Source organism: Canis lupus, chromosome 2 (genome assembly GCF_011100685.1).
Source record: "Canis lupus familiaris isolate Mischka breed German Shepherd chromosome 2, alternate assembly UU_Cfam_GSD_1.0, whole genome shotgun sequence".
Classification (NCBI taxonomy): domain Eukaryota; kingdom Metazoa; phylum Chordata; class Mammalia; order Carnivora; family Canidae; genus Canis; species Canis lupus.
The window spans coordinates 34660855-34907832 of NC_049223.1; the positions used below are offsets into that span (position 1 = coordinate 34660855).

Genomic DNA, 246978 nt, shown 5'->3' on the forward strand with positions numbered 1-246978 from the left:
TCATCTGCTCTTCAAAATTTCTGTCCTGTCTTGAGCAAGTTCTCTCTTAACTCCACTGTTTTTGTATCAGCTTCCTAGATAAACATCTTCTTTGATAACATTTCTGTATAAGGGTGACCAACCATCATGTTTTGCTCGAGACTGTACCAGTTTTTGCACTAAAAGTCCTGTTTTCTGGGAAACCCTTCGATTCCGGGCAGGCCAGGATAGTTGGTAGCCCAAGCTTTAGAGGTTTATGGAGAGGCAGTGTGGTTTAATGGTTAATAGCAAATTCTGGAAGAAAATTGTCTGGATTCAATTCCTAAGCCCTCTCCTGTATTAAGTACAGGACCTTGAGCAAGTTAATTCACTTCTCTGGAGCTCAGTTTCCCCACATGAAAAATGGGAGGATGCATGGTAGTGACCATATTATAGGATCATGGTGAAGACTACATAAGTTAATATACAAATATTTAAAATGGTGGCTGGAGCGTTCTATTTGTTATGAGCATTTTGAAATTAGAGCTGTTATAAACCTACCACCTTCTGGTTTATTTCAATTCTGTCCCACATATCCCCTTGCTCTGTCCTTTCTTGGATGCCTCCAGACCTTTCCCTTCAGCCTCTCAGTCATCCAAACTGAGGGTAGTTAGAAAAGGTAATTCTGTGACCCTGGAGACTCTCTGGCCTGTGGATAACCTCTGAGAAGATTAAATTGAATTAAAAAGAATTAAAGGTTTTTAAGACTCTCTCACAAGTGGGCTACTTCCTGATATCAAGAATGGGTAAGTCTCGCCTGTTACCTTTGAAAATGAATTCTGCACAGTGGCCTGCCTAGGAGTAGGATGGGATTGGGCGGGGCATTTGTAAAGCTTGTGTGGTAGTTCTGGGCCTGAGTGATCCTTTCCAAGCGACACATTTGCCAAGAAACTCTGAGGTAGCTCTTCTAGTTAACAAAGTTAGGTTTGGAGCAGGGACCTTTCTAGGAAAGAAAGGGGAACCTTAGCTGTGCCTACCAAATGAAACAGTCATTGGAAACTACAAGGAGAGGAAGTGACTTGTCATAAGCAGGAACTGGTGGTGGCTTTTCCCAGGCACCTTGCCACATCTGATTCAATCTGTTTATGAAAAGTCCAAAGAAAGTGAATGTTTTCAATCAGTCTGGTGATTTAAACCTGTGTAAGAAATGAGGCTGGGTAGCAGAGCATAACAAAATCTGGATGTAAAAAAAAAAAAAAAAATCTGGATGTCTATCCCACAGCTCACCAGAGAAAGTGAGAGTGTGGAGCTGGCCACAGGTGAAAGCCAAGAACAGGAGATGTGCCCAAGAATAGAAAAAGAATAAAATCAGGGAAATCAAATCTAATGGAGGACCCATGCCTCCATCACCCTGGCTCACTCCAAGCAGAAAAAGTTCATGGTCCTTTAGAAGAGGAAGAGGAATACAATGGGGTTGGGTAGAAATCTGGACAAAACCCTGTATGCATTTTATAAATAGGCACCAAAAAGTACCAGTACAGAGAAGTTTTTCCAACCTCAGAGCTGTACCTAAGATAAGGTGACTAACATTTTTCCCCAGAGTACATACACTTAGAAGCTCCAAACATTTTTATTTTAAGTAAGTTCCATGCCCAGCATTGAGCCCAATGCAGGGCTTGAACTCACAACCCCGAGATCAAGGCCTGAGCTAAGATCACGGGTCACATGCTTAACTGACTGAGCCACCCAAGTGCCTCTCCAAAAGCTTTTCTTATTTTAAAAGATGTATTAATTTATATTAGAGAGAAAGCATGCCTGTGAGTCATGGTGGGGGGCAGAAGGAGAGAGAATCTCAAGCAGACTCCTTGCTGAGCATGGAGCCCGATTAGGGGGCTCAATCTCATGACCCTGAGGCCACAACCTGAGCCTAAATCAAGAGTTGTACACTCAATCAACTGAGCCACCCAGGCATCCCTCCTCCAAGTTTTTAAACAAAAATTTCTTTTCATTGTAAGAAGCTAAAATTTTTAATATTTTTCTTTTATAAATCAGGACATAAATGAGTGTAGCACACAGTAAGCAAGAAACTTAGTTGAAATAGGAAGCCCCACATCTTCCACCTTGTTGCTAATACTCATAAATATCCAAAAGCAACTCCAGACTTACATTTAGGTTAGCTTCAACAGTGGAAAGAGCCTTTTTCCTTCATAGCTCCAGAAAGAGCCTCAGGATTGAATTTCCCTGACCCACTTGGGTAATTGCCCATTTTTATAACAATCACAATAGCCTGAAATATAGAATGCTCTGATTGATTAGGTGCATTCCTGGAAGGTGAGAGGTATCTTCTCATCCAAAAAGCACATGGACTGAAGGTGAGTAGAAAATGTCTTCTTTACAAAAGAATAAAGTATAATTATCAAAGGAAAAAGCAATTGGTGTCACAAAGAGAAAGAAAAAAAAAAAACAGATGTCCAGCATTTCAATCCTCTCTCTGAACGAATAGGTCAATTCCATTTCAATGGGCATTTCAATAAGCTTCATGATTGTGAACCCATATTCTTCTCCAGATGGTGATGGTCAGGACCTCAAGGAAACAGGCCCGCATTGCACTGGAGTCCTTGGATCCAATGGACACTGAAGAATACCATCCTAAGGGACTGAATCTAAGATTTAATGTTGCTCAGAGACAATAAGACTGTCTCTCAGTTTCATTAAAGACAAATTATAACTGTGGATAAGGATGTGGAAGTTACCACTTCCTTTTGTCCCCTCAGCTAAGGTCAAATGCCTCAGCCTGGGTTTGGGAAGATGGCAAAGTGTGGTTGGCTATGGGTGAGTAGCCTCTGTGACCTCACAGGGCTTTGCCTTTCTAACCACAGTGATTAGTAGAATACCTAAGACATCACAAGCTGGAGTACTTCCCTCTGGAATACCAGAATCTGGAGGCAGAAGGCCATATAGAATTGTGAAACAAACTCTCCAAGAGACCCTATTAATCCATCCATTTGTGCTCTGCCATCTAAAGTAGATCCTGTATAAAATTTCCTGGAAAGAATCCTAGGCTAAAAGAGCTGGAAGGGATCTTTGAAGTCCTCTAGTCTACCACCTCCATATACAGTTGAGGAAAATGAGTCTCATAAAAAATTGACTTAGCAGGGATGTAGCAAATTGCATTCTAAGCTCAGAGTCTTGGAGTCCCTTCCAGAGTTCCTTCTACTCTATGTTGTGGCCTTTCTTGGATGGATTCCAGCAGTACTATTGAGTTTCAAATAGAAGGCTCCATTTGTCTTGGGAATATGGAACTCCTCTTTGTAGCCACTTACCTTCAATTGTGCTTAAACATCCAGATCTTGAAAAGGGCCCCAATCCCAGAGCACCAAGAGATGAGACAGAAAAAGCCCTGGGGCTCTTCTCCCTAGAAGCAAGAAGAACCTGGTCTTCTTTTAGACATGGACTATGAACTGGGAATTTTGGGTACTCTATAAATACACTAAGCTGTCTGGAATATCCTTGACAGTGTATACTAATTATTGTACCTATGAGGTGTTTTATTCTGGATCAGGATGAACACAATCACCTCAGCATCTTAACGGGGCTAATCACCCTCAAAAGGTTAAGAACCAACACACTAGGGATCCCTGGGTGGCGCAGTGGTTTAGCGCCTGCCTTTGGCCCAGGGCAGGATCCTGGAGACCCGGGATCGAATCCCACGTCGGGCTCCCGGTGCATGGAGCCTGCTTCTCCCTCTGCCTATGTCTCTGCCTCTCTCTCTCTCTCTGTGTGACTATCATAAATAAATAAAAGTTAAAAAAAAAAAAAAAAAGAACCAGCACACTAAAGTGATCTTCCAAATGTGGTTTGACATCAGAATTTCCAAGGAAGCTTTAAAAGCACTGTTACCTGGGTCTTTACTGCAGATTCTCATTTCCTGGAGTGGTGGACTCAGTGGATCTGGGCTGGAGCCCAAAGAATCTGCATCTTTTAGAAGCTCCCAGGCTTAGCAGCTGTAGCTCTAGAAGAAAATATTAATGGAAACACTTTCTTGGAATTAAAAAGGAAAAATTACCTTAGGACTTATCACTTTGATGCCATTTTGATGTAAATGCCTCGGGTGTTTATGACAGAGAAATATTAGAATTCCTGGAAAGAAGGGAGAATTGGAACTCAAGAAGCCATAGAAAAAACGGGATTCAGAAAAAGGCTGAGGTTCTGTGATAACGCAGGGTGACCACAGCATACACCCAGGGAAATCAGCTCTTAGCCCATACTTTGTCTCCCTGACTCTACCCTCCTGGGATTGTCAGATTCTGTAAATCCCCAGTGCCCAGGGCAGACAAGCATCACTGCCAATCCACCATTTCTTGGTGTTTTTATAGTTACAGAACAAAAAACTTTGCATATTTTGTTCATGTATGCAGGAAACAAATATTTAAATGCCTATAGGATGATGGGTTCTATTCTAACAGTGAATGAACAGGACACTCTCCCAGGCCTCAGGATGTTAGCAGCTCCATCACACTAGTTTCTCTTCTATTTCTAGAACACAACATGCATGTTCTTCCCTCCAGGCCTTCTATGTGCCTGTTCTCCAGAGCATTCTTACTTGCACTCGGCCTGGCCTCTGCCTTGAAGTCTGTGGGTGGAGGGGGGCTGCTTGGGGGAGTCAGCAGTTGACCATCTGCCTTCTGCTAGAGGCTTGATCCCAGGGTTCGGTATGGAGTTCCGCATGGGACTCTGTGTTTCTGCCTCTCTCTGTGTGTCTCTCATAATTCATTCATTCATTCATTCATTCATTCATTCATTCATTCATTCTGGGCACCTGTGTGGTGCAGTCAGTTAAGAGTGGACTCTTGGTTTCAGCTCAGGTCATGGTATCAGGGTAATGAAATTGAGCCCTGTGTCAGCTCCATGCTCTATAAGGAGTCTCCTCCCTCCCTCTCCCTCTCACCTCCCACTCATGCTCTTGGTTGATCCCTTTCTTTCCCTCTAAAATAAGTAAATCTTTTTTGAAAAATTAACTCATACAATAACTATTTATTAAATGAAAACAGGGACGCCTGGTGGCTCAGCAGGTTGGGCATTTGCCTTTAGCTCAGGTCCTGACCCTAAAATCATGATCCTAAAATCAGCCCCACATTGAGGTCCCTGCTCAGCAGGAAACTGCTTCTCCCTCCCCCTCTGCCCCTACCCCCTACCACCACCACTTGTGTTCTCACTCACTCTGCTTGCTCTCTCTCTCTCTCAAGTAAATAAACCTTTTTGGGGGTGCCTGGGTGGCTCAGTGGTTTAGCGCCTGCCTTCAGCTCAGGGTGTGATCCGGGGATCCAGGATCGAGTCCCACATCGGGCTCCCTGCATGGAGCCTGCTTCTCCCTCTGCCTGTGTCTCTGCCTCTCTCTCCTTGTCTCTCATGAATAAATAAATAAAATATTTTTTAAAATAAATAAACTTTAAAAAAATAAATGTAAACATAAATCCTATAAGAGGGAAAGAAATTTAGCTTCCTGCTCCTGACCCCCTGATTCTCCATTCTTTTTCCCACAGGTAAATACTCTTAGCCCTTACATTCTCTAGATATTCTCTGCTGTCTTGTGGTTCCATGTAATTATTTATTAACTGGCTATCTCCTGTACCAGGCTGCGAGTGGTACTGTGTCTATTTGTTCGTTGCCTTTTCCCTGGTACTTGGCGCATGATCAGCACCTTAGATACTGGTGGAGTGAATGTAAGGATGTTAAAAGAACAGAAAGAAGGAGTCAGTATCTAAACTGCCAGCTCTTGTATATTTCTGTGCCTCTGCTCAGCACGGAGCACACAGTGAACTCTACTGACACTCCTGTGCTCCCCTAACTTTTGGTGTATACCTCTGCAGGGGCAACCTCTCTCGTGGTACTGAAATTATAGTTCTCGTCTGCCCATCTCTCCCCAGAGGCTGTGCACCGCTAGAGGCCAGGCCCTTCAATCTGTGCTAAACTTTAGGACTGGTTGCTTATCTAACCTGACTCACTGGACTGCTGGCTCCTTTGCAATTCTGTTCTCAAACTTCACTTTGCAGCTTGTCAGAGCAGTTAGGAGTTGTTATTTTTCCAATGAAGACTAGTTAGTGTCTTCTTCAGAATCTCTAGAAAGATGCACTTTCCTTGGTCTTTACTGCAGATTCTCATTTCTTTAAGGACTCAGTTTCCTCATCTATAAAATGGGGATAAGCATGCCAGCCTTCCAGGATTGTTGTGAAAATTAAATGAGGTCTTGTGTGAAAACACCGAGCGCATCAAGGCAGCTGTTCATTTCCCCACTCACTTTCAGCAAGAGTCTCTGTGCCTGTTTTTTTTAAAAGACTTTTTAAAATTGTATTTTATTTATTTGAGAGAGAGAGAGAGAGAGCACAACCAAGGAGACAGAGGGAGAAGTAGTCTGCCCACTAAGCAGGGAGCTCGATGCAGGGCTCAATCCCAGGACCCTGGGATCATAACATGAGCCGAAGGCAGACACTTGACAGACTGAGCCCCCCAGGGCTGTTTTCCAGTGCCTATTTTCCTGAAAAGGAGAAGTCTCTGCAGGGGAAGTAGTGTCTTGCAGACAGGAATTTTAATTCCAACCCAAGTTCAAATATTTTTGAGACAATGAGATGAGAATCATTAATAAAGTAAAACAAAAACAAAAGCAAAAACCCACCAAAACCACCCTCTTTGAACAATGACTTGAAATATAATGATGGCAGGTCAAAGAAGCTGCTGAGTGATCATCCTCAGGGAATACAAGGACTCGGGAGGTCCATCAAGACCATGTGCATTCTGGTTCCTGTCCACCCCCCATCTCATCTTGCAGGTGAGACTGCCTTCCTCTCCTCCAGGCTTTAGCTACATTGAGCCTCCTTTGTTCCTCCGGCTCACACTGTTGATGCCAGGCCTTTGCATATGGTCTTCCATCTGCCCGTCACTCGCTTATCCAATACTCCAAGCTTTAAACATTTCTTCCCTGAGAAGTCTTCTCTTTACCTCCTGAGCCTGATGAGGTCTATAGGCTGCCCTATAGAACCCTGTTTTTCCCCTTTCGTAGCACTCATTATAGATATGAATTTCCAGAAGGCCTTCATCCAAGCATGTATTTATGCAACAATTATTTCCAGACTTCCTGCAATGTGCTGGGCATGATTCCGGCAGCTTGGGGAGGTAGTGATAGGCAAGATAAGCAAGATAAGCATGTTCATGATGCTTTCTAGCCAGAGAGACAGATAATAAACTGACAAATTAATATAGGGATTTCTGCCTTACTTGTTGCTGCATTTCCAGAATTGGACATTGTACCCAACACATAGTAGATCTTCCATGAATACTTGTTGAGGTGAAGGAAAAGAGGTGAGGGAGAATGGCAGCTAGCCTCAGGGAAGAGGCAGGAGTGACCAGTGTCAGAGCCAACACCACTAACCACCACAGGATCATTTCACCCTGAAGATCTGCTCAATTTAGGGCAGGTCCCTGAGGAGGGACCAAAATCGGTGGAAGCCTACCTTCCCCTATTGGTCTACAAGAACATGAGCCTAGGGAGCGGAAGCAGTGGCTTTGCTCTATTTCTGTCCGCCTGTTCCTGTGTAGGCATGTACAAATGGGAACAAATAAATGGGGAAAAGCCTCAGATTTGCCAAGCGATCTTATCCACTCCCGTGCATTCTTGTGCCAGAGACTGGCTAGCTGGTTGCCAAATTTACTTCCTCTTTCTCATGGACACCTACCTAAATAACATCTTCCTACACTTCTTATAGTTAGGTATGACCTAAGTGATAGAATCTTCCATGCACCATCCTTCATCCTCTTTTCACCATCACAGCGACCTTGAAAGCTTGGGTATTAAAGAAGGCAGAGATACAAGATGGAAGGACGTGGGTCCCTGAACTGCTACTTGGAAAGGTGTCTCCCATTTATTAGGGCTTCCCATTTTGGACTTAGCCTGAGTGAGAAATAAGCTATTGTGATAGGCCCCAAAGGATAGGAGTTTGCCTGTTAGAATAGCTAGTGCTGGGGCAGCCTGGGTGGCTCAGCGGTTTAGCGTCACCTTCAGTCCGGGGTGTGGTCCCAGAGACCTGGGATCGAGTCCCACGTCAGGCTTCCTGCGTGGAGCCTGCTTCTCCCTCTGCCTCTCTTTCTCTCTCTCTCTCTCTCTCTCTCTCTGTGTGTTTGTGTGTCTCTATAAATAAAAATTAAAAATATTTAAAAAAAGAATAGCTGGCGCTGTCATAACTCTGTAATTCCTCCCTCTCTCTAAGCCAATGACACCTCTCCAGCCCAGAGCCCATCCCTAGGCTCAAGACTTGGCTCTATATCTATGCACTGAGCATCTCTTCTGACAAGGTGGTCACTACTTTATTTTGTTAAAACTTTATTTATTTATTTGGGAGAGAGTGAGAGAGAGCACAAACAGGCGGAGGGGCAGAGGGGCAGGCAGAGGGAGAAGCAGGCTCCCCACTAAGCAGGGAGCCCCATGGTGGGCCCAATCCCAGGAATCCCAGATCACAACCTGAGCAAAGGCAGATGCCGAACCGACTGAGCCACCCAGGCGCCCCAGTGGTTACTACTTCAGACTTAATACAACCCAAACTAAGCTTGCTATCTTCACTTCCAACCAGCATCTCCTTCTCCAGAATGGCCAATCTCAGTGGATGGCACCACTTTCTACCAAGGTGTACAAACCTAAATCTCAGTCATCCTTAACTCCCTTTCCTTTTCTCTCATCCTCTACATACCTCTTGAATTCATATACTTCTCTTCTTATCCGCTGCTATAACCATCAGACCTGGATACTGTCTCAGCCACCAACCAATCAGTCTCCCTATGCAACTGTAGCTATGCTTCTGGCCCATTTTCTACACTACAGCCTGAGTCATCTACCCAAAAGTAGATCTGATCGTGCCACTTCCTATCTACACTCATGTGAAAACCCTGCACTGGCTCTCCATCACACTGAGAAACCAATCCAAAATCCCTGGCACAGTTTTGAAGGTGCCTGTATAATCTGGCCTGGTCTCTCTCTGTAGCCTCTTCATCGCTTCTACTAACTCCAACCCAGCTGTCTACACTCCTGTTACACTAAACTCACTTAAGTTCCTCATTCACATCATCCTCTCTCTCTCTGTTCTGTTATCTCCTCTTACTCTTAATAACCTCCCCTCTTCCTTTGGACCATAGCTGCTCATCCTGCCTTACGTTGAATTTTACTTCCTCAAGGAAGTGGCCCCCTTAACCCCTGGAACAGTCTCATTCACCTGGAACCTCCTACCGCCCATCATAACTGTCTTGACTCAACTATTGTGATTTGTTTAATTGTCTCGCTTCCCTGTTAGAGTACAAGCTCCTAGGGGGCAGGGCCTGGGTCCTGTTCACTCTTGTGTGTTTAGCTTCTAGAACAAAGTAGGAATCACTGTATGTCTGTAAATGAGTGCACATGAGAGCAGTGAACTAGTTCAATCATTGCGAACTTAAACTCACAATATAGACCCCTTGGACAGCTTCTTAGGAATATCAGGGTTCTTTTATGTTAGCAAAGAGTTAATTCTCAGTTTCTCTGCAGTCTGAGTCAGAGTGATTAGCCTGGCTTATTAATGAGGAAATGGAACCCCAGGGGAGCAGGTGCTCTGCCCCAGGGAGGCAGCAAGGTGAGGTAGTCACAGGGCTCCAGCTCTGACCACACTACTTCTACCTCCCCCTCCTACTTTTCTTGTTTCTGAGCAATAGGCAGAAACGTAATGTCATGACACATTGGGGATTTCTTTCTTCCATTGCATTTTTTTTATGTGACTCCAGTCTGGGGGTTGGGGGAAGCACAGGCCAAGGGAGAAGGGAGGCGGGTGGTGGGGAGGTTACTGCCACATTCCTCAGCGGCCTCCGTTTGCATAGCTCTGAGAAAGAAGAAGGAAGTTAGCAAGCTTTGGCAGGAACACTGGGCATTCAGCTCCCATTCTGGCAGCTGCAGAGGCTGAGCCTGAACACACGCTCTGCCAAGGCCAAGGAGGCAGGCTCTCTCTCTCCTGGCTCAAGCTGCCAAGACGAGGTGGAGAAGGTCAAGGCCTTGGCCTAACATGGGGGATCACAGAAAGAGTCCCCTTCTTTCTGCCCAGCCTAGCAGCCAGTTGGCCATGAGCCGTTAAGTGTATGCATATAGGGTGGGGGTGGGAATTAGTGTCAGGGCCTCAGTGCAAAAATCTTTCCAGGTTGGAGAGCAGCTTTGGGCATTAGATAGCCCAAGGGCTATCTCGGCCCCTCACTCACCCCACACATATTGGAGGGGCAGTCCCTGAGCAGATGTCCCCACCCAGCCGTTGGGACCACTGCCATCACATTCCAGAGAAGGTCAAGCACCCCAGAGCATGGCTTGAGAAAGAGCGTGAGGCCCCACTCACCATGGAAACTAGGCTTCCTAGGAAAAGGTCACATATTTGATGTGGCTGTCATCCAGGCACCTTAAATGCAGCACTGTTCCTGTTTTCCTGAGGACACCCGCCAGCAAAGAAGCCCTGAGACAATGGGGGTGGCAGCTGACCTGTTTGCCACTTTAGGCATGTCCGTGTCACAGTTACCCCTTCTCAGCAGAGCCCAGGGCTGTAACTGCTTACAACCTGCACCCACTGGGACAACCCAGCAGGCTGAGCCATGAGTCTGGCAAGGACACGGCTGGGCCAAGAATCTGGAGAAGGATGTGCCCACAAAACCCACGAGTATTAAAAGTAGCAGAGAGCTAGAAGTCAGAGCTTCTTAATAGCTATCGTGGACTGGCTACTTACTGTACACCAGGCACTGTGATAAATGTTTTACGTGCATTATAATACTCACAAGAACCCTAAGAAAACTGAAACTTTGAAAGGTTAAATAATTTGTTCAAGATTATTATACAACCAGAAAAATGGCATGGTTAGGCTCTGAGATCAGCTTTGTCTGATCAAGAGTCTAAGCTCTTTTTAAAAATTTTTTAAATTTAAATTCAGTTAATTAGCATATAGTGTATTATTAATTTCAGAGGTAGAGTTCAGTGATTCATCAGTCTTCTATAACACTCAGTGCTCATCACATCACGTGCCCTCCTTAATGCCTGTCACCCAGTTATCCTGTCCCCCCACGCTGCTCTCTTCTAGCAACCTTTAGTTTGTTTCCTATGATTAAGAATCTCTTATGGTCTGTCTCCGCAGAGTCTCAACTCTTAACCTCTACTCTACCTTCACTCGTTCATTTATTCATGCATTCATTCATTTATTTCATTGTCCATTCACTCATGCATGCATCAGACATTTAGTGAGAGCCTCTGATATGCTAGCAGTTGTACTGGGTGCAGGCATCCAGAGCTGCAAAAGGACATGCTCCACTACTCCAAGAGTTCGCAGTGAGTTTAGTAGATGAGTAAACAATGACAATACATGGTGTGACAAATACCATGAGAGAGGAACACCAAAGCTGCTATAAGAAGAGGACTAATTTTCTTTGCATTGTCCAAGGCTCAGTGCTGTGAAAGTCTGGAGGAGGGGTGATGAACACACCGGGACTGAGTGTGGGTGGCAGACTTTCTCTAGAAGGTGCCCAAACATGCACCTGGAAGAGGATGTTTGTACCTGTAGGGTTGAACTTGTCTCAGACTTCTTTAGGCCTGGAGTCTCAGGATCCAAAGTTCCAGCCACTGGACAGAAGCAAATATTTCCTCCCAAATGAACCTGATCAAGCCATCCATCCCAAGCACAGGGCTTCCCAGGGCCACCCAACCAACTCAGCATCACAGAAGAAAGAGAAGTCAGGCCTTCCTAGAGAGCCTTGGGTTGAGGTCATGGCTTACCTAGCTAGCTTTAACCCAGACACTAGGAACATAAAAGAAGAACCAACTGGTAGCTTCTTCTTTCTTTCATGGTCCCAAAGAAGCTGGCCTGCTGTCAAAACCAAGGGTCAGCAGAAACAAAAGTAGTCCCTCATTAAAAGGAAGCCAATCCAGTGACTTCTAGGTTAGGCAAGAAAAGAATGGTTGGTAAAAGGGTGACTTAATTCCTCCCGTCTGTCTGGTTCCTACACCCACATCATATGTCTTTGGGGAAGTCTCCCACACAGGCTATGATCCATTAACTACAGCAGTCCAGCCCTGAAAGGAGCCCTTCTCCTTAGATGCCCTGTTGGTTAGTAATGGCCAAGATGTTGGGGGGAAAGAGGGGGGATGGAGAGAGGGAGGGGTGCAGGGGGGAGGGAAGCAGGGAGGGAGGGAGAGAGGGATGTTCTCTGAAGAGCAAGAGGGCAGCTGACTTCCTTCACAGCTGTGTGGGTGGCAGTGAGCTAAGAGGTCCCTGATCTCTTTTCCATCAGTCAAGAGCCAATCAAGAAAAAATGTGCCATTTAAAAAGTTCAAAAAGAAAATCCAAACCACAACAACCTCCAAATTATATTAATTTGGTGGTGGTCTCATATTCCGGAAACAAATCATGGAAGGGGACAATTCTAACTCCCTCTTCCTGCTCATGAATGAGGTTAGCCTTTTTTTCCCTTTTCTCCAGCGTCTGTCTTCATGGAGCTTCACTGCCTGGTGCCCTGTTCCCTGGAGGCCTGGCCTGGTCTGGGCACTTTATCACAGCAAGCAGGAAAATACAGAGGTTTCTCCTCTCTTCTCTTTTGGGAGGATGGTGGCCAAGATGGGAGTCTATGGTCACTGAGGAGACTAGGCCCTCCTGGGAAGGGTCAGAAGCAAAATTGCATTAGCTGACAGAAGTCCTGTGCGACATAGTGTACCTCTCAGAGCCTCTTGGCTCTTATTCATGAAACTGGGGATAATAATACTACCTGAGGCACTATGAGAATTAAATATGATGCTATAATAGGAACACACTTTAGAGCCATGAAACACCATGTTAATGTCAGGTGTCCTTACTGTTTCTGTTTTCAGATCCTTCTTATTTACACTTTTGCCTCTTTTTTTTTCTTCCTTGCATCCCCCCTCCCTTTCTTTTTTTTTTTTTTTCAAATTTTTTATTCATTTATGATAGTCACAGAGAGAGAGCGAGAGAGAGAGGCAGAGAGAGAAGCAGGCTCCATGCACCGGGAGCCCAACGCGGGATTCGATCCCGGATCTCCAGGATCGCGCCCTGGGCCAAAGGCAGGCGCCAAACCGCTGCGCCACCCAGGGATCCCCCCACCCCTTCATTGTCTTCTCTGCAGTGCCCTCCTTCACTCCATATGGACTTATTATGTCCACAAAAAAATTATTACGATGGCTGCTGTGAACTCCTCCCCCATTCCTTCACATTTTGATGAATAGAATCATCCTCTACTCAGTTTCTCAGGTTAAAATCCAAGAAGTTGTCTTCAAACACCCACATTACACCCACATGTCTCACAGGTGATTTTTTTTTTTTTATTTACGATAGTCACACACAGATTGAGAGAGAGAGAGAGAGAGAGAGGCAGAGACATAGGCAGAGGGAGAAGCAGGCTCCATGCACCGGGAGCCCGATGTGGGATTCGATCCCGGGTCTCCAGGATCGCGCCCTGAGCCAAAGGCAGGCGCCAAACCGCTGCGCCACCCAGGGATCCCCATCACAGGTGATTCCTCCAAAACATATCCCAAATTTGACCATTTCTCACCACCACCTCTCCTACCACTGTAACCCTGGCCACCAGCATGTCTTCCCTGGATGCCTGCAGGGGCCTCCGAACTGGTCTCGCTTCTTTCACTTTTGCCCCCTTGAACCCCTTTTGTGCATAGCAGAGTCATATTTGTAAAACATAAATCAAATAATATCATTCACCTGCTCAAAACACTCCGCTGGCTTCCAAATGGTTTACCATAGTCTACAAGGCCCTACATAATCTCGTTTTTGCCTTCCTCTTCAACCTTCAATGGCTATACTACAGCTCAGGGGTGTCTTTCTGTCCTTCATACAAACTACACTTATTTTTGTCTTAGAGCCTTGATATGCCTCATCTCATCTTGTCTCGGTTCAGATGTTACCTCCTCAGAGGGACCTTTGAGCTGCCTATATAAATTAATTCTGTCCCCAATGACTCTTCAGCACATCATTCTTTTGTGTGTGTGTGTGTGTGTGTGTGTGTGTGTGTGTGTGTGTTACTTATTTCTGAGGTTATCCTATTTCTTTATTTATACATGTATTATTGGTCCATGTTTCAGTCTCTTCCACCAACCTCCAGTGGCAAGAACAATACTTGGCACACGATAAATGCCCACTCAATTTTGTGGATGAATGAATGAATGCCCTTGCTCCAAAAGTACTTCTCTCTCTTTTCTTCCCCTACCCTTGCTCCAATCAAAATGCCCTCTCCTTCAGAGCATGGATTTCATTTGGAAGGTGATAGTGAGGTTTCCACAAATATTTGCTGAATGAATGAAACTAAGATGAATTACACCAACAAAGAATGTCAGCCTCTTGATGCTTAGCTATTCCCAGAAGCATCAGCATTCTCAAACTGGAAGCTTGAATTTCAGGCATTGTTGACAAAGGGAAGAATTTCAGGCCAGCCAAGTTGAAGTGATATATTTGGATAGAATTGCTGTTCCAGGGCTTCTTAAACCCACAAATATTTATTAAGACCCTTTATTATTTTTTAAAGATTTTATTTATTTATTCATGAGAGACACAGAGAGGCAGAGACACAGGCAGAGGGAGAAGCAGGTTCCATGCAGGGAGCCCGATGTGGGACTCGATCTGGGCACTCCAGGATCACTCCCTGGGCCGAAGGCAGGCGCTAAACCGCTGAGCCACCCAGGCATCCCTATTAAGACCCTTTAAAGCTCCTTTGAAACCACAGTTGACATTAAATGTAAAACAGTGATTGAGAAGCACTGTTTGTGTCTAAGGAAAAAATTGTGGACTAGGAATCAGGAGGCTGGGTTTCAATGCCCAGTGTGCCTCTAATTAGTTCCTTGGACAAGTTGCTAAAGATTATTAACACTTACTGAGTATCTAACATGTGCCTGGCCCTGAGCTAGGCACTTCCTTCACAGATACCATTTTTGCAACTCCTCAACGTGGATATATTTAGTATCTCTTTTATAGGCTGGGAGAGAGGTTCAGAGAGGTCAGGTATCAGGTATGAGGGCACTCCCTAATAAACAGTGGAGCCTGGACTCAGACCCAAGATTGTAGCAGCCTGCCCTCCCATTGCTTCCCCTGTACACTGATAAGGCACCTCACACCTTCTCCCATGAATTTGTAAACTGGGGGCGGGGAAGAAACTCTTGGGCTTTAAGGAATTGCTTTCTGAAATCCCTTTCATGTGAGCTCCTCACTGTAGTCTTATTTTTGGATGAACACAGGAAGAAGAGAAAACAAGTCTGGCCATAAGAACTCATTTAGGGGGGCCCCCTGGGTGGCTCAGCGGTTTAGCCTGAGGAGCCTGCTTCTCCCTCTACCTGTGTCTCTGCCTCTCTCTCTCTGTCTCTCTCTCTGTCTCTCATGAATAAATAAATAAATCTTTGAAAAAAAAAAAAGAACTCATTTAGGAATGTAACTTAGTAGTTAGAGTGAAGGTTTGGGAGTTAAGATCCTAAGTTAACATCTAGATTTTGCCACCTCACCTTAGGCATCCATAACATGGGTAATCAGAGCACCTGCCTCCTAGGTCATGATGAGATGCAACCGAGATGATGTTGGTAGAGTGTGAGGCCCAGGGGGCCCGGGTCAGGGAGCACTTCCTTGACTATCAAATATTTGCTAGCTTAATAATGATTATGATGAACATTATAAAAGAAAGTATGGTAAAGGCAGCCAAAAGGGAAGCACATAGGCGAAGAGGTAGGTGCTTCTCAGTGCACAGGAAGGCCAGATTACTGCTAGCCAATCTTGAGAAGAGGCTCCCAGAGCCACATCAGCCAAGTAGATGCCCAGTGAGGGCTCTGTTGAAGCTGAGGGAGCTCCCAGCAGCAGCAGCAGCAGCAGGAGAGAGCTCCTGAAAGGCAGGAAGCCCAGAGGCCGCAGGAAACATTAGCTGGAAAAACCAAGTGTGTTTGAAAGGCTGAACCTGGTGTAAGATTGGAGCAGGAGAGCCCCACGAAGAGTTCAGAGTAACTCACTGCCCCATAGTTATTTCTGACATCTGTACTATTTCTCTGATTACCAAAGTAATATACTGGTACTTTACAGAGCTTTATATAATGCAAATAGCAAAAGAGTCCCCTATCCAGGTTTTGAAAAGTCTTTTTATTACAGTTTAATATGTACAGAGAAATGCACAAAACATTCTCAGTGAATTTTCTCAAAGTGAATACTTCCTGGTAGCCAGCACCCAGATTGTGGAACAATGTTAATCAAGGGGCCGGAAGTCACCCTGTCTTGCCCCTTTCCAATCACTGCTGATCCCAACAGGAATTTCTTTCACCGTAGATTAGTATTACCTGTTTTAAAATTTTATTTTTATTGTTTTTAAAAATATTTTATTTATTTTAGAGGAAGAGCATGCATGAATGAGGGAGTGGGGGGGAGGGGCAGAAGGAGAGGGAGAGAATCTCAAGCAGATTTTGTGGGCAGCACAGACCAAGGCAGGACTTGATCCCATAACCCCTGAGATCATGATCTGAGTTGAAATCAAGAGTTGGATGCTTAGCCGACTGAGCCACCCAGGTGCCCCCTGTTTTAATATCTTAAATGAATAGAATCACATAGAATGTACCCTTTTGTGTCTGGCTTTTTTCACTCAGCATTATGTTGTAAGATCAATACATATTGCTATCTAGTATTTCATCACGTAAGATATACCACAATTTGTTTGATATTTCATTTCATTGTCAAATATTGATGGCTTTAGGGGTAGTTTTCCAGTTTTTAATTTTTGTAAGCTGCTTTTAAGCTAAACTATTTTTAATTATTTTATGTTAAGATCACTCTTGTATATGTCTTTTGGTAAATATATGTACTCAATTCTCTTGTATATATCCCTAGGAATGAAATTGCTGGGTTATAGGATGTGTATATGTTCAGCTCCGGTAGTTAGTAGTCTCCAAAGTTTTAAAACATATTCAGATATAAGATCTCTGTCTGGGTTCCTGGAGAAATTTGAGAGTATCACAGTTCTCTAAGAGAAAAGGATGAGGAGGGAGCAGTCCAGTAGCACTTGTCCAATGACCTCCCAATGGATCTCTCTGCCTCCAATCTACCCAGGACACCATGGCCAGATGACCTACCCCTAATTTCACATTTATCCCATCATCTCCACCCATCCTCCCCAACAGCTCTTTATTTTATTTTTTTTAAAGATTTTATTTATTTATTCATGAGAGATACAGAGAGAGAAGCAGAGACACAGGCAGAGGGAGAAGCAGGCTCCATGCAGGGAGCTCGACGTGGGACTCGATCCCGGGTCTCCAGGATCACACCCTGGGCTGCAGGCTGCGCTAAACCGCTGTGCCACCAGGGCTGCCCCCCAACAGCTCTTTAAACCCAACCACACTTCCAGGGCAGCATTGGATCACATACCTGCCCACTTGCCAGCCTTTGACTAGATTTTAGTCATTTCTTATTTTCATTCATCCATATTGACAAATATTGAAAGCCTATGATTAGTGCAATGTACATATCCCTACCTTCATAAAGCTAGCATTCTAATAGGAAGAGATAGACAATCAACAAATAAGAAAATGGGGACGCCTGGGTGGCTCAGCGATTGAGCATCTGCCTTTGGCTTTAGAATAATGAGTGAAAGGGTTTGCTGATAGAATAAGGAGTGAAAGGGTTTGCTGATAGATTGGTTGTGGAGCATGAGAGGGAAGTCAAAGATGCCTTGTTTCCACCAGAGGCAATGCCTCATTGTGGATACAGCACAGGACCAGGCCCTGAGCCCAGAGTCTATTGACTAAATGAGTGGACATCTTTCCTGGTTATAGCCAGTCAAACTTCCAATGTGAAAGGTTTATTTTCTGTTGTCTCAGAAATAGTATAAGTATAAAAACAAATAATTGCAGTCAGACTGCCAGTCCCAGCTCCGTCACTTACCAACTGTGTTTCTTCAGGCAAGTTACATAATATCTCTGAGCCTCAGTTTTCTCTTCAGGAAAAATGGGATGATGACAGTACCTCTATCACACTGTTGTCAGGGATAGCAAGATAGAGTACATAAAAAAGCCTGGCCTAGAGCCTAATATTGATTCAGGGCTTAGGAAATACCTATGTTAAACCAGTTCCCAGATAAAACAGAAAGAAGTCTATGGAGTATGGGTTATCTTTATTTGAATTGCAAAATATAAATATGAACCAGGTTTGGAAATACAGGTTGTAACAGTTCAGAAATGGCACCAGCAACTTCCAGAAGGGACCATGACAGCATACCTTTTTAGTTTAAGTGAGGTGGATGGGTTTACACAGAAGCCCCCCGACCCCAAACTGTGTAGTAATCGGTAGGTTATCAATTAACAAGAACAGGCAGCTCCAATGTTTCCTGCTCCTCCTCAGCCTTCTTCTTTGCTGATACCTTCTCTAGATCCTCCTCTGCTGCACTGACCCCTGCATGGAGTAGCACCAGAAGAATGGCAGGAGTAAGAAAAAATGTCTTGACATGAGAAAAAAGGAGTTCCCACTCTGTGGGCCTGGGGCCATAGGGGTGGAGGAGCTAGGAAAGCTGCAGGCATGGAAGTCCAACCTCTTAGGAGATTTGGCAGGGAGAGGACACAAGGAAACACCAATATCTGTTACACTTTGACATCAGCACCTTGGGCTTTTGAAACATAAACGGTAGACAAAATCGCCTAGGCAAGACTGCAGTCCAGCTCATAGAGTGGATCTGACAAAGTTAACTCCTATATCCTGACCGTACTGACCACCCCCTGTGGCACCATGACTGTGGAAGATCTTCAGAAATGTGTATAGATAACAAATGACTACAGATGGGTCACAGAACCATCTCAAAGTTATGGCAGAGGAGAACAATGCTGAGCCAGATGGTGGGCATGCCAGGTGGAGGGCCAGGACACTGCCAAAGTAACAGACTAGGCACTTGAAATATTATTGTTAGATTGTTAAAAACTAAATAAATTAACATACATAGAATAAAATAAATATATAATTTAAGAGGCATTTTACAAACAAACAAACAAACAAAAAATAGTTGTTATTTTTCCATCTGGGTAGAAGTCCCAAAATTCAGTTCTCAGGCTTGTGGTATTTCACAGTTAGCTCATCAAATCCAGCGCTTGAGGATCCAAACAGCAGATCCCTTGGTGGCTACTTGAGTATATGGCTTCTCAATCTTTGTTACTTTCTTTCAATCCACAAATCTTTAATTCTTCTTCTCCTTCTTCTTTTTTTATCTGCCAAAGATCCTGGAGCATATGGAATTTAACTGGCATCTTAATCCAGAAGTTAATTATTTAAACAAACTTATGGGGGTAGGTGGGGTTTGGTGGAAGGAAATCAGAAGGGCATGAAGGTCTCTCACTTTCGCTTTCTTCTGACCAAGATTCCATTTTGACATATTCTGTTTGGCACTTGAAGGCTCTGGTATTTTGGCAAAGCAATTATGAAGGGCCAATCTAGATAGCAACTGGGAAAGAAGGAATCTTCCTGACTAGCTGTGACGTCCTTTCCCTCTGCAGAGTCTATGATCAGCTGTATCTTCTCGGAGGTAGCAGTCCCCCTGCAGATTCCTAAAGCACAAGAGGAAGGCATTTAAAGCTGGATCCAGTGGCAGCTGGGTGGCTCAGTCAGTTAAGCATCTGCCTTCGGCTCAGGTCATGATCTTGGACTTCCAGGATCGAGCCTCAAATCAGGCTCCCTGCTCAGTGGGGAATCTGTTTCTCCCTCTGCCTCTCACCCCACTCATACTCTCTCTTTCTCTCAAATAAATAAACAAAGCTGGATTCGGTCTTAAGAGTTTCCCAGGTCCAGTCTTATGAAGTAGGAAGATCACCTGGGGCAGAAGAAGGGACAAGGATAGGAGAAAGTATTGTCTCAGGCATCTCTCTTGGGTATTTCTCTAGGAACTGTCACCCCAAGTGGAAACAACCCATTGAAAACCTTTTTGAAAACCATTCTGCAATGGGACCCTAACTCCACAGTAGCCTGCCCCCCAACTCCTAGGTCGAGAGAAGAATTCAGAATACTTTGAAACAGATCTAGAGAAGATGGTGATGGTGCCATGGGGCAAAGGATGGACCATTACCTTGAGTACAGGTCTCTCTCAGTGGGAAGTAGTCATGCCTAACTTCACTTTCTCTTCACTTTCCACATCATAACCTCCTCTCCTATGGTACCTGAAGGAGACAAGTTTTGTGAGCAAGCTCTGCCTGCTATGACAGGGTGCAGGTCCCAGAAGGTAGTGGTCCTTCAAAAGGCCATTGCCATGGTGGTTCTCTCTATTACCTGGAAATGCCAAGAGGCTATGGCAGCCCAACAGATCTCTGGTCAGAGGCCCAACTGCCCCAAGGAATGCCTGTCTCTAACAGCAGGCTATAATTTGTTGAGAACTTTGACCTCACCTACACGATCCTCATAATATCCTTATGAGGTAGGGAAAGATTACAATCATCATGAGATTTTAACCCTCAGAAAGACAGGTAACTTGGCCCAGGTCTCCCAACAGATGAATTGTACAGCTTGAAAATGGGCATCGAGCACTTGGTAGGTCTCCCCCAACCTAGAATACAACCTGGACTGGAAGCATGGCCTGAGGTTGAAATGCCTCAGAATTGAAAGGATATACCAATAGCCATATACCACCCATGCTTTGGCTATCAAACCACACACTAAAGCCATCAGAGAACAGAGCAAAGGGAAGGAACCATATGAAGAGAGACCCATGGGTGGGTTACTAGACTTGCTATGAAAAGCAGGACCTGCTATGACCTGGCAATTTTTGCCCTGGGCTCTGGACACTGGACTCACATCTCACCCAAGAAGCTAGGTGCCTAGAGAAGCTAGGTTCCTCAGGTATGTCAGTCAGGTTCCTAGCCTGGAATTTGGGAGGTTGAAGGGCTCATGTGTTCACAGGCAGAAAACCCAGCAGGAGGAATGGAAGTTATTTGCAGAAACAACCTGCAGGGGGCCCCAATACTCACCTAAACATGAGAAGCCCCACGATGACAAGCAGACAGACAGATGACAGCACCACAGCCACCACAGCCAAGATGGTTGTATGGTCGTAAGTATATAAGCGATTTTCTACTGGAAGGCTCAGCCCATGGCACCTCTCTCCATGGTAACCGGGGTGGCAGCTGGTTCAAGACAGAAAAAAGCAGAGATGAGGTTAGTGGTTTGGCCTCTCTCTCTGTAGGCAATGACCCTCCTACCTAAGCCAGATCCCAGTCCTCACAGCCTCAGCCTATCAATCCCTGGTCTTGATCCCTGCCCTTTCTCTCTCCTTCTAGTAGGAATCTAGGAGAAGACTCTTGAAAAGCCCCTCTGAAGGTTCTGTGACTTTCCTCCCCGCACTCCTAGGCCCCCTCTCCATTCCCTCTGGTTATCTGGCTCAAGATTACTGCTCCAGGCAGGGAAAAAGTAAGGAAGGACTTCAAGGTCCAAGCTACATATGTTCCATGTGTGGATGATTTATTACATGTGTATTAAGACAGTCTGTTTAAGCCCCTCAGAGGTGTAGGCCTATGTACTAGTGGGTTGAGTCGAGGGGACTATCACTCCTTCTAGTGAGGCCCCTTAACTCTGACCCAGAAATAAAGCCAGCCTTCTCCACCACTGCTTCCAGCACTCAGTGCCTCTCAGCCACAGCCCATCCTATTAATAGGTCCTGTTCCTTTGCCAGGAGCCATTTTTCTCAAGTTCCCTTCATTGAACTCCCAGCTTCCTCTGGGTGCAGGGCCCAACTTGAGAGCTTCACATTGACTTTTGGCCTCTGAACCCTGGGCTATCTGACCTCCTACATCATAGGACAAAGTAAACAAACCAAGGTAACTTCTTGCCCAGCTGTCTAGCCAGAGCATGGAAAAAAATTAAAAACCTTTTGGGTTTTCACACTCAAGAAATAAATCAGATGGCAAATGCCTGTTCTAACTAAAGCATTTCCTTGAAGCTCTTAGGAAGACTTGGAAGCGCTTTCAGTTGAACAAGTACATTCACGTCCCTTCCTTTATCCAAGCACTGGAAAGGCCCTTTGATGTAGGTGGAACCCCATGTTACAGAAAGGCAGAGCTGTCTTTCCCATGGTCACTTGGCAGAGCAGAGGTGTGGTCTTGGTTTGTTTGACCCTGAGCTCCATGTGTCCCATCACACTCACAACTGCATTGGTTCCATCTGCCTGGGGACTCTAGGCCATTGCCTCACTGAATAGCTGGCTACTGGCCCTCTATTTTGAGTTGGCCCTCCTCTGAGAAGCAGGTCGTACATGTGATGCCTCAGAGCAAGGAATCCCTTCTTCCTACTGAGAGGCACCCCAGAAGCAGACCTATCCAAACCTGGCAGCAGTAGGGGGGGCCAGGCTGCCTCTGTGGAGTGCTGGGCACCTCTCTCTGGCTCAGCTCCTCCTGGGTGCTTTGGGAAACCACCTCACTGCATGATAAATGTGTGTCAGCCCCATATACACACAGCAGGGCACCCAGCTCCTTGCCCAGCCTCTCTATGCATCTGTCCCGTTGGCCAAGGCGGGGCAAACAACAACCTCCATGCTGACAGGATACAGAGGAAGCTCTCGGGAGTGCCCTTGGAAAATTGCTCATGCACAGCAGTTTATAGAGCACACTACTTATCTGCTAGCCCAGCTGAGACTCATAACATCTGGTAGGCAGGTACAGCCCCATTTTACAGACTGAAAGACTAAGAGTAAGGGTTAAAGGGATTGTGATTTGCCAAAAGTAGCACAACTAAGAGGCAACAAGACTAAGACTAGAAACCAGTCTTAGGAGATTTCAAATTCATGATTCTTCTCACTCTGAACAGTGCAAATTACCCCAAGGAAACACATATCTCATGAGGTGATAGCTTCCTGGGGGTGTCTGACCCTGCTCTTTGACTTATTATTATATTATTATTATTAACTTGGATAATAAATAGCAAACATTAAAGGCTTACTGGGAGCCAAGTACTCTATGCTAATTGCTTTACAAGAATCATGTGGTTCAATCTCAAAAACATCTCTGTGAAGTAGGAGTTACTATCCCCATTTTAAAGAGGGAGAGAGGGATCCCTGGGTGGCGCAGCAGTTTGGCGCCTGCCTTTGGCCCAGGGCGCGATCCTGGAGACCCGGGATCGAATCCCACGTCGGGCTCCCGGTGCATGGAGCCTGCTTCTCTCTCTGCCTGTGTCTCTGCCCCTCTCTCTATGTCTATAATGAATAAATAAAACCTTTAAAAAAAAAAAATAAAGAGGGAGAGATTGGGGCTTAAGTTCCTAGCTAATTTGCCCAAGGTTATACAGCCAGTGAGAGAGCCAGGATTTAGCCCAACAGTCTAGATGACTTCAGAGACTATGCTCCCCTGGGGGGGTGGGGAAGGGAAGCTGAGGCTGTTTTTCACTTCCAGCCATCACTCAAACCCCACAGGTAGTTACTCAGATGATAGAAATAAAGCTTGGTCTCAGAGTCCCGCAATTCAGTTACATAATCCCTCCACCCCCACCCTGAGTCAAAAGGATAATAATGTAAACATCCTAATATTACCCACCTCCCTCTCCCTTTGCAAATGACTCCTGGCTTTCCCAGGGAGTGGGGGGGCAAATGAGTATGTTCCAAGCATGGAGGGAGTGGCAAGGGGGGGCAAGATCATGTGTCTTGCTCAAAGCCAGCAACCCACCAAACTGGAACATGTTCCTCCTACTGATGGTTGTGACCCATTTCAGAACTTGTATTACAATGGCAGTAAGAAACCTCTAGGGTCCAGAGACATTTTCCAAACCAGGTTTCTCCGCCCCTACACCATGTCTTGCTGCTATTTCTAGCCAGGTGGTCTTAAGCAAATTACTTTTACCTTTCTAAGCTTTGGTTTACTCATTTGAAACACAGGAATAATAAACACCTACCTCTCCAGAGTATTTTGAGGATCGAATGAGATACTATACTTAAACAGCACTTAACAAAAGGCCAAGCCCCACATATGTGTGAGTTATTACAAAATTAGACTCCACAGGGTACTGTCCTGAGGAATGGGGCTCCAAGGTCAGGTGGAGCCAAAGAGAAGGGGGCTCGACATTCCTTCTCAGCATCTGGCCAATGAGGCCAAGGGAAGGCTCCATGCCTGTCTCCCTCCCAGCTGATTCTCCTCAGCCTGACTGCCTCCAGGCTTCCTCCGGCCACAGGAAACTTTGCAGCCAGCTTCTGGGCTCAGCAGCCAGTCAGGAGCCCCAGGAAACTGCTCTTTGAGGGCAACTTTTGGCTGGTGACACAAAAGCGTTTTCCTGTGTATGGTGGCTGTGGAGGAATAGTTTAGGAAGCCAGCTAGCCTCAAGCTCCTCAGGGCAGCCTGGATGCACACTGGCTGGCGGTTCCTGAGTCTAGAGGGAAAGAGGAGCAACAAAAAGCCCCAAATCTAGGTGACCAAATGTCACATTTCCCCAAACTGGGAGCTCTGTGTCTTCTTGCTACATTCTGCCCTGAGCTCCAAAGGCTGGAGGCAGGGGGAGCCAAAGCAGACACACAATCCAGTCCCTAGAAAATCTGTCTAGGAAGCAGAGACAAAGTCTTTAAATCAGACTGCCATGCTCTTAGGCTAGTGAAAGCCTTCAGAGACCTCTAACCTAACAGCTGTCCTCTATAAAATCCTATTCAAACTCTGGAAGGATAGATAGGGAAGAAGGACACAAGCCAATACCTGGTCCTGCCTGGAGGCATGAAAAGCATGCTGGACTGAAAGTCAGGCACCTGAATCCTTGTCCTGTTTCCATCCATTTATTTAGCTGTTGATCTCAGGCAAATCACTTCCAACTTCCTGGCTCTAGTGTCCTCATCTTTCAACTAGAGATAGCAAGCCCTGTCAACCACCCTAGAACTTTTGATAATTCCAGGACAGGACTATAATTCCCCATTCCCTAGAATAGTTGGCACCAAGTGGGTACTCCACACATACTGGCTCGGTTCAGCTCATATTAAATGTTAATTGTGAGGCTATGGGGGGCAAAGGAGAGGAGGCACCACCTTTGTCCCAGGGACCCTCATCTACTGGCTTTAGTTGACAGTCAGGATCTGCTCTCCAGGATAGCAGCCTTACAAAGGTTCTCAGCTAAGCAGTGGAAGTCCATCCACCAAAGCCCTGGACCAGTTTGGACCAGACAGACTCCTGGTCTCGACCCATCTTGACTGCCTTCGGAGTCACTACCTCCATCCTGTGCTAATGACGGCATTTTACAAATTTAAGACAACCATTTCCTACCCTATCCCCAAGACCTTGGGAAGAATAATATGGGAACTGTCTATGTTACTTTAAAGCAACTCCCTCTAATTCAAGCTCCTGAAAAGGATGTTATAGGGGAGGACACACAAGTGATCATGAACATGGTGGAGAGTGACGGGTCTGCCTGCCAGCTGCCAAATACAGGGCAGCTTTGCTATGTAAGATCAGACAGGACAAGGAAACTTTAAAAAGCCAAGGGATCTGGACTAATCACAGTAGCAGAGATGCCAGGCAGCCAGCCTTTTTTGACAGGTTGAGATGTGGTGTGCACCTAATAATCTCCTGGTCCTGTCCAGAGTCTCCCAGGTCACAAAGCCTGTCTCTCCATAGGGACCTTGTGCCCAGAGGAAGAGAGTGGATGTTTGTAGTCGAATGTGGGTGTTGGCCTCGGGTACAGTGGCCACATTATGCCTGCCAGATAGCAGGACTGTGCTGTCATCCCTGAGGGGTGCCAAGGCAGCCATTTGCAGGGCTTGGCCTGGCAGAGAAGCTGGGGAACCCATGGCCCCTCCACCCAGGAAAAGGGTGGTGCTGCCTGACCAGGGGCTGATGTCTACTGGGTTGGGTTCCATTTCCTGTTAATCTTGCACAAAGGAAGTGTTCTCCCAATCCCATGGCCAAAGGGCAATTCCCATTATGTCCCCCAGGTCTTGGCCCTTGCTGAGATGAGGAAGAAGAGGGGAAAGGGCCTCTCCCTGCTCCTGCGATGATTGCTTTCTGTATAGTCCTGCCATGCCTTCAAATCAACCCACGTGTGCTCACTCATGTGGGCACACATACATCCAAGTATACACATCTGCACAGCGTGGGTCCAAATGCACCTCCCACCTGTCTGCAGGGCTTGGGAAGGGAGGCCATAGGAGCTCCACTCCACCCAGGAAGCCTACATGGGTCCTACTGGCTTCTCCCATGTGGAATAGGGCATGAAGTAGGAATGAATGAAGGACCTGGCTGCAGGCATCAGCTCTCTTGGCCACATGTCATGCCTGAGCAAGCAGGAAATGTCCCTAAGGATGAAAGAGCGTCACAAATCTACACCACAGGAAATTACAAACCCATGCAGGGGAGAGCCCCTTCCGCTGACTAAAAATATTTCCCCTCCTCCCAGCTTCCGCCTAAAGATTGAGAAGCAACTGGGTAGAATTATGAATTCAAGGAACAGTGACAACGAGGAACAGCCACGTGACTGACAGCTCAGGGAAAGGACACTTACATGCAGGATGGAGCCCGGAGCTCCTTCACATATTTGCATTCTCCATGGATGCAGAAGTCCTTGTATTTCCGAAGACACGGGTCTCTCTTCCTCCCTAAGCCTTTGCCTTTCTTCTTTTTTTTCCCACGTTCCTCCTTACTGGGTGTGGCCAGAGCCTGTGGCTTGGAGGAGAAAGCAGCTGCTAGGGGGGAAAAGGACCCTGTTAGGCCTTTAACTCTCCTGGGGGAAAGACTCAGAACAGCACCATGTCTAGAAGGAGTACAAGCTCTTTAATCTCACCTGTAGTCAGAGGCTTTGGGAAGCCCCTTGGCTCAGTGCCTCCCAGGAGCTAAAGGAAGACTGAGCAGGACCACCAGAAGGCAGGGGAGGAAGCAGAGACTACAGGGGTCCCAAGGAAGGCATTTCTCAGACTTAGTTCAAGAACTTCATTCGAACAATGCTAGCTTCTGTTGAGTTCGCTGCTGACGGGGCAGTTCTACTAACCTCACCCCCACCCCACTGTCCATCCCCATCTACTCCCCCACGCCCACTTGGTGCTATTTTGGCCTTAAATCAGCATCATTTCCTGATGCTGCACTCACTGACCCACTTGCAGGAAGACAGTGTCAGAGATAAAAATTGTTTCTGGAGAAGGTACTTGGAGGGTTTTTTTCTTTCTTTGGTGGTGGTGGGGGAGGCTCCTAAAATAACAGCAGTGTCCATGTCCAGATGGCCCCCTCTGAAGCACCCACTAGTACCAGGGTACCATGAGCCCAGGCCAGAGCCAGGCTTGGGAACCACAAGCAGGCCATCCCTGGTCAGGGCCTTGCTTTTTTGACCTCAAGCAGAGTATTTACCCTGCTCTATGTCCTTTGCAACTTACCACTCCTCTCAAAGGTCTATTACATTTATCCCCAAATGTCCTGTTTATAGCTCTCTAGGATGGATGAGTATAATGTGTACAAGGGGGAGAAAGATGGAAAGTAAGGAATTACCTAGAAGGAACTGGAACAAGGATGAATCCCCCCCCCCCCCAATTCTTTTCACATTTTCCAGCTGGGACTGACCATGGGCTACACCCAGCAGCCCATCAGGGGTCTGACACCAGTCCCCTTTCCCCTGCTCCCAGAGGAAAAAAAGTGCCCACTGTCCATGGCTGTAGCCTTGTGTCTGGTGCAAGGGTTAGCATCAAACATTAGACTGGAGACGCAGGATCCTCAAGCGGGGAGTGACTTGAAAGAATATCATGGCTTTCCATTTTCTGATAAAAAACTTGAGGTCTCTTAAAATTAAAAAAAAATGTTTTTTAATTAAAAAAATAAAAAAAACTTGAGGTCTCGAAAGGCAGTGATTTGGTGAAGGTCATGCAGAATTGAGATCAGAAATGTGGTCTCTGGATTCCATATCCAGTACTCTTTCTCAATATACCAAACTGCTCACACACCCCTGTCCCTTCCCCTGTACAAGTCTAGAACACCGCGGATATTGAACCAGGAAGGAGACAATGAATGGACTCTGAAGTCAACAGACCTGTGCTCCTGCTTCAGCGCCATGAACTTGGGCAAGTGACTTAATCTCTCTGAACATTGGGGTGCTCAGTAAGTAGTGGCTAGCAGTGCAATTTCAGAGCATTGCTACAGGATTAATTAACCCACAATAGCATAATGACTGCCTAGAATGCAGCAGGTACTTAATAAACAGTAATAGTTATTCATTTTAGATGATAGGATCCCCAGACATGAAAATCAGTTTTCACCCAGCAAAGCCAAGAGAAGGGCAGGTGCCAGTAGTCCTACAGACCCCAGTTTCCTCTGGTATAGACCCAAGCCTCTTCAGCGCTCAGAAGGTGAAGCAGATGCTCAAGAGTGACCAGAGCTGTGGTGAAATTGTGGCAGAAGGGGCAAGCCAACCAGAGAAGGGAGGAAGAAAGTGACAGGGTGACAGCCAGGCTCCTGCCAGGGACAGGGAGCAGTGAGTCAGGTCAGCAGAGGTATGAGGAGCAGCTGTGTGGGTGGAGGGTGAGTCACAGCCCAGCTCTGCCCAGCCTAGGAGGCGATGGCTAGGAGAATCCAGGTTGTTCCAGCCACGGGCAACCCAAGAGGCTACTAGGAGAGGATGAAGGTTGACAACGCAGGCCCAGCTTGGGAGCAGACCTTTGATTTATACAAAGCAAGACAGCACCTCACCTAAGGGAAGCTCTGGGTAAGGGGTGGCTAAAGGGCAGGCAGGGCTAGAACAGGTGGGTATCTTTTCAACCCAATATAGTAATTCTGGTGCTTCAGGGCCCAGTCCCTGCTCCACCCTCAAGAATCACTTCAGGTGGCTGGGGGCAGGCAAGTGGGCAACGCTGAAGGCTCTGGACTCTGCCCTGTGCCTGTACTCAACTACAGCCACATCTGCTGGAGGATCCACGTGGCCCTTTTTCCCTTGGAGTGTCTCTCAGGGACTCAGGGTGGTCAGGAAGTCTCCAGGCTTTGGGTAGGATTTGTAGACACGTAGCATTTCATTATGTCTCCCTAGAGACCCAGTGCCCATCATTCACAGCCTCCCAAGGAGGTGCTGGCCTCACCTGGGAGACCAAGAGACCCTCATTCCCCTCCGTTTCTCCAGCCTGGAGACAGGTGGACGGAGAAGACTGCACACCTACTACATTCCTAGGCTCCCCACATCTATCATTTTATACACAATGGTCATTTGATAGAGGAATTAAGACTTGCACCGATTTTTACATAGGAACTTTACAGAAAACATCCCAACCATTCCTTGTTCCTTACTCCAGCTTACCCAGAAGTGTACAAGACCACCGACACCCTGCCTGCTCACTTTGCCCTAAACTACCCAGAAGGGGAGCAACTGGACATGTGAGACTCAACAGCAAGAAAGACAGCGGGATCCACATTTCAGGATCCCCTAGCAAGCTTGTCGGGTTTAGCAGGTTTTCCTTGAAGTCCGCCATGAATACTCCCAACTCACAAGTGTGCCCAAACAGCGTGCACCCTGGATCCACTTATTCTTCAAGTGCCCACCGGGGTCAAGGATGAGGAGCCTTCATACCCACCTCTTAAAAGGTCCAGGTCCGTCTCTTCTAAGTCCAGGACTTCCCTGGCCCGGCCGCCTTCCGGGGGCAGCAGCCGGTCCGTGGATTCGGTGGGAGAGTCCGGGTTGCCAGTTCCGGCCGCCAGCCCTCTCCGAAGACGCCCCAAGCTCTCGCCAGTCACCGACGCCGAGAGCACTGCAGGGGGGTGGGGGCGAGGCCGCGCATCAGACCCCTCTGCACCCCCGGTCGCCGCGCGCACCGAAGCCGGCAGCCGTCTGCCGGGGAGCACGGGCCCCACCAAGTGGCCCGCGGTGGAGTCGCTGCAGCGCCCTTGCCCCCGGGCCCCCGGCACCGTGGCCCCAACCCCCCCCCCCCCACCTCCGGGGGCGTCGGCAGCCCTCTCACCTGCAGCCAGAAAGAGCTTCAGCACCACTGACCGCAGCAGCTTCATGGTCCCGGACCGGGCGGAGGCGGCGACTGCGGGGCGCTGGCACGCGAGCCGGGCCGGGCGGAGCTCAGGGGATTCGGCCGGGCTGCGTCTGCCGCCGGCCTCTGGGTGCAAGCCTAGCCGGGACCTGCGCCGAGCCGGCGGCCGCTGGGTGTCTGTCTGCTCGCTCGGTCCGTCCGCCCACCCGGGCCCCTTGCGTCTCGGTCAGGCCGGCCAGCTGCTCGCCGCCCGCAGATCCCTCGGTGACTGAACGCTCCTGGCGCGCGGCTGGGAATAAGGCTCCAGGAGGCGCCGAGGCTCCGCCCCGCCCCCTCCCCGCCCCTCCCCCGCCCCTCCCCCTCCCCCTCCCCCTCCCCCGCCTCCGCTCCCTCCCCCGGCCTCCCGCGCTGGGCCGCTCGCCCGGCTCCGGGCGCCCCTAACTCCGCGGGCGCGGCGAGGGAAGGGGGCGGGAGTAGGGGATGGCGCTCACATAATTTGGGACCCGGCCGGCCGGGGTAGCCACCGTCTAACTGTGGGAAGGGCTGCCGACCGGCAGGTGGCGGGGACCCGTTCCAACCTTTCCGCAAACGCCGGGTGCGCTGCAGCCTCGCGAACGCTGAGCTGAGCCCTGCCCTTGGACACCCCTCGTTCCTTCCCCTACTCCAGGCCTGGTCCCTCCAGCCATCCCTGCTCCAATCCAGGGATCTGCACCCATGTCACCTGCTGAAAGTAACATTCTCCGCTTTGCCTAGCTACACAGCAAATAGTAAATAATAATGAGTTCGTTTATCATTTAAAAATTAGGTGAAAAAAAATTAGATACACGAATGCCCGCAGGTCTCATGAGCCCGAAGTAACCAGAACTGCAGTTGCAGGCACTTGGTATCAATCCAGCAAAAGCAAAGGAAGTATTCTTCCAGCTGTGGAGTGGCTTCCCTCCATCTTTCTCCCAGAGGACATAGTCTTCATTAAGATTTTTGAACTATGGATTTTAATTCCCAGGCATCTGGGATCTGAAGGACAATGGTTGTGCAACAAGCCTCATACTATTCCTTGTCTTGGAGCACCACTTTCTTCTCCAACATAAAAACTGAGACCCTCTCCCATGGGACCCAGCTGGCTAGCATAGGTTGCTATGTTCAACAGGTGCCAGGAGATTGATGTATTTCTCCTCCAACCTAGTATTTTTACAGGGATCTTCTGCTGTCAATGTCCTAACCCAAAGAAATGACTCCCAGTAGATATTTCAGCTCCCAGGGACGTGCCGGGGAGGGAGTTGTATGACATAGGGCTGGGTTGGCATTCAGAGTCCTCAAATTGTGCCAGATAGAGCTGCTTGCCTGATTCAGCCCATGTGTAGAGATAAAAACAGGCTTCCTATTTATACACAGGCTATCCCACTGTTTCTATCCATCCCCACTTTTGTAGGGTCTGCCCTCTTGACTTGCCCTAGCAACACTTCCCATGCCTGGGTTTCCAAAGTACACTGAAATCACTACATATGTAAGTTGGAATCTGGACCTTACTACTTACTGAGTGACCTTGAACAAAGTATTTCATTTCACTGAGCCTCAGTTTCCAAATCTCTCAAATGGAGGTAACAATAATAAGACTTTGTAGAGAGCTTTTTGAGGATTGAATGAGGAAACTCATATAAGAAAGCACTTAGTACAGTGCCAGGCATATTATAAGTTCTCAATAAATGTAAGCTATTATCTTATTATTACTAAGCATTCTACTTTGACAACTCCATTTCCTTAGAGGCTTTTTACCTCTCCCTTCCCCCTGGGTCTGAGGCTATATGTTGTGGTTGGACTGGTTTCAGGCGGAAGCTCACCTGTCACCCATTTGGCCAAGTGCCACTGGGGGATTATTCTTTTGGGTGATCACTAGAACCTTAGTGGTTGGTCATCATCCAAGCCACACCTTGGTTCTCCCTCAGCAACCACATGACCACCTCCTTCCCCCAAATAAAACCACTTTGGGATGAGAGCTCTCCCCAGGGGAGGGTGGAGGGAAACACTTCCTGACACACAGCCAAGTCACCCCCTTCCCCTACCTGCCGCCAGGTTCACACCCTGCTCTCTTGTCCCAGCCTGCCTCTTCCTTTGCATGCTGTCTTTCTGCCTTCTCACCTCCACATCAGCCTTAGCCCCATTCATGGGGCAACTCCAAGCTTTCATCACACCTAGGAGCCTCACCCCACCTTGGTTTGTGTGTCAGCCAGGTTTTATGGGAAGGGCCTGGAAGATGAAGACAAAAGGCCTGGGATGTTTTGGGACAGTCACTTCCCCTCTCAGAACCTGGGGTGTCCTCTGACCAAAGAAAACAAATCACAATCCAGGCTGGAGTAATTTCAGTAGCTTATTTATTCCACAAACATCCAATGAATGCCTTTCAGCCACAAGGGACCCAGCAATAAACAAGACCATCAAGAATGCACTTTCATGAAGCTTCCACTCTGCAGAGAGGGAAACGGGCAACATGTTTAGTAAATAAAAACAGCTCAAAAAAAAAAAAAAAAAAAACAGCTCCAGGGAAAGTTCAAATACAATGATACACTATAGGGTGATGTGTCCCAGTGCTTGGGATGACACTTTAGGTTTGGTGACTGATCAGCAGTGTCCTCTCTGAGCATGTGACATCTAAGCTGAAGCCTGAATGAAAATACAGAAACAGACTTATGGTCATCCATTGCAAAAGCATCCCAAACCATGCAAATAGTTCAAAAACAGAAGTGGAAACAAACTTGGAACATTCAGGGAACAGTAGGAAGGCCAGAAAGGAAGGAGGGATATATAAGATAACGTTGAAGCAAAGGGCTAGTGACAGATGATGGAAGACATTACAAGCCCAGGCAGATGATGGATTTTATTTTCCTATCACTGTGGGCATGAAATGAGATGTTGAAAAGCACAATTATGCAGGATTTTTCATGTACTCCTCCACCTGCTCTCTGGCTGTCAAATACCAGCGACATACTCCTAAGGAAGTAGAGTCCAAACAGGCCACTCCAATTTCTTCAACTGTCTATGGATCTTGAGCAAACTGAGGTTTGAAGACTTCCTGGCCTTCAGCCACCAGTGAGTCACAAAGGGGCAAATCCAGAGCAGAAACCCTGGCATCCTGTTCTCCAGTTCTGTCCTGGGTTCCCTAGCCTCTGGGAACACAGGCTTCATGGGACACTGAGTGTCACTGACTCACTACTAGGCCATACAGACCTTGATTTCAAAGAGGGAGAGGGAGAGGAGCCAGTGGGGAGGAGGTGGGGGAAAGAGGTAATTGTGGTGGGAAAAAAGGGGGAAAGGGAGTTGGAGAGGGAATCAACTTGAATCCCTTCCCCAAGGTGCCTGAGATGTCTGTGCCAGTAGATTCGCTCCCCCAAACTGGCTGGGTATCAGCATTACCCGAGAATTCATTTTTTTATTATTATTTTTTGTTTATGATAGTCACAGAGAGAGAGAGGCAGAGACACAGGCAGAGGGAGAAGCAAGCTCCATGTACCGGGAGCCCGACGTGGGATTCAATCCCAGGTCTCCAGGATCGCGCCCTGGGCCAAAGGCAGGCGCTAAACCTGCTGCGCCACCCAGGGATCCCTACCCGAGAATTCATCAAAGATAAAGAGGTCCAAGCCCGACCTAGTCCTCCTAATTCAAAATCTGGGATGGGGCCCAAGCACTTATACTTTTGTTAGTAATTCTGACATCAGCCAGTGCAGAAGCACTGGTCTGCAGAGTTAACCAGAATAACTTATAGCATCTGAACAAAAATATGAACCTCTGAGGCAGAGGAGCTTTAGGTAATGAAACTTCTGTGCTCAACACCTCACCTGCATTATCTAGCACAATCCACACAATTGCCCTCGGACTAGATACTCCTCCCCATTTTAAAGGGTCAAGCTAACACAGGTGAGTAACAGTTCCAGGTCACCCAGTTGGTGAGAATCTAAGCCTCAATTTGAATTCATTTTTTTTTTTTTTTAAGATTTTATTTATTTATCCATGAGAGAGGCAGAGACACAGGCAGAGAGAGAAGCAGGCCCCATGCAGGGAGACCAACCCGGTCTCCAGGATCACGCCCTGGACTGCAGGCGGTGCTAAACCGCTGAGCCACCGGGGCCGCCTCTCAATTTGAATTCTTTCCTTCTTTCCAGGCCTGTGTTCTTAAGCTCAACCCTAGCCCTTAACAATCGAATGAGACAATGGCTACCTTCTCTCTGCTTCTACAGACAGTAACACGGTCAGCTTTACTGAGCCTCAGTGGTCCCCAGTGGTCCTGCAGGGACAGTGATAAGAATCTGCCTCAAGGCTGGAAGGAGGCCTCCGTAGGACAGCAGAACAGCTAGTGAAATGGGCATACCCTTGAGAGCCAGAAAGCCCAGGGTTCAAATTTTGAATATGCTTTTTAAAAATATTTTATTTATTTATTCATGAAAGACAGAGAGAGAGAGAGGCAGAGACACAGACAGAGGGAGAAGCAGGCTCTATGCAGGGATTCCAGGACTTCAGGATTATGCCCTGGGCTGAAGGCAGACACTCAACCACTGAGCCACCAGGCATTCCTTGAATATGTTAGATTTTAGCTTTCTAACTTAGGACATGTTATTCAACTTCTCTGACCTACAGTTTGCTCATCTGCAAGATGGGAATAATAGTAGTAGCTGTTCCTATAGGGTTTTGTGATGGTTCAATCAGATCATGTGCAATAAAGCAGAATATGATGCCTGGCACATGGGTAGGTGCTTACTTGGTGACAGTTGCTACTAAGAACAAACACTTCAAAAAAAAAAAATAAATCCACATACACAAAATCCCCAAATGTTCACCTCTTCCTCCCTTCCCTTCCCTTCCTTCAAGTGGTCCTAAGAAGACCCAAAGCTCTGCTGGCTGGGGAGAGGGCACCTCCCTTGAGGCTAGGGTGCCATTAGCCCAGAGTTATCCACACTTAAAAATTGAGAGTTAAGGAGTCATAGTTCCTTGCCCCAGCTGCCTTCATCCCAGCTCTCTATCCCCAGCTGAGTCAGTGAATCAGGTTGTCTTAGGGGTGCAGCTGATTTGTACTCAGATCTGCCCTTTGGAACTCCTTTGTACCTCCTATGCTGCCTGGGGGCTCCTGGGAGTGGTGTCAGATAACACTTCATGCACACCCAGGGATAAACAGGATTCTCCTGTCTATTGCCTGAGGTCAGGATCCATTTGAATAGGATGAAGACTAGGAATGGATGAGGTGGGAAGGGGGTTTAAGGGAATCAGGAGTCCTCATTTCCAGATGTTGAGGAAGGAATATTTATAATGTGCTTGCTCAGGCCTGGATTCCAAGCCATCCTCCTCCGTTTCTGGGCCCATTTCTGTGACTTTGGGGTTAACAGGACTTTACCACTTTGGTCATCCCCTAGCACAGATGGCTGTCTGTCATCAGGGAGGGGGCAAGTGATTCCTCACTCATCCATCACACAACCCATCTCACTCTTTAAGCCTCAGGTTCCTCACATGTAAAATTAGAGGTTGAGACAATTGTTCTGTATTCAGGCACTGGCCAGTAAATGTCCATCATGGATTGTTAGCAGGCAAGCTGCTATTCAAAGTCCTGCTGAGACAATTCTATGACAGCCCACAGTGCCTGATTTATGGGGCATGCTAACCTTTCTTCCTGTGCTTCTTTGTCTCTCAATGTGGAGAATAACAATCTACTTAGGGGGTTCTTGTGACCCAGGAGATAGCACCTCTGCAAGTGCTTGGCTAAATGGAGAGCCCTACATAAATAGGTCAGTACTATTGTTACTGACTTCTCTAGGGCTCAACCATGGAGTGAGGTCGCATCACATCCTGTACCAGGAATGTGTAAGTTTGGTTCCTCTTAGAAATGCAATCACAGAGCTGCAATTTAAAAATGTAACCTCGGGACGCCTGGGTGGGTCAGAGGTTGAGCATCTGCCTTTGGCTCACGGTGTGAACCCAGTTCAGGGATTGAGTCCTTCCCACATAGGGCTCCCTGCATGGAGCCTGCTTCTCCCTCTGCCTGTGCCTCTGCCCTGCTCTGTGTCTCTATTGAGTAAACAAATAAAATCTTAAAAAATAATAATAATAATTTAACCTTATCCGTTTACTTTTTTTTTTATAACAGGGTTGATCAAGACAATGGTTCACAAAGGAAGAGATACTGCCCCCTACGGGTCATTCTAGGAATCTGTGGGGAGTTTTGGTTGTCCCCCAAACTAGGGAGTCCTCAGGCATTTGAAGGAAAAGATGTCAAGTTCACACAAGTGAAAATTGCCCCCCCCCATTGTCCCATATTCCACATGCTTTTGAGTGTCCTGCCAGACATACATGTGGGTGAAAAACTTGATTATAATCCCTTGAGCCTAGAATCAACTCTATTTTACATTAAAATATAACAAGTGTTTCTACATTGACTTTTCCAGGAATGAAATTAGCATGAATTGGGGCACATGGGTGGCTCAGTGGTTGAGCCTTTGGCTCAGGTTGGATCCTGGGGTCCTGGGATAGAGTCCCACATTAGGTTCCCACAGGGAGCCTGCTTTTCCCTCTGCCTGTGTCTCTGCCTCTCTCTCTCTGTCTCTCATGAGTAAACAAATAAATAATAATAATAATAATAACAATAAAGAAGTCAGCATGAATTGTCCATTTGGGTGGTATCTGAGTTGTCAAACAACACACTTGTTCAGTCAGTATTTGTAGCTGTCACATTCAATTTTTTTTTAAAGATTTTATTTATTTATTCATGAGAGATACAGAGAAAGAGGCAGAGACACAGGCAGAGGGAGATGCAGGCTCCCTGCAGGGAGCCCGACATGGGGCTCAATTCTGGGTCTCCAGGATTACGCACCCAGAAGGCAGTAGAAGGCGGCGCTAAACCGCTGAGCCACCCAGGCTACCCCAGCTGTCACATTCAAAGTAAATCTGTGTAGGTGCAAGCAATGGGCTTCTTCATTGAGATCTCTAGAGTAGTTCTGAGCAAGTATTTGCATATTCAAATAATGTTATTTAGAAAAACATTTTTAAAGATTTTGAGACAGAGCACACGAGAAAGGAGAAGAGGTAGTGAAAGAGGGAGAAGCAGACTCCACACTGAGCAGGGAGCCCGACGACGTGGAGGACAATGTGGGCTCCACATGGGGCTCAATCCCAGGACCTTGGGATCATGACCTGACCTGAAGGCAGAACCTTCAGCAACTGAGCCACCCAGGGGCCCCTTAAAAACTTTTTTTTTTTTTTTAAATTTGGGACACCTATGGCTCGCTCAGCAGTTGTGCATCTGCCTTCACCTCAAGGCATGATCCCAGCCAGGATCCTGAGATCAAATCTGGCATCAGGCTCTCTGTGAGGATCCTGCTTCTCCCTCTGCCTATGTCTTTGCCTCTCTCCCTGTGTCTCTCATGAATAAATAAAGAAACAAAATCTTAATTTTTTTTAAATTTAAATAATCTCTACATCCAACATGGGGCTTGAACTCACCACCCCAAGATTAAGAGTTCCATGCTTTTCTGACTGAGCCAGCCAGGTAGGTGCCCCTCTCTATAATTATTTAAAAGTACTTCTGAAACCTAGATATAGGTTAAAAAAACTGGAAAAATACATCAAAATATTAACATGGACAGATTTCTACAAAGGAGAAAAAAGTAAATGTAGAGATAGGATATTCTCTGTGAACTTTATTTCAGGATAGTAAAAGAGTATTAACATATTTCCTATAAAAAGAAAATATTTATTCTGATGGGGCTGAAGACCACTAACACCAGAAGTCTTCACATAAGAAGCCTTTCTGTATCCTTTGTAAAATGCTGTTCTAGAGACTATTACATATAAGGTCCCTGGCCAGAGCCTGAAAAAGGTGTAACAACTTCCTCTTGTAGTTAGTTCAGTGTTAGAAAGTTTGACTCTTGTGACTATCTGGCATAGCTATTTCCTTTTACTAGATACTAGATTCAAATGTGGAACTCATATGTTCTCTTTTTGCCTCCAGTACCAGAAAGATCACAATTAAGTTTTGATGCTCAGTTGCAATGATTATTGTCTAGCCCAGAATTTTGAGTACAATTATTTCTTTCTTCTCCAATTTGGTTTCATCATGGGTAATCATTTTTTAAATATTTACTTGTATCCATGTCTTTTATTGTCTTTAAGTCTTTTCTGGAAGTAAACAGAGCAGATATAATTAATGTGAAACCCAAAAATCACATACCTGAAGTTGCCTTCCCAACATTTCCTAATGTTCAATGCGGGCTTAGAAAGCCTGAGGCAGAGCAGTTTATGGCATGTGCAGGTGGTTTTGTATGGAGACCAACTTCTCTGATACCTCTTCCTTCTCCCCTTCAAACGCCCTCACCCCTATATTCCAGATGGAGTGTGAGCAGTGTGAGGGAGGAGAAGCGGGCTCCAGTTGTCAGGGCCCGTTCCAAGTGTTGGCTGGGTGTTGGTTGCCCAGGGTTAAGGTGGGCGTCAGGCAAGGATATCCCAGCTCCAGGGTCAGAGAAGCCCAGACCTCCAACTGGAGAGACTTTCCCTCCACATTCTTTTTTTTTTTTTTTTTTTTAAGATTTTATTTATTTATCCATTCATGAGAGACACACAGAGAGAGGGAGAGAAAGGCAGAGACACAGGCAGAGGGAGGAGCAGGCTCCATGCAGGGAGCCCGATGTGGGACTTGATCCTGGGTCTCCAGGATCACGCCCTGGACTGAAGGTGGCACTAAACTGCTGAGCCACTGGGGCTGCCCTCCCTCCACATTCTGCTAGCATCTTGTCTGAATCCCTCAGAGCTGAGGCTTTGAAGCTCAAGCTGAGTTAGGAAACTGACCCCTTTCTGAGCCCTGGTCCACTAGCCCCTAGCTATGACTTTGGCCAAGGTACCTCAGAGACTCAGTTTCCTCATTCATAAATGGGACCGGTACTTACCTCCAGGGGCTTCTGTGCTCTTGGAGATGACATGCGAGGTGCTAAGGTAGTGCTTGGAACCCAGCAAGCGCTTGGAAGCCAACAGATGCTGCTCATCTCAGTCAGCCCCAATCCGTGTTCCTCTTGTTCCTGTCTGCTGCCCCCAGCTGGGAGCAATGGAGGCAAGAGTTTTGACTCCTCACTCATAAGCTCAGTAGTCATAGCAAATTGCTTAACCTTTCTGAGTCTCAGTGTTCTTATGATAAAGTGGGAATAATGAAATATGTCTCATTTTGTGGTACAAGTAAAATTATCAATAATGGTTATTTTATGGGAAGGGCATTATGAAAATTTATTTTGTTATTTTTAGTTTTAAGGGCATTTTCTGTTTTTTTTCTATAATGAATATGAACTTAAAAATAAATATGAATGATTTATATATCTCAAATCACTTTTCAAAACATGCTTTTTCTAAAAAAAAAAAATTACTGGGGCGCCTGGGTGGCTCAGTTGGTTAAGGATCAGATTCTTGGTTTCAGCTCAGGTCATGATCCCAGGGTAGTGAATCAAGCCCCGAACAGGGCTCTGTTCTGAGTGCGGGGTCAGTTTGAGATTCTCTTTCTCTCTCCCTCTTGCCTTCTGCCCCTCCCCCTGACTCTTTCTCAAATGAATAAATAAAATCTTTTTTTTTTTAAGATTTTATTTATTCATGAGAGAGACACACACACACAGAAGCAGAGACACAGGCAGAGGGAGAAGCAGGCTGCATGGAGAGAGCCTGATATAGGACTCGATCCCGGAACCCCGGGATCACACCCTGAGCCAAAGGCAGACGCTCAACCGCTGAGCCACCCAGGTGTCCTGAATAAATAAAATCTTTTAAAAAAAATTAAAAATACTTAAACTTGTTGAGTGCTCACTACATTTTAGGCATTGCTCTTTCTATACATTATCTCATTTAATTCTCACCACAGTCCTCTGAGGAAGATAGTATTTTCATCTCCAGTTTATAGATGAGAAAACCGATGCTGAAGGAAGTTGAGCAACTTGCCCAGCTTGTGAGTGAATCTATACATGTCATACACTTTCATAAATCTATACATGTCATACACTTTCATAAAACTATATACACACAGACATAGACAAATGAATACATGTAGAAACAAATGAAATCTGAATAAGGCCTGTAGTCTAGCTAACAGTATTGTGCCTCTGTCATTTTCCTGGCTTGGATACTGTGCTATCTTTATATAAGATGTTGCCACAGGGGAAAGCTGGATGAAAGGGTACTGGCTGGAAACCTCTCTGTATCTTTTTTGCAACTTCATTGTTTCTTCTTCTATAATTAGGCTCTCAAAAATTAAAGTTTTATTTTTAAAGATTTATTTGAGGGGGAGGGGCAGAGGGAGAGAGAGTCTTTTTTTTTTTTTTCAATTTTATTTATTCATGAGAGATACAGAGAGAGGCAGAGACATAGGTAGAGAGAGAAGCAGGCTCCCCGCAAGGAGCCTGATATGGGACTTGATCCCAGAACTCTGGGGTCACGACCTGAGCCACCCAGGGGCCCAAGAGAGACAGTCTTAAGCAGACTCCATGATGAGCACAGAGTTCGACTTGGGGCTCAATCTCACGAGCCAGTCACTTGGCCAACTGTGTCAGCCAGGTGCCCCAAAAAGTAAAAAAAAAAAAAAAAAAAAAAAGTTTAAAGCTTGTTGCAAGGATTATGTGAGATAATGGGCCTAGCACAGAGTTGGATACAATTAGTGTTCCAATATATATTTTATTTTTCCCCACTGTATGACAATTTTCAGTTATATAGTAATAACAGCCTCCATAATGTGTATACTATGTGGTAGGCTTAATTTGCATGCATTGTGTCATTTAATAAAGACTATGGTGTGGGTATTTTTTTTACATTTTGCTTGTAAGAAAACTCAGGTTCTGCAAAGATAAACCTCTTTTCCACTTGTTAGAAAGTAACCAAGCCTGGATTTACACCAAGACAGTCTGTTCATGACACCACTCCCTTCTACTCAGGGTTCAGCTCAGAGTGTTGCGTAAAGGTATGCTTTGAACCATGGAAATCATCTACCCAAACTGTTTCGGTTTATACAAAGAAAACAGGCTCAGAAAAGGGAGGACTTTGGTCAAGAACACCTAATAAATGTATGACTGAGCTGGGATGAGAACTCAATTTTTGGATTCCTGTGTCAGGGTATTTTCCAGTGCCTACACCCAACGCTGCTCGCCCATATAGCCTTCCTTCCCTGAGCCGCCTGGGAGACCACTGGTGCCCACAGACAAACCTGTGAGTCCTCACTCACACCCCTCACCAACCTACACAGCTCAGGGCACCCAGGACCCAAGAGGTAGCAGTGGAGCCTGGGGAGATTGGAGGCATGGTGGTCCTTTACTGCAGGCATCCTTGGAAGGCAGGGTAGCTGGGGCCACAGAGAGAAAGGGAGGACCCTCTGAACTTTGGCAGGAGTGGGAGTGGGAAGGGAGGATGTGTGTGTGAGAACGGGTATTCATGCCAAGTGCCTGTTCCTGTCCCCCTCAGGCTTTTTTGAGTCACTTGCCCTGAGGTTGGGGCACATTCTTGAAGTGGGTGGTCACAGGGATTCCAGGACAAGGATTCCTCCTGGGGCTGAAACCAACACCCCCCTTGGACTCAGCACCTCATCCTCAAGTGGTAATATAGTGACTCACTCCTTTCATTCCTATCCTGGGACCTCCTTGGACTTGGGGCAAATTGCTCCAAGTTCAGACGTGGAGTTGGTGGGGAGGATTAGCCCAAGTCCCACTTCCCAGGGAAGAGACGGGTCCTACGTATCTAGTGGAGGGTTTGATCCACGTTCAAGACAGCACGATTAGCCCTCTCTCTCCATCCTTGTTGCGCCTCCCCGCCCCCCATCCCATCCCACTGGGCCAATCCAGGAAAGGTTGGAAGATTAAGGACCCCTTCCTGCTCCCTTAACACCTCTGCGCCCTGGCGGGCCACTGGGGAAGCAAAGCCGGCTGGTGGGTAGACCAAGCAATCCTGTCCGCGGGGAGCAGCGCCCTCGTGTGACCTTCGGGAGAAGCGCATTTATTTCCCAGCCCCTCCCCTCCTATGCGCTCTTTGAACAAGTATTTTTGAGGGCAACTAGGTGTGCTAGGGACAGCCATGAAGAAGACAGGTAAAACACCTGCTCCGTGAACGGTACATTCCAGAGTGCGTGTGTGGCGGGGCAGGCAATAAATGACAAACAAATAAATGAGGCAGATAGTAATAGTGATAACTGCTGGGAAGAAAATAAAACAGAGAAATGTGATGGAGACACAGGGCTGGGTGGGGGGCGGGGGAGAAGATCTCCTTGAGCAGGTAACGTCTCAGATGACACTTAGATATAATAATAATAATAATTAATAATAATAATAATAATAATACACTTAGGTTCAAGGATCCAGTCAGGTGATGATCTCAGGGAAAAGCTTTCCAAGCAGAGCGAAGAGCTGCTGCGAAGACCCCCCAGGCAGGAACAGGCTTTGCATAACAAAGACCTTCACCGCTGGAAAGGAGTGAGCCAAAGAGAATGGTAGGAAATGTGGCTGGGGACGTAGACTAGGGCCAGACTGTAGATCTTGTAGATCTTGTAGGTCATGACAGAGTTTGATTTTTCTTCTAAGAGTAATGGGAATATATTGGGTGAGTTTTGAGAAGAGTAATGCAGCTTGATTACCTTTTAAAAGGATCCCTGAGGCTGCTGTGTAGATTAAGAATTTGGGGCAAGGAAGAGTGGAAGCAGGGAAGATTATTGCAAGAGATTAAAAAGCTATTGAAATAATTCAGGTGAGGCAGGATGGTGGCTTGGAACTGGGTAGAAGTGTGGGAAGCCGGAAGATGTGGTTGGATACTGGGTTTACTTTGAAAGTAGAGCCAACAGGACTTGCTAATAGACCACATTCTCCTTTGCTCTTTTGGCTGTAGGACCTCCTTCACATACACACTCTCATGGACTCCTCTACCCTCAATGCCAGGCCGAGTTAGAAGGACAGAACCCAGGGGCAGGAGCTAAATGGAAAGTTTCCAGGTGTAGTCTGACAAAAGGAATTTAAGCCTCAGGCACTGTGTTCTCCTTGGCATGCCTCCTTAGCCCGTTAAACGGGCTGAGACTAGGCCTGTTGTCTCCCCTTACTATGTAGTCTGGCTTCCGCAGACCCAGTTACTTATCAGGTCTCTGTTTATCCAAACGAGTACCTTAGGGTGTGATGGTGACACCCCAAACAGTCCTAGAGGGTTGGTGTTTGTATTTGATACAGAGTAGGGGGCAGGATTATCTGAGGGTCTTAGTCCTCAGACCCACGTTAGTGACTTACTCCCATTAATTTACACAAAACACAGTGGGGTCAGACCTGATCCCACAGAAAAAACACACAACATTTCTGCCCCAGGTTGGGCATTTCTGGAGAGCCTGGGAAAGATCAGGTTAGCCTTACAAACACTCTCAGGCAGCAAGGGCTGGAGAAAGCAAGCAGAAAAGGGAATGACCTGGTTGGCTCTGGAGTCAGCAGGCCTTGCTCTGTGTTGTGCTGCATGGGGTAGTGCATTATAAATGCAGCCAGCGGAAGGCCCCTGAACTCAAAACTGTACCAGTCCCCAGAGTCTCTGTACAAGCCTCCCCAAGATGAAGCTACCAGGCCAGGAGGAGTTTGAAGTCTCCAGTGCTTGTAAAAATGTGCCCACAGGAGAGTTGGACAGTAGCCCTGGCTCTGGCCCCAGCCCTGATGGCCCCTTGAACACCAAGAGAGGGGACCTGGGGGTATCCAAGGACCCGCTGCTTTTCATCCAGCTGAATGAGCTTCTGGGCTGGCCCCAGGCACTGGAGTGGAGAGAGACAGGCAGGTGAGTGGGACCCAGAGCCTTTTTATGTGGTCTTTCCCTTTCCCCAGCTGGGGACTCTTCCATGCTTGTGTATGAGGCAATCAGGAATTCCTCTCTGCGTTCTCCAATTCAGGCCCTCACTATCCATGATGCTCAGCTTTCTATGTACTTTACTTCTGAGTTCCCCAAGCCCCCCAGTCGAGGGGTGAATGCCCAGGAAGGGGCATACTTTGCACCACTGGGCCCAGGACTCCCCCATTGCCCTAGCTTCCTTGGCTCTACTGTGTCCCCACTCCTAGACCTGGGAAGGATGACCTCAATAACATAGTTTACTCCTCTTCACCGCAGGTGGGTGCTGTTTGAGGAGAAGGTGGAGGTGGGTGCGGGCCGGTGGAGTGTCCCTCACGTGCCCACCCTGGCACTGTCCAGCCTTCAGAAGCTCCACAGCCTATTGGCCGAGGGCCTTGTGCTGCTGGACTGTCCAGCTCAGAGCTTCCTGGAGCTCGTGGGTATGCTGGGAGCCTTGGCAGGGAGGGCCTGGGCAGTCATGCCATTTCCCCAGGACTTCCCTCCAAAATCTTAGAACTTTCCAGAGCTCACCCCACCCCCACCCCCCAGGGATTATCCTTCCCTGTCACCATGGGGCAGGAGGGGAGAGATGGAAGAATAGAGTGGAGGAGCAAGTTCCCTGAGACCCCCAGAAGGGAAAGGGACCTGGGCAGGGGAAAGGGGAAGAGTTTGGGGCAGGGAGCTCTCAGGAAAGGGTTGGAGCCCCACCTCTGTTCTTCAGAACAGGTGACCAGAGTAGAGTCGCTGAGCCCAGAGCTGAGAGGGCAACTGCAGGCCTTGCTGCTGCAGAGACCCCAGCACCTCATCCAGCCCACAGGCACCAGGCCCTGCCAGGGTGAGAGGCCCATCCCTGGGCCCAGGACCAAAAGCCCTGGGTGAGAGTGTCCCCCCGCCCCCTCCCTGGGCCAAGACCAGCCTAGCCTTGGCTCATACCTCCATCCAGGCCTCATGGTAAGAAGTGGAGGTCACGGTGAGGAGGAATGATGGAGGGGCCAGAGTTCTGGGAAGGGATGTTCTGGTAGGCAGTGTGCCAGGAGCTTTACATGTAGTATCTCATTTAATCTTCACAACCATCCTGTGAGGTAGTACCACAATAGCCCCATTTTAGTGATAAGAAAACTGAGGCTCAGAGAGGGGAAGCTCCATTTGTCAGAGGTAAAGCTGGTCAGGGAGCCCTTGTGGATCTACCCCTAAAGCCCATGTTCTTAGTCACTGCCTAATCCTGTTTTGAAGGATCTGCTCATCCAAGAGAGGCTTCTTACAATGAGGAAGCCCTGCTGAAGGAACAGGTTTGTGGCCCTTCCTTGGACAAGCCTGGGAGAGGAGTCGGGGATTAACAGAGGTTCACCCTCCAATGGCCTCAGTATCAATCAGTATCTTGCCAACATCCACCTCCTTAAATAACCTCTCATCCTTTGTATCTCCTCAAACCCCTCTCCAGCGTCAAAACCCTCTGAGACAGAAGCTGCCTCCAGGAGCTGAAGCAGCAGCTGTGCTGGCAGGAGAGCTGGGCTTCCTGGTGCAGCCCCTGGGAGCCTTTGTGCGACTGCGGGACCCAGTGGTGCTGGGACCCCTCATGGAGGTTCCCCTTCCCAGCAGGTGAGGCTGCTGAGAGTTGGGGGTCCTGGAGACCAGAAGAAGGCTCTTTACTGGGGAGGGGATTGGGAGGTCTCTGGTCTAGTTCTTTTGAGGGTGAGTGTAGGAACATGCTTGGGGGTCTGGGGAAGGGTAGTGGTCAGAGCTGCAAAGCAGGTGTGCACATGAGTGTACATATGGGGGCTGGTAGGGAGGTTGGAGATCAGGGCTGCCTTAGGGGATAGTAGCCTCTGATTTTTGTGGGGCCTGGTTCCTTCCTCAGATTTTTCTGCCTCCTCCTTGGTCCCTCCACAGTGGGAAAGGGCTACCACGAGATAGGCCGGGCAATGGCTGTCCTCCTCAGTGACTCGGTGAGCTGGGCAGGGTGTGTGTGTGTGCACGTGCACATGAGTGTGCATGTGTGGACTCTAGATGTGTGACTGAATACAGCAATGAGGCAGAGCGTGGCTTTGTGTCTGTAAGCATGAGGTTGGAGCCCCCTTATCTAGCACAGTGCTGGCACAGAGTAGGCACCCAATAGATACTCACTGCATGTATGCATTCATGAATGCTTGAATGACTTCTCTGCCTACCTGACTCGTGTCTAGCTTTGAGACTGTGAAAATGTATGTAAAGATCCAGATCTGCATTTCCTTCCCCCATGTGCTCCTACCGCTAGCAATTCCAGTGGACAGTTCGTCGGGCCAGCAACCTTCACGACCTTCTGGCAGCCTTGGATGCCTTCCTAGAGGAGGTGACAGTGCTCCCTCCAGGTCTGTGGGACCCGACAACCCGGATCGCCCCACCTAAATGTCTACCCTCCCAGCACAAAAGGTATATGGACTTTCACAGGCCTTGGGTCCAGTCCCACTGTTGAGGAGGGTAGGGGGAATCCCAGGAAAGGGATAGAAACTGATCTTTGGATTCATAGCTTGCTGGCAGAGACACGAGTAGCCACCAGGGGGCAGTCGTGTTCTGGTTGGAGAACTTCAGGCAACCTGTGTTCCCCTTCTCTTCAGGCTCTTCTCACAACTTAGGGAGGTCAAGGGCCCTCCTGCCCCACCTGGGGCCCTGGCTGAGGACAGGCACGGCCACTGGCTACGTACACCCAGCCCAGAGTTACAGCGGACAGGCAGGTGAGGTGAGCTGGGGTGAGAGCTAGGGGGAGGGTATGGGGAGGGGAGAGGGGTCACAGGGCACAGAGATTATGCTTCCTGTGGAGGGGCTCACCCAGTCCCAGGGGAAGTAGCAGGGATAGGGGTGTGGGGTGTGGACACCTGGATCACTGACAAACCACGGGTGGGAGGCTGTTTGGGGGCCTCCTCCAGGATGTGCGCCGGAAGGCTTCATGGTACCCTAGCGACTTCTTGGATGCGCTACACCCCCAATGCCTGTCAGCTGTGCTCTGCATTTACTTGGCCACAGTCACTAATGCCATCACATTTGGGGGTCTGCTGGGGGAAGCTACCAGTGGTGCTCAGGTGAGTGGGGAGGTGTGAGGGGACACTGCCAGCCATGCCCTTTATGCTTCCCTGGGACAGGGGGTGGGCTGCCGTGGAAGCTTGGGTTGCTGTGCCGAGGACCCCAGTGTTCTGTGCTGACAGGGTTCCTTGCCGACTTCTAGGGCGTGCTGGAAAGTTTCCTGGGCACTGCAGCAGCTGGAGCCACCTTCTGCCTGATGGCTGGCCAGCCCCTCACCATCCTCAGCAGCACGGGGCCAGTGCTGGTCTTTGAGCGCCTGCTTTTCTCCTTCAGTAGGTAGGTCACCAGACCCCTCACTAGCTGCACTCTCGGCCTGGTCCTGGCTGCGTCAAGAGGGGAGGGTGGAAACTATCTCCAGGGGCACCTAACTGAGGATAAGTGGAGAGCAGAACAGCTCTGCCAAGTCCTGTCTTTCTCACCACCTCCCTCAGAGATTACAGCCTGGACTACCTGCCCTTCCGCCTATGGGTGGGCATCTGGGTGGCCACATTTTGCCTAGCACTGGTGGCCACGGAGGCCAGTGTGCTGGTCCGCTACTTTACCCGCTTCACCGAAGAAGGCTTCTGTGCCCTCATCAGCCTCATCTTCATCTATGATGCTGTGGGCAAAATGCTGAGCCTGACCAGTGCCTATCCCATCCAGAGCCCTGGCTCCCCTGCCTACGGCTGCTTTTGCCAGTATCCAGACCCAGGAGGTGGGTGAGGGAAACAGGGAGCTTGGTGAGATGGAAAAGGACACATGAGGGGGAGGGTTGTCCCCTTGCTGACCCCCTTATTAGTGTCAGCAAAATCCTGAATACTCACCCAATAGCCAGCAGCACTCTTCCCCACTCTGGTTTTGAATCAACTGAGAAGTAAGAGAGCAGGCCCAATATTGTCTTTATTTCTGACAATGCTGATCGGAGAATGTGCTCATATCATATTGGGGAATGGGCTTCTTAACAATGAAACCAAAACTAGAGAGGTTTACCCACCCAGTCATGGCTGCACTGAATGGGAATGTCTTGCCCCAGAAGAGCAGAACTAACTGCATGCACAGCACAGGCAGCTTACTCCCAAGAGTGGGGGAGATGAAGGGACAGGGAGAGGCATGCCCAGCTTCTTCTCTCAAACTCACCAATCAAATAAAATGCTGCTTTTCCACTAGTCTGAGTGACTGACTCAGGGGGAGAGCTGCTCAGCATATTATACTCGCACAAATACCTCCACGTGGAAGGAAGCAGCAGGAATGGGGAAGAAATGTCCTCTCAAGAGTGCCAGACTCTGCTGGGCATGAACAAAACCAGTTCTGGTCCTGGTAGAAACCCAGAGATTGGTGTGCTTATTCATTAAGCAAACATTGGCTAGGCATCTGCTCTGGCCAGTCCTGTGCTGGGCACCAGGGATACCAATAGGTAAGGAATTTGAGGGCACCAGGCAGTGTACTGAGGAGCACAAACTTGGAAGCAGTTGGAGTCAGCAGACAGATGAGTCAGAACTGAGAACTCTCTGGTTCACTTGGACCGATGAGATTAGGCTCCCAAGGGATTGGAAAAGGTTCCCAGGAGAGGGGCATATACCCAAATTGTTCTCTGCTTCCCAGGAAATGAGTCTCAGTGGACAAGGACAGAACCCAAAGACAGAGATGACATCTCAAGCATGGTGAGGCCCTGTTCCTGGGAGGGCCTGGGAAAGAAAGGCTAGAAGCCAAAGAAGTCAGTGGTTCCTGGCTTTTCCCACCTCATAGGCTAGGGAAACCCTCCTAGGTCACAGAGGCCCAGACATGTGCTATGGCTGGAGACTTCTTATTCTGAGTCCTTGCTGTCTCAGTGTGTGTCAGTCAATGTTAACCCATCCCTGACCACCCTTTCCATATAGGACCTAGGCCTGGTCAATGCCTCCTTGCTGCCCCCAATTGAGTGTGCCCGGCGGGGAGGCCACCCTCGTGGCCCCAACTGTCATACAGTCCCAGACATCGCCTTCTTCTCCCTCCTCCTCTTCCTTACCTCCTTCCTCTTAGCCACGGCCCTCAAGCATGTAAAGACAAGCCGCTTCTTCCCCTCTGTGGTGAGTGTTACTCTCTTTCTGTGGGAAAGTACTGGCTCTTGGCCTCAGGCCCTGTGTGTAAAAGGGAAAGTGTGAAGAAGGAGGGGGCTGGTGGGCTGCATCTGACTTGAGTGTCCACTGTATGGCCAGGTACGCAAAGTGCTCGGTGACTTCTCCTCAGTCCTGGCCATGCTGCTGGGCTGCGGCCTTGATTCCTTCCTGGGTCTGGCCACGCCAAAGCTCACTGTGCCCAGTGAGTTTAAGGTGAGAGCTGGGAGTATAGGACAGAGGGGAGAGCACGGACCTTGGAGGAGGAAGATGCGTAGATCCCATGCTTCTCTTCCTCTGAGCTTCCATTTCCTCGCTTATAAAACAGAAAGAGTAATAATAATGACCTCACAGAGTTATTGTGAGGATTCATGAGGCACTGCTGCTGACACAGTGGTACAGAATACATGATAGCTATTATTATAAATTAGGGGTTAACAGGATGGATTCTGCTCAGCCAGCCCTGGGTTTGAGATCCTGTTTTGCCACTTCCTAGCTGTACGACCTTAAGCAAGTTAACCCACATCTCTCATCAATGAGCCTCAATTCATGCATCTATAAAATGGAAATAATAAAGAACAATGGCTCCTACGCTATAAATTGTCCTGAGTTTCACAGAAGATGAGTGTAGAGCATTTTATCACAGTGCAGGGACTGGTACACACTAAGACCTTAATAAATGTTGCTTCTTATTGTCCGAGGTTGGCCCTACCCACTCCACTATTCTCCACTCTTTTTGCACCCCCAGTTGCCAGCTCTGATCTGGTAAAGCTAGAGCTCCCTCCCAAGGGCATGACAGTGCACAGGACAAGGCTTAGCACTAACTTAGCACCTAGGCTTTGCCTGTGCATTTGGAGACCTCCTTTCCAGCTTTCCTCAGGACAGGAGAGCAGGAACTCCAATTGGGGTAGCCTCAGGGGCTCAGAATCTGAGACAGTAACTGGGGTCCCCTCCCCCACATAGACGCTTGTAATCAAAGCAGACGCAGACACACCCAGCTCTGCCCCTGCCCCAGATCAAGGCAGGTTTGAGCCTGAGTCACTCCACCCTGGTTGGTGGAGGCGTTGCCTAGGGAGGAGGGCTCTGCCCCAGTAGGCAGGCCTCACCCACCATATCCTCTTCTTACAAGGAGGGAGGGCCCCTGAGAACCAAAGTCCAGAACCTCTGGCTCCAGCCCAATCCCCAGGCTGGTCCTCCTCCTCCTGCCCACTTTGAAGACACTGGGATGCTTTGAACCAGCTGTGCATGCACACATACTGCTCCTACCTGTCATCTAGGGTTTTGGGATGGGGGTAAGGGGTTGGAAAATTATGGAAGAATGCCAACTCTGGGGTGTGCAGGTGAGGTACTTTTGGCAGACCCTTTCTAACTTGTCCATGGAATACCCTCTTCCAGCCCACACTCCCTGGGCGTGGCTGGCTGGTGTCACCTTTTGGAACCAACCCCTGGTGGCTGAGTGTGGCAGCAGCCCTACCTGCCCTACTGCTGTCTATCCTCATCTTCATGGACCAGCAGATCACAGCGGTTATCCTCAACCGTGCTGAATATAAACTGCGGGTAAGGCCTGCTAGGTAAGACCCTAGCCCCTAGACCAAAAGACAAAAACTCCAGGATGGGACGCAGTCCTCCCTCTCCCACTCCAGAGGATAGAGAGCCCAGGTCTTGTTTAGTTTCACCCTCAAAGCTCCACCACTACCTGCAGAAGGGAGCTGGCTTCCACCTGGACCTCTTCTGCGTGGCTTTGCTGATGCTCCTCACATCAGTGCTGGGGCTACCCTGGTATGTCTCAGCCACAGTCATATCCCTGGCCCACATGGACAGTCTTCGAAGAGAAAGAAGAACCTGTGCCCTGGGGGAGCCCTGCAGCTTCCTGGGGATCAGGTGAGGCCAAAATTCAGGAGGCTAGAGTAAGAGGTGATCATAAGGTGGTATGGTGGGATAGAAAGCTTTGGACAGCTTAAAATCTACGCTGGTGGCCCCAGAGGGTTCTCTCACTGCTCCATGAGCACTGCAGTGGGGTGAATGAGAGGGTTCTGGACTGAGATGGGTGTGTCAGATCTTCCCCCATTGTCCTTCGGCCATGGGATTGGGAGGGCCCTGGAGAGGAGCCTCATGGATGTAAAGGAAGAGGCAGCCAGGGCTGAGCAAGGGTGAGGTGCCACCTAATAAACCCTGGGCTCAGTGTAGGAATACCTCATTGAAGTTACAGAGTTACCATCACAAAAACAAGTTTGTAACTACTAGAAACACAATCTGTGGAAAGTATGTGAAATCAACTTTGAAACTGTGAAATAAAAATTTTTATGGGAGTGTAAAATAAAACCCAAACAACAACAACAACAACAAAAACAAAGAGCAATGATGAGCTTGAGTTAATGGGGAGGCCTGGGACACCCAAACTGAAGTGCCCTGACCATTTCTGTCCCCAATTTCACACACCATGCTAAGGCCCCTCCCTGCCAGGTGACTATTGGGGGATCCCTCCACGTCCCTCCTGCAGGTCCCTATAGTGGTATCTGGTCCACATCTCCAGGTCCAGCACCTTGGGGGCTCTCCCAGACCCTGGCTAACTTTTCCCTCTCTGCACAGGGAGCAGAGGCTAACAGGCCTGGTGGTATTCATCCTTACAGGAACTTCCATCTTCCTGGCACCTGTACTCAAGGTACCTTTGTTAGGCTGGCATCAGGGGCAGGGCAGGGCAGGGCAGTAATAATAACAATAAATAAAGTGAGAACTGACACTGGTTAAATACTTACTGCACACCAGGCGCTGTGTTCAGTTTTCTCCACTTAGTCTCATTTGATCCTCACATGAACCCTGAGAGGCATCTGTACTTCACAAATGAGGAAGCGGAAGGTTGAAGAGGTTAAGTAGCTTAAAAAAGATGGATCTCATCTGAGAACTCAAACGCTTACTCAGGGGGCTTTCTCCCCAGTGGAGCAGGGTGTGGACACACCACCATCCCCTAGGGGCCAAGTGATATGGTATCATTGCTCCAGCCTCCCAACCTTAGACTAAGAGTGTGATCATCATGTCCCAGAAAAACCGTGAGGCAAAACCCCTTCACTTCTCCCTCACCAGATGTTTATAGGACACCTACCGTGCTCAAGGCTCTGCTAGGCACTTGGGAGAAGGTGAGGGCAGGAGTACTGAAAAGAGATATAGAGCCAAGCCTCTATCAGCAACATACACACATGAACAAAAATTAAGTAACAGGTAATCACAGAGTTTCCACAAGCCAAGGCAGCAAAGCAATCGAGGAGCATGGAGAATGGCATACAAGAGTCACCGGTGAGGAGGTTGTTTGGGGAAGGAAAGGTCATGGAGCTGAGTGAGAGTGGAGTAGTTGAAAGAGCCAGATGGACCAGATGAGCTGCTTACTAACTAGGTGACTCCTGTTCAGCAGAGATGTACTGAAGAGCATAAACCATATGCAAGGCACCGTTCCAAAGACTGGGGATATAGTAACGATCAAAAGAGGGAATCTCTGGATGGCTCAGCAGTTTAGCGCCTGCCTTCCTCCCAGGGCGTGATCCTGGAGTCTTGGGATCAAGTCCCAGGATTGAGTCTCACGTTGGGCTTCTGCATGAAGCCTGCTTCTCCCTCTGCCTCTCTCTCTCTCTCTCTCTCATGAATAAATAAATAAAATCTGAAAAAAATGAGAGAGACCATCCACTGCTTGGAGTCTGGTGAGAGGAGACAGATGAAAAAGAATTAATAAAATAGGATAATTTCAGACAGTGATTACTTCTAATGAAAAATATATAAGGTGATTAAGAGTGCAAGGGGTCTACTTCAGATTGAAAGGTCACATCCTTCTAGGGTGTCAAGAGATGAGTAGTGAGAAGCCTGAGTAGTGAGAAGAAAGTCAAGGAAGGACATTTTGGGTAGAGTGAAATAGCAAAGCAAAGGCCTTGCAAGGAAGTGAAAATAAACTTGGGCATGTTGAGGGAAGGATAGGAAGGCATATAGCAGGAACAGAGACAGCAGAGAAGAACCTAACACGTAAGACTGGAGAAGTAGGCCAAGTAGCAGAGAAGTTAACTTAGTCTCTCTGAAATAAAATCCCCCTTTTTGTAAAATAGAGACAATTATAGAATTTACCTCATCTGACTATCTGGAAGATTCAGTATCAGGCATGCAAAGTGGGAAAGGAACAGAAAGAGCTGGGCAGGCTTAGATATAGATGCTGGAGCCTGGGGTTGGAGCCTAAGTGGAGGGTGAGGGGCATCTGGGCAGTGAGCAGAAGTGAACTCCTTTGCCAGCTCTCCACTTCTTTCTACAGTTCATCCCAATGCCTGTGCTCTATGGCATCTTCCTGTACATGGGTGTGGCAGCGATGAGCAGCACCCAGGTGAGCCCATTATAAGCACCATACAATCCCACTCCTCCTCTTATTTCCTGCTGGTACTTCCTGCCTATATTGCCAAGTCCTTCCCTATCCTCTTTTCCTGACTCCCCTGGGCACAGGGACTCTGCTGCCCTGCTCTGAATGGGGAGAGGGGGCACCAAGGGAACCTTCTGACCTCCTGCTTATGCTGGGCTTAGATAGCTAATAGTGACACCCTGTAGGCTGACTACCCTGCTTTTCTTCTCCTCTTGTTCCCCTAGTTCACAAAGAGGGTACAGCTATTATTGATGCCAGCAAAACACCAGCCAGACCTCCTGCTCTTACGGCATGTGTCTCTGAGCAGGGTCCACCTCTTCACAGCCATCCAGCTTGCCTGCCTGGGTCTGCTTTGGATAATCAAGTCTACCCCTGCAGCCATCATCTTCCCCCTCACGGTGACTTGGGGCAGGGTTGGGTAGTGTCCCAGGGGTCCTGGGAGACTCTGAGTCTGGCAGGGTGGGCAAAGCCTCACAGGAGTAAGACCCTCCCCTTCTCGCTTGCCCTGGCTCTACCTGGTTGGGAATCTTTGGACAAAGAAAGAAGGCTGAGAGCTGCCCACAGATAGGCTAATCCTAGGATACCTGATTCAATCCCATTTCCAATCTCTTTGGTCTGACCAACCACAGACAGGGATATAAAATCCAAAAGAAAACTGGGAGAAGCAATACTGGCACTTCTGTTACTCAATGAGGCCATAACACAGATGGTTTCTGGCCCTATTCTTACTCCCTGAGGAAGTTAAGAGCCCTGGGCTTTCTAGTAGGACCAATCTGACTACCACATCCTAGCTGTGTGACTTCTGGGAAGTTTCTAAACTCTCAAGGCTTCAGTTACTTTCTCTATACAATGGGAACAATTATATCTACCCTGTAGGAACGTATTAGCATTAAGTGAAACAATGCACAATGCTGGGTACATAGGAAGTGCTCAATAAGTGTCACTGCTGTTCATGTTTCAGTTGCTATTGCTGACAACCCTGGGTTTTGTTTCTATCCTTGCAGTTGCTGGGCCTGGTGGGGGTCCGAAAGGCACTGGAGAGGGTCTTCTCACCACAGGAACTCCTTTGGCTGGATGAGCTGATGCCAGAGAAGGAAAGGAGCATCCCCGAGAAAGGGCTGGAGCCAAAGTATTCACTTGGTGGTGATAGTGAACATGTAAGCCCCAGGATGGACCCTCTTAGGAGAAGGGGGCAGGGGTGGGGAGAGTCCTTTTGTCCAGGAGTTAGCCCTACAGTTTAATATTTCTATTAAGTCTGAAGATCTGATCAACACCATCATTGCCTTTAGGTCCTCACCAATATGGGTACACTGAAGGGGTGACAGAAATCTTTCTTTATAGAGCAGGGGCCCGGTTTATAAATCCATGGGGGTGGAAAGGTCTGGGAACAGCTCTGGTGGTCTTTTTCTTTTTTCTTTTCTTTTCATTATTATTATTATTATTATTATTATTATTATTATATTTTTGGTGGTCTTTTTCAACCTGGTCTCTGTCTCAGTGTGGGTCATATCCTTTCATTTTCTGGGTCCCTTTCTCTCTGCCCTGTCTCTGTCTATTCCCAACTCATCTTGCGATCTTTCTTCTGCAGTCAGAGCTGATGTATCAGCCAAAGGCTCCAGAAATCAATATCTCTGTGAATTAGCTGAAGTAGGAGTTTGGGAATAGAGACTTCAGGAAACTGAGCATGAGGTGAGGATGTGAGGGGAAGTGTCCCTGGGGTCGAGGGTGGGGAGGTGGGGGCTCAGAAACTTGGAAACCTCCATTGTGCTGGCTACCCCTGTTTTCCCTTCATGTTCCAGTCTCTCATGAACCCCAAAGTAGGGGAGGGAATAGAAAGATATCTCCAGAGGAAGAAAGAAATAAAGGAGAGTACCTGGGCTTGGCTCCCTATGGCACTAATGCCTGGCCAGTAGAGGGAGCTCAAGTTCACACCAAAATGGATGTAGAGACCCAGGTGGGGGGGGTGGTTGGGTATGATGACTAAAGACTGGTAGGGAGTGGGGAGGAGAAGAAGGGAGGATAATGCTCCCTGCTGCTTTCCTTTGCCCTGGAGGCCATTCCCCTGGGCTGCTGAGAACCACCCTCCAGACAAGTGGAGGGATTCTCTGTCACTTGCCCACCTTGCCATTCTTTCCATTTTTATTCATCCATTTATCTTTTTTTTTAAAGATTTATTTATTTATTTATTCATGAGAGACAAAGAGAGAGAGAGAGGCAGAGACATAGGCAGAGGGAGAAGCAGGTTCCCTGCAAGGAGCCCGATGTGGGATTTGATTCCGGATCCCAGGATCTCGCCCTGAGCCAAAGGAAGCCGCTCAACCGCTGAGCCACCCAGGCATCCCTCGTCCATTTATAAAAACATTTTATGAGTACTATACTTAAGGAGTATCTAGTTACTAGAGATACAGTGGTAAGATAATCATGGTCCCTGACCTATCTCATCAGTATAAATTCCACTGGGAAAGACCAACAGGCAGTTGCTGGAATAGGATAGTGTTGGCTAAGGGAAGCACCAACTGTGGGAGAAGAGAGGCCTCTAAGCCCTTCTTGCAGGGTGGTGACAGTGGGGTGGTGGGAGTTGGAGAACAGGAAATGGTTCATAACTTGAAATTTGGAAAATGAATAGAAACTAGCCAGTATAAGATGGAGGGAAATCTTCTAGGCAGGAGGTGCAGCATGTGCAAAAGCTTGACATTTTTTCCCCTTGATAAGCTGAATTCTCTCTCTTTTTTTTTTTTTTTTTGAATTCTCTTTTGGTCCACAAGAACCCCCTTCTATCCATGCCTTTCCAAGCTCGAGAGCCCAAGAAGCCCCACCATTTGCAACAGAACATTCTGGAGGGCAATTCAGCAGCTGCCCCAGAACAAGATCTCCTGGGCTTGCCATATCCCCTATGGTTCTTTGCACTATTCTTTGCCCAACTGTGCCCTTGAGCACTTGTTCTGACATCACTATGTCTTGTCTCAGTTCACAGGTGTTACTCAGAAATCGGGATATTGTTGGCCTTTCGCTTAACTGCCAGATTCTCAGTTGACCTGAAGGAGATGGGAAGGCCTAGAGGACAGCTGGCCAAGATTTCCGTTACCCTCCTGAGTAGTGGATAGAGAGTGGTAGAAAATAAGCAGGTTTGCTGGTAAGCCTGGGGAACTGACCAGGCCCCATTCACTCTCTACCCCATTAAAAAGACACGGAAACCCTTCCCATTTGAGGACTTTCCGTCCTCACAAATTCTCTTTTTCACAATTGGGAGTCTTTAGGGAACTCTTTTCAGTTTGCAAAAGGGGAAAAAATCTTCCAGAAAAATTATTCCTCTATTTAAAAGTTTTTTATCCATATGAAAATAATCTTTACTTTTTTTTTTTACCACAAAAGTAAATGAGACTAGTGCCAAATAGCAAAGCACTACAGATATATATAGTTTTGAAATGAAAATTGTACCAGTGATATTCAGTGTTCAAATTTTGGTGTATATTGTTCAAATTTATTTCAAGGGATACATTAATATTTTCATTAAAATGAGACTATACTGTCAAATTCTACAACATGCTTGTCCTTCGATATGCATTGAACATTTTTCCCATATCTACCTCATTCTTTTTGTCATCTGCACAGAATGAACAACCTTATAATCTGAAAAAGGTACCATATATACAAAAGAGTACATAAAATGTTTTCTGCAAGTACAAGAATTTCTTCAGAGCACATACCTAGGACTGAAATTAAAGAGTAAAAAAAAGAACACTTGTGTATGTCAGTTCGTCTATGAATTCTAAAGTTAACAATTATACTTAATCTGGGATCCCTGGGTGGCGCAGGGGTTTGGCGCCTGCCTTTGGCCCAGGGCGCGATCCTGGAGACCCGGGATCGAGTCCCACATCAGGCTCCCGGTGCATTGAGCCCGCTTCTCCCTCTGCCTGTGTCTCTGCCTCTCTCTCTCTCTCTGTGTGACTATCATAAATAACTAAAAAAAAAAAAAAAAAAAAGATTATACTTAATCTAACATTTTCGTTTTAATTAGGAAAGTTGTTCAGAAATTTTAATCTATAAAATGCAAGAAGTGGAAATTCTTTTTTATTTTATTACATTTTATTTTTAGGTGATCTTGACCCAAACTCACGATGCCAAAATCAAGAGTTGTATGCTCCACTGATCGAGCCAGGCAGGTGCCCCAGAAGTGGGAATTCTAGTGGCTTTTTAAAATGTTTTAAAGAAGGCTCCTAAGAGCCCCTGGATGGCTCAGTTGGTTAAGCATGTAACTCGATTTCAGCTCAGGTTCCAATCTCAGGGTTGTAAGATACAGCTCCAGGTCAGGCTCCTTGCTCAGCAGGGTGTTTGGTGGAGATTCTCTCTCCTTCTCCCCCTGCCCCTCCCTGATCCCCACTTGTGCTGCCCGCCTCAAATACATAAACAAATCTTTAAAGAATGCTCCTAAAATTATAGTCTAAGTATCTATTGAGAGAAATATATACCCAAAGTATAATTTAAACTTGGATAATTATATATTTTACCTGTTTCCACAACATCTACGTTTTGTTTGTTTTGTTTTTTAAGATTTTATTTATTTATTCAAGAGAGACACAAGAGAGGCAGAGACATAGGCAGAAGGGGAAGCAGGCTCCCCTCGGGGAACCTGATGCTGGGCTCAATCCCAGGACCCCAGGATCACGACCTGAGCCAAAGGCAGACGCTCAACTACTGAGCCACCCAGGCGTCCCATATCTACACGTTGTTAAAAACATCTTCAGTTAGTCTTATTTAAACATTCAATAAATGCTTAGTGTATATCAACAATATCCTGTCAGATAGTTTTTAACTTCATGGAGTTTATACTAAAGAATAAACTTTAGTATATCCTTTAGTATATAAACTAAAGGATTATAGTTTATATACTATAATATAGTATTATAGTATACTATACTATACTTTTTATAGTATAGTATAAAAAGTATACTTTTTTTTTACTTTTTAACAAAGAAAGAAAGAAAAGCTAAGAATATCCGAGATAATGACAAGTGCCCTGAAGAAACTCAAACAGGGTAAAAGGGCAGGGACTGGGTTCTCCCAGTCTTCTTGCTTGATGTAGATGTTCAGGAGGGCCTCTCTGAGTAAGGGACCTTTAAGCTGGGATCTGAGTGACAAAGGACCAAATAAATTATTATCTGCCTTTAGCCAAGACATGGTAAACATACACATGAATTTAAGCACTCTATAGTCCCCAAACTGGGGACCACTGTCAAGAGGGAAAGACTGAGGTCAGGTCTGGCTTCAAACTTAGCCCTTAACTTGCTCAGGCCAGGCTGTATGAGCCTGAAACATGCCTTTCTGGGTTCTCACAGGCTTCAGTTTTCTGTCAGTAAAATGAGGCCAAGAGCCCAGATTCTAGGGTGCTATAAGTGTTAATTGATACCTATAACATTCTTTAAGATGTTTAGATGAAACACCTAGGACTGTATAGAGGGTTATTAGAGCCTCCCAAGCCCCAGGGAAAATCTCTCCCTATCAGTAATGTAAATCTTCTCTTCTCCAGTCTGTAGCTATGGGACAATGGCTTTCAAACTTCTGTGGGTATTAAAATCAAAGATTGTCATAATGTGAACTCTTGGGCTGTTGGTCTGAGGTTCTGATTTTCTCTGAGGTCCTGGGTTCTTATCTTCTCAGTTCTGTGTTTTGCTCCCTCTTCAAGGGCCTCATGCTTCCCAACACTCTAGATTTTTGTCTTTGCAAAAATGGACCTGAGTATGCACTTGTCCACATATGCGATGGTCAGAGACATCTTTAGTCATTTTTCCTAAGAGTGATCCAGAGCAGAGACTGGGGAAGGCAGGAATGTGTCTGTATCTACTTCTCTAATGTCAGCAGATGTTAGGAAGAGGATTTAGGGGAAAACATTTAACAAAAGAAGGGAGGAAAAGCTGACTGGTAGAAAACGAGAGAAGAAATTGAGCACAAGGAAAGTAATCCTTGTGTGAGGGTCAGTTCACTGCTCCTTACTATTTTTACTGATGCTGAATCCCAGTATAGGGGCTATTCAGGGCTTGACTGACCAATTTATTCATTCATTCAATAAATAGATATGTATTAAATATCTATTATATACCAGGCAATGTAGTCTATTATATTCCTATGTGTAGGAATTCAATGTGAAATAAGAGAAAAACTCTGCTTTCCTAGAGTTTCCACTGTAATAGGGGGAGACTGAAAATAAATAAATAAATAAATAAATAAATAAATAAATAAATAAACAAACAAACAAACAAATAAATAAAATGATATACACATGAGACTATTTCAGACAGTGATTAAGGGCAATAATACAACATAATGCAACAAAGAGGGAAGGTTTAGTGGGTGAATACCCTAGGTTAGGGGTTAGTAATTGCCTCTCTGAGAAGATAACATTTGAGTAGAGACCTGAATGACAAGAAGTCAGCCTTGGGCATAGGGGAGAGGGGGTGGATGGAAAGCATTTTTGGCCAAGAGACTATCAGTGCAAAGGCCCTCAGGCAAGGAAGAACTTTGGAATGTTTGAGAAGGCCCATATGGCTACAGTGGAAGAGTGACAGAGAGAATATTGCAAGGTGAAGAGAATATTGCAAGGTGAAGCTGGAAAAGATGAGGATCTGTATGGTAGGCTATATAATGAACACCTTGGAAGAGGCAGTATGGATGAGGCCTTGTCCCTTGGGGTAAGAATAGTAGGGGCCAACCTAGAGTAGCCAAAACAATCTTGAAAATGAAGAACAAGTTGTAGGACTCAGTCTCTGATTGCAAAACTTGCTTCAAAGCTACTATAATCAAGACAGTGTGGTACTTGCATACGAAAATATATACAGGATTGACAGTCTGGGAGCACACATTCGCACTTATAGTCAATTGATTTTTTGATGAGAGTGCCAAGATAATTCAATGGTGAAGAATAGTCTTTTCAACAAATGGTTCTGGGAAAACTGGCTATCTTCATGGAAAAGAATGAAGTTGGACCCCCTACCTCATATCACATGCAAAAAGTAACTCAAAATGCATAAAAAACCTAAATGTAGGAGCCAAACCATCTCTTCCTAGAAGAAAATAGGTGGTAGGATGTGTGGGTGGCTCAGTAGTTGAGCGTCTGCCTATGGCTCAGGTTGTGATCCCAGGGTCCTGGGATCGAGTCCTGTATCAGGTTCCCTGTAGGGAGCCTGCTTCTCCCTCTGCCTGTGCCTCTGCCTCTCTCTCTGGGTCTCTCATGAATAAATAAATAAAATCTTAAAAAAAAATAAGAATAAAAAAGGTGGTAATCCTATATGACCTTGGACTTGACAATAGTTTCTTAGATATGATACAAAAATACAAGGAACAAATTTAAAAAATAAATTAGACCTCATCAAAATTTTATTTATTTATTTATTTATTTATTTATTTATTTATTTATTTATTTAATAATGTTTGTTCCTGGACTTTTTTAAAAAAAGATTTTACTTATTTACTCATGAGACACACACACAGAAAGGCAGAGACACAGGCAGAGGGAGAAGCAGGCTCCATGCAGGGAGCCCGATGAGGGACTCATCCGGGACTCCAGGATCACACCCTGGGCCGAAGGCAGGCCCTCAACTGCTGAGCCACCCAGGCATCCCAGACCTCATCAAAAATTTAAAACTTCTGTCCTCCAAACAGCGTTACTTGAAAGAGAAAAGACAACCTGAAGAATGGGAGAAAATAAACACAATCATATATTTGATAAGGGACTTGTATCTAGAACATATGAAGAACTCTTACAACTCAGTAAGAAGGAAGGGTGCCTGGGTGACTCAATCGGTTAAGCAACCAACTCTTGATTTCAGCTCGGGTCATGATTTCAGGATCAGGATTTCAGGGTCATGAGATCAAGTCCCATGTGGAGCCTTGCATCAAGCCTCAAGTGGAGCTCCACGCTCAGAGTGGAATCTGCTTAAGATTGTCTCTCCCTGGGGTACCTGGGTGGCTCAGCGGTTGAACATCTGCCTTTGGTTCAGGGCATGATTCCCGGTTCGGTGGATGTTGGGTGTAGAGATTACTTAAAAATAAATGAACTTAAAAATAATAAAGAAGATACATTAAGTGGACAATAAGTACACAAAAAGATGCTCAACATCATTAGGCATCAAGAGAACACAAATCAAAACCACAGTGAGATACCATTCACACTCATTAGGATGGCTATAAATAAAAAGTATTGGTAAGGGCTCTCTGCTCCTCCCCATTCGACAGAGAGCCGCATCTTCTGCAGTGCCAGCTGCGTCCCTGAGACACGATGGTGAAGGTCTGAGTGAACGGATTTGGCCGTATTGGGCGCCTGGTCACCAGGGCTGCTTTTAACTATGGCAAAGTGGATATTGTCACCATCAATGACTCGTTCATTGATCTAAACTACATGGTATACATGTTCCAGTGTGATTCTACCCATGGCAAATTCCACGGCACAGTCAAGGCTGAGAATGGGAAACTTGTCATCAACGGGAAGTCCATCTCCATCTTCCAGGAACGAGATCCCGCCAACATCAAATGGGGTGATGCTGGTGCTGAGTATGTTGTGGAGTCCACTGGGGTCTTCACCCACCATGGAGAAGGCTAGGGCTCACCCGAAGGGCAGGGCCAAGAGGGTCATCATCTCTGCTCCTTCTGCTGATGCCCCCATGTTTCTGATGGGTGTGAACCACGAGAAGTATGACAACTCCCTCAAGATTGTCAGCAATGCCTCCTGCACCACCAACTGCTTGGCTTCTCTAGCCAAAGTCATCCATGACCACTTCGGCATCGTGGAGGGCCTCATGACCACCGTCCATGCCATCACTGCCACCCAGAAGACCGTGGACTGCCCCTCTGGGAAGCTGTGGCTAGACCGCCGAGGGGCTGCCCAGAACATCATCCCTGCTTCCACTGGCGCCGCCAAGGCTGTGGGCAAGGTCATCCCTGAACTGAACAGGAAGCTCACTGGCATGGCCTTCCGTGTCCCCACCCCCAATGTGTCAGTTGTGGATCTGACCTGCCACTTGGAGAAAGCTGCCAAATATGACGACATCAAGAAGGTAGTGAAGCAGGCATCGGAGGGCCCCCTCAAGGGCATCCTGGGCTACACTGAGGACCAGGTTGTCTCCTGTGACTTCAACAGTGACACCCACTCTTCGACCTTCGACGCCGGGGCTGGCATTGCCCTAAATGACCACTTCGTCAAGCTCATTTCCTGGTATGACAATGAATTCGGCTACAGCAACCGGGTGGTGGACCTCATGGTTCACATGGCCTCCAAGGAGTAAGAGCTTCGTGGACCACCAGCCCCAGCAAGAACAAGAGGAAGAGAGAGGCCCTCAGCTGCTGGGGAGTCCCTGCCCCAACTTAATCCCCCAACACACTGAGAGCCTCCTGACCTCTGATTTACATCCTAGACCCGGAGGAAGGGGAGGGGCTTGGGGAACCCTACCTTGTCATGTAATATCAATAAAGTATCCTGTACCCAGAAAAAAAAAAAAGTATTGGTAAGGATGCAGAGAAGTTGGAACCCTCACACATTGCTGGTGGGAATGTAAAATGATGCAGCAACCCTAAAAACAGTTTGTAGTCTTCAAAAAGTTAAATATAGAATTATCATCTGATCCAGCAATCCCACTCCTAAGTATATGCCCAAAATAATTGAAAGCAGGGAAGCAAACAGATACTTTACACCAATGTTCATACCAGCATTATTCACAATAGTCAAAAGGTGAAAACAACTCAGATGACTCAACAACCCAAAGTTCTAAATAGATCAACAAAATGTGTTATATCTATACAGTGGAATATTATTCAGCAATAAAATGGAATGAAACACTGATACATGCTACAATACTGATAAACCGTGAAAACTCATTCTAGGTGGAATAAACTAATCACAAAGGACCACATATTACATTATGTGAACCATCCAGAATAGACAAATTATAAAGACAGAAATAGGCTATTGGTTGCCAAAGGCTTGAGGACCTGGCAGGGGTGGGGTGGGTGGGTGGACGTTGAGAGATAATGGCTAAGGAGTATAGGATTTCTTTTAAGTGCAGACAAAAATATTCCAAAACAGATATGATGGTTGTAGAACTCTGCAAATACAATGAAAGCCACTGAATTGTACTCTTTGGGTAAATTGTGTGGTCTGTGAATCATATTTCAATAAATCTATCAAAAAAATAAAAACATTGGTAGGGGGACGCCTGGGTGGCTCAGCTGTTGAGTGTCTGCCTTTGGCTCAGGGCATGATCCTGGAATCTGGGATCGAGTCCCATACTGGGATCCTTGTGGGAAGTCTGGTTCTGCCTCTGTCTGCGTCTCTGCCTCTCTCTCTGTGTCTCTCATGAATAAATAAATAAAATCTTAAAAAAAAAATTGGTGGGCATCCCTGGGTGGCTCAGCAGTTTAGCGCCTGCCTTCGGCCCAGGGCGTGATCCTGGAGTCCTGGGATCGAGTCCCACATCGGCCTCCCTGCGTGGAGCCTGCTTCTCCCTCTGCCTGTGTCTCTGCCTCTCTCTCTCTCTCTGTGTGTGTGTCTCTCATGAATAAATAAATAAAATCTTTATAAAAAAATTGGCAGAGGCCAGAGCCTGTCATCTGATTAGCAGGGTCATAACAGGGAGGTTGAAAACCTCTGGGGCCTCCAAGACCAAAGGAATTACCACTGCTGGGCAAGAAATGAGGGAATTCTCCAATACTGACTTTGGGAACCTAACAGCCAAGTGAACCCAAGGGAAGAACCACAGTCTTGGGAGGTTTCTCTAGGTTGTTTTCAGAAACTTGTGTTTGTTCATCTCCTGTGAATATATCCATGCCCAAAGGGGATAATGCACAATGATGCAAACTAGAGCTGTGTTCCCTTCCCAGATCCTCTGCTCTTTTCAATGAGAATACATTTACAACAGAGTGCTTGGTTCTTCTGTTTATTAATAACCATAGGATCACAGAGCTAGGTCTCATCTTAAAGATGTAGAAACAGAGAGCTACTTGCTTGATCACATTGACACAGAGAGGACTCAAATCATCATAAAATGCCTTACCCCTCAATTCCCCCTCCTACTGACTAAATCCCTAATGATTTAGTAATAGCCTAAGGAAGGACAGGGCTCAGGCCAAGGGGAGGGGATGGATGGTAGGAGGGAAAGTGAAAGGTGGAGCTGGATGTGGAGGTGGAATGCGTGTATGTGGCAAAGCAGTAGTTGTTACTATGTTGGCTTACTTTATTTTTTTTCAAGTTTGATTTCTTTCACATTGGCCTATTCCAATTAACCATATGGGAATGTGGCCTATAAGAATTGTTGGTTCTTAAAAGTCACAGAAGACTTTAGGGCTATTTTTAAAAATGGGCCAGAATAGGAGGAAAAAAATACAAGTATCACTGCTCTAGGAGTTGTCCCTGGCTCTCCCAGTTCCTGCTATTGAGCCCAAGTGGACCAGCTATGGCCCCTTATAGCTTGTCCTTACCATTTAAGTTCAAAGTTTCTATATAAGTTCCCTAATGGCTAGGAAGGTCCCTCCCTCTCACCAGCCATTTCCAGTCTCTCTCTTCACCCTATGCAATTGCCACATCTTGTCTGGAGATTTAGGGAGAAAGAGGAAAAGTAGTGCCTTTTTCCTTTCATGGATTCCCACCAGAGATATCCAGAGCATAGTTCTGAATTCTTCCTTTCCAAGCTTTGACCGCTGGGTTGAAGATGAGAGTTGGCTGAGTAAGGAAGGACTGAAAACTCAGTAGTCTTCAGGTTATCTCCTCCATCCTTTTGCCACTCCTGCAACTGCTATAGAGTACTGCAGCAGTTCGGAGACTCAGAATCCCTGTAAACACTTATAAATTATTAAAGATTCAAAGAACTCTTGTTTATATATGCGGGTTTTATCTATTGGTATTTAGTATATCAGAAATTGAAAATGAGAAATTCACAAAAATCTGCTTAGTTCAATTCATAAATGTGAACATAAGTAACATCTTTTTTGAGAAAAATATATTTTTCAAAGCAAAATTTATTAAGAGTGAATTTTTAATGTCTGGCTTAATAAAAGATTCTCCTGTCTGCTTCAATATTCAATTAATTGCAATATAGTATTTTGGTTGAAGAATATGAGGGAAATCTGGACTCACATGGATATATAGTAGGAAAAGGAGGAATATATTAATGTTTTTTTTTCAGATAAGTGTGGTTATTATCTTTCTAAAAAATATTTATTTATTTTTGGAGACAGAGAGAAAGAAAGGAGAAGGGCAGAAGGAGAGGGAGAGGAGAGGGAGAGAGAGTCTCAAGTAGACTCTGTTGCTGTTGAGCACGAAACATGGAGCATGGAGCATGGAGCATGGAGCATGACGCAGGGCTTGATCTCATGACCCAAGAGATCATGACCTGAGTTGAAATCACGAGTCAGACACTTAACCAACTGAGCCACCCAGGCCCTCTGGGTATTATCTTTAATATCAAACCAAAATTCAACAACTGTTAGTTTTCTTTTTTTTTTTTTTTAACTGTTAGTTTTCTAAAGGTTGAAACTGTAACTATAAATTTTTCACACTGTGTTATGTTAAAATCTACTGGTCTGTCTTTGAACATTCTTTTATTCATGCATGGTTTTATAATATCATGTACTGGTCATTTGGGAAATAGGGTTCACTGAGTTATGCAGCTCTTGAATATACTGATACATTTTAGTATATAATGTCAAAAATATATTTGGCAATATCATCACCTATCTCATCAAAAATCTTTAAGTTTACGGAACTGTTAGCCAATGACAGTGGATGCAATTTTCCCAAATCCTCATTTCTGCCCCAGAGCTTGAATTTTATATTTGGAAACAAATACTGTCATACTATCAGCTGTTTTCCATCAAGTGGCAGAGTACAGGAAATGTCTGCCAAATACACAAGTCTGAATTACCAAAATTTATGTCAGTCATACTTTCAAGTAAAAATGATGCTTGATGAAAAAATGGTTAATTTAGCTTACAACAAATACAGTTGCATGAGTCTTTTCCCTTGAGACAACCAGTGTTCAGCAGAAGTGCTCTGTGTATATTTCCCATTTCCTCACATAGAATATTAAAAATACATGTACTCAAAGGCTGAGACTTGATGAATAAAATTAATCTTTACTGCTTCATTAAAGACTATTTTTTAGTAAAGTTTTAATTTATTTATTCATGAGAGACACAGAGAGTCAGAGACATAGGCAGAGAGAGAAGCAGGCTCCCTGTAGGGAGCCTGATGTGGGACTTGATCCCAGGACCCCAGGATCATGACCTGAGCCAAAGGTAGATGATCAACCACTGAGTCACCCTGGCGTCCCCATTAAGGACAGTTTTAAAAATATTTTTTTTTTTAATTTTAGAGAGAGAACACAAGCAGAGGGAGAGGGACAAGCAGACTCTGCTGAGCGTGGACCCTGACTCAGGGCTTGATCCCAGGATGCTGAGATCATGAACCCAGAAACCCAAGAATCCAAAGTTCAACTAACTGTTGGCATCCCAAGCAAGGGAGGGGCAGAGGGAGTGGGAGAGAAGCACACTCCCCTCTGAAAGCTGAGCCCTAAGCCAGCTCGACCCTACCACCCTGAGACAATGACCTGAGCTGAAGTCAAGGGTTGGAAGCTCAACTGACTGAGCAACCCAGGTGCCCCTTAAATGAAGCTTTTCTATTATTTTTCTCTTGAGAGCTTAGCACTTGGATTTTGCAAAGACAGACAGACCTGGGTGAGAAATCCGTCTCCCACTTTCCACATGTACAACTTTTTTTTTTAAGTAGGCTTCATGCCCATATGCAGTCCAATGAGGGGCTTGAACTCAGGATCCTGAGATCCTGATCCTGATTTCTGAGTGGAGATCAAGATTCAGAGGCTTAATGGACTGAACCACCCAGACACTCCTATCGGTACCATTTTTGCAATAGCATTTGCTCACTTCATGTGTCTTTGTCATATTTTGGTAATTTCTGCAATATTTCAAACTTTTTCATTATTATATTTGTTATGGTGATCAGTGATTAGTGATCTTTCATGTCACTATTATAATTGTTTTGGAGTGCCATGCATGAACTATGCCCATATAAGGCAAACTTAATAAATATGTGTTCAAGTGAATAAGAAGTGTTCAAGTGAAAGGAAGAATGGTATATCTCTTACCTTAAATCAAAAGCTAGAAATGATTAAGCTTAGTGAGGAAGGGATGTTGAAAATCAAGATAGGCAAAGTAAATTAAAAACCTTCTGTAAAGGATTCACCATTCTAGATGCCAAAAGAACATTTGAGGTTGGGATGCCTGGGTGGTTCAGCGGTTGAGCGCCTGCCTTTGGCTCAGGGCGTGATCCCGGAGTCCTGGGACTGAGTCCCTCATCAGGCTCTCTGCATGGAGCCTGCTTCTCCCTCTACCTATGTCTCTGCCTCTCTCTGTGTCTCTCATGAATAAATAAATAAAATCTTTAAAAAAAAAAAAAAGAACATTTGAGGTTGACTGCTTCTCCCTCTGCCTATGTCTCTGCATCTCTCTGTGTCTTTCATGAATAAATATAAAATCTTAAAAAAAAGAATAAAAAAAGAATGTTTGAGATTGAGACTATCAGAATTAACAGGAATTTGGAAAAAGTTGATTCTGACCCTTCTGGATGACTTTGAGGGGTTACCCTCTTCAGTGAAAGAAGTCATTGCAGATGTGATTGCAATAGCAAAAGAAATAGAATTAGAAGTGAAGCCTGAAGATGTGACTGAATTGCCACAATTTCATGGTAAAACTTTAACGGATAAGAACTTGCTTAAGGATGAGCAAAGAAAGTAGTTTCTTTTCTTTCTTTCTTCCTTCCTTCCTTTTAAGATTTTATTTATTTATTTGACAAAGAGAACCAAAGAGCACAACTGGGGGGAACAGCAGAGGGAGTAGGAGAAGCAGGCTCCCCGCTGAGCAGACAACCCCATTGTGGTGCTCAATCACAGGACCCCGGGACCACGACCCGAGCTGAACAATTAAGTCACCCAGGTGCCCCAGAAAGTAGTTTAAGACAGAATCTACTCTCAATGAAGTTGTGAAGACGTTGCAATGACAATAAAGGATTTAGATACTGCATAAACTTAGTTGATAAAGCAGCAGCAGGTTTGAAACCATTGACTCCAAGTGTTTTTTTTTCTTAAGATTTTATTTAGTTATTCATGAGAAACACAGAGAGGCAGAGACACAGGCAGAGGGAGAAGCAGGCTCCATGCAGGGAGCCTGATGTGGGACTGGATCCCAGGATTCCAGGATCACATCCTGAGAGGAAGGCAGGCACTCAACCACTGGGCTACCCAGGCGTCCCTGACTCCAAGTTTTTAAAAAGGACTTAATATTTATTTATTTATTTATTTAGGAATGTATTCTTTTTTTTTTTTTAAGATTTTATTTATTTATTCATGAGAGACAGAGAGAAAGAGAGGCAGAGACACAGGCAGAGGGATAAGCAGACTCCATGCAGGGAGCCAGACATGGGACTCGATCCGGGGCCTCCAGGATCACACCCTGGGCTGAAGGCGGCGCTAAACCGCTGAGCCACCAGGGCTGCCCAGGACTTTATTTTTAAGTAATCTCTTCACCTAACATGGGGCTTGAACTCACAAGAGTCTCATGCTCTACTAACTGAGCCAGCCAGGCACCCTAGGATTGACTCAAATTTTGGAAGAAGCTCTACTGTGGGTAAAATGATGTGAAACAGCATTACATACTACAGAAAAGTCATTCATGAAGAGTCTTTTAGTGAGGCAAACTTCATTGTTGTCTTATGTTAAGAAATGGCCACAGCTACCACCTTCAGCAACCACCACCCTGATTAGTCAGGAGACATCAACATCAAGGCAAGACCAACCACCACCCTGATTAGTCAGGAGACATCAACATCAAGGCAAGACCTCCACCAGCAAAAAGATGATGACTTGCTAAAAGCTCAGATAATGGTTAGCATTTTTTACCTGCACCACTACTTATTTAACTACTTACTGATGGACACACAACGTTTCAGTGAACACCTTCATACACGATTTTTGAATTTATGTGTGAGTGTGTCTGTGCCAATTCCCCTAGAATCGGAAGTGGATTTTGCTAGATTTAAAAATTTGAAGGCAACTCCAAACTGATTTCCCTAAAGATTTTATCAATTTACACTCTTACTAATGGCATAGGTGAGTACAACAGGAAACTTGTGAGAATAACTGTTGGGAATGTGATGATCAGTCTCTGAATAGTGGTCTCACTGGTGCATTTGAGGGTTTTACAATATTTCTGAGTCCTTCAGTTACTCTCTAGGAATTATATTTATATGAAATCCCTAGTACACAGAACAGTATTGCTGCTTTCTTTGGACTATTATGGCTCAATCTTTGTGAAAAACCCTGGCAGCTTATGGCAGGAAAAGACTAGGGCTTTAACCAAACCTCAGAGGCCACTGACAGCCTTGTCCATTTCTCAGACATTTGTCCTACATAACTCTTGTCATGATGAAACAATCCTCTTCAAAAGACAAATCTTTTTTATCTACTAGATCTATGCTGGAGAAGTCCAACCCTGGTTATTTTTCCTTCCTTGTCTCCAGTGGTGCCAATTCCAGGGCTTAAGGGGTCCTTGTAGGTGAAAAGTTTCAGAGTAGAGTCCTGACCAAAATATATTTTTTAAGACTTTAAAAAATTTATTTATTTTTTCATGAGAGACACACACAGAGAGAGGCAGACACAGGCAGAAGGAGAAGCAGGCTCCATGCAGGGAGCCTGATGTGGGACTCGATCCTGGGACTCCAGGATCACGCCCTGGGGTGAAGGTGGCGCTAAACTGCTGAGCCACCCGGGCTGCCCCCAAATTTTTTTATAGCTTCTGTGAGCTTATATGAGACTGATGTTTCAACGAGACTGTCTATAGGTGTCCTCTCAGAGCCACAACAAATACCATGTCGCTTCCTTGGGGAAGAACACTGGGAGGTGGCACTGTTACCTGCCCTGCAGGTGAATGCCATGCTGCGTCTCTTGGTTTATAGGTCTGTCTTGATGAGCAAGGGGTGTGGCAAATGAAGTTGAGTTCAAACACTCCAGTCTCTAAGAACAGTTTTCAGAGTGACTCAGTTCTCACCTATAAGCCAAAATTGCTCTTTGAGTTGGAATCCTGGGCTTGCTCTCTTCTCATTTTGGTAAGCAATGATGTATTTCTGATTGTTTCAGGAAACATCAGAGGATGATGGAGGTGGTATTGACCCTAATGCCCAGTCCTCCAGTTTCTTTTTTATTAAAAGGTCAGTATGAGGCCTAGAGTACTCTGCATAGATCCTTCTGATCTAAAAGTACTCATTCACTATGAGCTAGACCACCTAGAAGATACGCTGAGTCTTGCTGTGGGGTTATTTAACTATTGTCTTATCAGGAAAGTGCTCAGACTATGAGATTCTAAACTTTCACCAATTCTGGGATCTTCTAGAGTCTGTGGCAGAATGCCATGGTACCTGCCAAGGAGAGTTCTAGAGAAGGTAGGTGTGGCTGCCCAAGTGGCAGGGCATAAGAGGCCATAGGAAACATGATATTTGGTGTAGTCAGCCTCAGGTTTCCCACATATGTGGAATAGGAGAAGTAGGGGCTTCTTTGTGATGCCTATGGTAAAGTCCTGGGTTTCCTCAAAGGATCTATTGATTGCAGGCTCTTAAAACGCTATCTTGTCAGTGAGCTTATTATATAGCCATGGATCGAGGTATCTGGGCTGAAGGCCTATACACTTGCTGAAACTTATTCATCAGTGTGATTCTTGGGCTTCTCTTTTAATTATTACTAAGGGGTGGAGGAAAGCTCATAGAATTACTGCTAGTACTTCAGTATGCATCTTTCTGTGGAGGCAACGCCCAAAATAGTTCACCAAGGACTCATCTGGGGGAAAAGTGGCTTAATCTTCATTCACTAACTACATGATCTTTCTGCAGAGAAATGTTTTCTTTTATGAAAACCAAAGCTACAACTTGACAGCTTTTAAAAATTTGTTTCCAGTTACAGTAAAGATATTTATCTGTATTTCTGTTGAATATGCTTCTCTTGGGGTTTTCTGGTAGACTTACCATATAATGCTGTACACATCTAAGTGTTCCCATTGTGGTCTGAAACCAAACACATAAGGTGAACCTATTATCATCTTCCTTACCTGAAAAAGAATTGTTCCTGCTTAATTTTCCAAACCCTGCTAATAAGTATCTCATTTGATCAATCCTCTGATTTTACACCTATAGTGATTTTTTCTTACAACCTTTACTACATTTTTTTCTATCACCAGAGTAACACATTACTTATAAAAATTTTGGAAATAGGGCAGCCCCGGTGGCGCAGCGGTTTAGCACCGCCTGCAGCCTAGGGCGTGATCTTGGAGACCGGGGATCGAGTCCCACGTCAGACTCTCTGCATGGTGCCTGCTTCTCCCTCTGCCTGTGTCTCTGCCTCTCTCTCTGTGTGTGTCTCTATGAATAAATAAATTAAAAAAAATCAGAAATAAATAATTCCCACTATCCCACCATCCATAGATAATCTCTGTCCGATGACTGTCACTTTTGTTTTGCTTTGTTTTTTGGTGTTTTTTTCTGTATTTAAGTAATCTCTACAGCTAACATGTGACTTGAACTCATGACCCCAGGATCAAGAGTCACTTGCTCTTCCAACTGAGCCAGCCAGGTGCCTCTGATGTTTGTCATTTTGATGTATGGAAATACTCTATTCATTGTAGTGTATTTAAAATATTATACACCTTTTGTATATGTGCTGCCAAAGTGAGCACTACACCTTTTGTTTTATAAATTTATTTTTTTTATTTAAAATAATGTGAGCATCATTTTTAGTGACTATAGAATCAAATCATATACAAGAGTTAGCCATTATCCTGTTAGATATTTAAGTTGTACTAATTTTTTCCTTCTTTTTATTTATTTAATAAATAAAGAGCAAGCCCTGAGCCGAAGGCAGATGCTTAACCACTGAGCCACCCAGGCGTCCTTGTACTAATTTTTTCTATATAATGTTTTTGTGCCTATGTCTGATTGCTGTGTTTTTTTTTTTGTTTGTTTGTTTGTTTGTTTGTTTTTTAAGTCATCTCTACACCTAACATGTGGCTCAAACCCAGAACTCTGAGATCTGAGAGTTGCATGTTCCATCAGCTGAGCTGGTCAGGCACCCCAACTCTTTTCTTTTTTAAGATTTATTTGTTTATTTCCAAGAGAGAAAGAGAGAGAGACAGGACATGAGTGGGAGGGGCAGAGAGAGTGCTGAGTGCAGAACCCACCAGAGGGCTTCATCCCATCACCATGAGATCATGACCTGAAACGAAACCAAGAGTTGGATGCTCAACCAACTAAGACCCCCAGTCACTGGCATCCTCTTAATCATAAATTCCTAGAAGTCCAAAGGAATAAGCATTTTTTTAATTTTTAAAAATATTTTATTTATTTATTTGACAGAGAGAGAGAGAGAGCAGAGCAAGAGAGAGCATAGTTGGGGGAGGGGCAGGGAGAGAGGAAGCAGACTCTTCACCAAGCAGAGAGCCCACAGGGCTTGATCCCAGGACTCTGGGATCATAACCTGAATGGAAGGCAGAAGCTTAATGTTCAGGTGCCCCTAAACATTTCTTTTTAAATTTATTTTAAATATTTTATTTATTTACTTATTTGAGAGAGAAAGAGAGCACAGGAGAGCATAAACAGGGGTAGGAGCAGAGGGAGAGGGAGAAACAAACTCCCCACTGAATAGGGAGCATGATGAGGGGCTTGATCCCAGGACCCTGGAATCCTGAGAACCAAGACAGATGCTTAATTGACTGAGTTACCTAGGTGCCCCAAAGGAATAACCATTTTATTTCATTTTTATATATATTTATTTTTGTTTGTTTTTAAAGATTTTTATTCATTTATTTGAGAGAGAGAGCATGAGAGAGAGTGGATAAGCAGGAGGGAGGGGTGAAGGGAGAGGAAGAAGCAGATTCCCCATTGAATAGGAAGCCTGATATGGGACTTGATCCCAGGACCCTCGGGATCATGACCTGAGTCAAAGGCAGACACTTGATCAATTGAGTCACCCAGATGCCCAGGAATAAGCATTAAAAAAATTTCTTTTTAAGATCTACTTTCTTAAAAAAAAAAAAAAAAAAAAAAAAAAAAGATCTACTTTCTTGTGAAAGTTTATGAAATTTATTGTGATAATCATTTTGCAATATATAGGTATATCAGATCATTACGTTGTGCACCTTAAACTAATACAATGTTAAAAATAAGTTATATCTCAACAAAACTGAAGAAAATCAAAATAAAAAAATTTAAATTTTAGAATAGTTTTAGGTGTTTTTTTTAATCTTTTTTTTAAAATTTTTATTTATTTATGATAGTCACAGAGAGAGAGAGAGAGAGAGAGGCAGAGACATAGGCAGAGGGAGAAGCAGGCTCCATGCACCAGGAGCCCGACGTGGGACTCCATCCCGGGTCTCCAGGATCGCGCCCTGGGCCAAAGGCAGGCGCCAAACCGCTGCGCCACCCAGGGATCCCTAGTTTTAGGTTTAAACTTTTTTTGTGGGGGGGGGGGGGGTGGAAAGAGAGATAATCTTTTTTTTAAATTTTTAAATTTATTTATGATAGTCACAGAGAGAGAGAGAGAGAGAGAGAGGCAGAGACATAGGCAGAGACATAGGCAGAGACATAGGCAGAGGGAGAAGCAGGCTCCATGCATCGGGAGCCCGACGTGAGATTCGATCCTGGGTCTCCAGGATTGCGCCCTGGGCCAAAGGCAGGCGCCAAACCGCTGCGCCACCCAGGGATCCCAAAGAGAGATAATCCTAGGCAAGTTCTACACCCAGCACAGAGCCTGGTGTGGGGCTCAGTCCCACAACTCTGAGATCATGAACTGAGTTGAAATCAAGAGTCAGATGCTTAGCCGACTGAGCCACATATGCCCCATAGAAAAGTTTTAGATTTTTTTTTTAAGATTTTATTTATTTATCTATGAGAGACACATAGAGGGAGGCAGAGACATAGACAGAGGGAAGAGAGCATAAACAGGGGTAGGAGCAGAGGGAGAGGGAGAAACAAACTCTCCACTGGGCAGGGAGCCTGATGTGGGACTTGATCCCAGGACCCAGGATCACACCCTGACCAAAGGCAGATGCTCAACCACTGAGCCACCCAGGCATCCCAAGAATAGTTTTAAGTTTAAAGAAAACTTGGGAAGATAGTACAGTTTCCACATAGCCCATATCCAATTTCTTCTATTTACTAATATCTTACAGTAATATGGTACTGTGTTGAAATTAATAAACCAATATTGACATATTATTAGCTAACTGATACATTATTACTAAGATTCATACTTTACTTAGATTTACTTGTGTTTATTTTTTTTACTTTTTAAGGATTTTATTTATTTGAGAGAGAGATACAGAGAGAGAGAGAAAGAGAGAGACATGCAAACTCCCTGCTAAGCAGAGAGCCCAATGTGGGGCTCAATCTCAGAACCCTGAGATCATGACAGAAGCTGAAGGCAGATACTTAACTGACTGAGCCACCCAGGCATCCCTACCTCATGTTTACCTCATGTCCTTTTTCTGTTCCAGTATGCCATCCAGGATACCACATTACATTTTCTCATCATGTCTCCTTAGACTCCTCTTGACTATGACAGTTTCTCAGACTTTTCCTGCATGTAATACTAAGGGAATACACTATCAATACAAGTTATTACTGTTGATGATAATCCTGATAACCTCGCTGAGGTAGTGTTTGTCAGATTTCTCCAGTATCAATTTACTCTACTTCCTCTTTCCATATTTTACTCTTTGGAAGGATATCACTATGCACAGTTCAAACTTAAGGACAGGGGACTTAAGGCTTCACCTCTTTAAGGGCAGGGTTTCTACATAAATTTAAAATTCTTCTGTTTGGAAGACTTACCTATTCTCCCCATTTATTTATTTACTCAAACATTTATTTATACCCATAAGGACTCAAGGATATTTATTTTATACCTTGGGCCATAATTCAATACTATTTATTTATTCAAATTATTCCAGCTTTAGCCATTGGGAGCTCTTTTTTTTTTTAAGATTTTATTTATTCGAAATAGAGCAAGAGAGAGAGCATGAGCTGGGGGAAGGGCAGAGGGAGAGCAGACTCCCCATTGAGCAGGAAGCCCAATGTGCGGGGCTCAATCCCAGGACCCTGGGATCATGACTTGAGCCAAAGGCAGGCATTTAACTGACGGAGCCACTCAGGTGCCCTGGGATCTCTTTCATTTAGCTCCTATTATCTCTCTCAGATACCCTCATTATTTTGTACACACATATTATTTATGTGTGTCTGTGTGTGCATGTGCACACATATGCACGCGTGGATGTTTACTACTTTCTGGCACAGGTTCATCTTGTATATTTCCTGCCTCAATTCTAGATTAAACCATTTCTCCAAGGAGCCATGGTTCCTCTTACTGGAGAATGTTATTAAAAACCAAGATGTGGGTGCAAGGCGTGCATGTTGCTAATGGAATGTTATTTCTAAGTCATCTCAGCTAAGAGAGCAAGGAAAAATGTGTGTGTATACTAACATATGTATATACACATATCTATACATGTTTCCACTTGTAATTATATTAAATAGGAGTTCTGATCTCCAACTCTAATTCTTTACCACACAGATCATTCTAGCCTCCTCCCCTTGCTTATCTGTAATCTCCCACTCCAACAGTGAGAAAGTAGGCTCTCACCAACTGCATCTATTTACATGGTTTTTCTTTTTCTTTTTTTTTTTTTTTTTAAGATTTTATTTATTCATTCATGAGAGACACAGACTGAGAGAGAGAGGCAGAGACACAGGCAGAGGGAGAAGCAGGCTCCATGCAGGGAGCCCGATGTGGGACTCAATCCTGGGACTCTGGGATTGTGCCCTGGGTCGAAGGCAGGCGCTAAACCACTGAGCCACCCAGGGATCCCCCTACATGGTTTTTCAATTCCAATACACATACATGGTTTTAGAACTGTTAATGCACATCCCCAGGGAGAATCAACTTTGTCAACTAGAGTTTAGTGCTCATGTGCTGCTTTTCCTTTTGCCTTTAGTCTTAGAGCCATAACTGGTATCCAAAGCTATGTAGGTCAGTAACTTTTTTCTTCATTCCCTCACTGAAGTTGTTTTACACATTTGTAACACAACTAGATTTTTTTTTTTTGTCACCATCTGCATTCCATTCTTACATTCCCTGACCTACCAAATAACTTAAAACATTTTTTTCATACATTAAAATTCACTCTTTGTACATAAAGTCTGAGTTTTGGCAAATGCATAGTGTCATGTATCCACTATTACAGTTTCATACAAAATACATCATACAGAATTTTACCAGTCTGAAACATCCCTGTACTTCATCTATTCAACTCTTTTCCCACTCCAACTCTTGGCAGTTATTGATCTGTTATCATATCCATAGTTTTGCCTTTTCTAGAATGTTACATAAATAGAATAATAAAGTATGCAGCCTTTTTAGACTGCTTTCTTTTACTTAGCAATATGCATCTAAAATTCATCTATGTCTTTGCATGGTTTGGTAGTTCATTCCTTTTTACTACTGAATAGTATTCTATTATATGGTGATAACACATTTGTTTATTCATTCACTTTTTTTTTTATAATTTTTTAAATTTTTATTTATTTATGATAGTCACAGAGAGAGAGAGAGAGAAAGAGGCAGAGACACAGGCAGGGAGAAGCAGGCTCCATGCACCGGGAGCCCGATGTGGGATTCGATCCCGGGTCTCCAGGATCGCGCCCTGGGCCAAAGGCAGGTGCCAAACCGCTGCGCCACCCAGGGATCCCTATTCATTCACTTTTTGATGGGTACCTTAGTTGCTTCCATGTTTTGGTGATTATGAATGAAGCTGCTATGAACAATCACATTCAATGCTGAATTTTATGTAGATATGTTTTCCATTCAGTGGGTAAATACCTAGGGAGTGCAACTGTGGATTGTGTGGTAAGACTATGTTTAGCTTTGTAAGAAACTTCCAAACTCTCTTCCAAAGTGAATGTACTGTATTGTATTCTCACCAGCAGTGAGTTCTTATTCTTTGCATCCTCACCAGCAATGGGTATTGTCAGTTATTTGGATTTTAGCCATTCTAGTAGATGGAAATAAAAACTTAAAGAAAGGATTTTTTAGTCAACTCTATGACCAAGGTAGGGTGCAAACTCAATCCTGAGATCAAGAGTCACAGACTCTATAGCATGAGCCAGCCAAATTCTCCTAAAGAAAGGATCTATTTGTTATATTTCTCTTCAGAAATTCTGTATCAGATTTTCTGGAGTAACTTTTGTTTCTATACTCCTTATTCCCCACATTTAATCAGGTACCAAGTCATGCTGATCCTTTATGATTGCTAACAGTACATTTTACTCCATCTGATAGTCACTCCTCTGATCTGGCCTTCATTACCTCACAGTTGGACTGAGTACAACAGCAAGACTGTTTATTTCCCAGACTCTGGTATTTCCTTGTTCTTACAAAACTCAGGCAACGCAGCCAAGACAAAACAAAATTGAAATCATCCTTTAACAATTTTTATCATGATAACTTTGCTTTTTAAGAACTATGGTGGGTGGCCTATTGAATCAAATTTAAAGCCCTCAGTCCAGCATTTAGCATTTCTTTAACCAAATTTCTCGTGAATTCCAGTTTTGATTTCTCTATAGTGACCAAGTTAGTCTTTTACTGTCCTGACATACCTTTGAAGACTTTCACTTCTTTGTCATCATTCCTGTCATTTCTTTCCATTTGGAATGCTTTACCTCTTCTATTTCCCTCAGTCACTGTCCTAGCCAAAATGGCCATAATCAAGTTTTCCCTAAGTAAACTTACTCCATTTTAATATCTCTTTTATTTTTTTTATTTCTCTTTTATTTTCTATCTACTCAGTGCTGTAAAATAGTTTGTTATACTGTCTTGAATTTGTTTTCTTTTTTTTAATTTTTATTTATTTATGATAGTCACAGAGAGAGAGAGAGAGAGAGAGGCAGAGACACAGGCAGAGGGAGAAGCGGGCTCCATGCACTGGGAGCCCGACGTGGGATTCGATCCCAGGTCTCCAGGATCGCGCCCTGGGCCAAAGGCAGGCGCCAAACTGCTGCGCCACCCAGGGATCCCTTGAATTTGTTTTCTATTATTCCCTGTACATTTTATCTTCCTAATCACCAGCCAATAAGTATGTGTGTGTGTGGGGGGTGTGTATCAGTATAGTTGAAAGGAAATACATAACTCTTCTTTCCATTTTCTCTAAAGCACTTGGCAGACTGCCATGCAAATAGCAGGAATTGAGTAAATGTTGGTTGAATGAACAGATAAGAAAATTGCAAAACTTATTTGAAATAAGTTTATTTAACTTAAATATTTAATTTTTTATTACACAAAATATGGAAAAAAACTAAAAAATAGAAAAGTCTAGAAGATACAAATATTCAAAAAAGTAAAATAATTGTATAAATCTCTGTGTAATTCCATTGCCCAGATATACTTACTACTTTTCGTGCTGTTTTTTTAAAAGATTTTTCATTTTATTTTAATTTTTAAAAAATATTTTATTTATTTATTTGAGAGAGGGAGATAGCAAGAGAGAGCATGAGCAGCGGGGAGAGGGAGAAGCAGGCTTCCCGCTGAGCAGGGAGCCTGACATGATGCTCCATTCCAGCATCCTGGGATCATGACCTGAGCTGAAGGCAGATACCTAACCCCCTGTGCCACCCAGGCACCCCAAAGATTTTTTATTTTAGAGAGAAAGAGAGTGCACATGCAAGCAAGAGGAGGGGCAGAGAAAGATGGAGAGAGCTGAGTCCTCAAGCACACTCCCTGCTGAGCATGGAACCACACATGGGCCTTGATCCCAGGACCCTAAGGTCATGACCTGAGTGGAAACTAAGAGTCGGCGGCTTAACTGAATGAGCCACCCAAGCACCCCTTTTCACTGTTTCTTTTTTTCAATTTTATTTTTCAAGTAATCTCTGCACCCAGTATAGGGCTTGAACTCACAACCCTAAGATCAAGAATGGCATGCTCAACCAACTGAGCCAGCCAGGCACCTCCCCCTACCCCCCATGATAATTACTACTAATCTCAGTTTTACATGTAACTGACCATACTTTTTCAATGTATGCACCATAGACATGTAGATTAGAAAGCTACATATCTGTAGCACTGTTTGTTAAGGGGGAAAAAAGGAAACAATCTAAATATTCAACATTATAGACTGGATAAATCATCTGAACAGAATACCATAATGTAGTAAACAAGAATGACAGAGCTCTTTATATGCTAACATGGAATATCTCTAGAATGAATTAGGTGAGAAAAGCAAGATACAGAAGTGTGTATAGTAGTATGCTGCCATTTGAGTTTAAAAGGGAAAAAATAATTGACATGTATGAAATTGCTTATATATTTAAAAATCTCCAGAAGAATACTTTCTTTTTTTGAGAGAGAGAGAGCACACATGCACATGCACTGCACAGGATGGAGGAGGGGCAGAGGAAAAGGGGGGTGGAAGGGGGAGAGGAAGAGAGAGAATCTTAAGCAGGCTCCATGCCAGCAGAGTCTGAAGTGGGGCTCCACCTGGCAACCTTGAGATCATGACCTGATCTGAAATCAAGACTCGGATGCTTAACCAATGGAGCCATTCAGGCGCCCCTCTAGAAGGATATTTTAAAACCTAATAAAATGGTTTGGGCAGCTCTTTCTGCCCACAGGTCCTGTCCCCATGCTTTAATAAACCCACCATAAACAAACAAACAAACAAACAAACAAACAAACCTAAAAAGATGGCTTGCTTATGAGAGAGGATCTGAGTGTTTAATGGGTAAAGTAAAATGACTCCTTTCATATGTTTTTAAAATTCTTTTTGAAATTTGAACCATGTGACTATATTAACTATTCAGATTTCTTAATGTGAAATTACATGGTCTAAGAAATTAACAATATAGTTGGAAAAAACAGAAAATGTTTTAAATTAAATGTTTCCAGTTGTTATAAAAGAGGAAGATACCAAATTTGGTGGCAGGCAGGGATAATTTCACACAGAATTCTAATTAGTAGGTCTATAAGAAAGATATAATGGGGTCAGCCCCGGTGGCGCAGCGGTTTAGCGCCGCCTGCAGCCTGGGGTGTGATCCTGAAGACCCGGGATCGAGTCCCACATCGGGCTTCCTGTATGGAGCCTGCTTCTCCCTCCGCCGGTGTCTGTGCCTCTCTCTTCGCTCTCTCTGAATGAGTGAATAAATAAATCTTAAAAAAAAAAAAAGAAAGAAATATATAATGGTTGGATTATCATGTCAGTTTATCTGATTGATGAAGTTCCTCTGCCCTTGAGGGTACCAAGGGATCAATGTGATATAGTGGGAAGAGCATGGGTTTTGAGATCAGGTGGAAATAAATTCAAATCCTAGCTTTTCCATATATCGGTCCTAGAAACTTGGGTAAGTTATTAAATCTTTTTGGAGTTTCAACTTGCTCATCTAGAAAATGAGTGAAATCTTGATAAGTTCATTATAAAGGTTAAAATATTTAATATCCAAGTGCAACATATTTGTAGTTTTCTTCTTTCCTTACACAGACAAACTGAATTGTGATGCACTGACATGCAGAAATTAAATGTCTTGAGAAAATGCAAGTTGCACATGGAAGAATTACAGCTAAAGTAGTTAAAGTAGCTTACATCCCTGTATCTACAATTTCATTTGTCAATCTCATATTTCTCACAAGAAATGAAGCCTTTTATTACTTCAGAAGTTTTAAAAATCCTTGGGATATACAGTTTTCTCTTTTGCCTTTTCCTTCTATGTCTGAAAGATAGTCAAAAGGAAAAGAGAACTTTGAAATACACTACAACTACACCCTAATCAATATTCCTGCTGGGTTTTGGGAGGAAAACATTTTATTCTAATGTTCACTTCTAACAAAATATATATATATATATATTTCTAACTATATATATATATATTCACTTAAAAGAGGGATTTTGCTCTCTTTTGCTTATTTAGCATTTGAAAAATTAGTGTATCTTTTGTTAGTGGCAAATACCAACTTAAGATATGATGTATCAAAACCAACATTACCCAATAAATCACATTAAAATTATTAATATTTTTCATTGAATACTTTAAGTGTGATTTGGTTTATTTACTTAATGTATTACTACTTGATATAGTGATGATTTCTCAATTAGATTTCACTACATTATGTGGTATGTATAGAAATATTAAGTTCATATATAATACAGTCTCAACAATAGTCACCAAAATCTATAAGATTGGGAGTTTCTAAACCCTAAAATGATTACTCAATTGTTGTCAAACTCCTGGCAACAAGTGTCTCAAGTAAAGATCCAGGTGAAAAAAGATTATTGCTCAATAATATTTTCTTGGCTATACTCACAGTTGATTGCTAGGTACTGAGTAAAGACTATATATTTCTCTTTCAAATATATTGGGAAAAATGCAAATGCCTAGATTTCCTTTCTCTCTGTTCTTAAGATACATTACATTTGTTCAAAGAATTTAATGAGTTTGTTCAGGGAGTTGCATCAGAAATTATTTTTGTATTAGTGATAGGAATGACAAGCAGTTCCTTTGTAATGCTGCACCAGTCAATACCTGTTTTTGCCTAAGGATGTATCCATACCAATTCTGGATAATCCAGCTTTGAAGTGGGTTGGGCAGAGCTGGGTTTCTTTTGTTGGTGCTATTACTTTGGGTTGTGACCTAGTCACACATGCATTCAAAATTTAAACAGCACTGAGAATACAGGCCAATTAAGCCGGTAGGTTCTAACTAAAGACAGTACACAGGGCATTTATATCAAAATAGTTTTGTAGAAAAGGTCAAGTGTTTTTTCCATTTCCTACAATTTATTATCTAGAAAGAACATTCACTCTAACCTTCTACTTATAGAAAACATTCCTTTAAAAAAAAAATTCAGGGATCCCTGGGTGGCGCAGCGGTTTGGCGCCTGCCTTTGGCCCAGGGCGCGATCCTGGAGACCCGGGATTGAATCCCACGTCGGGCTCCCGGTGCATGGAGCCTGCTTCTCCCTCTGCCTGTGTCTCTGCGCCTCTCTCTCTCTGTGACTATCATAAATAAATAAAAATTAAAAAAAATTCATTTATCCACTCAGGAGAGACACACACACACAGAGAGGCAGAGACAGAGAGGGAGAAGCAGGCTCCCTGCAGGGAGCTGGACATGGGACTTGATCCCCAGATCTGGGATCATCCCGCAAGCTGATGGTAGGAGCTCAACTGCTGAGCCACCCAGGCGTCCTGAAAACGATCCCCTGAAAACGATTTTTTTTTTAAATCTGAAATGCCAAAATTAGAAATTACCAAGCTAGGGGCACCTGGGCGGCTCATCCAACATCTGCCTTCAAGAAGCTCCGGTCTTGATCTCAGGGTCCTGGGATTGAGCCCCACATAGGATCCCTGCTCAGCAGGAATCCTGCTTCTCCTTTCCTCCTGGATGATGTTCTCTTGCTATCTCTGTCTCTCTCTCTCTCAAATAAATCTAAAAAAACAAACAAACATAAATTACCAAGCCAAAGAAATGTTCACAATCTTCAAAATGTTCTTTAAGTTTGGCAGAATCAAGTTTTAAAAAATTGTTTTATATATATGTTTAAGATTTTATTTATTTATTTTTAGAGATTTTATTTATTTGAGACAGAGAGAGAGAGCACAAGCCGGGAGGAGGGTCAGAGGGACAGGGAGAAGTTAGACTCTTGGTTCAGCAGGGAGCCCAATGTGGGACTCAATCCCAAGACTCTGGGATCATGAGCTGAGCTGAGGGCAAACGCTTAACCAATTGAGCCACCCAAGTGCCCCAAGATTTATTTTTTTGAGAGACAGAGAGAGAGAGAGAGAGAGATCACCAGCAAATGGGGGGAGGGGCAGAGGAGGCAGGAAAGAGAATCTCAAGCAGATTCCCTCCTGGGCAGGAGCCTGACTTGCGTTGGATCACACCACCAATGAGATCATGACCTGAACAGAAATCATCAGCCAGTAGCCTAACCGACTGAGCCACCCAGGTGCCCCAAAATCGTTACATACAGAATTTTCAGATTATAGTTCAAGGGAGGTGAAATGTTAACAATTGCACAATCAAGATATACAAAGCCCTTTGTTAGAGTTGCAAGAGAGGAGACATGCCAAATCTTTTGCTTTTTGGTTAATCTAAGTCATATGGACATTCACTGGGTCAAAGGACGTTTGCCATACAAACTTCACCAAACGCCTTTCTGGTGATCCTTGATCATAGGTTTAGTTGAAGCATGAGTATTTTATTTTATTTTTTAAAATTTTTAAAAGATTTTATTTATTTATGATAGACAGAGAGAGAGAGAGAGAGAGAGGCAGAGACATGCCGGGAGCCCCACGTGGGACTCGATCCCGGGTCTCCAGGATCGCGCCCTGGGCCAAAGGCAGGCGCTAAACCGCTGAGCCACCCAGGGATCCCCGAAGCATGAGTATTTTAAATTTTATATTCCATCTTTATTGACAAGGGGAATAGAGGGATTGAGATAGAAGAGATAATAGAAGTAGAGACAGATGGTTAGAAGAGGGAAAGATACCTCTGCACGCCCGCTGCCCGCCCCCTCCTTGGCCCCCTCCTTAGCTAGCTTGTTTCGAATCACTGAGATCTGACAAGAATTAGGTTGGTTGGCAGGGCCCAGGGTTAGGTGGAAGCCTCCTGAAGGAAGAGTAACTAACAAAAATGGGTCTTCCGGTTTGGCACTTTGCTAATTGCCTTATGCTAGTTACCTTATGTATTCATAACAACGCAATGCGGGACGTGCTGGTATTAGCCCCATTCTACAGATGAATGAACTGATTCTCAAAGATTAAACACAAAACGCCCGTAGGTCATACAGCAAGTGAGTGGTGGCGGCAGAATTGGAAACTGCTCCAGATCACGCACTCCTCACACCGCTATCGGCCCTCGGGTCTGAGATCCTCGAGCTGTCGGCGGGCTTCGCACCTTCCTTCCTGGGACAGTTCCCAGTACCGAGGCATGGCGCTGTCCAGCCCTCAGGCCCTGCCGCACTGCACAGGCAAGAGAACGCGGCCCCGGGGGGCCATCCCGCCCGCAGGTGGTAGAACTGTCGCGCCCAAGCCCGTCGCCTCGCGGCGGCCATCCCCAGCAGCCCCCCGGGGCTTCGCGCTCGGGGTTCCACTCGGAGAGCCTGGAGGGCCCAGGCAAGAACGGCCCTGCCTCCTCGCCTGTCCCAGGCCCCTTACTCCCGCCCAAAGAGCCAGAGGCAGAGATTACACAATCTCACCTGTCCCAGAGGTGGCGACCGCTCGAGTGACTGACGCTTCGCTCCTCCAACCAGGGACTGTCAGGAAGGTGGAGACTAGATGAGGATGATTGCATCTTTCCTCCAATCCCCGTGCAGCGACTCTCCGGCCGCAGTCTCAGCGTCTCGCGGAGAGCGACAGGTGGGAGAGCTTCGTAAAACTTCCGTGCCTCTTGCAATCCTTGACAGAGAAGCCCCAGAAAACTGAGGGTGAATTCTACTCCACATCTTACCAATCCTTGCGGGTCGTCACCTCTGCCGTAATGTTAATCACAAGTGGAAATTCCCCAACCCTTTCCCGTCACCTCAGATGGGGGCGGGAAGAATGGTACTATTGCGGGCCAATTGTACCACGCGACGTCCTGTGACAAAGTGATCGACGCTTTATGGCGCCAATGAAGCCTCTCATTGTCATGGGTCACCGTGACTGACCACAAGACGAACTAATCCACTTTAAGGTCGTGACGCGATAGTTAGGGACGTTGACCAATAGACGTAGAAAAAGACCGGAAGTCGGCGCGTGGGGTCTGGGAGGCGGGTGTTCACAACCGCCTAGGCCTGCGCGGGTCAACGCAGCTTGGGGGCCGCGAGCCAGCAAGCGGCGCGTGACGAAGAGCCTGAGCGACGGGTCACCTTGGCCAATGATCTGCAGCCGCTGGGGGGCTACAGCCAGTGGCGAGTGTGGGGGGCGGGAGGCAGCAGGTTAGGCAGTGAGAAGTTAGTGGCGCTGCTGGGACGGGGGGAAGGAGAAGCTTCTTCCTCCTGCTGTTCCTCTCGTTCCGGGGATCGGCGGCGGCGGTGGCTGTGAGTGACTCGGCAGCGTCTCCGGCTCCGCGTGCGAACCATGCTGACCGATGGCGGAGGCGGCGGCACCTCCTTTGAGGAGGACCTGGACTCGGTGGCTCCGCGATCCGCCCCAGCCGGGGCCTCGGAGCCGCCTCCGCCGGGAGGGGTCGGGCTGGGGATTCGCACCGTGAGACTCTTTGGGGAGGCTGGGCCCGTGCCGGGAGTCGGTGGCGGCGGCAGCGGTGCGGCCGGAGGGGACGCGGCGCTGGATTTCAAGTTGGCGGCTGCCGTGCTGAGGACCGGGGGTGGAGGTGGTGCCTCTGGCAGCGACGAGGACGAGGTGTCCGAGGTACGCTTCCAGGACCCCCGCCTCCCATACGGTGTGAGGCATGAATTCTCTTTGGGCCGGCACAGGGCCCGGGCCACCTTCTCGCTCCCCGGGCAGAGCCGTTCTCTGACAGCGATCGGCTCCATGGCGTCAGTGGCAGCGGTGCGGGCCTAGTGCGCCCTCAGCTTACTCTTCAGCCGTCGGCTCGAGCCGGCCCGGTTCCCGTCACCATCCGTAGACCCACAATGGGGAGTCCTTTGGTCTCTAAGCTTCGCGCGGGAACAAGGACTCCTCTAGCTACCTCCCGCCCACCCCGCTTTGGAGATGGGGGGGGGTGGGGGGGCGGGGTCTTGCCGGAGTCCCTGCCCTTGGTACTGAGAGACCGAGCGAGACTGGGAGAGGGAGACAGAGAGACACCGAGACCGAGACCGAGACAGAGCTGGCTAGCTGAGAGAGCATTTCCACTATATGCCTGTTCCCAAAGTTGAGTTCTCTGTCATTTATTTGCCCTGTGCCTTGCCTGTGTAGAAAGAAGAGTTCTTAATTTCCTTTTTTTAGTTTGAGACAGGTTAGTATGAAGACTCTCTCTGCTTTTACCCTGAGGAAGCACGTGAGTCTTGCACCTGGGACCTTTTGTGAAGTTACACAGGAAAAGGAAATTCCAGTGCATCTTTGAGCTTCAGCAAAACTGAAGTCTGTAGATTTTTAGGCTTGGAGTAGGTAAAACAATGAATACCTTTTGTAGCATTTAATGATCAGATCCTTCATTTCTTTTAACTCTTTAACTCTTAACTGTGCCTTAGGTCTGAGCAATGTGGGATGGAAGGCATTGTCCTATTTTGGTCCCTAGGGAAAAGGTCCCTATATGTTTATATAAAATATATGTACTTTTTTTTTTTTTTCCTCCTGACCATGGTTTGGATTTAGTACTGTTCCTTGATGGCTATTGTTCTGAGTGCCCAGAGTATTCTATTTTGGTTCTAAGGTGCCTGGTTCATTCCCCTATGACCAATTATTTTAGCCTCTGATCTTGGTGTTAAAGTACAGAGATTTCTCTGTATACAACTATCCTGGCTGCTGTATTTGAGAGGAATAAAAAACTGTTTGTGGGTTGCAGAATACAGTTAGTGCATTGTCTTACCATTCCACCATTGTCTTGCCATGTCTGAACAGGGGTTCATTTATATTTAAAACGTTAATGCATTTTCACTCCAACGTTATGCTTTGGAAAAAAAATAGTATGTGGGATGTAAGGGAGCTAGTCCCTTGAATGTCTGTATCTTGAAATTTCACTTTAAGAGAACTAATTTCTAAGTCAAAGTGAGACAGGATTGTATTTGAGTAGGCAATTATGGGGAAAGTTTCTGGAGCATCTCTACTTTTGTGCTTATGGATGACTTTCTTTTATCCTTTCAATGAAAATTGATTAGAGAGGAACCTAAAACATATGTACTTTTTACCACAAAATAAAGTGGGACTACTTTTAGGTTCTAAAAATTAGAGTCTTCTTTTGGTTTTGTTTTAACTTGTAAGAGAGACTGAAAAGGTTTGCTTTGGTCTACATGTGATGTCCTTGATCTTCTGGACCATTTTTTACATAATTCTCATAGGTGAAATGAAAGATCACTATTTCACTTTTACATAAATAGTATTCTTAATTTTTTTCAGGAGAGTGCTGGTGAGCCTTCAAAGTCATAAATCTCTAACTCTTTTAGCTCATGTGTTATATCTGGGAAATGAACTTTTTAACTATTTCTCTGAGGCTTGTACACACATAAACACACATGCACAGACAGTCTCTCTCTTCCTCTAACTTACTGTATTTCATTTGGATTTCCCGTACCGTGTGATTCTGTGAGTAGAATCCACACCATTTTTTGGGTGTTCATTGTGGAAGTTATTTTTGATGATTCTTACACCCATTTAGATTAATGGTAGAAGAACTCATTTTCCTGTTAAGTTTTCTGTACCTAAAAAGGATTTAGGTATTAAGTGTATATGGATAGGCCTCATTTTGGAGTGAATGTGTCTGGGATATCCAGAGACTTTACCATAGTCTTAATATAATGCTCAGTGTGGAAAAAAAAAAAAAAAAAAAGATAATGCTCAGTGTGTATATAAATTTTTTTCTTAAATTGTGGATGAAGAAAATTTTGTTTTTATGTCTTCTTTCTCATATATCATATAGATAAGAAATTCCTGGAGTATCTAATCTTTTCTGTACAGTATGTGTGGTAGAGTATAGTCTGTGTATTTGTGAGAGAAATGACCTCTTTTGCTCAAGCAGATTTCTTCTCTCTCTTTTCTTTCACAGGATTAGCTGTCTTCTCCCATATTATGGCCTTTGAATTTCCAGTGTAAAGAGACCATAATGTTCACAAAACACTCACCCAATTGGCATTTGATAAATAATACTAAAATCTTTATTTTCATCTTCTCTAGATGTTTTAGAACCAAGTATTTAGAATCTAGACATCCAGAGAAATAAGGAGTTATTTTATAGTTTGAGAGTGAAGTTTGTGTTGTTCTCCAAATGGGGCAGGACTCAGTGAGAAATAAGAAATGTGGAAGCCTAGTTTATTTGCTCTAGAATTAGTTGAAGTCATACATTTGGTGTGCAGAGGCATAGATACTCTAAGGACCTCTTTTTTGTTCATTATAAGAGCCAATCGCTAAGAAAAAACAAGCTATTTTCCCTTGCTGGCTAAGTCAAAAGACCTTTTAGTTTAAGGAATGGGCTGGGTCTTTCTGTAAATTTTTATTAGAATTGTACAAGCTTAGAGAATGCCATCATTTGGAATCTTGATTCTTGTTTTAAACCTTGGTAAATATCTGTTTTGTATTTCTTCAGGCATGGCAAGATGTTCCTTAGCATCCAAAGCCTTGAATAGAAAGCAGAACTTGCATTGGGTCCTATTGAAATGTACTATTGTTCAGAATAGAGATCAGGTTGAAAATTCTTTAAAAAATAATTTTTAAATGTTGACTTTAGATTAGGAGTCTTTTTTTTTTAAGCAAGTAAAAATGAAGAAAATACCTAAAGAAAATGCATTTGTGAGGTTTATGACTTAATTTTTCACTGTCATAAGAATGTATGCATATATATGCATGATATCCTTTCAAAATTATAAAAGTCATATAGTCTCATGCTGAAAAATTCAACAGTGTAGGTAGTAGATATAAGGTACAAAGTAAAAGTCCTCACCTCCCACTAACCCTTCAAATTCCCTTCTTCAGTGATAACCAATGTTAAAATTTTTCTTTCAGTTAATTTTCTGGGCCTGTATACACACACTTTAAAGACAGATACCGAATTAGATAGCATACCTTTATTTTATTTTATTTGTTTATTTGACAGAGGAGAAAGCATGAGCAGTGTGGGTTTGGGGGCGGGGGAGGGTGGTACAGATGGAGAAAGTCAGGAAAGAGGGAGAAGCAGACTCCCAGTAAGCAGGGAGCCTGACCTGGAGCTCAATCACAGAACCCTAAGATCCTGACCAAAGTCAAAGGCAGACGTTTAACCGACTGAGCCACCTGGGTGCCCAGACAGCATAGTTTTGTATCATAAGATTTTTTTCTTATATTGAGGCAGGTACATATTTATAATTAGATAGAAGCACACAAACACTGTATATAGCAATTTTTTTTTTCATTTATTTATGATAGTCACACAGAGAGAGAGAGGCAGAGACACAGGCAGAGGGAGAAGCAGGCTCCATGCACCAGGAGCCTGACGTGGGATTCGATCCCGGGTCTCCAGGATCACGCCCTGAGCCAAAGGCAGGCGCTAAACCGCTGCGCCACCCAGGGATCCCTGTATATAGCAATTTATAGCAAATTATAGCAGAAGCTTTGTAGGGATTTTTTTTCCTGAAAAATATTTTTATTTATTTATTTTTAAAGATTATTTATTTATTTATTTATTTATTCATTCATTCATTCATTCATTCATTCATTCATGAGAAACAAAGAGAGAGGCAGAGACACAGGCAGAGGAAGAAGCAGGCTCCATGCAGGGGAGCCCCACGTGGGACTCTATGCCAGGTCTCCAGGATCACGCCCTGGGCTGAAGGTGGCGCTAAACCACTGAGCCACCCAGGCTGCCCCTGAAAATTATTTTTAGAGGCAAAAGTACCACTATACAATTTCCATTTTGATTTTCTCTATTTGAAGAGGAGATGTATCATTTCCTTTAGAGTTCCTTATAATCTATATCTAGAGGCAAAGTTTCTCAACAGAAACATGCTGACATTTTAGTCCAGATAACTCCTGTTAGAGGCTATCCTGTACATTAGCAACATCCCTGGCCTTTACCTACTAGATGTCAGTAGTACCCGCCAGTTGAGAACCATAAATGTCTCTAGATATTGCTAAATGTCTCCTGGGGACAAAATCACCCCTGGTTGGAACAATGGTCTAAGAGTCCATTCTTATCAGCAGGGATGGCAATTTTGAAAAATTCATTGTCCATGAAAATAAATTTCTAAAACACTTTATGGGGGCTTTGTTCAAGGTAGAAAGGGCTTTATTCCATATATTATTAGTACCGATGAAATAGGAAATATAACTTTGTATTCCAGGGAGCAGATTTTGGAGACATTGGAAATGTTTACAGAAGGAAAGGCTACATGTTATCACTGTCACAATTTGTTACATTGCATAAGTATCAACTTAGCATAAGTTTCATTCTGTAAAGCCTTAAGACTTTACATATAAAATGATATATTGATAAGTATGGTTATATGAATGGTGGGTCAAACCAGAGCTGATTAGGTTTGAATGGAGGAAAACCTCATTGTGAAACTTGAAGGATGAAGGGTTTTCTTATGGTTATTATTTAGTACATTACAGTAGGTACACCTGTGTACAATTGATGAGTCAGAGTGACGGAAAGGCAAATACAATGAAAAGCCTTGAACTAACCCCCTTCTCCCAAGTATCTTGCCCTCTACACTTTAATGTTTTTTTCTTTCAGAATTTATGGAAATACAAATATGTGTTTTTATTTTCCCTATTATATAACAAAAAAATAACATACTGTGTGTGTGTGTGTGTGTGTGAGAGAGAGAGAGAGAGAGAGAGATTTCTAAGTGGTAGATTTGAGAAAGATTTGGACTTTATCTAATGAGAGTGATAAAACATGTTAAGAATGAAGCATTGGAGATGAGTTTAAGCACATTTCTTCTGGAGTCTATCTGGTGGTGATATGATAATGTACTAGATAACTTCTGAAAAATCAATTCTGGCCTTCTGATGAAATGATAGATAAAAGATTACACTTTGACGAGAAAACAAAGCAGTTTTTAAAAAGTTTTAGTCTCGAATTGGCAAGTAAAAAGAAAAGAAATGAAGAGTCTACCTCTTTTTTGTATTTTGCCAGATTTACCTTTCTACATAACCAAAGGTATAAGAAATAAAATCAGTTCCTTTCTTTTTTTTACCCATTATAAATGAACTATTTCAACATATCTCTCTTCTTGGATTTCATTATTTACAATTTTCCTTTCTTGTTGCTTGTTTATAAAATCATAGAATCTTGTCTCATTTTTAGGTAACTGCTACCATTTATGGAATACTGCATAATATATGCCAGAACCATATTAGATACTTTTGTTATTTTATTTCATTGTTTCAGCACACCTTTCAGGTAGATATCTACATTTTTATAGATTAATAAATGTAGGCTCAGTGCAATGATGAATCCATAAATCATAAAACAAAAGAATGGTTAAAATGTTACATAGCTAGTAAGTGGTAAAGCTAGGATTTGAATCTAGTACTGAATCCAGAAACCATGCCATTTTTGTGCTTCTTTAGATTAGGAAATAGCTTTTGGTTATGAAATACTGCTTTTCCAGTAAATGCTTGCTTAGTCCCTGTAGAAATTTTCATATATCTAAAGTAGAATGAGAAAAGTAAGGACAGTGTAGTGAATTTCTCATAAAGCTATTTTTCTTCTCATTGTTGCAAAATGAAAAATTGAAAATATCCATATTTGACAAAATATGAAATTAGAAACTGCATGTCGGGACACTGAGCAAAACCTTACAAGTCTGTATACCTTGAGCTAAGTGACTTGCCCAGGATAACACAGCTAATTTGTAGTAGAAAATAGGTCATCTGACTCCCATTATCTTACTTGTCCTGTCAGTTGTACCAATGAATTTAATTAGTTGCTTAAGACATGCCTGTCTCAAATCAGCATATAATCCATAGTTGACCTTGTTGGAAAAATTTTATATTATTTAATGAAATTGATAACTGCTGTGTAGATCAGTATATTAGGAAGACAATTAAAAGTATACCATTTAGGGGATCTCTGGGTGGCTCAGTGGTTTAGTCCCTGCCTTTGGCCCAGGGCGTGATCCTGGAGTCCTGGGATCGAGTCCCACATCGGGCTCCCAGCATGGAGCCTGCTTCTCCCTCTGCTTGTGTCTTTGCCTCTCTCTCTCTCTCTCTCTCTCTCTCTCTCTATGTCTCTCATGAATAAATAAATAAAATCTTAAAAAAAAAAGTATACCATTAAACAAAAAAGTATACCATTGAGTATACATTGAGGAGCACTATTCTTTTTTTTTTTAAGATTTTATCTATTCATGAGAGACAGAGATGCAGAGAGAGAAGCAGGCTCCTTGCACGGAGCCCAATGCAGGACTCAATCCTGGACCCCTGAGCCGAAGGTAGATGCTCAGCTGCTGAGCCACCTAGGCATCGCTTTATTTATTTATTTTTTTTAATTCTATTTGCCAACACATAGTATAGCACTCAGTGCTCATCTCATGGAGGAGCACTATTCTAAGGTAATTTTGTAATTAAACTTACTTGAAAAGTTCAGTTCTTGTCATTATCTTTAAAAATTTGAATAAATATTAAAACTATGGATATAGAAAGGCATATTCCCCTACTTTGCACCTTTGCCAATATGGAAAATGTTGGTTTTGTATATTTTTACACTCTAATTTGTAGAAATTAAAATAATATGGGGCAACCCCGGTGGCTCAGCGGTTCAGCACCACCTTCAGCCCAGGGTGGGATCCTGGAGACCCGGGATCTAGTCCCACGTCAGGCTACCTGCATGTGGAGCCTGCTTCTCTTTCTGCCTATGTCTGCCTCTCTCTCTCTCTCTCTCTCTGTCTGTCTCTCATGAATAAATAAATAAAATCTTTAAAAAAAATTAAATTATGTGTGCTCTTCTCTTGGTAGTTAATGACAGCGTGTAGTTCATATGAATGATCATTTGCCTTGTGATGATTGACTGGCTTACCTTGCTTCTGGCCAATTTTACCTAAACCAGGAAGAAAGTAAAGTTGTATATAAAGCTCTATTTTATTTATTTGCTAGACTAAAATATAGCAGCCGTTTGTGACAGAGCACATTTGATCTTCCTCCTTTACATACGTTTCTGTTCTCATAAAGTTTTTCCCATAATGGATGTTTTCAGTAGTAGAAAGGGTATTTGTTTGTTTGTTTGTTTGTTTTTTAAAGTAGATATCCCATTGTATCCTAGCTGTTTGATATACCTGCATTAGTGTGCAATTTTGAAAAGAGAAAGGCAAGTATACCCCCAGGGGTTGGCCTTAAGAACCAAAGAATTGTACAGGAGAGCAGTTTATTAAGTTGTCGAGGTAAGTTTGATTTGCTTAACAATTTATAATGAGGACATTTAGATTGAGAACAAGCTTTTTGTTTGTTTGTTTTTGTGTGTGGTAAAATATACAGAGACAGAATTGACCATTTTAACTATTTTTTTGTGTTTTTTTAGTTGTCTTAGAATATACATAGAAAAATTTACCATTTTAACCTTTTTGAAGGATAGAGTTCAGTGGCATTAAGTATATACACATTGTTATGCAACCATCACCAGCAGCCATCTCCAGAATGTTTTCACCTTCCCAAACAAATTCTGTATCCATCCCTATCTACCCTTCCTCACACTCTAGCAACCACAATCTACTTTCTTTCTCTGTAAATGTGACTACTCTGGGTATGTGTGACTGGCTTGTTTCACTTAGCATTATGTTGTCACAGTTCATCCATGTTGTAGCATGTGTCAATTTCATTCCTTTTAAAGGCTAAATATTATACCATTTTGTATATATACCACATTTTGTTTATCCATTCATATTTGATGGACACTTGGATTGCTTTTATCTTTTGGCTATTGTGAATATGCTTCTATGAACATGGGTGTACAAATACCTGTTCAAGTTCATTTGTTCATTCTTTTTCTTTTTCTTTTTTTTTTTTTAAGATTTTATTTATTCATGAGAGAAACAGAGAGGCAGAGACATGGACAGAGGAAGAAGTAGGCTCTCTGTGGGGAGCCTGATGTTGGACTCAAATCCCAGGACCCCAGATTACCACTTGAGCCAAAGGCAGATGCTCAACCACTGAGCCACCCAGGTGCTCAAGTCCTTGCTTTCAATTTTTCTGGGTAGTGGGGTTACGGGATCATTTAGTAATTCTATTTTTAATTTTTTGAGGAATTACCATACTGTTTTACATGGCAGCTATAGCATTTTATATTCCCATCAGAATTGCACAAGGGTTCCTATTGCCACACACTCTAGCAAATACTTGTTATTTTTTATTTTGTTTTTGTTTTTGATAATAGCCATCCATATGAGTGTAAACTAGTATCTCTTTGTGGTTTTATTTTGCACTTCCCTAATGATTAGTGATGTTTAGGATCTTTTAATGTGCCTTTGGCCATTTGTATGTCCATTCAAATCCTATCCCCATTTTTAATTGGGATGCTTTTTCATTGTTTAATTGTAGATATTCCTTGGGTATTAATCCCTTATATATATAATTTGCACCTATTTTTTTCATTCCATGGGTTGCCTTTTTACTCTGTTGATATAGTGTCCTTTTATTCCTCAAAGTTTTTAATTTTGATGAAGTCCAGTTTACCTATTTTTTTTTCCATTTGTTTATACTTCTGCCATCCTATGCGTGAAGTTGTTGCCAAATCCAGTGTTGTGAAGATTTTCTCTGACGTTTTCTTCTAAGAATTTTATAGTTTTAACTTTTAATTTAGGTCTGGGATCCATTTTGAGTTAATTTTTGTATACAGTGTAAGATCAGTATCCAGTCATTCCTTTGCATATGGATATCCATTTTTGCCAGCACCATTTGTTGAAAACCCTATCATCTCCCAATTGATTGGTCTTGACATCTTTGTTGAAAATCAGTTGGCCATATATTGGAGGGTTTATTTCTGGCTTGTCTGTTCTTTTTTTTTTTTTTTTTTTTTTAATAAAGGTTTTATTTATTCATTCATGAGAGACACGGAGAGGGAGGCAGAGACATAGGCAGAGGGAGAAGCAGGCTCCACGCAGGGAGCTCAATGTGGGACTCGATCCCAGGACCCTGGGATCATGCCCTGAGCCAAAGGCAGATGCTCAACCGCTGAGCCACTCAGGCATCCCTGGCTTCTCTGTTCTATTCCATTGGTCTGTACGTCTGTTTTATGCCACTATCACACTTTTTTTTTTTTGATAACTTTTCTAGTAAGTTTTGAAATCAGGCAATGTTGGTTTTTCAAATTTGTTCCTTTTCCAAGATTGTTCTGACTATTCAGGGTCCCTTGAAATTCCACATGAATTTTAGGATGAGTCTTTGGGGATTGCATTGAATCTTTAGATTACTTTGAGTGAGAACAAGTTTTAGTGCAAATCTTAATGTAATTGTTTTGGGGCACCTGGGTGGCTAAGCTGGTTAAGTGTCTGATCCTTGATTTCGGCTCAGGTCATGATGTCAGTGTTGTGGGATCAAGTGCTGCGTTGGGTTCCGTGCTTGGCGTGGAGTCAGGTTGGGATTCTCTCTCTCCTTCTGCCTCTGTCCTTTCCCCCCACTGTCTCTCTTTTTCTCTCAAAATAAATAAATAAATAAAATCTTTTAAAAAGCTTAATACAATCGTTTTATTACATTAGATATTAGCAAATCAAAAGGTTTGAATTTGACAAAATAATAAAAATCATCTATAATAGGGAAAGGTTGTAGGAACACTCAGTGATGTCTTCCCTAAAGACATTGAACCCAGTTAAAATGGAATAGTGTAGATGAGTAGATGTTTCTGAAATATAATCCTCATTTTTTCCTGATTCATTCTCATATTGACTAACTTGTGATTGATCACAATGCTTCATATATTGATTAAATGCTAGGAAGAATATGTTTTATTTATCCTTTATATAACTAGTGGTGGGTTCAGTTTTAGAAAAATTATCTCAGTATAGTATTAAAGCTAGATAAAGGAACCTGTAATATTTTCTTTAATGATGTAGAATTGAAATTTCACATTACGTAAGCATTTTATGAAATCTTAGAAAGTAAAGGTTTGGTCTTGCTAGTTAGTTGATACCTCGAGTGGTACACTTTGGAAGGACTTTCAGTTCTTACCAGCTTCTGATTTTTTTTCTCTGTTTACTTATTTTTCTGCTATATCTCTACATTTTAATTTTTGCCTTTTAAAAATTGTAGTCGTTAAATTCAGTAACATATGTGAAACAAACTGTCGTTATCAAAGAGCAATCCCAAAAGGGGCAATAGTCCAATTATATTGGATACATTGTCTTTCTTTGTTACTTTTTATTTTGATGTAATTTCAAGCTTACTGAAAGTTGCAAGAATAATGCAGGAACTCCCCCCATATATCCTTTATCCAGACTCACTAATGTGTTCATGTTATATTGTCCTACTCTCTCTCTCCATTAACAAATAAATGAATAATTTTCTGAATAATTTGAAAATAGATTGTATGCATCATGCTTCTTTATCTTTAAATTCTTTTTTTTTATCCTTAAATTCTTCAGTGTACATTCCCTGAACATTCTCTTACATAGCCACAGTACATTTATCAAATTAGGAAATTGAACACATTTCCAAGGTATTTTTCAAAATCAGATTCCCGAAGTTTAAAAAATTGAAACATAATCCACATATCCTAGGTTCATTCTTTATGTACAATTCAGTGGTTTTTAGTATATTGACAAAGTTGTGCAACTACTACCACTATTTTTTGAAAACATTTTCATCACCCACCAAGCAAAACCTTGTACTCATTAACAGTCATTTCCCACCCATCATCCAACTTCCATCCCATATTCTCTGATAATCACTAATGTGCCTTTGTCTTCGAATTTGCCTAGTCTGGGCATTTCATATAAATGGAATCATATGACATGTGGTCTTTTGTATCTTCTTTCACTTAGCATATTATTGCCAAGGTTTCTACATGTTGTGACTTGTATCAGTACTCCATTTGAAAAATATTCCATTTTGTTCATTGATTATTTCTACATTTTGGCCAGTAGGAATAATGATGCTTTGAACATTTGTGTACAAATTTTGCATGAACATTTCTTTTCAGTTCTCTTGGGTGTACACCTAAAGAGTGGAATTGCTAGATCATATGATAACTAACTCCAGGGTGTTTGACTTTCTGAGGAACTGCTAAGCTGTTTTCTATGCAGCTGCACTATTTTACATTCCTATCAGCAATGTCTGAGGGTTCCAACTTCTTTACAAGCTTGGTAACTTTTTTTTTTTAAGACTTTATTTATTTACGAGAGACACACAGAGAGAGAGGCAGAGACATAGGCAGAGGGAGAAGCAAGCTCCATGCAGGGAGCCCGATGTGGGACTTGATCCCAGATTCCAGGATCTCACCCTGAGCCCAAGGCAGACACTCAACTGCTGAGCCACCCAGGCGTCCCTAAATAAATAAAATCTTAAAAAAAAAAAAAAAAAAAAACCTCCAAAACATATTTGTAAAAAAAAAAATCAATTGACTGAAAATGTTGGGGTTTATTTTTGGAGGATTTATTTCTATTAAATTCCATTTATTCTAGATGTCTTATGCTAATTTTATACCATCTTGATTACTGTAGCTTTTTGCAGTAAGGTTTGAAATTGGAAAGTGTAAGTCCTCCAACTTTGTTCTTTTTCAAGATTGTTTTAGCTATTCTAGGTTATTGGATATGTTCTTGTTCTCTTTATCAGGTTTTCAATAGAGTTTAATAGGGGGTATTCAATATTCTGCAGAATTTGTGGTCACACAAAAGGGCCCTCCTCTTGCATTAGTAATATTCTAACTCTTGAAATTTCCACCCCTCTTATATACACTCTTTTTGGACTAGGGGGACAACTCGTGATTTAAACTTGTTTTTGCCAGGCTATGAAAAGAGCAAGTTGTCACAATTTAAGTGTTTGATTTTTTTCATGTATCCTCTCCTTGACAAACCATGGGTATGTTTGAGAGGAGATAAAACTGAGGTAGGAGGAGATGATTGGTTTTGGTAGCTGTAGTCTGAATGCATCTGATGTGGACTATAGTCTGCATGAAGAATGCAGATGGATTTCTTTTTTTTTTTTTTCAGGATAATAGATAAATGAATAAGTGAAATAAAATATAAACCATAGTAATTAGAGTTTTTGTGTTTAGTATCTTCTAACAACTACTTAGGAGGTGTGAATCCAATATTTAAGTAACATACAATTTGCTCTCTCCCAACCTAGTGTTATCACCTGTGATTAAATTGCAGAAACAGATCTTACATGTGACTGCTCAAATGGTTGCAATTATATTAAATTATTAGTTATTTTCACTCTGTAAACAGAGTCTGTACTATATTTTAGTATCTTCTACTTAGGAGTTGATAAAGAAAAGTTTATTTTCTTTTAGTTTGAAGACAGCATTATTTAAAGCTATATATAAATCAGGTGCATGGATTTGATCTATTATTCCTCCCCCTCACAAAATTTAGAATAATATGATCATACAGTATTAAAGTTAGTTTTCTATTGTGTATTATATTTCCTTGTTGCTAATCTGTTACAGTCATTCATTCATTCCCTAGAAAAGAAAATCAGAGCTTAGTTTAGGGTAGAACCTCTTCATGAATTTGTGTCACACATAATAAAGTTATGTCTTTCAGAACTTAGAGTCCTTGGTAATCCACCCAGGTGTCCCAGCATTGTGTACTTTGGTTGCATTACCTCTTTTAATATTTTCAAGGTCTTGGGGCACCTGGGTGGCTCAGTGGTTGAGCGTCTGCCTTCAGCTCAGGTCGTGATCCCGGGGTCCTGGGATAGAGTCCTGCATCAGGCTCCCCGCAGGGAACCCACTTCTCCCTCTGCCTATGTCTCTGCCTCTCTGTGTATATCTCTCATGAATAAATAAAATCTTAAAAAAAAAAATGTTTTCACAGTCTTGTGACAATCCAAGATCCTAAACACAAATGTATGTATGTCTTGTGTAAGTTGGATGATCACTGTAAGGTTGATATTTGGATGTCTTACTTTAGGAGTTTGATGGGTTTTAGGTGGCAAGTTTAAAGAGGCAATGATTAAAAATGAAATGATACAAAGTCCATCAGCATATGATTGTCTTGTGTTCATATTTAAGTAGAATCACAACTGCTCCATTAGGGTCTGTAAACTCTCCAAGCATGTTGTCCTTCACAGCCTTTGCAGTTTATTCTCTCAGGAGCATTCTTCTCTAGATATCCATGTGGCTTCAATCTCCTACTTGTGCAGTCTGCCAAGAGGCTTTCCAACTGCCTACTCTATATGTATTTGCATAAACACCTCAGGGTCACCAATTTTAATTCTGAACTCATCATTTCCCCCTCCACCCTGATTTTTTTTTTTTTACCTCCACCCGTGTAAATTGCATTGCCCTAAAATTAGTTACTGCAGTCTGAAACCTCACATCTCATATTTGTTATTTCTTCTCACCATACATATTTAAGCAGGCACTAAGTCCTGTAGGTTCTTTCTTAACATCTTGTTTATTTGTCCCTTTCTCTGTTTCCTTAATGCTTCTGCTATAAATAAAACCATTATCTTTCACTGGCATTTATTTCAATAATCCCTGGCTCTGTCTACCTTCAAGATTATATCCCTCTAATTCTTACTCTACCCTGCTGTCAGAGTAAATTCTCTAATGTCAATTTAGTCATGTCACTCTTGACAAAAAGCCTTCTCATTTCTTAGATAAAGGATAAGTCAAATTCCTTGACGTGGCATACAAGGTTATTTAGGATTTAGCTTCTGTCTATTTTTTCAACTGTCCTTCTTGTGCCCTACTTTATTTGCTTTTTGTGTTCTAGTCATACCAAATTGTTGTTAGTTCTCTGAACCATATCAAGCTGTTATAGGCCCTGGTTTAATTTGCTTCTGCTGCTTTGACTTCTAGAATCATATTAATAGCTACTATATGTTGAGTGCTTCTTGCCCACTGGGTTAAGTACTTACTTATATTTTCAAATTTACCAGTGCCATATGAAGATTTTTATTTTAATCAAAAATCAAAATTGCAAAAAAAATTAGTTCCAAATTACAGGTGAGGAAAATGAAGCTTAGAGACATTGTATGACATATACAAAGTTGTATATCTAGTAATGATGGAGTTGGGATTTGAATTCAGGTATCTTGGACTCTGAAGCTCATGTTTGTAACTACCACTAAACAGTGCTGCTGCTGTCACTGATGTCCCCTCTTTCTCATCCTGCTGAATACCTTCTTGTTCCAAAACTGTCATCTCTAACTCATGTCCTTTATTGCTACTCCATTTGGGATTGGCCATTCTTTCTTCTGTGTTCCCATGTTGTTGTCTGTGTATAACTATTATAGCATCTCTAATGCTTTATTGCATTTATTTGATTTTTTTTTTTTTTTTAGATTTTATTTATTCATGAGAGAGACAGGGAGAGAGAGAGACTGAGGCAGAGACACGGGCAGAGGGAGAAGCAGGCTCCATGCAGGGAGCCCGATGTGGGACTCGACCCCGGGTCTCCAGGATCACACCTTGGGCTGCAGGCGGCACTAAACTGCTGAGCCACCTGGGCTGCCCTTGATTGTCTGTCTTAATGAGCAAGAATCATATTTATTTTTGTGCTCCCAGTATATAATAGAATGTTTGGCATATAGTAGGTGCCTAATAAATGTTGAATGAATGTATTTGTAGTGCTTAATATGTTCAGGTTACTTATTAGCCTGAAATGATTAGAATAGATCCTATATTTGTGTGGAGTGGAGAGTAAGAATAAAGGAAGACAAGGCAAACTGACTTTAATGATAGTAGTAGTGGTAATATTAATAAGAATAATAGCAACTAATATTTGTTGAGCAATTACCATGTGTTAAGCATTGTTTTGCAATTTTAGATATAACATCTTGCTTACTCGTCATTAGCCCTGTGATACAGGTACTGCTATCCTTATTTTATAGCTGAGATAAATGAGGTTAAAAGAGGTAAGACAAGTTAGCTAAGATCACACTTTGAGTGATGAGCTGGTGTTCTAAGAGTCTTCTTGCTCTTAGTCATTATGCTTTCCTCCCCTTATTGTTATTAATTGGAGGTTTATGTTTTTTTTTTTTAAGATTTTATTTATTCATGAGAGACAAAGAAAAGCAGGCTCCGTGCAGGGAGCCTGACGCGGGACTGGATCTGGGGGTCTCCAGGATCATGCCCTGGGCTGAAGGCAGGCGCTAAACGGCCGAGCCACCCAGGGATCCCGGTTTATGGGTGTTTGAGGCTCTTTTTAACTTACTAAATTCAAGTATTCTTTTAGAGTGTTGAATGCTTATTTTCTATTTGGGATAATGGGTAGAAGCCAGGACTTCATTTTTCTGCTTACTTTGTTAATGTTTGTTTTTTAGAAGATTCGCTTAATATGGTTTGGTGTGGTAAAAAGAGTATGAGCTTTGGAGTCCAAAGTACGTAGCTTCAGATCCTGTATAGTTATGTGATATTGGGCAAGTCACTTTTCTGAGTTTCAGTTATTTAAAGTGAAAGTCAGTTAATCTAACTTGAGTAGTTAAGATGATTGAATGAGGGGCACCTGGGTGGCTCAGTCCATTGAGCTTCCAACGATTGTGTTTTTTTTTTTTTTTAAGATTTTATTTATTTATTCATGAGACACACACACACACACACACACACACACAGAGGCAGAGACACAGGCAGAGGGAGAGGGAGAAGCAGGCTCCATGCAGGGAGCCGGATGCGGGACTGGATCCCTGGACTCCAGGATCAGGCCCGGGCTGAAGGTTGGCGCTAAACCGCCAAGCCACCCGGGGATCCCCTAACTACTGGTTTCTATTCAGATCATGATCTCAGGGTTGTGAGATTGAGCTCTGCATTGGGTTCTGCGCTTAGGAGTCTCTCTCTAAAATAAATAAATTAATCTTTAAAGAAAAAAGATGATTGGAATAATATATGGAAAATGTTGGTAGATATTAGGCATTTTATTAATGGTAGCCTATTTTTTTAATGCACTTAATTCATGGTAGCTTTTTTTTTAAATAGAGTTTTTGTTTTTATTTCTTTATTATTATTTGTTAAGCAGATGCTTTGCCCAAGATGGGATTGGAACTCATGACCCTGAGATTAAGAGTGACATGCTCTACCAACTGAGCCAGCCAGGTCCCCCAAGTAGCAATTACTTTTAAGAAGACCTTCCTTTCTCCCATCTTTGATTAGAAACTTCAAAAGAAAAATAGATTCTGTATTAAAACTATAGTTTAGAAATTGGGTGTTTATAATGGAGCAAGGTGAAGTTAATTTTCTCTAGATTTAACTTAGAATTAGGAAAAGCATACTGGTTCTTTCTTGTATGTGCTATGTGGAATTAATCAACTTCAGATATCCCAAAGTATCATTTCTGTTTTGTTTTGTTTTTTAAGATTTTATTTCTTTGAGAGAGAGCACACAAGCAAGGGGAGGGGCAAGGAGAGGGAGAAGCAGGCTTCTAGCCAGCAGGGAGCCTAATGTAGGGTTTGATCCCAAGACTCTAAGATCATGACCTGAGCTGAAGGCAGATGCTTAACCTACTGAGACACCCAGGCGCCCCACCATTACTGTTTTTTGAGAAGAGGATTGTGGGTTTGAACTTAGAAATACAGTTTTCCTTGTAGAAAGAAACTTGAAAAGTTTTTGTTAAGGAATACAGTCTTTTCATTCCAGTATTTCAAGATGTTTTTGTTGATTTTATTGGGTCTTATAGTATCAGTAAAACTTATTCCTAAATTTATCATTATTTGGTCCTAAATTGCAAATGTATTACTTTCTCCCTTTGAGTACATTTTGGGGGATGTTTGTGGTGATACTGTTATCAAAACTTTTAAATACTGTGTTTTTTTGCAAAAAAGAATTGCTATGTCCTTTATTAATTATCTCTTGGAACATGATCCATACTTTTTGCTGTTCCAAGTAGAAATCCGTAGTAAACCACCTGTATTCTGAAATGGTATAAATGCTGATTCTGATTTAGAGGGCTTACTGTGAGTGGGGAAAAGTAAGACATACTGGTCTATCCAACTATAAACTACAAAAGAGAAGAGATATAGCAAATGCAGTTTAAAAAATGTTACAGATGTTTACAATGTTTTACCTAGCTTTCCATTTTAAATGATCAAATCTGAATCTCTTATTTATTTATTTAAAGATTTTATGTATTTATTCATGAAAGACACAGAGAAGGAAGAGACATGGGCATAGGTAAAAGCAGGCTCCCTGTAGGGAGCTGATGCCAAGACTGGATCCCAGGATTCCGGGATCCCAACCTGAGCCAAAGGCAGACACTCAGCCACTGAGCTACCCAAGTGCCCCTGAATCTCTTTTCTTTTTAAAGAGAATTTTTAAAACGTTTATTTTTTAGTAATCTCTACACCCGATATGGGCTTGAACTCCTAACCCCAAGATCAAGAGCCACACACTGCCCTGACTGAGCTAGCCAGGCACTCCTCAAATCTGAATCTTTTAAGGGAGCTTTATTTTTGAAAGTTTGTGAGAAGAGGTAGTGTAAAACATTTACCCTTCTTTACAGCCCAGGTTGGAATTCATGGGAGTGAGGTTCTTCTTCTTCTTCTTTTTTTTTTTTAAAGATTTTATTTATTTGAGAAAGAGTGAGTGAGGAGGGGGGAGGAGCAGAGGCAGAGGGAGAAGCAGGCTCCATGCTGAGCAGGGAGCCTGACAAGGGACTGGATTCCAGGACCCTGGAATCATGACCCGAGACGCTTAACTGACTAAGCCACCTAGATGCCCCATGGAGTGATGATTATTCATAAATATTAGCGGAAACAAACTTTGTGGCTATAATATTTTAGTCCCCAACTCAAAATACAAATTTATTTAACATGTTTGAAATAAAAGTTTCATAATTCATTGTTAGGTTAAAAGATGTTCTATGTAAAAAATGTATTTTCAACTTATATTTGAGAGCTTGGTAGTCTTTGCTTGTTGCATGATATGACCAAGTGACTGGAAAATATATAAAGAAATATATATAATGTACATGTTTTGGGATGCCTGGGTGGCTCAGTGGTTGAGTGTCTGCCTTCAGTTCAGGGCATGATCCCGGGCTCTGGGATTGAGTTCTGCATTGGGCTCCTTGTGGGGAGCCTGCCTCTCTGTCTGTCTGTGTCTCTGCCTCTCTCTCTCTCTGTGTCTCTCATGAATAAATAAATAAAATCTTAACAAAAAGTACATGTTTTATGATCAAACGTTCCCTTTTTATTATTTTCTCTAACTAGCAATTGCTATTTCCAGAAATATACCTTAGATAAGGTAGCAATTGGTTATTGACAAATGTATTGGTGAGGTTTTATCGTTTTACTTTTGTAAGACTTAAAACATATTAATATTGTTAAAGTTTAATTGTAACACTGGTACTTACACTTGATAGAAATTATATGGGGGTTTTGGTTGTTGTTTTTTAGTGGAATTGAGTTTTGGCCAAAGCGTAGCTGGGTTAATAAATGATTTTTCTAACTAGATTTTGGCCAGGTGATTGACTTTGTTTTTTCAAGGTGATAGTAGTTGAGTCTGTGGTTAATCTTCTTAGTCACTGTTGCCATCCATCCAGTTGTTCATTTTAGAAATGCCAGATGGGATTAAAAAAAAAAAAAAAAGGAGAAAATGCTTGTTCCCTTTTTCTACCCTGCCCCCCTTTGTTTAAATTCTGTTTTAAGCTACTACTCTCAGCTTTTTTTTAAAAGAAGGGAGCAAGAGAAAAGACTTTTGAGAAGGAAGACAAAGTGTTTTGCCTGTAGCATTTAGAAAAGATTACCTATAAGAGAAAAACAGTTTTTTGAGGGCCAGATTCCCTCTCATCTTTTTTCTTCCATCTTTTGTTTTTGTACCTAATCAGGAGATAGTAAAAGAATCTGCAACCTTTAAGACTTGAAGTAAACTTTCTTGTCACTGGCAAAAACAGTACCACTATAAATGGATGCTTTATGTTTGCTGTTCAGGGTAGCTGCTGGATAGAGGAAGCAATGTAATTATCATTGAGCAGTAGGTATATTTCTGTGATCCTTTAGCTGTATGTAAGAAATTTTGGAGCTTCTTTATTCACTTACATGATAAAGACTAATTTAATTAGATATAACATTATTTTGGACTTACCTATTTTCTAGATGTGTTTTTTGGGACTACATTACCAAGACTTTTATGTTAGATATACCAAGCCTTTTATGTTAGTCTAATTTAGTATTTTCATGTAACTATAGATGGTTTCTGTGTTGTCTAGTTGAGATAATGCTATTGCAATCTGAATTACAAGAGTATGTGTTTCAGTAGTTTTACCGGGTAAGATTTTTTTTTTTTTTTTTTCCGGGTAAGATATTTATGAACTACCAAAAGTAACGCCACAAGTATTCCCAAAGTGATAGGTATAACTGGATATTTTGTCTTTTTATTGACTCCACATTGAGACTCGCTTTTAAAATTTTAGAGAGGATAGGACAGATGATATATTAGAGTTGAGTGCTTTTTTAGTACATCTAATTATATTCAAATCATTTGTGTGTATAGTTAAATATACCACAACTCATTCCGGGAAACTTAAGGTTTTTCCCACAAGTGTAGATATTTAAAATTTTATCTTTTTATTATTTATTTATTTATTTTTAAGTTTTATTTATTTAAGTAGTTTCTACATCCCACATGGAGCTTAAACTCACGACCCTAAGATCAAGAGTTGCACATTCCACTGACTGAGTCAGCCAGGAGCCCCTAAAATTTGATCTTTTGGGTCAGAACTTAAGTATAAAATGCCTAAAACTACACTTGGAAATTAAAGTGATCATCACAAGGAAAAAAATTTTAACTGTGATGTGATGGATGTTAATTAAACTTACTATGGTGATCATTTCACAGTATATACATCCATGAAATCATTATGTTGAACCCCTTAAACTCATACAATGTTATGTGTTAGTTATAGCCTAATGAAACTGGTAAAAAATAAATAAAATAAAAATAAAAGAATTCAGGGGAATTCTGATGAAAGTGTATCATGTGAGATTCTTAGTGAATATCATTTTTCCAGTTTGAAAGGTCATAGAAGATAGATCCTATGGTAAGGGACAGGACAAATGAGTTTTAATTACACAGAATTAGTATTCTAAAAATTACGTTTATATAGTATTTTATTATTTTCAAATTATTTTGCCTTATTTCATCATTTCAATAGCATTGTAAGATAGAGCAGGTTTTGTCTTTGTTTATTGAGGAAGAAATGAAACATCAGAAAGGCAGAAAGTGACATGTCTAATGTCACACATTGTGCCTGGTGAAAGTGATACTTCAATCTCATTTTCCTGATCTGTAGTACAGTATTCTTTCCATTATGTCATGTTGCCTAACTGAAACGTGAATTTACATGTATTTTAAGATGTAGGAAAATTAAACTGAATAAATTGTCTTGTGAATTATAATTTTTAGAAGTTATAAGCCCCTTGAAGCCAAGGGACATATCTCTATTTTTTGTTTTTTTCCCAAACTTGGTTCTTCCCAAGCACTTAGGAATGTGCTGTCTTGTGTATGTGATACTACTGTTACTGACATCCAGGATGACATTGCTACTGATTCTCTCTTAGTGGTGGTGACAGGTAGATGATGAGCAATCTGTCACCTTTTGCATGGTCTTATTCAAATCTTTTTTTTTAATTTTTATTTATTTATGATAGTCACACACACAGAGAGAGAGAGAGAGAGAGAGGCAGAGACACAGGCAGAGGGAGAAGCAGGCTCCATGCACCGTGAGCCCGACATGGGATTCGATCCCGGGTCTCCAGGATGGCGCCCTGGGCCAAAGGCAGGCGCTAAACCACTGCGCCACCCAGGGATCCCGGTCTTATTCAAATCTATCTCCAGTTCTTTCTAGCCTAAAGCTGTAGTGGTGCTCTAGGTACTTTATGGTTTTTTTAAAATTTGAGATAAAATTTACATACCGTAAAACTTAGCATGTTAAGTGTACAATTCAATGGTTTTTTAGTATATTTAGAAGGTGTACAGCAGACACCACTATCTAATTCCAGACATTTTCATCATTCCAGAAAGAAACTTTAGACCCATTAATAGTCCCTGCAATCCCTCCCTCTCTGACTCTTCACTTAAACCATTAAGTTACTTTCTGTCTCCATGAATTTGTCTATGCTAGACATTTCATATGAGTGGAATCATACAATAATTGACTTCTTGTTTCTTGCTCTTGCATTAAGCATAGTATTTGCATGGTTCATCTATGCTATGGCATGTGTCAGTACTTATTCCTTTTAATGGCAGAATAATGTTCCATTATTTGTATATATACCATATTTTATTTATTCATTTATTAGTTGATAGACTTTTTTTTCTATTTTTTGTCCATTGAACATAACATAGCTATTAACCTGTATGCAGATTTTTTTAAGTTTTTTTTTTAAATTTATTTATTTATGATAGTCACAGAGAGAGAGAGAGAGAGAGAGAGAGAGGCAGAGACACAGGCAGAGGGAGAAGCAGGCTCCATGCACCAGGAGCCCGATGTGGGATTCGATCCCGGGTCTCCAGGATCACACCCTGGGCCAAAGGCAGGCGCCAAACCGCTGCGCCACCCAGGGATCCCTGTATGCAGATTACTGTATGGACATGTTTTAAATCCTCTTGTGTAGATAGAAATGAAATTTCTGGGTCATATGTTTATTCTATTCTGTTTAATTTTTGGACCACCACAAAACTATTTCCTGAAGTAGCTGTGTCATTTACATTCCCACCAGCAGTATATGAAGGACCTTATATTTCTTGAGAGTGGACCATTCATCACTTTCCGAATGCATCTTCAAGCCCCTTTTTAATTTCATTCCCTTTTGCCTCTATTCCCAATGCCTAACCTATATGCTGTTTCTTGTGCAAAGTCTTACATTCCTGGGGCTGGAAGCAATTTCTCTCTCTTTAATGCATTAAATGGTAGTTGTACCATTTATTTCTCTTCGATGCCTTTTGTGATAGTCATGTTGCCTTTGACTTATATCTTCTACCAACATTTTTGTACTGTCAAGGTGCTTCATATAAAATAGGACTTCAGTAAATATTGGGAAATGAGTAAGAGAGAATAGAGAATTCTAACTTGGATTTTTAAAATATTACATGACACAAATCTGTATTTGACTCAGTAGTACATGTAATGCCACATTAGACCAATGTTTTTTATGAAATAAAAATGATAACTTCTAAATACCATCTGTAATAAAAAATTCCAGAATCTGGCATGATGGTTTTATCTATCCTCATAACTGGCAAGTATATGTATCTGCAAATACCTAATAATTTCTTGGGCCTGAGATTTTTTTTTTTTAAAGATTTTATTTATTTATTCATGAGAGACACAGAGAGAGAGAGAGAGAGAGAGAGAGAGAGGCGCAGAGACACAGGCAGAGGGAGAAGCAGGCTCCATGCAAGGAGCCCGATGTGGGACTCGATCCTGGGTCTCCAGGATCACACCCCAGGCTGCAGGCGTCGCTAAACCGCTGCGCCACTGGGGCTGCCCGGGCCTGTGATTTTTATTGTACAAGCGGTTATCTTTTCATATCATTTAACAACTGATAGGCCACATTTATCTACTGGCATCTTTGTCTGTAATTACATATTAAAGAAGCTGTGTTGCAGCAGCATAGTAATGTGGCTCAATGTTATTAGATGTAAAGTTAAAAGATTTATTTTGTAAAATTTTAGTACTTCATGAGGTAATAAAATGTATCCAGATCATTTTAACTTTACAGTCTTTGTTGGGACGTTTATTTGGTGGCCATTATGAAACTGATGACAAAATAGCCAAATATGCCAAATAATGTAGTCCAAATACTGTGGTCCTGAAGTAGCATTGTCTAGTAGTTAAGAGCATAAACTGTGTAGTTCTATGGTGGGGTTTGAAACCTGTCTTTGTCATTTATTAGCTATGTGACCTTGGAGAAGTACTTAACCTTCTGTTCCTGTTTTTCTGTCTACAAATATGTTAACCTCCCTGGTTGTATGTATTTACAATTTTTTTTTTTTTTTTTTTTGCAGTTCTTGGCTTTACTTTTCTTTTTTTTTTTTAATTTATTTTTTATTGGTGTTCAATTTACCAACATACAGAATAACCCCCAGTGCCTGTCACCCATTCACTCCCACCCCCCGCCCTCCTCCCCTTCTACCACCCCTAGTTCGTTTCCCAGAGTTAGCAGTCTTTACGTTCTGTCTCCCCTTCTGATATTTCCTATACATTTCTTCTCCCTTCCTTTATATTCCCTTTCACTATTATTTATATTTGTATTTACATACAAATATATGTATGTATGTATGTATTTATATTTGTATTTACATATTGTAGATATATCTAGGTACATAAATATATACTCATGTTTATATACATGATAGTCTTGTTCATGTTTATATGCATGTATGTATATATACTTTTAGCAAAATAAAGATCATACTGTTTTGAATCTTACGATTTTCACTTTATGAATACTTTCTCATGTCACTAAATTTGCTTTAGAAACATTGTTTTTAATGACTGTACGGTAGTCCGTCGTATAACTGACAGAATGTATTTATCAAATTACCAATTTTAGTTTTCTTCCTCTCATTTTTGGAATTTGAATTCATGTGCAGTGACCATCCTTGCATATTTTTGTCTTGCTTTCAGATACCTTTTTAAGGATAGAATCCTTAAAATACGGAACGCCTGGGTGGCTCAGCAGTTGGGCGTCTGCCTTCAGCTCACCGCGTAATCCCGGGGTCCTGGGATCGAGTGCTACATCAGGCTCCCATCAGGGGAGCCTGCTTCTCCCTCTGGCTGTGTCTCTGCCTCTCTGTCTCTCTGTGTCTTTCATGAATAAATAAATAAAATCTTAAAAAAAAGAATCCTTAAAATGGAATTACTAAGTTAAAGGGCATGAGTCTTTTAAAGCATTTTGATACATATTTCCAAATTGCTTTTCAGAAGGATTGTACATATTTTATTTGTTAAGAAAATTCATTTAAGAATTAAGTTGATTTGAAATTAGAGGAGTATGTGTTTATTTTCATAAGTTGCTTTTGCTTATGCTATTCATTCATTTCAGTAAATACAGATTCAGTACCTACTATATATGAGGTATTCTTTTTTTTTTTTTTTAATTTTTATTCATTCATGATAGTCACACAGAGAGAGAGAGAGAGGCAGAGACACAGGCAGAGGGAGAAGCAGGCTTCATGCACCGGGAGCCCGACGTGGGATTCGATCCCGGGTCTCCAGGATCGTGCCCTGGGCCAAAGGCAGGCGCCAAACCGCTGCGCCACCCAGGGATCCCTATATGAGGTATTCTTAAGCCCAGAGAACAGAGCATTGAACAAACAGGTATGGGTCCTAACTTCATGAAGCTTTCTTGTATATAGGGCTCCAGATATTTGCCAGTGTATGATGTCTTATTTTCGTTGAAGAATCAGAATTTAATAAATTGATTAGAAGAGAGAAAAAACTGTGCTTTAATGACCTACCCATGCTGTCTAGTCTTTTTACATCTAGGCCTGTTTACATCTTCCCAAGGACTATGTTAATGTACTTGTTACATTTAAAAAAACAAAAACAGGGATGGCTCAGTGTGAGCACCTGCCTTTGGCTCAGGGCATGATCTGGAAGTCCTGGGATCGAGTCCCACATCAGGCTCCCTGCATGGAGCCTGCTTCTCCCTCTATGTCTCTGCTTCTCTCTGTGTCTCTCATGAATAAATAAATACAATCTTTAAAAATAATAAAAAATAAAATAAATTAAAAAGAAAAGAAAAGCTGTTTTACAAGCTCTGTGCTAGGCACAGAAGATATAATGCTCTTCAGGAAATTTGAATCTGGTGTGTCTGAGGTATATTGTAGTCATGTCTGAAGATAAGCAGATAGGAGGCTCCCTCAAAGTCCCTTCCCACAGCCCCATGTTTTTATAATAATTTATAAATTCCAAACCAGAAATCATACTACCTTAAAGTGCAGTTATTCTAACAATATTGACATCAGTTTCATGAATATTGCATTTTTAATTCAAAAAACAGGTCGAATCATTTATTTTGGACCAAGAAGATCTGGATAACCCAGTACTGAAAACAACATCAGAGATATTCTTATCAAGTACTGCAGAAGGAGCAGACTTACGCACTGTGGATCCAGAGACACAGGCACGATTAGAAGCATTGCTAGAAGCAGCAGGTAATTTTGTTTTCTTGTTTTCTTATTTTCATCTCTTTTAAAAGTCTAGATATCTGTGTAAAGCTATACAAGAGTACCCCAAAATATATGACATAATATGAAATTTGAACTCTGACAATGTATTATATTTTTTCTTTTCTTTTTTTTTTTTTTAAAGTTTCAGGAGATACTGGCTTTCTTTTTATTTTTATTTAAGAATTTTATTTTATTTTAAAGACTTTATCTATTTATTCATGAGAGACACACAGAGAGAGAGAGACAGAGAGAGAGAGAGGGAGCGAGAGAGCAGAAGCAGGCTCCATTCAGGGAGCCTGATGCGGGACTCAATCCCAGGACTCCAGGATCACGCCCTGGGCCAAAGGTAGGCTCTAACCCGCTGAGCCATCCAGGGATCCCTATTTTTTATTTTCTAAAGAAAATATTCACATTTTCTATTTTAAAAATTCTTGGTTGAAAGTTGTCAATGGATGATTACTGGGTTCAACATTGTTTTTAAGTCTTAGATAATCAGCTAGTTATCAAGGAAAACTTACTTATTACCAATTACATTATAAGTGTGGGAGATAGAGTATCTGCCTTTGGCTCAGGTAGTGATCCAAGGGTCCTGGGATTGAGTCCTGCATCAAACTCCCAACAGGGAGCCTGCTTCTCCCTCTGCCTATGTCTCTGCTTCTCTCTCTGTGTTTCTCATGAATAAATAAATAAAATCTTAAAAAAAAATGTGGGAGATAAATTTTGTTCATCAAATTATGAATCTTTGATCTTAATTAACTGATTTGGGGTATTCTGCATGTGATTACTTGTTTACTTTTATCTAGGGGTAACTTAGTTATGAATTGCTATTTTTTTCTTAGAAGACAGTTAAATAAAAATTGAACACTAAATTAGACTGAAATATACCTAGCTGTATATCATCTTCTTGTTCTGTGGTAGCTTAAGAGAAAAATCTGTGATAAGCTTGTTTTCTCAATAATATATACTTATCACTATTTTATATTATGCAATCTACATATTATTTGTTGTATGGAGTTTCCATTCCACTTTAATGAAAGCCTTTTATCAGCTAAAATTGTTTTAAGAAGGAAGTTAATTTTTTCTAATCTTTGTATATTGCTTTTCTTTTTTTCGGTATATTGCTTTTGAGATACATTCATTTTATATGATACTCCTTTAAGTTACTTATTTAGCATAAATATATGTGCATATTCAATATGTGTAAGAATTTGTTTTAAAAAACTTTTAAAAGATTTATTTATTTATTTGGAAGAGAAAGAGAGAACACAAGCGGGGGGAGGAGTACAAGGAGAGGGAAAAGCAGATTCCCCTCTGAGCAAGGGAGCCCATTGTGGGGGCTTGATCCCAGGACCATGTGATCATGACCTGAGCCAGAGGCAGGCAGTTGCTTAACTGACTGAGCCACTAATGTGCCCTACATGTAAGAATTTGATCTAGAAGAATGTATAGGTTATTTTTGAAAATAGTGTCCAAGAATATATATTCAGAAAAATCACAGCAGCCTTTTAGCACATTTCATATTGATTGAAGAAAAACAGTATTACATTTGACCAAATAATGATAGGACAAATAAGAGCAAAAATAAATTGAGCACTTTTATATTATTCTTGGAAAGACCTAGATGTTATGTTAAAAATGAGCTTGCTTGATATCCTCTTGTTACTCCTTTAACTTTGTCCTGTTATGGAAAAGCATAGGTACAATTTGTAGCAGATTGACTTTAGGCAACCTAGTGTTCTTTTTGCAACTGATAGAAACTTAAAATTAGAGTCAACAAAATAAGACTATTTAAATTAAGGCAGAACTAGTAATTTTTTAAAAAAAGGTATAAAGGTCACATTAGTAATTACATTGAATGTCCCTCCCTTAGAGTCTGGGTTTCCTGTGTGTCTCCTACTTGTGATTTAGAGATATCCTGTATAAGATTCCTGAATTGGCAGTGCCATGACCATCCTCTAGTTTTGGGGGGTGTTATGTTTTTGCTTTGCTTTGGAACCTTACATTATTTTGCTTAGAGCAGAGAGAAATGTGGAGAAAAGACATCTCTCTTCTCCAAGTCTTCTCTTGCTTTCCTTTTATTTCCCAGATCAAGCTTTGTTTACTGGTGGTAGTACATTTTTACTCTCTGGCATAGGCTCACACTTCAATCATGTTGTATTACTCCTTAGTCCCTAAATAAGAGTTTTAAACTCATTTTTCTTTTTTTTCTGGCACTTCATGATTCTCATTCAGAGCTGTTTTCTGATAACGTTAAACATTTTACTTTCCTTGATTTCTCTTTTTATTCATATTAAGTCTGAAATAATCATCAAGATACCTTAGAATTGCTTGTTTGTCATACCTATATTGATAGAAAGAAAATAATCCTTGAAAATAATGATACCTGCCTTCCTGGGGGGTGTCAAAAACTATTGAATTTTTAAATTTTGTGTATTTTGACAATTTGAACTCCATACATGGTTGGATATAATGTTGTGTCTAAAGAAATTGTTAGGCCTATTTTAAGATTTTTAAATTTAATTTTTATTATTTTTAATAAGTTCAATGGCTTTTTTTTTTTTAAAGATTTTATTTATTTGAGAGACAGAGAGATCACAAGCAGAGAGGAAGGATAGAGGGAGAAGCAGACACCCTGCTTAGCAGGGAGCCCAATACTGGACTTCATTGCAAGATGCTGGAATCATGACCTGAGCCAAAGGCAGACTCTTTACTGACGAAGCCACCCAATGCCCTATTTATTTGGAGAGAGAGAAAGAGAGAGAGAGAGAGAGAGAGAAATAGAGCATGAATTAGGAAGGGGCAGAGGGAGAGAATGTCAAGCAGACCCCCTGCTGAACGCAGAGCCTGATGCAGGGCTTGATTTCACAACCCATGAGATCATGACTTGAACAAAATCACCAGTCAGACACTTAATCGATTGAGCCACCCAGGCCCCCCGTTAGATGTATTTTAAAATGATGTGCTCCTTTCTAAGACCTGTGCAAGCTGACTATTGGATGAATATTTTCTTTTTGTGCTTCAGTATTTTCATTTGCTTTTTGAACATTGTGTTGAGGAATTTTTAGACTCTGTGTGTACGTGTGTGTGTGTGTTTAAAAGTAATCTCTACACCCAATGTAGGACTGAAACTCATGACCCTGAAATCCAGAGTCACACTTTTCCAATTGAGCCAGCCAGCTAGGTGCCCCTAGACTCTGTGTTTTTAATTATGAGAACATATTAGGTATTACTAGGCTTCTTAGTTTATTATGAGCATTGTATAATATGGTATGTCTATCTCCCTTCTTTCTTCATTTTTATCTTATTTTATTTTATTTTTTTGAGTGTGAGGACAGAGGGCACATAGAGAGGGAGAGAGAATGTCAGACAGGTTCCCTTACCCAGCACAGAGACTGGAATGGGGCTCTATCCCACAACCCAGAGGTCATGACTGGAACTGAAACCAAGAGGTAGATGCTCAACCAACTAAGCTACCCAGGCACCCCTGTCTTTCTCCTTCTTTTAAAGGATAAGATAATATTATCTTGCTTAGATGTACCATAATATATTTTACCAATTCCTTATTGAGATACTTAGATTATTTCCTATTTTCTGGTATTACAAGTATGCTGTAATTTATATTCATATGTAGCTTTTCTTATTTGTGCAGGTATCTTTATAGGACAAATTATTAGAAAGTGGTATTACTGTGTCAAAGGATGTTTACATATAAATGTTTTATAACTTGTCAGATTTGCCCCCACCCTGCCAACTTTGTACCCCGGTATACATTCCTATCAACAGTTTCAGAAGCCCTTACTCCTCAATCAATTTTTTGTCAGTTTTATAATTTGTATTCCTTTAATAACAGTAAGTTGCATCATACTCTATAAATGATTATTTAAATTTATTGGGTATTGATTTTTTTCTGTTTTTATTTTGCCTTAATTTATCTTATTTTTATTTTTTTATTTTGCCTTAATTTTATACTGTGTTTAATTACATAGAAATTTTTACTGAAATTAGAAGTGTTCAATATCACATGTATTAATCTTTTATTTTGTGGCATTTGGAATTTAGTCCCATGCTTAGAAAAGTATCTCTTACATCTACATTAGAAAAATACTGCATAGTATGATAGTACTTTTCAGGTTTTTTTTTTTTTTCTTTTATATTTAAATCTTCAGTCTGCCTGGTATTTATTTTTATAAATGATGTGAATTAGAGATCTGACTTAATTTTTAAATGGTAACCAATTTCTGACGAGTGTTTTTGAAATGAGCCCTCCCATCTCCTTTGATTTGATATTTCACATCTATCACACATTGAATTTACAAATAATCTGGGGTCTTTTTTTGGTCTCTGTTGTATATTCTTGACATAATTATCTGTTTTGTGCAAGTATCATACTGTTATAATTTGCACATAATGGCATAATACATTTTATATTTTATTGGGCAAGTTTTCCCTTCTTGTTTTTCTTCTTGTTGTTCTCCAAAACTTTACTGACTTTTCCTCTTATTTTCAGCAGTGATCAGGCAAAATTTTCTTTTTTTTTTTTTTTTAAAGATTTTATTTATTTATGAGAGATAGACAGAGACACAGGCAGAGGGAGAAGCAGGCTCCATGCAGGGAGCCTGATGTGGGACTTGATCCCGGGTCTCCAGGATCACGCTCTGGGCTGAAGGTGGCGCTAAACCACTGAGACACCTGGGCTGCCCAGGTGAAATTTTCTGTACAGTTGTCACTGATTCCTTACTGAATCAAGAGAAAACGTTTTATTGGCAACTTACACATCTAATAGTCCTACTAGACTGTGAGCTCTGTGAGGACAGAAGCTATGTCCTTTTTGTCTTTTTGTCTCCCTAGTATCTGGCACATAATAAATATGAGCATGAATTTATTTTAGTTTACACTGTTTTCCTAGAGGATGGTTCTAGGTGGCTTTTCAACCAAAGGGAGAAACTGTCAGATTGTTTATTGTATTAATGCTGAATAGCCCCTTTATTACCACTGAAAATATGATCTTATACTAGAGATCTTATAGTATGACTATATATTTTGAAAGAACTTTCCTTCATTTACCTCAATGAGCATCATGTTAAGTTACATTTGGAGTTAGGTAGGGCAAATTAATATTACGTGCATTGTAAAGATGTGGTTATGTGATGGCCTTTGCCATTAGTGGCAAATTGATATCAACCTTATATTCTGATTGTCAGCCTTATCAATGGAAACTATGCTGTTTGTGCCCTAGATAATAGTGTTTAGCAATGTAATTACAATTTTTTTTAATTTTTTTTTTTTGTAATTACAATTTGTACTTCTATGCTTTTTCTTCCCCTGCACTACCTGATTGATTGATGTACACTGAAGGAATTGGCAAATTGTCAACTGCTGATGGTAAAGCTTTTGCAGATCCTGAGGTACTCCGGAGACTGACATCCTCAGTAAGTTGTGCATTAGATGAAGCTGCTGCTGCACTGACACGGATGAGAGCAGAAAATAGCCACAATGCAGGACAAGTAGACACGTATGTGTATAATGACTTCTTCTGGGTGTAAAATATATTCTTGAATGGAATTTGGGGAAGTAGCAACTTTTGGTTAATTATATCTTTTGGAGGGGATTATAAACTTTAGCTAAAGGGATATTAGAATGGATATTATATTTTAAGTAGATATATAAATATATGTATGTTACATGGATATAAAAATAGATACCATACTTTTAGTCTTGCATTTCACTCATATTCATTGAGCATTCTTGTGGCATGTACTATACTAGATTCTGTAAGAAATCCAAAGTAAGATCTTATTTCTCTTTCTAAGGAAGTTACTTGGGCTAAAGATTATAGTAGTAAACTGTAAGCTGACTGCTTGAGTAAATAATAAGTGAAATGTGTTGTTAATGCAGTAATCCAGGTGCATGCTACTGAGATACGGCCCATGACTAGCAGCATCAGCATAACCTTAGATCTTGTTCAAAATGCAGACTCTCAGACCTCACCTTAGAACTACTGAATCAGATTCTGCATTTTAACAAGAAATGGGTGATTTGTACACACATTAAAGTTTGAGATTGATTGATTTTGTTAATCATCGTGCAGTAAAATTTTTACATAGATTACACCTTCTGTTATCAAATAAAATTTTTAAGCCATGGAATTATACCCCAAATATCCTTGGGAATTATTGCACTGGTAGAGCTTAAAAACTTGTGCATCAAATACTTTTTAAAACTTTATTTAAAATTTAATATAAAAAAAAATTTAATATAAAAAATAAAATTTAATATGACAGTATGTTAGAACATTTTGAAAAATAAAAATGACAGCTGTTTTCATATTCAGTGTATTGCCTTTCTGGCTTGGTTGGCTTACATGAATAATTAGCATTGCAAACACACAAAATGTTCATATAATTTTTTTCTTTATTGTATCAACACTTTTCTGTGTATATTTAATATAATTTATTATCATAGGATTCTGAGTGTTTCTTTGTTGGTTAATTGTTGGTGGTTTTGTTTTCAGTCGTAGTCTGGCGGAAGCTTGTTCAGATGGGGATGTGAATGCTGTTCGTAAATTGTTAGATGAAGGCAGAAGTGTAAATGAGCATACAGAAGAAGGAGAAAGTCTACTCTGTTTGGCTTGTTCAGCAGGGTATTATGAATTAGCACAAGTAAGCACAACTTATCTTGATTGATTGAAATTGTGGAAGGATTTTGATAATCAAAGAAATTATCATTAGAGGCCAAGTTCTTTTTGGCAATAGGTAAAAAAGAAACTCGTACATAAATAATTTTGTTGCCTACACATGTAACTAGGCATGGTGCATTTTTCTACCATTTTCTTAAAACTATTCCTAATGGATAAGAAACACATAGAAGTAATAGTAATATTTTCAACTTGTGTTTAGAAATAATACACAGCTATAGTTGAAAGTAGTGATTTATTGTCATTTCATCCAGATTACCTCAATTCTTCTCATTTTTTTCTGTCTGTTCTAGCAATATTGGAAAATAATCATGTTTTCACAAGTTAGTTTCTGTCTTAGGAGTGTAGTTTTGCTGTTCTCTTGCTAAATAATCCCAAGTGTAACACAAAATCTTTGACAAGAGCAGTTAACATTTTATAATAGGATGGATAATATGATTATCTACTTTACTTAAAGATTAATATGTAATGATATCATAAAATATAGCACCGTTAGGTTGCTGTTATGAGTGGTGAGCACTGACATATTTTCCCCAAAAGCGATTATTTTTTATTTTTTTCACCCCTATTCTCGAAGAATATCCTTCCAGATTCAGTATATTCTCTAGAAATACTATTAATAGTAAGAATTGACAGTTTCTGTGTAATGTGTTTTAAAGGTATTACTTGCTATGCATGCTAATGTTGAGGATCGAGGGAATAAAGGAGACATAACTCCCCTAATGGCAGCATCCAGTGGAGGTTATTTAGATATTGTGAAATTATTACTTCTTCATGATGCAGATGTCAACTCTCAGTCAGCAACAGGTAAGTAGAAAATTATGTTGTAATTTGAGGAAAATAAATTAATATAATTAATAATAACCTAAGAGATAAAAATTTGATTTTTACAACTGGAAAATGAATTGTAAATCTACAGAAAAATCATAGGCGTTGTTTAGAATCTCTGAGTAAAATATAAATTAATTTGATATCTTCAAAAGACTAAGATTCTATTTGGCTAAGATTGACAGTTTTTCTGCTGGAAAAAGTTTCTTATTTGCCATAATGATGAGGCAAAATTATGAATTGTATGTCTTATAATTCTTTATCTCATTTAAATCCAGCTGCCTTGATTTTAGATTATAGATTAACCTGAGAGTATTTACCTTGTGGGGTTTTTCATGTCAGGCATACTGAATGCATTTACTACTACTAAGATATTCTTGTGGCAGAATGCAAGCTATTCTAGTAAGAGTTATTCTTTTAGTCATTTATATTTCCCAGACACATAGATAGGAGGAGCCTTGGTCATGTGTCTTGAGTTATAGGTATAGTTTTAATAGTAGGATTAGTTTTAGTGAGGTAACAACATCATTTTTAAAAATGTACATCATGAAAGTATATCATTGTTCCATACCTTAAGTGAATATTAAATGTAAATGAACAAGACTTCCTAGAAGGGATTGTAGACTATTTTGCTGACCACTTTGTTTTAGTTTTAATGATAGTAATATGCATAATGTGTGAAATGGTTGAGCAGTTGAATTCTGAACACATTGGATTCTGGAATATTACTTTTCTTGCTGAATCTCTAAAACAGTCTTCAGTGTTATATCATTAGATAGTTAAACCATCTCCCTTACCCCTTCTAATAAATAAAAAACCTCAAAACAAAATCAAGAAAGAAATAATGGCAAACCAAGGGATAATGACCTTTTTTTAAAAGTTTTTATTTATTTATTTATTTATTTATTTATTTATTTATTTATTTATTTATTTATTTATTCATGAGAGACACAGAAAGAGATGGGCAGAGACATAGGCAGAGGGAGAAGCAGGCTCCATGCAGGGAGCCCGATGTGGGACTCAATCCTGGAACTCCAGGATCACGCCTCAACTGCTGAGCCACCCAGGTGTCCCAGATAATGACATTTTAACGAAATTTTGCTTTTGAAGGAGTTATGCTAAAAGGGATTTATATCTTCCTTATTAGCTTGTCAAATAAGATTGTTATCTTGAAAAATCCCTTTCAATATATTTTTATTTAAAATATTATAATGTATCATTCAAAATTATTCCCTTTTCTTTCTTTTTTTTGTATCCTTTTTCTTTCAGTACTGTACAGCCTAAAAATTTTCAACATTTTCTTGTGTATATATTCATTTCTTGATTTTCTTTTACCTTTCCTTTATCTATGCAGATTTATTCATAAGACAGTTTGTTGTTTTAGGTACATTTTCCTTCTGATACATATCTTTAATCTAATAGGAAGAGAAATAAATTGACCTGTTTATAATAAGTCTTTGCATTAGTAAGAAAATTCAGATGATGAACCAATAGAACAAAAAAAATTGGGATGATACTTTTAGTAGTTTATGTAAGGAAATTGAAGAAGTAGAACTAGAGGGGCTCTAGTCAGTGGCTCACCTCAGTGGCTCAGTGAGGTGGCACTGAGGCTCACCTCAGTGGCTTAGGCAGGTCATGATCTCAGGGTCCTGGGATCGAGCCCTGAGTTAGGCTCCCTGTTCAATGGGGAGCCTACTTCTCCCTTTCCGTTTGCCCTTCCCTACTACTTGTGCTTCTCTCTCTTTCTGTGTCAAATAAATAAATAAAACCTTAAAAAAAAAAACATAGAACTAGAAATAACATAGTTATAGTTGTATCCATTTTATCATAATTCTGTATATCTTTTTATCCCTTGTTAGGAAATACTGCATTAACTTATGCCTGTGCTGGAGGATTTGTTGACATTGTGAAAGTGCTACTTAATGAAGGTGCAAATATAGAAGATCATAATGAAAATGGACATACCCCCTTAATGGAAGCAGCTAGTGCAGGTCATGTGGAAGTTGCAAGAGTTCTTCTGGATCATGGGGCAGGCATCAACACTCATTCTAATGAATTCAAAGAAAGTGCTCTTACCCTTGCATGCTATAAAGGTACTCTATATATATGAATATTTACAATTTTTTCATAACAACTTTGGAAATTTAAATATTTGAGGGTTGAGTATTTGAATTAATTTTATATTACTTATGTTTTCCCTGTGCTGTCAAATTATGTAATTTGTAAGAGATTATATAGAAAGTCCATTTTAGCCTGTATTTTGTAAAGTATAATTTCACAATGTATGTTTTTTTTATTATTTTAATTCAGATTTATTCAGGTAACTGTGAAGTCAACAAAAGCTCATAGTACAGATTTAGAGAGTTTCCATTATTTAATAACTTTTGTTTTATATGATTTTTCCAACCTTTATTTCAAAAATAATACTCAAATAATAGTGATAATCATAGTTGATACAGAAAACCTCAAAAAACACAGAAAAGCTAAATAAGGAAAAGAAATTTTATAATGACATGTAATGTTGCCCCCTAAAGATTAAAGCATGTAAGCAGTATTTTAGTGTACTTATTTCCAGTGAGTTTTTTAATCATATATATAAACAAACATATATACATATATATATTTAAACTAAACAACCATATTGAACTGTTTTATAGTCTGCTTATTTTATTTAGTAATAAATCATGAACATTTCCCATCTCAAATATTTTTGTAACACAACTTTTGATGGTCACCTAGTATTTCCCTATTTCAGCTAGCAGTAAATATGGCTGCATGTGTCATGAAACCTAAACAAATAATGATTTAAACAAAAGAGAAACTTTTATATATATATAAATCAAGTCCAAGGGTAGGTTGTTTAGAGCCAGTATAACCATTCAACTGCTATCAGGATCTCAGAATTCTGTTTTTCTGTTCTGCCTTCTTAATATCCTAGATAGTGGTTTCTATCTTCAAAATTACCTTTAATCCAAGATGGTAGCTAGAGCCCCATTAATCTATATTGTAGGAACAATGAAGAGGATAAGGGCAAAATGGGGAGTGCCTTCCAAATTAGTAAGCTACCTTTAAGGAATCTTAGACGTCTGCCTCATAGCTTCTATTTACATCTCATTAGCTACACGTAGCAAGGGAAGCTGGGAAATGTAGTCAGGCGTGTTGCCACTCAGATAAAATCAGAGTTCTATTATTCAGGAAGACTGAAAGAGTGGATATTGAGTAGGGAACTAGTAGTCTCTGCAAATACATCAAATGGATGCACCATAATTGCCTATTGTTGGACCCTTGAATTGTTCCCAGTTTTTCACTATTATTAAAAACACTGTAATAACATCCTTGTGCAGACATCTTTGCCTAATCTCTGATTATTTCCTTAGGATAAATTCCTGGAAGTGGAATTGCTGGGTCAAAGGGTATGGACATTTTTAAGGCTTTTGATACATATTGCCAAATTGCCTTCTAGAAAGGTTGAACCAATTTGCACTCCCACCAGCAGTGTTTGAGAGTGCCCTTTATCCCACCCTACACCCTCACCAACACTGGGTATTATCATTCTTTTTAATATTTGCCATTTTGATAGTAAAAAATGGTGTCTCATTTTAATTTTCATTTGTTTAATAGGAAGGTTTAATTTTTTTTTTTCAGTTTAGTATTCATTTGCATTTCTTTTTTAATAATCATTTCATGTCCTTCATCCATTTTTCTACTGGAGTGTTTGTCTTTTTCTTACCGACTATTAAGGATTTTTATATATTAAATGTATCCAGAGGGTTGAAATTATTTTGAATGGAGTTTTCTGTGCCTGTTCATTGCCACAGTGAGTTTATGGTCATTATTTTAATGCTGCTTTTATGAAAAATATGATCCAAACCTATTTTGCTTGGCATTCTATTTGATTTCAGTGTTTTGATTTGATAGTTTGATAGTTTATATAGATTAAATCAAAGAATAAGTATTCTTGCTTTACTTAACTTGAGTTATGTGCTTTCTACTAATTCCATCTTTAAAACCTAGATGCCTTGATGAGAGCCTGCTTATTATTTTGGATTGACTTTGTAAAACAGTCATTCCTTTCTTGAATGAAAAATGAATTCTCATAAATATTTGTATAGATACCTGAAAGAAAATGTTTCCTCATTTTAATACTTATATATTAATACTCAATTCCTTAGAAATACAGTTTGAAAATTTATGTGTTTTGTTTTTAAGGCCATTTGGATATGGTTCGCTTTCTACTTGATGCTGGTGCAGATCAAGAGCACAAAACAGATGAGATGCACACTGCTTTAATGGAGGCTTGCATGGTAATTTTAAATTGCACTCCTTTGAGATGACACTGAAATGCAATGTTTTGTTTAACCTTTGTTTTTGTTTTATTTTTTTGAAAGAGAACTTACTACTTTTATGTACAGAAAATTCAACAGTATACACTTAGCCCAGTTTGGTGGTCAGTTCTTTAGCCTTTGTCTTTTCCGTCTTAGCAATGCAAATCACCAAGTTTGGACCTAGGATGTTGCCTCTCCAGTGACAGCAGATCTCATCATATTTGTCATTATAATTGGTCCTGATAGCTTCTGCCAGCTTAGCCAGAGCTCCTTTGTCTTCTGAGTTAATCTGTGTGAAGGCAGGACAGTGGTGTTGGTCTTCCCATGGACCAGATGCCCTAACCTGGCCTTCCCCTTGATAATGAAGTAGGAAACCCCATCTTACAACACAGGGCAGGCAAGAAGACAACAACTCAGTGGGATCCACATCATGTGCAATCACTACTAGCTGAGCCTTCTTATTTTCCACTAAGATGGTGATAGTATTAAGCCCAGCTTGAAGGACAGGCAGCCTCTTAGTGGGGGATATTCCCTTGGCTCACAACTTTCTTCTCACCCCATGTCAACAATCTCTCCTTCTCTTGCTTTGTCTCTGGTGTGTATTTGTGGGCCAACTTAAGTAGTTGAGTAGCTGTTTGGTGGTCCAAGGCCTAGGTGAACTGATTAATTGTGGGAGGCATTTTTAGGCATTTATAGAAAAATAGCCTTTTGCTGCTACAGGTGGATGTAGTGGGGCCATTTGACGAAGTGGATGAGGTCCCTTTTGGGCTGGATGTCTTGTCTGATGCCAGAATTCTTGGGTTTTTCTTAGACAGGGTTGACTACCTTCTTGGCCTTCTGCTTCTTCATGACAGCTAGGGCCAAGGCCACTTTCTTCTCTTAAGACTTCTTTCCGTTTGGCATCTTGGATGGCTAGAGGAGGTTTGTTTAACTTTTTTTTTTTTTTTTAATTTTTAAAAAAGATTTTATTTATTTATTTGCAAGAGAGAGAGTATGCAAGCAGTGGGAGGAGCAGAAGGAAAGGGCAGAGGGAGAGGGAGAAGCAGACTCCCCACTGGATAGGGAGCCCGACTTGGGGCTTGATGCCAGAACCCTGAGATCATGACTTGAGCTGAAGGCAAACACTTAACTGATTGAGCCACCCAGGCGCCCCAGTTTGTTTAACTTTTGCTAGTAAATCTGTCATTGTAGGTAACAGTACAAAAGGCAGGCTTGGCTCTGTCGATTCTAACATATTGATAGACCTTTATTTTCTCTAATTTTTTTATTGTGGTAAAAGATATAAAATTTGCATTCTTGTACATTTTTAAGTATATAGTTCAGTGTATTAAGTACATTCATGATCTATAACCGTCACCACCATCTATCTTCATAACTCTTTTCATCTTGTACAACTAAAACTCTGTAACCATTAAATAGCAACTTCGCATTCCCTGCTCTCCCCAGCCCCTGGCAATCACCATTCTACTTTCTCTTTATGATTTTGATCACCCTGTCTCATTTAAGAGTAATCATACAGGGCATCCCTGGGTGGCTCAGCGGTTTGGCGCCTGGTGTGATCCTGGAGTCCCAGGATCGAGTCTCACGTCAGGCTCCCTGCAGGGAGCCTGCTTCTCCCTCTGCCTGTGTCTTTGCCTCTCTCTCTTTCTCTCTGTGTCTCTCATGAATAAATAAATAAAATCTTAAAAAGAAAGTTATCTTACAAAATTAATTAACTAGTTAATTAATTAAAAGAAGAGGAATCATATAGGATTTGTCTTTCTGTGACTGCCTTCTTCCACTTAGCAGTGTTCTTAAGGTTCATCCATGTTGTAGCATATGTCAGAATTTCCTTACTTTTTTAAGGCTGCATTATGTTTCCTTGTATATATATATATAAAATACATATATATAAAATATATATGAAATACATTTTGCTTATTCATTCATCCTTTGGTGGATGCTTGGGTTGCTTCCATGCATTAGCTATTGTGAATAATGCTGCTGTGAACACAGGTGTACAGATACCTGCTCAAGTTCCTGCTTTCAGTTCTTTTGAGTATATACTCAGAAGCGATATTGCTTGATAATATGGTATTTCTATTTTTAATTTTTTGAAGAATTGCTACCATACTGTTTTTCTACAGTGGTTATACCATTTTTACTTTTCCGTAGTGTACAAGGATTCCAATTTCTCTATATTCTCACCAACACTTGTTATTTTCTGGGAGTATTTTGGTAGTAGCCATCCGAAGGGTTGTGAGGTGATATCTCATTATAGTTTGGATGTGCATTTCCCTAAGGATTAGTGAAGTTGAGCATCTTTTCATGTGCTTATTAGCCATTGTATATCTTCTTTGTTGAAAAGTCTATTTAGATCCTTTGCCTGTTCTTGAATTAAGTTGGTTGGTTTTTGTTTCTGAGTTTCAGGAATTCTTTATATATTTTGGATATTAATCTCTTATGCCCATTATAGATATATCCAAATATTTTCTCCCATTCTCTGGGTTGCCTTTTTACTCTATTGATAGTATCTTTTATATACAAAGCTTTTTAATTTAATGAAATCCAATTTGTTTATTTTTTCTTTTGATGCCTGTGCCTTTGGTATCATATCCAAGAAATCGTTGCTAAATTCAATGTCATGAAGCTTTTGTCCTATGTTTTCTTTTAAGAGTTTTGTAGTTTTAGATTTTTGATCCCTTTTGCATTAATTTTTGTATATGGTGTTAAATAAGGGTCCAACTTCATTCTTTTGCATGTGGATATACAGTTTTCCCAGTATCATTTGTTAAAAAGACTATCCTTTCCTAATTAAATGGTCTAGACATCCTTGTCAAAAATCATTGGCCGTATATGCAAGAGTTTATTTCTGGGATCTCTGTTTTATTCCTTTTGTGTATGTCTATCTTTATGCCAGTACCAGATATTATGATTACTGTAGTTTTGTATATGTTTAGAAATCAGAAAGTGTGAATCCTCCTGCTTTATTTTAATTTGTCAAGATGGTTTTCAGGGGTCCCTTTAGATCCATATAAATTTTAGAATTGGCTTTTATATTTCTGCCAAAAACCACCATTGGGCTTTTGTTAGGAATTGCATTGAATCTATAGATTGCTTTGGTTAGTATTGACATCTTAACAATATTAAGGCTTCCAATCTGTGAAAATAGAATGTGTTTCCACTTATTTATATCTTCTTTAATTTCTTTCAGCAATGTTTTATAGTTTTCATTATGTAAGTATTTTACTTTCTTGACTAATTCCTAAGTATTTTATTCTTTTTGATGATATTGTAAATGGAAGTGTTTTTCTAATATACATTTCAGAATACTTATTGTAAATGTGTTGAAATGCAACTAATTTCAATGTGTTAACTTTGCATTTTGCTACTTTGCTGAATTCATTTATAAGCTCAAATAATTTTTTTTAAAGATTTTTTATTTATTTATTCATGAGAGACACACACCTAGAGAGAGAGAGGCAGAAACACAGGCAGAGGGAGAAGCAGGCTCCACGCAGGGAGCCCGATGTGGGACTCGATCCTGGGTCTCCAGGATCACGCCCTGGACTGAAGGTGGTGCTAAACCACTGAGCCACCAGGGTTGCCCCCTCAAATAGTTTTTTTTGTGTGTAGTCTTTAGTGTTTTGTACATACCATCTGTGAACAGAAATAATTTTACTTCTTCCTTTCCTTGAATGCTGCTTTTTTTTTTTTTTTTTTTTTTAACTTTTCTTGCCTAATTGTTCTGGCCAGAACTTCCAGTACAGTTTGAAGAGAAGCTGTGAAAGTGGGCATTCTTGTCTTGTTCTTGATCTTAGAAGAAAAGCTTTCCGTCTTTCACCATTGAGTAGATGTTTGCTGTGGATTTTTCATACTTGACTTGTATTATTTTGTGATAGCTTCCTTCTATTCCTAATTTGTTGAGTATTTTTATCATGAAACTATGTTGAATTTTGTCAGATACTTTTTTTTTGTATCAATGGAGATGATTCTGTGATTTTTTTCCCCCTTATTCTGTTAATGTGGTATGTTATATTGTTTTATTTTCTTATGTTGAGCCATCCTTGAATTCCTAGGAATAAATCCTCGTTGATCATGGTGGATCAAGGATAAACCTTTTAATATGCTGCTGAATTCACTTTGCTAGTATTTTGTTGGGGATTTTAGCATTTGCTATTCATAAAAGACATTGGTCTGTACTTTTTCTTATAGAACCTGTGGCTGAGTTTGATATCAGGGTAATGCTAGTCTCATAGAATGAGTTAAGTATTCCCTCATCTTCAATTTTTTGAAGAAGTTTGAGAAGGATGAGTGTTAATTCTTTTTTAATGTTTGGTAGAATTCACCAAAGAGCCATCAGATCCATGAGTTTTCTTTATTGGGAGATTTTTTTGAAATTACTGGTTCAATCCCTTTATTAAAGTTCTATTCAAATTTTCTATTTCTTTGTGAGTTAGTCTTTATAGACTTTGTGTTTCTTGGAATTTGTCCATTTCATCTAGGTTATTCATTTTGTTGGCATACAACTGATGTGCTGTCTTTTTTTTTTTCTTAAGATTTTATTTATTTATTCATGAAAGAGAGAGGCAGAGACATAGCCAGAGAAAGAAGCAGGCTCCCTGTAGGGAACCGGAGGAGGGACTCGAACCCAGGACCCCGAGATCATGAACTGAGCCAAAGGCAGACACTTAACCACTGAGCCACCTAAGTGACCTGATGTGCTGTCTTATAATCCTTTTTATTTCTGTAGAAGTGGTAGTACTGTCCCTACTTTCATTTCTGATTTTACTAATTTTTTTCTTTGTCCATCTAGCTAAAGGTTTCTCATTTTTATTTACCCTTTCAAAGAACCAGCTTTTGATTTCATTGATTTTTCTCTATTTCATTCATCTCTCTTTTAACCTTTATTTCCTTCTGTCAGTTTTGTGTTTAGTCTTTTTTCAGTTCCTTTAATTGTGTCTAGCTTGTGTAATTAAAAAAAATTTTTTTAAATTTCATTTCAGTATAGTTAACATACAGTTTAATATTAGTTTTGGGTATATAATATTCTGATTCAACAATTCTATACATTACTAGTGCTTATCATAATAAGTGTACTCTTCAAAATACACACCGTGTATTTTGTCCATCCCCCTACCCACCTCCCCTCTGGTAACCATCATTTTGTTCTCTGTAGTTAAGAGTCTATTTCTTGGTTTCTTTCTCTTTTTTTCCCCTTTGTTCACTTTTTTTTTGTTTTTTTTTTTTTTTTAAAGATTTTATTTATTCATGAGAGACACAGAGAGAAAGAGAGGCAGAGAGACACAGGCAGAGGGAGAAGCAGGCTCCATGCAGGGAGACTGATGTGGGACTCGATCCTGGGTCTCCAGGATCATGCCCTGGGCTGAAGGCAGTGCTAAACCTCTGAACCACCTGGGCTGCCCCATTTGTTTTGTTTCTTTTTTTTTTTTTTTTTTTTTTTTTTTTTTTTTTAATTTTTATTTGATAGTCACACAGAGAGAGAGAGAGAGGCAGAGACACAGGCAGAGGGAGAAGCAGGCTCCATGCACCGGGAGCCCGACGTGGGATTCGATCCCGGGTCTCCAGGATCGCGCCCTGGGCCAAAGGCAGGCGCCAAACCGCTGCGCCACCCAGGGATCCCTGTTTCTTAAGTTCTGTGTATGAATGCAGTCATATGGTCTTTTTCTGACTTATTTAACTTAAGCGTTATACTCTAACTCCATGTTGTTGCAGATGTCAAGATTTCATTCTTTTTTAATGGCTGAATAATATTCTGTTCTATTGTGTATGTATATATGTGTGTATATATACACACACACCACATCTTCTTTATCTCTCTATTTATTTGTTATTATTATTTTTTATATCCATTTATTTATTGATGGACACTTGGGCTGCTTCCATAATTTGGCTATTACAAATAATGCTGCAATAAACATAGGGGTACATATATCCTTTTGAATTAGTGTTTCTGTATTCTTTGGATAAATACCCAGTAGTGCACAATTACTGGATTGTACAGTAGTTCTATTTTTAATTACTTGTGAACCTCCATACTGTTTTCCACAGCAGCTGCACCAGTTTGTATTCTTACCAGTCGACCACAAGCGTTCCTTTTTCTCTTTGCCAACACTTGCCATTTCTTGTGTTGTAGATTTTACCCACTATGACTGTTGTGAGGTGATATTTCATTGTAGTTTTGATTTGCATTTCCCTGATGATGAGTAATGTTGAGTATCTTTTCATGTATCTCTTGGCCATTGGTATGTCTTCTTTAAAGAAATGTCTATTCATGTCTTCTTCCCATTTTAAAATTTTAATTTAATTTAAAAATTTTAAAATAGTTTATTTATTTATTCATGAGAGACACAGGAAGAGAGAGGCAGAGATACAGGCAGAGGGAGGAGAAGCAGCTCCATGCAAAGAGCCTGATGTAGGACTCGATCGTGGGAATCTGAGATCAGGCCCTGAACCAAAGGCAGACGTTCAACCGTTCAACTGCTGAGCCACCCAGGCATCCCTCTTCTTCCCATTTTAAATTGGAGAATTTGTTTTTTGGGTGTGAGTTGTGTAAGTTCTTAATACATTTTGATACTACCACTTTATCAGATATGTCACTTGCAGATACCTTCTCCCATTCAGTAGGTTATCTTTTAATTTTGATGATTGTTTCCTTAACTATGCAAAAGCTTTTTATTTTGAGGTAGTCTCAGTAGTTTATTTTTGCTTTTATTTCCCTTACCTCTGGAGACATATCTAGAAAAATGTTGGTATGGCCAATATGAGAGAAATTACTGCCTGTGATTTCTAGGATTTTTATGGTCAGGTCTCACATTTAGGTTTTTTTTTATCCACTGAGTTTATTTATTTTATTATTTTAAAAAGATTTTATTTATTTTTGGGGCATCTGGGTGGTTCATTTGGTTGGTCATCTGCCTTTGGTTCAGGTCATGATCTCAGGGTCCTAGGATTGAACCTCACATTGGATTCTACTCAGTGGGAGTCTGCCTCCCCCCCCGCCCCCCCGCCCCCGCTCATGCTCACACGCTCTCTCTCTCTCAAATAAATAAATAAATCCCTATCAAAATACCATGGACTTTCTTCAGAGAGTTAGAACAAATTATTTTAAGATTTGTGTGGAATCAGAAAAGACCCCGAATAGCCAGGAGAATTTTAAAAAAGAAAACCATAGCTGGGGGCATCACAATGCCAGATTTCAGGTTGTAGAAGCTGTGGTCATCAAGACAGTGTGGTACTGGCACAAAAACAGACACATAGATCAATGAAACAGAATAGAGAATCCAGAAGTGGACCCTCAACTTTATGGTCAACTAATACTCGACAAAGGAGGAAAGACTATCCACTGGAAAAAAGGCAGTCTCTTCAATAAATGGTGCTGGGAAAATTGGACATCCACATGCAGAAGAATGAAACTAGACCACTCTCTTTCACCATACACAAAGATAAACTCAAAATGGATGAAAGATCTCAATGTGAGACAAGATTCCATCAAAATCCTAGAGGAGAACACAGGCAACACCCTTTTTGAACTCGGCCACAATAACTTCTTGCAAGATACATCCCTGAACGCAAAAGAAACAAAAGCAAAAATGAACTATTGGGACTTCATCAAAATAAGAAGCTTTTGCACAGCAAAGGATACAGTCAACAAAACTAAAAGACAACCTACAGAATGGGAGCAGATATTTGCAAATGACGTATCAGATAAAGGGCTAGTTTCCAAGATCTATAAAGAACTTATTAAACTCAACAGCAAAGAAACAAACAATCCAATCATGAAATGGGCAAAAGACATGAACAGAAATCTCACAGAGGAAGACATAGACATGGCCAACACTCACATGAGAAAATGCTCTGCATCACTTGCCATCAGGGAAATACAAATCAAAACCACAATGAGATACAACCTCACACCAGTGAGAATGGGGAAAATTAACAAGGAAACCACCAATGTTGGAGAGGATGTGGAGAAAAGGGAACCCTCTTACACTGTTGGTGGGAATATGACTTGGTGCAGCCACTCTGGAAAACTGTGGTTCCTCAAAGAGTTAAAAATAGACCTGCCCTACGACCTAGCAATTGCACTGTTGGGGATTTACGCCAAAGATACAGATGCAATGAAACGCCGGGACACCTGCACCCTGATGTTTATAGCAGCAATGTCCACAATAGCCAAACTGCGGAAGGAGCCTCGGTGTCCATCGAAAGATGAATGGATAAAGATGTGGTTTATGTATACAATGGAATATTACTCAGCTATTAGAAATGACAAATACCCACCATTTGCTTCAATGTGGATGGAACTGGAGGGTATTATGCTGAGTGAAATGAGTCAATCGGAGAAGGACAAACATTATATGTTCTCATTCATTTGGGGAATATAAATAATAGTGAAAGGGAATAGAAGGGAAGGGAGAAGAAATGGGTAGGAAATATCAGAAAGGGAGACAGAACATAAAGACTCCCAACTCTGGGAAACGAACTAGGGGTGGTGGAAGGGGAGGAAGAAGGGGTAGGGGTGAATGGGTTACGGGCACTGAGGGGGGCACTTGACGGGATGAACACTGGGTGTTATTCTGTATGTTGGCAAATTGAACAGCAATAAAAAATAAATTTATTATTAAAATAAACAAATAAATAAATAAAATCTTTAAGAAAAGGATTTTATTTCTTTTTTTATTTGAGAGAGAGCATGAGTATGGGTGTGCACACATAAGTGGGGGTAAGGGCAGAGGGTGAGGGAGAAGCAGACTCCCCACTGAGCAGGGAACCTGTTGCAGGGAGCCTGATGCATGTTTCCCAGGACTCTGGGATCATGACCTGAGCTGAAGGCAGACACTTAACTGAGTGAACCACCCAGTCTCCCCAATTGAGTTTATTTTTATGTATGGTGTAAGAAACTGAACCTTTTTCCTTCTTTTGTATATAGCAGTCCAGTTTTCCCAATATCGTTTGTTGAAGAAACTATATTCTGCTGGTTGTGGTAGGGTGTTCTGTAAATGTTAGATCCTGTTGGTTAATGGTAGAGTTCTTCTACATTCTTTCTGATTTGCTGTCTAGTTTTTCTAACAATTATTGAGGGACTTGTGTTAAAATTTTCAGTTGTACTTGTGGATTTATGTAGTTCTTTTAGTTGCATTTCATTTTTTTTCCCACATGCTGGAGCTCTGTTGCTTGGTACCTATACATTTTTAGAATTGCTATGTCTTCTTTGTGATTGAGCCTTTTATCATTATGTGATGTTTCTCTCTTTGTCTGGTAATCTTCTTTGTTCTGAAGTCTCTTTTGTTAACATAGCTCCTGATACTAATCAGTTTTCCATCGATTGTTTCCCTGATAAATGTTTTTATCCTTTCCTTTCAATCTTTGATATGTGTGATATGCCTATATTGTTATACTAAAGTGAGTTTTTTGCAGACAACATATTTTTTAGTTCATGTTTTGTAATCCATTCTGTCCATCTTTGTTTTTTAATTGGTTTGGTTAGACCATTTATGGCTAAGTGTAATTGTTGATATGATGTTCTTATTTCCTGACCCTATGTTAAAATTTGTAAATTAATTTTCTCCATTTTCCCCCTTTATTTATTAATTTATTTAATTTTTAAAGAAGATTTTAATTTATTTATTCATGAGAGACACAGAAAAATAAGCAGAGACATAGGCAGATGGAGAAGCAGGCTCTTCGCAGGGAGCCCGATGTGGGACTTGATCCCTAGACCCTGGGATCACGCCCTGAGTGAAGGCAGACACTCTCAACCACTAAGCCACCCGGCATCCCTATTTTCTTTAATATAGCATCAGTGGTCCTTTTCTTCCATCTCTTATATTTGATTTAGTTCTAGGTCTAATTTTATTGGTTATTGTATATATTGACAATCAGTACATTTTCCTCCCTTTTAATGTGTCTGGTATTTTTATTTGTAAGCCATATGCTGTAGATGATCCCTTTTCAAGGATCCTTTTCAAGGATTTCCTATCCTTCTTGTAAAACTGTTATGTTTGTTCTAGCAGGCAGTTAAACTACCAGTATTTATTCTGAGGGTTAATTTCAGCTTGACTCTTCTACTCCTAGTTCCTTACTCCTTGATCTTTGGCTACTCCTTAGGTATGGCTCTCTACCATCGCCTTTGAAAGCCTGGATATTCACCATTGGTCTTTCTATTCTGATTGAGGTCTTCAACCTTCCAGCAGTCATTCTCTGCTAGGCATTCAGGAATGTCATTTTTGGTGTGTTCAACTCAGGATTTGCCCAAGTATCTGAAGATAATTTTATACAGATTTTTGAGATTCCTCTGTATTTTCTTTTTCTCAGGTATCTTGCCCATACTCCTCATGTCCCAACTGTCTTGGCTACTTTGTATTCTGATCTTTGTTTTCTTGGCTGAAAGAGATCTTCACTCTGTTTAGCCTCAGTTTCCTTAGACCATGGCTTAGAAGATGCCTAAAGAACGAAAGCTAAAGTGAATGTAGGGTTCATCATATGTGCTGCCTTTTTTGGTGCTTAGCCTCAGGTTGGTTGCTATTCAGTGCCGCCGGTTGCTTTATCTATTTTTCCCTAATTTTAAAGTTGTTTATGATAGAATGAGTCCAGTATCAGCTACTGACTAAAGTCTTAGAATTTTAAAAAATTCTAATGATTCTTTTAGACCTTTAAGATTGGATTATTCTGTTTTTACTTCATTCTTTTTTCTCCTTTGACAAAATTAATACTTTTTTATTAAAGAAAAAGTGCTTACTGTAACTTCTGTCTTAATGTATGTACTCAAGATAAGGTAGCACAATCAAGAAAGAAATTGAAGTAAATTCACACAAAACTACTGGGAGCCTAGAGGATCAATGCACGATGGTAGTTCCCTGATCTGTGAATACTTATAACTTCTGTTTTCTTTCCATTAAAAATGTATTTCAAACACCAAATAACTTACATGTAAAATAAAACATATTTTAAACAAATTATGTATTAAGTTTATTATGCATTATTTTATATGTATTTGAAATATTAGTGTTTAGTAGTAAAGCTAGAATTTTATTTTAGTTTGAATAAATGTGTAATTTTAATGCCAGTTCATTTGTTTTTGATATGTCAAAAGTGATTAAAGCTGGTCTAGTAATTTAGTTGAATATAACGAAACTCTTGATAGATACTGAAATTTAATATTTAATTAAGGGTTCTTTAATTCTTTAATAAGAGAATTGCCCAACCTTATAAAACCTTATTTTATACTCAGTCTTTACCTTTCATTAGCAGTATTTTGGTCATTTTTGAATTACAGGACAGCACAGCATTTGACTTTATATGCTATAAGAGTTAAGGCCTGTATAAAATTTTGAAGTAAAGAATTTGAAACTAAAGAAAGATATTTATGGCAATAGAGGGATAGAATGAATTACCAAGAGAATGTTTTATTAATTGCCTTACTGTCTATGCAAATGGGTCCATGGTAATATTATTTACAAGTGAATAGATAATTTATTTTTACATCTTTGTAAAATCTTTCTTTCATTGCAATGAGCTAGTGCTGAGGAAAAATATAGGGTACTATGGGTCCACAGGAGTTTTCCTTGGTGACATAATCCCAAGTGGTAATGACTTCATAGAATTTGTTGTTATTTTTTTGTCAAGTCTTTGTTTCTTAAATAGATCTAATACAGTTTCTACACTTAAATAGGACACCTAGGTTTGAGGGTATAGTTATATTTGACTTGGCAGTAGTATAAACAGTAATTATTTTAAGTATTATTGTCTATGGATTTAACGGTTTTGAACTTTTTCAAAGAATGTGAAAATTTGAAATTGTTTGGAATTGTTAATGCATGTCACAAATCTGATTCTTATATAAAATTTTGGGTTTGTTTAAAAGTGAGGTAAGGTAATTTTAATGGAATTTTTGATAAGATATCTCAAGTTTCTCAGATGAACATGGTAATATGTATGGCTCTAAGGTGCATCTCCTTTTCTTCCTTTCTGTCTTTCCTCAATTCTTACCTCTTTTCTCCCAATTAAAAAATCTCAAAAAAAAAAAAAATCTCAAACAACAACATAAATTCCTTCCTTCTTGCCTTACTTCTAAAAATCTGCAGGATGGACATGTAGAGGTAGCACGTTTGCTTTTGGATAGTGGTGCTCAAGTGAATATGCCTGCAGATTCATTCGAATCTCCGTTAACGCTAGCTGCCTGTGGAGGACACGTTGAATTGGCAGCTCTACTTATTGAAAGGGGAGCAAATCTAGAAGAAGTAAATGATGAAGGATATACTCCCTTGATGGAAGCTGCTCGGGAAGGCCATGAAGAGATGGTGGCACTCCTCCTAGCACAAGGTAAAGTAGTTTTACTTCTTCTTCTTCTTCTTCTTCTTTTTTTTTTTTTTTTTTTAAGATTTTATTTATTCATTTGATGGGGAGAGAGAGAGAGAGAGACCAAGCACAAGCAGGGGGAGCAGCAGAGGGAAAGAAAGGGAGAAGCAGGCTCCACAGCAAGCAGGGAGCCCAATGTGGGACTTGATCCTAGGACCCCAGAATCATGACCTGAGCCGAAGGCAGATGCTTAACCAACTGAGCCACCCAAGCACCCCTAGTTTTACTTCTTTAATAAAGAAATCGATTTTCTTTGGATGGCTTGTGTTGAGTATCAAGGAAGTTTACTACAACTTAAATATTTTTTTACATTGATGGTAAAATAAATTATCATCACCCTAGAAGGAATCTCAGAAGTAGGGAGAGATGATTAACACAGTTTAGAAAATATCTTTATCATAAATCTATTGCAGCTAGTTTATCAATTTTTGTGCTTTTCTCTCAGGAGCAAATATAAATGCCCAGACAGAAGAAACCCAAGAAACTGCTCTGACCTTGGCTTGTTGTGGAGGATTTTCTGAAGTTGCAGACTTCTTGATTAAGGCAGGGGCTGATATAGAACTTGGCTGCTCCACACCTCTGATGGAGGCTTCACAGGAGGGACACCTTGAACTGGTTAAATATTTATTGGCTGCCGGTATGTGGCTTTAAAAATGCCTTTTAGGAAAAGGCTTTTTTATATTGTTTTCATAACTTTGCCAATTAATCTTAACTTTTTCATAACTACAAAAGTTGAAAGCCAGCTCCACAATTTGACTGCTCTTCCTAGGCTCCTAAATCTTTAAAAATCTCATTTTAAGACATTTTCTTATTGTTATTAATGTTTGCTTCGTGACCATAGCCTTCTCATTGACCTTCTCTCTCCATTGAATAGTTTGTGGCTTCTGGAAGAGAGAATTTATTTTTTTTTAGTCTCTATTAGTAAGAGGAAGTGAGGATGACATTATAGAGGTTGTATTTTGACACTTTTTAAAAATATTTTATTTACTGGAGAGAGAGCGAGAGAGCATGCATGTGCAGGGCAAAGGGCAGAGGGACAAACAGATTCCCCCGGTGAGCGACGAGCCAAATGCAGGGCTCAATCCCAGGACCCTTGGATCATGACCTGAGCCAAAGGCAGATGCTTAACCAATTGAGACACCCAGGAGCCCCTGGTACAGTTCCTTTCTGTGTGCCTAAAGACATAAAAGAAAGTTAGGATACTTAAAATATCCTATAATATTTTAAAACTTTGAATTCATCAATTTCATCAAATTGTGAAATTGGACTATTTAATAAAACTTTACAGTTCATAAAGTAAATATTTGTTTTGTTTTGTTATTTGCTTACTAGGTGCTAATGTTCATGCTACAACAGCAACAGGAGACACAGCCTTAACCTATGCTTGCGAAAATGGACATACGGATGTTGCAGATGTTTTACTTCAAGCAGGAGCTGATTTAGTAAGATATTTTTATTTTTTATTTTTTTATGTGAATGTTGATATTTCTTCATTTGTTTTTCACATTTAGAAAATATTTCTAAAGGAGATCAATAGTTTACAGACTTTGTATAAAATAACTTAAAAAAAGTTATTTATAGTTGTAGTTATTGGTTTTCTTAAATATATTTGAAAGTACTTAGTTTTTAATAGGGCACACTGTTTCTTTGCTAGGTAAAACTGTTAGTTCATTTCTTCCACTCACCCCAATCCCATTTGACATTCCTGAACTTTTTAAACTGCTCTTTGTAGACATATCATAATTTAAATGATATGTTTACAGAATAGAATAACCTATAAATCACTTTGATTTCTTTTGTTTCTTTAGTTTGACATTTAAAAACAAAGCTACTGTCCTCTAAATAAAACATTATTACAGCATTCTATTCTTTCTCTGTTCTTCTAGTGTTTTCTATTTTGGCTTTTCAAAGTTTCAAATTAGATGGCAGGTTCGTATGTGTAATAATCTTTACAACTATGGGGAATTGTAAATAGTTTAAAAATTCATACTTCTTGATGAAATGCGTGCTTTGGCTAATTTTTATTTTGTGAGGGTACTTTAAACTGCTTTCTAGAGTTTTCTCCAAATTTCCTTATATATTTCTTAAAAATCTGTGTGAGACATAGACAGCTATAAATGTTGTAGAGAACTGATACATTATTTAGAAAAACCTGTGGAAATACTGCCTTTTAAACCATTTCAAGTAATAGACATTCCCACATAGATAACTGAGAACATTATTGGAAAGTAATTTTTGGTTACCATAAATGTATATACTATGCATTTATGCTCTTTATTTATCACTATTTCTACTGATACATATTATAAGGATAACAATAAGATTCATTTTCATCAATCAGGATCTTCCCCATTAGGTCTGAATTTCTGAAAGGTATTCATTTTTTGCTTGAAAAGTATTCAGAGTGATATGTTAAGTAGATATCAATTTTCTGCCTTCTTTCCTTTTTTAGACTTGCTTTGGGTCATCCATAAAAATTAAGAATTGAAATATTTCATCACTTAAAATAAAGAAATAGGGTATAGCATAAAAGCTATATGCAAATTTAATACTCTTATCCTCTAAATTCTTATCTGACTTCCCTCTTCCATTTTTCTATGCAAAGTCATTTTCTTAATCTTTTGAGAATTACTCTGAAAATATTCTATAGTAAAAAGAGAAACCATAATATATAGAAAACCTTACTGATTTTGATGGAATTAAAAATCTATTATGAAATATTTTTAAGTGTTTTATTTTTGTTGGTCTGGAATTATACAGAGTGTGATTAGAATTCCTCAGAAGAATCAAAAGATTTGAATTTATCATACTATTTTACATTCAAAATGTACAATTAAAAAAGTGGCTCAGATAAATATATATCTTAAGTAGAAGGGTAATATTGTTAATCTAATATAATTGTTTATTCTATTTTGCAATCTACCTTTGCATTCATATTAATGTATAATTATAACCATAGTGTAATATAGTTTTCTATTTTTTCCATTGTGTTCTGTCATAATCTTTTCCATATTGCTATATAGTCTCTATATTTCTAGCTCTTCCATTAAGTTAATGAACCATAATTATTCACTTATTGAACTTTTAACTTTTCATTTTTCACTGTTATACTGTTAGATTTAATAACTATGCATAGCTTTTTTTCTTTTCAATAACTTCATATATTGAATTTTACTTTAAAAGTATATTGCCTTTTCCATGCTTTTGCCATCTGTGGAGACACATTTCAGTTTTAATATTAGTTCTTTTCCTCATTAATAAAAAGCAGTACCCATTCTTTATATAAAATGTGGCAAGTATGAGAAAAGATAGTAAGTTTGGTATTTAAAACCTATAAATAGGGGCAGCCCTGGTGGCTCAGTGGGTTTGGCGCCACCTTTAGTCCAGGTGGTGATCCCGGAGACCCTGGATCGAGTCCCGCATTGGGCTCCCTGCATGAAGCCTGCTTCTCCCTCTGCCTGTGTCTCTGCATCTCTCTCTCTCTCTGTGTCTCTATGAATAAATAAATAAAATGTTTAAAAAATAATAAAATAAAACCTATAAATAAACTTTGTAATTTCAGGCTTTACTTTGTAAGCAAGAGGGGGATAAACAAGACATAATCAAAAATAAGAAGTGAGTAAAGCAGGCAGATCAATCTCAATCCTGAGAAAAAGTGACTGATAATTTTTACTGGCTGAACCTTACAAGACAGTAGCAGAGTAGCATCTTTCTTGTCCTCCATTCTTTGCTCTCACTTTCTACTGTCTGTTTCAGGCTGTACTAATTTAGTCCATTGCTTCGCAGACTCTCCACTCCCATTCTGTCCCTGGCATCCCATTGGTGTGGTTCTGATACTTACATTAGCTAGCTGTTTAAGTTAAATGAAATTTTTGTGTGTGTGGGCTGGCTGAGGACCTTCATTTTTTTTGGAACGATTTTGACCTTCAGTTTTAAATAAGGATGTACAAGTCAACCTTTGGAACACAGTCTGAACCAACCCCTATTCTCTGTTAGATTTGAGAGCCTAACTTTTCTCACAGTTAAAGGTTTTGATATTATAGTTTGTAAAAAGGAGCTTAAAAACTGTTGTTTCTCATTCTTTAAAATATCTTGTACCAGAATCAGGATATTATTTATGGTTTAAAAACCTCTTAATGCAACAATTTGGTTTTCTTGTATTGTTGCCTGAGATGAACCTGAAAACTTTTACGACTTTTCATTCTGAATGTATAGTAGGTATAATTGATGACTTTGTTTTAAGGGAAATGTAGAAATTTTCTTATTGATTTAAAAAAAAATTCTCAGCTAGAACTGTTGGTATACTTGAGTGTTTTCAGGTAGATCCTCAAATTATGTGCATGTTCTAATTTTAAACTTAGTTATTTAAAATGTCACTTTTTCTAGTTTTAAAAATATTTTAAATTAAAATTATTTATAGATATATTTTTTTAAAGATTTTATTTATTTATTCATGAGAGATACAGAGAGAGAGGCAGAGACATAGGCAGAGGAAGAGGCAGGCTCCATGCAGGAAGCCCGATGTGGGACTCAATCTTGGGACTCTGGGATCCTGCCCTGAGCCAAAGGCAGATAGAGCTCAACCACTGAGCCACCCAGGCATCCCTATTTATAGATATTTCTAGTAAAAAGAACACTGAATATCATATTTAGAGGTTGTGGATTGATATGTAGCTTGTCTAACTTTTTAATAATTGAATAAATTTGAATAATCTGTTTAAAACTTTTGGACTTGCTTAGTATCCTTAAATAGGCTACTTAAAATTTCTTCTTGAAAATAAAAAATTAAATTTAAAATGGTCCATTAATTCCAGAAGTTTTTGAAAATCCTCCCTGTTTGGCATGCAGAATCATTTTAACTACTCTGTAAATAGAAAACATTTAGCAAATCCCCTAATTCATATATTCCTGATCTTTCACATCTCGTTACTACAGTAATGGGAATCATTGTATATTGAAATAAAGATTATTCCTTTATGTGTTTTCTTTCTCTGCATAGCATCTTTGTTTATTGGGCCCATGTTTGTTTTTAGTATTTGATATGATTATAGGTATATGATGTAAACCCATTGTAAGAAAGTTTGTATTAAAATGCATTAGCATTACTTAAAATCTAAAAGAAATATATTCTTTTAAAAACTGCCTTTGGAAACTACTTAATCTCATTTCTCTGAAAAGGAATTTTCATGTTATTTGTGTCTTCACACATTTGTTGCTAAACCTTTTGATCAAAAATTACTAATAGCACCATTTAATAACTGAAATTGACCAAGTCCTATACTCTTTTAGACCCTGCTGTGGTGTTTTTTTATTACTCTAAGCTATTGTCCCCAATTATTGGTCTTTCGACCAGAAGGCAGAGTTTTAGTATTTCATACTTGTTCTCATCTCTGTAGCTAGCTAGATTCAGCTAAAGTACTTATGGCTTGATTTCTTTTACCACAGTTGTCTTCTTAATATTACTTTTCAGTAAGAAGAATTTGCATTGTTAACTATATGACAGTTTAATTTGATTATAAAACTTTTTTTCTCATGTTTGCCTTTAATTTTGACTTTGTGTTGGCTAACATGTCAGAGGTGTTTTGATTTGGTGTTTGTATTTTTCAAACCATTTGTGAAGATGATAGATTCTTTCTCTTTTCATCATGACATGTTAATTTCAGTATTAAAACTTTGGTACATTTGTTAAGATAGAAGAAATAATTGTCATCTGTAGAATTTCCTTCACATGTATTTGCAGCAAAGCTGAATTTGGAATGGGAGAGAAAGTAATATATAAATCAGGTAAATAAGTCTCCAGCTCCTTGGCCTTTCATTTCTAGAAGAGGTATATCATAGGATAACCGATCAGTAAATTCCAAAGTCGAGGAGTACTCCCTATGATAAACAACTAATATAGGTATTAGGAATATGAGTACATTCTAGATAGGTTCATATAAAAAGATTTAGTGACCCTACTTAGCATTTTATAGGCCAGCATTGCTATTTGAAAGTAGAACTTACTATAAACTTACTATAGGAAAAAATGTTTATAGAAGATATCCTATAATCCTATATCTAAATGGAGGTCTAATGAGTGACAAAAGCTACACTTAGTTGTTTAAGAACTAATGCTGTGGAACATTAGACAGAACATCTACGTTTTCAGTATAGCCATCAAATCACTGATTAATACAATAAGGAAACATTTGCCTCAATTTCCCATCTGTTAAAGTGAAATTTAGTATTATTTTCTGAACTATTTTACCAAGTCCTGTAAAGATTCTCACTTTGGTTCTGCTGGATATCCTTGGGCAAATCACTTAAATTCTCCAAGCTTATTTGTTTGTCTTTCTTCTCATCCTCGTCCTCCTCCTCTTCTTCTTCCTTTTTTTTTTTTTTTTTTATGAGGAGTTTAGACCAGATGATCTTGACTGCCTGGCTTAAGAAATCTAATTTTGTGATTTCTGAAGAACAAGTGAATTGCCTATTTGGAGGTATTACATGCTCTAGATGATCTTGAGTGCTTGTTAGTCTAAGAATATGTAAAGTGCTATGAGATCTTAAAGAAAATGATTTTTTTAAGATTATAAACCATCATTACTAATAATGGTGATAAATATTATATAAATTATTCTCTCTTAAAATATTTGTATCTATTAGATGTATTTTAATTACTCCAAACATTATTTTTGGATATTAATTGTAACTGATAGCAGATTTAACTTGTCATAAAATATTTTATAGATTTTTTTTTTAAGATTTTATTTATTTATTCATGAGAGAGAGAGATAGAGAGAGAGGCAGAGACACAGGCAGAGGGAGAAGCAGCCTCCATGCAGGAGCCTGACGCGGGACTTGATCCCGGGACTCCAGGATTGCGCCCTGGGCATAAGGCAGGCGCTAAACCGCTGAGCCACCCAGGGATCCCCCTTTATAGATTATCTTAACGGATAAAAGTTATTATTCCCTGGAGTGCCTTGGTGGCTATACCCTTGATCTTATCTCTGGTCTTGATCTCCAGGTCATGAGTTTGAGCCCCATGCTGGGCATGGAGTCTACTTAAAGAAAAAAGAAAGTTACTAATCCCTAAAACACACAATTAACTTGGTAAAGAATAAATAAAGAATAATCATTTTAATGCTAAATCATTATCTCTTCAATCCTAAGTCATCTATTAATATTTTATTCTACTTAAATACTATTAAAGAAGTAGGAAGAGGGACGCCTGGGCGGCTCAGTGGTTAAGCGTCTGCCTTCAGCTCAGGTCATGATCCTAGGATCCAGAATTGAGTTCTGCTTCAGGCTCCTTGCAAGGAGCCTTCTTCTCCCTCTGCCTGTGTTTCTGCCTCTCTCTCTCTCATGAATAAATAAATAAATAAATCTTTAAAAAAAAAAAAAAAAGAAGTAGGAAGAGTTTCCTTGTCATGGATTTTTGTTTTTTTTTTTTTTTTTGATTTTTGTTTTAAGTGAACTATTTCCTCAAGAATACAAGTTTCTCAGTTATTTTTGGAATTATTCAATTATAAATACATTCTTTTTTTCTTGCAGTTAAAGTTTATTTCAAGTAGTAGGATAAATTTGTGTTACATCTTCTCATCTTACATACCTTAAAATTTTTCAAAATGTCCTTTGGGTAGGATTGTTTTTACAGCTTTGGGTTTCAAGTATATGTAAGCAATGTTCAAAGAGAGACAAAAATTAGAATGCGATTTTACTTTAAGATGTCTGCCACCTTGAAGATAGGAATGAAAGAGGGAGAGGATACCAAGGACATGAGCTAGAGTATGGTTTTTTTCTTTATGCTCACAATGAATCTCTTTTAGGTGAAATGGATCAGAGTAAATAAATAGAACCAACCTAAAGAAGTGTGGTCGATCACAGCATTGCTAATTATGGTGTCTTTGCCATATTGAGTAGAAGTTGGTCCTATACCAATAGCTTATTTTCCTTGTTATTGTGGCTAAATTTTTGTTTAACAAAAGCTTATAACTGATTGAAATTTTTTTCCTTAGTTTTAAATAGGTAATATCTTTACATGATTCAAAATTACAAAACATAAAAATGTCCTGTGGGCACTTACTTTCCCTCTCCATTGGCAATAATGTTGTTCATTTCCTGTATCTTTCCAGAGATATTTTATGTGTATGATGAAAAGTCACATATATTGAAAGAAAGAGTTAGCAGTGTTCAGGGTTTTGTATAATTCCTTATTGAGATTGAGTTTTGGTTTTTGCTATACTAATTTTCTCTGTAGTTTTGACCATAGCTTTTAAGAGTTTTTAACATTTTTAATATTTTAATAAAAATTGAAGCACTTGGCACTAATGAGAAAATTGGGCACTCTGAATATGTCAAAATAGTCTGTCACTGATTTTCATCCCTAACCATAAAGGAGGCTTCCTGACTCTTTTTGCTTTTCTTGGATTATATCCTGCAGCCAAATGAACTTTTTGGGGCATTTTTTAAGAATACTTGAAACTAAGTGATTTGAAGAAGGATGCATTAACACTCTCGTCCTTATTCGTGGAATTTATTTCTTTGAAATGAGATTTGATATGGACTTATATCAAAAGAAAAAGTTTAGATTAATTAGTATCTATATTAAATCTTATGTAATGGAAATGCGGACCAGGTCCTTTTTCATAAGTTTTTTTTTTTTTTTTAATTTCGGCAATATGTTGTTTGTCTTTCTAGACATTTCTATCCCCTGAACATATATATAGTTTGTGTATGTGAGCAATATGTCTTTTTTATATGAATGGTTTCTTATCACATATATATATATATATATATATACTCTTCCATAAATTTTTTCTTATAATATTTTTCTATATTAGTTTCAATAGATTTCTCAGTTTTTTCCCACAGGTCCCAGGGTTCTATATAATTTATTGATCATTTATTTATTCATAAACTTCTGAGTTATTACAGTTTTTAAATATTATAAATGGTGCTATACTAAGTGTTGTTAAACGTATTTATATATTTTTGTTACTTTTGTAAATATATCTGTAGGGATAAATTCCTAGAAATGAAATTACTGGTTATCAGAGGATCCACATCTAAAATTTTGATAGCTGTTGCCAAATTGTTCGAAAATTCTGAACCAGTCTGCATTTCTATTAACAGTTGAGACCTGATTCCCCACATCTTGTTAACATGAGTTAGAGTTCTTTCTTTCTTTCTTTCTTTCTTTCTTTCTTTCTTTCTTTCTTTCTTTCTTTCTTTCTTCTTTCTTTCTTTCCTTCTTTCTTTCTTGTTTAATTTTCTAATCTTTCATCATAGTCCTCATGTTTGTTTTATCTAAAAAATCTTTCTCTGTTCCAAGTAGCCCTATGGGCTACTACTCATTAATTGCTTCTAAAGCTTTTGTGAACTATGTAAAACAAAGGTATAAAGTTATTTTCTGAAAGAGTATTCAGACATCATTTACAAATGCAAACTTTGAAATATTTTGTTAATTTCTTTAACATTAATTTTTTCAAAAAAATCAAATATTCAAATAGTATCTATTGACTTCATTCTGAAAGAGGATAATAGATCTTCCACCACAGGATTTGTATAAGTTCTTTTATTTTGCACTGTCTTGGTTTTATAACATTAACATTTTGGTTTTATGGCCCTATTTCTCACAGTTGTTTAACTCCAACTGTATATTTAGGGGACTCAGTGTTTGCTATACTACTCTTTTGCAGTATGTACCTCTTAATTCCTGAGTTCCTAAACTTGACTCTCCTTTTGGCTGGCAGATATTTGGTATTTTTATTTGAATTTACTCTTCTCCCCCCCAAAAAGGAGTTCACAGGTGTGCTCATATTTTTGAGACTACTATATATTATATTTATAAATGAATGTAGCCATATATAAAATTATTGAATCGCTTCTTTTTTCTCCTCAAAATTTTAAGCCATGTATTCTACTGTCTTCTGATACTGAATATTTCCAAAGCTTGCTAGATTATTCCCTATTATGTGTAACTTCCTTTTTTTGCCTGTATTATCATTAGTCATTACACTTTTAAACCTCTGTGATTTCATCAGAATTATGTTTTAGTGTTTATTATTTTATATTAATTTTTCCTAGAAATCCATGAGTGCTTTCTGTCTGAAGATTATAGGTCATCCTCTTAGGTCTTCTCTCCTCCCCCTCCTGTGGTTTTCTTGCACTTTATCCTCGAAGACTTCTTTTTCCACTCTGTTTTCTTCTGGGATATCTATTATTTGTATATTGGGTTCTTCTTGTCTCTTTCATCTTTATATCTGATTCTTTGCATTTCTTTATTTTTTCCTCTGTGTTGTTTCTTAAGCCCATTCTCCAGGTCACTAATTTTTCTGTACATTTCTGCTTCTATGTGGTTTTCATGGTTTCATTATTTCATTATTACTTAATTTCTTCTGTTCTTCCACCTTTTAAATCTCCTCTTGCTGTTACATCACTTTGTTTGGTTATTTAAAGAGTTCAGGTTCTTTTTTTTTATTTGGAAGTATAGGAGATATTTGACTAAAATTTTATTGTTTCCATTTTTGTAGGAATTTCCTAGTAGATTCTCTGTTGGATACTTTGTGCTTATTATTTGTATTTGAATGAGGCTTGCTATTTGTTGAACATCATGTGGGGATAGGGCAGGGAAAGGAAGTAAGTCCTAATAGCTTCATATTTTATAAATGTCTCGGCATACTTTCTCACCAAATCTCTACCATAGGAGCACATGTCCCCTTAAGCACGTCACCCAAATAAGAGGTAGGAGTGACTTAAGAGTGAATTTTTCTTGGGGCACCTGGGTGGCCCAGGTGGTTAAGCATTTCAGCTCAGGTTGTGATCTCAAGGGTCATACAATGGAGCCCTGCTGCTGCCCCTGGGAGTTCCACACTCAGGATGAAGTCTGCTTGAGATTCTCTCCCTTTCCCTCTGCCTTCTCCCTGCCCCCCGCCCCACACTGTGCTCTCTCCCTCTCCCTCTCTAAAATATATAAATAGGGGGATCCCTGGGTGGTGCAGCAGTTTGGCGCCTGCCTTTGGCCCAGGGCGCGATCCTGGAGACCGGGATCGAATCCCACGTCGGGCTCCCGGTGCATGGAGACTGCTTCTCCCTCAGCCTGTGTCTCTGCCTCTCTCCCTCTCTGTGTGTGTGTGACTATCATAAATAAATACAAATTAAAAAATATATATATATATATATAAATAGGGCAGCCCGGGCGGCTCAGCGGTTTAGCACCACCTTCGGCCCAGGGACCCGGGACTGAGTCCCACATCAGGCTCTCTGCATGGACCCTGCTTCTCCCTCTGCCTGTGTCTCTGCCTCTCTGTCTCTGTGTCTCTCATGAGTATATAAATAAAATCTTTTAAAAATAAATAAGTAAATAAATAAAATATATAAATAAATCTTTTTTAAAAAGTTAAAAAAAAAAAGAGTAAAGCTTTCTCTAGGCCATCTTTCTTTTATTTGGAGACTTACTTGACCCTGGTTAGTGACTGAAAAGCTTATTGCTGTTTCTTCTACTGTATCCCTGTCTCAACTTCAAGTACTTTCTGTCACAAGTCTATATTGAGAGAAAATAGATCTATTCCATATCTCAAGTTCTTTGGAGGTTCCTGTCTTAGTTGAAAAGTATGAGTATTAAGGGCATTTATAATCAGGGAGAAAACTATGTAACTATTTAAACACCTTATAGTATTTTCCTTACTTTTTCTCCCAACTTCTGATATTCCCAAGTCCTTTGATTTAATTATTTTCCTTGGTTAGATATTAAGACACTGCTCTTGATTCTGGGGCCTAGTTGTATTTGAAGACAAAGGCATGAGTTCAAGTAATTCAGCAGAATTTTTCTGTATGTGTTAAAGTTTATATTGAAGTTATATTGTAGAGAACCACATTAATGGAAAAAAAATCATAGTCTACTCCTGAGATTATGGTCTCTATAGATGAGAATCTTTTTAGTTGAAGATCCTGAGTTTACAAAGCCCAGCACCTGAAATACCAGTCACAAGGTCTTCATGGCCAAATGTGATTTTCATTTTTGGAATAAGATCCGTGAGTTCTTCTTTTTCCTTTCACAGGACAAGCAGGAGGACATGAAGACTATTTTGGAGGGCATAGATCCGGCCAAGCATCAGGTGAGGGAGGCCTTTGATGCTTGTAAGCTACTACATAAAGAATAGATGTTGTAGGTAACAAGAACTCTGGATATCTGAATTCCAGCCAAGACGTTCCAGGACCTTGCTGGGTGACAAAGGAAATCTTCTTCAATTGAAAAAGATTATGAAGTTCCAATAAAAAGAGATTTATGTTACTAGTAGTTTGCTTCTTTAGTATTCTTTTTATGTGGTATTCCTAAAACATCTCTTAGTTGAAAATAGATTTTTCTTATTCAGATAGTTCTTTTGTATTCTTCCTTATTGGGAGATTCAACATACTACAGAGAGAAATTCTTAGTTATAAAGTCCTTTGCATTCAAATTTGTTCATCAATTTCTGAAACTCAGTCTTAGGGAGCTACACTGGATTGTTTTTTATATAATCCTCAAACAAAAAAATTAGTCAAACATTTACTATATTATTCATGCCATTAATTTCTATAAAGTTAAAATTATTTTAGTAAAATTGTCCCTGTAATTTCATTTTGAAATTGGTTTTTAAGGAGGTAAATGCTTATTCATAAGCAAACATTTCTTTTGAGAAAATGTTTTAAGTTTGTGCCTGATGGTTTTAAGAGTCAAGCAAATTTAGTATCCATTTTAATCCAGAGAGATTTGTTTAAACTCAGGAAGCAGTGTTTAATTTTCAAATTAGGAACAAATTGTGATTGTATCACAATTAACTTAGGCCTTCTAAAATAAATTTTCCAGTATCAAGTCTCTCTTAATCATAATGCTTATTAAGCACCTTCATTATTGGCATGTTGAATGAAAAGTTTTTATAGTCATTCTATTTTGAACAAAGTAAATAATATATTTTATTAAATTTTATGTGAAAATATGAATTTTTACTCTGTTGTATAGTATCTCAGGCTCCTATCAAAAATATAAAGCTGAGTGTTATTTCAGATAAAGTATTTCTTTCTCTCCAGATTGGCTAAAGGAAACGTGATTATAAATAATCTCTTTCTAAGCTAGAATTCTCAAAACTTGGGATACTTTTTTTTTTTAATGAGTTTTGTGGTCCCACTTTTAGAGGTTCAGATTCAGCAGATCTGAAATGGGGAAATCTGCATTTTAAATGATACCCAAGGAGGTTCTGGTGGCAAGTTTTCCATATTCTGCACTTTGCGATATTGCTAGAGTCCATAGATTATTCTGCATCAGTGTTGAGTTCTCCTCCTTTTCCATCTTTGCTTTATTATCCATCATTCTTCCTCCATCTGAACTGAGTAAGTTTGGTTTTTCTCTTTGTTACTTGTGATTTTTAGAAACTGAGCTAAACAGAAGCCCTAGAGTAATGCCTCAATCTTTTTTCCATCTCAGTTGACCTTAGGGATATGAATAAGAACAGTAACAGCAGATCACTGAGGTAATAATAAATAAATAGGTAATAATTAAAACAGTGGTGGATTGGAAGAACATACCCCCTAGATGAGAGTATCAGAATCCTCTAGTAAATATATAGTATAAAGCAGTCTCCCTCTCTCATGATTTTGGTACATCCCTTGACAATGTTCTCCTCCTCCAACTTCAAGAAGCTCTGTGATATAGTTACAGTCCTTCTCTGTATACCTTGGATGTCCACGGTTGTGATTTTAAAGGAAATCAACTAACTTTTTAAAAAATAAACTTAATTTAAATTTTATGCTCTAAGTCCAAATGGGCAAAAACTACATTTTGTTCCTCCTAGTGCTTTATTCATCAGAACTAGAACTTTGCCGTGTATTTTTCATGGATAAGATTTTCGGGGACTTTTAAAGTTCTAATTTTCCATTTACCAGTTGAATTTTCCATTTACCAGTATATTTCAACCATTACTGATTAGCTTACCTTAATTAACTTTAAATATGACCTCCCACTTTATAAATATTAACTTTTTATTAAGGAATAACATATATACATATTTTTTAGTTTTACTATCCAAAGCAGGAAAACTTTTACCTATTTTTTTCTTGATCTAAAACTATTTGTGAAATATACAAAACTCTTAATACCTTTCCTTTTAAAGGCCAAGTTCTCTCTTTCTAGGTTATTGTATGTTGAATGAGTCCGTTTCAGCTATCTCAAGTTTGTTTTTATAAAAGTACAAATGATGTCCAGTCATGAAGGTAAAGTCAGTGTTAGTATATTTTGAAACCTCTCTGCTCTCTATCATTTCAAGTACATAGATATAATAAATAAAATATGGTAGAAAAACAAACTAAACTAAAAATATATAGCTATACTCAGAAACAAGATTAAAGAACATTGGACTAGAAATGGAGCATATAGATCCACAGCTGAAGCTATAGGCCCAAGGAGAATTAAAACTAAAAGAGGGGGGGCATAGGGACTGGGATTTCAATTTCTGTAGGTAATAGGGACTGAATGCATCACAAATGGAGCAGGCCAGTAGATCTAGTCTACTTGATTGAAACAAGGAACTGGGACTTCTTGCCCTACCTGTGAACAAAGATGGAAAAAATCTTCAAGCAACTTCCTGCAGTTGCAGTTAGAAATTATCTATTTATTCTTGTTAGAATGAAGATGTAAAGAAAACAGTGTAACTAAGAACTTGAAGACACTATTTTTTAATTCAGTGAGCAGAACTGAAATAACTCCATGAGGCCAGAAGTTTAAGTTGCCAATGAAAGATCTACTTCTGAAATGGACTTTTAAGGCCAGATTCAGGCAACTTACAAAGCATCTGATGAGAAGGGAAAAGTTTGTGGATAGAAATAAAAGGAAAAAAAAACTCTTATGCAAAATGAGCTTTTCAAATAAAAAAAATTATGAAGTTCAGGAGCAAATCTACCTCGAGATAGTCAAAATGTAAGCAAACAAACAAAAAGCAGCAAAACAGGAGAATACAACCCAGGCGATTGAAATAAAAGACTTTAAACATGCTTATTCTAAACTGTAAGCAATAGCCAAAAACAATGTGAGACAATGAAACAAAAGTCAGTAACTATAAATTAAGAACAGATGGGTATGAAATAAATTTAAGCTTTGGGGGAAGAAAATTGTGGAAATAAAGATTCAATATATGGGATAAATAGTATATTGGACACAGTTGAATAAAAATTAGTGAATCAGATGATAAAACAAGCAATAACACAATATTGCAAAGATAAAGAAATGGAAAATATGAAAGAGAAATTGAGATAAAGAGGATAGATTGAGAAGCACTACTTCACATTTGAATTACCTGAATGAGAGGATAGAAATACAAAGTAGAGGCAATGTTTGAAGAGATAATGATAGAGAATTTTCTGGAATTGAAGCCAGACATGAATACTTGGTTGAAAAATTAGTAAGTAAAAGAAATGAAACTTTAAAATTTGAACGATGAAGAATATCTTAGAAACTACTAGAGGAAAATAATGCATTACTTCAAAGGAACAACAATCACATTTTTGACAGCAGATTCTCATCAGTAATAATCACAGAAGACAGTGGAAAGTAATACCCTCCAAATACCAAGAAAAAAAATAGAATTCTGTACTCAACTACTCTTCCAGAGAAGGAAAAATAAGCCTATTTTCAGATCTACAAAGAATAAAAGAGCTTACCACCTCACATCCTTGCCAAAAGAACTACTAAAAGATATGTACTTCATTAAGGAGACAGATATATCCTGGAGGAAGGCGTGGGATGCAGGAAGCTACGGTAAGCAAAGAAATTAGTAAAACATAAATATAAATTTTTTAATACAAAACCTAAATTTTTATGCTTAAAACCAAAGTAATACTAAACTTCTAGACAGCAATAGCATGAAATTCAGAAGGATGTGTTAGAAGGTTGAAAAACCATGCTAGGATCCCTGTGTTTAGTAGAGGAGGATCAGGTACTGAATAAAGATTTTTTTTTTTGCAAAATTTATTAGTAATCAAAACAAATATAAACCCATTGAACACGGTTGTTAAAGGCAGAGAATTTTGAATTCGATTAAAAATCAAAATCTAAAAATAAAAATAAAAAATAAATAAAAATAAAAATCTAGTCAATTTTTTTTCAGAGGATAAATCTAAAGCAAACTGATAGGGGAAGATGGATAAAATGATGGAAAAAGTTATGTAAGGCAATATTAATATCAGATGAAATGGGATTTTAAGTCAACATTTTTAGAGATAAATGTTCCTTCACCTGATAGTAACAGTCAGTTATTAATCAGCAACTAATAATCTGCCCTCTAAAGAAAAGAGAAAATTACAAAGTTACAAGAAAAATAGGTCTATATTTGTGGGGTTAGGATTTTTCCACACACTTCTGTGTGAGCCTGATCAAACAGATAAAACAATTGCTAAGAATAGAAAAATAAAAATTGCTCCTATAAATAGAGAGCTAACATTCTGTTTCCATCATATATACTATATATTCTTTTCTAGTACATAGAACATGTATAAAAATTGTCCATGTTTTAGACCACAAAATCTTTAAAACAAACTCCTAGTCACACGGACTAAATTCTTTGATCTCTATTGCTTTAAAATTACAAATCAACAATAAAACCTTTTTAAAAAAATCTCATACATACTTACTATGTCTTCCTGATAAATTAACCATTTTATCTTTATAAAATGTCCTTTTTTAATCTCTAGAAAAAAAATTTTTTAAATAAAAAATCCCATATACCTAGATAAGAAAAATACTTCCACATAATTAATGGGTTAATGAGCAATCATAGTAAAAATTACAAAGAAATTATCACAAAAGCTACACATCAAACTTAGGTGAAAAGATACAGGTAAAGTGGTCCTTAGAAGGAAAACTTTTTATATATATAAAATGAAAGTAAATGAAGCTAATAAAAGAACAACAAGCAGCACAAAGAAGGAAGGAAATAATAAAGATAAAGGCAAAATTAATATAATAGAAAACAAAAATAGGGAAGAAAAGCAAACTTAAAAGCTGATTTAACAACAACAAAACACAACTACTGAAACAAAATAAGGCCATTTTTTTTTTACAGAGGGCAAAGGCACAGGTAAATGATAGAAATTTAAAGGGAGTCATAACTATATGATACAGTAGAGATCTTTAAAATTTATAAGGTAATCATTTGAACAATCAATAAATTTGAATACTTACATGAAATGAATACTGATTTTTTTCTGTGAATATATAAATTATCAAAATTGACTCATGAATAGGAAACCTCAGTAGAACAATAAGTATTACACATTGAACCCGTAGTTTAAAATCATCCATCCAATGAAGGTAGGAAGCTCAGATGAATTTATAGGTGAGTTTTACCAAATGTTCAAGAAATAAATAAACCCTAAATTGTTTTAGCTATTTCCAAGAACAGAGAAAGAAGAAATGTTACAATGTGCAATATATAAGTTTATAACCTTGGAAAAATACCATAATTTATATCCTAAAATTTGATTGATCTTGAACAATATTGGCTGTGCTAACAAAACCCAACATTCATAAGTAAGTATATACAAATTTGATTCCTATTTTAAAGATTTATTTATTTAGAGTGAGAGAGCACATGTGCACAATAGAGAGCAAAGGGGGGAGAGCGATAAAGGAGAAAGGGAGTCTCAAGCAGACTCCCCACCAAGCACAGAGCCCACTGTGGAGCTCTATTCCAGGACCTCAAGATCATAACCCACGCTGAAATCAGGAAGTGGCCACTCAACCGACTGAGCCATCCAGATGTGTCTGATTCCTATTTTAAGAGAAGAATTTAGTAGTCAGGTATTTTGGAACAAATTATGTATGTTATAGGATTTACATTATTGATTTTAGGACATGAAATATAAATATATTATAAAATTGGGGCATTGTTTTACCAACCATTTCCTCAAATATAATTATGTTTTTCAAAACCAAAGAATACATATATATATATATATTAATAAGGAGGAAAGTAAAATAGGCAGCTTTTCACACCTTTTATTTCAGAAATTTTATTAGTATGTTGAATTTTGGAAATTTGACTTGGGATGAGGATCTTGGGACTGTACTTTCTGATTTCTTGTCTTTTAAGAGCTTTAGTAATGTTTTATATATGCAGAACTAACAGTTATTTTAAAAGTTTATTCTAAAGGAGGGCTTTCTGGCAGCCTGGGTGGCTCAGTGGTTTAGCGCCACCTTCAGCCCAGGGCCTGATCCTGGAGACCCAGGATCGAGTCCCATGTCAGGCTCCCTGCATGGAGCCTGCTTCTCCCTCTGCCTGTGTCTCTGCCTCTCTCTCTCTCTCTCTGTCTATCATGAATAAATAAATAAAATCTTTAAAAATAAAATAAAATGATGGGCTTTCACAATCTTTTGTCGTTGCCATTACTCATGGGACCTAGTTATGCTGATAGGTGTCACTACTAGGCTTAAAACATAAGAAAGAAAGAGAAAGGAAAAGTGACGTTAATATTGCCCACCCATGTTCCAGTAACAATGTGTTATCAAATGCAGATAATGAATGTCTAACTCTGGGTTTAGCTACTACTCTTAATTTCTTGTTAAATTAACTTTTCTTTCTCTTATTTACCTAGTAGAAAATTAAAACTTCAAACCTCAGTACTAGGAGGGAAGATTTGAGAGGTCAGTTACATTTAGGTTCCTTCTTGGTAAACCAATTCATACACCTTATTGTTTTAGACATTCGATACGTAATGGTAAGCAAAAATGGACACAATTCCTGTTCTCATTGAGCTTACAGTTTAGTGGCAGAAGCAGGTTAGCCAAATAGTTATACAAACTAATATATGACTGAAACTTATGAAGACGTAGTTCATATAGCTATGTCCATACAGATGGTCCCAGACTTACAATGGTTCACTTATGATTTTTTTGACTTTATGATGGTGCAAAGCGATATGCATTCAGTAGAAACCAACTTCGAATTTTGAATTTCGACATTTTCCTGGACTGGCGATATATGGTAAGATACTCTCATGATGTTGGCAGCAGCAGTGAGCAGCAGCTGTGGTGAGCCATGTGATCTCAAGGATAAACAACCAATGCACTCACACTGTTTTTACTGCTACAGCCATTCTGTTTTTTACTTTCAGTACAGTATTCATTCATTACATGAGATCTTAAGTACTTTATTATGAAGAAGACTTTGTGCTTGATGACTTTACCCAACTGCGGGTAAATGTTCTGAGCATATTTTAGGTAGACTTAGCTAAACTATGCTATTTGGTAGGTTAGGTGTATTAAATGTGTTTTCTTAAGATATTTTTAACTTAAAATGGGTTTATCTGCAGTAACTCCATCATAAGTCGAGGAAGGTTTGTAATAGAGTGATTGAGTCAGGAAGTTCAGGAAGGTCTACCTTGAGGAAATAACACTTGGCTTGAGATGTGAAGGATGAAAAGGACTTAACAGAAAAGTTACAGGGAAGAAAGAACAGCTTGAGCAGAAAAGCCTTGAGTCAGGAGTGGAAATAACAGATTGCCAAAGGAGCAATTTATTTCCAGTGTGTAGTTGATTGCATTAATATCAGGGGAAAAAGTGAGATGGAGAAACTGAACAAACTTTCTAGGTCTTTCTGAATAACATCTTCTTAATGTATATTCCATTTCATTTTAAGTAAATTGCCAGAATGTTAGATTTGCCTACATTTGAATGTAAATTCAAAATCCATTCCAAAGCCAAAAGATTTTGGCATCACCTGTGTTAACCATCTTCTATATTTTAAAGTTAGTAAAGATTGCCATCTCATCAATATGTATAACAAGTCAAAACATAAATTAATTTTTATAAGAAGTTGAGAAATTCTGTACTATCAAGATAAACGTTTTTAAATCTCTTAGAGTATAATTCCTGTCACTGCAGGCCAGTTTAAAGTTTCCATTGGGTTGACAGTATTTATCATTGTTAGTTTGCCTAAGTTGTAGGTTAGATATAGTTACATACACAGACTAAAAAGTATCCTATTGGCAGAGCACACTGTTTCTTTTTTTTAAAGGTTTTTCTTTTCGAGGCCCCTGGTTGGCTCTGTCGGTTAAACCTCTGACTATTTAGGCTCATGTCATGATCTCGGGGTCATGAGATCAAGCCCTGCATTGGGTTCCATGCTCAGCTTGGAGTCTGCTTGAGATTCTCTCTCCCTCTTTCTCTGCCCCTACTGCTTGTGCTCTCTCTCTCACTCCCTGCCTCCCTCTCAAATAAATCTTAAAAAAAAAAAAAAAAAAAAGATTTTCTTTTTTATGTTAATTTCCACACCCAATGTGGGACTTGAACTCAACCACAGAGTTGCATACTCTACCAACTGACCCAGCTAGGCGCCCTGAGGACAGTATTTTTGACTGTGGTAGCCAAAGGATTCTCTGAGTTAATTAGCATAGAGCTGAAGTAAAGTTTGAGTTAAGCACTGTACTTTTTTTTAAAATATTTATTTATTAATGAGAGACATACTGAAAGAGAGAGGCAGAGACACAGGCAGAGGGAGAAGCAGGCTCCATGCAGGGAGCCCAACCTGGGACTCGATCCCGGGTCTCCAGGATCAGGCCCTGGGCTGAAGGCAGCGCTAAACCGCTGAGCCACCTGGGCCGCCCTTAAGCACTGTTCTTTATCAAGTTTTTTTCTTTTTTCTCTTTTTAAGATTTTATTTATTCAAGAGAGAGAGCACACACCTAGTGGGGTAGAGGGGCAGAGAGAAAGAAGCAGACTCCATTGAGCAGGGAGCCCAATGTGGTGTTCCATTCCAGGTCCCTGGGATCATGACCTGAACCAAAGACACATTTAGAACTGAGTTAGCCAGGCACCCCTTTATTAAGTTTTTCTTATTAACAAAAGAGGACCAGAACAACAGAAATTAATGTTTACATACATAATGAAACGGGATAGGTGAGCAAACTGCTTCATAGAAGCAGTGTATCAGGTATATTTTATTTTATTTTTATTTAAAAGTGCAAGATTGATTTCTGGAGTAGAATTCAGTAATTCGTCACTTAAATACAACACTCAGTGCTCATTTTAATATTTAGATAAATGTAATAAGAGTTCATGGTTTTCCAAACAGTACTATTTACCATATTAGCAAGCTCCTTTTAGGGGCATTTGATATTAGGATGGTTGCAAGCTGTTTTATCATTCATTCCTCTTCCTGGCAAACTTCCTAGAAGGAATAACTGTCTTTCTGCTATTATAAAACTGCTTTTGCCTTTCACTATTCATATATTTAATTTCTAGTCTAAAAATATGTCTGCTTCATTGGTAATCTTTTTTCTTTTCTCTTTACTCTTGAAATACCATTGTGTTTTTAGAGACTGGTTTCTAAATAAATAATCTTAAAAAAAAAAAGAGAGAGAGAGAGAGAGAGACTGGTTTCTGTCCTATGATAGAGTTCTTAGTGGTTTCTAATATGACAAGATCAAGATCTTCCTAATCATATGTAAAACTAAGGTTCTTTTTTCACATGTAAATAGTTAGGAAAACATCTTTTTGACCTTAGGATTAGAAAGATGTAGCTATTTCTCTTTGACACTCAAACTAAACATGAGTTATTATCTTTAAATGCTTTTGTTTGGTATGCAAAAGTGAACTTACCTTAAAAAGTTACTACTACTGTGGATGGAAATTAATCCTACATTTTGGAGGAATGGAGATAGTTAGTATAAGTGACTACAGTAAGTATTACATTTTATTTCTCATGTCATTTGTACTGTTTAAAATAGATGGTTAATAAATTGGCACTGATGCATGATTCTTTTGTTTCTTTAATAGGAACATGAATCTGAGGGTGGAAGAACACCTTTGATGAAAGCCGCAAGAGCTGGTCATTTGTGCACCGTGCAGTTTCTTATTAGCAAAGGTAAGGGAAGTACAAGTAATCATTTGTAAGAGGCTATAATTTCTGGAAAAAAAAAATACCCTAAACTGTTACAAGTTATGTTTAAAGCTACTTTTCCTACAGAAAAGTATTATATCCTAGTCTTTTCTTGCTCTGTTTTATTTAGTAAGTGTAGAATTCATGAGGTACTCGATGGAATTTTTTTTTTTTTTTTAAGATTTTATTTATTTATTCATGAGAGACAAACAGAGAGAGAAAGAGAGAGTCAGAGACACAGGCAGAGGGAGAAGCAGGCTCCATGCAGAGAGCCCAACCTGGGACTCGATCCCGGGTCTCCAGGATCAGGCCCTGGGCTGAAGGCAGCGCTAAACCGCTGAGCCACCGGGGCTGCCCCTCAATGGGATTTTTCTATATTAGTTTGGAGTTTGGAGTTTGGCAACCAATCAGCATATTATTGCTGCCCAAAGTTGGAAAAGTCAAATGTAAAACATCCAGCTATATTTAGTGGATAGAGTATTGTTCAGCACTTAATGATAATGCAGTTCTGCTGGAAGGTGGGATGGGGAAGCAGATGGTCTGCCACTATTGTTTATTGTACAGCTGAATTAAAGATATATACAAGGGTGTTATTATTTTTATATTCCTTTAGAGGTTCTATTATTAGAATTTTTTAAGCAAAGAAGTTCGAATGATGGGTAAAGAAGTAGTTCAGGACTGTTCACTATCGAAAAGTGAAATACTGCTAAACCCATGTTAGTTTGAACCATTAAACTGTCATTTTATACATCAAAAATGGCAATATTCATAATTTCATTTGGTTCAGCCTGAGTCTGTTTATAGTGTTAGAGGTATTCTAGTATCTGATGAAAGATTCTGGGGTAGGATGGTAAAATGCAGGGAGAGTCCACTCAGGTGATACCATGTTGTTAAAATAAGAATTTTAAAATACATTTAAAAAAATATGTTATTTACTTATTTGTTAGAGAAAGACTGAGATAGTGACAGAGATAGTGAGAGAGAGCTCGAGTGTGGGGGAGAGGAAGAAGCAGACTCCTTGCTGAACAGGGTTCCTGACCTGGGGGTGCGATCCCAGGACCCAGGGATCATGACCTGAGCTGAAAGCACTTAACTGACTGAGCCACGCAGGTGCCCCTAAAATAAGAATTTTATTAAAAAAATAAAAATAAAAAATTTATATCTACATTCCAACAGAACTCAGGTATTTTGTGCCACTATAAAAATGTTATAAAAATGTTATCATTTTATTTTATCGTTTTTAAGATTTTTATTTATTTATTCATGAGAAATACAGAGAGAGAGAGGCAGGGACACAGGCAGAGGAAGAAACAGGCTCCACGCAGGGAGCCGGATGTGGGACTTAATCCCGCGTCTCCAGGATCACACCCTGGGCTGAAGGCAGCGCTAAACCACTGAGCCACCAGGGCTGCCCAAATGTTATCATTTTAAATATACTTACTTCTTTTTGTCATTAATTGGATACAGCTAGGTTTATTTTCTTAATAGCACATTTTTGCTACCAAATAAGGCATATCTTTACATAACATTATAACATATTCTGTAAAAGCTATTCACTTCAGACATACTGAAGTAATAATAAACAGATGGGTAACCTTGGGAATTCTCTCATGTTCCTTTACTAAGGAGGTTATCTAATCTCACCCAACACCAACCCTGCTAATCATGTAATCAGACTTAACACATTGATTATAACCTTTCTAGGCTATAGTAACTGCTCAACAGTCCTACCATCTAAATTTATTATTAACAACTTTTAAAATAATCACTTGCTAATGTAAGAATATTGGTGTGTCTTGCCTTTCCCAAAAGGTACTTTTATGTGAGTTAGGATTAGGTTCAGCTAGATATTTCTGAAAATTAAATAAATTCATTATATTGTTTTTGCCCATGGGTTTATTTTTCTCTTCATAAACTAAGTCTAGAATTAAGGAAGGAATATTGCTATAGTCTTTTTTTTTTAAGTTTTTATTTATTCATAAGACACACACACACACACACACACACAGACATAGACAGATGGAGAAGCAGGCTCCCTGCGGAAAACCCGATGTGAGATTCGATTCCAGGACCCCGGGATCGTGCCCTGAGCTGAAGGCGCACATTCAACTGCTGGGCCACTCAGGCGTCCCCAATATTGCTATAGTCTTAACTATCTGATTGAGACTTTGGGGCATTGAGAAAACAATTAATGTAATTTATCAAAAAAGAGGCCAAGAAAAGGTTTTACGTTTAGACTTTCTTCAGATCATGTTGAACAAAGCTATTTACAGCTAGCTAAATAGCATTTCAGATAACATTTTTGGATATTCTTGTCTTCTCTCCATATCCAAGTCCCTCTGACTCTAAAATACACTGTAGGAAGAATTATAGATCTCTTAGATATTGTTTAAAAGACCTGTTTTCTCTACTTTGAGACCTGGCTATATTGCCACATTCTAGAAGTAGATAAAAAAAGTCTTTACAACATTTTGAGTTACATACAATGATATTATTTGATGCTTACATTAACCTATATATAATTATTAACTTTAGTCTTCTAGATTTTCCATTTTAAAAGTGATATTGAATGAACGAACTACAGCTATGTGCAACATTGTGGATAAATCTCACAAATATTATATTGAGTGAAAGAAGCCAGACACAAAAGATATACACTGTATGATTTCATTCATATAAAGTTCAAAAACTAAAACCAGTTTGGAAGTCAGAAGAGTAGTATCATTGGAAGGGTGGGTAGTGAGTGAAAGAGGGCACAAGGTGTGGGATTTCTGGCATGTGGATAATGTTCTGTTTCTTGATCTGGGTGCTGGTTACACAGGTATGTTCACTTTGTGAAAATTTTTCAACCATACACTTAGGATTTGTGCACTTTTTTTTATATCTATGTCATACTTCAAAAAAAACCTCTAAATTGATATTATTTGTGACCTTGATTGATTCCAACTTTTTCTAAGATTGCTGTTTATGTTTCTTTGAAGGTGCCAATGTGAACAGGGCTACAGCCAATAACGATCATACGGTAGTATCTCTGGCATGTGCAGGAGGTCACCTGGCAGTTGTTGAGTTACTTTTGGCTCATGGAGCTGACCCTACTCATCGACTCAAGGTATTCTACCTAAAAATAAGTAAATAAATAATATATACATTATTATTAAAAGATATTGAAGATGTGTTTGCCTGATCTCAGTGCTTAATATTCATTACTCTTTAAAAATGAATTTTGATTCTAGACAGGCTGCTAAAAAACTAAATGTCTATAGCAATCATAAGAAATTTACAAATAATTGATTAATGGTTTTGTCAATTTTTCTCAGGATGGTTCGACAATGCTCATTGAAGCTGCAAAAGGTGGCCATACTAATGTTGTTTCTTATCTATTGGATTATCCAAACAATGTTCTGTCAGTTCCTACTACAGATGTGTCTCAGCTCACCTCATCTTCTCAAGATCAATCTCAGGTAAAGTAAAACAGCTGATTTATAAATATAAAGCCTCCAAATTGATTGGGAGTTTTTGTTTAAAATTAGCTTTATTTTTTTTTTAATTTTTTTAAATTTTTTTTTTTAAATTAGCTTTAATGAAAATGGATTTGTTTCTCTTTTCTGTTACATATTGAAATAAACATGATTCTAAATTCTTTAAGATTTATTTCCTTCAAAAGCACATGAAAATTGCTTCTTGTCTTATTTACTGAAAAAATGTTCTTTTTTAAAAACACTTAATACCAAATATAAATAAATATTTTCCAAGTTTTCATCTTACTATAGTCTTTAGGGTTTTTTTTTTTTTTTAAGATTTTTTATTTATTCATGAGAGACACAGAGAGAGAGAGAGAGGCAGAGACACAGGCAGTGAGAGGAGCAGGCTCTATGCGGGGAGCCCGATGCGGGACTTGATCCCAGGTCTCCAGGATCACACCCTGGGCCGAAGGCAGGCGCTAAACCGCTGAGCCATCCAGGGATCCCCAGGGTTTTTTGTTTTGTTTTGTTTTGTTTTTAATATTTTATTTATTTATTCATGAGAAACACAGACAGAGAGGCTGAGACACAGGCAGAGGGAGAAGCAGGCTCCATTCAGGGAGCCCGACGTGGGACTCGATCCTGGGTCTCCAGGATCAGGCCCTGGGCCAAAGGCAGCGCTAAACCACTGAGCCACCGGGCTGCCCTGGGTTCTTTGTTTTTAATGAATACATTAAGCATAACCTTAAACTAAGAGATAACTTCTTCCTTAGTACCTCTCAAGACAGTATTAATTATTCTAGAGATAGCTACTTTTATCTACCAGGAAAGTATAGTTAACCAGGATATATGCACCAAGAAGTCATTAAAGTAATTTTTAAATCTACCTAAAAAATATGGAGAGAATATACTAAGTATACAAAGTTCAGTGAAATCTTAAGTTTTTTGTTTTTTTTTTTTAAGATTTTATTTATTCGAGAGAGAGAGAACACAACCAGGGGGAGTGGCAGAGAGAGAGGGAGAAGCAGGCTTCTCACTAAGTAGGGAGTCCAATGTGGGGCTTGGTCCCTAGACTCAGAGATCATAACCTGAGCCAAAGCAGATGCTTAACCAACTGAGCCACTCAGGTGCCCCTTGAGTTCTTTTCTACAACGTTATCCTGAGAACTGCTAAAATACCCCCCCCCTTTTTTTTTTAAAGATTTTATTTATGTATTCAAGAGAGACACAGAGAGAGAGAGGCAGAGACACAGGCAAAGGGAGAAGCAGACCCCATGCAGGGAGCCTGATGTGGAACTCCATCCCAGGACCTGGGGATCACACCCTGGGCTGAAGGCAGGCGCTAAACCGCTGAGCCACCCAAGGACCCCCTAAAATACCCCAATTTAGTGACTTTGTTGGATTTTCTTTTTTTTACTTATACAGAGTTTGAACATGGGTAAATTGGCCAATTAATAACATGACTTGTACTCGTAGCTATAATCAGAACCAACAAGGTCCAACAAGGCTTTCTCTCTAATAAGAGAGTAATACTAATCCTGTTTAGCTTAAGTCATTCACTGTGTATAGATTGGTTAAGTTTGTCTGATTCAGTGTTTTCAGAAATGATTCCTTGCTGAAAGCTTGGGTTTTTGTTTTTGTTTTTTTTAAGAAACAAAAAATTTGGTACTATATGAAGAAAATCTAAATTTCCATTTCATTTATGGGCCCTTGTTTTATTCTTCAGTCTGAGATGATATTTTTTCTGAGTTAACTTTTTAGGTTCCTCGTGTACCAATGCACACACTTGCCATGGTTGTACCTCCCCAGGAACCTGACAGAACATCACAGGAGAGCTCTCCTGCCCTTTTAGGGGTACAAAAAGGTTAGTTATTGAATTATTTTCTTTAAAATGGGTATTCTATATAATTAATGAATTCATAAAAGTACTTAATGGTATACAGTTATTGTGTATCTAGGATTAATTGAGGTAGGTATTTCTGACAAATGCTAATAGTCTTACAGACTATTTATAAAAGAAAGGAGATAAATACCAGGAAAAATTACTTGACTTTTAATTTTCTTGTTAACATACTCCTAGGTGTAGTTTTCATCTGGCACAGATAAAAATACTTAAAAAGCATATTAAGTGTGGATTATATTATAGCAGCAAAAAATTATCAGATACTCATTTTCCACTTGACAGTTCTCTCATTAAACAGTAGTACAATATGAGGAATGAAAATGTATACTGTCTAGTTAAATCTCAGTAGCATTGATGCAACTCATGGCGTTAGAAATTTAAGAATTATATTTAGTTTCTTTCATATAATGCTGAATATGATGGCCTAACATCTGTCATTATGTGAACCTGGACAAATAACTGTCAAAAAGTATATAAATAATACCCAAGTGAATATTAAGAAGAAGCTTGAAACTTAAACCTCAAGTTTATAAGCTTCAATATTTTCCTACTTCTTCACTTGTAAATATAAAGTACCTTCATTTGATAATCATGTATAGTTGTCCTGTCTGAGTTCTGGGATATAAAATAGGTAATATGTATGGTATCAAAAACCAAATAAAAACAAATTTATGAGCATATTTCATTCAGTATATTAAAAACCAAGCTCTAGATGTTTGAAATCACAATGAGGTATGTATGTATACTAATAGTATCTCTAATATTTTGATTTAAGAAAAGTTGATTATTCTTGACTATTATAACAGCAAGCAGAAGTTTCTTTTTAATTATGTTAATTTGAGTAATTTAGAGTATTGAGGGGCTTGACTAAGGGCTACTTCATTTCTAAGCTATTAATTTCACCGATAAAATATATATAATCTCTCTGACATAAGCTAATGATTGAGTTTTCCATTGGACACCTAGCTATTCAAATTCTTCAGAAAATAAAGACTGCTGTTTTGAATTTTAACAAGTCAAAAGCAAATTAACCATGTACTTGTTAAGGAATCTAACCATCCTAACTGTCTTTACTATTTGTAAAATATTTAAACCTAATGTCTCTGGTTTTGTTGGTTTTTTGTTTGGCTATACGTTATAGAGAGCTGTAGTAACTTTGGCTAGGGAAATTCAGTACTAAATAAGACAAATATATTAATAACAGAGCCACAAAATAATCAAGAAATAAGCGAGGAAGGACATGGAGTGTGTGCAGAGAAGAAGTAAAATGTTTTGAATTTAGGTTTAATAGACCTAAGTTTATTAAATCTAACAAATGTTTAGGTAGGGTTTCTTTAAGTTGATGCTTAAGTGAATAATCATATTTTTTTCTGAAATACCTTCTTATGCTGGATATCTACTTGTTTTCTTCACTTTGATGTTTTATTACTTACCAAATAGCATAAAAATGAACTAATCTTTTAAGGAATCTTTCATTTTACTAATTATAAGAGAAGGAAAAAATGAACACTTGTATTTCACTCTTGGATACTTGCTATTGCCAGATGCCACATGATATTGCCAACCTAATATTTCTTAATGTAGGATCAAAGTGTGGTGATGCACTGTATTAAAATGTAATTTAAAAAAATAAAAATAAAAAATGTTATTTTAGTATAAATCATGTGCATCATAGAATATTATATCATTATGAATTAGGAAAAATTAGCTGATGATATATGTACACCCTGAATTACCCAAGTAGATAGGAAAATGTATCTTAAATTATAAAAGCTATAATATTTCTTTTTCCTCCTTAAACTAGATTTTTCTCCTTAAAACTTCTTATTTTTGTCTCTAAAAAAGTTTCTTTGTATGATGAAATCTCTGTTTACCCTGTTGTTTTTGTTTCTTCTAAATCTGTAGATTATATCTGTGTTGCAGATGCGATTAGGGATGGAGTTCTTATTCTCTAGGACTCTTCCTTTCTTAGCAATCATCTTTTAAGTTAGAATATTTTACTTCTGCTTGACATCTTTTTATTATTTGTATCTGTATCCTTTTAAAATATATTCATGCCCATAAAACTTACCTAGGTATTCGGGTGCATGGGTGGCTCAGTGGTTGAGCGTCTGACTGTGGCTTGGGTAATGGTCCTGGGGTCCTGGGTTTGAGTCCCGCATCAGGTTCCCCAGAGGGAACCTACTTCTCCCTCTGCCTATGTCTCTGCCTCTCTCTGTGTGTCACTCATGAATAAATAAATAAAACCTAAAAAAAAAAAAAAAAAACTTACCTAGGTATTTTATATATATACTACCCTGATATTCTTTCCTTTCATCATCTATGTGCACCATTTGTTCCATCCATTTTGATCCATGTTCTCCTGATATAGGCCGCTAATCTCACTTGTCCTCTGTTGGTTTTCAAAGGATTCGACATTCTAGGTGATATCTGTCAGAGGCCACAGGATCACCTCTATAGACAAAAGGTGAAACCAGGTGATAGTGATATGCTCAGTTTTCTAGCATTGTTTAGCTTTAACTATAGTTTGAACGTTTATTGGGAAAGGATAAGTAATATCAACTTTAATGCCTTTCCAAATCAATTTTGTAAATTTGTCCATTAAAGCCACTGTTATATCTAATTTGTTGTAACTGGTTCTACAGAGATTATAAAAGTTAGGACTCATGATTATCCTCTCCAGGTTGTGCAACTTAGAATTAATCCACTGGAAAACATTAAAATGATGTCAGGATAAACACAACACATCTTGTGTGTGTACCTCAAGGGCTCTTGAGGAGTAATTTCTTTTCTCTGGAATACTACAGCTCTTTATTGGATCTTCCTTCTGACTCTGGTCAAGCCTGCCCCTTCCCTTCCCTTTGGACTTCAAGTGTAGAAAGTTGAATTAATCTTACTTCCCCTAGAGACAATCATTCTATTGTGTTTGATGTGAATTCTTTTGTTCTTATAAGTTCTTATAAAATGTTTACTGCTTTGTGTGTATTTTTAATTTACATGAATGGTATTGTGCTATAGATCATGTTTTGTTTTTTTACTTTTTTCACTCAACACTGTTTTACAGATCTATCCATGTGTCTACCTCTAGATTGTTTCTGCTGGTAGCATAGTGCTTCATCCTGTATATCTTCCATTTTTTACTTGTTTTTTTCCAATGATGGTTATCCAAATTGTTTCTCATTTCCTACCACCACAGACAATGCTGTGATGAAAATCCTGGTACAGTCCTCTTAAGGATCTGTGTGAGAATCTCTTTGATCTAAAATCAGGTTCAGAATTACTTGTCCTACAGGGTGCCTAGGTGACTCAGTCAGTTAAGCATCCAACTCTTTGATTCCAGCTCAGGTCATGATCTCAGCGTTGTGAGATTGCGCCTCATGGCCAGGGTCTCTGTGCTCAGTGGGGAGTCTGCTTGAGAGGTTTCCCTCTACTTCTCCCTTTGTCGTCCACCCTCCCCCTGGCATATGCGCTCTCTAAAATAAAAAATAAATAAATCTTTAAAAAGAAGAAGATTTACCTGTCATAGGAATGCATAATATTTATCTGACAAAGTGTCACAAATTGCTTACTAGGATGGCTATAGCAGTTTATATTCCCACTGCAATGCATTAGAGTTCCCATGTTATCCATATTATACACCCTCTGTTCCATTTCCAAGCCTGCCAACACTTGGCTTTATCCTTGTATTGGGTTTTGTACATCTCCCCTTTTAGACTGTAAGCTCCTCAAGGGCAGGGTTTATATCGCTTGTCTTTGTATGGTCCACTATGCCTTGTTTGTACTAGTTGTTCAAATATTTGTCAAATAAATTAATGAGTGCCAGGCTAAGAATTCAAATTATTCTGAAGACAAAGAAAATTATTAAGAATTTTTTTAAGAAGAGAGACATTGCAATTAAAGAGGATGTTTAAAAAATTAATGAAGAAGTAGTATCCTAGAATGGTTGGGAAAAGATTGAAAACAAATTTGAATATAAACCAAGAATCAAATTAATATGCTACTTTCTATCCCAGAATTGTTTATTGGTGTAGGCAACATGAAAAGTTCTCATTTTTCTATCAAATCAGTAAAATTATATAGGGATTGTGTACAGTGAATGAAATTGAGAGTTCCTCTGAAAATTTTACTGCTAATATTCTCTAGTTTAGCAGATTTCTATTATGTAATCATTTTTCTGTGAATTTACATATGTCCAAATGTAATGTCTTTTAACCTAGAAGATTTACAGTAAAAGGCAGAAGGTTCAGTTAATCCTTTGGCGTGTTAACACAAATGCTCTGTCTTTGAATGCTCTTGGTTATCCTTCCTGTGTTAAAGATGTATAGCATGCCTGTACTTTGGGAAATTTTAAGACAGAAATTTAGGCATAAAGGAAAAATGAGTCATTTCTAGGCCAGTGGTTTTCATTTTTGATTGTGACCATAGTAAGAAATATTTTATATTGAAACTCAGAACACAGTAGACATCTATTTATCCAAATACAAATTCCATTAGATAATATATATGCTACTACACTTGTCCTGTGTTATTTTCAACTGTACTTCATCAACCTTTTTTTTCCACTTAAGACCCAGTTCAGAGTGTTGTTTAAAAATCATTCTAGTAAGATGCTGTTTGGTGATGTAAGAAAGCAAGGAGATTGTGGAACAATTTTTAAATTTCCTTAGACAAAAATAAGTGAGGAAATGTGAAACCAAATCTATATCTATCCATATGTTGTATATTTTTCCCTTTGGCCATTATTTTTTTTATTGCACAGTATACTAATTAGACATAAAAATGTCTAATGATGGAATTAAACTGGTTTTAATAGTAAATTCAATTTTTGACAAGTATATGTCCACCTCATTCCCTCACTGTGCATAAAATAAAGGCTATATTCTAAGCTGTCTCTACGTCATGGTTTCCTATGACAGACTTTTTAATTTTATTTAATGGAGGAAAAGGGAAAGCTGAGGAAGTAGAATAAACACTAGACCAAAGAGTAAGGCCTTACCTATATTCATAAATAGTACTTTAAAATGTCTCTCCATGCTACTAGTATAGATTTATTTGTATCTAACAATGGGAGATGTTTAAAAAAGCTGGAACTCTTATATTCTGGCATCTTATACTACTGCCTTCCCTTCTAAACACTGAAGGTGTTGCTTTAGCTTCTAGGAATAATTAGGTGACAAAAATTATTTCTTTTTACCAAATTGTTTTTTTTTCTTGATTTATAGCTTATATTAGTGCTTTAATGTGTAGCTGTACAATCCCACTAACTCCATGATTATAGATACTCACCCATTGGCTCTTTTGGGAAGAACCTCTTTTTGTCCATTATTTTCACCATCCTGTTCTTCCTGCTACACATGTCCTGGCCTTAAAGTCTTTATATTAAGTGGAATAAGTTCCTTTAGTAATCTTGTGCTCTAAGCATAGTGTATTTTATTTGTTAACAAGATAGGGCTTATTCCTATCAGTTACTGTCCTCAAAATTCCAATCTTATTTTGGGTCATACTATTCATAAGATTTTAGATCTGATAAGTCCAGGGTGGTCATATAATTATCAGTCAGATTGGTATTGACCTCTTACCTAGTTTTCCTTAATCTCAAATACAAATTAAATAGTAAGTATACTAGCATGTATTAAAATCAATGAACATTTAAAGGAACATTCAGTCTTTGTAGAGGCTGAATTGTCATTGAATTTATTGATTGAAAATTTCTTTGTTGGACTAGCAAAAGAATCTACATTAATCTGCTATTTGTGGCAGCAGATCTCCCTTTTTTTACCTGTTGATTGTTATTAGGTACTTGGAACAAATAAATCATGGATTCCTGGATTCCTGTAAGATCTTCTAGAAGTAGTTATTAAATTATCCCACAGGGGTGCCTGGGTGGCTCAGTTGGTTGAGCGTCTGCCTTCAGCTCAGGTTATGATCCTGGAGTCCTAGAATGGAGGCTGCACTGAGCTCCCTGCTCATTGGGAAGTCTGCTCCTCTCCCTCCCTCTACCCTCCCCCATTAGTGTTCTCTCTCCCTCAAATACAAAAATAAAACCTTTTAAAAAATTATCTCACAAATACAACAGCTTCTGTTCTGAAAGAATAATCCGTCCCTTTGCTCAGATATAAATATGAAACTAAATGTGGGCAATACATTTTGCTTTTGAAGAATAATTAAGTCTCTTAAAGTGATTGCAATAGTTTTGGAACTGTGGCATCCTAACCCTTTTAAAGTCAATATCTAGGAGGAAAACTGTTGGACTTTTTCATTAATATATTGCAGATACCTGAGGTACCTGCAGTTTTGACACCTCCTATTCTAGCAAAAACCAAAAACAAAGAACCCATTGAATCTCTGTTTTTCTCTAGTGTTTCATTACCCTTTTGTAATTTAGAGTATTTTAACATCAAATGGAGGATGACATTTTTCCTTTGGACTTTAGAATCATGTTGAATGCATTGGATGATCCTATTTTTTAAAATCTTATGTTACCTATGTTATTCATATATGTTGACTACAATTCAGAAAACAACTTTTTTACTCAGATCTTTTTTAAAAGTAGCTTTACTGTTGTTTAATTTACATACCATACTGTTCCTGCATTTTAAGTGTACAATGCAGTGAGTTTTAGTAAATTTACAGCATTATGTAGCCGTCACTACCATCTAGTTTTAAACAGTTCTATCACTCTGAAAAGATCTCTCATGCTGGTTTGTAATCAGTCTTCATTCTCAATACCATAACCCTTGGCAACTACTACTTTCCTCTCTCTATATATAGATTTTATATAAATGTTGTTACACAATATGTGATCATTTGTGTCTGGCTTCTTTGACTAGCGTAATGTTTTCAAGGTTCATCCAACCTGTAGAACCTATCAGTTGTTTTCATTGTTGAATAACCCCAGTTCTTCCTGAACAGGAAGAGTAAGCCTTGTATATTTCCTCCATTTTATGTCCAGATGTTAGGATTGTTAATATTGATAATCATTTTGTCATGAGGGGAGTAACTTAAGTGCGATCCAGAATCTTAAAATAACATACATTTACTTCATTTTTAACATACACTGGCAATATGAGAAATTCTGTATGAGAAGTGATTTTCTCCTCAGTAACACTCATTGTTTTTCTACGTGAAGACTTTATTTAAACTCAGAATAATTGTCCTTTGTGATTTAAGTTTAATGTAGTTTTCAGGTAAAGAAATGTTAAAGACTTATTTAATGGAAAATTTTAGAGGAAATAAACAATTTTACATTGTATTTTAATACAATAAGACAAAGGTTTGGCCGCTTGAAAAATACTTTTCGCTATGTTGATTTATAAGTTAGAGTTTCCTGTAGTAACCTTTATTTGCACAGTTAATATTGTAAGGAAAAAATTGGAATATCTCTAATGACATCCTCAACACATTTTAATTCTGTTTTAGATTTGATATTCTTTAAAAGTCCAATCTAATAAGCAGAATTTTGAGATTCTTTTTCCTCTCTGATTTCCTTTCTCCCTGCCCCACCTTAGTTTCCAAAATCCTCCTATCCTAAAAATTCAATTTTTAATTGAAAAATTCACATTTTTTTAATCAGCAACATCCCAGTGTGTGCTGTGTTGAAATAGATGAGTACAGTCTTTAATCTGACTCCCATTGGTATGAATCTCTGAACATTCATTTTATAGCATTAGTTATAAGGGTCTGGGGAGGGAGGTCCGTGTGTGTGGGAGGGGGAGCTGATTTTTTTTTTTTTTTTTTAGCATGGCACTTTTTCAAACATTTTTCATGTGCTTAGGTACATCCAAGCAGAAGTCCAGTTCCCTGCAGGTAGCAGATCAGGACGTACTGCCACCTTTTCACCCATACCAGCCTTTGGAGTGCATAGTAGAGGAGACTGAAGGCAAGCTGAATGAACTGGGACAAAGAATTAGTGCTATTGAAAAAGCACAGCTTAAGTCACTGGAGTTAATTCAAGGTGAACCTCTGAACAAAGATAAGATAGAAGAACTTAAAAAGAACAGAGAAGAACAAGTTCAGAAGAAGAAGAAAATACTGAAAGAACTACAGAAAGTGGAAAGGCAGTTGCAGATGAAAACACAGCAGCAATTTACCAAAGAATACTTGGAAACCAAAGGTCAGAAAGACACAGTATCTCTACACCAGCAGTGCTCTCATAGAGGAGTCTTCCCAGAAGGGGAAGGAGATGGTAGTCTCCCAGAGGATCATTTATCAGAGTTACCTCAGGTTGACACAATCTTATTTAAAGATAATGATGTTGATGATGAGCAGCAGTCTCCACCATCGGCAGAACAAATTGATTTTGTCCCAGTCCAGCCTTTATCATCTCCACAGTGTAACTTTTCCAGTGACTTAGGTTCTAATGGGACAAATTCTCTTGAACTTCAGAAAGTATCAGGTAATCATCAGATTATAGGACAGCCTCAGATTGCTATTACTGGACATGATCAGGGGCTGTTAGTTCAAGAACCAGACGGACTTATGGTTGCAACTCCAGCCCAGACGCTTACCGACACTCTTGATGACCTGATAGCAGGTGGGTTAAGAAATATATCTGTAATAATTTCTCTTTAATCTGTGTGCTCAACTTCTTTACACGGCCCTCCAAAAACACCAGCGTGGTACTTTTCCATTTAAGAACATCTTTGTGAAATTACCTATTCCTTGAGATATTTTGGAAGTGAATTTAACTAAGCTAGACAGCACTAACACACAAAATCTTGTTTTCCTCTCTTCTTTTTTGTGATTTGCAAAGGTAAAAAATAAAGTGGCCGTGATCTTTTATTTTAGAACTTTGGTATCAAAACCACCCTGTGCAGTACCTGGGTTGCTCAGTTGGTAGAGCATACAGTTGTTGCTCTCCAGGTCATGAGTTTGAACCCCACATTGGGTGTGGAGATTATTTTAAAAACCTAATTGAAAAAAACAAAACATCACCCTGTGTTCTATTTCGGGTAGGAGATCTCAAAGTAGACTTTCTTTTTAGGCTTTAGAGATACTCGTATAAGATTATACATTAAATTTTCCTGCTAGTGATTTTCATGTCTAGAAATCATAATTCTAAATTACGTTCTCTTTATTTCTGATTTTATTAGATCAATTCAAATATCTCTAATTAAGAGGGATGTTCAGGGAAAACTATAAGCATTCCATGTTCTTGTATGTGTGGTTAGAAGATTCAAATTAAATTGAAGTTATCATCAACTGGATGATGATTTAGAGATTGGGATTTTTATATTAATTATCTTGGTGAAAGCACCAGACAGACACAACAGACATACACACAAGAAAAGAACAAAAGAAAGGCCTGATAACCTTGAAGTATATGTTTCTGTTTTATTGTTGTGTGGAAAATTACAACTAGATATGAAATGAGGTGCACAAGTTTACTTTCCCTTTCATTGTCCTTGCAGCAGTGGGAAAACAGTGCAATTAATCATTTACCTTCCTAAAGATGGCTGGTGAATGTATCACCTCCATGAGAGCCCAGTTCAGAAATGCAGCCAGAATGGCTGTTGACAGTGGATGAAGACCAAGAACTAAGATGTAGCTGGAGTGATATTCAAAGGCAGGCCAGTCCTCTGTCTCTTGATTGCAACATTTTTTTCCTTACTGTTGTCTGTTTCCTCTTGTCATATTCTCTTCCCCTCTTCCCATCCCAATTATGCTATCCCAGTTTCCTTCTTTTGTGAGCTTTTAGCCTTCCTAATCTTTACTGAATCTTTAAAAATGTGGAATAAGCTTACTTAAACCAGGAATTTTATTGGGCATTTGTATGACTTGCAATGTTTCTAGAATTGTGATACTGCCTATGAGCCTCCTTTAATGTATCACTGTATGGAGGAGGAATACTTAAGGAATTAGATTCTTTATTCTTTAATTTGGATTTTTATATCTTCAGCCCACAGCCACTTAACTCAAATTAACTTTGTGTTGTTGGTATTGAGAGTTATTATAAATTATGAATGAACTCTTAGAGCTCATTTATATTTCTAATATCTAATCTGGGTAGAAGTAGATATATGAGCGTCAGTACAATTATGAATAATAATAATGAAACATAATATAGGAATAACATTTTTAAGATTTATGATAACATAAGTAGTTTTTTTTTCATAAGTAGCTTTTTAATGTTCCTAATTGAGTACTCAGTTTGCAGTTATGAAACCCACATTACTTTTCAATCTAGTTTTGTTGTAACTTAGAACTTGTATTTTTTTTCTTTTTTAATGCAGAAATCGCTCTAAAAGGAACTTGTAGATGTTAACTTTATGGTAGTGTTTATGGATGGTTCTTGTAGGGGAGGCAAAATTTATTTCATCGAACTATTTGTTACATTGAGATGGTCTTTTATAAAGTTCAAAAAATTTGTTTAAAAACCTCTTTTAATTATATATAGTGAAACTAAGAAAATGTAATTTCTTTTTTTTTTTAAGATACTTTATTTATTTATTCATGAGAGACACAGAGAGAGAGGCAGAGACATAGGCAGAGGGAGAAGCAGGCTCCTCGCAGGGAGTCCGATGTGGGACTTGATCCTGGGACTCTGGGATCACACCCTGAGCCAAAGGCAGACACTCAACTGCTGAGCCACCCAGGCATCCCTGAAAATGTAATTTCTATTAGAGATTAATGTATAGCGGTAGTTGGCTTATCTTTTTGTACAATATTCCTTTATTAACAAGCTATAATTTATAAATCAGCCAATAACTAAAAAAATTATCTTCATATAAAAAATTTCCATTTTTGTGGTTATCTGTTTTAAAACACATAGCAATAATTAGATTTTCTTTGCTCAAGATGGTTAACTATCTCACTTAAAGTTAAAAAGTTATTTTATTAAGACCAAATTTCTCTTAATTTTCTTTTTCAAAGGTGAAAGAAATTAGACAAGGATGGATTAGGTGAATACCTAATTCTGTAATTTCATGATATATTAATATATCAATATGATTGTAGATTAGACCAAAGATGTATTAATTTTACCCAAATTTAGTTCTCATCCTTCATATTTAATAAAGGAGAGAATACTATACATCTTACACTTTCACTTTAGAGAATATTCATATATAATAGAATAAATTTCACTCTTTAAATATAGGAGTATTTTTTTTTATTGCTTATTTGTTAAAGTCATGACTTGATTAGCTTATGTAGTATTTTAGTATATAGGCTTTGTGTCATACTTGATATAGTCCCAGACAGAATGTATGTAAACTCTTGATTTGGAGCATGGTTCTTCAGTTCCTTTCTGTGAAGTGAAAGTAAGTTTTGGACTTTTAGAAAGTATCATAATAACAAGTGATTCTCAGTTCAAATGTCTAGAACTAAGGTTGGAAATCTAAAAATATACAAAATAGCTCTTACCTTAAGAGCAGTTCCAGAAACCTCTAGTAAAAAAATTTTATTATTAATATAAAAAGATTGATTAAAAATCAACTCAGTATCAATTTATTCACATTTATTGAGTACTTAACATGTACTAAGTTCTGTGCTTAATGCTTTATGAATGTTATCTCATGGGCTATTTATAATAATCTTATAAAATAGGTCCTTTTCCCAGTCTTTTTCTGTTGAAAAACTGAGGCCTATACAAATTGTTGCTAGTAAGTGTCAAGACTCAAACTTGGTTCAGCCATGGGTTGTTTTTTTGTTTGTTTGTTTTGTTTTGTTTTTCAGTTCGGCCATGTTTAAGAACCTAAGGTATAGTGTAATATGTATGCATCTAATTCATGTTTAAGTTCTGAATTTATTTTAAAGATATTTGTTATTACCTTAGACTGCTAAACAATATTAACAATTTCCCTTATTGTTTTTATATTAAGATTTGATATATGTATAAGGTTTAATATAATTTTGTAGCTAGCACATTGTTACTGTTGTTGGCACCTTAATAGGTTCTCTTAAAACAAATTCTAATTCCAAAGTATCTTGCTTTAAGTAATCCTGTAGTAGCTTAGCAATAAAAAGGTAAATAGGAAACCCTCTTATTTTTGAGGGAATTTGCAATAAAATATCTTCAAATAATTTTTTCTAATAAATGTTAATATTTTATTTATTTAATAAAGTTACTATATACAAAACAGATTATGGTGATTTAATTTACTAGAATCTCACAGCATAGTTTATGTACATCTAGTATCTGAGATTTTTATATAAGGTTTATTATTATCTTCTGTATTGCCTACAAAGCCATCTTAAATTTCATAAAGAATTAAGTAGAATATTGCACTTAATTCTTTTATTACCCAATTTTAGGATAGTGCATAAATTTAATTTGAATTACATAGGGCCCTTTGTGGTAGAGATCTGTCATTGTCATTTTCAGAGACATTTCATTCAAAGGTAGAAAACGTTTTAGGACTTTAAAAAAATGTAATAGTGTTGGTACAATTTTATATTAATAAAACCTTTATTCCACATGTATCTTTTAAATCATGCTATTTTCTAGTCTTATCTTTATTTTTGTATGTATTTGATCCTATTAAAGTCACTTTTGTGGAATGCTTCTGATTGTCATTATTGCGAGGAGGAAAAATGTTTCTAGGGTAATGTACGAAAATGTACAATAGTTGATGTAACACCACATTTTTGGTCATAGAGCTGTTAAATGCACAGAAGTATTTTTGAAAAGCCATGTCTGTAAAGAAGTCTTTTATAGTATCACATCTGGCATAGTACTCTAATCAACTATTTAAAATTTTTAAAATATCTGTTTTTCATAACAAAAAGATAACATGGATAAACAACATTAATAATGATAAAAGTAGTTCCTAGTGAGGTATTTGTTAATAATTACTAGACCATTGTTAAAATCTTACTATTCCAGAGGAGCTACATATTGGTCTTTAGCATCTCATTTTCTAGAGCTGTTTTCCAAACATACCAGCTATTTTGAGGAGGTATAACAAAATACTATCTGCTTTTAATTCAGTGAATGACAAAGATTTTTAAAGCTTTTTTTCCATTTTGTGCAGGTTCTTATAGGTGAAACAAATATATAAAATAACAATTCTTATTTGTAACCATGATAGAAGCTACAGAAATTCATATAGACAAAATGATTTTATATATATCAGTGGGGACGAGGATGGTGCAGCTCATATAGAAACATATCTGAACATCTTAAAATTTGTGAGATTATATAAAGAAGTAGTATACTAAACTTAGTCATTTACACTTGTGAACAGTATCCTTGATTGGGTTCCAGTCATATAAAAATTCTAGAGACTAAGCATTCTGTAACACTTGAAATGCTTACATTTTCCTTTGAGACCTATGTGTTTTTTTATTTACTTTTAGTCCAGATGAGAGGTTATTGTCATCACTGAAGCTTTGTCTTTTTTTATATTATTAATGATTATGGATTTTTTCTGAGTTTTTTCTTGAGTGAGTAGTAATGTTTGTATTTTTCAATACAGTGAGCAATAGTACTGAAAATCCTATAAAATATCTGATAATTATGCTTAATGAGCACTTAACATGTTCCAAACACTGTGTTTTAAATGCTTTTTATACCTTACCTAGTAGTCAACTCATAAGATTCCTCTGAGACAGGTCCTGTTTCTCCTTCTGTGGGGCAAACTCTGTCTCTTATGAAACATAAGAAAAACGCAGAGACACAAAGATATAATGTCTTTTAATTCAGTTTTCAGACAGCAGTTTCAAACACCCTAAAGAAAGTTCCAGTGTTCATTTTAAAAATTGATTTATTTTCAGAGATTGACTCATTTTAGCAAATTTTCAAAATAAATATTATTGAATTATAAAAACACTCTTTGCTATTTATATGAGAAATATTTTTTTAACTTATTTTCCACCCCTCCTCTTTTGTGCATTGTCCTCAGGATATTTTTGTCTAATTACTTTTTATAAACTAAGATATAAAATTTACTTCTTTATTGGAAAATATTTTTTCCCTATTGACAACATAAAGGGCTATTATTTGTTGTGTATTAGGCACTATGCTAATAAGTACTTCACCTGCATTATCTTAAATGGTGTTTCCAACAACCTCTCAAGGCAGGTACTATTATTATCATTCCTATTTCACATATGAGGAAAATTGAGGCCCTACAAGGTTAAATTACTTGCCTGAGATCAGAAAGTGGTGGAATTGGGATTCAAACATAGGTCAGATTCCAAAGCTTGTGATTTAAGTACTGTTATATTTTTGCTATAAAATTTTGTTTTCTGTGTTTTTCTATATATAAGTGACTTTACTCTTTTAAGTAGAATTCAGCAATATGAATATTGTTTTTCAGCTGTGAGTAGCAGAGTGCCCACTGGTTCAAACAGTTCCTCTCAGACCACAGAATGTCTTACACCTGAACCCTGTTCTCAGTCTCCAAGCAATGTGGCTTCCCAGTCTATGCCCCCGGTCTATCCTTCAGTTGACATTGATGCACATGTGAGTAAATTGCTTGCTTGCTTTATTTATTTATTTAAAAGATTTTGCTTATTTAATTTAGAAAGAGTGCACAAGTGAGGGGGTGGGGCAGAGAGAGAATCTCAAGCTGACTCCACGCTTAGCATGGAGCCAGACACAGGGCTTAACTTCACAACCCTGAGATCATGACCTAAGCAGAAATCACTAGACACTTAACTGACTCAGCCACCCAGGGGCCCCTAGACTGCTTTATTTTGCATATTCTGATTTTCTTTGTTTGGAAAAGAAAATTATCATTGTATGTTCATTGCAGAAATAATTATTATTTGCTCTTAAATTGATAACCATGTTGTAAACAAAAACTAACTTTTTTTTCATCTCTAGACTGAGAGCAATCACGACACAGCATTAACATTAGCTTGTGCGGGTGGTCATGAAGAACTTGTGTCTGTACTCATTGCACGAGATGCTAAAATTGAGCACAGAGATAAAAAAGGTAAATGTCAGAAGTAAAGCTCGAGAGTTAGTTCCATCAGAAAATAAGTTTTAAAAAATTTTTTTTAGAAAACAATTATATTTTTGATTATCAATAAATAGATGGATAAGCATATTTCAATTAGGAATATCTACTGGAGTACAACAAGTTATGGTTGCTTTTCTCCTTAATCCAAAAGTAGAACACACAGAGGTATAAAGGCTCATTATGAGTATAAACTTTAGTAGTTTTGTTTGACTTAGCATTTCCTTTTTATCGGGGGTTTTGGGGTTTTTGTCACTAACAAATTAGGGACTAGAGCAGTTTTATGTTAAATGGTTTTAAGTATCTGCCCTAAAGATTTCCTATTGAAATAGTAGAGAATTGAAAACAATAGCTCAAAAAATAAAATAAAATAAAATAAAATAAAATAAAATAAAATAAAATAAAATAAAACAATAGCTCAATAATTTAAAAAATTTGAGACTTTTATTTTCTGTTTTAGGTTTCACACCACTGATCCTGGCAGCAACAGCCGGGCATGTTGGAGTTGTTGAAATCCTTTTGGATAAAGGTGGAGATATAGAAGCACAATCTGAACGCACTAAGGATACTCCACTTTCATTAGCATGTTCTGGTGGACGTCAGGAGGTGTGTTAATGTTGATTTTCATTTTGTAAACATTATACCCGTATTTTAAATATGCATATGCTTAATAATTTAGCTACATAAATAAAACTTGCATGTGTTGATATGTTCCATATACTAAATTTAGTGGGAGTAGTGAATCATCTTGCCCTTCAGGCAAAAAATAATAATAATAATTCTGTTTATCCTTACATTTATTGGGGCTGAATGAGCCACAATCCTAACACATATGAACTGCAAATTCATCCACTCAACCATTGATAAGCAGAATGAGTAACATTTTGTTATTTCAATATAATTGGGAAATCAGAGCTCCAAATTCTGTGATATGAAATTGAATACATTTCTCTAGTGCTGATATTTGAATATTTAGGGCATAATTAAAATGTCAGATACTTAGTCAATGAAATTATAGATTCCATTTCTTTGTGCTTCCTTCATTAGAAGTTGAATCCTTCTCTGTTTTTATTTTACTTTGTAGGTAGTAGACTTGCTGCTGGCTCGAGGTGCAAATAAAGAACATAGGAATGTGTCTGATTATACACCACTGAGTCTAGCTGCATCTGGAGGATATGTTAACATCATTAAGATTCTGCTTAATGCTGGTGCAGAGATTAATTCAAGGTATCTATCTTCATTATATTACTCATGATTAGTATAAATTACTACCTTGGGATTAAGTGTCTTCCTCTAAATATTTGTACAGGTACCATTTTTATTTTTATTATTTTTTTTATTATATATTTTTTAATTTTTATTTATTTATGATAGTCACAGAGAGAGAGAGAGAGAGAGGCAGAGACATAGGCAGAGGGAGAAGCAGGCTCCATGCACCGGGAGCCTGACGTGGGATTCGATCCCGGGTCTCCAAGATCGCACCCCAGGCCGAAGGCAGGCGGCAAACCGCTGCGCCACCCAGGGATCCCTATTTTTAATTAAGATAGTACTAAAATCAACTTTACTTTTAACTAAAAATTAAAAAAATTAAAGTTACTGCTAAAGTTACAAGACCACCAATTATTCCTATAATGTACTTAAAAGTAATCACACCTTATTTTAGCTAACATAGCTATTTTTAAAAAGGTCTAATTTCAGAAGGTGCTTCATTATATATAGCTGGAAATTTATAACTTCTAAATTGGGATTATGTTTTAAATTGTGAAATTTTCCCATTCCTAGTTAGTAGTCTACACAAATAAAATACATTCGTTGGTGTTAGAACCCTTTCTTTTTAAACTAAATCATTTTCATCTTTTATATTCTCTTTGCTTTTTAAAAACAGTTAGCAACATATTATCTTAATTTTCTAAGCACATTTCTCCCCTTAGGACTGGGAGTAAACTAGGTATTTCTCCCCTGATGTTGGCTGCCATGAATGGACACGTTCCTGCAGTGAAACTGCTGCTTGATATGGGTTCAGACATTAATGCCCAAATAGAGACCAATCGGAACACAGCTCTCACCTTGGCCTGTTTCCAAGGCCGAGCAGAAGTTGTGAGTTTGCTTCTGGACCGAAAAGCCAATGTTGAACATAGAGCAAAGGTAAGCATTTTGTAACTTTTCAACTTCTTAGACTGTATTTCTATGTATTTCTATGTATGTATTTCTATGTATTTCTATGGTGTTGTGGGATACCTTGCTGGCTCAGTTGGTGAAGCATCCAGCTCTTAATCTTGGGGTCATGAGTTCAAACCCCACATCAGGGGTAGAATTTACTTAAAAATATATATTTATAAAAGGGCACCTGGCTGGCTCAATCAGTAGAGCGTGTGTCTCTTGATATCAGAGCTATGAGTGTGAGCCTCATGTTGGTTGTAGAGATTACTTAAAAATAAAATCTTAAAAAAAAAAAATAGCATGGCATTTCAACTCAAATTGAGTGTGCTATTTTAAATTGTTGTAGGTTAAAACTGACATCCCAAGGCAAGATCAGGAAATTGTGATGTTCAGTGGCCAATGACACACTATCATCATTCATGACTTATTAAGGACAATGAAGAAAGTAGAATCCATAGATTTTCCAGCCTCAGACTTGATTAGCTCTCTGTTAATCCTCCAGTTTGCAATCTTTGAATATATAATAAGATATTTTTATAATAAGATTATTTTGTAGAGTCCTCTTTTTTTTTTTTTTTTTTAAAGTAAGCTCTGTGCCTGACTTGGGACTTGAGCTCACAACTCTGAGATCAAGAGTCACATGTTCTACTGACTAAGCCAGGTGTCCTGTAGAGTCCTTTAATGTAGATTTTTAAAGAACTTTCTCAATGAAGCATGTGGTTAGCATTGATAAAAATCTAATCAGAGGGGCACCTGGGTGGCTCAGTCAGTTAAGGGCCTGCCTTCAGCTCAGGTCATGATCCCAGGATCGTGGGATCGAGCCCCACATTTGGCTCTCTGCTCAGCAGGGAGCCTGCTTCTCCCTCTGCCTCTGCCCCTCTCCCTGCTTGTGCGCTCTTTCTCTCTCTTTCAAATAAATAAAATATTTTTTTAAAACCTGATCAGAAAATTACTGATTAGATCATAAAATTAAGGCAGCTAAAATCTAATTTGATCATAACAGATTCTGACAAATTCATGACTATTTGGCATTTAGAAAGGAGTTAGTATATCAGTGTTTTGAATTTCTGTGCTTAGAACTACTAGGAACTTACAACCCTAGAAAAACGTACCTTATGTAGAATTCTTTATAGTCATACAATAGTCAATCTGGTAGTCATTTCAAATTTTAAAGATTTGAATGAAATTTTCATATTTTCACCCTGCACTGCATTAGTTATATTTCTTCAAATTTAATGCAACCTTTACATTTTTTTTTGTAATCTACAAAATTAGGAAGTATAATTTTCCTCAAAATTTTCATAGCACAAAGAAAAATGAAACTTTCCTGCTATCCAGTTTATTTTTTTCGTATTTCATGTATTCAAGTGTGGCCCACTTATCTATTAGGAGTCCTATAGAAATCCGTGTTACTTTGGAAGTGATACCAGTAGGAAATGTCTCTTGGCTAAAGTTTTGGGGACCAAAGAGCAAAGGACACAAATGCATAAAATTTATGAAGTGATATTTTAATCTATTATTCCCAAGTTTGAACAGGATTAAAAGAGTTTATCCTGAGTTATTTAGCAAACTACATTCTCAGGTAAATATTTTAAACAAAATTTTCCCATTGAACAATGTGCTTTACTTAATTTTCTTTTTATTCATTTTTCGTATCTATATTCATTGTGCAGAGAAGTTATTGTCTGGTGTGTAAATTTATAACAGTTTAGAAATTATAAAGTTGGGGATCCCTGGGTGGGTCAGCGGTTCAGTGCCTTCAGCCCAGGGTTTGATCCTGGGGTCCCGGGATCGAGTCCCACGTTGGGCTCCCTGCATGGAGCCTGCTTCTCCCTCTGCCTGTGTCTCTGCCTCTCTCTGTCTCTCATGAATGAATAAATAAAAATCTTTTTAAAAAATTATAAAATTGTTTTTTCATATGAGGTGATGTGTTAAAATAAATGAATTCATTGTAGCTTATCTAATTCAATCTAACACAGGACTCTTAGGTGGCTCAGTGGTTGAGCGTCTGCTTTCAGCTCAGGGTGTGATCCCGGGGTCTCAGGATGGAGTCCCACATCAGTCTCCCTGCATGGAGCCTGCTTCTCCCTCTGCCTGTGTCTCTGCCTCTCTCTCTGTCTCTCATGAATGAATAAAGTCAATTGTTTTCATCTGTTAAAAAAATTATATTAATTTGCTTGCATAAATTTTTGGTTTAAACAGACTGGCCTTACTCCTTTGATGGAAGCTGCTTCTGGAGGATATGCAGAGGTTGGAAGAGTTCTCCTTGATAAAGGAGCAGATGTCAATGCTCCCCCTGTGCCTTCCTCAAGAGATACTGCTTTAACAATAGCAGCCGACAAAGGTCACTACAAGTTTTGTGAGCTCCTGATTAATAGGTAGGTAAATTTTATATTTATATATAGAAGTTATTGGATCCTTTCCGCTTTTGAGCACGTTTACAGTTAATCAGATGGTTTTACTTTATTCACATTTTAAAGAACAGATTATTAAAAAAAATAAAGAACGTATTATTTGCATGCTATCTTATAGAAGATAAAAGACAAATAGAGGAAATAGAAAGCCAACACCTTCTTGTAGATAACAAACTATATTAACAATTTTTTATTTTATAGGGGAGCCCATATTGATGTTCGAAACAAGAAGGGAAACACACCACTTTGGTTGGCATCCAACGGTGGTCATTTTGATGTGGTGCAATTGCTAGTGCAAGCAGGTGCTGATGTAGATGCAGCAGATAACAGGAAAATCACACCTCTTATGTCAGCATTTCGCAAGGTAATTTGATGTTGAGGGAAAAAGGTAAAATGTAATCATTTTAAACTGATTCTAAGTTGAAACCATGTGAGAAAAACGAATTACTCTTGGAAAACAGCCTGAATTTCCATACATAAATCATTGCTTTCTTTCCATTCTTTTTGTGGCCAAATCTAAGAGCTATATGGTAGTTCACTTTAATCAACATCGTTGTTAAATCACTTGGTGTCTTGACTAGTTTTGTTATGTTATACATAACACATGAGATTTAAGTATGCAGATGATGTCTATCTAAGAAAGAACAAAAAGGAGAGGACTCTTTCATAAAAACTTACTAGATCTCCTATATATGTATTAAGGCTTGCTTGTCTGCTATATTTTTAAAAGCCTTTCCATTACAGTTATGATAAACTATAAACTACTTAATATGGCTGTACAAAGCCCTGCATGATATGGCTCATGCCTGTGTCCTCAAACAGTCGTTTATGCTATCCTTCCCCTTTGTTCACTATACTTCAGCTGCTGGTCTAGAATGCACTAAATCTGTATCTGCCAGAGGGAGTTTGTTCACTGGTTTTCTTTCCCTTGCTCTTTGCTTGCTCACTTCTGCTCATCCTTTAGCTCCCAGTTTAAATGTCATTTCTTAGAGAATCCTTCCCTTAATACCCATCTAAACAAGGTCCTCTTGTTCTTTTTTATAGTACCATATTATTTTTCTTACTCCAATTTGTAATTATATATTCAAACATGTATTTAATTTTTTAATGCCTATCTTCCTGGACTGGAAGATCCAGGAAGACCAGGCTTCATGACTATCTTTGTTTAGCTTGGTGCCTGACACATACTAGGTAGTCACTAAATAGTTATTGAATGAGAACAGTGTAAGTTTTGTATCTTACAAAAAGAACTTAAAATATATTTTAGACTTGGTTCTTTTTTTTTTAATTTTTCCTTTTTAATTGAGGTGTTCTTTACATATAGTGAAATATATAAACCTAAGATGCATAGTTTAATGAGTTTTGATAAATGCATATACCTGTGTAACCCACATCCCATAAATACATTAAAAAATGCTTTTATAATCCTGGGAAGTTCCATCATGTCCATTCTCAATTCCCTGGCCTGGAGGCAACAACTTTCCTGATTTTTGTCACCATCAGCCTAATTCTTGAAGATGTTTTAGAACTTGGTTGGAGGAAAACTGCAAGTTTGGTTGTGTTAAAATAGATGGTACTTAGAATAAATTAAGATCATTCACCTCTGATTGTAGCATTTAGAAAGCATTTTACCTAGATTCAAGGCATGAGACTCATATAAATGTGAGCATCTCCCTTGTTTAGTAAGATGGACCCACAATAATGCTTTGAAGTCTAGAACATCTCTCTTTTAGGACCAGTTTCCCTTTTATATAAAGGTTCATTTCACACCACTAATTTTTATTAATGGATTTATTCTAGGAAACATTTGTTTTCTATAAAAGTTTTTCTGTTTTCAGTGGGAAATACTAGATTAAATTTAGGAGAAATGTGTGAGCATGTTTTTGTTTTCATAATTTCAATTTTCAGTTTAGTAAACTATCCAGAAGTATTACCACACCTTTTACTCTTAAATTGTTAAACACATGGGTAAATTTTTAAGGAGTTCTTTTGTGCATTTTTTGTTGTACTTCTTACAGGGTCATGTAAAAGTTGTTCAATATTTGGTGAAGGAAGTGAATCAGTTCCCTTCTGATATAGAATGCATGAGATACATAGCAACAATTACAGATAAGGTAGGTTTAATACACTGTTGTCGTACATTTTTGTTCTTTATAGAATTGTATGCTGAAGTGTGTAATTAGCAACCTTCCTTTTGTCTTATGTGAGACGGATACCTAATCTATCTATGCTTTAGTTTCTCCATGGAGAATGGATATAATAATTTTGATAAATTATTTTGAGACTTCCTTCCTGTTATGGACTATCATCACAGTGAGTGCAACTAAGGGTTATTGCTAGACTATTGGCCTGAATAGAAGGTTTTCTAAGAACACAGACTTTTTAGGAAATAGTGCCCCACCCCTTCTTAAAGATTTTTTATTTATTAGAGAGAGAGAGAGAGAGGGCATAAGCACAAGTGGCGCTGGGGGGGCGGGCAGAAGAAGCAGACTCCCACTGAGCAGGGAACCCAACATGGGACTTGAACCCTGGGATCATGACCTGAGCTGAAGGCAGACATTTAACCGACTAAGCTACCCAGGTGCCCCAATAGTGCCTTTTTTTTTTGATGAAAGATTATACTTTAAAAAAAAGGAAGAATAATGTATAACTAGACTCAAAGGATGGCTTGTATTTGGCTTAGTGAGTTTTCATTTGTTTGGGCTTTAAGTCCTGGACTTCACTGTGTTCATCAGTTCATCAGTTTATTTGGCCTGTTGATGTTATGTGTTCCTATATTTATATAATTCCATTTTCTACTCTAGGAACTCTTGAAAAAATGTCACCAATGTGTTGAGACAATTGTGAAGGCTAAAGACCAGCAGGCTGCAGAAGCAAATAAGAATGCAAGTATTCTTTTGAAGGAACTTGATCTGGAAAAGGTGAGTAAGAAAAATAATTTTTCTTTTTAGAAATTGTTGAAAATTGGGGCAGCCGGCTGACTCAACTGGAAAACCATGTGACTCTTGATCTCAGGGTCATGAGTTTGAGCCCCACTTTGGTTGTAGTAGAGATTACTTACTTATAAATAACCAAACAAATTTTTTAAAAAATTGTTGAAAATTTGCTGAAATAAATTTACCATCCTTATGAACCAAAATATCTTTCAAAGGAAATGATTATCTAGTCACTACAACTTTTTGATTGTGACCTTTTATCCTTAAAAAATACGTATTCTTTTTTTAGAAGATTTTATTCATCCATTTGACATAGAGAGAGTGAGCGAGCAAGCACAAGCAAGTGGAGTGGCAGAAGGAGAGGCAGGTTCCCCACTGAGCAGGGAGCCCGATAGTGAGCTTGATCCCAGGGCTCTAGAACCATGACACAAGCAAAAGGCAGATACTTAACCAACTGAGCACCCAGTCTCCCTTAAAAAATATTTTTAACCATATAAGTGAAAGACTAGTTTTCAAGCAGGTTGCAGTTTGCCAAATGACATTATTACCTAAGTGGTTTTAACATTAGTTTGAGAGAAAATTTAGTAAAATATTGAAAATCTTTTGCTAACTATAAAATGTGTGCTATTAGTAGTTTATTAGATCCTCCCTTATAGAGTTAGTGTCTAATATCCTAAGATGTGTGGTATAATGGAAAAGGATAAAAAAACAAGATTGCTTTTCTGGGGGTCAGTCTGCTTACCTGGAAAATGAGGGTGTTGCTGTTCAATCCAGAAGTTGTATTAAAAGAACAAACACTATGATCAAGTAAGAGTTATCTTAAGAATGCAAGAGGTAGCTTAACATGAAGATATTTTGGGCAGCCCGGGTGGTTCAGTGGTTTAGTGCCGCCTTCAGCCTAGGGTGTGATCCTGGAGACCTGGGATCGAGTCCCACGTCCGGCTCCCTGCATGCAGCCTGCTTCTCCCTCTGCCTATCTCTCTGCCTCTCTCTCTCTCTCATGAATAAATAAATAAAATCTCTTAAAAAAATGAAGATATTTTGTTGGTGATTAAAGGAAGAAAAAATACATGATTATTTTGAGAGATACTAAAACCTTGAAACCAATTCTTAGTTTACCAAAAAAAAAAAAAAAATACAGGCTGTTTGGATAGCTCGGTCATTTAAGTGTCCAACTCTTCACTTTGGCTCAGGTCATGATCTCAGGGTTATGAGATCAAGCCCTGCATTTGGCTCCATGCTGGGCGTGGAGCCTACTTAAGATTCTCTTTCTCCTTCTCCCTCTGCCCTTCCCCACCTCCCCCAAACAAACAGACAACCCTCCAAAAAAATGTATAAGCTAAGAACAGAAGGAAAGGTCTCTTACAAATCATTGAAAAAACTGTAACTTGCCCAGAATAAAAACTGATCAGATGAATGGGCAATTCACAGAAAAAGAAATAAAGGGACACCTGGGTGGCTCAGTGGTTGAGCATCTGCCTTCAACTCAGGGTGTAATCCAGGGGTCCAGGATCGAGTCCCTCATCGGGCTCCTGGATGGAGCCTGCTTCTCTCTCTGCCTATGTCTCTGCCTCTCTCTCTGTGCCTCATGAATAAATAAATAAATAAATAAAATCTTTTAAAAAGAAAGAAAGAAAGAAAGATGTCAATTTTTACCAGATTGGCAAAACTTAAAATGTAAAGATTTGATAATAGCTACTGTTGGCAAGGATGGGGAAAGGTTATCACTCTAGTGAATGGTTTTTGATATATGGTATAAATTACTATAACTATTAATAGAAGTACTTTCACAAATAAATTTAAAGGGTGGATATCCTTACTCCCACCATTCCACTTATAGAAATTTAGCCTAAGGTAAATAGACAAATGTTCAAAAGATGTGAATATATAAGGGCATTCATTGCTGATAATAAGGGGAAAAGTAGAAACCTTAGGATTATAGGTAAAATCAGAAGGGGAAAAAAGTTATATTCATTTTAAAATAAAGCAAAATTCATAGTTAGATGACTATTAAGGTACCTTTCATGTCTATAATTTTGATTTTTGTGTAGCTACCTAGGCATATGGTCAGCAATTCCCTTGAGTAGCTAACCAGTTTGTTCAGAGTGAGGAAATTCAGTTTTTAGCTGAATATGCAATCTCTTCTCTCAATCCTTTCTCATTTACAGAGGGAATTGCAAACTTTTTCTATAAAATGCCAAATAGTAGGGGCAGCCCGGGTGGCCCAGCGGTTTAGCGCCGCCTTCAGCTCGGGGTGTGACCCTGGAGACCCCGGATCGAGTCCCACGTCTGGCTCCCTGCATGGAGCCTGTGTCTCTCTATGTCTGTCATGAATAAATAAATGAAATCTTAAAAAAAAAGATTTAAAAAAAAAAATGCCAAATAGTAAATATTTTAGGCTTTGCAGGCCATATGATGTCTGTCATAAGCCCTCAGCTCTGTTGCTGTAGCACAAAAGCAGCCATAGGCAACAGCTAAATGAATGAGCATGGTTGTGTTCCAATAGAACTTTATTTATGAACACTGGAATTTGAATTCTGTGTAATTTTTAAGTGTCATGAAATACTCATTTTATTTTTTTCAATCATTTAAAATGTCAGAGTCTGTCTTGGCTTTCAGTCCATAAACACAGGCAGTAGACTGGATTTGGCATTCAGGCCATAGTTTGCCAACCTCTGATTTGGATTAAAAACATTTCAATGAATAATCAGTTTATGCCTCAAAATGGTAAATTATAATTTTGAGGAAAATGTTTTACTTAATTACCAAAGAAGAATGCATAATTTAATATGTTTCCTACGTGTTTCAAACTTTCATCATGAAGCTAGCATCTTATTACTATGTTCCCTTTTTGGGGAAAAATAAATGACATTTTCTAGTACTAACCATAGCAAAATCTAAAAGTGATCACAATTATATATGTGGCTTTAAAAATTTTATAAAGTAGGAAAATAATTTTTATAATAGTATCTGGTCAATATTTTTACAGTGAGATTTTTTAGTAGTTTATAAAGATCATGATAGCTGCACTTTAGTCAAACAGATACTACATAAATGTATTTTTATTTTCATAAATGTATTTTTTAACAGCATTACTAAGGTTTAATTCACACACACAGTTCACAGACTTAAAGTCTACATTTCAGGGGTGATTGGCTGGCTCAGTGGGTAGAGCATGTAACTCTTGATCTGAGGGTCATGAGTTCAAGCCCCATGTTGTTGGGTGTAGAGATTAGTTTAAAAAAAAAATATATATATATATATATATATATTTATATAAATTTTCAGAGTACCTGGGTGGCATAGTTAAGCATTGGACTTCAGTTGAGGTCGTGATCTTGGGATCCTGGTCCCAAGAGGGGCTCCCCGCTCACCAGGGAGTCTGTTTGTCTCTCTCCTTCTGCCTCTCCCCCTGCTTGTATTCTCCTGTCTTTTTCTCAAATAAATTCAATTTTAAAAATATATATTTTTTCAAACACACAAACAATCCAGTGGCTTTTAGTATATTCAGAATTGTGCATTCATCACCACAGTCAATTTTAGAATATTTTCACATTGCTAAAAAGAAACCCTACACCCTTTAAGTATCACCCCCTTCAATCCCTGTATGCTTGGTTAACCATTAAACTATTCTTTGGGGAACCCTGGGTGGCGCAGCGGTTTAGCGCCTGCCTTTGGCCCAGGGCGCGATCCTGGAGACCCGGGATCAAATCCCACGTCGGGCTCCCGGTGCATGGAGCCTGCTTCTCCCTCGGCCTGTGTCTCTGCCTCTTTCTCTCTCTCTCTCTGTGTGTGTGACTATCATAAATAAATAAAAATTAAAAAAAAAAACTATTCTTTATCTTTATGGATTTGCTTATTCTGGACATTTCATATAAATGGAATCATACAATGTTTGTTCCTCTGTGACTGGCTTCTTTTATTTCATGTTTTCAAGGTTCAACCATATTGTCACATGTATCAATACTTAATTTCTTTTTATTGCTAAATAATATCCCATCCCACACACATATTTATTTGTCCATTCATTAGTTGATGGACATTCAGGTTGTTTCCTCCTTATAAGTATACAATAGGTATACAAGTTTTTCTTTTTTTTTTAATATGGAATGAATTCTTCTTCTTTTAAAGATTTTATTTATTCATAGAGACAGAGAAAGAGAGAGAGAGGCAGAGACACAGGCAGAGGGAGAAGCAGGCTCCATGCAGAGAGCCTGACGTGGGACTCGATCCAGGGTCTCCAGGATCACGCCCTGGGCTGCAGGCGGCGCTAAACCGCTGTGCCACCGGGGCTGCCCGGAATGAATTTTTTTAAATATGAATTTGCACGTTATCCTTGTTCAGGGGCCATGCTAATCTTCTGTGTATTGTTAGAGGTTTTTAGTATATAAAAGCAAGCACAGTATACAAATTTTGTATACAAGTTTGCTATGTATACAAAGTGATCATAGTATACAAGTTTTTGTATGAACATATTTTCATTTTACTTTTCTATCTATCATATATAGATATATATATGAAGGGAATTGCTAGATCACATGGTAATTCTATGTTTAAACATTTGAGGAACTGCCAGATTATTTTCCAAAGCAGCTGCATTATTTTTTGTTCCTACCAGCAGGGTTTGTAGGTTTTAATTTTTCCACATCCTCACCAATATTTGCTATTATCTGTCTTTTTTTTTTTTTTTTAGATTTTATTTATTTATTCATGAGAGACAGAGAGAGAGAGAGAGAGAGAGAGGCAGAGACACAGGCAAGAGGGAGAAGCAGGCTCCATGCAGGGTCTCTAGGATCAGGCCCTGGGCTGAAGCTGGCACTAAACCGTTGAGCCACCCAGGTTGCCCTATTATCTGTCTATTTTATTTTATCCATCTAGTGGATATCGTGTGGTTATCTTATGATTTTGATTTGCTTTTCTTTGATGTCTAGTAGTTATTGAGCATATGTCTTCATATGTTTTGACTATTCATATATATGTATATATAATACACAATACATATATGTATATATAATACATAATTTTTCATAGATATATATCTATAATATGTATATAATTTTTCATATATATATATATATATATATAGTCTTTGAAAAAATGCCTGTTCGGGTACTTTGTATATTTTTTAATTGAGTTATTTGTCTTTTCATTATTGAGTCATGAGACTTCTTTATAGATTCTTGATACAAATCCCTTACCAGATGTATGATTTGCAAAAAATTTTTCCCATTTCATGCATTCTTTTTACTTTGTTGATGGTTCCACTGAAGTACAAAAATTTAATTTTGATGATGTCCAGTTTATCTTTTGTGTGTGTGTGCTTTTTAAGTATGTTTTGAGACTGATATCCATGGGAATCCCCATCTATCGTAAACAAAAATATTCATTCTTTATTTTAAATGATTGCATTATTGGTAAAATGTTATACCTACTTAATTTGCAGTCAAGAGAGGAGAGCAGAAAACAGGCTCTTGCAGCTAAAAGAGAAAAAAGGAAAGAAAAGAGAAAAAAGAAAAAAGAGGAACAGAAAAGGAAGCAGGAAGAAGATGAGGAAAACAAACCTAAGGAGAATTCAGAACTACCAGAGGATGAAGATGAAGAAGAGAATGATGAAGATGGTAAGAATGACCCTTCCAAATTAGGATAAAATTCTGTTTATCAACTTCATTTTGAGTACTTTTTATTCTAATTCTAGTTAGATATCCAGTACTTTAATCTGAAGTTGATAGTTGGCTTTTATAGTAAATATTTCTGAATATTTTACATTGTGAAGTGATACAGAGAAACAAAAAGGGGAAGGCAAGCATGTAATTTGAAGTTCAGTTGTAAGTTCTGTCAAAGGTCATGTATGTCTTGAATGTGATACAGTAAAGAGATTTGCCAGCTTCTCTTCAGGTTCTACCCTACCCTTTCCTCCTTCATTTGGAATCTAGGGAGAGGTCCATTTCCTCAATAAATTTTGAGCTAAGGTTTGGGCTCAAAGCTATACAGGGCTAGAGTTCATTATTCTCAGAGTTGTTTTGTGCATTTTAGCAGTGCTCGTAGTAGACAAGTAATTGTTCTAAGTTTTTATTAAAATTCAAGTTCATGAACATAGTGTAATATTAGTTTCAAATGTACAATTTAGGTGACTCAGTACTTCTGTGCAACACCTGGTGCTCATCACGAGTGTACTCCTTAATCCCCATCACCTGTTTCACCCATCCTCCACCCACCTCCCCTCTGGTAACCATCAGTTTTGTTCTCTACAGTTAAGAGTGTTTCTTAGTTGGTCTCTCCTCTTTTTTTTTCCCATTGCTCCTTTGTTTTGTTCCTAAATTCCACATATGAATGAAATCATATAGTATTTGTATTTCTCTGACAGACTTATTTTGCATAGCATAATACTCCCCACCTACCAATTCAAAGGGGTACATGCAACCCCAAAGTTTATATCAGCATTATTGACAATAACCCAACTATGAAAATTTTCCTGAATTTAAGCTGTATTGTGATTTTTGGTTAGTTCATGCGAGTAGCATCTCAGATTTTAAGAATGTTATGGTATGAATGTTTCATATCAAGTTAGACATTAAAATAGTATATAGTACCTGTGTTCTAACAATGAAGATTTCTTTATTTACTAATGAATACTGGTGAAAGGAAAAGATGACTTAAGGGACTGAATTATTGTGAATTATTATGTATATCTTGTCACAGTTTGTTTTGAGATCTGTGGCTATGAGTGTGATTTTTATCCTTTTGATAATTTCAGTGGAGCAAGAAGTTCCCATAGAACCTCCTAGTGCAACGACCACTACCACAATTGGAATCTCTGCAACATCTGCAACATTCACAAATGTGTTTGGGAAAAAAAGGGCCAACGTGGTGACAACCCCCAGCACCAATCGGAAAAATAAGAAGAACAAAACAAAGGAGACCCCTCCCACTGCTCATTTAATATTACCAGAACAACATATATCCTTAGCACAGCAAAAAGCTGATAAAAATAAAATAAATGGAGAACCCAGAGGTGGTGGTACAGGTGGAAATAGTGACTCTGATAACTTGGACAACACAGACTGCAACAGTGAGAGTAGCAGTGGTGGTAAAAGCCAAGAGTTAAATTTCACTATGGATGTGAATTCCTCTAGTGATAGGAGATACACCTCACTGCTACTCCATTCCCAAGAAGAGAAGACAAGTACTGCCACTTCCAAAACTCAGACACGGTAAATTTTTCTGATTGTTAACTCTACATCCACCTTTCCTTTTTCATGACCCACTCAAGAATCTGAAATACATTTTTTAGCACAAGTTGTATTAAACAATTTAGATCTACCACATTATCTGTCTTCAGTATTCAAAACTGAAATTCACTACTGTCCTAATCACATGCAACTTAGGAAGTGAGATTATTAGAGATTTTTATGATTCAGTTTTGAAGTTGAAAATACTAGCATATATTGATTTTATTTTCACTATGTCATTTTTACTGATTGTAGTGCAACTTCTGGCTTCTGAGTCCACTTTAATACTGAAATAGATAATCAGCTCTTTGCTCTGTTTTTTCTGATTTTCTGAACTGATGTGCCAAATTTTAATTCAAATATTTCAGCATAACTTTGTCTATAAATGGTCTCGTGAGTTTCAGTCTTAAAATTTGTTTTACTGGACTTGATAATTCTTTCTTCTCAGACTTGAAGGTGAAACAAGTACTAATTCCTTATCAACAAGCTGTAAGTCAGTGCCATTGCCATTAAGTTCTCCAAACATAAAGCTGAATCTGACTAGCCCCAAAAGGGGACAGAAAAGAGAAGAAGGATGGAAAGAAGTTGTAAGAAGGTAAGTAGAATTAGTCTTATCTTTTTAACTGGCAGAGACTATGCATAGGTTTTTTTTTAAAGAGGTAGTTACCCAATTACTTAATAATTTGAATGTGTTTAATTGGCTAAAGTAAAATGAGAAGGCATATGTAAATTTTGTGTACATATTTTATATGACACAACAAATGTTGGCTTTACAATAACAAAATGTATTTATAGACATTTTCAGATGTTTCCAGACATTTCCAGACAAACCATACAAAATGCTCACAAGCTTCTTGTAAAGATTCTATACTTGACAGCAAAGTCACAATGTTATTTGTGAGGACTATGATGTATGTTTAATAAAAACAGTCAAGTTTGTCCATATACATTGTTTAAATAAAGTTAGACTGGTTTTTTTAAAGATTTTTATTTATTTGAGAGAGAGAGTACAAGCAGGGGGAGTGGCAGAGGGAGAGAGAGAAGTAGACTCCTCACTGAGCAGGGAGCCTGACACAGGGCTCAATCCCAGGACCCTGGGATCCTGGGACCATGACCTGAGCTGAAGGCAGATATTAAACCGACTGAGCCACCCAGGGGCTCCTGAGTAAAGTTAGACTTTGCTGGAGAGTGTGTTCTAAAGAACTGGTTAGCCACTATTAACCAATAGAGTTGCTATTCACCATAACAAGGGGGAAAGGAGCCCATAATATTAAAACTATCTTCACCCTCAAAAAAGAATTACAATGCTTTATACTTAAACCATGAGGAAGGAGATGAATAAAAACAGACAGGCCACTGCTTTAAAATGTTTTGTACAGTCCAGATGATAATTTTAGCCTCTGTTCACGCTTTACAACAAGGAAGATTTGCTAATGGCATTAAATCACCAAAGGAGGGATGCCTGGGTGGCTCAGCAGTTTAGCGCCTGCCTTCAGCCCAGGGTGTGATCCTGGAGTCCTGGTGGGATTGAGTCCCACATCAGGTTCCCTGTATGGAGCCTGCTTCTCCCTCTGCCTGTGTCTCTGCCTCTTTCTCTCTCTCTCTCTCTCTGTCTCCCTCTCTCTCGCTCTCTTTTTCTCTCTCCCTGTATCTCTCATGAATAAATAAATAAATAATCTTTTTAAAAAATAAATAAATAACCAAAGGACTGAGATGTCTGGGTTTTTATTCTGTACTGTTCCTAAAGATTGTGTCCATTAAATGCAAACAAAAAGAAATCTTGACAGAATAGAAGAGATGCACCCTTGAGAAGCAGTTACCCAATTACTTAATAATTTGAATGTGGTTAGTTGGCTAAAGTAAAATGAGAAGCCATATGTAAATTTTGTATACATATTTTATATGACACAACAAATGTTGGCTTCACAATAACAAAATATATTTACAGACATTTCCAGATTGATTTAAGTATTACTCGTGGCATATAGCCTAATCCATGCTCTACTTTTCAAAGTATCTGAATATATCCTTCCCAGCATTAAGGTGTGGTAAATTTTAATCATGAAAAGTACCTCAAGGGCTGCCATTGTTACTCTTTTGGATGGAATAATGCAGGTTTTTGCAGTTCCCTCCTTGCAAAGGGAAATCATGGGGCCCAGCACTGAGGACTTAAAAATAATGGGAAAATAACTCTCATCTGGTTCTGCTTTAATGCTTAAGAACTGCTTCTACCAGCAAACATTGGGTTTCGTTGATAGTCCTTAGGGGCAGGAGGCCATCTTATCAGATCCCAAGTTCAGCCTCTGGTCTTCTCTCCACCTCTGCTCAGCTCACATATGAATGGAAGTCTCGCATTCCACCTGTGACTTGCTTTTTATGTAGTTCAAATCTGAGGCTTTTTTTTTTTTTATTGCTAAGTATAAATTATTGACATTGATAAGCTAGCCTCTAGTATTTGGTATGAAGTTTAACAGTATGTTATACATCATTTAAACTTTGGAAGAGTGTGTCCATATGGTTGTTGCAGCTTAGTTGACATGTGATGTTTGGAGCAGATTTAAATGCTTAGATCACAAGTTATTTAAAATAAAGTTTTGTGGGGCATCTGGGTGGCTCATTGGTTGAGCATCTGCCTTTGGTTCAGGCCATGATCCCAGGGTCCTAGGATTGAGTCCCACATCAGGCTCCCCACAGGGAGCTTGCTTCTCCCTCTGCCTATGTCTGTGCCTCTCTCTGTGTCTCTCATGAATAAATAGATAAAATCTTTAAAAATAAATTAATTAAAATATATAACATACAATTTTGTTATGGGGTGCCTGGGTGGCTCAGTCAGTTAAGCATCTGCCTTCAGCTCAGGTCATGGTCCTGGGGTCCTGAGATCAAGCCCCACATCAGGCTTCCTGCTCAGCAGAGAGCCTGTTTCTCCCTCTCCCTCTGCTGCTCCCCCTGCTTGTGTTCTGTGTGTGTGTATCAAATAAATAAAATCTTTTTTAAAAAACATTTTTGTTTTAAATGACAAGTAATTTTTACTTTCACTAAATTAAATTCAATGTAAGAGGTCAGTTGTAATACTTTCCCCTTTAATGTTTGAGAAATATTATTCTACAGGTGTCCATGAACATAGTCACTGAGACATCTTTTTAAATAAAGACAATTTGCTTTTATGAGCTCATGTGTAGTATTCAATTTCTAGGTCAAAGAAATTGTCTGTTCCAGCTTCTGTAGTTTCCAGGATAATGGGAAGAGGAGGCTGCAACATCACTGCAATACAAGATGTTACAGGCGCCCATATTGATGTGGATAAACAAAAAGATAAGAATGGTGAAAGAATGATCACAATAAGGTAATTGTGAAAAATGTATATTACTTGTTCTGTATGGAAATTAAATATTTTTAGAAGCAAACTTTTGTTAGGATATGGTACAATCAAGAATTTTATTCTAGGGCAGCCCCTGTGGCGCAGCGGTTTAGAGCCGCCTACAGCCTGGGGTGTGATCCTGGAGACCAGGGATTGAGTTCCACGTCGGGCTCCCTGCATGGAGCTTGCTTCTCTCTCTGCCTCTCTCTCTCTCTCTCTCTCTCTCTCTGTGTGTGTCTCTATGAATAAATAAATAAAATTAAAAAAAAAGAATTTTATTCTATGGTTAAGATTACCTGTTTTTTTTGTTTTGGTTTGGTTTTTTATGTCTTTGATCTTGTTTTGTTTTTTGTTTTCTCCCCAGGGGTGGTACAGAATCAACAAGATATGCAGTTCAGCTTATCAATGCACTTATTCAAGATCCTGCTAAGGAACTGGAAGACTTGATTCCTAAAAATCATATCAGAACACCTGCCAGCACCAAATCTATCCATGCAAACTTCTCATCTGGAGTAGGCACCACAGCAGCTTCCAGTAAAAATGCATTTCCTTTGGGTGCTCCAACTCTTGTAACCTCACAGGCGACAACATTATCTACGTTCCAGCCAACTAATAAACTTACCAAGAATGTTCCAGCAAATGTACGTTCTTCTTTCCCAGTTTCTCTACCCTTGGCTTACCCCCACCCTCATTTTGCCCTGCTGGCTGCTCAAACTATGCAACAGATTCGGCATCCTCGCTTACCCATGGCCCAGTTTGGAGGAACCTTTTCACCCTCTCCTAACACTTGGGGGCCATTCCCAGTGAGACCTGTGAATCCTGGCAACACCAATAGCTCTCCAAAGCATAATAACGCAGGCCGTCTACCTAACCAGAACGGGACTGTCTTACCCTCAGAGTCTGCTGGGCTAGCTACCGCCAGTTGTCCTATCACTGTCTCTTCAGTAGTTGCTGCCAGTCAGCAGCTGTGTGTGACTAATACCCGGACTCCTTCATCAGTCAGAAAGCAGTTGTTTGCCTGTGTACCTAAGACGAGTCCTCCGGCAACAGTGATTTCTTCTGTGACAAGCACTTGTAGTTCCTTGCCTTCTGTTTCCTCTGCACCTGTCACTAGCGGGCAAGTTCCCACCACATTTCTGCCCGCAAGTACTCCTCAAGCCCAGCTTTCTTCACAGAAGATGGAGTCTTTCTCTGCCATGCCACCCCCCAAAGAGAAAGTATCCACACAGGATCAGGCCATGGCACACCTGTGCACCCCATCTTCCACTGCCAATAGTTGCAGTAGCTCTGCCAGCAACACCCCAGGAGCTCCAGAAACTCACCCATCCAGTAGTCCTGCTCCTCCCTCCAGTAACACACAGGAGGAGGTACCACCATCCAGTGTGTCTGATTTAAGTCCCATGTCGATGCCTTTTGCATCTAACTCAGAACCAGCTCCATTGACTTTGGCATCACCCAGACTGGTTGCTGCTGATAATCAGGACACCAGTAATTTACCTCAATTAGCTGTACCAGCACCTCGAGTTTCTCATCGAATGCAGCCCAGAGGTTCTTTTTATTCAGTGGTACCAAATGCAACTATCCACCAGGATCCCCAGTCTATTTTTGTCACAAATCCAGTTCCTTTAACACCACCTCAAGGCCCACCAGCTGCAGTGCAGCTTTCTTCAGCCATGAACATTATGAATGGTTCTCAGATGCACATTAACCCAGCAAATAAATCTTTGCCACCTACATTTGGCCCAGCCACGCTTTTCAATCACTTCAGTAGTCTTTTTGATAGCAGTCAGGTGCCAGCTAACCAGGGTTGGGGAGATGGTCCACTGTCCTCACGAGTTGCTGCAGATGCCTCTTTCACTGTTCAGTCAGCGTTCCTGGGTAACTCTGTACTTGGACACTTGGAAAATGTGCACCCAGACAACTCTAAGGCACCTGGCTTCAGACCTTCCCAGCGAGTTTCTACTAGTCCAGTGGGTAAGTTATAACTATTACTGCAGCTCAGTATGGGGTTCTACCAGCATAACTGATTCCTCCAAGATAACAAAGCAGCTATTTTGTACTTACATACACCCAGGTGGCCCTATAGACATTTTTTAAATCATAGCAAGGGTTTGCATTTCTCAGATTTAAAAAGTTTGTCTTGCAAAGGTACCAGTCCCTAATCTACATTATTCTTTGTTATCAGTCTTGGGTCTTCAAACTGAATATTAAGTGATGTTTCATATTTCATAGTATTCTTTATTATTTACATTAGATAGAGATGATTGAAGAGATCCAGTCATTTGTGGGTTCTTACTGTAAAAAGACCAATTTAGATTCATCATTTTGGTTTCTCAAAATTACAGATTAGCTGCTGAGGCATTATAAGGAAGATAAAGATAGATAGGAGTCTAGTGTTGCCTTGAAGATAAATAAAAAACCAGAGTCTGTTTTCCAGAATCTAGGAGCCAGATTTCACAGTGTTTTGCACTATTCTGAAAAGCAAATTAGAAATCACAGCTGAGGGATACCTGGGTGGTTTAACGTTTGAGCACCTGCCTTTGGCTCAGAGCATGATCCTGGAGTCCCGGGATTGAGTCCCACATCGGGCTTCCTACATGGAACCTGCTTCTCCCTCTGCCTAAGTCTCTGCTTCTCTCTCTCTCTCTCTCTCTCTCATGAATAAATAAATAAAATCTTAAAAAAAAAAAAAAAAAAGAAGAAGAAGTCGTAGCTGACATGGAATGGGGGTAAGTAGCTCTGGCCAAGGGCACCTGGGTGGCCCAGTGATCGAGTGCCTGCCTTTGGCTCAGGTCGTGATCCCGGAGTCTGGGGTTCGAGTCCCGCATCGGGCTCCCCACAGGGAGTCTGCCTCTCCCTTGTGCCTAGGTCTCTGGCCTCTCTCTGTGTGTCTCTCATGAATAAATAAAATCTTTTTAAAAAAGAAGCAGCAGCAGCTTGGGACACCTGGGTAGCTCAGTGTGAACATCTGCCTTCAGCTCAGGGCGTGATCCTGGGATCCAGGATCCAGCTTCTCCCTCTGCCTTTGTCTCTGCCTCTTTCTCTTTCTCTCATGAATAAAAATAAAATCTTATAAAAGAAGAAGAAGAAGAAGAAGAAGAAGAAGAAGAAGAAGAAGAAGAAGAAGAAGAAGAAGCAGCAGCAGCAGCTCTGTGGCCACTTAGCAGTTTTCTTTCAGTTAGAAAAATGTCTTTTATAGCCCATCCTTCCTTTTTGCTAATCATAAACTGATCTGTGGTGTTGAAAATTTGGGAGTTTATGGATATAGTATAATTTTATCCATAAACTAACTTAACTTCCAGATATTTTTTTAATTTACTTGTCTTTTAGGAAAACATAACTGTTATATAATCTTTCAAGTAGATATATAAGGTTACATAAGATCATCTATAGTCCAAAATATTCTCTTGGATTTCTTTCTTCCATTTCCTTTCTTTATTTTTTTCTGTAAATCAGTATCTATTTTAACTTTTCATTTTGGGGAAACTGCAATAGAGGTTTTCAAAGGCCACAGGGTGAAAGAACTCATTGCCAGTGCTCGGGCAATCCGTGTAGAAAACATTAATCTTTGAACTGACTGGCACTAACGTGTGAATTACAAGTGCCTTAGCCCAAGTTTGACTTCAGGTCTCTCATATTCCAGTGTTTGAGCTTTTTGCACTCTAATACTGTATCCCAGAAGATGTACAGATTATTAATTTTTAGACAAAAGTAAAAGGAGAGAAAAAATTATCCATCTAGTTTGGTAGAGAACAAGGTTTGGAGATCTTAATTACTCACATCTATATAGCCTCAATTATTTACTGTTAATTAAAAACAATCATTTTTTGAAAGCAAGCCTTAGCCTGGACCTTCCCTCTGGGGTCCAGGATTGGTAAGCCTGGACTTAACTGCCTATCTAGTTTCTTTTGTTGATCCTTGTTTTTCATAATTTGTCATAGATACAGTTTATTCTTCTGGTTGACAGGTAAGAATTAGTAATACTGAAGACAATAGAGAAGGATGTGGAGAAATTGGAAACCTCAAATGCTGCCAGTGGAAATTCAAAGTCATACAGCAACTTGAGAAAAATAGTTCTTGGCATTTCTTCAAAAAGTTACATGTAGTTACCATATTGATCCAGTAATTCCACTCTTAGGTGAAAGAGAAACATGTCTACACAAAAAACTGGTATTCAGATATTCATGGCAGCATAATAACCCAAAAGTGGAAACAACCCACGGTCCCTCAATTGATAAATACCAAAATAAAATGTGGTGTGTTGATATAATGGGATTACTATTCAGCAGTGATAAGGAAAGAAGTACAGATGCATGCTACAGCATGGATGAACCTTGAAAACATTATGCTAAGTGAAGGGAGCCAGTTGCAGAAAGATCACATACTATATAATTCCATTTATATGAAATTTCCAGGACAGACTAATTGATAGAGACTGTATATTATTGGTTGTTTGGAGAATGAGAAGTTACAGGTAATAGGTACAGAGTTTCTTTTAGGGAAGACAAAAATGTTCTAAATTTTTTTTTCTAAGATTGTATTTATTCATGAGAGACGCAGAAGGAGAAGCAGGCTCCATTCATGAAGCCTGAGGGACTCAAAAGGAATTAAGTATACTTTGAACTTTTAGTTTAGCTTTAGTTTTAGCTTTAAGCTTTTAGTTAGCTTTTAGTTTAGTTTTAGCTTTAAGCCTTGGCTAATTGGATGTCTTGGACCTGTTTTCTTGCAGGCTTACCATCCATTGACCCATCAGGCAACTCCCCATCTTCCTCTTCAGCTACTCTGACAAGTTTTTCCGGCATACCTGGAACACGGGTTTTCCTGCAAGGGCCAGCTCCTGTTGGGACTCCAAGTTTCAACAGACAACATTTTTCCCCCCATCCTTGGACAAGCGCCTCAAACTCATGTAGGAATCCTGAAGGAACTCTTCCCAAAGAGTCTTGAATAAATTATGAAACTATTTGTTTCAGGGAATACTACATAGTAACTTTAGTAAGCTAAAGTTTAGTAAACTAGAGTAACTGGTATGATGGCTTGCAGATACCAAAGGTTTGTATTGCAGTCCTGTCAAAAATTGTCAGTCATTCGTAGAAAACTTGAGAAGGAACAAGACATCCTTCCAAGCCAGAAATGTTTACTCTGAGTTGAATGAAGAAAAGAGGTACTACATGTAGTTTTATAAAAGGACCCTTTGTGGGGAGAATTGCAAAATAATTTCTTTAATCTGGAAAGAAGCAGATTTATGTATCTAGTCAGTTTGGTATGATTCTTAGTTTATCTTTACATTTTAGGAAACCATATTATTGCCACTTGTAAGTGAAAATATGCCTTTGTTCTTCATTATTTCAATATTTAGAACAGATGAAGTTCTCCCAGTACTTAAACAGGATTTGATTTTTTAAAATGAGCGTCATGAAGCAGTCAAGGAGTATTGGCCCTTTTGACAAGGAAAACTACCAACATTACCTGAAAATCCCATTAAGAAACAAAGCCATGAGTTGAATTCAAGATATTTGCTAACATTTAACTTTTTATCCTTATGGAGAAAAAGGACTGTAGAAAGAGAATAGCTAAATATAGAGGACCACCAGCTCTTTTCCAAACAATATGCTGGTTACTGTACAAACATTGCCACATTTAAGTTAATTTAAAATTTTAAATTAATATGGCCTTCCTTTCTAGCTTTATTCAGCAATCTGGAAAAAAATTTTTAGACTATTTGTTTATACTTTGTATGTGCAGAAGTAATATAGGATAATATTCATAGAACTTACATATTTTCATTTGAATGATCTTATAAAATGAAATTTTTCTTTACAGAACCTGTGTTGTGGAATAGATGTTTCCAACAAGGTTTCTCATATTCTTATAATTAGTTTTTAATGTAATAAAACAATAGACAAATATTTTGCCACCAGGTGACTCTCCTATTCCATCTGTTTCTTCGGGATCATCTTCACCTCTTTCAGCCACCTCTGCCCCACCAACATTGGGCCAACCAAAAGGAGGCAGTGCCAGTCAGGATCGAAAGATACCTCCCCCCATTGGAACAGAGAGATTAGCCCGGATTCGACAAGGAGGGTCTGTCGCACAAGCCCCTGTGGGGACCAGTTTTGTCGCTCCCGTTGGACACAGTGGAATCTGGTCATTTGGTGTCAACGCTATGTCAGGTATAGTTACCTTGTCCTACGTCCAGAGGGATAGATATCTCAAGTAAGTTGTGGGATTTTGCCATTAAAACATAGTTCCTTAAAACAAAATAGCTTAGTTCCTACACTTAACAGTCGGTAGGAGTGTTTATACCTTTGAAGAATTCAAACCAGTCTCAGAGATTGGAATATTAATTTGATTTATACATAATAATATATGTAATATGTATAATAATAATAAATATAGATTAGAAGTAAAAGATTCAAAGTGTACTTCCTTTCCCTTTTAAGCTTTCCAGTGTAGAATAGGATAATCATTAATGTTCCTTCAGAGAGCACTTGGTCTTTTGAAAAAGACGAGGTAGAGTATTTGGGGTATTCAAAGGACTTTCCCCAGTTTTCCAGGAACTGGTTCTTTTGGTTTGCAGAGATTGTCATGAACAGGCACTGAGCTCTTCCAAGGAATGAGTTTGTTAAAATTTAGTATGAAAAAAGTTCAAGTAGTAATATATTGTCATTTTACCCAAATAAATATCAAACCTTGTCCTCAATTCTTCTTTCCAGAAGGCTTATCAGGTTGGTCACAGTCTGTGATAGGGAACCATCCAATGCATCAACAATTATCAGACCCAAGCACATTCTCCCAGCATCAACCAATGGAGAGAGATGATTCTGGAATGGTAGCCCCCTCTAACATTTTTCATCAACCTATGGCAAGCAGTTTTCTGGATTTTTCTAAAGTGAGTCAACAAACATTGTAACTTGTTTAACACTTTGCCAGCTAGTGTTAAGGAATAGTTTGTATTGAAATAATTCTTCCTTTTGGTGTAACAAGTTTGTTTCCATGACTTGGCCAGATCTTTTAGTAGTTTCCCTTTTCTTCTTACTTAGCACAGGCTTATTGGTGAAACTAAAATATGGAAAAGTTGAAGGTATTATATGTGTTCATCAAAGTTGGGAAATTTCCTGATACTGGACTTCGTTAGGTTGTTTTTCTTCTTGTTGAAAAGTATTGCTGGGGCACCTGGGTGGCTCAGTGGTTGAGCATCTATCTGCCTTTGGCTCAGGATGTGATCCCGGGGTTCTGGGATCAAGTCCTGCATTGGGCTCCCTCACAGGGAACCTGCTTCTCCCTCTGCCTATGTCTCTGCCTCTCTCTGTATGTCTCTCATGAATAAAAAAATAAAATCTTAAAAAAAAAAAAAAGTATTGCTTATGCAGGTAACCACTTTTGGTTTTTCACTACTGTATGATGCTATATTTTTAAAGACTCCTAAGGAGCTCTGTGGATGATGGGAAATTAGAGATATCTAATCTGGAATTATGGAATCATCATTTATAATCACTTCAGGATTAAACCTTTCTTTCTGCTGTCATAGGGTCTGCCAATTTCCATGTATGGAGGCACCATAATACCCTCTCATCCTCAGCTTGCTGATGTTCCAGGAGGACCTCTGTTTAATGGACTTCACAACCCAGATCCTGCTTGGAACCCTATGATAAAAGTTATTCAAAATTCAACTGAATGCACTGATGCCCAGCAGGTAAAATAGACTTAATGCTCTTTTATTTTGTCATGTTATTCTTTTAATTCTTTGGGTAATACAAAATCTAAATATCAAGTCATGACATCTGACCATCTTCATCTGAATTTTTTCAATATCAATATGATGCTACTAAACATTTTATCTCATGTATGTGTATTCTTCCTAGGCAGAAACAGTGAATTGCCATTGCATTTATATATTCAATTTGTAAATGTCTAAAGATTCCTAATTAGAAATTCCAATTTTTCCTCCCCCTTTTCAGATTTGGCCTGGCACGTGGGCTCCTCATATTGGAAACATGCATCTCAAATATGTCAACTAAATTAGAAGGTCTTACTCTTTAGCCTTGTTTGAGAAACCTATGACCTTGGAAGAACTCTGGGGATTTTTTTTTTTTTTTTAATGTGCCTAACTAAGCAATTTTCTCTGAGGCATTAGCAATGGAAATTTGATTGCCCGTTGTATAAGAACAAAGTGATTTCCTATCCACCTGATTATGTTCTCTGGTTAGTTTAGCCACTTTGAACTTAGTGCTTTTGGCTAAACATACTGAATGCTACTTGTATGCAGAAAAGAATTAGATGATTACATGTTTCAACCTTTTAGGGTGGTAAATACATGTACAATTGTTTACATACTAAAAGGAAAAAGTTGAGTAAATTTCTTGTCATATAGTGGCTCTACTTAATGTAGCCTGTATTAATGTGAAATATTTACCAGAATATTCAATAAAAAGATGAACAGTGTTTAGAAGTGGGGTGTGATCCTTTCAGTGGTCATGCAGATATTACCCAATTCACAATCCTATTGAACCAAGTTGTTAATACTGTATTTCTAACAGGCATCTCACATTTTACACTTTGAAGATCATTTTTAGACTGCCTTGGAAAAGTGTTTTGTAGACTAGTTATCTACCAATTCTGTGTTAAAAATTCCTTATTGTTCTCTTCCGTATCATTTTGTAAGTGGGAAAGTTTCAAGCCTCTGCAATTTGTCTTTTGTGACTTTAGCAGATAGGCCTCTGCTGGGGTTAGCTCCTTATGGATGATGAGTGTCAATAAGGACCAAAGGATTGCAATCAGATGACACTGAACAAATTTAGCGACACTCAAATCCTCAAAGTTCAGGCTCTTTTTGTGCTTCCTGACTTGTATCTAAAGACTTATTTGGTTTTAGTGTTTTATGTTTTATTTGGGTTGGGACATAGCAGTGGGTGGGAGTGCCTCCTGTAATACTGTGGTATTGTTGATCACGAGAGTAATCTTTATAAATATGTGACTAATTCTGGGCTTAGTTCCACAGCCCCAAGTATGAAGAGCCAGTATGTTTAACAAGCTAAACACAGGGACACTAGAATGGATTGCCTTGGCCAAACTATAGGTTCTGCCAAAAATCTGATGCAATAGAGAAGGAAAAACAACCCTCTGAAAAGAACAGCCATCAACATATTCATATTTTAATGTAGTGGAATTTCCTGGTTTTATGTATAGGCACTTTAGAAAATAAAACAAGAAAAAGTTTAAGGCTGATAGAGGAGTCACAACACACATCAAGACAAAGAAGAATGTACAAAAAAGTAGTAATAGCAGCAGAGCCATATAAGCAGCACTTTTCAATTTTCATACCACCAGGAGTTCTTAATCTTACCTGCCTGGCTCCTAAAGCCACCGCTAAATGAGACACACCAAGTTCTGTGTTAGACATGCCTGGTTCTTTTGTCTTCCATATTATCTTATATATGAGAGCTTCTTTAACCTCATTTCTTGTTTTCTATTTTGAGTGGATTTGGAGAGTATCAGGTGTTGAAGGTCCTGCTTTTTTAGTGCTTTGATAAACACATCAGATTCTCAAAAGACCCCTTGGATCACCTATATATCTTGATGTTTCTATTTATCACTAACAATAAAATGACCAAAAAAAACACCTAATATTAGTGAAATAAATGTGTCCATGAGGGACACAGAGAGAGGCAGAGACATAGGCAGAGGGAGAAGCAGACTCTTCACAGGGAGCCCAATGCGGGACTCGATCCTAGAACTCTAGGATCATGACCTGAGCCGAAGGCAGACGCTCAACCACTGAGCCACCCAGGTGTCCCAATGAGAAATAATATTAAGCAAATTATTCAGTGGGACAAAAATGCTTTTCCTGTTTTGACCATCTACAATACATTTGAATTATCTGGGAGAGCCCTTAATTCTATCTTCTGCACCTTGAGGATAACAGAATGAGAAATTTTATCTCCAGTCAGGAACTAAAATCCATGCAAAGAGGGGGCAATTAGGAGAAACCCTTAGAGGATTAGGAAAAAACAGGAGCTGTGCAGTCAGTAGTAGCTATTTAGGATACCCTCCTCCCTGCCTTCTTTTCTTTCTGTTCGGATCCTTCCTCGCCAACCCATTTTGCCTGCTATAATCTCTTCTTCCTCTGTCTTGCCTCTTCCTGGCATTACTTTACTGCTCTTTTACCATCCTGAACCTTGGATTAAACCTAGCTCAGGTAAGAACTTAATTACTTTAAAAATATGTGAGGGATATGGGAGGTGGCAGCATGGGTTCAGTGGAATAAGACAAGCCTAAATTCTGTTTTTGTTTCTGTTGCTTGAAGCTTCATGATCTTAGGCAAGTCATTTTTCATTTCTGGGCTTCACTTTCCTCAACTGAAAATAAAATTGAACATAAATGAACCCAAAGAGTCTCCTAGTGCTAACACAGATTTTCTCCTTTTTCTTGTGAATGAGAATATATGAGATGAGAATACTGAAAGCTAATAGAATGTTTACATTACTGAGGTAATGTAACCAACTATCATTGATTCTCACATGGAATCAGAAGCCTGCTGTTGTGTGGGACAGTACTGATTTTGAAATTTTAATAGAGTCAGAAGAAAACCTTGCACATTCATAGTGAGACCTCAGATCATTAAGAAACATCCTGCTGAGGCATAGATTGAACCCCATGAGAATAACAGCTCTTTCAAGGAATACAACTGATATCATCGAGGTTTCTGGACCCATTTATTTCAAGTAGTAGTGTAATAAAATTCCACCACCAATAAAATTATTGATGTTTAAGTCCCTTTAAACCTATTGTGGCTACAGTGTGCTGACTTGCCTTTTTATAGGCCAGTCTCCTTCCTTCAGTCCCTGCTCTCAAAGGGGAAATCCCATCACCTCAGCTAACCAGACCGAAGAAGAGAGTTGGACAGCCAATGGTGGCCTCTCCTAACCAGAGGTAAGAAATCTCAAGACTTGGAACTACAATTTTCAACTCTTCCTGTAGCTTCTGGCCAAATCCTCTTCCCATCTTCAAAGTTAGCCCATAAGGGAACCATCCTCAGTTTGAGGTGGCTTGTAGAAGGGGAAAGGCTGGTCATATTATAGTTTCAAGCCAAACAAAAAGGAGTAGTTAGTAAACTTGATTCTGTCCCACTGTTCAAGACCTTTGGACCACATTGAAAACCCAGGAAGTAGCAAATAAGCCTGTAGGAAAACAGCTTCTGAACATCTTGTTCTCTAACTAGCCCTAGATCTCTTCTACCAAGAAGTGTTGCTGGTTGTGACGTCTTTCCAGTGGACCCTGTCCTGGAATGAGGGGCTCTGAAAACCCCATATTTTCTATTCATCTTTAAAGATTTGTCACCATTTGTCATCAGACATTCTTCACCTTTACTTTATTCTGTAGCAAGTGAATGAGAGAAAGATAGTTTTAAGTATCCAGAATTTATGTGCATTAAGACCACATCCAATAAAGAGCAGAAGACTGGGCTCTAAGTCCTAATTTGGAAAATAGGATCAGCAGTCTCAACACCAGACTGCCAAACCTGTTTTGATTACTTTTATCTCCTGCTTTATCTTCATGGTATTGGTCTAAGTCCAAAGTAGTTTGGTAGCAGAGACCTGATATTCCCTTAAGGGCTTAATCAGTTCCCTGGGGTTGGAGCCTAGGCATAGATTTTTTGTTTTTTGTTTTTCTATTTTTCTGTTTTTCTTTTTCTTGTGCTTGTCTGTATCAAGCTCACATATTCTAATGGGTAATCAGTGTTGAGCCTCTAAACTCTTGGTCCTTCATCCAAATTGCATGCATGATGTATCTGGCTTTCTCTCTAAGGCCAATGATCTATCTCTTGTTCCCTAGCCTTTAGAGCACACACAGCACCTCAAAACAAGCTTCTAGTAGCCGTACATAGTAGTGGTAACTGCTGCTGTCATTGTGTAGTAGAGATGAACATAAGAGTGACCTCACTTCCACACTGATCCTTCTTGAAAACTCTGGACACTTCTCAGCCTCCTTTGGTGAATCCTCTTCCTCCACTACCCCTTAAATAAATGTTGATGTGCTCAGGCCTCTTCTTAGGCTGTATCTTCTATCCCAGTGATCTCATCCCACACTCTTGGATTTCACTCCACCCAGATCTCAGTCACTAGCCTAGATTTCTCCCCCTGAGCTTCAGACCCATAGATCTAACTCCTTGCCATGCTGTTCCATCTCAGCATTCCACACGTTATATATTTCCCAATATAAGACAGGCTTCTCTCTCTCTCTCTCTTTTTTTTTTTTTTTTTTTTTAAGATAGGCTTCTCTTATTTTCCCCACTTTATTAGGGGCTGCTGCTACCACCAAGACTTTTAAGTCAGAAGACTGGAAATTATCCTAGCTTAACTCCTTCTCTCTCACCTCACCCTTAATCAGTCACCTTATCTTTCCCCCTCTGTGTATGGGGATCCTGACAACTTCTCTCCATCCTCATAACCACTGCCCTTCTGTCTACCCCGTTTCACTAGGCTAGAATCCTCACCTTCAGTCTCATGGTCCTCTATCCTATTCCTCACTACCCCCACAAGACTTACCTCAAAAACTGAGTTGTGGGGGATCCCTGGGTGGCTCAGTGGTTTGGCGCCTGCCTTTGGCCCAGGGCACGATCCTGGAGTCCCGGGATCGAGTCCCGCGTCGGGCTCCCGGCATGAAGCCTGCTTCTCCCTCCTCCTCTGCCTCTCTCTCTCTCTCTCTCTCTCTCTATGTCTATCATAAATAAATAAATAAATATTTTTTAAAAAAACTGAGTTGTGATAGACAGCTCCTCACAGTCTGCTCCCAAACCTTACCCTCCAGCAGTGTCAATCAAGACCCTTCTTTTAGGCATACATAACTTTGTAAGATGTTCAAAAATATTTTGGAACAATAAAATATAAATATCCTTGTTACCTGAAGTGTTACTCTAAGGACCTACAGAGCTGAGGGACTGTATCACCTGGGACCTAGAAGCTCAGGTCCTACCCCAAACTTACTATATCAAAATCTTCATTTACAACATATCCAAGGTGATTTTTATGCACATTAAAGTTTGAGAAGCATTGAGTAGTAAAACACTTTTTTTTTTTTTTTTTTAGTGAGTGGAGAAATCAAAGCTAAGGGAAAATATGATGAAGCCAGAACTGAAGTAACATTAATATTGTTAAATGCATGAAATCCAGTGGTCTGTACTTAATTGGGGGGTGAATCGTAATACTGATTTTAAGGAAATGAAGACCCCTTGACCAAATCAAGGTGTTTAGTATGTGTAGGTACTAGGTTTAGTACTTTCTTCTCCACCACCCTTCTCCTGCCTCCTTTCATATCACTGTGACTACATCAAAAAAATCCTCTAAGGCCAGACTCTCTGATCTTCCTTTCCAGAGAGCTAAAGACCAAGCCCTTCTCACCAGCCCCCTGCCTTTCCTTAGTTTCTTAAAGTTAGTTAGCTATATCACTTCTGCTAAAAAGGCTACCATCCCTCTCTGACCTTCCCCTTCCTGCTGTGCACCAGGCCATAGGGCCACTTTTTACCCTGTACTGTAATTGATTAATGGGAGGCAGTCCCCAGCTGTAAGGAAGGGCACAGGTCCTGGCATCAGATACTCTCAGGTCTGACTCCCAGCTCCCCCTCCTATAAGATAGAACTCTCAACCAGGGACTTAATCTGGGCTTTCCTTTCCTCACCTGTCAAATGTGGCTAATAATAGTGCTTTACTGTACAAAACTGTTGAGAGAAATGGGTGAATTAACACAGGGCAGTAGTGTGTGCTGTGCCTTACCGGTCCTGGCACCCGGTTTAACCAGTAAATAGCTGAATGGCTACAGCCCTGAGTCAGGCGGCCAGTGTTGAGCCAGGAGGATGCAGGCCTGTGCGGAGGTCCGAACTCCTTTCAAGCTTCCCCTAGTCAGGCGGCCTGGAGTGGGGCGGGACCGTCGGGTTGAGTGACGGCTAGCGGCCCGCCCCGGGCGTGACGTCATCCCGGTGTTGCTGCGGCGCACGTGGTCCACTGAGTCTGCTTCTGAGTTAGCTGCACTGGGCGCCCTGGGCTGGCGCCCCTGCCGACTGCCGTCCTGCTCGCTATGTCCACATCCACGAGCTGCCCGATCCCCGGAGGCAGGGACCGGCTGCCCGACTGCTACAGCACCACGCCGGGGGGCACGCTATACGCCACTACCCCGGGAGGTCAGCAGGCCGGGCTGGGGGTCCGCGGGCCCTGGGCAGGCCCAGCGCGGGCGTCCTGTGGCGGGCTGGGAGAGGGGAGGTGCAGGCCTGGGATCCTCGCCGCAGGCCCCTTTACAGGCTGTAGCTTTTGCAGGGGGTGGGAGGGTGTTTGGAACTGAAGGCCGGTTCAGTCCCCTGAAACTTCGAAGTAAATGCACCGTGGCCTAAAGCCTAGCTCCTGGGTGACTGTGGACTGAACTCCCCACTGTGGCCTGGGTTTTAGGTGCCCCTCCCGACTTTGCCGCCTGGCATTAGGACCCAGAGCCCGAGCTGAGCTTGACCTCAGCAGGAAGCACCAGGTCTCCCAAAGCGGCTAAAGCAGGACTCAGGCAGTTGGGGCCAAAAAGCCTTGAGTATCTGCAGGTGGCTGGCAGCTGTTTGGTTGGGCTGATTGCCTGGGATCTTGAGCTGCTGGGCTCTTGGACCCAGGTTTCCTGCCACGTGGAGGCAGAAGGGAGGGGCAAGAACAGGGTAGGGCCCTTTGAGAACAGAACCGGGGCCAAGTTTCTTAGGCTTGGGCTTAGCCTGATAGGACTTGGGAGGGGTCAGGGTAAGTAAGAACAGTCTGTCCCTGTTTCACCGAGAAAGCAGCTGTCCAGAGAGCACACCTTCTCCTTGCCGGGTACCCAAACCCAGATGGCAGCAAGGGTGAAATCTGCTATTTGGCCTCTTGAGCCAACTGCCTGAAGGGCTAACGACCCCCCACCCTACAGAATTGGGAAGCCCCAGATCCAGCAGAGCCAGACAGGAGCAGTCTTTAGTACCTGAGTTCTCCCAAGTTTTGTGCTCCTCCTTAGAACTGAGACCTGAAGCTTCCCTAAACCAAAATACCTGGACCAGCTGGGATGCCCTACTTGCTTTATGGCACTTAGCCACATCTTGGTTAGACCTGGAAGTCTTTTAAGTGCTCTGAAGGCCAGTCAGCTGAGACCCTGGCCGGTCTGCAGAGCAGTAGCCCTTTAATACATGGGGAAATGTGAGTTCCAGGTCCCTTAAAAGCCTGGGTATGACACCCTATAAGCTCTGTACCCAAGCTCCAGCCTCTTACCTAGTTCCTACCCCTTGACAGGCACCAGGATCATCTACGACCGAAAGTTCCTGCTGGAGTGCAAAAATTCACCCATTGCCCGGACGCCGCCGTGCTGCCTCCCTCAGATTCCCGGGGTCACAACTCCTCCAACAGCCCCACCCTCCAAGCTGGAGGAGCTGAAGGAGCAGGAGACAGAGGAAGAGATACCCGGTAAGGAAAGCAGGGCCTAAAATTAAGAAATACTGGAGTCCAAATGCCCCTGTTCAGTAGAGTGAGGGTTTAACAGTGAGAGGGGTTTCTGTACTGATGCTAAATTTGCTGAGCTTGCAGACCCTCAGCCCATCAAACAGTCCCTGTCTTCTTTTTCTCCAGATGACGCACAATTTGAAATGGACATCTAATCCAGTGCAGATGATCCTGTGTGGAATTAGAGGAATCCCTCATACCACTGCTGCCATCACCTCTTCCTGGTGTATTCCAAACACCAGGTGGCCTCATAATCTGGAAGGGAGTGACTTGGTGTCGGGCCTCCCTTAGTTCTGAGGCAACTAGACCAGGGATACGAGTGGGCAACTTGCCAAGCCCTTAGCTCTTTCCCTTCCGTCTGTAGATGCTCCTCCCAACGCCCAGCCCTCCATCATCAGGGGCTGAGGCTGGGACTAAGGGATGGAGTATGTCACTGTCTAACTGCTTAGTAAAAATTCAAAGAAATGCTTTGACTCTGGTGTTCTCCTTGATACTGACCTTCCCATCTCAGCCACAAAGCTGAGGGCCCCAGCAGACCTGGTGAGGATCAGAGGTCCCCCAGTCCATTCCCAGCTGTCATTAGGTCCACTTTCAGCAGCAGTGAGAGCCAAAGGCAGGTTATGGGGGCAGGCTACAAGAGCTGCCAAGCCATAAACAGCAATAGCAATAGCCTGACCCTTGCCAAGGGCCGTTCTAGCCTTTCCAGGAAGCAACCTTCCTGGAATTGGGCCTCTCCAGCAGTCCCTCCCTATTGATTCCAAATCAGGAAAAGGAGGCACTGCCCTAGAGTTTAACCTTCTCCAGTCCCTCCCATGCTTTTTCTGCCTTCCACCCATAAGTATCGTCCCCTGTTCCAACACTGAAAACCTGTATCCTCCCTTCTCAGCATAATTTAAGCCTCTATGACCCCTTCCATTTGGCTCTCCTGTCCTCAAGAGGGTTAGAAGACTTCAGGGCCCAGAATGAGTTAGCAGCTTACTTGGTGAATCAGTCATGATCCTACCCACCTAACTACCCCCAAGCACGCCTCCAAAAAGTCATGATCCCATGTTTCAGCAATCCAGTCTTCTTCATTTATACAGCTATGTTCTAATCTCTATAGCACTGTATGTCTCAAGGGTAACCAGAGTACAAACAGAGCAGTCTTCTTTTCTTGAGGGAAAAATCTTCTCTATTTGAGCCTCTGTTCTTATGCTGCAACGAAGTTATACAAAAATAGAGATACTCAGCCCAGCAAGGAATATGTGTTTCAGTCTATTTTGGGGGAAAGTGGCAGAAGTAATTGGTCATGCCTAGCAAAGTCATTCATGATGAAAGGAGGAAGAAGAGAGGCTTGTAAGGTACACAGATAGCAAGGCAGTCAAGGATACCATAAGGGACCAGTTTGGCACAAGAAGGGCTTCTCTCTCCTACCCAGACCCCACTATTAAGATGTTTTTTATTAAAACACATGTTATGGGTAACAACACTCTTCCCTGTGGCCCAGGTGGCTGGCACCTCTTCCCCCAGAGATGGGTGGAGCAGGCCAACAATCCCAAGGAGGCAGGCAGTCTCCCAAGTGGTAAGAGGGAGCCAGATGAGAGAAGGCCTCCCTGCCAAAGCAGAGGAAATGGTGTGAAGTGAGTCAGGATCCCACAGGATTACGGAGCCTCTTGGACGCCTGGTACTGTCTGGAACTCCTCAGCTGTAGCTGTAGATGTCTCTTCATTGGCCTCTTCCTCTGAAGACAGGTTCCTCTTTTCTGCAATTAACCTTTTAACTCCCACCATCCACTGACTGACCTCAGTCACATGGTCAACCATGAGTGAGCAGTGGATGTTATCTGCAGCATCCCACTGGTGACTTGAAAGCTCTGAGGAAAGAAGAGCAGGTAAACAAGCAGCTTAGGGCAAAACACCTAGCTCCCACTCTTCTCATCCCAACCAGTCAGAATCTCAGTATCTATTCCAGCTCAGCCATCCATGACAAGTTGAGGGAGCTAGGCTATACCAAAGGACCCAGCCATACCTTGCACCAGGAGAGCCATCCTCTTCTTCACAGACACTGACAGCTTCCCTCCAGCCCACTGCTCCTGCAGCAGAGCCAGGCGTCGGCTGATGTCATCACATACTTGCTTCTGAGAGACAAAAGGGCCCTCCAAGTCAGTGCTGCTAACCCAACAGGGCCAGAGGAAAGACCACACCAAATAGGAAGTGTACATACTTTCTCTGGCCCAGAGAACACTTCATCTGAAGAGTTCTGGTTAGAGGCCCCACTGAGAATCTGATAAAACTTACACATCTCCCAAGAAAAATCCATGTATGGCTAGAATTTTAAATTTTCCAGTTTCTCAGATCCTCAGAAACTCATTCTGTAGTGCTATTTTACAAACAAGGAAACTAAGGATCTCGGTCCTTTTATCATCCCACTAGTGTGCCAGGGCTTATTACCTTTGTGTGGCCACGGCAATCCTCCAGTGCCTCTTTCAAAGGTTTGAGCACATCTTCCAGCAGAGTTTCAGATTCCATCACTGGGAGATTTGCTGGCTTCACACTGGAGGCAAGATAACTCCCCACAGGAGGGGGCCTGGAAGCCTGACTTGAAGGAGGTGGAGGCCCCATTGGAGGGGGCCCCTGAGAAGTCTGGGAGGCAGGGACTGAAAAGGTAAAAGCAAGATCAAGCACACATGGCTGAAACGGGTAAAAAGCTCGACTCTAACTTCATCCCTTGTAGAGGGCTACTCTCTAGGACAACTCATTCACTCAGAAATGTGTATTTATGAAGTCTCTACCACATGCCAGAAATGTGCAAGGCACCAGAGATAGAGTAGTAAAGCAGACGGATTAGGTTCCTGACCTCAAGAGAGCAGAAATTCTAGGGAAAGGAAAATACATACAAGAAAATTATAAGTTATGCTGCATGTTACAAAGAAAACATGATGTAATGAGGAGGAACAGTAGGGGCACCTGAGCAGCTCAGGCCATTAAGCCTTGGACTCCTGATTTTGGCTCAGGTCATGAACTAATGGTTGTGAGATGGAGCCCTGCGTTTGGCTGGATGCTCCTCGTGGAGTCCACTTGAGAGTCTCTCTGCCCCTCCCCCAGCTCATGCACACACTCTAGCTCTCTCTCTTTCCTTCAAAATAAATAAAATCTTAAAAAGGAGGAGGGAAATAGTACAGAGAACTACCTAAAGTCAGTGTTTAAGGAAGGCCTTCTCAGGTGACTTACAGTTTATCCATGCTCACCTATTCTGTGGCATTTGGCAAGTTACCTTTAACCTTAGAGCTTGGGTTCCTTTTCTGAAAAATGGGGATATCATGGTAGTAGCACTTCTTTCACAGGGTTGCAGTGTTGATTAAGTGAAAATATAGGTGCAACTGCTAGAGTAATGTGTAGCAAAAATTGTTCACAAAGTTAATAGCTAGTGGATAAGCTCAATACTCCCATGAAAACCATGTACCTGGCTGAGGTAAGGGCAGTGCCTAAAAGGCAGAGTTAAGTCTTGACTTGTTCAAGTTACATAAACCAGCACCATGTGGCTGGAAATTATTAACCCTGAAGAAGGCAGTGTTAGCTATCTCTAGAGAAGCAGGCAGGGGTCCAGACCATATAGGGCTTTGGAGGAGTTTGGTCTTAAGCTTAAAAGTAATGGAAAGCCACTGCAGGTTTATAAAAAGCAGGGATGATATGACTAGACTTGTTTTTTAAGACATTTGCTCTGTATGGTCTGTGAAAAATGGATAATAGGTCAAGAATGGAGGCATGGACAATAGCTGAGAAGTTAATGGAATAGTTCAGGAAAAAGAGCAGACGAAGGGAAATGGAGTGGTCTGAGCTTTATTTAGGAGGAGGGAGCAACAGGACTTTTGGAATGGAATGAGGGAGAGGAGTCAAGGATGACTCTTGGTCTCTGCCTGTAGTAATAGGATGGTGGAAAGCCTGTGGAAAAAGAGAAAACTAGAAGAAAACAGTCATTTGACTTCTAGACATCAACATTCACATGGATGATTAATTCATCTTGTTCAGTTTGGCCTCTCAAGTTTCTCGAGCTCCTTGCCTCCAATGATTTTCCCCACCCTTCCACAAAGCAGTCGCTTACTGCTCTCTGCTTTGTTCTTAACAACACTGTGCCATCTCCAAAATCTGACCACCTCCTCTATCCTTCCAGCCCAACCAGTCAGAGTTCATGCATTAAAATCATTCCCTTATAGATACTCTTAACTCACTTATCCCCTCCCACTGTCCCACTTTCCTGGTAAAACCAGCTTGTCCACACTTGTTGGAAAGAAAAACAGAACCATGCTGTTCATTTACACTTCAAATTCATGGGTACAGGGATCCCTGGGTGGCACAGAGGTTTGGCGCCTGCCTTTGGCCCAGGGCGCGATCCTGGAGACCCGGAATCAAATCCCACTTCGGGCTCCCGGTGCATGGAGCCTGCTTCTCCCTCTGCCTGTGTCTCTGCCTCTGCCTCTCTCTCTCTCTCTCTCTCTCTGTGTGACTATCATTAAAAAAAAAAAAAAAAACAAACCCATGGGTACAGGGGCACCTGGGTGGCTCAGTTGGTTGAGAGTCTGCCTTTGACTCGGGTCATGATCCCAGGGTCCTGGGACAGAGTTCCATGTAGGGGCTCCCTGCTCTGCAGGGAGTGTTTCTCCTTCTGCCCCTCCTCCTACTTGTTCTCTCTCTCACACTTGCTTTCTCTCTTAAGTAGATAAATAAAATCAAATACATTCATGGAAAGGTATTCAACACTGCCTGGAATTCCTATCCTTTGCCTCATTTTTCCATTTTTTTCAGAACTCTTCACATTTTCTCTCTGAGTTTTTCTATCTTCTCCCCTTACTTTTCCTTTCCCTGCATTCTACATATGACCCCACCTCATATTTCACTGAGAAAAGAGAGGCCATTAAACAGGAACTCTCTCTCATCTTCCCATCACCTTTTCTACTAATCCATCAGTACCTGTGGCCACTTTCCTTCCTCCTCTGATAGATAAGGCCATCCTTCCATACTCATGCCAGCCTCTTGTCTTCTCTAGGCTTGTCTCCTGCAGTTAGCCTGTTTTCTTACACCATCGGTATACAAACATGCTCTAGTGTTTTACCATCTTAACAAAAATTCTCCCTTAGGTCACATTCCATCCTTAGTCACAGCCTCATTTCCGTCTCACAGCAGAATTTCTTGAAGGAGCTATACGGTCTATAGTTAGTTTCTCTACTTCATTTTACATTCTCTTCTCTGGTCATTTCAGCTGGGTTTCTACGCTTACCTCTCCACAACTGCTTCTGTTAGGTAACCAGTGTCTGTGTAGTTTAGCAAATCCTTTTAGCAGGCCCCTTTTCTCTGATCTGACCTCTCACATCATCCATCATAGTCGAGTCAAAATTTTATTCTGTTGGAGTAAATTTTACTTTTCTTCTTGCTTCTTTAGCTATTTCCCAAGCCCCTTTAAACTAGAACCTTGAAATGCTAGAGAGCCTTAGGGCTCTGTCTTGGATCCTCTTTAGGGTTCTATCCACAATTCTCCTTAAGTACCTTATTCAAACCCACAATGTCAAACACCATCCAAACGATCATGACTCATTTCTGCAATTCTGGCCTAGACCTCCCCACAGTAGCTGTCCAGATTTAACAGGCCAAGACAAAGCTTGCCTTTCCTCTCTCCCCAAACCTCTTACCGCCCCCCATTTCCTGGTTTCCCATATCTATGAACAATACCAGCTAGTTCCTCAAGCAAAAAATTTAAGTTATGTTGATGCTTCTTTCTCACCTATATCTATTCCTGTTGAGTTCCTCAGTAACATATGCCATACCCATCCAATTCCTGCCACCTCTATACTGCCAACTCTAGTTCGAATCATCATTAAATCTTGCCCATATTACTGAAATAGCCTTTCCATATCTTCCCTAAAATCCTTTCTCCATGTAGCAGGCACAGTGATCTTTCTTAAGATGTGCATCAGTGTTTCTCAACCTGGGGATATTTTGCCCCCAGTGCAAATGTCTGGAGGCACTTTCGGCTGTCACAACTGAGTGAATGCTACTGGCATCTAGTGGGTAGAAATCAGGAATACTGCAAACATCCTACAAAGTACTAGACAGTCCCTGGCTGGAACAAAGAGTTATCGGGCCCAAAATGTCAATCATGCCAAGGTTAAAAGACCATGATTTATGCGGCGCCTGAGTGGCTCAGTTAAGCGTCTGAATCTTGATGTCAGCTCAAGTCATGACCTCAGGGTTGTGAGACTGAGCCCTGCATTGGGCTCTGCGCTGGGCACGGAGCCTACTTGGGATTCTTTCAGTCCCTCTGCCCCTCCCCTGCTCACTCTCTCTTTCAAAAAATAACAGGGACACCTGAGTGGTTCAGTGGTTGAGCATCTGCCTTTGGCTCAGGTCGTGATCCTGGGGTCCTAGGATTGAGTCCCGCATTGGACTCCCCGCAGGGAGCCTGCTTCTCCCACTGTGTTTCTGTGTCTCACGAATAAATAATTTTTTTAAATCTTAAAAAAAATAGGGGATCCCTGGGTGGCGCAGTGGTTTGGCGCCTGCCTTTGGCCCAGGGCGCGATCCTGGAGACCCGGGATCGAATCCCACGTCGGGCTCCTGGTGCATGGAGCCTGCTTCTCCATCTGCCTGTGTCTCTGCCTCTCTCTCTCTCTCTGTGACTATCATAAATAAATAAAGAAAAAAAAATATTTAAAATCTTAAAAAAATAAACCCTGGTTTGTGTCATCATTCCTCCATAGTGCTGAGTATAGACAACATAGGGTTATTGAAAGAGCTAAATCTGAGCCTCTTTGCTGGGGCCATAGCTCCAACTGTTCACATGAGACATGCTCAAAAGTAAAGGCATCCCTCTACTTTGAACTTTTCAATGGCTTCAATTTACACAGATTAAAATATAAACTCCCTATCCTGGTTTACAAAGCCCACTATGATATGGCCCCTGCCTGCTTCTCAGATTTTAATTTCTCTGACTTAGCCCACTGTGCTCGAGCCATTAGGTATTCCTTCAGTCTGATTTGGCCAAACTTGCTCTCAGGGCCTTTGTGCTGGCTGTTTTCAGTGTGTGGAATGCTCTTGCACCTGAGTCTTTACGTGGCTAGATTTTAACTATTCACTTTAATGTCAGCTCCTCAGCCATCTAAGTTACAGAGTCACTCTTGCATTACCCTGTTTTCTCTGCAGAACACTCACCACTACTTCATTTGTCTATCTCCAAAGCTAGAGTATAGCCTCGCTTGGAGATAGACATGGAAACAAACCTTTTTTATCTTGTTCACTGCTGTCTAGTTTGCCTCAAGCAGTGCCTGGCTGAGAGATACTCAGTAGGTAACAATGAATGAATAGACACATTAAATCTGGATGCTTACCATATAATCAAGTGAAGATGTAGCCAGAGACAAATGAATATACCACTATGGTATTCCAGGAAGAGACACAAATTGTTAATAAAATGTGAAAACAATTTGAGAATAAAAAGTAGATCTAAAAAAATCCTAAGTCTGGATAAGCTCACCTATAATGAAAGCAAAGAGGGATTCTTTTCAAACTTACCACTTACTGACCTAGGCAGAATTTGCTCGGAAAAGGGCTGCCCTGTGCCCCGTTATGGCGTTCAACCTCTCGGGAAGAGACCTCCGAGGAGTAAAAAGGGCCCTCGGGCCAGGCTTATCCCCGGCACCGCCCTGTCGGCCGGTCTCCGCGCGTGGGACCCCCACGCACCTCTGGGAGAGCCATCCTGGGGAGCGGCGATCCTTTTGGTGAGCGGGGTGCGCTTAGGTCCACCGGCCAGAGTCTGCAGCCCGTAGGAGAACTGAGGCGGGTCGTTCCAGCCACGCTCCTTGTTGCCTGCGGAAGCGAGAGGACACATGAAGCGAGCCTGGGGAAGACGAAGGCTCTACCCCCCAGGGCAGCAGCTGCCCTTGGCCGGGGTGGGGGACGACCAGCGCCCCTAGGCCGCCGGCCGCGCTCACCCGGCTTCACGTACAGCTCCGCCATCTCCACTTCCTCAGGGTCCGCAGCCCATGGCGTCACTTCCGGGGCGGCCGCACACCCGCGGGTCCGGATGGCCCCGGCCGCCCGGAGCCCTCTAGGTTGAACGGCTGTTCAGAAAAGCCGGGGGCCGTCGTGGGGACACTGCGCCTGCTCCCCGAGGAACTCGAGCTCCCGCTAATACCGCACCGGGGCTCTGATCACAAGGCACTAGAGGACGCGGTTTTCCAGGAGGCGGCGCTCCAGAGTCCGAATGCCCGGTAGGTTCAAACTGTCACAGTTGCCCCGGAGACCAAGTTTTAACCACCAGCAGCTCCAGCCCCACAAATGCCCCTGTGTGATCTAGCCAGGTGGAATCCTAGAACCTCACCGCTGCCCGGCACATCTATACTCTCTAGGCTCAGTAATTTTCCTTCAGGACTTAGATGTCGATTCTTCAGGAAGCCTCTAATGCTTTGGATCAGGTTAACCCCCTGACCCGAGCCTCCACAACCTTGAGATTTGCTAGTTGTACTACATACTGTCTTCTACTTTAGCTCTTGTTCGGCTCCCCTTCTGATGATCTCATATTTTATATCCCCACTGCCTAGCACACAGACCTTAGAAATTACATTTGTTTAATGAATGAAATCAATTTCCAGGACGCCTGAGTGGCTCAGCGGTTGAGTGTCTGCCTTCAGCTCAGGGCATGATCCCGGAGATCCAGGATTGAGTCCCACATGGGGCTCCCTGCAGGGAGCCTGCTTCTCCCTTTGCCTGTGTCTCTGCCTCTCAATCTGTCTCTCATGAATAAATTAAAATATTTTTTAAAAAATCAAATTTCCACCACACACCATGTCCCCATGTGACTACAGGCAGCCACCAACACACCAAGCACAGACACAGACACTCACCTCACACAGGTATTAACCCCCAACCCTATCCCAGGCCCCATATACTCACACCTAGTGAGGTCACTGAAGGATTTTTATTTGTACTGATTTGCTATAAAGTGTTGCTGAGGTAGAGCCAACTGTCCAGGATTGGACAGGGGCAAGGAACACAGGGACCCAGGGAAAGGACAGTCAGGGGCCTAGGTTGTGGTGCAGGGCCTCTCAGTCATCTCTATAAACATTGAATAAATTGGGCAATAAACAGAGGGTAGGCAAGAGCCAGAGGGGCAGGCAGAGAAGGCTTCAAGGAGTGAGAGGCTACAGACCCCTGAAGTATGAAGGGGTATAGAGTTGGGCATGGACCCAGAGCCTCCTTACCCAGTCCTCCTGGATTAACTTAGGGCATATGGAGCAGAGAAGGTTTCAGACGGAAGGCATCAAGAAAAGAGAAGACACCCCGCTTTCGAGGGGCTGCCCCTGCACCCCCAACCCCTCCTTTGAGCAGGGGGAGTGGCAGGGGACCTCCTGGGGAGTCCACAGAGCTGGTCCGCTTGAGCCGCAGGCGGGCACGGGCCTGGGCACCCCAGGCCTTGCCTCGAGCTGCAGAGGCCACAAGACACTTCTGGTACTGAACCTAGGGAAAAGGGGAATATGAGGATCCAGCTCCTTTCTGCCCCTGGGCTCCCTGAAAACATCTGCAAAACAGGGAACTGGCCATGGCTTCAGTCTGGTATGAGGCTGGTAGTTGGCCCCATCTGGAGCCCCTACGACACTCCCTGGGAGCTCAATAACAAAAACAGAAAAGGACATTTAGGAGGGCTTGGCATGTGCTAAATGCTTCACATAATCTCACTTAATCCAAAGTTATTTATCAGGTATTATCACCATTTTGCAAATGAGGAAATTTTGGCTCAGAAAGAATACACGACTTGCCCAAAGTCACCTAGGCAAAAAATGGTACAACTGGAATTCAAACTTATAATATACCTTAAGTGATCTTCTTAATCCATAAATTTAAATTCACTGCTCAAGACCTTTCAATGTCTCAAAGCGACTTGAGACAAAATAAACTCACCCCACAATCTCTAAGTTCTTCCATGACCTGGCGTCTGCCATTTTTTCTGCTCTCACTTCATCTGCCCCTTTGCGCTCCAGATACACTAGATTCATTTAGATACACTTACCCACTAACACTGCACTCATCTTCACACCTGAAGTTCCTTGTATTTGGCATACCTTTGGTCCCATCCCCTTCACCTAACTTCTTCATTGGACCTTCAACTCTCACCTTTCTATCACCTCTTTCAGGTAGCTTTCTGCAAGGGGCCATCTCCTCCATCATCATGTGGCATACAACTCCCTTCTGGTCTGTGTCTGATCTAACCTGTGTGTTTTGTGAGGGCAAAAGCTGTGCCTTCTGTATCAGTGAATTCCCAGGATCAGGTATGGTGGCTGGTACCCTGTAGACACTTGTATTTGTTGAGGAAAGAGTGAGCTGAACTTAAGAGTAAGCATCCCACATTCCAATGTGCACAGAGGCCAGGAAATAACCTAAATGAGACATACAGGAGAAATAGTGCCCACCCAACCTCGAACAGCCCCTATACAATTCCAGCTGAATGTTGAAATTTATATGTGTGGGACCAGGATCAGAGTCTGCTACTTTAAGAGAAACAAGAATAGCAATTAATACATGAACTGCCCTGCTTCTCTACATTAGCAACTAACTTAAACTTATTAAAAACAGCAGGAGGGACAAATAAAAGAGTAGTTTACTGTAGTCGGCCTAGATTACTGGCTTGTGATTTCTGGAGAGGGTACCAATCCTGAGCCCCAGTTACCAGTACAGAACAGCTGAAGGGCAACCCCACCCACCCATTCCCACCTGTAACTCACCATGCAAGCAGCCTGCACAGCTTCAGAGAGTCCCCCTGCATGGGGCTGGCACCAGAAGGCTGCACACTGGAAGCTCTGACGGCCCAGGTCAGCAATGAGGCCAAAGGTGTGAGGGTCACGGCCAACACCAATAAAGGTCACAAGGCGCACAGGGCACTGCCACAGTGGTTCCTCCTCTGCACCAGCTTCTGCCTGCCCACACCAGGCCTAGTCACTAGAGGACTGGGCACTGGTTGGACCCACTGAGCTCTTCCAATAGCAAGCAATGAGCCCCTCAGCATCCCTCCCATTCCTCCACAGCCCCCAACTTCACCTTCTTCTGGTACCTGAATGGGATGTGCAGTCATGAGAGAGTCAGACACACTGAGCATGGCAGGGACCCAAGCATCCTGGTCCCCCCGAGTGGTGAGGGTACCAATGGCCTCATTCAGCACGTCCATGCCTGGGGTGGGGGGGGACATGCCCACCATGGTGTCTTCCAGGCGGAAAGAAAGAAGGGATCTGCAAGGAGTGTCTAGGCCCCTCTGACTGACTTGGGATTCAGAGAGGTGGCAATAGAGGGGCTGGAGCTAGGCTTAGAATCCTGAGTTGGGAAGGATGGCACATTCTAGGCCAGACAAGGCCATGAGAGCACTCTGAGAAATGGTGGTAGATCCTACCTTAACCACCTTCTCTGACCTCATCTAGCCCGCCCACTTCCTCAGCCAGCTCAGTCCTTACCCATGGCTTTGGTGACTGGCAAGGTCCCCATGTACAATGCTTCATACTTCTGAGCAGCCTGGCTCACTGCATCCAGCAGCTCCACTGAAATGTACACATAGGAGCTGGCTTCCATACTCTCTCAGTGACCCCTCTTACCCACCCTTCTGAGATTCAGAGCTAGTAGAAGGAAGGCCACTGATGCTCCTCCAATTCAGAGCTTGGGATCCCTGGAACCAGCACACATTAGAAATCCTACGTATCCAGGGAAGGACTAAACAACCAGGACTAAACAACCCAAACTTTCACTAAAGTAGCCTCTTAACTGCAATGCAGCACCTCCCTCCCCATACCTTGCCGTGGTAGATCTTCTGGGGAGATGGGGTCTAGAGAGGAGCAAGGGGAATCACGGGAATCACCACTGACACCTACTCGCTCTGACAATATCTAAAACACAATGCAACCAACATGAGATACAAGGAGACAGAAGAATTGAGGTAAGGTAATACTTCCCTGACCCAACCACCTTAGAAGCTTCAGACCCATACCCACATTCCCTGCCCCACTCTTGGCCCTTACCTGGGCACAGAGCCCATGTAGGGCACTGGCAATGGCCTTGGCAGGGACATCACAGCGAAACACATGGCACTTGAGCATACAGCTGTCTTTGTCACCCGCCACAAAAGCGAAGTCCCTGGTAGGGTCAGAGATGGGGCTGGGGCAGGGACAGGGGCAGAAATTGGGGTAGGGTAGAGGCTGGGTAGGAGGAGGGGCCTGTAGTGCCTAGAAGAGACTGGAAAGTCAGGCAAAGGACATGGGGATGGAACAGGGAGGTAAGGGCTGGGGCTCAAGGCACCGGGCTGTCACTCACCTGTCTCTGTTCCGGAAGCATGTGGGAGCACAGGAGAGAATCAGCCCAGCCTCTCAGACTCAACCCCATCCGTCCCTGAGGAGCTGGGCCCACCCTCCCCAACCAGGGCTGGACCAGGCAGGGGAGGCAGAGCTTGGGTCCATGTCAGAGGATCTGTGTCCAGGGGTTCAAGTACAGAGGATCAGCATCAGTGGGGATCATAGCCTGCAGGAGGGAGGGAGGAGCAACTATCACTTGGGGGGATGCAGGGGTCCTCACCGGCCCTTGGAGCTGCCCACACCCCACACACGGATGTGCACCAGAGGCTGGCAGTGGATTAGACTATGGTCCAGAGGATTCACCAAGCTCATGGCATCCTTCTTTAGGATCATCAGCATGTTCTGGCCCTGCCAAGGAGAGGTCAGTCTGAAGCTCAGATCAATGTGGTTACCATGGAGAACAGGCAATTCAGGGACAGCTGTCTCTGCTGGGCCCTAGGCTGAATCCCTTGAAGGGACAGCCAGCTCACCTCACCCCAGGCACCATCTGGGGGCTGGCTGTGGCTACGGCTGCGAGTCTGGGCCAGTTGCTGGATGCAGTTATTGACTGCAATACTGCTCTTCCCTGGTACCAGATCCTCTTCGGGTACCTCTACCCAGCCCAGGGAGCGGACTGCAAAGCACTGACGGGTTAGGGGAAAGGACAGGACAGCTCTGAGTGAGTGGAGGTGGACATGGAAGTGGAACAGTAGAGTAGGATGGGAGGTGTTGCAGGTTCCACACGCATGAACCTTCTGGTATACATGCCCTTCACCCTTGATCACCTCTTCTCAGCCCGATCCCACCCCTGACCTTTCCCTTGGAACAATCCACCACCCCCACCACCATTCCCTGGGCTGGCCCTCAGACCCAAGACACTACCTTAGCCCCTGGCTCCATACTCTGGATGTAGGATTCTTCACCATACCAGGACAGAGAGGTCCTGGAAGAGAGTAGAGCTTGTAAGGGGACCACACTTCCTACAAAAGGGAGAGTAGTGAAGCCCTGACTACTTATTGGGCATGAGATGTGGGATAAGTCCCAGAACATAGTGCCCCAAATATGTAACCAGAGTGAGAGAGGGCCTAGGACACATTAAATAAATGTAACAGTGTGGTTTAAAATTTGAACAAAACTTCAGGACATAGGATGTAGAATAAAAGTTGTAAACATTGAACAGGATCCAAAACGTGGACCAGAACTCTAAAGTGAGACAAGACACTCTAGAACACTAAACAGGAACTTCCATGGAAAGAGCTTAGTACAGTGACCAAGATCTAGAACATGACTTATCAGTACCCAGAACAGGGAAGAACATGTAGCAAAACAGAGCATGGAACAAGGGACAAACTTCAAAATACTGAGAGACTCAAGAAATGCAACAGAGACAAAAACCTGGGCTTGAAAGCAGAATGTGAGTCCAGTTGCATCTCTGAGGGCCATGGAACCCCAAGCCTTTCATTCTCCCTGGCCTGTCCCTGTTACCTGCGGTCCAGTGAGCTCTCCAGGCTCGAGAAGGATCTCCCCTTGGGAGGCCGAAGTCCCCAAATCCCCTCCGTCTTCTGTAGAGAGGGAACTAGGTCAGTGTGGCAGCAGGCCTACAACCACACATGGGTTCAGACCCCCTCCTCACACTCCACCTACCGTGCCCGGGTCCTCTGCATCTCCCGTCTCCCAGGTTGGGCGCTGCCACTGGGTGCTGCCACTGGGTACATGCCAATAGTAAGTACCTGCAGCATCGCGTATCTTCCTCCAGCCAGGGGGCAGTCCTGGCTCCCCCTCAAGACTCTGGTCCCCCCACAAGTCGTCTACAGGAACAGGGATGGGGACAGGAAACACGGGATTGGAGAGGGAAGGCATATTCGTGGGTTCAGAACAACGCTCTGTCAGAACCCTCCCTCCATCCCGAAGGGGACAATCCTTAGGCTGGAGATCCAAAATGTCCTTTACAGCGCAAAGATCCAGGGTTCATTTGTCCCCTGGTCCTTACGGTGAAACATACCCCGTCAACTCCCTCGTTCCCCCTCAGCTCCCGATCCTCCCATCGGGCCCCTCCGTGCACACCATCGCAGTTGACCAGAATGATGGCCAGCATGTAATCCTTGCCCAGCATAGCCCCGACCGCGTCCCCGCCGGCCTTCGCCGGCCCGCAAGCTCAGCCCAGCTTGACCTCCGGAGCTGCTGCGCCCACAAGCCCAGCCTCTCTGCGCTGGCTAGGCCAACCCGCGCCGCACAAATACGGGGCGGGGTAGAAGCCAGGTCCCAGGGGCGGGAAAGGACGAGCCAGAGCAGCGCCGCCCGCGGAGGCGGCGCTTGTAAACAGGCGTCTGGATCCCCAAGTGGGTGCGCCTTTCCGTGCGTGGCTCCGGGAAAAGCGCAAAGAAGCCAACGCACCAGCTGACCTCATGGCGCAACTGTGAGCTCATCGAGGGGCGGACGACCAGCCAGACGAACGTGCACAGCACGCATATGCGTACAAATGAGCTCATCGCGCCCAGTTCGTATGCGCTCGCGGACACTCATCTCGTGTCCTGCCGGAGGGGTCACGTGGAAGTACCCGAGCGGAAACCGCCGCGCTCGGCAGTCAGGGGGAGCACCTCCACCCTTTCCAAAAAATGTCCCGGAAATGCCTTCGCCCTCAGTAAAGATGGCCGCTGCACTTGGCGCGAGGAAGGCGGGGTTGCGCCTGCGCTACAAGTTCGCCGGGGAAGATGGCGGATGACAAGGTGAGTGAATGTGGGCGTTATCTGCAGTGTGGGGTGGTCTTCACACCCTTTTAGTCCTTGAGAAAGGCGACACTGGCCTTTATCCTGCCTAAAGGTGTCCCTTATGGGGTTTTAACTCTTGTCGGGTTTATACTCTTGTTGACTGCCCTCAACGCTGGGGGAATGGAGTAGCGGAGCGCTACATGAGGCAAGCAGAGCTCGGCATCCCCCAGGTGTCCTCTCCGGGTCCTCTCAAGATCCTTAATTACTGGCACGCACTCCGACACACTTACCCTGACATACTCCTCCTCTTTTGCATTCCCTAGTCCCCGAAATCTCCCTCTTAGAAACACGATGTTTCCAAGTCACACGGATACGTGTTCTCGTTTAAACTTTTGGCATACATTGAATTTCATACTTTGAGGTGATCAAAGGCGCTCAGTTCATTTACCCACAATCCTGCAGACAGCCACCCCACCCCCACCCCAGCTAGTGCATCCAGTTACACATTGTTTGGGAAGCCCAGGCAGAAATCAGGTTTATCCTAGAGCGTCCATGAAACTGCCTCAGGTCATTTTTTACCATTGGTCTGAAGTTCTGCACGGTTCACACATCTAAGTACTTAGTAGTCTCTGTGTTAGGCTTGGGGACCAAGTAGGCAAGACGGACAGCTTGCCACTTTCAGTAGCTTATAGTCGAGTCAGTAGTGCGTGCCTGATAAATCGAAGCTGTTCCTCTTGCCTCCATACACACTGCTTGCTATATAAAATTTTGTAAGGGTTGTCACAGATGCAGATCTCATCTGTCACCCCCTCCGTGGCCCCCGTGTGAATTCAGTTTTCAATGTCTTTTTTTCTGGTGCCACGTCATTATGAGGAAGTTTTTATAAGAAGAGATGTCTCATCCTCACACCCCGACCTACCCAGCCCGATAGACCTGAGCAGGGAATGGGGCTGCATTAACCTGCTGCAGCCGATTTCCCTCTTGTTCTAGGATTCTCTGCCCAAGCTTAAGGACCTGGCATTTCTCAAGAACCAGCTGGAACGCCTGCAGCAGCGTGTGGAAGAAGAAGTCAGCAGTGGTGTGAGCCAGGTAAAGTTGTACCTGCCCACCAGACTTCATTGCCCTGTATGGTATTGAATGGGTAATAGAGGTTTATTCAGCAAATAGTTATTGAGGGCCAGCTCTTTGTGACTCCAAGGAAAGTTCTCCCGAAGAAAATGAGACTAGAACTGGCGTCTTAAATAGGAATTAACTAGGTAAAGAGGAGAGGAGAGAACATTTCAAGCAGATAAAATTACATATGTAAAGCTCTCATGGTGGGAAGTAGCCTGATAAATATGATGAATAGTTTAATTTGGCTGCAGTAATGGGGGAGCATTAGGAAGGGAGGCTGGAGAAGCAGGCAGGGATCAGACTCCTCAGTGACATCTCCGTAGATTTGTGGTGTGGGGTTCTATGGTTGGAGCCTTCTAACCACAGGGTTCTGAGATTGTGTGATCAGGACCCCTAGATTCTTTTTCTGCCTCCAGAATCTTAAAAATCTTTGGAGAGAATACTACAGCTTTCCAGAGTAAGGAGGAGCAGGTGGTGGGATGCTCTAGGGCCAGCTTGAGTAGCTTCTAGATAATGAAGGAAGACCCTGGCTGAATTTTCTCCTTCATTTCACTCCACAGGATGGCTCGCTCTTGTCCTCCCCATTCCTCAAGGGCTTCTTAGCCGGCTATGTGGTGGCCAAACTGAGGGCATCAGCAGTATTGGGCTTTGCCTGTGGGTACCTGCACTGGCATCTACGCAGCTCAGGCATATGCCGTGCCCAATGTGGAGAAGACATTGAGGGACTATCTTCGGTCATTGCGAAAGGGGCCTGACTAGCTCTGGATCCCATGGGGGAGAAAGGATGAGCACCTCTGGCCTGCAGGTAGAGGCCTTTCAACCACAGACACCATATTTGGCTTCCCTACCTATCACCCTTTTGCTATCTCCAGCTTGCCCACAGCCTTCATCCTTGCTTTCCTTCCTGCAGAGGGTAAGTGGTGGCTTATCAGCCAGCAGTTTTTGGACGCCCCTCCTTAACCCCAAAGAAGCCACCCGAAAACTGTGGCTTCTAGAGCCACCAGCCCCTTTCTTTTACATCCCTGACTGTGGAGTTTGCTGCTGATTCTGATTCTCAGTATACTCTCTAGCAATGTACCACAGCTCCTCCCTCCGGAGAGCTGGCTCCATATTGATTTTCCCCAAACTTGATAGAATTCCCATTGCCCCCTTGCTAGCCACACAAGCCACCCAGGGTCTGGTTTGGGCATGAGTGTAGAGGACGGGGGTATGCCAGGCCTGGGCCGTCCCAGGCAGGCCCGCTGGACCCTGATGCTACTCTTATCCACTGCCATATATGGTGCCCATGCCCCATTACTGGCACTGTGCCATGTGAACGGCAAAGTGCCCTTCCGGCCCTCCTCAGCTGTGCTGCTGACCGAGTTGACCAAGCTACTGTTGTGCGCCTTCTCCCTCTTGGTGGGCTGGCAGGCATGGCCCCAGGGGGCCCCACCATGGCGCCAGGCTGCCCCATTTGCACTATCAGCCCTACTCTACGGAGCTAACAACAACCTAGTCATCTATCTTCAACGCTATATGGACCCCAGCACCTACCAGGTGCTGAGCAATCTCAAGATTGGAAGCACGGCCCTGTTCTACTGCCTCTGTCTCCGGCACCGCCTCTCTGCACGTCAGGGCTTAGCACTGCTGCTGCTGATGGTGGCAGGGGCTTGTTATGCAGCTGGTGGCCTCCAGGACCCTGGGAACACCCTTCCTGGATCCCCGTTAGCAGTTGCTGCTGGCCCCATGCCCCTGCATATCACTCCACTGGGACTGCTACTTCTCATCCTGTACTGCCTCATCTCAGGCCTCTCGTCCGTGTACACAGAACTGCTCATGAAGCGACAGCGGCTGCCCCTAGCACTTCAGAACCTCTTCCTCTACACTTTTGGTGTGCTCCTAAATCTAGGTCTGCATGCAGGTGGCGGCCCTGGCCCGGGCCTCCTGGAGGGTTTCTCAGGATGGGCAGCGCTTGTGGTACTGAGCCAGGCAGTAAATGGACTGCTCATGTCAGCTGTCATGAAGCACGGCAGCAGCATCACACGCCTCTTTGTTGTGTCCTGCTCACTTGTGGTCAATGCTGTGTTCTCAGCAGCCCTGCTGCGGCTACAGCTCACAGCTGCCTTCTTCCTGGCCACACTGCTTATTGGTCTGGCTGTGCGCCTGTATTATGGCAGCCGCTAGCCCCTGACCACCTCCACCTGGACTCCTGACCCTGAAGATTGGCCACCATCAGAGCCACCTCCCAGGCCTCCCGACCCTTCCTCAGCAGCCAGCCCTGTAACAAGTGCCTTGTGATAAAAGGTGGGGAAGTGAGAGCAGCCAGGTTAGTCTCTAGAAGTGGGTGAATGAAGGGTTACCCCAGGAGACTGAGTTTAATTAAAGAAACTTCCCAAAAGTTCGTCTAAGGAATTGGGGGAGCATCCATACCTCAGCCTAAAAATGACCCCATCTCCATTGGAGGAGACTCCCTGCCTCATCCTGCATGAATGCAGTTGTTTCAAGTGGGGTGTGGACAAAAGTTGGCTCTCCTTGCCTCCTGTGGTCACCCCAGCAGACCCATTGCCCCCAGGCCTGATGACAGCTATTCCACCCCAGCTTTGGTACATGAATCCCCCATTAGAGACATTCATCCCCGCACCATAATGCAAGAAACCCTATTGCTACCCAGGCCTCTCTTCCAAGCTCCCTTGGCTCCAGCAGCACCTGGAGACAATGCCCCCTGCTCCCTCCACAGTGCTGCTCTCCATATCCACCCAGCTTTGTTCTGGAAACTCCAGAGAGGGCTGGAGCTTGACCCATCTCAGGGAATGTTGCCCCTGGGCCCTGGCTTAAGGCTATACTCCGGATCTCTGCTCACCCCAAGGGCCCTCTCAAAGCCCACTGCCCCCTCTACAACTCCTAGGAGGTACCATTCTTCTCACTCTGGGTCCTACCCCTGCCTAGCAGTGTCCTAGCTCTCAACAGCTTAGGGAAGCTCTACACAGAGTAACCTGGAACCAGGCACAGGGAAATTTGGTATAACTCAATCAGTGTCTCTATGTAAGCAATAAGGTCTTAATAAAGTATTCTGGGGTGCAGGTTCTGCAATTGACTATGATAGTCCTACGTCTTCTGTGCTTAATAGCTTTGCTGAAACATAATTTTGTTCCCCTGGTGCCCTGAATGTCTTAATGGCAGAGTAACTTACAGGCTAGGAGAAGACACTGTTTTCTCCTAGTTGTTGCCAGGAAGTGTTATCTTCTTTAGGGCTCTATGGAGTGGAGACTGTTCTATCATAGAACTTCCCAAATTTCTCTGAAGTACAAAACGTGGGTCCTAGGGAATTCAGAGGAATTCTTGGAAATAGAAGGTACTGGGCCTGGCAGGACAAACTAGATTTTAGGCTAGAGAACTCATGGGTTCAATATGGCTTTGATTCTCATTTCCTCTGGTTCCCTCACTGATAATCCTGTCATCTCTTCTCATGGCCAGAGGGACATCAGGCCCTGCTCCTTGGAAGAATACCTAGTAAGTTTAACATAACATAAAATAATTTTCAAAAGGCAGACCTATTGAAAAATCTTAGGGAATAGGGTAGGGCTTGGGAATCTTTTTTTTCTTTTTTCTTTTTCTTTAATGAGCTGAAATGATTCCAATGCACACTGCATCTTGCAAACCCACTACTGTCTACAGTGTAGAACTCTGGCCAACCAGGCTTGAATTTGTCACTTATTAGCTGACTATCCTTGGGCAGTTTCTTAACCTCTACAACCTTTAGTTGCCTTACCCCTGAAATGGGGATTAAATGGTATCTACTACCATGTAGGGTAGTGGGAAAGACTAAAAAGTAGTGGATATGAGGCGTTTAACAGGGACTGGCACAACGGGACTTGGTTAGTGGTATTGTTAATTATCCATAATGAAAATCAGCTTGGTTATTGTATCCCAGCTCCCTCTCCCTTCTAGAACCCTTAAGAATGAAGAGAAAGGAGCTATCCCTGCAGGACTACTGATCACCAAATTTCTCCCCAGGGCAGCAATCCACCAGGACTGGCCTCAGCCTAGTCTATTCCCTGCCGAAGTTGCTGGTTCTGGGCTCGGAGCTCCTGGTTCTGCGTGGCCAGGTTGATGTTGTCTTGCAGGACACCAGCCAGCAGGCTGCGGTGGTGATGCTCTGTGGTCACAGCCTGCTCCTCCCATAGCCTTCGCCAGGTTCGGAATACCTGTGCCCAGATTCAGAGATGCTTGTTAGTCAGTCAGCCTTGGAAGCACTTCAGGGCCTGCCTTTTGACCTCACTGACCTGCAGCGTATGGCGTGTCTGAGCTCGGGCAGCCTGCACATGCAACTCATACAGGGCTACGAGGTCTTGCTCTGCATTGTCCTTCTCTGCCTGAAGTGCTTCCAGCTGGAGTCTCAGCACTCTCTGTTCCCGGTGCCATCTCTGCCTCTCCTCAGAGTCCTTCAGTGATAATACATATTCTTTGTTCAGTGCCACCTGCATACCAAGCTCTGTTATAAACATTTCATGTGTATCGTTTTCATTTTATCCAATGAAAACCATATGGGGTAGTTGCCATTTTACTTTTCCAAATCTGGTGGTTAGATTTGGAAACTGAATCAGAGGAGTGACCTAACCTGCCCAAATTCATATAGCTTGCGAGGGACAGAACTGAGATGACACACGCCTTCAATGGTTCACTGTCATTCTTAGGGTAAAGTCCAAATTCAGAGGCATGGCACACACTGGTCTCTTTAGCCTCACCTCTGACCTTGCACCTACCAGGCCCCACCAATGGACAATCTGCAATACCTAGACTATGCCATTGCTTCCCTCTGGACTTTTGCTCATACGGTATCGTCCTCAGAACATATTCTCACAACCCCCATGGACACAAGTTTTGTTTCTTAATTTGTTCAAGCAAGTTATATTTCCTCAATGCCTATATGTGATGGGTACAACCTGCCTAAGCAGAGCTCAGTCTAGTGAATTCCTCTGGCTGATTTGTTTTTTAAGTCTCAGCTTGGATGCTTTCTTCTGTGATCCACTTCAACCTGGGTCAGGCACACCTTTTTGTTCCCAACAAGCCCTTAGCTCCCTGCATCACAGCACTTAGGACTGAAAATCACAAAGCAGTGAGGACCATGAGAGGGTATGGCCCAGTCTGTTGTGATGGAAGCTGGATCACAGTCCGCAGCACAGTGCCTGAACCAATTAGAAACCTCAAGTCCTGGGTGGCCCAGGTGGCTCAGCGGTTTAGCGCCGCCTTCAGCCCAGAGCCTGATCCTGGAGACTCAGGATCCTGTCCCATGTCGGGCTCCCTGCATGGAGCCTGCTTCTCCCTCTGCCTGTGTCTCTGCCTTTCTCTCTCTTTCTCATTAATAAGTAAATAAAATCTTAAAAAAAAAAAAAAAAAAAAACAAACCTCAAGTCCCCTACTTGGCCCTCCTCACCTCCTTTTCAGCCTCTAGGCCTTTGACCTGGTCACCTGCCACCTTCTCCTGTTCCAAATGCTTCAGTTCCTCTTGGATCCGTATTTGGTGCCATTTGTGCCATCTCTTCTTCCGTGCCTGAGCCAAGAAGAACTGCAGGGCCACATCTGGGGCCTGCCAGGCCCAGGTCAGAAGCCCATATGTGTACACAGCCTTGGGACTTAGGCCCAGCTTTTCAACAGAATCCCACTACCAGGGCTGCTCTGAGAACTATATCTAGGACCTCACTGGCCTGTAAGAGCCTGTAGCCTGGACAGAGACTTGGAGGCCATGGGGAGAAAGGAGAGGTGTTGGCTCTGCCAATAGGTGGTGCAATGGAGGCTTTAGGGATCCTATACTTCTAATGTGACCCAGTAGGAAAAGAGTCTTCCCATGTCCCTCCCTTAGGAATCACATAGCCTTTCAGATCTCCATATTTCCCCCTGTTGCTGAGGCAGGGAAGCAGTAGACATATTAACTGAGCTCTGCAACTCTTTACTCCCCCAACAGCTTCCAGCTTTTCTGGGATACCTGGGGTATTACCGGTTCCTCGGAGTCCCTAAGAGGATGATTTTGATGAAGCCCAGATCCCAGAGATGACGTTATTCCTACCTCCAGCAGAAAATGTGGTTAAGCCTGGTAAAGGTGGAAAAGATGCCCAGCTCCACCCCAAGCCCCAAACCCACCTTTGGACTCTCCCTGGAAGTCTGGGCTGTAGCTTGCTGTTGAATCTATCACCTGATGAGAATATAGTAGGAGTGGGAATTCCATACCCTTCCTCCCAGGACAGTGTGCATTAAGCTCAGGGCTTTGAAATCAGATCTGGGTCCCAGGCCCTCCTTTACTCAGCTATGTGGCCTCAGACAGGTAACTAGTCCTTTGAATCCATGTAAAATAGAGCTGATAGAAGTTGTAGAGAGCATGAAATAAGATAAGGCATCCAAAGCACTAAGTAGTGGTAGGCACTGCTTAGTAAATGGGAGCTTATATACCTAATTCCCAAAGCTCACCACTGTAAAAGCTGTAATTATGAAAAGGGAAGGACCAGGAGAAGTTGCACAGGAGCAGCACTCCAGCCACACTGTGGCAAATCCTGGAAAACAGTGCCCCCTTCTGCACAGGAGAGGCCATGCACTCTAAACAGATGCAAAAGTACTATATTGAGTCAAAGCACTCAGGGGTTTTTGCCCCTCTGCTATCTTTGATTTTATCAGTGACCCTGAGGTACTCAGACCCCTTCTCTGAGCCTCATTTTGCTCACCTGAAAAATGTGAGCAATGTTGTCTTCTATGGCTTTCCCATTGACCTTCAAGATGAAGTCCAAACATCTCAGTAAATTTACAAAGCTCTTTATGACCTGGCCCCCACTTCACTGTTTTTTCTCACTTCACTCTTTCATCCTTCTCTCTTGACTCTTCCTCAAATTATTCTTCAGCAAAATGAGCTGCTTTCAGTCCCCCAATGAGATCAAGCTCTCACTTATTTCTAAAACATTGTTATTTTCTGTTCCTGGAATGTTCTTGATTCATTTTTCCTGGCTACCTCCTTCAGGAGTCAACTTCCTCCATGAAATATTCCTTCCCTCTCTTGCCAAGACTAGCTTAGATGCCCCCATAGAACCCTGTGTTGATAAGGCCTTCAGAGAACTGATCACAATGTTACAACTGTTTCTTCCCAGAAGACTGTAAAATCCATGAGGACAGGGATTTCCCAGGGTCTACATAGCACTATGCCTGACAAGTACTGAGAATTCAGTCAGTGTCTGAGAATCAATAAATTAGCGAATGAAGGAAGGGCCTCCTCGTGATGCTTTGTAAACAGGAGAGGAAGGAAGACAATGGGGCTCCTAAGAGGTTGAATGAGACCTACCTGTAGTTCTGGGAGCTCCACAGCCTCAGCTTTGACCCTTTTGAGTGGCTGGCTTCCTGGGCACTGACTGCAGGCTTTTATCACCTGTGGAGAGAGGGTTCAGGGTAGGCTCCAGCTATTGCTCTCCCAGGCGCCTCCAGGCCTTACCTTACTTACCTGCAACTCTCGAAGTGCCCTGCCCAACTGGCTGAGCCCACTGTCTGTCAGGTTGTCTCCAAGGAGGCCTGAACGCAGGCTCTTAAGGCCAGCCCGATGGGCCCGGGCCTCTTCTACTGCGTCCCACAGGATGGGCCTCACCTGTTTCACCTGCATCCTCCTTCCCTCGGCCCCCAACAGAGCAGCCCAGAGCAGGCTCAGGGAGCCACCTAGTAAAGGGAGATCCAGAGTGAATCACACCTTCTGGATTCCAAAGCATACTGCCTGTAATACTTTTAATTTTTATTAATAGCATTATTTATAAAAATAGCTAATACCTATCAGGCATTTACATGTGCTTGATGGCACTGTGCTAAGGATTTTCATGGATTGCCTCTTTTTATCCACATAACACTCCAATGAGGCAGCAACTCTAATTTATTTTACCCCCACATTTTCCAGATGAAGCAAATGAAACTCAGAGAAGTCAAGTGACTTCCTGGTGAGTAGCAGAGTTAAAACTTTAGTCCAGTTCTGTCTGACATTAAAGCCTGTGTGCTTAATCATGATACCAAACTGGCCTGTCCTGCACTGCATTATCCTTGAGGGCATAAACTGCCCTAATTTATTCTCCTTACTCCACAGGGCCTGGCACAGTGCATGGTCTGGGAGTATATTAGCCAAATTAATGTGGTTATTAGTTCTGAAGAGAGAGAGCCAGGCTCTTTAAAAAAAAAAAATGCTTTTATCATAGAAAATTTCAAACATAAACAAGGTACGGGAAACCCAAGCTTCAATTACCAGGCTTCAATAATTATCAGCTCTTGGCCATTCTTGTTTGATCTCTACCCTCCACTTGACCTCTCTGACATCTCTAACATCATATCATTTCACAGAAGCCTGATTTTTAATAAGTGTGTGCAAATAGGCAAGTTCTTTCCCCTCTCTGATCCTCCCTTTCCTCATCTAAGCCTTCCTCTCTTTCCTCATCTAAATTAGATGTATCTCATGGGGTTGTGGTCAAAATAAACAATATTAGTGTAAAAATGCTTGGTAAATCATTGAAAGTCTCTACAGGGTGAAGGGTTGCTTTTACTATTGGCCCGCCTCTCCAGACTTTGGCAACCTAGCCATCCTGGGTCTTTCTGAATCCTGGCCCTCCCAGAGGGTCAGGCTCTCTCTGAACTGGGGTTGGAGCTGCAGCTGATTTGATGAAAGGGTGGGTCAGGCATAAGAAGTCAGATCCCAGAGCTTCCGAAGAACCCCACACCCTCCCCCCAGGCCACCTTGAGGGTCCAGGCGAAGAAGGAGGCCACTGTAGTTGTTTCCTTCCAGGAGTCGTGAGACAATCCAAGGCAGAGAGCCCTCCACCTCCTCACCAGTAGCCCTACCAGCCAACACCTGCAGCAGGGGGCAATCTCTGCCAGAGGGAGGGAGGAAGAAAGGAGATGTCCACTGGTGGCTGGGGGAAGAAACTGGCCCAAATGGCCAGTTAATGGAAAGGCTATTTCCAGTAACTTTTGTGTACCACCAGGCAGATTTGCAACCTTGCATAGACCTTTGTTTTATTTTATTATTTTTTTTTTAGAGACACCTGGGTGGCTCAGCAGTTGAGCATCTGCCTTTGGCTCAGGGAGTGATCCGGGAGTCTGGGATTGAGTCCCACATCGGGCTCCCTGTGTGGAGCCTGCTTCTCCCTCTGCCTGTGTCTCTGCCTCTCTCTCTCTCTCTCTCTCTCTGTGTGTCTCTCATGAATGAATATTATTTTTTTAATTACATAATACCTTCTCATAGTACAAAAGTTAATTTATCTATCTGATAAGGGACTTGGAGTTAGAATATTTAAAGAACTCTTAGGCCCCAGTAATAAAAGACTAATCACCTAATTTAAAATGGCAAAGCAAGGTGACATCCACAAAAATGGCAGAGTAGGGAACTCTGAGAGTCTATCCTTTTCCAGAAACATCTGGCAAAATGGTCAGAATCAATCTTACTGGAACTCTGGGGGACAAAGGTGTACAGCAACCAAATGAATGCTTCACCAGGAGAAAAGCAACTTACATGTATTGAGATCTTTGTTGTGTTTTAGCTCACCCTAGTCCCAACCTCCTCCCCAGCACAGAGGTGGTCTTGAAGATAACAGCTCACATTTCTGGTGGAGGTATTTGACTCTGGAGGGAGCTGAGCAGATCTTGTTTCCAAGGAATTATGTTTGTTGTTTTCACTCTCTTGGGTTTCCCCCCAGAGCACTGACAAAAAGGGCTTCCCTTTGTCTCACTTACTTTGGAACTCTCTCCCAGGGCAGAACAGCTATGCTAGGGGACAGTTGCTGAAAACATGCGTGAAAGATGAAAGAACAAGCAAAAATAGCAGTTGGAGCAAACAACAGATGCACAGAAAGACTGAGAGAAAAAATTGGGGACTGAGATATGGGGGGAATAATTTACCCAGTGCACTAAGGAAAACAGAAAGCCATGCACATGCCCAGGGCAGGGTGCATGCTGAGAAGATCATAAGTTTTCATTTCTGGCTGATTTTTAAGTTCAGTGCAAGCAGGAAATAAGGCTAAGGCAGAGCTAGAAATGGACTGGCTAAGCATAGAAGGACTGACTCAACCCAGAGCCAATCTGTGGAAACAGAACTTTTTTTTTCTTTTCTTTCTTTCTCTTTTTCTTCTTAAATTGAAAAAAAAAAAGTTTTAAGGAAGCAGTTTAAGGAATTCTGTATCAGATCACTAGCGAACCACTGAGATAAGAGAATGGAGACTTCAGTGATCACCAAGAAAAGGGTGTTTGCAAAAATTGTTTGGAAAAGTAACTAAGCAAGCAGAGAGCTGTGACCCACGGCAAGCAACAATGCCAATCCTAGAGATGATGGAGAATCTGGCTTTCAGAGTTACTACATTATCATACCCAGAATGTCAGAGCATTAAGGAAAAGAAATGGAGACTTAACAGACCAGTGCAATAAAGAATATAATCGTTACAAAAATAAAATGTTCTCAAATTGGCTAGTTTCCAACCAAAAAAAAAAAAAATCAGGCATGCAAATAATCAAGAATATATGGTCCACTCACAAGGAAAAAAAATTAACAGAAATTTTCCTGAGGAAATACACTGGATTCACTACACAAAGACTTTAATTCAACTATTTTTTTTTAAGATTGTATTTATTTGTTCATGAGAGACACAGAAAGAGGCAGAGACAGGCAGAAGGAGAAGCAGGCTCCATGCAGGGAGCCCAATATGGGACTCGATCCTGGAATCCCAGGATCATGCCCTGAGCCTAAGACAAACACTCAACCACTGAGCCACCCAGGCGTCCCTAATTCAACTATGTTAAATATGCTCAGAAAACTAAAATCAGGAAAATTATGTCTCAATAAATAGAAAATATAAATAGAAGCATAAAAATTATAAAAAGGAACCAAGTAGAGAGGTGCCTGGCTGGCTTAGTTGGTAGAGCATGAGGCTCTTGATCTTAGGGTCATACATTTGAGCCCCACTGTGGGTGTAAAGCTTACATAAAAATAAAATAAAATATAAAATAAAATGAGGGGCACCTGGGTAGCTCCGTTGGCTAAGCATCTGCCTTCAACTTGGGTCATGATCCCAGAGTCCTGGGATTTTGAGCCATATATCAGGCTCCCTGCTCTGCGAGGAACCTACTTATCCCCTCCCACTCCCCCTGCTTGTGCTCCATCTCTCTCCAAATAAATAAATAAAACCTTTAGAAAATAAAAAATAAGGATGCCTGGGTGACTCAGTGGTTGAGCGTCTGCCTTCGGCTCAGGACGTGATCCTGGGGTCCTGGGATCCAGTCCCACATCGGGCTTCCTGCATGAAGTTTGCTTCTCTCCCTACCTATGTCTCTACTTCTCTATGTGTGTCTCTCATGAATAAATAAATAAAAATTTTTAAAATAAATAAAAATAAAATAGAAACCAAGTAGAAATTCAGGAGCTGAGAAGTACAGTAACTGAAATAAAAAATTCCCTAGAGGGCAGAATTGAGCAGGCATAAGAAAGAATCTTGGCAAAGTTGAAAATAAGTCAAATAGAATTATGCAGTGTGAGGAGCAGAAAAAAAATAAATGAAGGAAAATGAGCCCAAGGGCCCAGTGAATGCATCAGGTGTATAAACATACACAGAATGGAAATCTCAGAAGGAAGAGAGAGACAAGGGGTCAGAAATATTATTCAAAGAAATAATCTTCAAATATTCCCCAAATTTTATGAAAGACATGAGTCTATCCAAGAAGCTCAACAAATTCCAAGAAGGATAAATACCAAGAGATCATGCTAGGACACATTATAACCAAATTGTCAAAAGCCAAAGAGAAAATCTCATTATGTACAAATGATACTCCATAAGACCAATTTCTCATCAGAAATTATGGAGTCCAGGGGACCCCTGGGTGCCTCAGCGGTTTAGCACCTGCCTTCAGCCCAGGGCGTGATCCTGGAGTCCTGGGATTGAGTCCCACGTCGGGTTCCCTACATGGAGCCGCCTTCTCCCTCTGCCTGTGTCTCTGCCTTTCTCTCTCTGCCTCTCTCTGTGTGTCTCTCATGAATAAATAAATAAACTCTTTAAAAAAAATAATAAATTACGGAGTTCAGAAGGCAGTGAGATGACATATTTAAAGTGCTGTAAGAAAAAGCCTGTCAATTCTATATCTGGCAAAATTATTCAAGAATGTGGGAGAAATTAAAGTGTTCCCAGATTAGTAGGAGCTGATGGAATTCATTGTTAGTAGACCTGCCTAACAAGAAATGCTAAAAGAGGGACACCTGGGTAGCTCAGTGGTTGAGCATCTGCCTTTGGCTCAGGGCGTGATCCTGGGGTCCTGGGATCCAGTCCCACATCGGGCTCCCCACAGAGAGCCTGCTTCACCCTCTGCCTATGCCTCTGCCTCTCTCTGTGTGTCTCTCATGAGTAAATAAATAAATTCTTAAAAAGAAAGAAATGCTAAAGGAAGGAGTCCTTCACTATGTCAGAGGTGAGGAAAGGAGACTCTGGGGCTGCCCTGGGTCTCAGCATCCATCCTTCCAGGGTCTTTTCACTCTGAAAGAGAGTGAGCATGAGCAAGGGTAGTGGGAGAGGGAGAGAGAGTCTCAAGCAGACTCCCATTGACTGCAGAGCCTGACATTGGGCTTGATCCCATGACCCTGAGATCACAACCTGAGTCAAAACCAAGAGCCGGTCGCTTAACTGACTGAGCTATATTTCAGCCCCCACCCCACCCCCACCACCACTCCCTAGAGGTCAGAAGCCTCCATGAGACTTACAGGGCTCTGGGCAGCTGAAGGATCCTCAAAGCTCCTCGCCACATGCCCTGGGTCCCAGGCCCCTCAGGAGGATCAGGCCCTGGGCAAGACATGGTGACAGTGAGCAGAGAGCAGGCCCTGTGGAGGAGAGTGTAGCATCAGGCCAAATACCTAAGGGATGGGTGTGGAGGGTGACAGGTGCCCTCCTGGCCTCACCTGCGTTCATCCCCTGCAGCCTGCAAGTACAGCTCTGAGGCAGCTCTTGAGTCAGACACTTCCACCTCGCTGGCATCTTCCACCACCCTGGAGGAAGGGGAGGCTGAGCTCAACTCTGACCAGAGTTCCATCCAGCCTCACAGAACCTCTGCATGGGGGTTGATAGGGGTCCCAAGAGCCTGTCAGAATCAGCCCCAAGGTTCCAAGCTCATTATATCCCCTAAAAGCCTCTCATCTTCATGATTTCTTTTCTCCTCCTGTCATCTGTCCAGTGAGGGAAACAGGCTAGTTGGGATTGCCCCCATTTTACAGATGGAGAGACTGAAGTTCTGCTCATTGATGCTCAAATCTCCCAGGAGAATAATGATTGAGTTGAAGAGGTGTAGATGGATAGGGTAAGAAGAGTGAGAGGGTTGGGGATATGGGATGCAGGGAAGAGGATGAGAGGGCATGATAAGCATGACCCCAAGTATGTGGCAGTGGAGAGAAACCTCCCAGGTCTGGGTTTGAGGGTGTCGGCCCTGCTTTGAGACAAGCATCCTCAGATCCCATTGGGCCCTGGATACTCACAAGCCCAGAGGAGACACATTGAGCACGGACAAGTTCTCTGTCCCTGGAGAGAGCAGGTCCTGAGTCCTCCCGCTAGGGCTGAGCTGGAATCACGCAAGCACAACACTGGTTACAAATAGAGCCTTTCCCAGCTCCAGCTCACATGACCCTCCCACTGGGGCCCTGGGGGCCAAGCAGGGCACCAAAATTCAGCCATCAGGCAGGAAAAAGGAGACCTTGGAAGGCAAGCGCATGCTGGTGAGCAGCAGAATAAGGCTTGGCTCAAGCTCTTCTGGCTCCTCACAAGCCTCGGGCTCTTTCTGCAGCACCTCGGGTGCCTTGGCTCCCAGGTCTCCCCTCCCTACAGGGTCTCACCTGCACCAGGCTAAGGGTAACAAGCACAGGATCAGGGCCCCTGTGCGGCTGAGCTTCCTCAAACAGCATCTGCAACAGCTAAAGTGGAGAAAGGAGTTCAGCAAGGATAAAGAAAGGATTAATCTGTATTTCAACATTTCCTGAGGGTGAAGTCTGCACCCAATTCTATGCTAGGTGCTGCAGACACGGTGTCCAGGACAGAAGTAGCCCCAGCGCTCGCGGTTCACAGCAAGCCAAATGAGTAAACGTTTTCAGTGAGACCTGCTGTTTCTTGTGGTAGGGGCCGATGACAAGTTTCTGAGGTAGCTATTTTGATTTGGGGGCATTTTCACAAGGCCCTGAAAACAAAGCTTTCAAGTTTATTATCAGTATTATGAAAAAGTGTGAAGATTAGACCTCCCTGGATATTTGATCTCTGCATACCACTCCTCCCTAACCTTTACCCCATGGGCCCCAGCCTCCCACCTTCCCCGACCTCTCAATTGCTGCCTAGGTTGGCCCTGGCAAAACATTTCTGTATGAACCACAATGTGCTATAAGAACCCCAGAAAGGGTAATGTAATCCAGCTAGGGAGAGGAAGGGAAGTTTGTCAAAAGTATCCTGGAGAAAACAGCACCTGAACCTCATGAGACCTATGCATGGTGGCTCCTCTGGGACTCACTTGAGGTACAAGCCGGGGTGTTTCTGTTTCCCGACCCCGAAGCAGTAGGGCCACGCTGTACCCTTGGGCTACCAGGCCTAGTGTGGACTGGACTCGTGCCAGCAGCTCCTGCTCAGCCTCCTGCAGGGGACACAGAGGAATCCCCCAATCTCAGGTACCCTGACCCAGCCTGCCTGAGTAAAGGGCTCGGGAAGCACTCAGCACTCCAGGGTCCAGGAGTCTGAGAGCTCCCACCCTCTTCCCAGCTCCTTACAACCCTCCCCCCACACACACACACACCTACCTGAGCAGCATCAGAGCCCAGGACTCTGTCAAAGGTGATGCATTGTTCCTGTGGGGAGGGCTAGGCTCAGCATTGTCATTCCCATCTTCCCCTGCCCTCACCCGCACCCTATCCCATTTTTACCTGAGTGTCTAGAGTGCCCGGCTGAAGCAGACGGATGCTCTTGGACCCCTCCAGAAGGAGTGTGGGGTAACAGGTCTCCTCAGGGCCTGAGAAAGATGGACTATATATCAACTCTCATGGGGGAAACTGCCAGGATTCCTAGGTCCTGCCCTCAACTTTGGCCTCAGTTTCCTAACCTGGAGTACCTGGCACAGGATCAGAGCCCCCGAGAGGCAGAGCTTCCTCAAAAAGAGGATCTGCAGCAGCTAAAGCAATAAAGTAACATCTTCCTTCCCCTCTTCCAAGAGGCTCCCTCGGGCTGCATTACCTCTAAGAATGAATGTGTAAGGACCTCCTACCTGATCCTCTTCCCGGCTCTACTTCCACCACCACAGTCAGCCTGGCCTGGGGGTTGTCCATGAGGGCTGGGGGTACTGAGCTGCCCTAGCCCAAAGGGCCCCTGTGCTTGCTCCCTCTCCTTGCTCAATAGCTTCCATGCCTCTCAGATTCCCCTCAATAATTCATCTCCCTGATCTGAGGGCTCTGGGTAGGGCTTCTAAATAACAACAAAAGAGGTGACAGTCCCCTCTTTTTTTTAAAAAAAAAAGATTTCATTACTTGAGAGAGAGAGAGCCGAGTAGGGGAGGGGCAGAGGGAGAGGAACAAGCAGACTCCCCACTGAGCATAGAGCCCAACATGGGGCTGAATCCCAGGACCCCAAGATCATGAGCTGAGCCAAAGTTAGATGTGTAGGCGACTGAGCCACCCAGGTGCCTCAACAATCCCCTCTTTTCTGAGTGAGTCAGAATATTACATCAGATTCTGCTTTTTTTCCTCTTTTGAAAAATGTCAAACACATACAACTGTAGAGAGAATAGTATGATGATTCTCTGAATACCTAGCCTCAGTAATGATCAACTTATGGCTAGTCTTATTTCTTCTGTTCTCCCCATCCCCTGTGGGTTTTTTGAAAGCAAATCCTAGACACTTTTTATGTCATCTATAGCTATTTCAGCTTATATTTATAGACGATAACCACCCTTTTAAAACAATGATGGCTTAGGGACGCACGGGTGGTTCAGTGGTTGAGCGTCTGCCTTTGGCTCAGGGCGTGATCCTGGGGTCCTGGGATTGAGTCCCACATTGTGCTCCCTACATGGAGCCTGCTTCTCCCTCTGCCTATGTCTCTGCCTCTCTCTGTGTCTCTCATGAATAAATAAAAACAATCTTTAAAAAAAAAAGATGGCTTAATTTGGTGAGGATGCAGAGAAAGGGGAACCCTCTTACATTGTTGGTGCGAATGCAAACTGGTGCAGCCACTCTGGAAAATAGTACGGAGGTGCCTCAAAAAGTTAAAAATAGAGCTACCCTATGACCCAGCAGTTGCACTACTAGGTAATTTATCCAAAGGCTACAAACATAGGGATTCAAGGGGACACATGCACCCCAATGTTCACAGCAGCAATGTCCACAATAGCCAAACTATGCAAAAAGCCCAGATGTCTATTGACAGATGAAAGGATAAAGAAGATGTGGGGAATATATATATATGTATATATATATGTATGTATATACACGCATAATGGAATATTGTTCAACTATCAAAAAGAATGAAATCTTGTCATTTGCAGTGACATGGATGGAACTAGAGGGTATTATGCTAAGTGAAATAAGTCACTCAGAGAAAGACAAATATCGTATGATCTCACTCATGTGGAATTTAAGAAACAAAACAGATGAACATAGGGGAAAGGAAGGAAAAATAAGATAAAAACAGAGAGGGAAACAAACCATAAGAGACTCTTAGCTATAGGAAACAAACTGAGGGTCGCTGAAGGGGAGGTAGATGGGGGGACAGGGTAACTGGGTGATGGGCATTAAGGAGGGCACTTGGTGTAATGAGCACTGGGTATTAGATGCAACTGATGAATCGGTAAATTCTACCCCTGAAATTAATAATATACTATGTTAGCTAAACTGAATTTAAATTAAAAAAATTTTCAATTCTTTTATTTATTTATGATAGTCACAGAGAAAGAGAGAGAGAGAGAGGCAGAGACATAGGCAGAGGGAGAAGCAGGCTCCATGCACCGGGAGCCCGAAGTGGGACTCGATTCCGGGTCTCCAGGATCATGCCCTGGGCCAAAGGCAGGCGCTAAACCACTGTGCCACCCAGGGATCCCTAAATTTAAAAAATTTTAGCTGAGTGAAGTAAGTCAGTCGGAGAAGGACAAACATTATATGTTCTCATTCATTTGGGGAATATAAATAATAGTGAAAGGGAATATAAGGGAAGGGAGAAGAAATGTGTGGGAAGGGATCCCTGGATGGCGCAGTGGTTTGGCGCCTGCCTTTGGCCTAGGGCACGATCCTGGAGACCCGGGATCGAATCCCATGTCGGGCTCCCGGTGCATGGAGCCTGCTTCTCCCTCTGCCTGTGTCTCTGCCTCTCTCTCTCTGTGTGTCTCTCATGAATAAATAAATAAAATCTTAAAAAAAAAAAAAAAAGAAATATGTGGGAAATATCAGAAAGGGAGACAGAACGTAAAGACTGCTAACTCTGGGAAACGAACTAGGGGTGGTAGAAGGGGAGGAGGGCGGGGGGTGGGAGTGAATGGGTGACGGGCACTGGGGGTTATTCTGTATGTTGGTAAATTGAACACCAATAAAAAATAAATTTAAAATAAATAAATTTTAATGATTGCTTATCAAGGTGTAATTCATATACCATACAATTTACCCATTTAAAATGTATATCTCAATAGCTTTTACTATCACCATTTTATTTTTTTAAGATTTTTTATTTATTCATTCATGATAGACATAGAGAGAGAGAGAGGCAGAGACATAGACAGAGGGAGAAGCAGACTCCATGCCGGGACCCTGATGTGGGACTTGATTCCGGGACTCCAGGATCGTGTCCTGGGCCAAAGGCAGGCGCTAAACCGCTGAGCCACCCAGGGATCCCCTACTATCACCATTTTAGAACATTTCTATCACTTTATAAAGAAACTTGGTTTCCTTTATTATCACCTCCTAAGCCCACCCTACTACATTCACTAAACAACCATTAATCTATTTTCTGTCTCTATAGATTTGCCTATTCTGGACATTTCATATAAAAGGCATCACACAGCTTGTGTTCTTTTTGTGAATGGCTTCTTTTGCTTAGCATAATGTTTTCAAAGTTCACCCATGCTGTAGCATGCATTAGTACTTCTTTCCTTTCTATGACTGAGTGATTTTTCTACATAGAGATAAAATGACTTCTTTTTTAAATATTTTATTTTATTACTTATTTGAGAATGAGATAGAGAGAGCACAGAGGGAGGGGAAGAAGGAGAAGCAGACTCCCCGCTGAGCAGGTAGCCCAATGCAGGGCTCAATCACCCACCCCGGGATCAGGACCTGAGCTGAAGGCAGATGCTTAACTGACTGAGCCACCCAGGTCTGGAGATGAAATGACTTCTGTTACCATCTGTGCAGAGTTTGGCCAAACTTCACAGCTAAGAGGATGTCTCCACTAGTCTCAAACTTGGGCTCCCCCATCCTTCCTTACTCTAACCAGCTAGCAACATTTTCAGGTGTTCTACTATTCCCGCAGGTTCCATAATTTGCTAGAATGACTTACAGAACTTGGGAAGGCACATTATACCTAGCGTATCTGACACCATTCTCTGACAGCAACTGGGCATCCTAGAACTATATTTCAACCCAATTTTGGCACTAACTACCTGGAGTTGGCACCAGCTCCCACAAATTAAAATGCAAGGTCCTCAACACAAGACTATCCTTATTTCTGCTGACAGCCACAGTGGGTGCCCCAAGCTGCTTGCACTACTCTCAGACTTGGCTACAGATTTGGGGGTTCTGATAACTACCCTTCAGGTTCACAAGAATGACTCACGGAACTCAAGAAGGTGCTCTACTGGGGCACCTGGGTGGCTCAGTGGTTGAGCGTCTGCCTTTGGCTTGGGTCATGACATGAATAAATAAAATATTTTTTTTAAAAAGGTGCTCTACTTATGACTATATTTTATTATAAAGGATACAAATGAACAATCAGATCAAGAGGTACATAAGGCAAGATCTGGAAGGGGCCTAAGCATAGGAACTCCTGTCCCTGTGGAGTCAGGATGTGCCACCCTTCCTGTACATCAATGTGTTCACCAACCAGGAACTTCCTGAGCATCACTGTTCACAGTTTTGTTGTTCTTGCTTTGAGGGAGAGAGCATGCTCAGGAGCGGGGTTGGGGGAGTAAGGTGGGGGCAGAGGGAGACACACAGAGAGAGAATCTTAAGCAGGCTCCAATGCCCAGCTCAGAGACTGACATGGGGCTCAATCACACGATCATGAGCTGAGCTGAAATTAAGAGTTGGATGCTTAACCAACTGAATCACGCAGGTGCCCTAACAGTTATTGTTTTTTAAAGATTCTATTTATTTATTCATGAGAGACACAGAGAGAGAGAGGCAGAGACAGCAGAGGGAGAAGCAGGCCCCATGCAGGGAGCCTGATGCGGGACTCAATTCTGGGACCCCAGGATCATGCTCTGAGCCGAAAGGCAGACGCTCAACCCTTGAGCCACCCAGGTATCCCCCTAAGAGTTATTTTTAACTGATATTTTATTATGTAGGCATGTTTCATTAAATTACAGGCTATGTGGTTGAACTCAATTCCAACCCATTTATGGTTGTGTTTTCTGGTGAGCAACCTCCTCCATCCTGAAGTTATCTGGACGTCCAGCCAGAAGTCACCTCATTAGCACAG

General features: G+C 41.0%; 7 protein-coding genes, 1 long non-coding RNA gene, 1 other non-coding gene and 2 pseudogenes across 40 annotated transcripts; 5 read left to right on the forward strand and 6 right to left on the reverse strand.

The window, feature by feature from the left end:
* Positions 1 to 18125: 18125 nt before the first annotated feature.
* Positions 18126 to 30185, reverse strand: HBEGF (heparin binding EGF like growth factor). 6 transcript variants are annotated; one of them, XM_038530321.1, is made up of 6 exons: positions 29881 to 30181; positions 29497 to 29670; positions 26460 to 26640; positions 20972 to 21127; positions 20077 to 20167; positions 18126 to 19824 (listed from the first exon to the last, which is right to left on the reverse strand). In XM_038530321.1, exons 1-5 carry the CDS (start codon positions 29924 to 29926, stop codon positions 20095 to 20097), a joined length of 630 nt encoding a protein of 209 aa, XP_038386249.1. In that variant the 5' UTR covers positions 29927 to 30181; the 3' UTR covers positions 18126 to 19824; positions 20077 to 20094. The 6 variants fall into 6 exon arrangements, with proteins under 6 accessions (XP_038386249.1, XP_038386250.1, XP_038386251.1 ...); XM_038530322.1 differs by having other exon boundaries at positions 18126 to 19561; positions 29881 to 30180; XM_038530323.1 differs by having other exon boundaries at positions 26460 to 26637; positions 29881 to 30178.
* Positions 30186 to 32249: 2064 nt separating this feature from the next.
* On the reverse strand, positions 32250 to 85447 carry LOC102154811. 9 transcript variants are annotated; one of them, XR_005355439.1, is made up of 8 exons: positions 84579 to 85447; positions 51958 to 52006; positions 51614 to 51685; positions 48770 to 48881; positions 47589 to 47631; positions 44662 to 44803; positions 38817 to 38962; positions 32250 to 32559 (listed from the first exon to the last, which is right to left on the reverse strand). It is a non-coding gene; the product is annotated as an uncharacterized LOC102154811 (long non-coding RNA). The 9 variants fall into 9 exon arrangements; XR_005355440.1 differs by lacking the exon at positions 51958 to 52006 and having other exon boundaries at positions 32251 to 32559; positions 84579 to 85446; XR_005355442.1 differs by lacking the exon at positions 47589 to 47631 and having other exon boundaries at positions 32251 to 32559; positions 84579 to 85446.
* On the forward strand, positions 43306 to 56975 carry SLC4A9 (solute carrier family 4 member 9). Of its 6 annotated transcripts, XM_038530325.1 has the most exons (22): positions 43316 to 43680; positions 44008 to 44168; positions 44450 to 44563; positions 44962 to 45017; positions 45170 to 45327; positions 45587 to 45674; positions 45983 to 46137; positions 46323 to 46439; positions 46610 to 46784; positions 46928 to 47061; positions 47217 to 47479; positions 48367 to 48425; positions 48642 to 48830; positions 48960 to 49073; positions 50253 to 50414; positions 50560 to 50738; positions 51447 to 51519; positions 53143 to 53211; positions 53469 to 53642; positions 54249 to 54401; positions 54833 to 54933; positions 56212 to 56975. In XM_038530325.1, the coding sequence occupies exons 1-21, from the start codon at positions 43463 to 43465 to the stop codon at positions 54884 to 54886; spliced, it is 2865 nt and encodes a 954-aa protein (XP_038386253.1). In that variant the 5' UTR covers positions 43316 to 43462; the 3' UTR covers positions 54887 to 54933; positions 56212 to 56975. The 6 variants fall into 6 exon arrangements, 5 of the variants coding, with proteins under 5 accessions (XP_038386255.1, XP_038386253.1, XP_038386254.1 ...); XM_038530327.1 differs by lacking the exon at positions 48960 to 49073 and having other exon boundaries at positions 43314 to 43680; XM_038530326.1 differs by lacking the exon at positions 44450 to 44563 and having other exon boundaries at positions 43318 to 43680.
* On the forward strand, positions 61517 to 62646 carry LOC106557785 (annotated as a pseudogene).
* On the forward strand, positions 85287 to 204126 carry ANKHD1 (ankyrin repeat and KH domain containing 1). The gene is made up of 34 exons (NM_001204095.1): positions 85287 to 85731; positions 111052 to 111205; positions 116576 to 116732; positions 117732 to 117879; positions 118574 to 118721; positions 120602 to 120835; positions 122952 to 123046; positions 135154 to 135391; positions 135873 to 136064; positions 136760 to 136869; positions 157209 to 157296; positions 160293 to 160420; positions 160629 to 160772; positions 162533 to 162635; positions 170449 to 171207; positions 176936 to 177081; positions 177445 to 177556; positions 178041 to 178186; positions 178665 to 178807; positions 179512 to 179725; positions 181943 to 182118; positions 182356 to 182518; positions 184173 to 184268; positions 184959 to 185075; positions 190534 to 190708; positions 191845 to 192301; positions 192768 to 192914; positions 195513 to 195662; positions 196042 to 197651; positions 200407 to 200583; positions 201647 to 201847; positions 202391 to 202566; positions 203206 to 203370; positions 203636 to 204126. Exons 1-34 carry the CDS (start codon positions 85441 to 85443, stop codon positions 203693 to 203695), a joined length of 7620 nt encoding a protein of 2539 aa, NP_001191024.1. The 5' UTR covers positions 85287 to 85440; the 3' UTR covers positions 203696 to 204126.
* Positions 123174 to 123970, reverse strand: LOC100688476 (annotated as a pseudogene).
* Positions 189391 to 189498, reverse strand: LOC119870546. The gene has a single exon (XR_005356221.1). It is a non-coding gene; the product is annotated as a U6 spliceosomal RNA (small nuclear RNA).
* Positions 204127 to 209691: 5565 nt separating the features above from the next.
* On the forward strand, positions 209692 to 211630 carry EIF4EBP3 (eukaryotic translation initiation factor 4E binding protein 3). The gene is made up of 3 exons (NM_001202524.1): positions 209692 to 209850; positions 210959 to 211129; positions 211292 to 211630. Exons 1-3 carry the CDS (start codon positions 209748 to 209750, stop codon positions 211318 to 211320), a joined length of 303 nt encoding a protein of 100 aa, NP_001189453.1. The 5' UTR covers positions 209692 to 209747; the 3' UTR covers positions 211321 to 211630.
* A 768-nt stretch (positions 211631 to 212398) lies between these two features.
* Positions 212399 to 219378, reverse strand: SRA1 (steroid receptor RNA activator 1). The gene is made up of 5 exons (XM_038530346.1): positions 219126 to 219378; positions 218875 to 219000; positions 213595 to 213800; positions 213173 to 213281; positions 212399 to 213017 (listed from the first exon to the last, which is right to left on the reverse strand). Exons 1-5 carry the CDS (start codon positions 219148 to 219150, stop codon positions 212806 to 212808), a joined length of 678 nt encoding a protein of 225 aa, XP_038386274.1. The 5' UTR covers positions 219151 to 219378; the 3' UTR covers positions 212399 to 212805.
* A 714-nt stretch (positions 219379 to 220092) lies between these two features.
* APBB3 (amyloid beta precursor protein binding family B member 3) lies at positions 220093 to 226047 on the reverse strand. Of its 12 annotated transcripts, XM_038530341.1 has the most exons (14): positions 225564 to 225893; positions 225144 to 225307; positions 224985 to 225061; positions 224382 to 224442; positions 223991 to 224143; positions 223741 to 223868; positions 223483 to 223488; positions 223191 to 223326; positions 222965 to 223058; positions 222633 to 222716; positions 222239 to 222387; positions 221913 to 222104; positions 221401 to 221567; positions 220511 to 220650 (listed from the first exon to the last, which is right to left on the reverse strand). In XM_038530341.1, exons 1-13 carry the CDS (start codon positions 225610 to 225612, stop codon positions 221439 to 221441), a joined length of 1422 nt encoding a protein of 473 aa, XP_038386269.1. In that variant the 5' UTR covers positions 225613 to 225893; the 3' UTR covers positions 220511 to 220650; positions 221401 to 221438. The 12 variants fall into 12 exon arrangements, with proteins under 12 accessions (XP_038386264.1, XP_038386266.1, XP_038386260.1 ...); XM_038530336.1 differs by lacking the exons at positions 221401 to 221567; positions 225564 to 225893 and adding an exon at positions 225894 to 226047 and having other exon boundaries at positions 220093 to 220650; XM_038530338.1 differs by lacking the exon at positions 221401 to 221567 and having other exon boundaries at positions 220093 to 220650; positions 222239 to 222354; positions 223191 to 223305.
* On the forward strand, positions 225862 to 230394 carry LOC607049 (probable UDP-sugar transporter protein SLC35A4). Of its 3 annotated transcripts, none has more exons than XM_038530343.1 (3): positions 225862 to 226225; positions 227198 to 227296; positions 227881 to 230394. In XM_038530343.1, exon 3 carries the CDS (start codon positions 228509 to 228511, stop codon positions 229481 to 229483), a length of 975 nt encoding a protein of 324 aa, XP_038386271.1. In that variant the 5' UTR covers positions 225862 to 226225; positions 227198 to 227296; positions 227881 to 228508; the 3' UTR covers positions 229484 to 230394. The 3 variants fall into 3 exon arrangements, with proteins under 3 accessions (XP_038386271.1, XP_038386272.1, XP_038386273.1); XM_038530344.1 differs by having other exon boundaries at positions 226191 to 226225; positions 227198 to 227301; XM_038530345.1 differs by lacking the exons at positions 225862 to 226225; positions 227198 to 227296 and adding an exon at positions 227690 to 227777.
* Positions 230395 to 246978: the final 16584 nt, after the last annotated feature.

What these genes read in the sequence shown, in the direction of transcription:
- ANKHD1 (NM_001204095.1), top strand. Translation starts at nt 85,441, where the DNA reads ATGCTGACCGATGGCGGAGGCGGCGGCACCTCCTTTGAGGAGGACCTG. An exon ending in AATGCAGGACAAGTAGACAC is followed by an intron (nt 116,733 to 117,731) that starts GTATGTGTATAA and finishes TTTTGTTTTCAG; the next exon opens with TCGTAGTCTGGCGGAAGCTT. An exon ending in GGCACTCCTCCTAGCACAAG is followed by an intron (nt 135,392 to 135,872) that starts GTAAAGTAGTTT and finishes CTTTTCTCTCAG; the next exon opens with GAGCAAATATAAATGCCCAG.
- APBB3 (XM_038530330.1), bottom strand. Translation starts at nt 225,612, where the DNA reads ATGCTGGGCAAGGATTACATGCTGGCCATCATTCTGGTCAACTGCGAT. An exon ending in GAGAGCTCACTGGACCGCAG is followed by an intron (nt 224,443 to 224,984) that starts GTAACAGGGACA and finishes ACTCTCTTCCAG; the next exon opens with GACCTCTCTGTCCTGGTATG. An exon ending in CTGTGCAGGCTGCTTGCATG is followed by an intron (nt 220,651 to 221,912) that starts GTGAGTTACAGG and finishes CCTTTTCCCTAG; the next exon opens with GTTCAGTACCAGAAGTGTCT.
- HBEGF (XM_038530319.1), bottom strand. Translation starts at nt 29,926, where the DNA reads ATGAAGCTGCTGCGGTCAGTGGTGCTGAAGCTCTTTCTGGCTGCAG. An exon ending in GGACCTGGACCTTTTAAGAG is followed by an intron (nt 26,641 to 29,496) that starts GTGGGTATGAAG and finishes TTTCCCCCCTAG; the next exon opens with CAGCTGCTTTCTCCTCCAAG. An exon ending in GTGGGGCTTCTCATGTTTAG is followed by an intron (nt 19,562 to 20,971) that starts GTGAGTATTGGG and finishes CTTGTGCTTTAG; the next exon opens with GAATCTGCAGGGGGACTGCT.
- SLC4A9 (XM_038530325.1), top strand. Translation starts at nt 43,463, where the DNA reads ATGAAGCTACCAGGCCAGGAGGAGTTTGAAGTCTCCAGTGCTTGTAAA. An exon ending in CTGCTTTTCTCCTTCAGTAG is followed by an intron (nt 47,062 to 47,216) that starts GTAGGTCACCAG and finishes CACCTCCCTCAG; the next exon opens with AGATTACAGCCTGGACTACC. An exon ending in TGCAGCTTCCTGGGGATCAG is followed by an intron (nt 50,739 to 51,446) that starts GTGAGGCCAAAA and finishes CTCTCTGCACAG; the next exon opens with GGAGCAGAGGCTAACAGGCC.
- SRA1 (XM_038530346.1), bottom strand. Translation starts at nt 219,150, where the DNA reads ATGGCGGAGCTGTACGTGAAGCCGG. An exon ending in CCAGGATGGCTCTCCCAGAG is followed by an intron (nt 213,801 to 218,874) that starts GTGCGTGGGGGT and finishes TTACCTTTTCAG; the next exon opens with TCCCTGCCTCCCAGACTTCT. An exon ending in ATTGCCGTGGCCACACAAAG is followed by an intron (nt 213,282 to 213,594) that starts GTAATAAGCCCT and finishes TTTGTCTCTCAG; the next exon opens with AAGCAAGTATGTGATGACAT.
- EIF4EBP3 (NM_001202524.1), top strand. Translation starts at nt 209,748, where the DNA reads ATGTCCACATCCACGAGCTGCCCGATCCCCGGAGGCAGGGACCGGCTG. An exon ending in ATACGCCACTACCCCGGGAG is followed by an intron (nt 209,851 to 210,958) that starts GTCAGCAGGCCG and finishes ACCCCTTGACAG; the next exon opens with GCACCAGGATCATCTACGAC. An exon ending in GACAGAGGAAGAGATACCCG is followed by an intron (nt 211,130 to 211,291) that starts GTAAGGAAAGCA and finishes CTTTTTCTCCAG; the next exon opens with ATGACGCACAATTTGAAATG.
- LOC607049 (XM_038530343.1), top strand. Translation starts at nt 228,509, where the DNA reads ATGAGTGTAGAGGACGGGGGTATGCCAGGCCTGGGCCGTCCCAGGCAG.